The sequence below is a fragment of the Zosterops lateralis genome, assembly GCF_965231275.1.
Source record: "Zosterops lateralis genome assembly, chromosome: 8".
NCBI lineage: Eukaryota > Metazoa > Chordata > Aves > Passeriformes > Zosteropidae > Zosterops > Zosterops lateralis.
Genome location: NC_139768.1, coordinates 8,950,864 through 9,236,182, shown reverse-complemented (window position 1 = coordinate 9,236,182; position 285,319 = coordinate 8,950,864). Strand labels below are relative to the sequence as shown.

General features: G+C 47.0%; 10 protein-coding genes across 15 annotated transcripts; 3 read left to right on the top strand and 7 right to left on the bottom strand.

The window, feature by feature from the left end:
• Window positions 1-22,121: 22,121 nt before the first annotated feature.
• CUEDC2 (CUE domain containing 2) lies at window positions 22,122-33,908 on the top strand. Of its 2 annotated transcripts, XM_083865979.1 has the most exons (10): window positions 22,122-22,149; window positions 22,585-22,707; window positions 25,837-25,928; window positions 26,767-26,910; window positions 27,249-27,310; window positions 28,728-28,861; window positions 29,673-29,843; window positions 30,180-30,241; window positions 31,909-31,969; window positions 32,322-33,908. In XM_083865979.1, the coding sequence occupies exons 3-10, from the start codon at window positions 25,855-25,857 to the stop codon at window positions 32,466-32,468; spliced, it is 855 nt and encodes a 284-aa protein (XP_083722105.1). In that variant the 5' UTR covers window positions 22,122-22,149; window positions 22,585-22,707; window positions 25,837-25,854; the 3' UTR covers window positions 32,469-33,908. The 2 variants fall into 2 exon arrangements, with proteins under 2 accessions (XP_083722105.1, XP_083722104.1); XM_083865978.1 differs by lacking the exon at window positions 22,122-22,149 and having other exon boundaries at window positions 22,331-22,707.
• Window positions 33,909-33,910: 2 nt separating this feature from the next.
• Window positions 33,911-36,792, bottom strand: FBXL15 (F-box and leucine rich repeat protein 15). Its single transcript, XM_083865977.1, has 4 exons — window positions 36,717-36,792; window positions 35,709-35,959; window positions 34,471-34,973; window positions 33,911-34,102 (listed from the first exon to the last, which is right to left on the bottom strand). The coding sequence occupies exons 2-4, from the start codon at window positions 35,889-35,891 to the stop codon at window positions 33,913-33,915; spliced, it is 876 nt and encodes a 291-aa protein (XP_083722103.1). The 5' UTR covers window positions 35,892-35,959; window positions 36,717-36,792; the 3' UTR covers window positions 33,911-33,912.
• An 11,294-nt stretch (window positions 36,793-48,086) lies between these two features.
• PSD (pleckstrin and Sec7 domain containing) lies at window positions 48,087-82,144 on the top strand (the record flags this gene model as incomplete). The annotated part of the gene is made up of 16 exons (XM_083866768.1): window positions 48,087-48,854; window positions 48,925-49,027; window positions 49,666-50,134; window positions 55,668-56,111; window positions 64,797-64,991; window positions 65,486-65,566; window positions 66,123-66,235; window positions 67,061-67,119; window positions 67,666-67,755; window positions 77,282-77,325; window positions 78,544-78,722; window positions 79,524-79,594; window positions 80,172-80,329; window positions 80,653-80,797; window positions 81,400-81,543; window positions 81,798-82,144. 16 exons carry the CDS (start codon window positions 48,087-48,089, stop codon window positions 82,035-82,037), a joined length of 3,303 nt encoding a protein of 1,100 aa, XP_083722894.1. The 3' UTR covers window positions 82,038-82,144.
• Window positions 82,145-82,216: 72 nt separating this feature from the next.
• NFKB2 (nuclear factor kappa B subunit 2) lies at window positions 82,217-94,622 on the bottom strand. 3 transcript variants are annotated; one of them, XM_083866770.1, is made up of 24 exons: window positions 94,561-94,622; window positions 91,719-91,898; window positions 90,581-90,625; window positions 90,143-90,221; window positions 89,622-89,662; window positions 89,421-89,519; window positions 89,023-89,174; window positions 88,292-88,398; window positions 87,987-88,145; window positions 87,792-87,896; window positions 87,562-87,647; window positions 87,298-87,436; window positions 87,099-87,218; window positions 86,816-87,001; window positions 86,511-86,652; window positions 86,260-86,374; window positions 85,854-86,061; window positions 85,594-85,763; window positions 85,329-85,431; window positions 84,986-85,215; window positions 84,719-84,788; window positions 84,429-84,601; window positions 84,240-84,351; window positions 82,217-84,144 (listed from the first exon to the last, which is right to left on the bottom strand). In XM_083866770.1, the coding sequence occupies exons 2-24, from the start codon at window positions 91,761-91,763 to the stop codon at window positions 84,029-84,031; spliced, it is 2,802 nt and encodes a 933-aa protein (XP_083722896.1). In that variant the 5' UTR covers window positions 91,764-91,898; window positions 94,561-94,622; the 3' UTR covers window positions 82,217-84,028. The 3 variants fall into 3 exon arrangements, with proteins under 3 accessions (XP_083722896.1, XP_083722897.1, XP_083722895.1); XM_083866771.1 differs by lacking the exon at window positions 90,581-90,625; XM_083866769.1 differs by lacking the exons at window positions 91,719-91,898; window positions 94,561-94,622 and adding an exon at window positions 91,480-91,634.
• A 213-nt stretch (window positions 94,623-94,835) lies between these two features.
• TMEM150A (transmembrane protein 150A) lies at window positions 94,836-103,926 on the bottom strand. Its single transcript, XM_083866772.1, has 7 exons — window positions 103,822-103,926; window positions 102,095-102,142; window positions 99,875-99,946; window positions 99,662-99,729; window positions 99,423-99,550; window positions 98,396-98,573; window positions 94,836-96,619 (listed from the first exon to the last, which is right to left on the bottom strand). Exons 1-7 carry the CDS (start codon window positions 103,899-103,901, stop codon window positions 96,375-96,377), a joined length of 819 nt encoding a protein of 272 aa, XP_083722898.1. The 5' UTR covers window positions 103,902-103,926; the 3' UTR covers window positions 94,836-96,374.
• Window positions 103,927-107,894: 3,968 nt separating this feature from the next.
• GBF1 (golgi brefeldin A resistant guanine nucleotide exchange factor 1) lies at window positions 107,895-206,500 on the bottom strand. Of its 2 annotated transcripts, none has more exons than XM_083866070.1 (40): window positions 206,431-206,500; window positions 200,881-200,986; window positions 199,513-199,579; window positions 150,765-150,896; window positions 145,657-145,775; window positions 144,921-145,029; window positions 144,499-144,559; window positions 142,777-142,831; window positions 135,905-136,040; window positions 134,436-134,665; window positions 133,819-133,987; window positions 133,422-133,633; window positions 132,686-132,784; window positions 132,092-132,286; window positions 131,593-131,779; window positions 130,961-131,101; window positions 130,327-130,415; window positions 127,117-127,319; window positions 126,583-126,706; window positions 126,159-126,284; window positions 125,484-125,566; window positions 123,004-123,240; window positions 122,001-122,094; window positions 119,238-119,414; window positions 118,679-118,743; window positions 118,454-118,577; window positions 117,839-117,910; window positions 116,848-116,942; window positions 116,250-116,403; window positions 115,817-116,039; window positions 114,427-114,590; window positions 113,860-114,106; window positions 113,273-113,472; window positions 112,198-112,348; window positions 111,723-111,853; window positions 111,267-111,368; window positions 110,574-110,687; window positions 110,163-110,340; window positions 109,845-109,976; window positions 107,895-109,522 (listed from the first exon to the last, which is right to left on the bottom strand). In XM_083866070.1, exons 1-40 carry the CDS (start codon window positions 206,436-206,438, stop codon window positions 109,236-109,238), a joined length of 5,598 nt encoding a protein of 1,865 aa, XP_083722196.1. In that variant the 5' UTR covers window positions 206,439-206,500; the 3' UTR covers window positions 107,895-109,235. The 2 variants fall into 2 exon arrangements, with proteins under 2 accessions (XP_083722196.1, XP_083722197.1); XM_083866071.1 differs by having other exon boundaries at window positions 113,285-113,472.
• Window positions 206,501-212,889: 6,389 nt separating this feature from the next.
• Window positions 212,890-234,759, top strand: PITX3 (paired like homeodomain 3). Its single transcript, XM_083865927.1, has 4 exons — window positions 212,890-213,061; window positions 227,207-227,347; window positions 232,009-232,214; window positions 233,220-234,759. Exons 2-4 carry the CDS (start codon window positions 227,239-227,241, stop codon window positions 233,781-233,783), a joined length of 879 nt encoding a protein of 292 aa, XP_083722053.1. The 5' UTR covers window positions 212,890-213,061; window positions 227,207-227,238; the 3' UTR covers window positions 233,784-234,759.
• A 6,171-nt stretch (window positions 234,760-240,930) lies between these two features.
• On the bottom strand, window positions 240,931-244,326 carry ELOVL3 (ELOVL fatty acid elongase 3; the record flags this gene model as incomplete). Its single annotated transcript, XM_083865856.1, has 4 exons — window positions 240,931-241,352; window positions 241,945-242,096; window positions 243,342-243,473; window positions 244,214-244,326. 4 exons carry the CDS (start codon window positions 244,324-244,326, stop codon window positions 240,931-240,933), a joined length of 819 nt encoding a protein of 272 aa, XP_083721982.1.
• Window positions 244,327-256,575: 12,249 nt separating this feature from the next.
• On the bottom strand, window positions 256,576-262,093 carry LOC310911981 (2-hydroxyacylsphingosine 1-beta-galactosyltransferase-like; the record flags this gene model as incomplete). Its single annotated transcript, XM_083866098.1, has 5 exons — window positions 256,576-256,891; window positions 257,493-257,712; window positions 258,089-258,165; window positions 258,337-258,476; window positions 261,248-262,093. The coding sequence occupies 5 exons, from the start codon at window positions 262,091-262,093 to the stop codon at window positions 256,576-256,578; spliced, it is 1,599 nt and encodes a 532-aa protein (XP_083722224.1).
• A 7,713-nt stretch (window positions 262,094-269,806) lies between these two features.
• NOLC1 (nucleolar and coiled-body phosphoprotein 1) lies at window positions 269,807-280,767 on the bottom strand (the record flags this gene model as incomplete). Of its 2 annotated transcripts, none has more annotated exons than XM_083866766.1 (14): window positions 269,807-271,915; window positions 272,156-272,236; window positions 272,625-272,737; window positions 273,407-273,997; window positions 274,220-274,366; window positions 275,669-275,758; window positions 276,152-276,292; window positions 276,827-276,977; window positions 277,613-277,722; window positions 278,242-278,395; window positions 279,091-279,206; window positions 280,304-280,425; window positions 280,497-280,552; window positions 280,657-280,767. In XM_083866766.1, 14 exons carry the CDS (start codon window positions 280,765-280,767, stop codon window positions 271,757-271,759), a joined length of 2,142 nt encoding a protein of 713 aa, XP_083722892.1. In that variant the 3' UTR covers window positions 269,807-271,756. The 2 variants fall into 2 exon arrangements, with proteins under 2 accessions (XP_083722892.1, XP_083722893.1); XM_083866767.1 differs by having other exon boundaries at window positions 273,428-273,997.
• Between the last annotated feature and the right edge of the window lie 4,552 nt (window positions 280,768-285,319).

Sequence of the window (285,319 nt, the reverse complement as noted above, 5' to 3'; positions counted from 1 at the left end):
GGAGACCTCCACCCCACACTTCCTCTCTTCCATCTCCACCCAGCTCCCTCCCTGCCCCCATCACCACCACAACCCCCAGCATGTGGATTTTATGAATGAAACTTTCTGACAGTTATGAGATTGGCAGAGGCCTATTCAGCAAGCTGGGGAATGTGTGAACATCAGGCTTCATTAGAGACTTCTCCCAGTCAGCTGATAGCTCATTAACTTAAAGTGGCCTCTTGTTTTAAAACCTCAGAGACCAGGAGGTGGGGTGTAGAGAAGGGGGGATGGTTCTCATTGTTTCTCTTGCCTCTTTCCCCCTCTGCCCCCTGTGAGATTAGGCGCCCTTGGAGGGGAGAGAGAGAGAGAGGCTAAAACAACTTTAATTAGTTATTTTCAAAGATTTTCTCCCCCTTTCTTCCTTTTTTTGTGTGTGTGTGGAGCAGGGGGGGTCTCTCAGCTGGGTTTTTCTGCATGGAGGAGCTCACGTCATTATGCTTAAATCCAGCTCCTCCATCCTTTGTTTCCTGGCCAACAATAGAAGAGGGCTTGTAAAAAGCTCCTTCCAAAACTCCTGGAGACTGTCTGAAAAGGAAGATGGGGTGAAGACTCCTCTCTTTCCTCCCTCGGTCACAAAAGTGACAGTCTGGTCCCTGTGCCAACAGCTTTCCTGTGTTAGTACTGGGGGTAAGTAGGGCAAACAGAGGGCTGATTCTTAAGCTGCCACTCAGACAGATGAAAAGTGGAGCCCAGACTCACTTGAAGTGTCTGGTAACTGTTCTCTGTGTGGCTTTAAGGTCAGGCTGGAGCTCTGGACATCGAGGTCAGTCTTAGGACTTCATCTCAAGTCTTAATCCTTTTCTTTCTTTTAAAGAGATCATAAAATAAGTTAGCAATAGGGTAAACTCCCTTTTCATGACTTCACTTCAGAAGAACCTGAAATAAACAGCTAAATTGCCAGTATTGTCATCTATAGGGAAGCTGGTTGAGAGCAGCACATTGATTTCTTACAGGCAACCAAACTACAAACCACAATGGCTTTCAGCAACTCCTGCTAGATGGAGTTTACCAGAATAGAGAAGGTGACATCCCCTCCATTGTGGCATAAAGAGCAATAACAAGAACAAAACAAAGAAACAAAAAAGCAACCCAAACATAAAACACCCAAACTACTGCAACAAGGAAAAGCATTTTTGTTCCTTGCTATAACCAAAGCCCAGAACAGTATCCTAGAGTGGCAACTGCTATAGTGCCAACCTCCAGCTTCTCTTAGAGTTCTTCTTTCAGTACTGCAAAGAAACATTTCTTTCCATAGATTCTCTTGGAGGGTATCCACAAAAGACGTGTGTCTGAAGAGGATATAAGTTGATGTTTCCCTGACTAGGTAAGTTCATGTATGAGGCAGAAAAATCTACCATGAACTGTGGTTTTACCAGTACATTTATACACTCTGTAAATCATGTTTAAGAGCATCTCCTTTACCTGTTTAAATCAAAAGCTCACAAGAACTTGGGCTCATAGATTGATAGCTCTCAAACTTTATTCCTAGATTGCAGCCCAGACACAAGGACTGGGGTCTTGGTGAATGTTGCAGTTGAAGGCTATCCCAAGGAGTAGGTGAAAACTGCTGTCATGGCTTCATGAATCAGATTCAAAAGCAACAGTTTGGACAACAGGCTTTCCAGGATAAGGATTTCTACTGCAGTTCAAGCATGTGGTATCCAATTTGGTCAGCTTTCTTAAATGAAACTAAAGAACTTTTTAGAAACAAGGACCTTCACTTCCTTGCACCATCTTCAAAATCAGAGCATAAACCTCTTTCCTCTTGAGTCAATGGCATTCATCTACATCCTGAGGAACCACAAAAATCTCCTCAGAGATTTTTGCCTCTATTTAAACACTGACAGGCCAAGCAGAGTGATTTGGAGCCATTGATGCTGTGATCCTGTCAGTTCTCACAAGCAGGGTGAGACTGGCCAGCTCCTGGTTTTGCAGTTCTCCAAGAGCTGTGCTGGGCACTGCAGGGCTGCTGAAGCCGTGCACAGCTGTCAGAGGCACCACCTGACAGCACCAAAAAATCTCCCACAAAGGCTGTAAACCAGGGGTTTGTTGCAAGACTTTACAAGAATGTTCTTTTTGGTTCCACGGATGACAAGCCTTTCCCTCCACTGTGTACCTTCTCTTCTGTCTTTCCTGTCTGAATCTTATGTCCGTGGTTTGTGGAAATTTTTTAAACTTAAACATCTCCAATATCCCTTCCTAAAAGTTACTGTATTTTCAAAGTAGTAAACATGGTTCTTATGTGCCAATAAGAGGCAGAATCATGTTCTAATCCAGTTGCCTAATGAGCCTAGCATCTCTGAATTAAATAAACTCTGCAAGTATTACTTTTTATTGTGCTTTCATTAAAGCAAAGAAGTTTCTTCCCTTGGTGATTGCAAGGATTTTAAAACATAGATTCATTTGCATATGTGAGAGTTTCAATTCTCTACCCTCAGCATCAAAGAATGTACTACATTATGTAATGAGTCACACCAATTTTCCCTTGCCATGAACTGGTAGGTCCCAGTGTTTCCAGGAAAGGCCACTCCCCAGATTTCATTGCATCACTCTTGAATTAAAAAAAAAAAAAAAAAAAAAAAAAAAAAAAAACAACCACCACAACACCACAAAGTCTTCAAGCTCTTTTCTACGGTTACCATCAGAAACAGCTGTACTCATCAAAATATTGGGTTTTCCCTCCAGAAAAGTTTAAAGATTACTCACAGGACACTCACCAAACTTACCAGAAGAAGAAAACAAAGGTAGTAGTAATATAAAGGCAAAGAAAAAGAAGACAGTGCTATCATCCTGTTTAGTTTATCCCTCAGTGATACAGAAACACACCAACATCACAACACACCAAGTACTACCCACCTGCAGGTAAAAGGTAACCTATAGAGATGCTGGAATATGGGTTGATTTCCAGCCTTTGGGTCCAAACCCAGAAGCCCAAAAAGCCCCCACAGAAAAGCCTAACAGAGAGAAGAACAGCTCCTCACTGAGGCTGTGGCACACTGAATGGAAACAGACACTGCACCAGGCAAGTCTATCTGAGACAATACAGAAAAGAATGCAAGAAAGAGTTGTTGTTTCCCTCACTTTACCAATGGGTAATGCAAACACAGACTATGTTATCCCAAGAGCAAAATGCAATTTTTTAACAGAACCAGAAGTAAAAGCTGCATTGCCTGACTACCACTCACAGGATTCATTTTAAAAAATAAAATCTTGTAATAAATAAAACAGCACAAAGTAGGAAAAAAGGCTTGGTTTTCAGACCAATGGATATATTGATGTTATTTCAACCAGCAAACTTTATCTACTCCATCTCTTTGGAGTGGCATGACTGCCATAAAATACTGCTTCACTGAAAACTACATTCACCACCTCTTTTTGAACGTTTTCCATGACAAAATGGAAGCTGGGCAGAATCTGCATAGCTGTATGACAGCTCATATGAGTCCAGCAGTTATAAAAGACTGATCAAAAAACGGGTCAGAGCATACAGCCAGTGGGCAGCAGAAGTTTTGTGCATAACAGTGGCATTCAAATAGAAATTTTCCAAACACATACAGTACTGACATTTTAAACTTCTTTCCCAGCATGAAGGCTGCATCATGACATGATCCAAATTTAACCTCAATAGTCTCTATGCTGCCACAGCTGGGATGCTCCCTGTACCCAAGGCATCTAATTCAGGCTTTGCTGCATTTATTTATTTCTTGGCACCACTCAGAAATCTAAAGCATCTTTTACTTCTCAGTCTAATGCACAATTCCTGCCATATGGAGGCATAGATTGTTATATTACTGTAGAGTAACTTTAGCCAAAATGATGACCACATCCTTATCTGGCTACACCCATAGGAAGAAACTTCTTTCTCAAGAAGTTTGTGATAGGAATATTCTAAACAGGAAAAGTCTAGATGCACAAAGAGATTAAACAACTTGCCAAGGTCACTGGGCTGGACAATGTTAGGTCTTGATAGGGCTTGGCTTCCTGGTGTTTCTGCTTCTCTATTAAGGTACTCTCTGGAATGGAACAACTTGATGCACACGAACTACTTGCTCACGTGGAGATCTTTTTCCTTTCTTCTTGGACAGGACAGTGTGGTATGATCATTTTTTTGCCCCAATGTTTCAATTTCAAATCCTGAATCACAGAATATGAAGAAGGGAAAGCAAATTGAATGCCTAAACCAAAATGAGTGGTGTTGTATGAGCTGTTAACTGTCCTGGTACTTATTAAGGCTACAAGTATTTGATCTTTAGTTCTCTGTTTTCACTGGAGCTGGTGCTGGTCTTAGGTTTACAGATACTGCCCCGCTCATCTAAATAGGAATTGTAGGGAACTGAGTATCCCAGCTGCCTTTTTTTTTCTTTTATAGCAAGATGTAACATTCTCTACCTGATTTTTCCTCCTCTCCCTTATTCTGTGATGCCCAAAAACTAAGCATGGTACCAACTAGCATGAACCTTTCTACATCAGGTGGTGCAGTGCATTAAAATACCCTGAAGATAAGAAGTATGTGTCATCCCAGCACTGGCCAGAGGAAGAAGATGGTCTGTTCAGTGGAGCATCTCCTGGCTGGTGGGAAATGACATGTGTTCTGTGTACCCAAAACTACATGAGGATGAACTTTTGACTTCAACCCCTGCCAGGCCTGAAGAACTTAAAACTTCTTTGTCTTCTCCCTGTAAAACAATCTCTTTTTTACTGTGATGTCTGTGTGAAGGTGGCAACCAAGGCTCAGCCTTCTGTCATGGCCAATATAATTTCAGACTTAGCCTGACATCATCAAAGTTCATGCTGAACTGCCAACTTCTCTCCTTGTTTTCATCAATTTAATGCCTTTTTTTTTTTTTCAAAACGTATCCAAATGTCACAACTCCAATGGCATGCCTTTCCTAGCTGTCTTTTCCTTCTTCACTGTCACTATTTCATTTATGTATATAAAGATTTGTAGATCAAATACAGATCACTCAACATCCTGACATTCTCAGGAGCTAGCTATGAACTCTGATTATCACAGAAATTTTTCCTAAAACAAGTATCACACAGAGCCTATTTTCTGTTCTTGGTGAAACTTCAGCCAGCATAATCCTGACATGTGGAACTTCCACATGCTCAGCCACTGGACAATACTATGAAATAAGGATATGGTGACTCATTGCTCAGAGCTTCAAATTTCTGCAGGTGTGCTACACTGGCAAGGAAAGTTGAAGTCATAGCTAAAAAATGATACATCACCAAAAATGATAATCAATTGTGATAAAAGACAATGGCAAAGCATTATATAACCTGGCCTAATAGTAAAATGCAAAGCAATGCTGTGTTCTCACTCCTAAAAATTGATTTAGGGAAGCTGAGAGCATTTCAGATGTCAGGGCACCCCAGCAGAACAGTCCTTCAAGAACAGAACTAGTGGCAACTACCACTAGAACAACAGCAACAGTGGTTGGATAATGAGAGATTTATTATACTCTATCTGCTAATATCAAGGTAGAGTGGAATGCTTTTCATTTTAGACCAGCCCAGGCAGGTTCACATAACATTTGGACAGTTATGAATTTCTATTTGGCAAGAGGAATAACAGGTCTGTCACCAAAGACAGCATAAGAACAAAAAAGCTACCATGAGGAGCCACTGAAAGAAAGCACTAGCCCTGCAACTAGGGAAAGAATTCTTGAAGAAATATCATTATGAGGGATCAGGAAGAAAAGGCCATCTACTTGATGCCTGTTCTGAAGGATGCAAAGTTGTCAAAGAATAAAGCAGAGAAGGAAAGAAAGAAATAAATCAATATGAAGTTCCTTCAGGAATGCAGTGAGCACGAGGGGTGCCTCTGTTTGGCAGCCCCAGGACGCTTGCAGCCCTGGCTCAGATTGTGTGGATATGTTTTTGACTTGTCCCAGTCAGCAGATTAATGGCATTAACGAAGTTTCCATTAGCATCGGAGATTGGGGAGGAGGGTGAAGAGACAGAGGCGTCCAAGCGGAAAGCCACATGACTGCAGAATTGATAAGGCTAAAGATGAAACGGAGCTTCATTGGCATAAGAGAGGCCAGGAAATGCCACTACAAATTAGCCCCAGGCCTCATTTCTTTTCCCTTCATTATCCAAACCCCTTCAGGAGAAGAATGGAGGAGGTTATGACCCTCTCCCAACACACACATACACAGATATTGAGTGAGTCTCTCTCAATGAACATAGACATGGGTATATCTGTGTGTGTCTAAGGGTCTGTGTGTGTGGTATACTTGTGTCTAGGCAAATCTGTATTAATATATTAAGTAAAAAAATATGTATCAGTATTCACATCAATATATATCTACCTATTTGTATGTGTAAGGGCACATGTTCTCATATCTACAAGCTTTGCAGTTAAACTGTGTAATCTTTTTTTGTATAATTGAGCTTTTCCTGATAGTAACACCGTTGAATGCAAAAATCTTGCACAATTCAGTGAGAGTTCCGGCACCTGAACATGCTGTGTGTGTCCACAGCAATTTATATATTACTTTTAGAGTTAACTGGGCATCAGTTCCTACATACATGTTTTCCTGCAGACAGTGCCTGCTTTCAGAGGTCTGTATACAAGGTGTATTCTGAGGGCAACTACACTCTTCCACAGGGTTTGTTTGTTTTTTTCTTTTGTGTGTGCATATCCTGTGTGCCTCTGTATTCCACCAATTATGCAGTTCCTTGTGTCTGTGTCCCAGCTGTCTCTTTTCTGTGCATGAGTGCCTTTTTTAGAAGTCTGCATACCTCAAATAAGTTCTGGACTGCATACACACTTCTGTGTATCATTCTTTTGTATATCTTTGAATATGTGCACTGCAGAATACACATCTGTATTTGTGAAAATCTTTCTTTAAATTATATGTAAACTATGCTGTGTAAAACTATGGACAATTTTATGGACAATTTTTTTTATGGACAAAAAACTGGTTTTGTGTCAGTTCCTACACATATCATTCTTGAGTATATATCAAAAATTCTATTTATTGCACCTGAAACTTAATGAATACAGGTAAATGCAGCAGTGAATAATAAGTGTTTGTCATAAGAAACACACAAATTCCATTATACAGCTATGAGAACTAGCTAAGGAAAAAGAAGAGAAGATCCATTTTAGCTAGTCATTCAGATCCAGAAGACTATTTCTTACATAGATTTAAAAATAACATTTCTGCAAGTCTAACGACATCCATGTGTTAGTAAGAAAGGTGGGTTCTCTTCAAAGAAACTGTTAGCCATAGGCTACTAACATGAGAGACAACTTTGCCTAGGGGTAAACAAGAAAACAACCTCCTTCTGCGTTTGGAAAACAAAAAGAGGAGAGGAAAAAAGCCAGGGAAGGATGTGTAAATGGAGCTTTGTGCAATGGTGCTCTGTTATGTGAGCTGTATGTGACAATAGCCCTGAAACCCTATGCGAGCAAACTCATAAAAGAGGTCACTGTCTCTTTAATTAAAGCTCCCTGGTTTGAGGTTAAAAACAAACCCAGTGTTTTATGACCAGGTGTGCGTGTGAAAGAGATGGGAACACGATCCCCAGCCCAGTGGCACAGCAGCAGAGAGGAGATAAGGGAGGAAAGCTTTTTATTAAGGTGTTGCTTGAATGCTGCACCAGGCAAGGCAAACACCGGCGAGGCAGGACACACAAGCCCCCGGGGACCAAGGCTGCAGCAGGGCAGCACAAGGCAAGGGAAGTGATGGAGAGACACGGTGAGTGCCCAGGACCAAGCCTTCCAAATGATCAGGAACAGCAGAGGGGAATCCAGGAGTGTCAGCTGAAGAGAGATCAGAAAAAGCACCAAGAAGGCATGGTCCCTAAGGCCTACAAGAGGCAAAGACAACAGTGATTCTGTAGTATCACTCAGTTGGCAAATAACAGGGGAAGAGCAACTACAGAGCCCTTGTTGGTAGGGCTTGAGAGGGGCCAACCCTTCCTAAAGCAGTCTGCAGACAAGAACCTCATATTGTTTGTGAAAACAATAGGGACTAGACTGATCCTAGCATCTAATAAAATGCAAAACCAAGATAAGAAGCAGAGAAGTTGCACCCTCTTCCTGAGTCTTTCCTCTCAGTGGTGTGTATGTTGCTCAAGACATTCATGCCCATGACACCATTACTGACAGCAAATCACACTTGGAAACTGGGGCTTCCATTTGCCATATAATCTAATCTTTAGATCTTACTCCTAAGGTACCTGTCACTATAATATTGAACTCTAATGAAGTGCCTACATCCCATGGGTCCATTTGGTTATGGCTCCTTTCTTTACAAAGACTCCAGCTGTCAGTCCCTGTTCCTAAAACTTAGGAACAAGGAAAACATGACTCATTTCTCTTTTATGTTCACATGGAGAGATACAAATGTTCATCTTAAATAGGAGACAATCCAGAACCCAGTCCCTGAGTTGCAGGACAGTTTCTCCTGGGCAGAAACATAACACAAGCACTATACACCACTGTCTCTGAGCACTTGAATCCATGTGTTTTGAGACACAAAATCTGAATTCCCACCTCAGCATGGCACAAACACTCTAGAGGCTGGAATGACACAACTGTGAGATACTCAGCAGACAGATTTGCTAGAATAATTACTAAAAGAAAGCTGAAATGCAACATGAAACAAAAAAAAAAATCCTCATGAACCTCCCATCTCATTACACAGCTATGTAAATAACAGCAACAGCATACACTCTTGAAGTGCTGTATTATGAACAAATTAAAAGCTAGCTTGGCATTTTGTCTATTTGAATGCATGAGATTTTAGAGAAATTTGTCTTAATTTGTACTTTTCTTTAAGAAAACATAGATAAAATTTTAGTAGGTAGTACTAAAGGCAGTAGAAGGTCAGCACATCATTTTACTGCACTCAGTAAAAAAATCACAGATCTGCAGATGGGAAAAGCAAAATGAGAAATGCAGAACAAAACGGATAGAGGAGGGAGCTGTCTACAATCACAGAGTGATGTTTTATTTACATTTATCAGTCTTCTGCTATAGAATTTAAGTTTATTTCCGGATGAGATTAACTATCCTATCTTCAAGCTAGAGGCATGGAAATTAGAGCATGGAGAGGAAGTTTGACTGACACAGAATTAGGAATAAAATCAAGGTCTTAGCCTTGTCAAAAACAAAACAAAAAAAACCCACTTGATCATTCCAGCAATTTTCCAAAAGTGCTTCCTTGAGATTTTCCCTGCAGAAAGACAACTTTTTTCATACCATAGCAGTACTTAGGTTTGATGCTGAATAACTGTGTGAAATTCTGCAGCCTGTGCTGTGTGGCAGATCTCAGTACACAAGCTAATAGTCCTTCTGGGCTTGAAAACTAGGCAAACTGAAGATTAAATTAATCCCTGGTGTAAATCCACTGGAATCAACTAAATTTTGCCAAGAAAGGGTTTAAATCAGTTATGGTAACCTGTTTGCTAATAGAAAACAGTCAAGACCCAGAACTACAGTTCTATGTCACACAATTCCCCCACGCAGTGTTTCCACAGTCATGACTGCCACTCTGTTTTTTACACCCACCACTAAGTCTGACTTTGAATTTCCAAAGTAATTGGGCAAAATCCTCGGACGTGTAACTCCCTTACTACCCATAGAGCAAGGCTACAACTGAATCTCCCCTTTCCAGTTTCACAGTCTGTCTTTATTCAACAGTCTGTGCATAATTGTCCATGCTTACAGACATTCTGTGTATGAAACAGTTCAGAATTAAGAACACAGATTATGTAAAACAAGGATTTGTTTTTCTAAGGTGGAGTGATTGAACCAGCTCTTAAAATGCAGATTTACACTGACTGCAAATTTCTTTCAGATTTGTTTAGCTATTCCTGCCTAGGCAAACTTTTTGAAAATCCAGATCATTCAGTCTGATATACTGAACGTGAAATGTATAGCCCCTTAAACTCAAATCTGCAATGCTTTCTTAAAATTCAGTTCAATTTTACTTTGGTTTTTTTTAACAAAAAGAAAATCACATTAAATGCAAGTATTTCAGGCCCAAGGAAAAAAAAATCTGGTTTTAAACTAATAGAATTATTCTCCAGTTTGCTCCATTTGTTCCACCTTTTTTGATGTTGCAAACAAACCAACAGATCAGTTAGTAGAAATATCCTATTTCATCCAAAAATCCACTTCATTTTCCTTGGGTGGGCTGAGTTTTTCTTTCTCAAAGATCAACCACTTTTGACAAACTACATGGATTAGAACACTTGATGAATAAATATTTTTAAATTTGTTTGAAAAATTGCATTTTTCATATTCAACATTATTCTCAGTACTAAACTATTTTTTGAAAGAAGCTATTCATTTCCTTTTCACAGCAGGATCACCAAAATCTTAAATTCTCTCCACAGAGCCAAAGTAATGCTTGAGGTTTTCTCTCGTTGTAATTCATAAAAAGGACTCACAATTTAATTTCTCATCCTTGCACTACAAGGAAAAGCATCTTAGAATTTAGAGTCTTTCCCTTGAACAACAACAAATGTTTTCCATCCAGATTTACCATAATTTTGTTGTACTACTCCCCAAATATTAGTCTTTTGTCTCAGTATATTATCTGTACAATTGAAATAACACTGTCCCTCACCAAGGCCTTAATAACCATAAATGTTTCTTGAGACATTTAGATATTGTAGGCTCCTGAGCACAAAACTATTGTAAAGAGGCCTCCAAAGTTAGTTATAGTTTGCCAATCTTGTATCAAGGGGGACAAAAATGTGTACAAATTCACATTTTGTGTGAATTTGTACATATTTTAGTCTATTACTCCCACTAGAGTAATAGACTAAAACTGAAGTGGATCATACAGACTGGCTGAAACTTTAAAAACTTCTTGACTATCAGAGTCTTAACTTTTCATTATTCATTTCAGCATCAGCCTGAAATAGAGGGGTCTTACTTAGGTATTTTTGCTTAAGGCTCCAAGGAGGGAAGACATATTCTTGGAATCAAAAGTATCTACATAAGACTAGGAAATAAAAATTCAGTTTGCAACTCAGCTACAGTTCTTTGACAGTAAAGAAACTGTTTACTTTGTTCCTTAATTTCCCTTATTTATCTCAGTTTATCAGTCCTACTCAATCATTTTCAATTCTTATGAAGATCTTGTCATGTGCTTCTGTATTTGTATGGATCATTCCAGATACTTCCATAAAGTAACTAAGAATAATAACAACAACAGTAACATTAGAAAGCCACACATACAGAGCTTCCTGAATCAGAAATAGTTATAAAATTATATATGGGGGGGGCGGGGTGAAAGGGCAGGGGCAGCATCCACACACTGAAAAGGTTTAAGAGGAAGAAAAGATAAAAACTGCAAAGGAAAGAAACAATCTCTTACACACAATTACATAGAAGTAAAGCTCTGCTGATTGAGACCACAGACCAAGAGAGATGGAGTAAAAGAATCCAGGGAACTCCACAGACTCTGGGGAGCAGAGCTAGAACATGAGATTGGCTGCATTTACTCTGAGCAAGGGGTCCCTGCTGCAATGCCCCCAGGCCCTCTGTCCTACCAGCCAGCTCAGGGGCCAAGCTGGTGTGTCTGAGAACTCCCTCCCTACTGCTGGCCCACCTGCCACTGCAGAGAAACCAAGGAGAATTGGTGAATACCCGGCCTCACACCTCCCTTCTCATATGGGACAAAGATACAAATGGGGCACTTGGAATAGGAGGCATTCCTGGGTCCTCCAAAAATATTGTTCATATTCAGAGCAACCAAAACTGAGCTGTAAGAGTGGCTCAGAGACAGTTCTGAGAGGAACCATGAAAGAAACTGGTTTATTCTTAAATGGTTCCCAAAAAGACGCCTTTCAAAATACCAGGATCTCTGGTGTCTGTCAACTTCAGCCAGGGACTAACAGCTCCAAACACACCAAGTTCCCTTCTTCATTGCTTTTCCCTTACAAAGTAAAATTAATATAGACTCTTTTTCCAAAAGCAAGACAAAACTACTTTCTTCCACAAACCTTTTATCCTAGAAATGGGATAGAAAAAGTTCCCCCTACATTTTGTCCATATTAGTTAAATAAGATTAAAGTAAAAGCAGGGGCAGTCTGAAGAGTTTCAGTGGGTGCCTATAAAATGATAGGCATTCAGCTGCTATGACACAACACTGATACCCTGAAACTCTTCTGAACTAGATAATGACCTGGGGAAGTCACTGTAGAGATTATCTCATCCTGCTCACAAGGGAAAAATGGCTGATCTAATATCCCCTTTTACATCTCTCATTCCATTTTTCCTCTGTTCTTTCAATTATTTGATTTCACAAACTTTATGAAATAGAAAAAAAATAGACATGAAATTAGAAATTAAAAGTAACATTGTGTGAAATTTCAGGAGAGCCAGGCTTTCATTCCCAGTGTCCACCACTGGGACAGTACTTTGAAGAGAGTAGAGGCTGACAGTTCTTACCCAAACTAGTTCAAGTCCTGACAAGCCAGCTCTCCTCATATCCAAGTCCCCCTCTTATCCAATTCCTGCCTCATTCAAAAAGAGGAAGGAATGCTTTTATTCTCCACTCTGGCTTTTGCTCATTCCTCTGCTTCTGTTTCCCTTCTCCCCCATTTCCATTCCAAAAGTTCGCAGTTAAAAGCATTGCCTGAAGCAAGATCACATCTCCAATGAGAGAGGCAACTTCATTACAGTTTAACATAAAAAGATCAGCTGATATCGATCCATAATTTGGACAAGTGCCATGCTATTGACAGGAAGACAAAATAAGTTAGAATGGCCATGTTTCAAAAATTCTGTATGTACACTCAATCACTAGAGCAGAAATTGCAGTCAGGTATATAATAACACAGCCGTGTTCTCTATTTCCCCCGTAGATCAATGCTAATACGAGGAGGGTGCAGAAGATGGATGTTGCCAACAGAGAACCTTGAAATTCCACATTAGGACTTGGGGTGGCTTCATGGATAAAAGTGTGTGTGTGCAATGGTTGTGTAGTTCATACAAAAAAGACCAGACTCCTTCCTCAATATCTGGGAATGCTCTACTTCAAAGAAGTCACTTCTACATTTAAATTCAAGTTAAGGAAAACAGGCACTGACCCAACATCCTGCTTTATGTAAGTATCCAGGTTTTAGTCACACATCTAAGGGACCTCAGATGGATTATTCAGTGGACTTAGACAACCACAGGACAATATACCTTCACATAATTATAGATACACAGAAGGAATACATATGGGTTTTCTGAACAATTACTGAACAATTACTTTTCTAGAAGATATTTTTTCCAGAAGGTAGATGGTGGAAGGAAAGACAGAATGTTTCTTTCTAATACTTTTTACTAGAAAGTGGCTACTGAAGGGCCACTCAATTTCTAGGGCATGCTGTCTATGTTTCACCTGTAGGATTTATGATCCCAATGTTTAAACTGGACAGCAAAGAACAAGTACAGGAATTTGAACACCAAAAATACAATCCTCTACCATCTGAGCTCACATAAAACCTGTTACGGTAAATATCTGTTTATTCTTTGTACAGACCAATTGGTGTAGAGAATGAAACAGCCAGACAATGCATTATACTTGCACATTGCCAAGAGCAGTGTTTTTTGAGTACTTAACTCTGTAAAGGTCAAACTCACCCACATCTCTACCATGACAGGGTTGGATCCAATCACAGTTTACATGGGTGGGTTGCAGTACAGTAGTGGCCACAAAAGTAATGCTAGTGTTCTTAGGAAGTTAGCACTCAAAAAACCCCTCAGCTCTGAGACGTGCACCTCCACCATTTCTACCTGAAAAACTCCTGTAGCTAATAGCAGTGAAAATCTTATTTTCTCTCTAAGCCTGCTATTTGAGACTCACATAACTCACTTGGCAATGCATTGCACACTGTTTCTGATTATGTAGGAATACCAAGTAATTGAAGAGAAATAATATGCATCAGTGACTAGGATTTTTACCAGGATTCATCCCTTCCTGTTTCCTCCAGATTGACATGTATTCATCCTTAAGGCTGAGGACTACAAGCCACACAGTTTACTCAAAACTATGATGTTGCTTGGGTAAATCCCTCCACATAAAAGGAAATAGATATATGTTTCTGCTTTCACTGCCCTTTTAGTAGTTCACAGCTTCTATCAGTACTTTAAAGCAATGTGTTTGTGTTGCTAATGTTACATTGCATGAACAGGGAGTACTTTATAGAAGATGTATAGTATGGGTCACTCACAGAAAGTGTTCAATTTCAAGTTATTCAGTAAAGCAGACTCACTTCCCAGAAAAGATGCTGCCCCATCAAAACTTCATTCCACCCACATTTCAGCTTTGATCTCAATCCAAATTGCACAACTAGCCTTTATCCTGACAAGAAGCCAAACTTTTCTTCAGACACTCCTGCATTTTCTGAGCCACGTAATACCCATGCTGAGGTTTGTGACTCATGCCCATTATTAGTTTAGACAGATTCTGGACAGTTTTGATGCCTGGTTCTCAGCACAACGCTTCAATGTTTAGGACATGAATGGGAATGGTGATGGAGGGAGTTGTTAACTGTATTTCTATTGATCACAGACATGTAAAGACCCATCTGTAGGGCAAGTGTACCAGCAGAAACACGTTAAGAGCCACGGGTCTTCAGATCATCCTTAAACCTCTCATGAAACCCCATCCAGGGAGCTATAACTGCCCTTTCACCTTGCTCTTCCTCCTTCCTTTCGAGCCCATCTGGCTAATAGGTCAGAAGTGGGGACACCTGTGCACAAAGCCATTGAAGTCGGGAGATTATTTGCCAGCTCTGGACGGAGGTTTAGTTCCCATCCGAAGCACCTGCTGTCGGCCCTGACTCACATGGGGCCCAAAGCAGCACCGGTGGCCCCTGATTCACCTTTGGGCTGTTTGTTCTCTCAGCGTCATCGGAGGGGTATGCGAGGAGCTCGGCCTGTCTCCCTCCCACACGGGGCTTTCCCAGAGCTCTCATTCCCAGCCGGCTGTGCCGGGAATGATGCTCGGAGCTGCCGAGCTCCTACTGTGGCCTCAGAGTGGCATCTAGTGCTCGGCTGCCGCACTGCTCTTCTCCAGCATCCCCTGCTCCTCCTGCTCCCCCCAGACCAGCTCAGCTGCTGCCAAACACCGGGGACAAGGACTTGGTCTTGGACAACCAGAAAAGTCACTGGGCTGCCTCAAATGAAATGACTGTGCTTCTCTCATACACTTCAAGATTACCTGATGCCATAGGAAGCAATCAATAGTACAGTAAAATAAGAAAGGGAATAAAGTTATCCTTCTGGTTATCCAGACTGGGCTGTATGAGTTTCTACACAGCCCAATTAGAATATGGCAAGTTCTATTTAACAACATTCACCCTCCACTTGGTACACTGGTTAAACAAATACATACCTATGGAAATCTACTTCTAATTACTAAGCCTTTCTTCTTCTTCTTTCTTCTTCTAAGGCCATGCCTGTTCTCAGGTACAGACTGCACTGTTTGCTCATTGCTGCTCACAACAAATTTATCTTCTAACCCTAATTTTTCAAACTCATTTTTCTTCTTCTTTTATGTGCCAGTCAAAACTAAAATGCAGAACTCTCCAACAGCAGGACATCAAAAGAAGACAAGGAACTGAATGCACTTCCAGGGAATATTTTCCATATATCAGAAATAACAGCTATCAGAATTTTAAAATCCACAAATTACCTGGAGCTCTTCAGGGAACTCCTGAAGGCAGCATCCTATTTATTTATTATTATTGTTATTATTACTATTATTTTTATTACATTACCTTCTCAAGTATAATTTTATGGTGTATAATTTAATCAGAATGCTCTGCAGGCAGGTACATTATCCCAGCTGAATATGTTTCCTTTTTTCAGTTTGCCTGAGATGAAGTAGCTGGATATGTTAAAGAAAAGCTACATAACTGTATAAGAAGTGTGTGGCTTTTTCATATGCTTTTCAGCAGCAGATCTGTGAGTGCTTTAAGAAATAAAGGTCACATGTTCCTTGCCTCATTTTGTCCATCTGTGAAATGAGGATAACACCTAAAGACAGAGGGAGGTGAGGACCAAAGACCGTGTCCTGAGCTTTTTCCAGTACTAAAATAGTTAGATTTTTTTCCCATTACATCTGAACAAAAGAAACACATCTGAATAAAAGGAATTAGAGATAGCAGTAAGACAGAGTGCTTAAATAGTGTTCTGATCCTCTTCATATTTTAGTTCTGCTAACTGCAAAGTCAGGCATTTACTATGTAAATTCAGAGACGTGTTCAAATATAACTGGTTACGTAGCATAATTTTCCAGTTCTTAAAATTCCTCTAAATTAGGAAAAGCCTTCACACTTGAATTCTGGCTGAATTAGCTGCTACAAAAAAAATAGAAGACAAAAATTACTTTCGCATATGAATGCAACAGAAGAAGAGACCCTGTCAATACTTTTGTTGATAATATGCATGACAAACTAACAAGTTTCCAATAAATTAAATTTCAAACAGTTTGGTCTTAACCAGAAAAACTGTCCAATATCTACTTTGGCACACGGCTGAGAAGTCTTATGAGTGAGAAAGTCCTTTTTGGTAGCAGGGCCTCCATTCACAGGCAAAAGACAAGAAATCACAGCAGTATTGATGCTGCAAATGTCAGTTTCTTCAGGATGACACAACATCCTTTGGTAGCAGACTGTTGATGAAGGCTAGAGATAAATACTGAGAAAGCCCTTTATCACAATTGCCAAAAAAAGAAGTGAGCATTGTGAGGGCTGTACACAATGACTAAGACCCAGCCTACAATGGAACCCTGACTAGGAGCACCTACAAGAAGCTGGAAAGAGCTGCCCATCAGAGGGCACACAGCACTTACAAGATCTGCACCAGGACAGCATGTTCAAATACCTGGTAGCCTAAAAGCTCCTCCCAGCCATGACACTGTCAGCTGGAAAGTTATTTGCTATAATACCACCAACTTTAGAGTCACATCACCATCCTATGTAAGAGCATCAATAGCTTTTTGTAGATGAAAAGCCTCTTCAGTGTTCCTCAGTATCATCTTCTTACTGATTCTTTACAGTTGGCCAAATTGGAGCAGCTCCAGACATCTCAGCCTGCTGCAGACTCAATGTATTATAATCAGAAACTGAAAAAAAAAACTTTGTTCACTGATTATTTTATTTTTTCACGTCCTCAAAAATGCCCATAAGTAGCACAGTTCTAACTGGATGAGTCAGTGAACACAAATTCCTGATTCCTTTTTCTGGCTCTGCCACAGACTCATACCAAGAGTTTTAGAAATACATGTCATCACTCTGTGCTCCAACCTACTGTATATAAAACTATAAGACAAATGCAAAGCACAATGAGTTCCCTGACATAAGGATGACAAATTATTCATTTACTTATTATTCACATACTCTGCTGTTTATTTTTAGACAAATTTCTCATTTCGCTGTCACACAAATAAAAGAATTCTTCATACCTGTGAACACTAGAAAGCTAACTAAGCCACAATACAGGAATGAAACAGAATCATTTGTCACACACAGGCACAGAATTGTCTCTTATTTGACTACAAGACCTTTGTAACTATGACAAGATGTACATAAGAGGAGGCAAAGAGTGACAAAAAAAACCAAGGAAATATTCAAGTAGAACTCCATGTTACCAAGAAAGGGGGAAAGACAAATGGGCTCTAATAAACCTAATTGTAACCTAGAGATGCAGATTACTCTACCTGTCAAGCTCTGAAATTGCAACATGAGTTTTCCCAGGCTGAACCGAAGGGAAACATCTTTGGGAATGCCAAAATCAGCCCGTTCCTGATGACCCGGGAATGCGGCAGGAACGCCTGTCGTTCCGGGGCGCGGCCGGCAGAGGGCGCCAGGGCCCCGTCCCCGCTGCCCGGGAAAGCCGCGCTCCCCCGAACTCTCGGGAAATCCAGACTGGAAAACTGCAAATCCCTCTGGCTGCAGCAGAAAATTGGGGAGCCCTGGGCGCTTTTAAAGCGGTCTTCAGAAGTTGTTTAGATTTTTATAGAGCTCTGAGTTTGAACACCCATTGCTACTTTAAAAAGAAAATGAAAGGGAGGGAGGAGGGAGGAGAGGAGAGGAGAGGAGAGGAGAGGAGAGGAGAGGAGAGGAGAGGAGAGGAGAGGAGAGGAGAGGAGAGGAGAGGAGAGGAGAGGAGAGGAGAGGAGAGGAGAGGAGAGGAGAGGAGAGGAGAGGAGAGGAGAGGAGAGGAGAGGAGAGGAGAGGAGAGGAGAGGAGAGGAGAGGAGAGGAGAGGAGAGGAGAGGAGAGGAGAGGAGAGGAGAGGAGAGGAGAGGAGAGGAGAGGAGAGGAGAGGAGAGGAGAGGAGAGGAGAGGAGAGGAGAGGAGAGGAGAGGAGAGGAGAGGAGAGGAGAGGAGAGGGAGAGGAGGACCGTTCTCAAAATACCCTTTCTCTAAATTGCAGAAATAGGGGTCTGAAAAGGATTGAAGATAAATCACAGTTAAAATGAAGTTTGGGTTACTAAAAACAAAAGCACTGGACAAAAAGCTATGTACTGGTATTCTAGGCTTAGCAACAGGAAAGTATTTTAAGCAGTCTCAAGGACACATATGAACGTGTGACAATATTAACTAAAAACAATGGGAAATGAAGCCTAAATATCAGGAAACACAGCCCAGTAAAGTGTGCCTTGCTTCAGACTAAGCCCCATCACCAGAGCCTTTCAAAGCTAGAGCATACAAAAACACCATAATACCCATTGTAGGGAACACTAAGTCTGCACTAAGCAGGGGGCAAAGCCAGGTGGAAGGTGTACTTTATTGTTCTCTAATTCCAAGCCACATATAAAGAGAAGCACGTGTAAAAGTAAAAATTCTCACACACAAGAAACATCCACCCACAGCTTAAAATGTCACAGTCACAGAAGAAACTCATTTTGGGTGGCATCCCTGACCATAGTGGGGAGCTGATCTTTAAGGTCCCTTCTAACCCAAACTGCTCTATGATTTCATGTACATTATACCACAAGGAGTTAATAAAAGGCTGGAGAAGGAACAATTTTTCCTATGGCTTGATTCAACACACTTGAATTATTCATCACATTTGTAAAGGAATATGAATCCTATCAAATAATTAGATGGTGTGTTAACCTTTCTGGGTTGCAGCAGCCTGTGACTGACAAGTAGAAGGGTTCTCCAAGAACAATTTCCTGTGCTGTTGTTTCTTTCTGCCTGGACTCGCAATGAAGGATGTACTTTGTGTGTTTGTATAGGGAATCCCTGTGGAGGTTTTGTTGAGCTTTAGGTCAAACCTCTCTTTAACTTAATTTAACTTAACTTAAAATTGAATTTAACTTAAAATTGGGGAGCTATTAGAAGCCATATTTTTTCTGGTATCTATTACCAGAACTACAAGAATAGTCCTCTTCCATTACTGTAATTAAAAAAATCCCACTGTCTTACATCAGTTTGGTTTAGAGTAACATGAGTAGGTAAAATATCAAATTCCCACAATGTACACTAAAAGAAGCCACTACTTCCTAGTGTACTCAATGTACACAACTTAGAAGTTTAAATAGATTAAACAGGAGAATTTCAGTGGTATTGTAACTTAGATTTTCTCAGACCTCTGCTTCAAAGTCCAGTGTGGTTTTCTCCTCCCATCATCATCCCAGCTGATGGTCACCTTCAAAGTCTTGGTAGTAGAAAAAGCCAACAAACAGAGGTCCAGTGTGTTGTAATTCTGAAACTTGTGACACAAAAATCATAGGATTTGTAAGAATTTAAAAATTGTCTGAACTGACAGTATCTGAGAACACTCAAAATTTCTTATGGGCCTCAAAGTTTCCAAGCAATCCAAGGAAACTACAAAGCAGACTGAGGCTAAACAAATCCTTAAATTCTGCTAATGAATAGGATGCCATGAACTACCTGGAAAAAGCTGATAGAACCTCTGAATTTAAAGTATTTTAGGAATGTCTGTTCTAATTCACTTAAGAATTGATGAGGGAAGTTAGGTCAAACAAGGTAACTGCAATTGTTTGTCATAGCTTTAAAAACTTTTTATTTCTAGGGGCTTGTCCTGATTTAGAGTAAATTTGGGAGGAAACTTCCAAATGGGGTCCCTCTAGAAAGCAGATTCAAGCAGGCCCTCCCCCTCACCAGTTCAGGAAAGATTTCCTTGGAGGAAAGTGGAAAAAACTGTTTATTTAACAAGCAAAGTACTTACAAACATGAAAAAAATGCATAATAATAAACAACGGAATCTCTCGTTGCTCTGAAGAGATGGCAAATACAGAGACAGTTCTTTTTGTGAGGTGTAGCTCAGGTCACTCAGTCTCTTATCATTCCCTCCTGAGGTGGAAAATGCCACATCCCAGCCCCGGTGGCCACGGGCATGAGCTCCCGGTGTTTTTCTGGGTTTTCAGTCCAGAGCAGGGCCCATCAGTTCCAAGAAAAAGAAAAGCCACAGGGAAAGTTCTGGGGAACTTCTCTGCCTCAGCTAGCTTAAAATCAACTAAAAGCAAAGGAGAATTCTCTCCTGCTGTCCGTGCTGCAGACAGCACAGTCCGTGAGAAGGAATGAGAGGGAGCAAGTGCACTTTCTGCAAACAAACTGTGCACTTCTTCTCCCCCCCTTCACTCTCAGAACCACTTTTAAAGGTACAAAACTTATTTTTGGGCTAAACAGATGAATGGGGATACAATTCAGAATGATAAAGTCACCCCAGGGCAAAGCTTTACATGTGCTACTTCATTTTCTTAAAAAATTCCCCTTCCATTTCACTGTGATGAAGCCTATCCCAGAAGCAGCTGCATTCTCGGCGTGTTCTTTATACAATGGGTCACACGATTAGAAACAACAGGCTTGGTAGAGGATTTCAAACTGTGTACCAAACTAAGGCAAAAACACAGATGGAAGGAAAGATAATGCAGCATAGTTGAATACTTCTGGCTAATGTATGGATAAGTGCAGCTAAAAACAGTCAAAAGCAGATGAAATGAAAGGCACTGGATACTCCTACAATGACGTACATTCATACAGTGTCAGTGGAGGAATGAATGCACATTTCAAGAAAGGTAAACAATGGAAACATACTTTGCTCTTAGTAACACTGGAGTGAGTGCGACGTTCCCTATCCAGTTGGCATTACTATGGCTTTTTTCCCACTTTTGGGGGGTTTCGTTTGTTTGTTTGTTTGGGGGTTTTTGTTACTGGTGGTTTTGTTTGTTTGTTTTGTATTGCCAAAGGCAGAATTGGGCTCATTCGCTTGGTATTTAGTAACTCATGACTGAAGAGCATGAGTCGGGGAACAACTATGCCTTGCTGCTTCAGGATTTTTCAGAAGAAGCACCTGGCATAACACAGTTCTCCAAAAGCGCTCCAGGAAGGACATTGTCAGACCAGGCAAAGCAGCGACCCGCTCACCTGACTGGGGATGGGCGAGTGCGGCCAGTGAGCAGAGAAACCTGCGCTCCTGTCCCCATCCCTCTCCGCTCCTGTCCTCATCCCACTCCTGTCCTGTCCCCCCATCCCGCTCCGCTCCTTCCCAGGTTGGCTCGCAGTCATATGTTGGACTCCGTGATATCAGAGGTCTTTTCCAACCCAACTGATTCTGTGATTCTCGAACAGCCACAGCCTGCCCTAGGCACAGCAATCCCCCAAACTGGCGGGATGAACGATTATAGGGCAGCTCGTGGGGCCGGGGTGCGGCGGGGCGGCTCTTTAGGCCGGAGACCGCAGGCGGGCCGCAGCTTGTGCAGAGCTTTGGTTGACCGACGGGCCGGGCAACCCAAACCCTTGAAAGCGTGCTGCTTTAGCAGGGAACACGTCTCTCGCTCTTTAGCAGGGAGGAGAGCTCCAGGGAGCCTTTCCCGGGGTGACTCCGCCAGGAGCCGCCCCCGACCCTCCTGAGGCGCCGCCGCCCCGCCCCGCGCCTGCCCGGCCCGCTGCCCACACCAAAGATGGCGGCGCGGGCACGGCAGCGCGCAGCCGCACTGCCCTCCCTTACCCTTCCCTTCCCCTGCCCTGCCGGGCCGCGCGCGCCTCGGCGGCTGGCGGCGGCGGCGGGCGCGGCCACGTGACGCGTTGGCGCGCGCGCCGCGCGGGCCCGGCGCGGTTGGCGGGAGGGCGGACGGCGCGGCGGGAGCGCGCGGGCGATCAGGTGACCGCTGACCCCCCCGGCGACGGCGCGCGCCCGTTACCACCCCGCCCGCGGGGACACGGGACACTGCGGGACACGGGATACGGGACACTGCGGGATACGGGACACTGCGGGATACGGGATGCGGGACGCGGGATACAGGACACGGGATACGGGACACGCGATACGGGATTTGGGCCATGGGACACAGCGCCGGGAGTGCGGCTCTCCTCCGGAGTCCGCAGCGCGGCGGGCGGGACACGGGCCGGGGCCCGGGCAGGGTAACGCGCAGCCTCGGCACAAAATACATTTTAACATTTTATTCCAAAGAATAAAGCTGTACTCTCTGTGTTAGGGGGAATAGTCACAAGCGACACAAAGCGTAAAGACACTAGTGTACAGACTGATCCTCTTGTGCTGCTGCTTCAGCTAATTCATCTTTCCTTTCCCATAAAGGGCTTCCCTCATTCACGGCTCGGGCCTGGCGGTCATAGGATGGGCTGTGACTCCTCTGCAGGCACTGAAGGGACTCCATAAACACTGGCCGTGAGACCTCACCCAGGGGACACGTCTGCTCGGGTAAGGGCCCTGGGCCAGCACAGCATCCTAGTGCAGCTTTCCAGGGTGGACCCAGAGGGGAAGGCAGAGTCTGGACACTGGCATTACTGTTTTCTATCACTGCAGTTTACTGGGACTAAGCTATAAACAAGTGCTATATTAATTTTAGAGTGTTAAGCAGTTAATTGTGGTAATACACACAGTGACCTCAGCCTGCTTTCCCACAGCTACCACACTGGGAAAACCCTTTCAGGCATACGGGACAAGAAAATCTTGTCTTTATCAAGAAGAACAAAAAACAGAAAACTGGAATTGTCTGTAAAGTATCATTTAGCCTGGAAAGTTTTGTTTTAAGCCAGAAAAGTGTGAGTTAAGTAGTTCAGTGGAATATAGCCACAGCTCGTTCTCTGTCCTGCACATATGTCTTTTGAGAGTCTTTTGAGAAGTTTCCTCTGAGGCTGTATGGCACTGAGAGGATCTTTTTATCCTGGAGAAATGCACTTCCCCAAGCACAGACACACCAAGCAGCATAAGACATGCTCTGTGCTTTTTCAAAAAAAAAAAAAAAAAAAAATTCAGATAGCTCAGTGAACCATCCCTGTCCCATTACTCACTCACATAAAAATAATCACTGACACTTGAGCTAAATGAACCTTCTCAGATCAGATTTACCTAAACTTGCTCTAACCTGTTCTGAGAAACATCCAAGGATGTAACACTGAACTCCTTCCGCTGGCAGAAACCTCTACTCATCAGAAGGCAACTGTGTGATCCCATAAAAGTTGATATACACCCAAATGGCAGTTCCTTAGTTCAGAAATGTTCTTCTAAATTGCTCAAGTCTAACTTGTTAGTAGAAAGTCCAAGGCTTACAGTCATTCCCATTCCATCACACTGGCCATTTGAGAATGATTACTGAAGTTGGAGCTGAAAGAGCCTTCCAAAACAATCTAGCTGTATTCAAACAGTTCAGATTCTCACTTTTTTTTTTTTTTTTTTTTCCTGAGGAAGACAGATTCATACTTACTTAAGTAGCTATCTCATACACCACAAGAGGATGTGGGATATTTTAGAGGGATGTTATTTCTACATTTGTTTTACAAAAAAAACTCCACCAAACCAACAAAATAAATTTGACATTAACATGTTGGGAAGGAGAATACAGGGGGATGGAGATTGCTGAGATTGCTAGGTTCTCAACACTGACAATAGGGTTGGAAACCCTGTTGAGATGCTGGCCAAAGTATCTTAATACAGAAAATTCATAATTTTCACATTCACAATTTGAGAACTAATACCACTTGTCTTTGCCTGAGGTGAGGAAATACATATACCATGTGATGTTATGTGGTTCAAATAAGCACTCCTGGTATTTCAAACTAAGCCTGTCTTAATGAGATGACATACAGTGCTCCACTGCTCACTCTTTGATTTAAAAAACTCCAGTGTTTAAAGACTGGAGTTTGTCAGAAAAGTGACAGGGATTTCCAGGAGCTGAAGGTCTCATGTTCTGACAGTGCAAAACTGTAAGGCTGTAGCTGTGACACAGCAATAGGAGTATCATTTCATTATATGCTTTTAAAAATAGATTCTGTGCAACATGTTACACAGAACCCACATTGCAACAACAAGAAATGCAGAAGGACTTTCACAGATATATTTGAATCAGTGAAAACTAGTCAAGTGATCTTAAAACCCACATTGCAATTATGACTGGAAGTTTAGAAGTATGGTGACATCTTTTCAGGAAAACTGAGCTCTCAGGAGAGTGATTTCTCCTGCCTTTGTGTTGTAAATCATTTTGTGTATTGTAAATCACTCCCACACAATACTGAGCACATAGGATAAGCTCTCCTAGTGAATCTCCCACTTTAACTATTGCAGGTCATCACTAGAAGAAGTGTAGCATTTCAAGGTATGATGCATAAGGTGTTTTGATGTTGCGAGTTACGTAATTCTAAACTTGGCTGAGTGTCATGGGGTCATTTTGTTTATATCCTGCTAACTCTGGAAGACTCATCTAGGGAAATACCAAACCTTTCTGATTCCCATGGGACACAAGAATTGTCTGTGAGCAAGCTATATGACTGTTCCCTGAATTCTGTGTCAAACAGGCCTGGTCAGGTCTCAATGTGGTTGAAATGAGAGAGCTGCACTGATGGGAGCATGATGACCCCTGGAACCTCTCTGGTCAATGACCAGATCAGTTTCTCTGAATGCAAGGTTGGTTTCCTTCATGGGAAGAACTTGGTGCTTACACCAGGAATTTGTCCACCCAGCAGCTCTGTAGACCCCAATGGGAAGGAATAGTTAGGAAACAGCTTTTTTTCCACCCTGTTCAGTCCAAGCTCAGTACTGATAGCCAAAGCAGGGCTGTGGGTAACCCCATTCTGCCACTGCTTCTGTAGGAGCTCTGTGATTCTTAGAACTCCCCTGAGTTTTGGGTTATCAAGTGCCCCTTGTTGCAGCTGCATCAAACTGTAGAATGGCTCATTTACCGAGCACAACAACGGGCTCCTGTTTGGGCAGGATTCCACTGGCAGTCCATGCCTGACCTGCAGACCTTTGATATTTTGGCTGGCAGACTCCTTGTCTGTGCCCTGCTTGGTATTTCCCTGTAAAATACGCTCTAGGATGTCCTTTCTTTAGGAGACATTACCCTTCCTCCCACTCATTCCTGAGAGTCCAAGCATCACTGCATATGCTCTTAGCTGGAAGGTCCACCCCTTTCTGCACTTGCATGTCCTCCCACTCCAGTTGAGTCCACTCCCTGTTTCTTCCTCACTAGACAGCACAATCTTCCAGCTCAGAAAGTGTCCCTGGGTCCTGCAGCTGGACACATCTGCATTTCCAGCTTTGCTTCACAGAGGAGACTTTTTAAATGTACGGTACAGCTGCATACTGACAGCATCAACACAGTCAGGAGGGGCCCAAGATACTGGGCTCCTTTTTTCAGTGGATCCTCATACCGCAGCTTTTTATGGATATGTTTGCCCACTGTTAACCTGGAGATGACAAGACGTTGGAGGAGTTTTTGAATTGTTCTCATGGGAAGAACACACTTACCTATACCATACCTGCATTTTGACCTTTTTTTTTTTGATTTTATTAAAATTACACAGAGTTTTCTTTTTCCTTCTTTTTTTTAAGAAAAAGGTTTAGAGAGACATGGAGCTTGAAAGAATCATTCAAGACACACTGACACGCTTCATCCAGTCCCACATTCCTGCAGCAGATCTCAGGTATGTTGGGATGGGCAGTTCCAGCCTAATTGTTCCAGCTTGAACTCTGCATTGTCACTCTGTGCATTATACTGAATTCTGTAGTTTTCCTGTAATTTGTGTTGCTCTCCTTTAAGTCAGATCCAGGATGTAAGTAATTGGCACAGGCTCTGATGGGAATGCTGGAACAACTATAGTGTAGCATTGCAATCTAGCAATGTCATTTCTTTGATGGCCAAGATGATTAATTTCCTGTCCAGTAATACCCATTAGGATATGGGATTTCCTTCATTCCACAGCGTGCCCAAACAGCTTTCTGAGCAGGATAATCTATGTCAGGCTTCTCCCTATTTTGAATTCTGCTTGCATGCAGAGATAACAGCCACCTTGAGGCTGGAACACAGCAGCTAGTTTGCAGCTGGTGGCAGCAGTGACACAAGCAAGGAGAGCAGCAAGCAGAGAACTCTGTATCCCATAGAAAGTGTAACTTAACAGAATATAATGACCTCACCTGGAACACCAGTCGATATAGAACAGCCAAGGTCTTGAGCATTTGGAATATTTTGGTTAGCTCAGCTGAAGCACCCACAGGAGCACAGCCTCTGGAACTTATGCTGGTGCTTTCATTCAGTGCTGCCCAGGAACCAGGACCACATTGACTATTTATCTGTTAATGCTTCCCTCTTAACCACTGACCACCTGCTACTTGGCCTTATGAGTGGTATCTCCTCATACCATACAGTCACATAGGTCCTTCTGCTGCTGTATTAGAAAGACACAAGGTTAGGCAGAATGGGGATGGAGAGAAAGGAAAAAATGGGCCTGTTGACCCTGCTGCCTGTGTTCTCTTTGTCTCCAGTGGGATGGATGATGTTTTCTTCTCTTATATCACGGGTGTCCTGGAAGAGCTGGGCTCACCAGAGTCCTCTGAAGAGACTTTTGACATGGACACCTTTGTGGAAATGATGGAGGCATATATCCCTGGTTTTGCAGAAATCCACAGGTATGTGATTGTTACTGGTTTGTATGTGCATCCCATGCACTGGGCGCCTGGCCCCAAGCCCCTCAGTACTACAAATTCTTTTGCTGAGTTATTGAAAATGTACTAGTCAAAAATGTATTAGTACTAAACCCGAGCCATCATGATAAGTCACTTTGCCTGAATATACAGATGCTGATCCTAATATAATTTGCAAGTAGGTCCTTGGCCATCTGAAATACCAGTTGATTTTACTGGGCTTCCCATCCAGCATTGTCTTTCTATAACATGGGAGCCATGTAGGTAGGACAGGCTAATGCTTTTATTCCTCATGCTAATTATATAGCTTCTGTCTCTTGCAGTGGGGATGTTTGTGAAATGATGTTCTCCCTCTCAGAAAGGCTTGGTGAAGCTCGCAACAAAGGTGAGTTACGCAAACAACTTCAGCACAGGAAGATCTGTACATGTTTTTAGTCTTAATATTTGGAGTTGAACGTCACAGAATAAAAACAAACTTCTTTGCCACAGTTAGGAACTCATAAGGTAGCCTGAATTGATTGACAGGTTTGGGGTTTTTTTCCCAATGTTCAGTCAGGTTTTTGGCATCAACATATGGGAGGTCAGAGTCATATGGAATACTGTCCAAGACATACTGGAGTGAAAAACACTTGATCAATTCTCCAAATACCTCTATTGAGATCAGAGCCAGAGTTCTAAGAAAGAAAGTTCAGGGCTGCTTGTTGAAATTCTGCTGCAGCTAAATTCTGAAAGCAAGGATTTCTGCCTGCCTCTGACAGCCACCTGCCTAAGTGGCACTGCTGCTGGGCAGCCTTTATCAGGTGCATCATCAAATAGAGTATCCAGCTGAATACATATGTCACATCTAACTTTGAGTATTCTCAAAGCTTACCTCCTGTTCATCTGTGAACCCTGGTACAGATGCAAAATCCAGTGATGTGCTCTGACCTGCACTATGCAGGACTGCAGAAGACTACACTGTGACCGTGGCCCTTTTTAACCTCAGCATTCACAGACCAGCTGGATTGCTGTATCAATTAACTCCATGGGTACTTTCCACTAAAGAACAGACAGGTTGCAGTGCCTGAATATCAAACCTTCCAGGACATAACCAGTCTGAGTTTTGCTGGTCTAGCAACATCACTGCTGTCTTGCTAGAAGGCTACACAATGTAGAATAGACAGTCCTTTTATCTTACTTGCTGCTTTCTTGAACTTGACAAAATCTACTGCACTGCTCTGCTCCCCTGCATCCTACCCTTTGAGGCTTCTGATGTACCCAGAGTGTGGAAGGAAAGCACTATCCCAGTCTTAGGCCAGAACAAAAGTAAAATAGTTCTTTCCTACAGAAAAAGAGCCTGTAAAAACAGAGATGCATCGGAGTAACCTGATCAGAGGATGTGCTGGCTTGCATGCAGCCTGGGGACTACCACAGTGTATTCCCAAGTTTAAAATCAAAACTACACCTTCATTCAAAGATAGGGCAAATACCAGGGAATTCTTAGAAATGTAAGTGTCCACAACCATAGCAGTAGCAGACTGAAAATTGAAAAGTAGGATTGAATTTGCAAGCAGCCCATGCCCTGGAAATGCAGAACTCAGGCACTCCAGCATGTGCTAGCACTGGCTTCCTGTAGATCAGTGGGAGCACAGCTGCAGCTATCCCCACTGAGGGCAGGACAAACAGTAGTGCTTCCAAATCTTGTCACTTACGAAAAGATTTGCTTTGGCACACAGTACACTAGCGATCTAATGCCAACAGAAAGCACAGAGCTCTAGCCTTAGTGGGACTGTTCCTCAGGAGATATCACTGTGTTCTTTAAGAAAAACTTGGCCAAAAGGCTGTGGAAAGCAGGAGTGAAGCACCCTCTGAAGACCTCACCAAGGGCCAGGAGCCTGGAGCTGGAGCCTGCACCGGGGAAAGACTGTGCACTCTAACAGATGGAGCCAGGGCCCAGGTATGAGTACCCCATAGAGCCGCAGGAACACTGGGAACACTGCACTAGGACATCGGAACCACCTGAGGGCATTTTCCAGCTCTGGAAGGAACCACAGCATAGGCTGTGACACAGCATCACTTGTGGTCATGGTCTTCTCCATTGTATGGCCTGAGCAAGACTGTCAGAAAATTATGTGCTGACAGACTGTGAGCCAGTGCTCTGGCTCATCCTTTTCAGTGGCTGGAATGGGTTAGGGTTAGAGAGAGAGAGCCCATCCCAATGCCTTCAGAGATCCCACAGCAGCTACAGATGCTGCAGCACCTTCCACATCAACCCCACCTTCCTCCCCCATACCCTGCTTGCTGTTTCTCCAGTACTGATCTATTCCTGCTCTGCAGTGCAATCATTCTGTGTCCACAGCATTCTAGCAAATGCTGCTATGGTGATTCCTTCTCATGTAGCATCAGTTAGTGTTTAGCAGTCTCTTTCCTTTCTAATCAAAGTACATATAACTTCACAAGGTGGGCAGGAGTCAGGCATTCACACCACAGGGTCCAGAAAGATCACTCCTAAGCACGGCCACACAGATAGGTCAGGTTACAGGAACCCTGCTTTAAAGTAAGTTGAAATACAGAGGGAGGAGGTTAAAGGAGTAAGGAGTTGGTCTATCCACAGATACAGTCCCCTGTTAGCTTCAGGTGTCAGATTTAGTAATGATGGTAAGGAGGGCAAGCTGAATTTCCTGACCATGAAAAACCAGAGGCCCTTTACAGTAGGGCACCTCACCTCACTGCATCCCCAACTTACCTCTGTTTCTTGCTCCAACTAGGAAGGTGCTGACTTGAAGGATGGGGTAGAGCTGCTACTGGAGATGTTCCCGGCCTGTACTGTGAGCCAGGCAGAGAAGGCTCTTGCCATGGCCTTGGGGAACTTGGAAGAGGCAGTGCAGTTAATTGTGGAGGAGAAGGTGGAAATGGGCCCAGGAGGTGCGAGTGTGAAGGTACTGTACTCTGACCGGGGTGGCAGTGGGCCAAGGAGCAGGGCAGAGCTCAGGAACATGCAGGTGCCACAGCTGTCTGCTACAAGCAGAACTTTTGACTGCAGAAACTTTATGCACTATAAGCCAGGAGGATCATGCAGAGCAACAGCTCCTCACCCTCCTCTGGCTCTCTTAGTATAATGCCCACAACAAAGCCAGAACCCCAGTGGAGCTGTGGCTGGCATCCCTTTCCCCCAGGGGCTGGAGTACTCCACCAGCAGCTGGGTTCACTGAGCTAGCAGGTAAGCTGTATGCTCTGTTATTGGGCTATTCACACACCAGCTTGTCTCCTCCCAGGAACTGGCACGGCCCCGCAGAACACCCAACCACGACGAACTAAAACAGGTCATCCTACAAAAGTAAGTAACCAGCAGCAAAGAACCCCTTGTTTTGTTCCAAATAAATGAAAAGGTAGCAGTTTGGGGAACAGTGTGATCTATAAAGAACTAGGGGTGGGTATTAGCTGAACACATCTAAGCATAAATACAACCATTAGCTGTGAAGAAGAAGGAAAAATTAAAAACCAACCAACAACACACGCACAAAAACCAACAACAATCAACCCACAAAACCTGAACAACAGAACAGGTTTGGTTTCTTTTAGAGCTCTGGCACAGAAACAGATTACCTGTACCAGCTGGGTCACAGCACTGGCTGCGTGCAAGGTTTCAGCCTCCTACAGATACAGTGTAAGTCACCTCTGCTGTTAGTCGATGTCCTGGTTAAAGGTCCAAGGCACAAACATCATGCTGCAGCTCAGGTAACAAACACATGGTGACCTGTAGAACTACAGTAATTCATTCATACCTCCATTCTTGGAGACAGTCCAAACAAGGTTAAAGATACCTTCAAGAGACTGCCTGTACAACAGCACTGGGAGGATTAAATCTCAATTGCTGAAGGTGTGAATTCAATGCACTTAAAGAAACCTCTCTGAAGTACTCCTGTGGACTTCTTGGGAATGAAAGTAGCTTTATATTAGTCTGCCTATATTAATTTCTAAAAGCATTTAATTCTGAATGAGAGAACCCACAGTGTGGTTTCATCGATCTGCTTTAAGATCTCATATTTCATGAGTATCCTCATGCAGGCATGCAGCTTCCACACATCTATTCAGGCACAGCTTTTCCACTTTACATTCTCCTCAGGGACAGGATAAACAGTTGATGGGCTAGGAAAGATAAAGTAAGGCAGAACAGCATCCAGGCAGAAGTAGTAATCCCTGTCCTTGCCCATCTCCTGTCCAGAGACTTCAGAGTAACAGGCAAGGGAACAAAAAAGCACCAGCTTGTTATATTTCTGAGAACTTCACTTTAATGACATTTTGGCAACATCCTGTACTTTAAGCATCACTCAAGCACAGGTACAGAAAGCAGATCGCCATAGCTGAAGATACACAAGAGCAAGTATACTAACTACTGAGGGAGAAGTCATGGTCACCTGTGCTAAACCAGCACCAAAATCTCAGAGTAACAACTCAGCAGTACAGCAAGCAAATGCTTGGACCCTGATGTTTCAGTTTATGTAGCAAATGAGGTGATGCTTTTATCAAGTTGCTTCCAGCACAGACCTGTTTCACAGTCAAGTAGTAGGAGGAGTGTGAAAGGAACACCATAATTCAGGGCAAAAGCAGCAGATTGGTCCTGTAATCTCACCTATGTCTCATCTGGCTGCCATCGCTTGGACTGAGAAGGAACAAAGCTGCCCCGATGGCAGAGCACACCAGACCTCAGTACCTCTCTCAGTTCTGCAGTGACTATCAGCATTCTCAACCACCTCAGTTTTCAATACCCTTCACATACAGCTAAGAATGGTACTCCAGGAGAATCCTGCCAGATTCTCACCAGAAGGATGACATACTTCTTGCCCATTTCATCCAGAGAGGAACATCAAGTTCTCCTAGCTGCAATCTAGGCAAGTAGATACATTGCACAGCCACAAACAGCCAGGGGAGAAGGGACATAGCCTATGAGTAGCCCCAGACAATGTATGGTACAGTGTCCACTAAATGCTTCTTGTGTTTCAGATACATGATGGTGGATAGTGCAGATGATCAGAAAACACATCGGCCAGCTCCACCCAAAGAGGTAAGCAGGCCCAGCTCTAGAGGAGTTTGAATGTCCCAAGGTTGGAAGAAAAAAAAAAAAAAAAAAAAAAAAAAAAAAAAAAAAAAAAAACACACAACCACAGGCTGCAAGTCCAAAAAAAAAAACAGGGCAGGCCAAAGGCAGGTCCGTTCATAGAACCTGTCAGTCAAAGAGGGAAGATTAGCTCAGCTAAGGTGCTCCCTCCCATCAGAGAGCACCCTTCCCAGTTATGGCCAAGATTCCCAACACAGACAATGGTAAAGCAGCCCACCCACCCACTACAGCTTGCCCCCTCCCTTTATCTAACAGTGTGGCTGTCCATCCACTTGGTGTTACTATCTTTCCTCTCCAGGCTCCCAAGAAGTTGATCCGCTATATTGATAACCAGGTGGTGAGCACAAAAGGAGAGAGGTACAAAGACATCAAGAAGCCTGAGAGTGAGGAGATGAAGAGAACCTACATCAGCCTAAAACCAGCCAGGAAGTACAAGTTCCACTGACAGCCAGGTCCTGCTGCTCTTCAGCCTTTCACCTCACTGCTAGGCATGGCAGGATGGATGTGTGGTGCTAGGAATGAGGCAAATCCACCTGCCACTAACTTGGACTAACCTGGAATCCAGGACACTGCTTTCAGCTTCCTCAGCTAACCTGTCTGAGGAGACTTCACTCCTTGTGTAGCTATGCCTCTGCCCCCAGGAGGACACCACAGTGGCTCTCCAGGACCTAGGCATTCTCTGCTATTCCTTGCATGGGACATTTTTAGATCTGAGATGTGGCATGTGCTTTTGCAGCAACCTTTTTAACAAGTCTTTGTGCACCGTTGCTTTGAGTGCCAGTATTAATAAAGATGATGTGAGTTGGTGTGTAGTTAAGTGAGAGCATGCACATGCTTTACAATACTGCCTCCAGTCCTTCTGAGGGCCAAAGACAGGAGCAGGGTCATCCTCTCTTCCTCTAATTACTCTCTTCATCATGTTCTCAAGATGCAGCTGCTGTTTGATTAACTGCCTAGAGGATAAAAGGGCTTAGGCTCAACTCCAGAACTAGGCTCTCCCTGCCAACACAATCTGCAGCTCTCTCCATAAACTCCAGCTGATGGCAGAGTCAGTGCTCCTGCCATTTCTCACCACTGTTGAGAGCCAAGCTCCAGCCACACAACAGGGAGCAAAATACAGTAGCAGGCCTGGGCACTACTAAAATGTTAAGTCAAATGCTGAAAGAAACAAATGACAATGACCAACTGCTTTCAGTGACAGCACAGCTAGGTTTGGCATTTTTTCTGTCGGTCAAACTGCCATTAGGAGGATGTTCCCCTGAAAACAACTCCCACCTTGCTGCAGCCTAAACCAGCACATTTGTCTGGGCAGACACACTGCCTGCACTTGGGCCACGCTAGTCCTTTGGTGCCAGGCTAGCCAGTGGCTGTGGGCTGGAGCTAGGCTCACTACCCTCCTCCCAGAGCCCAGAGGGGCCTGCCCTCTCCCAAGAGGAGGGTGGTAGCTATTCCTTCTGCTCCAGCTGGTCTGGTTTGTTCCACTGCTCTGCTGGCATGCCCTGCACACCCACCCCAGGGGACAGTCTCCATGAAACACTCCCCTGCTTTCTGGACAGCTGCCGCTTAAAGATTTAAAATATAACAAATAGTAAACCCTATCTATTAGCTGGCCTGACCAAGGCCTGTTCAGCACCATGGTGTTCCTGCAAATCACTCGCTCTTTCCACGCCACTGCAGAGGGAGCTACTTTCCCCAGAGGCACCAATGAAGTCCACTTATGAACACTCAGTGGCTGCTAAACAGCCCCAGAGGAAAGAGTGAGCTCCACTCAAGCCAGCCTCACCAACGGGACTGACCTCTCCCTCTGCACGTCTCCACAGCAGCCAGTTCCGGCATCCTTCTGGGATCCCAGCATTGTGTCAGTCCCCCCCTCCCCAGCAGCAGCAGTTCTAGATCTGAAGGTTGATGAAAGGGGCGAAGCCAACCACATCCTGCAGCAGAACGAGAGCCCTCTGCAGCGGAGGCTCCACATCCAGCTCCACCCCACGGCTTCGGAGGACGCTCAAGCTGGACTCCGCCACGTTGTGGCAATGCTTGACCTTCAGCGAGCGCAGTTTGGGACAGTACTCAGCCAGGACCCTGCCAAGAAAGACAGCACATGCAAGTTGCAAGTCAGGACTCCTAACTGCACTTATGCTCTTCTCCACTCCCAGCAGCCCAGCGCTTGTGACTGTGCCACACATGCACTATCTGGGGACAGCACCATGGTGGTATGAGATAAAGTCAAGGGACATCTGGATCCCAGACCTACCCTCCATGATAAGCTGGGAAATTTGTTGTCAATAGCACACAGTGCCACCCCTGAAGGGCCTGCTAGTGGCATCTCTCCCAGACTAAGCTCTCGTTGCTTTCAGCGTGACAAAATTTGACTTTCCTCTCTGGTTCTCCTCCTCTCCCCATCCCAGATCCCAGCCATCCACACCCCGGCTCCCCACATTGCTCAGTACCTGATGGAGTCGTTCTTGACTCGCAGACACCCTGTGAGGTCCAAGTGCTCCAGCTCTGGGCAGCACTTGGCAGTCTCCTCGACTGCCACATCGCCCACGTTGGCATTGACAGCCAGTGACAGAGACTTGAGCCTGCCACACTTCTGCACCAGGTAGCAGATGGCCTCGTCCTTCAGCTGACGACAGGCCGTCAGGTCCACAGCCTCCAGCGCCTTGCAGTGGTCGGCCAGGCTGCGCAGGGACAGGCTGTCCACCCACTCGCAGTGAGCCAGGGAGAGCTGGCGCAGGTTGGGGCAGCTCAGGGAGATGGCCACCAGCGCGTGGCGGCTGAGCTGGGCGCAGCCCTTCAGCTGGATCTGGTGCAGGTGGTGGTTCTGCCCAATGACCGGGAGCAGTTCCCGGTCCGTCAGCCAGTCGGAGCAGTTCTGGAGGGCCAGCTGCTGCAGAACTTCGTTGTCCTTCAACAGGTTAACAAAAGCGGCTCGAGGGATGGCAGGTCCGATCTGCGTGGGGAACCCAGGAAGAATGAGGCATCTCCCCAGGGTTTCAGATAAGCCTGGTCCTCACCAAATACTCTCTTCCCTCCTCTCTTCTTCTGTGACGATAGTGACCAAAGCCATCCTCTGTCCTCATCCCAGGGCAAATCCTACCATCAGACACTGCTCACCTCATGCCAAGGCTACTGCCACAAGCTAAATGATAGTCTGATTTCTCCATCTCACATCATCACTCCTGCATTTATATACTCACGATGAGGTCCACACCTCTGTTCTCAAAAAATCTCTGTGCTAAACCACTCTGTGTCCTCACAGAATAGCAGCTAATCAAATCTTTCCCAGTCCCAGGCAGTGGCTCCCAGGAATAGCAGGAACCTTCCCGGAAGACCAAGCACAGAGTTATCTGCCATCAGGTCCAACCTACTGCACAACCTTAGTGAGGATATCCCATTCCAAAACTTGTTTCTGCCAGCCAGTGCCCCATAATGGCCTGGGTGGTGCTTCCAGGCTTACTCCTCCCAAGGCCTCTTACTCAAGACACTGGCATTGCTGGGCCCTGAATCACTGCCTCTCCTCCCTAAGCCCATCTGTCCAGTTTGACACCTGAACCATTAACCCAAGCTCCTGAGCAGAAACTACCTTCCTTGCCAAGGGTTTCTTCTCCTCACATAGATACTCCTCTGTCAGTCCCAGAGCAGTAGGATATCTGTGTCCCCCCCCAGCCTCAGAGCCATCCAATACCTGGCTTGAGTCAAAGCAGCGCATGTTGGCCAGGTACAGCTGGATGAGAGACTGGAATGACTTGCTGACCCTCTGCAGGCTCAGGAGCTGCTCCAGTGGCAGATGACAGAGGATATGTGGAACCAAGATGTCTTCCCAGGGCAGGTCCAGGAGGCATCCCCTGGTCGGGGTCACACTCATCATCAGACACCAGAGAGCCAGGCTACTGCAGGAGCCAGGCCAGATCAGCTCACACCTACTGCCGGGTGCCTCTAGGAGGAACAGCCAGAGAGACACAAACTCAGTGGCGTTTTCTACAATCGGCCCACAGAGAACAGCCCCTTGGCTAGGCACATCAGCAGGGCACATGCCTGCCGCCTGCATCACCACCTCCCCAGCCTGGGACGTTCACTGCTCAGGCATCCGAGTCTGCCTGCCCGCAGTGCCCTCCAGGAGAGCTGGGGTGGGGCTTTCCATCAGCTGCTGAAGGAGGCCCTGTCCCTCAGCAAAGCAGCGAGAAGCTGCTGCAGCGTTACCGCACCAGACACACAGGAGCTCTGCCCAGCATTCATGTCCGAGCATCGCTCTACCTGCCAGCCAGTCCCAGCGTCCAGTGCTGGGCCACTCGGGCACCCTGCAAGGGGGAGAGACCAGGGCCTTGCTCCTTCCCGCAGGGAGAAACAAGGGCCCGGGTTCTCCCCAGGGAACCTCTCTCCGAGGAGTGGGCGCTCAGCACCTCTGCCAAGATGAGGCCTCCGGCCGCGAAGGGAAGGGGCAGAGCGGTCCCGGCAGCCCGGAGCCCCCCAGAGCCCACGCCTGGGAGGGTCCTCACCCGAGGCCCTTCCTGCCCCACCGCCCTAAGGGGCCTCGCTCGGCCCCAGAGCCGCCCCCGAGCTGCCCCACCGCCGCAGCGGGCGGCCACGAAAGCGGCGCCGGGACCAGAACACGGCCCCGCAGCGCGCCGTGGCGAGGCGGCAGGACAGCCCAAGGCAGCCTAGCCCAGGACAGCCCTGTCCCGGCCCCCGGTACCTGCGGCCCCGCCGGGGCTCCCCCGGCCGCTCCATCCGGCGCCGCGCCCGCCCTGGACACCGGCGGCTGCCCGTGACGTCACGGCGGCGGGCGGAAGTGCGCGCGCCCCCGACCCCGCCCCTGGCCCCGCCCCCCGGGCGCGGCCCCGCGGCGGAGCGCGCTCCCGGCACCGGGCCAGGGGAGTGCCGGGCACAGCTCCCACTGCAGCCACTCCCGCAGGCTGCTCCCAGCGGCGCCGGCCCCGGTGCCCCAGCCCACGGGGCGGACCCGCTCCCCCGGGCACAGCGCCCGTCCCAGTTCCTCAGTTACCGCAGACTGGCAGTGCACGCCAGCTCCCCACGGCCCCAGTTCCCCGGTGCCTGCAGCCCCGCAGCTATCCCGGCTCCCCAGTGCACGCCGCTTGTCCCAGTTCCTCAGTTACCCCGTTTCCCCAGCGCACACGAGATCCCAGCGCACACCAGCTGCTCCAGTTCCCCACGGGCCTGGTTCCCAGGCGCACACCGGTTGCTCAGCCCCGCAGCTACCCAGGTTCCCTAAGCGCACATCGGCTGCAGCCGTTCCCCACCCCCGGTTCCCGGGGCACACCGGCTGCCCCATCCCCGGTTCCTGGGCTCACACCGGCTGCCCCATCCCCCGGTTCCCCGGGGCACACCGGCTGTCCCTATCCCCCGGTTCCTGGGCTCACACCGGCTGCCCCATCCCCGGTTCCCCGGGGCACACCGGCTGCCCCATCCCCCGGTTCCCCGAGGCACACCGGCTGTCCCCATCCCCGGTTCCCCGCGCCCTCCCCGGTCCCGGCGTGCTGGCGGTCGCGCATGCGCAGTGCGGCGGCGCTGTCCGTTCAGCACCAGGCGGGGCGGGACCCGCTGCTGCCAGTGAGCGACGGCCCCGCCACCACCCCCATCCCAGACACCTGCCCGGCTCCGCGGCTCTCCCAGCGGGCTGTTGACCGCCCGCAAGAGCGGACAGATCCCCGGGAAAGGCCAGCCCCTGGGGCTCACAATTCTCACAGCATCCCCGACCGCCAGCCACCGGTACCGGGCTGCCCCCGCCCCGGGGCTGCCCCCGGCCCGCCGCTCCCAGCCCGCATCCTCCCACGCCGCCAACCGGCTCCTCCGCCGGTGCCTCACCTGCCTCCGCAGCCCCGGGGACAGGGCGGGGTCCTTGTCCCTGCCCCAGCCCCGCGGAGAAGCGCCCGGGCAGTTGCCATAACGACCCCGTAGAAACGGGCGCTGCTTCTTCCCCCACGCTGTCGGTTTGCGGAGCGGCCACCGGCGGGCACCCGGTCCGGGTCGGTGCGGCACTCGCTCATCACACCTCCCAGCCGGCCCAGGGCGTGTGGCTCCATCTCTGTCTCGGGTCTGAGACCTGCTGACTCGGGCAGCATCAAGCTGCTGATTACTGCGGGCGTAGAAACTATAAAAAAATCCATCTGGCAAAAGAGCAGGGCCCACAGCCAGTAAATAAATCCCTGGTCCCAAATTTCCTGGAAAGCAATGACCCATCTGTGCACCCAGCTCTGCTCATTTCCTCAAAATGTAGAACCTGGTTTGTGGAAAAGTCTTCTTTCCTCTGGGGGAAGTTACCCACCCTTGCCTGCCCCAGGACAGGTAGCACCTGCTCCTCGAGGACTCCAGTGGCTCTCTGAGTTAGCACAGTGCATTTCTCATTTAAAGGACGAGTGATTCAGGGTTTAAAATTTTCTGTTGGAGTTAAGAATGCCCCTGGCCGTGTCCTGGGACAGCTTTTTCCTTCCCTGTGATGTTAGCACTCTGTTCTTGACTTCCTGCTGTGAAATAGAAAAGTGCAGAGTCCCTTAATATACAGGCCTATGGGCAGGAGTGGTGGAAGCTGGGCATGAGTCCAGTGAGGGCCACTAAGATTTATAAGTGCCCCAAGGGCCTGAAAGCTGATGCCTATGAGGGGTTTGGCCAGTTGGCTGCCTACAGCTATTGAGATATATGTGCGAGGTACTAGAAATTATAGATACTTTCCAGCTCTGAAATGCTCATATTGTTCTCTTTTTTTATCCACAGGTTGTTTGCAGATGCAGAAAGAGCATCAGAGACTGTTAGTGTATTGTAGAGGTGTGTGCTGAGACACAGCTTTACACCATCAGTGAACCCAGCAGCCTCAATCCACACCAACGGTAAGGATCCCAAACCAGTACTGGGTCTGTGCTCATGTTTATCACGTTTTCCTATATGCAGAGCAGTTGTGAAATGGCTGTACAGCACTGCAGTACAGGGCTTGAGGGGGCGTTATCCACTGTAGCTTTGTGGTGGAGGGACAGCTCAAAGCAGACAAACTTGAAGAACCAGAGCTTTGTTCTGCTCTGCTCAATCAAGACTTGCAGCAAGCTTCTGCCTTTCTGTTGGAATATGTTGTGCCAAAGTTGGATCTGCATTTCTCTTGAGAGGTGTCTGTAAGTCTCCTTTTTAAGCTTCAGTTGGACGCCCATTTTTAGTTGATCCATAATACCTAAAACAGGTCTGCCAAAATAGCTCTCGGAGTTGCACCTGGTGACTGCTGGGCTGTGACACCTGCAGTTCTTGCAGGACAGCTGAGGGAATGTATTGCACAGGTACCTTCAATACACAGAGGATGCTGTTCAGGTCCCTGGCACTCCTGGTATCCCAGTGGCCACTGATGTCCTGTGGAGGAAAACAGGGCTACTGCGTCAGGCCTTGAGCTGATCCATAGTAATGAGAGACTGAGCTGAGCCCCAGGGGGAGGAAGCAGATTAGCTCACAACAACTGCTGCTGCTGCAGCTTTCTTGTGTATTCCTTTTAAGCATAAGGTGCTGTCAGCTTGCAGAGCCAGGGCACGGCATCTTCACCCTCATTAACATCCCCTGAAGTGAACAGAGACTTCAGCCAGCTCCACTGCTGCGAGGTGGTGCTGATGCACAGGTATACTTCTGAAGAGTCTAGAGAAGCAGTTTGGTCATCACCTCAACCTTTAGGAAGTGGAGATAAGATTTAGGAAACTGGGCCCTGAAGGAGGGGAAGTTTCATGGTTAGAAGAGCCCCCAGGGATGTTCCTGATTTGCTAGCTATAGTGGGCAAGTCTCCTCCACTTGTGCCATTTGACTTTTTCCTTGCATTGAAAATTCAGTTATTTCCATGTCAGAGATGTATTCAGAGGTTGGCTGGGTTTCTGCAGGCCTGCTAGGGTTTCCAGGAGCTAGTGCTGTCCAAGGGTACAACTTATTTTTAAGAGATCAATATGATGCCAAGCCAACATTATTCCAGTGTTCTAGGGTCCATAACCTCATATGATGGCTTGGCATCTTGCTGGCTAAACAACTTTAGCCTTGGAAAGACTTTGGGGCCACTTTCATTACAGTTTCCTACTAGTCTCAAGTGGGACAGGAAACCTGTCAAGATCTTGTCAAGGACACCAGTATCTCAGCACTATTCACTCCTCTAAGATGTGAGACCTAGATGAATGCAGTACCACAGAAGTTTAGTAAAGCCTCTCAACACTGTTTTTTCTTGGACTCTCACCAGGTTCTTTCAAAGGGTCTGGCTCCATCTTTTCTCTGGCTGCAGTTTAAGTCTGACAGCCTTCATCACTCATACGGTTGGAGTGGACCACAGCTGGACTTTTTGGTTGCATGGGAGAAGGTATTGAGCTCACAGGGTAAGCTCTGAGACTGCACAGTGTAACCAGAAGCCATTTCTAAGCTGGTGAAACAGGAGCACATGGTGACTTCTGTTCAACCCTTCCCTGTACATGCCACCTTCCTACTTCTTATTCAGAAAAGAATTTGACTATACAGTCAGTGCTAAAAAAAATAAATAAATACAAATAAAGCAAGACAAAGTTCTGCAAGTTAAGGCTGAAAGAGGATTATGCATGAGAAGCTCCCAGCTAAACGGAAATACAGGGCTGTTCTGCAGCATCCCACTCATGAATCCTCTGCATTCAAGCTTTCAGTGTATCCTTTGCATTTGTCTCCACACATTTCCATGACAGCCACATTTTTCTCAGTTTTCTGGATATATTTGTAATTACTCTTCTATAACCGACCTTCAAGGCCTTTTACACAATCCTGTATGTGACTGTGTTCTTCCTGTACTGGGTCAGATTGTATGCCTGGGGCTTTCTGTCTCTTTTCTGCATAAAACACTCTGTATTCATTGCTGTTACTTCCCTTTACAGCCTTTCACCTTTCCCCATGTGAATCTTGAGTCTGAAGGTATGGGGAAGGGATCACATCTCATTGCTGCATAGATTAACTGGAGAGCAGTCTAAAGATCTGTGCTGCAGCACAAGCCTTTCCTGGGAGGCCACACCAGAGTACAGGTGATTTGGGTTGTTTCGGGCTAAATTTGTCTCTTTGTTGCAGTGACTCACCATGGTGAGGTAGGTCTGGTGAATGACCTGCTGGTACCCAGGAAGCTCTGTCTTCACTGGAGAGCCCACCCCGCCACTCAGAAATCCCTTGCTTTCCTTCAAGATCATCTTTGCCTGAGCATCTTTTTACCAAGAGATACTCCCACACAATTGTTCCCCTAACTGCTGTGTAGGGAGATTATTTATGGCGCAAGCTGTGCTGAGGCCCCACCTCCCACTTCCCCAGGACAGGTTTTATCATGCTGTCATTTCTGCCTTCATCTTGACAGAGCAATGCTGGTGCAGGAGGAAGCCAGTTCCCTGTGCTTCCTGGCACTGGGAGAGAGTCTGAGAGGATTTCTGTAATAGCTGGTGTGCCTGGGGCAGAAATATTTTGTTACAGCTCGTTCTGAGGCCCAGTACACAGCGTTTGCTACCACCTCTCTACAACTCCACTCTTCCAAGCCCCTGTTCCTCCTGCAAGAGGGAGCAGCACAAGACAGAGAGCTGAGACACTGGGCAGGGCACTGGCAGACAGGCAGGCAGCAGCTATCCCTCATGTAGACTGTAGTCCACATGGGCTCTTCTCTCTGGTAATACATTTTGCACTCTGCATCCTCTTCTAGAATGTCTTTCACCCTGAAAAATCCTGTCACAGTCCCATATAAGTGTCCCATGCAGGGGAGCTGCAAAAGACAAAGGACAGTATGGGTTTGCTCTCCCCTGTTCCAGATTTGGGTGGAAGGGGCTTCAGGAAGGATCGGTCTTTTTGCCCTGATTAAGCGTCAAAGTAGCATTTGTATAGGACTGTCCAAGAGAGGATATTTTTTCCATTTATCTTTAACCACAAGCCTAGTGGAATAACAGATAAATGCATCAGCCCATTAAAGACTTGGCTTGTTCTGCAATATTGTTTTTAATATATGACTAGGATGTGGTTGGATGTTGGCACTAGAGTAGAAGGCATTAATTAGAGCCATGTAGTTATGCCTAGACCCTGAGGGAACACATTCAACCTAATTGATTGCCCTGGAGCCCTCAATGCAAAAGTGAAGAAAGTTCAGGTTCCCTTGCTTTCACTGGGACTCATCGCCTGTGTGGCTGGAGTTCCTATTTCCATGATGCTTCCAGTCAGTTGGGTGAAAAGAGCCCATCTGCTGAGGGAGTGACTGTCACTGCCCTTGCAGACCTACACTGTGCCCTGAGATACAGTACAGCCCCACTGCTTTTGGCAGCAGTGAGGCAGAATGTGCCCTTGTACCCTTTGCAATGCCTTTGGCACAAAGCCTCCCAGAGAGGCTCTGACAGCTCCCCATAGGCTCAGAGAAGCAGCCCTGGGGTGCACTACAATGTTTATCCCAAGTGGAGCTGGAGCAGCAGCTGTAGCACCTTTCTAGAGACTGATCCATGTGCCTTACGGCAAGCTGAGCATGAGCATCTCCTGGAGCCACCTGGGGGAAAGAGCTCTTGTCTAAGCCCTCTTCACCCAAATTTCACCTAGATCTGTACAGTTGTTCAGACACCATGACATGGCAGGTTGATCTCTTCCAAGCTGGAAGTTCATCGTTATGCTGCCCTGATGATACCCAGACCCTTCTGCCTTTGGGAGGGAAAACTGTATTGCAGACTTAAGAAGATGACCACGGAAAGTGCTGGCAATATTTAGAAAACTCCTGGAAGCTCCTTGTTGCAGGACCCGGGAGGCTGAAAGGGATGACATGGAGTTGAGTGGATTCTAGTACAGGAAGGACATGGTACCTGCAGGCAACGACTGGAGGTCCTGAAGTAACCAAATGATAATAAAGAGGGTTCCAAGTGCACTGCACTCCTATCTCTCTAGCTAAGCCCACTGGACTGGGGCTTGGAGGTGAAGTGTGGGGAACACCTTTTCCCCTTCTGTCATCTGCCAGAGGGGTTTTCTGCTCCCTCCTGTCCTGCATCAGCTGGGGAGGGATTCACAGCAGAAGGGATCAGGAGAGCCAGGGCTAAATCCTGAAAAATCCTGATCCAAGTGAGGCTTATGTCAGTGCTGGCCAGACCCATGTATGTGGACACATCTTCCATGAGCTTTAGGGCTGTGGGAAGATGAGTGGGATATAGAGCAGGACACTGTAGGGAGAGCAACAGCTACTGCTACAGCAGAGAAAACACATGTTTTGGACAGAAATGTGTTTTCTATGAATGGTCTGGATCTCCAGTCAGGGTGGCAGGAAAAGACCTCTCTCTTACCTCCTGCAGATCTCAGCAGGACTGCCTGCAGGTGCTGGGAAGCCTTGTCCTGGTATGGACACACTGGGAAAGCTCTGAGCTCTTCCACTTGGTTAAATTTGTCACTCTGACCGTGGCTTAGAGAAAAGCCTTCCCCCTCCCCGCCCTCCTGCCATCAAGAAGCTGCTGAAGGAATCAGGTCGTTGATCCTTCAGTAGTGAGGCCCCTAATTAGCCCAGCTTCTTGGAGTCTGCCAGAAAAGCCGGCTGTGTGTAAGGCAGCTGGGTCCCACAGTCCTCAGTGTGGGGGAGAGAGGCCCTTCACAGGCAGGAGCCTGGAGAAGGAAGGAGAAAATGGCAGCACTTTGATGCATTAAATATGAGGAAAGCCTGCCCCGCCTGATGCTTTTTCCCCATGCCTGGGAGGACAGAAGGAGACACAATTTCTGGGTGACAGTGGAGGCAGGTGAGCTTGGAGCTGGGCTTGCTGCAGGCAGGGAAAGCAGCAAGGAGAGGCAGCCCTTCCCAAATTCTCTTTCAGATACGATGTTCACATGGAGCTCCAGCTCCCCTGGGCTTCTTGTCTCACACACATTTAATAATGATTGCTGGGCTAAGTAATAAATTGCTGTTTAATAGCAAATCGATCTGGCAACCTCTAAGGGCACAAAGTGCTGGCTGCCAATCCCAGTGGCTGCCACACTCAGACCAAGTATATTTGTGGTATAGAGTCCTGAAGCCCTGCCACAGCACCCCTCACCTTGGTGCCCAGCTGTCCCATAGGAGCCCTACTCACACGTGCCACTGGTGCCAGTGGAGTCCCCATGCCCTAGGCAGGAGACAAAGGATAGGCTATTTCCCCTCCTTGTATAGAAGTGGTTTCCTGAGATTCATGTGGCATTTACCATCCTTGGGGTGCACAGTGTCACTATGATATTAAGTTCCTGGTGGCTTGAGACACCTTGGCACCCCTGGCTGTGGGTGGCACACCCAGCGTGCTTAGGGTGATGACCTTTGGAGAGATAAGTCCCTGGCACAGAGCCTGCGCTCTAAGGCAAGGATTTGCTGATGTTGGTTGGTAACCTGGACCACATACATAGCAACTTTTGTCTTCTCATCATCGTGGATCTTAAGCAATGGTGGGGCACACGGAAGGCCTGTACCCTTTGGCACAGGGCACAATGCACAGGCCGTGCATGCTCAGGCACGACATCTGCCAGTGGTCACACAGTAACTTGGATGCAGCTGAGCATGGACAGGCCGTTCAGGTTGAAGACCGGAGAAAAGCACGGCAGGACATGGGGACATGAGTGGTGTGGCATTGGAACAGGCACAGCGGCAGCGCACGGGGCCAGGTTCGCCCTGGCACGGGGGATGCGCACACCGGGACCCGAGCTGATACAGGATGCTACAGGGCTGAGGGACCCGCCGGCCCGCACACGGGGACACGCACCCGGTGTGAATCCGCCCGCTCCTCGTGTGCCGGTGCCACCGAGCGGGGCGGGGCGCGGCGCCCGGCGGGGGTTCCCCATTGGCTGCCGCGGCTGTCAGTCAGCGGGGCGGAGTGACGGGCCCGGGCCGGGATTAGCGCGGCGGGGAGCGGCGGGTTGCGGCCGGCGGCATCGTGCTGCACCGTGCCGTGCCGTGCCGAGCTGTGCCGAGCTGTGCTGTGCTCTGCCGTGCTGTACCGCGCCCGACAGGCCGGGCCGGGCCGTGCCGAGCCGTGCCGGCAGAGGAGCGGAGGAGCGGCGCGGAGGATGCGGTGGCGGTGGCGGCGGCACTGCCGGTGAGACGCGGGGAGCGGGGAGCGGGGCGGGGCGCGGCGGGGACACCGGAGGCCGAAACGGGGCGTCGGGCGAGCGGGGAGAGTTGCAGCAGTTGTTGCAGGGAGCGGCGGGCGGGTCCGCGCCCTCCCGGCAGCGGGGAGCGGCGGGCGGGGCGGCTGCGGGGGCACCGGCGGGGCCGGGACCCGCCCCGGGTGCCGATGCACAGGCAGGGACGGGCATCTCCCCGGTGCCCAAGGCGGGGAGAGCGCGGCGGGAGGCTCCGCCAGCCCCCCCTGGCCGGGGGTGCTCCCTCCTCATCCGGATGGATGTCACATCCACTCAGGGCTGATCCCGCCGAGACGGGAGGTGCCGGTGAGGGAAGCCGAGCAGGGGGGGTCGGGTAGTGCAGAGCGTGTTCAGCCTCAGCTCCAAGGTGGGGACGCGTCCGCTGCCCAGACACCACGGCAGAAAGAGGTCAGCGGTTTGCCCCGCAGCCTCAGGGCCTCCAGACATCCCACCTGGTCACCACTGCATCCTCTCCAGCTGCCCTGTGTCCCTCTGGAGGGCAGAATCATCTCCCAGGGGCCATCCTGCCCTAGTCCCCCCAGCCCACCCGAGAGCCACAGCCTGCTTTCCCCCATCCCTGCCATGCCTTCCATGTCCAGCACACAAATACGGCCCATCGCGTGAATTTAAGCCCAGCCTTGCACCTCTTGCCTCTCTCTCTCTCCCATCTCTATCCCGTTCTTTGCCCAATCTCTTCTGATCTTCCCCCAGCTCCTGTGCCTTGTCCCCACATTCCCGTGGCGTGGGTGTGTGTGCTGCCCCCGCAGCGTGAGCAGTTCCTGCTGCCTGCGCTCCGCATCCCCGCACTCCGCCAGGCGAGCGCCTGCACGGGGAGCAGCCATCCCCTGTTGCACTGGGTATGGCTCAAAGCAATGCCCAAGAAGCATCCCTGGACGTTCCTTTGGCCGTTAAGAAGAGACAGCCAGCAGGAACAAGTGTTTCTTGTGAGATGTTCTATCAAAAGAATTTAATCCCCCAATGATGTGCAGCCCCTGGCTATCACACTGCAGCTCCTGAGTTTTTCTCTTTGAATGTGTGCCCAGGCAGACACCCTGTGAGATTTTCTTTGCAGGACTTCTCCTGCCTTTAGGCAGAAGGACCAGCAAGTCTTTCTCCAGCCCACCAGTGCTTTACAGCCCAACCCATTCATCACAGTGATTTAAGGAGCATCCGTTTGATTCACAATTGAAATCAGCAAGCAGGAAGCTGCAACTCATCCCATCACTGGTTTTTCATCTCAGTTGCATTTGTGCTTTTTACCTTTCACTAATAAAGAAAAGCTCACTCCACTACACAGTATAGCCATCCAGCTCTGGTAGGTCAAAGGCAGGCATGGCCTTTAGTCTAAATTTGATAATTCTGTTTTAATAACCAGGAGGACATTCTGCTTATCTCATTTATTCTAGTAAAAACTCACATGTTTTGAGATAGGCTCTGTTTTTTGTAGATTTGTTATGTTACAGTGAAAGCAAACTATTCCTCGTGATAAGTTTTTTCCTTGGCATATGTGTCAGTCTGCATTGAGATAAAAAGAATAATTAATTTGAAATATATAAACCCCACATCTTTATTATTATTTAGCAGTTAACTTCAGCAACCCTGAATGTGAACACAGCCATAACAGAAGAAAAATACTGTGAAAACAGTACACGATAAATTAATCAGGAGAATAAAATTTGCAGTGAGTCAATTAGACATTGCTGTTGCTCAGCAGGACAGATTTTTTCAGCAGTGTGATAGTACAGATAAATGGGCGACTACCCCACAGGTGTGGTTTGGGTTATTTCATTAATAGTTTTGTCTGTGCATCTCTGGAGCCTAAACACTTGAAAATTCAGCCCCACTTCCATTAGGAATTTAATCCTGCCTGGTTTGCACTCGGAAACAGGGAGAAGAAAATCATGCTTTCCTGTTTGCAGCTGGCATATGGTTTCTCACTTTCAAATGATCAAAGTGAGGGCCTCAGTATCTTGGCATCTGTCAGAAGACACAAGCAGCCAAGGCAAAGTCTTCTCTGCATATTAGGAATTGGAAGAAGCTCAGGGAAGGATAAGTACAAGTTTTAGCTCCACTGGGAGAAAGAAAAGTGTCAGCAGCCCTGCCAGTGGGGTTGATGAGGCCTCTGCCTTTCCCTGCAGCCACCCACCTGCTGCTGTGGCTGGTCTCATCTCCGGGTGCAGAGCCTCTGGGCAGAGACAGGCAGGCGAGTGAGCTATGTGCAGGACAGGCTTGCTGTGTTCCCCCAGGCTGGGATTGTCTGTTACCACTGCTTTTTGAATCTACTGCTGTTGACAGCTCTGTCTGCGCCATCAGTAGTGGCTGCGACATGTGCTGGGGTGACACAGTTTAAACCCAGGCTGACCTCCAAACAGGGTGGCTCCTGCCCTTGCTGCTCATATTAACCTCCTTGAGTGAGTATAATTGGAGGATGTCTCAGTGATACAGCAGATACCTTTTTTTCCCCCCCTTACTTTAGTAGGCTGTAGGCTGTGGGTAGTAAATATATTCAGCCTAAAGCAGAATGAATGAAATCCATTTTATAATGCGTTCTCTGGCAATGTCTGGGGTGCTGACCTGTGGGGAAAGTGCCTGAGCATCCTGGCACCCTGGGGAGGAAGCAAACACTCTGGGTGCCTGGGACCAAGCAAAAAGGACTGCCAGCATCCCTGCAGTGGTGCTGGTGTGATGCCCTTGATGAACCTTGCCTGCTTCTTTCAGCAGGAGGGGATTTGCTGGGGGCTGTCCCACCTGGAGCAAATCTTTCCTCTGCCACGAGGGCAGGGCACCTTCGGCCTGTCATCCCCACGTCCCCAGACTCTTTTCTGTTCCTTCCCTTCCCTAACCAGCTCCTTGCCCTTCTTTCAGGGCTGCCTGAGGATGCATCCTCTCCTGTCTCAGACATCTCAGGGGTGCTGGGAACCCGCCTCGCTGTGCCTGTGCCGCCCCGCTGGGCCCCGGACCTGACCCCTCCGTGCCCTGTCCTGTCAGGATGGCCCAGGCTGGGGCTCCTGTCCGCTTCCACGCCGAGGAGGGCTGCGCTGGCTCTCCGCCGCCCTTCGCCCACAGGGTGGCCCGGCGGTCGTGGCTGGCGGGGGGCAGCCCCGAGGCGGGGCGGTGCGGCTCCCCGCCCTGCCTCAGCCCCAACCTCAACGCGGGCCGCCTGCACCTGCTGCGCAAGGGCCTGGCGCCCGACGCCCGCCGCTGCCCCCTCGGCCTCTACAACAGCACGGGCTCCCTGGCCCGCAGGCCGGCCGAGGCGGCGCCCTTGGGCAGCGGGAGCTGTCCGGGCACGGGCCGGCTGACCGCCCCCTGCACCCCGCGGTGGGGCCGGCCCAGCCCGCCCGTGGCCTCCCCGGGCAGCCGCAGCCCGCCGGCCGCAGAGGGACACAGCTCCGTGGTCACCTTCCGCTTCATTGAGAAGGCCAGCGTGCGGACACTGGGTTGCCCCACGACCCCCCACCTGCGCTGGGAGAACGGCCCCTACAGCCTCAGCCGCAGTCTGGAGCTCGGGGGGGGTGTAGGATCCCCCCAGCCCCAGCCCCTGCCTCAGGAGCGGCTCCTGCACACGCTGAAGCTGGAGGCCTCCGCCTCCGACCCGCTCCTGGCCGGGGGCAGGACCCCAGTGGGGACTCGTCCCTGTGGGAAGGAGCTCTGTGCCCTCGACACCAGCTGCCTCTGCCGATCCCTGTCCAACGGGCTGCCAGAGGAGTTCCCCAGCTTCGCCAGGAGTCCCCTGAAGCCAGAGCCCCGACACCAGGTAGGTATCACACTGGGCACGGGCTCTGCCCTGAGCCTGCATTGCCCACTCACTGCTCTCCTCTCTGCAGGGCACCCCCTGGCTGTATCCCCGGCAGAGCTCTGCCCATGCCCAGCGCATTGCCAAGGCCAAGTGGGAGTTCTTCTATGGCTCCTCAGATGCCCCAAAGACAGGTAAGAAGTGGCAGATGGATGCCATCAGGTTGGCCCACCGCTCCTTTTAAGTCTGTATTGTTGGCAGGACTTGCACTGGGGCTGCCCATCCCTTGGGTCTTCTCATTGCCTAACAAAGAACTGAGATTCCCCCAAGACTGGCCAGCCTATGTCCTTCTGGAGTCAGATCATGAGTGTACCAACCTCCCTGCAAAGTCCCCTGTGGCCATGCAGAAGAGGTGACAAAGAGCCCCTGTCTGCCTCTGCAGAAGAGCTTTTGGGTTTAGATGAGGTCTCAGGGCTGGCTGGAGATGCACTAGCTGACAGCCTGTCTCTGCCTCTTGCACTCTTTCCTTCTGCCACCTCTTCACTGTTCCCCTATGTCCCTCAACATGGTAGAGTCAATGTTCCTGGAGGTGTTCCAGAAACCACTGGAATGGCAGTTTTGTTGACATGGTGGTATTTGGTCAAAGGTTGGACTTGATGATCTTAGGGGTCTTTTCCAAGCTTATATGATTCCATAAAATGTGACCACACTCTCGGGTGGGGTTGTGTGTGGGGGGGGGTGGGGGAAGGTGTGTGTGATGCTGCAGGAGCAGCTCTTCAGAGCTCCCCATTGCAGCTCCCTGTAGCTCTGAACACTTGGGCCTTCCTTGCAGGCTCCTCTGCCCCCGACTCCACTCCCCTGGCTGAACTCCCCCAGAAGTCTGTCTCCCCACTGCCAGCCGAGCCACCAGCACTGGTACCTGAGCACAGCCTGAGCCATGTGGAGGTGGAGATAGAAGTGTCTCCTTTGGGCAGCCAGAAGTCTGGCTCCTGTGAAACTGGGATTATAAGGAGGACAGTGAAGTACTCTGAGACAGACCTGGACACTGTGCCACTGAGGTGCTATCGTGAAACCAACATTGATGATATCCTGGCTGAGAAGGAGGAGGTGGATTCAGCAATTGAGAGCCAGAAGGACAGTGAGAGCAACCCAAGTTTTGTGGGCACACCAGGCAGGAGGAACAGCACACCAGAGGAGCCACCTGCCCCAGGCACCAGCTGCTCCAAGGATGGGCTGCAGGACAGGGATGTGGACGAGGACGATGAGGTGTTTGAGGCAATGAAGAAGGAAAACAGGGAAAGGTGAGGCTCCCTGTGCAACGGCAAAAAGCTCCTGTCTCCCTCCTTATTGTACCCTGCATGGCAAAACAAGCTCTGCTGAAGTGTCTGAGACACAAATCCCAGTAGCAACATGCAAGCTGTGCGTGGGGGTGAGATGGGGTCCTGGGGCTGGGGGCAGGACTGGGAGGGGGCCCTCCCTGCTCTATGGAAAGAGTAATCCAGCACAGGGGATCCAGCACTGGGCACTGTGCCGTGGGCCTCACTTGCCTGGGGTGACCCTGCAGCTCAGGTCCAGCTGAGTTGAGGCTTCCCAGCATGAGTCCTGCCAGGTCAATTACATCCTGTCACAGTGCTGCCAGGTGTTGGGGTGGCAGTGTCAGGACACCAGAGCACAGGTTGTGTCCTGGAGCTACTCTGGGCAGCCAGGTGCTGGTGGGCTGTCCTCCTCACAAATGACTCTGCTTCAGCAGTGAGAGCAGTTCCATTTGCTCAGCCTGGTGTTTGCCACATTCAGGAAAGCGTAGAGGATATACATTGGGATCAAAAAAGCATTTTGTTGCCTTTTGTGTCATTTTTCACATGTGTGGCAAAACACCCTGTGCTGGGAGGCTGATGGAGTGGGTGGCACTAAGATTATCATTCAGTTGCATACCCATGGGCAGCAAGTGTGCTTCCAGCTGCCCCATGCCAGGCACTGGCAATTAGCACATACAGGAGATGGCATTTTGGCTTGGCAGCATGAAACTCTGCCCGTGGAGTTTCTGCTGGAATGATAGTTCGACCATGAGGAGTGATGGGCATTATCATGTCCAGAGCACTGTGTAGGACAGCCACCTGGAGGGGAAAGGCACTGTGCAGGCATGTTCTGACATGTGTATTGTCAAGAGTCTTGAGTGAGGTGAGGAGGCTCAGCAGCATCAGCAAATGTTCCATATAGGGGTAGGGACAGGTCTCATCTGGGAAGTGGCAAAACCAGGGTGATGCTTGGGATGCCACATGGCAGCATGAACTCACCTAGCTGTGCAGAAGGTAGGTGGGGAGCATTTAGGTGGAAGAAAAGAAAATGGAGGTTTTGATGTCAGCAGAAGTTAAAAATAATGAAAAACACACATTACTAATACATTAATACAGTAGTGACCCTGCACTGGGAAGTAAAAGAATGAAGGTGCTGAGCTAACAAGGAGGAAAGGCGTGCATCTCAAGGGGAGCTGAACTCCTGTCAGTTTGTCCAGCCCTTGCATCTCCATTGGAGGGGTCAAATACGTGCCAGCCACCCTGTTCTCAAAAATGTGGGTTCTAGAGAAAAGCTGAAAATAAGCCATTTGTAATGTGGGGTTTTTTTTCCAAATGAATGTTTGAGTAAGGTGTAAATTTATTGTAAGTTCTTCAATTTGCTGTAATGATTTTTTTGCATAGTGTTATTTTGCTTCCAAATATCTTTGGGGCCACTGTGGGTTGTATGAGCTGATGAGCTGTAAGCCTGGACCTGCTTTTTGTCCTCTGAGACACCATACTGTAGCTCCCCAGCCAGTGCTGAAGCCTTGGATGTGTCCTTAAACAACCACTGTTGCTCCTAAAAAATGGTGCTCCCAGTATAATTACCAATGTATATATGGGGGTGTCATGTTCTTTTGGCATGGCTTCTTTGTAGACCAGTTGTTTTTTTTTCCCTGCAACCCCCTGAATATTTCCCTGGTAAGTGCAGGCCCTGTAGACAGTGTCTTGAAAATCACAAGGCTCAAATTGCAAGCTTGTTCAGTCCCTGCATCACAGCCCTGGGTTTTTGCTTACACATTGTTTTGAGCTCTGCAGCTGCAGTCCTTATCCCTGTTTACCAGTCACCAGTATTGATGTTTTCTTCTTCAAGCTTTCTGCTTTGCCTGCTCACAGGAGGGGTGAAGCTGAGGGGATGAAGAAGCCACCCTGGGTTCCTGGACCTGGCACCATTCTGCTGCTGCAAGAGCTGCTGAACCCCAGGCCTGTCTTGGTTGCTGGGAAGGACCAGCCCTAAAAAACCACTGAAGTGCCTTTGGATGCTGATTTTCAGCTTTTAGACGTGTACGTCCCTTTGAAAATCTAGCTTTAAGGGTTTAGCACCCTCTGCAAGAGAGACTTTGGCTTGGTACTACCTTGTTGTGCTTCATATTCTGGCCAAAATTCAGAATCTTCTTTTGTGATTTGCCCTCCCAAAATAAGAGAGCATGCTAACAGAAAAAAAAAAAAAATCAACACCAAATCAAACAACACATGAAAAGCAATGGAAGAAATGTCTTCTTCCAGCAAATCTGTTTCCTGAATATATTCAGAGTTATATCTACTGACTCTAATGACTAGTCTAAGCTTTTACTGTCTTTATTCCTATTAGTCCCAGACAGCCGAGAACTGTCAGCGAGAGCAGGCTCAATTCCCTTCCTCCCTGAGCATCAGCAGACATGCTGGCTAAGCTACAGAAAGAGTCTGGTTTGGCCCTCAGCATGGGTGCCTTGGGGTGATAAGAGAGAAGAGGCTTTGCTAGGGAATGCTCTGCTCCCCCGAGAGCACAGAGGGCTGATGGGAGGCAGTGATGCCTTTTCTTCCTGCAAGCCTTGCCTAGAAAAACCCTTAGATCTGCTGCTTGGGAAGCCTTTCCAGAGCCTTTGTGCTTGCTGCTTGTTGGCAAGAAAATTGCCACAGGGCAAGCCTTGTTGAGGATTAGAAAAATGGTTGTGGTCTCAATCTCATCAAATGCTTAAGCATGTGCTTAACCTGCATCAAGCCTCTGATGTGTTGTCCCAGAGCCCAAAGTGGCCATAGAGCCACAGCCTGGGGTGATGCTCCTGGATGAAGCACCAGGCTCAGGCTGCAGAGGGGACATTAGGTGTGATGCTGGCAGGGGCCTGGCAATGAGCAGGAGAGGTGCCTGCAGCTCCTGTGGATGGGCATGGGACAGACTGATGGCTTGGATGTGGCAGGGAAGTGTGGACAGTCAGGGGAGACTGCAGTGCTTGTGGTCAGTACCTGTGCCTAAGCATGGGACAAACTGAGCATACTGAGCCCTAAGAGCATGCTGCTGCCACACTGGAGGAGTAGTGCAAAGGAGCCTGGGGGGACTGCAAGGAGCTGCTGAGAGGTCTGTATAAGAGCTTTGTTCAGAGAGGAATAAAGCTAAAGGCTGCTGGACAGTGCCGAACAGTCTCATGTTCTTTGAAGTGAGCTGGGATCCTCACACAGCAGCTGCTGTGCCTATGCAAGCTGGAGGAGCCTGGAGCTGGAGGAGTGGGGCATGGCTGAGTCAGGGGTCTGGAGGGTCACAGAAGCATTTAGCAGAGAGTTAAAACCACTGAGGGCCAGAGGAAAGATTTTGCCCTCTTCTTCCCCCCTGCCAGGGATGGGATGTCTCTGCAGTACCATGTCTCTGCAGGCAGGAATAGTGGGGTGACCCCCTTCCCCTCCATCAGCCATCAGATGGATCACAAATCCAGTTGCTCAGATCCCATACCCAGAGCCTTGCCTGAGGCACTGTTGGCTCCCGAATCCACTTCCCTTCCATGTCTGCCTGACACTATCCTGAGGAGGGCTCACTGCCTCTCCTGCACTGGCTCAAGGCTGGAAACCTTTGCTTTCCTGCTGCCTGTCATCCTTGCACAGATGCTTGATTACAGCTTCTGCATCTCCCTCTGTCCTCTGCTCCTCTCAGCTGGGTTTGTCTGGCTTGGTCTCAGTGCAGTGACCCTTCCTGGGGGACCAGGGCAGAGTGTGGAGGAGCTGGGAAGTGTAGCAGGGGCTAATGAAGCATCTGAGTCTGAGCAGGCAATATTGCTCCTATGCTGCTGAGACTACATTTTTCTGGAACTGAATGGCTCTGATCTTGATATCTTGGGGTGAAGACATTGTTTCCATAGCTTGGATGGTGGATGGTGTGGACAAAACCAGCCATGGCTTTTCTGTGGCTTGTGGCAATATCACACCAAATGAGCACACCTACCTCTCCTGGAAACAAGATTCCTTCCAAAATGCCTTTGCCAATCTGCTGGCATTGTCTTCCCTGGCACAGTTTTTCCCTCCTCATAGAATCAAGGTGCAAAATCGTCAGCAGCATTAGCTTGTTCAGTAGCATGGGTCTGGGTGGGAAGGATGGAGTATGCACATTTGCATCTGTAAAGCACATCTGTAGTTATTAAAGCGGTCTTTTCTGCCTTGTCTTCACCAAAAGCCACTTCAGAAATGGCTGCTCCTGGGGCTCCTACAGGAATTGTAAGTGTGTCACGTGGTGCTGCAGAGCCAGGGAAACATGATGGATGGGTGAGACCAGCCTGCCCCTGCCTTGCATACCTGTTTCTGGCTTCACTGCACTCCCCCTGAAACCAGCTGGCACTCTGGAGGGGTCAAGCCGCCAGCTCTTAGCCTGCTGAAGTAATTGGGGTGAGATTTTTGAGTGGCATGTGAAGGCTAATGAATGAAAATAATTTGGTGTGTGTTACAGCAACGCATCTTCTGAGCCCTCTGTAGGAAGCTGTTTGTTCATAACAAATGTTATGACAGGCTGGAGCAGTTCCTCTCCTTTAATCAGAGAAGAGAGTGGCATAACAAGTGCTTCTCTGCTGCTTTAATAAAATGATAGCAGCTTATGAGTAAAGTAGGCTTTTAGGGCTGTGTTTGTGCTTGTACTGCTGAAGCACTTATGTTCCCTGGGTTGGAAACATCCGTGTTGTCACATGCTTAGGTAGGTGGGCAGGCTGTACTTCACCTCATTTACAGGACAAAACACTCAGGGCTTCAGGGTTTAGAAAGTTCTGTGTTGGGCTGGATCCAGACCAGCACTGGATACAGGCTGGGCCTTTCTGTGGGGCTGATCCCTGACAAGATGATGAGCTAGGACTGATCATGGCCTCTAGGGCATGGGCCAGCTCAGATCCCCAAGCCCAGAGATGGGTGTGAGGCTCCCTCTGTGCTGTCTGGGGAAACCTGGAGCTTAATATCGCTTTGTGCTCAGTCACACGTGTCTCCTGGGACTCAACATCACCCTGTGGAAACAGCCAGCAGACCTTGCAGGTGAGTGTAGGTCATGCTCTGAGCATGAGCACCTCAGACTTGGTGACCACAGTGCAGTGTTCATTGAGGAAGGTGTCATGCTGTCCTGAGCAGCTTCAGGAGGAGCCTTCTTGGGGATAGAAGCTCTGAAGGCTCATGAAAAATTCAGCCACTTCCAGATTTGGTTGGAAATGGAGATGAACCACATCCTGTTTCTCGTACTTGAGCCCTTTATTGGATCTAAGCTCAAGTCAAGTGATTGGGAGCAGTAGCCATCTCATAAGCTTCTTACGAGGATGAGCCACTAAAGGAACAAAAGTCTGTGGCGCATTAAAGGAGAAGCATATGTTTGGAGGGAGGCCAGCCCAGTCCTGTTTCCCATGGTGTCTTGGGCAAGCAAGGCATTTCCTTGGTGGTCTACAGATGTTCAGAAGAGATTTCTACCCTTCTCAGTTCCCTTCTGAAGCAGTGTGTGGGCTTTTGTTTGGGAGTTTTGCTCCCTTGCTCTTCAATGATCAGTTCTTCTCACTTTCTTTCCCTCCAGGATCATGGACCGAGACACACAGGGCATGCTCAAGTCTCCAGTGCCCTTCCTTCTAGGGCACAGCCTCTCCAAGGATGGCATGGACTCTTTCAGCAAGCATTTTGAGAACATCATGGAGTCCCATCGAGCCAAAGGCACATCTTACACCAGCCTAGACTCCATTGACATCCTTTCTTCCCCAGCCCGTACCCATGGGACCTTTTTCACTTTTGACCTCCCAACCCTCACCCCAGAAATACAGGGAAAAATCCGAGACAGCGCCAAGGTGATTGAGGAGAACTTTGCTCCCCTGGCTCACTTAGAGCCAGACTCTGGGACCAGTTCAGCCACAGATGCCCCCTGGACAGAGAGGGAGGAGGAACGGGGGCGACGAAGGAAGGGCACTCGGCACAGCCCTTGCCACTCAGAGGACAGCTTTGGCACTCCCTTGGCCTCCAACACAAGGTGAGTGACCAAAGTTGCTTGCTGTCCAGCTGGGCCACTAGGGCTTGATGTGGAGTCTAATGCTGTGAGGTCTGGTTTGCAGCCAGAGCCTGACTTGGGTTGCTGGGGAAGGGTCGGGACTGCGTGTGCTAGATTTTCTATGCAGTGGCTGATCAGTGATCACCGTGGTATTATGGTAGATGTGTTGATGGGAGCAGAACTCCTTTTTCATCTTTGCCAGCTTTGTAGGTACTGAAGTTTCCTTCAGCCAAGCAAGCAGGGGATGCCAGAACTTCCATCCTGTGGTGGTTTTCATTGCAAGGCAGACCAGAATCTGTGATGGTATGGGGAGAGGCCAGTCTGAAGTTGCCTACCAGTAGAAATTTGATGTTTCCCTACAGGGGACTTTGTCTCTTGCCATCTGCACTGCAGCCACTTATTTCTTAAAGGCAAGAGTCCCATGGTCTTGTGCCCGTTGTTCTGGCTTCCTGAACCTCCTCAGCCTTGTTCATGTTAAAAGATGGAGGGCAGAGATGAGTGTCCTGAATCCCTCATCCACTTCCCAGGCTTTGGTCTTTTCCACACCAAACCTGTCACTTCTGGTCACAGTCTGTGCCATCTTTGTAGGTGCAGCTTGGGGTGATCAGGTAGAGATCTAAGCTCTGTGTCTTCTCTGGTGTCTGCAGTCAAGAGAGGAGAGTGAGATATTGCATTAGTTCTGTGGCCCTTGGGTCAGTCCAAGGGCCTTTTGGAGCAGAGGGGAGCTGGGTTAGGCCTTCCCTTTCTTTGGGACACTGAAGCCAGAGACGTGGTAGCACAGAGGCCTGGCAAGATTTGTGCAGTAAAACTGGTCATGTCTGGGAGGCACATGGCAATGAAGGGTGACAGTATCCAGCCATGATCAGTGCTCTCTGCAGGGAGAATTGGCTTTCTAATCCTGTGCCAAAGCAAGAGACAAACACAGCACCCTGGAGAAACCAAAAGGACAGTATCTGACTGACTGTCCATGGGATGCCATTGTACCACAGCATGGCAATGCAGGGGCAGAGGCAGGTGTGAGGGTGCAGAGACACAGCTGGCAGCAGGAGCAGCAATGAGGTGCTTAACAGAGATTATTCCTCACTGGTTTGTAGTCAGTGTAGCACAGAGCATGCTGGCAGTGCCGAGGACACTGTGGCACTGTACTCGCCTCCTAGCTCAGGTTTCAGAGCAGTGCTGCAACACATGCTGTGGAGGGATGGTGTACATCCATCCCCCAAGCTGCCCCCCTCAGATCTTTGCTGAGCCCACCTTTGCTCTTGCCACCTCCTCTTCTGGAAGGAATACCTCTGCTTTGGTGACAGAGGAGCACAGGGGAAATGCAGCTGCAGCCCTCACTGTGCTCCCTGGCCTGGGGACCCCAAGGGTTTCCCATGGCACCATAACTGCCAGTCTCACCTTCTGTTACACATGTGTGCAGAGTCCCAGGCAACTGCCTTTCCTTGCTTAGAAACTATTCCCTTGGTTATCTGTAGGTCCCTACACAGCACTTCTTTTTGTCCAGTTCAGGCCCTGTTTCTTGCCCATATCCTGGACTGTTCTGATCTGCCATGCTGCCCTGCAGCAGGTGGGGAGGTGCCCTGGCTCCAGGGGTGGCCTGAAACAGCGACTGCAGGAAAGACAGTGAGGAATGAGGTGTGGGGGAGCAGAGTCCTGCTGCAGGCCCCCAGCAGGGAGTGGTCCAGCTCTCTGCCCCCCAGTATGGAGTGAGCCTTCCCTCATAGTCCCACAGACAACAGTGGGCAGAGAGGCAGGTGTGGTTGGAATCTGCCATCTGGTGCAGGAAAAAGGAGTGGAGATTGGGGCTGGAAGCAGGAAGCAGGGAAGGCATGTGGCACCAGAGTCTGAGACAGCCCATCCATCTGCAGGATCAGTCCTCAGGAGGCAGGAGTTTCTGGCAAGGGAGTGGTCCAAGAAGTTTCCTCTTCCCCATCACTGATACTACCAACTTTCTAGACTCTCAGTGGAGCTGACCATGAAGCTGAAGATTCCCAAGTAGTTTGAGGGAGAAGTGGTTGGGCTGGTTGCTCAAAGGTTCTCTTGAACTGGAACCAGCAGATCCTGATGCCTGGCAGGGCTGATCTTATTGAGCAGAGCTTATCCTTGCAATTCTCCCACTAAGGAGTATTTAATGGAAATTGATGAGGAAAGGAGCTAAGGAACATCTGCAGTCACTCTAGTGCATCATCACTTGTGCCAGCAGGGCCAGAGCATGGCACTGTCCATGGTCACAAGCAGTACAGACTGACTGCCACCACCACAGGTAGACTGGGGACCCCTGGCAGGGGGACTCTGTGGTGGAGACTGTGCCACTCTCTGGCAGTCTCAGGGTTGGCAGAGGTGACCTCAGGCTGCAGGGCTTTGGTGAGACTGGTGATGAACAACAGTGGGTCTAGGCCTGCACGTGCTGCCCTGTGGCTGTCCTTGTGTCCTCAAAAGCTGTGCTACTGACTGTTGCCATAGTCAGGGTTGGCATCTGGGCTGGAGACAGCCTTGCAGCCTGTGACTTCCCACCTCCCTCAGTGGCAGGAATGGCCAATCAGTGATGCCCCTGCATTGCTGGGCTGATGTGGTGTCCCCCACAGCCAGTGGCCTTGGGTCATGCAGCCTTGTTGCTTACTCCAAGGCTCTGGTGAACCTCAGCACATAACAGTTAAGACCATGCTTTTATCTTGACCTTGTATGTGGGAAGTATGTCTAAGTGCAGACCTAGAAAGGCCTCCCCTGGGCTGCCTGCACTACTCCAGCAGGCTTGGTTGAAAGGGACAGAGCAGAGACTGAAGGCCCTCCCTGCCCTGCCCACACACCCCACAGTGACATCCCCAGCACAAGTTCTGTTAGTAGGTTATCACCAGGCTTGGGCAGGAGGTGAAAGTGTGTAGGTCCCTTGCTCTCACTGGGCAGAGAGCTGCAGTTAAAGCAGTTGTCCCTGTGGCTATGACAGATCTCTGCAGAGCATGTGTGGAGGCAGAGCCCCCCAGGGCTAGAGAGTCCTTGTGGACCCAGGGAGGCCAGCCAGGGACAGATGCAGTGCTGGCAAAATGGTGGGGCAGGAGCTGGGGCAGCCCTGGGGACTGCAGAGAGATTGTTTTAGTGGTGACAACCAGACTTTGGCAACTGCAGGTCCAAATTACAGGACTTGGCCAAGCTGCTGGGTGCAAGGAGGTGTCCAGAGGGTCACCTGGCTTGCCCAGTCCTATACAGGCAGGCACTGTGGGCTGTGGGGCATCACCCCTGGAGGAATGTAAATTGGCAACCTGCATCTCTCTGGGGGTGCAAGCCCTCTGAAATCCAGCTGCCTAACTTCCCTGCAATCCCACTCTTCTGGAGCCAGCCTTGGCCCCGGGCACAGTCGTGCCGGTCCCTGAGGTTTGTCCGCGGAGGGAAGAGACGTGAGCGAGGCAGGTTTTGCTGGGACCTCGCCTGCGGTGGGACAGAAAGAAGGGTAAGCGGCAGAAGCGATATCAAAGGCGGGACTGCAAACCGCCTGGTGAAAAGACCCAGAAACCAGGGCCAGGACAGCACGCCTGGAGCCTCGCTAGAGGGAGAGCTCGGCCCTGGAGCTGCTGCGGCTGCGTGGGAGGAGCGGGCAGCCGCCCCGGGCGGAGGATGCGCCGGGAGTCGGAGCTGTGTCCCTGCCGGAGCGCGGCTGCTGGCGTGTGCTGGAGCTCGGAGCTGCCAGCCAGCTCCGCTGCCTTTCTTTATAAGGTTCCTTCTGTTACCGCAGCGGTCGGGGAGACGCTGCCCCGCCCCTCCCAGGGCCAGCGGAGGGCTCTCAGCTGGTCTGAGCTCCCAGGTAGCACTGGGCAGACTGGTGAGGATGCCCCGAAGGGCTGTGCCCAGTTTGGGGCCCCGTGGGGTGGATTCGGGGTGTAATGCAGGAGGTTGAGGCTGAGAGCTGAGCAGAGGAAGGTGGACATTGAGGAAAGGATGAAGATAGGGGAAGGGAGGTATGGGGTGATAGCACAGTAGGGATGCAGGGCTGAGGTGCAGGATGAAGAGGTCTCCCCACAAGCACTGGCACAGCAAGAAATAAAGGACAAGCCTGGGGGGAATTTTCCCCTATGGAAGCCGTGTCAAGCCATGAAGAGCAGCAGAAGCCAGGGCAAAGAACACATCAGCCCACCATGGCATAAAGGACAGTGGATCCCAGGGATGGCAGGTCTGCCTGCAGAGGCATGAGCAGCAGCACATACCTGTGGGATGCAGCCCTATGTGTCAGGCATTAATTCCAGCTCCCAGGTCTGACTCAGAGCCCATAGGCTGGTCTTGGCCCAAGGATCCATGACACCCAGGTTTTCCTGTGCTGACCCTATGACATCTGTGTCTCTGAGGGAGAAGACCACCCTCCATCCAGCAGGTGAGTAAGGTGATATTTAAGGCTCTCAGCTGGCTCCACAAATTGTCCGGTGGGATTGTAGTGTCAGTCCCTGTCCTCTGAAGGAGCAGTTGTGTCCCTACAAGAAGAGCTGGTGGGATGGGGTGATGGAGGACAAATAGACATCTCCAGAGGATGCTGGTGCTGCAGGGGAGGTTCTGGAAGTCCACAGAGAAACAAGACCGAGGAGGGGCACAGCTGCCCAAATTTCAGTCCTCTCTTGATCTGTCAGCAATAACACTGGTTGGTGCTGCTGTGGCTGGGTGATTGTTGGACTCCAGAGCTGCCAGAAAGCACAGCCAGCCGTGCCTGTGGTTGGAGGCTGGTCTAGCTGACCTTCAAGTGTCCTCCCAGCCCTAACTTCAATTCTGTGAGGAATGAACCGGCCCAGATTTTTGCTGTCATAAATCAAAGTCGCTCCACTGAGACCGATGGAGGGAGCTGCGTTCATTTAGCTCAGCCAAAGATCCGGTCTGGTACATTCTTAGCAGCAACATTAGGCAGGCTTGGTTTGCTTGGCAGAGGCAATGAACATCTAGCTATGCACGTGGGCCTTCCAGAACTGAGGAGAGAGTGCTACTTTGCCTCATGCACCTGTCCCCTGTGGACTTGCACCAGGCTCCTTGTGATGTCCCTTCATGGTGTAGGATTAAACCAGCCTCATGTGGGGAGCAAGAGGTGCTTGAATTGTGTTTAAAGGTCTGGAGTTTCCTGCAGCAGGTATCTTGCCTGGAACTGTGTCAGGATGGACCTGGACAGCGCAGGAGCTCAACTGAGCACCCCCTCAGCTCCTGGGGAACAGGTTGTTGCTGCAAGAAGGGTCCCACCAGCAGACACATCTCTGCTGGCATCTGGGAGGTGGAGGTCAGCCCCTTGGGCCTGGCTTTGCAGAACTAGTGCCTTCTTGCTGCTCCACATCCAGGAGAGAAGACTTGCTCCTGGTTGCTGGAAAACTGAGTGAATGTGGTCCCAAGTAAGCCTGGTTGATGGTGGCAAGGTGGAGAGGATGTCAGGACTCCTGCACTGACACACTGCATTGCAGTCAGGGAAGGTACTGTGGTCCCTGCTTCTGGGCTCCAGGCAGTCAGCTAGAGGAGAAATTTTGGGGTGAGAGGATGATCCAGGAAAGGAGTGTTTGGCCCTGAGAAGGAACATTTGGGCCCTGGAGAACCATCTGACCTGGAAGAAGCAGTGTGTTTGGTATGGTATGGTGGCTCTGAGCAGGACTGTGATTCTGCAGCAGTTTTCCGGGGTAGGGAGCACATCAAGTCCTTCTGCTGAACTGGGGTGGAAAGTGGTCAGTGAAGAGCCTCTGTCCCAGGGTGAGCACTTATCCCTGTGCTGGATCATGTGCCTTCCTTGCAGAGACCCCCAGACATGCCTCACTGCAGCACACTGGGCTCTAGCAAACACCTCTGAGGTGACAGGGGGACCTCTGCTCCCAGTGACGTGAGTGGTGGCATCAGGGAGAGGGATGAGCTAGCATTGTGTCTGCTCAGGAGTGGCTTATTTCAACCACACCGAGGATACTTGCATAATATCAGATTTGATCTTTATTCCTTAAGTGTGCATTTAATGTAAAAAATATTATCTCAGTGTTTCTTCAAGCCAAACTAAAATGTCACTTTACTAAATACACCAAAAAACCCTCACCCTGAGACCTGCAATTAGCTCATTGGCGAGAAAATTAGCATAACCTCAATTACCTCAGACGTGGACATGTCTCATGCTCTGCTCTCCATTTACTTGAGAATTGGGCTCTTGTTTTTCTGTCTTTAAGCTGCATGTTCTCCAAGCCAACTAGGGCTTTGAGTGGTGGCAGGTAGGTACCACAGAGAGGGCATACTGAGCCTACAGAGGCTGACTGTCCATATTTGACTGCATGAAAGTGCCTTGAGTGCTAGGAAAAAAACCCCATTTCGTGGCATGGTTGAATAGTGCCTCATCCTGAGAGCAAGTTTGCTGTAAAACACCAAATCAATACTGGGACTTGGTGAGGGAGGGAGGGAGGGAGGGAGGGAGGGAGCAGCAGATTCTGCTGGTAGAGCTACTTTGAGACTCAAGGTTTGAGATACCCACATGTTTATTGCAAGAAGCAAGGCAGGAATTGTAGTCACAGATTGGGACCCTGCAGGGAGATACAGATATTGAATGACAAGTGAGATTTTGTTAATGGCCCCATGCCTGGATGCTCAGCACTAGATAGGAAAGCTGAGGACCGTAGATTAGGAAGAGAGTCATGGGGGCAGATTCAGAGCTCTTGGTTTGTCCCTGGACACTCCAGGAACTGGCCATGTGAGGGAGGACAACCTCTCAGCAGGATAGATGAGGTCCAGAAGGATATCAGGAGTTTTAGGGATGGTGCAGAGAAGAATTAAAAGATTTTGAGAAGGTAACTGAGCAGCCACTTGCTCTGGAGATGCAGTTAGAGCATGGGGAGTGTTGGAGGGGTGGCTCTGCATTTTGTAGCTGAACCTGTGGCTGGAAAAGCACCCTTGGAACTGCTGGGCTGCAAAGGGGACAATGCCTGTGCCCTTGTGATAACAGATAAAGATTTTAGCAAGAAAATGCAGTCACCACAACCCATGGCTGGCAGGTGCCAGCTGCTGGGATGGATTAGTCTCCTCTGCCTCTGGAAATCAAAGAACCTGTGACCTCTGTCCTTGGTTGAGGTCACAGTTACTGCAGCCACACAAGGAGCTCAAGTGGGGCCCAGGTGTGTGCCCAGCACTGGCCCAGCATCACCCAGCCTGTTCTCCTGTCAGGCACCCCTCAGAGCAGCTTTGACCCTGCCAGACAGTGAAGGCACAGCCAGGCACCAGGGCCCATGCCAACAGCATCTTTGGATGTGGCTGTTTTGGGAGGAGAAGAGCTTTTAGGCAGGTGGGAGATTTGCCCACAGGATGGGGTGTGCTCATGATGTGAACAGTGATGCTGGAAGCTGCCCAGCTCCGCAGAGCTGGTGGAGTCAGACCTGGTCATCTCATGGTGACCTTGTGACCACTCTTGTGGCTGCTTCCACCAGGGTGCATTAGAGTGATGGATAGTCTCCCTGGGGGGGACTGGAGCCAAGTGGGCACAGATCTGCCTCAGCCACCCATCCTGATCTTACCACAATCACCTCCTGGCACCACTGACTTCAGCAGTGGCCCGAGCAAAGCACATCTCTCCAAGGACTGGCAGTGTTGGAGCTGCTTTCACCAGGGAAATGTCTGAGCCACAGCTTTGAGTGCAGAGCAGCTTCTCCTGCTGCATACTGGCTGTGGGTGACAGGAAGGTGGAGAGGATGGCACCTGAGAGCCCCCCAAGGCATGAGGCAGCCTGTCAGTGTTGTGCAGGGCTCCCCTGGGACAGCGCTGAGCAGGAGGAGGCTTGTCCTTCTTGAAAAAAGCGGAGCCTCAAGGAGATTGGCCTGGGTAATTGGCTCAGGAGAGCAGGCCTCTTAAAACTCAATTAGAGACTTTTAAAAATAAATCAGACTGGAACATTGTAAGGGCTGCCAGAAAATTTGGGCGAGGTCAGAGTTGCTTAACATTTGTTGTTGATTAGATTCAACCAGCTTTTGGTTGGGATAACTTCTGCACAGCTGAGTCAGATTGCTTCGGGGGCCAAGCCAAGAGTGTCTCCTAACATGGCCATTTAAGGTGTGGTGGGCCGAGAGCGGATGGGCAGCCTGGAGAAGACTGCGCTCCACTGTGAGCTGGGAGGCCAGGGAGGGTTTTCCTTTGTCCTCGTGTTCTCTGCCTTGGCTCCGCGGTCTGTGTACTGCTTTGAAATCAGTGGGTGGGCAAAGGTGAACAAAGGAATTAGAGTTGTCTTGTCTTGGGTAGAATCTGCACTTGAGAGCAGCACGAGGAGTTTGTCCAGATTAAAAAATGAATACGGAGCTGTAGAGACAGCATGTGATGTGTACATGTTTCTGCTCCAAGTCTCTGCTACAGCTTAGCTTGGCAGAGCCTAAGCCCACACATACAGTTTCACAGGTTCAACGTGGGGGACTTTGGGGTAGTTGTCCTTTCTTTCCACATTCCAATTCGAATGTTGGTTTGAGTGCCTTGGTCCAGTCAATCACTGGTGCTGTTCCATCCACCCACCCCTTCTCCCAAACCTGCATTCCTACACCTTCCCTTAGCTGACCTCAGAGTGTCTCTGACCAGTGCAGTTCATTCTGGGTCCCAGCAGTGAGTAGCGAGTCTCCAAAGCAGGGTGAGGAACATGCATTTCCTGAGAAGCTGAACAAGGAGGGGATCTGCAGGCAGATTAACGTGGAGTGTCCCTTCCCATTGCAGCGACCGCCCCCAGAGCCAGCTGGTTTCAGACTCGGAGTCGGAGATGGACAGTGTGGAGCAGCTGGCCCTGGGCAGCACAGACACCCTTTCCAATGGACACAAGGCTGACCTGGAGGCTGCCAAACGCCTGGCCAAGAGGCTCTACAACCTGGATGGCTTTAAAAAAGCAGATGTGGCTCGCCACTTGGGGAAGAAGTACGTGTGGGTATTTGGAAGGCATGTTCCATTCTGCAAGGAGCACACGCAGTGCACCTGCAGCTGCTGCCTTTGTGGGGCACCAGGCTGGCAAGGGACTGCTGGAAGGACCTCAAAACTCACTCCTTGTGACTGGTATATTTGCATCAGGTGTTCCCTCTAAAGGTCTTTAAATCTAGAAGACATCCAGATTTTTGTACCATGGCTGCATCTTGGATGCTTCAGTAAGGTGTTGGGGCATGGGAGTGGCTAGCTGACCTCTACTGGGCCCTTCTCTCTATATCTTCTTCATTTTCTCTTACATGCCCAGTATTCCCAGTGAATTTGTGGGTGACTTCTCTGAGTTTCATGGTTGCATGGGGTCTCCCTGTCTGTGGCTTCTTGCAACTCTGGGGAGCTCCTAGCTTCCTGGAATCCACTCAACCCCTGTGTAACTTTGGCTGTCCCCACAGCCTGGTCAATCCCATTCTCACCCTCCCCCTTTTCTATTTCAGCAACGAGTTCAGCAGGATGGTGGCAGGGGAATATCTGAAGTTCTTCGTGTTCACAGGGATGAGTCTGGATCAGGCTCTCAGGTCAGAACTGAGTATGTGTACATGTGTGTGTGGTGGCCACCAGAGTGGGGTCCCAACAGACCGTGTCCTTTGCAGCTCTGCAACCACACAGAGATCTGCAGGAGCAAGCAGACCCCATGGCTGCCACCTGGAGATCCTCTTACCTCTTAAATAGGAGAGGGTTATTTCCAAGACAGTCTCTCAGCCATGCAACCAAGAAAAAACACTCCTGGTCTTAACTCAATGGTCAGTGCAGTTGAATGACTGTCAGATTCACCTAGGCCTGACCTTCCAGGTCTTGAACTCAAATCCTTCTGTTGTTACACCTACCTCCTTTTCCAGTGTAGTTCCTGGGATTGGTTGTAGGTCTCTGTGATGTGCCAGCAGGATATGGTGGGCTTGGAGGAGAGTCCCACAGTGGGTTTGGAGGGAGGGAAGGATGTGCCAAGCAGGGCTTTATCCAGCACACAGGAAGGTCTCAAAACCAGAAAGCACAGCTTCATTCCTGCATAGGGTGAGTTGCAGAAACTGCAGTGGTCTTCATGTGTGACCAATGCTGCTGCTGCTGCTTTTTCAGGTCCTTTCTAAAAGAGCTGGCCTTGATGGGAGAGACGCAGGAGCGAGAGCGAGTGCTGGCTCACTTTTCCCAGCGCTACTACGAGTGTAATCCCAATGCAATCTCTTCAGAAGGTAAGAAACTGCATGTCTGTGAGGCGTGTGTGTGTGTGTGCATGTGTGTGTTTCAGGGGAGCCTTTGTCAGCTCAGTGAATGTGCTCAAACTGAAACTAGAGAGCAGGCAGAGAGCCTATACTGATGCCTTAGAAGACAGCCCTGGTATGTCATTTCCCTCAATTGACAGATGATTTAGATTTTTTTTTTTTTTTTCCTGGTTGGATGATACATAATTAGGGCTCAACCCATTCTTAATTTTGACCTTGAGCAGATTAGCACAAGAGACACACTTAGCACACTCCTCACCAAATAGGCACCAGCTCTCAGACCCTCAGTTCAGGGAATATTTTAGTGGGGAAACTCGTGTGCCTAGCATTTCAAGAGCAAAGTGGGAGCACCCACTTTGTACTATTTCATGTCTTTGCACCTCTTCTGTGTGCATTCACACAGAATGGGTCAGTTTCTGGGTCTGCTCTGGGCTGGCTATGGGACAGGTGAGGTTTGGGCTGCCTGGCTGGCAGAGGCTGTGTCAGTCTTACCTTGCCATGCTAGGAGCTCTGCAGGATTAGCTACAGCATCACTGCCTGGCTATAGGGGCAGCAGGCTTGGAAAGGCATTTGTATGCTCAGGTTTGGAACCAGCAGCCTCCTACCTACTTACCTGCAGGCTGTCAGCACTGCAGTGACTGCTGTGTCCCTTTGTGTCCAGGGTGGGAGGAGGGGGCTCAGTGCTGTCTTGGAGGCTCAGATACCTCATAGCCTTCCTAAGATGCTGAGGCACTGGAGCAGCAGCTGCAGGGCTGTGCTGGGACCTCTAATTCCTGTCCTGTGCTTGTGCTGCAGATGGAGCCCACACCCTCACATGTGCCCTGATGCTGCTAAACACAGATCTGCATGGACATGTAAGTTACCACTGCCATTGTTCCAGTCTGTCCCCTGTCTGACCTCACCACCTGAAACTGTAGGTGCTCAGAGAAGAGGGAGGACAGCGACACATGAGCAGAAGGCACAGGACCCTGGGCTTGTCAATGCTGGTCACCCCTAATGTGTTTGGTGAGGAGAGGCAAGAAGGGCTAAATTAGAGGAGGGGTTGATGAGGGAGAGAGCAGGGCTTTGCAGGAGACTTGCTGAGCTGAAAGATGTAGAAGTGGGATGAGGACAGAAAAGAAAACTGAACAGGAAAAGAAGGTGGGAATGAGACTCCAAAACCAGCTGCTGTTGGGAGCAGGGAGCACACAGTTTTGGAAAAGGAGGCTATTTAAAACTCTTGGAGTCTCTGCAAAGCCAGCGGCTTCCCCATACCTGCAAGCAGCCTTTCAGAGACCTGGCTGGTCCCTCACCCCTCTGCAGAGGGGGTTTTTGTTCCTGGGCTGTGGGACCTGCTCCAGCCAGCAAAGACCTCTGTCCCAAAGGTAATCACGATGCTTCTCTCCCCCTGACTCCCCTAGAACATTGGGAAGAGAATGTCCTGCTCCGACTTCATTGGCAACTTGGAGGGACTCAATGGAGGCACTGACTTCCCCAAGGAGCTGCTCAAGGTAAATTTGGTTGTTCTCCACGGCTGGCCAAGCAGCAGGAGCAGAAGTGAGAGTTTTGGTCTGGATCACATGGAGGGCTACATGAGATGCTATGAATGTGAGATGCATTTACATGCAAGAACAGTGATGGTCCCTGAGCCTGCAGTTGGGCTCCTGCCTTGCTGAGGGGAACATGAGCTGCTCCATTCCCTCAGCACAACACTGGAGCTTTGCCTGGGGTTCTGATTCCCTCATTGTTCTTGCTGTGCCTGTATTGCAGGCAAGGGAGCACACATGGGGCAGCTTACTAGGGCTGGTTGACCAGCTGCAGCCGGAGGCTTCCTGGCATCAGTCCTGTGGTACTCAGCCCTTTCTGACTCTCTGAAGCACTGGGACCCAAAACTTGGCCAGGCCGTGGGACTGGACCCGTCTCTGGTGGCAGAGGTGACATGGGCAAGGCATTGCAATGAGGAGAGTGGATGGAGGTTAAAACCTCGGAGCTGGGAACTCACCACACTGGTGTGACTGGGGGACTCCTGCCTTCTCCCTGCCTGACCCAGTTCCTAGAGGGGCTTGGTCAGGGAGAGTGTTCAGCAAGCACCTCTGGCCTTGGACTGCTGTGCTTCTCTGGCATCACCTGCTCTCAGGAGGGTTTTCTGAGCTGCTGTCTCCTCGTCTCAGACCCTGGGAATAGGCTTAGCTCCCATAGGATCTGCCAGGCAGAAATTGCTGCTGATGGTGAAGCGCTACAGTTGGCAAATACTCCTGATGTGGAAGATGGGTTCCCACAGTGTGCTGGAGCCACAACGTGGGGGAGTGGTTGATGAAAAAAGGCAACAGAGGATGAAAAGCTGAGCTCCCTTTTCAGCCTTTGTGGGTCTATTCCTGGCTGTGTCGCTCACCCCATCATTAAGGGGTTACCAGCAGTTCTCAATAGGGCTGTCCTCCCTCTCAGCCCACACTTCAGCAGTAAAAGGAGTTACTCAGGAAAAATTCTCCTCTAATTTTAAACCCAGTTCCAGAAAAGGCTTTAAGCACACAAAATGGATGGAAACGTATGAAATGTGAACCCTGACCCTTCAGTGTTGCTGCATCTTGGAGTATCTGAGCTCCACAGACTTCTTGGTGTGCCCCCTTTGCATCCCTCACTGCCCCGTGGTTGGGTGCCCACACTTGGGGCATTGCCCTATTAAACTTAGCTCTCAAAGCACCACCAGTTCAAACATATGAGATGAAGTTACCACATCAGATCCCAGACAGAGGGAAATAGGACAGTTTGGAAGTGCCATGAAGCTACAGGCTCTCTCTCACGGGCAGGGGCCAAGACCTTTGCTGGGTGTAAGGAAGTGGAGGGAGGCTGCAGTTCTGCAGCACAGCCCCACACAGCTCTGCCGGCAGCCCAGCAGCTGGGAGGCTGCTCTGCTAAAAATGGCCTGCTCCCTCTGCAGCTGCGGTGCTTCCCACCGCCGCTTTTCAGCCGCCTCTGTACAGGAGCCATGCTGGGGAGGGGGAGTGAAAGACACTGTGAGGAACCTCAGGCAGGGCAGGCTGCAGCTCTTCACCTGAAGCACCACTCCACTTTGGAAACCCCCTGCCCATGCAAGGGGGAGTAGGTTTCTAGGGCAGGTGAGATGGAGAAAGTGCTGTTGGCTTGTGCTGGGGGGAGAACTGGCAAGGGGTTCTTGTGCCTCTCCTGGGCAGCCTTAGCCAGCTCATCTAGAGAAGACACTCTTTCCCTTCTGCCCACCGCTTTTGGCTGTTTGATGCTTTGTGGTCCCTTGCACAGGCTCAGGGGCAGACAAATGGGGAAAGGCTCTCCAGCTGCCCTCCCTGTGTCAGTCTGCCTTAGCCCTGTTACCCCGGGCAGGATGCTTCCTCCTTGGCGGACCTGGCTGGCAGGCTGTGCTTGGGGACCGAGGCTCCTGTGCGAGCGTGCCGCACAGCTGGCTGGCTAATTTTAGCGCTCCAGGAGCACACGCGTTTCCTAAGGGTAAGGGGAGGGGAAGGGCTGGCAGGCTTCACAGGAGCTTCCCAAAGCTCTAGGCCAGGTCTTGGGCAGCTCCAGCACCACAGAAGAAAGGTCCTGGGGGCTCTTCCAAGCCTGCCTGAGTAGATAGCACAGGCTACTACTCCATTGTCTTCAGAGCTGGAAGTGGCTCTCACCCAAAGCACTCACTGCCAGGGAACTGGGGCAGTAGGGCAGGACCTAGGTGGCTGCAGGGACACAAGGCCACTGTCCCCTGTGACTCTGAGGGCAGCATCAGGAATAGACCCACAGGGAGCCAGAGCGCTGCCCTCATCTCTGGCTGCAGGGAGTCCCAAGATAAACGCAGCATGATGCCTGAGAGCATGTGGCAGCTTGAGTCAGACGAGAACTTTATCTGCTACTAGATAATACATGTAAACAGTCCCAGTTTTATGCAGAAGCAATGAAAACACTTGAAGAGCTTTCACAGCCGAGCATCACATCCCCCTCACTGCCAGTGCCTCATTATGCCCTGCACAGCACTGCTGCTGGAACTAAGGCAGTGCTGCCTTACCAGTACTGCTGCTGGAAACCTTTTCCTCTGTCTCTGAAACGTCCCCTGGAGAACTATACTCTGCAGGCAGGGCTGCCCAGCTCTCCAGCTGAGATGTCCCCCTGATCAGGCATGGAGTCATGCCAGGGGTATAAGAACTCATATAATGCTGTGCCTGAAGATGCCCAACATCTGCAGGCTTGGACCTGAACTCCTGTGGCCATATGACAGCAGCTGCCCATGTAACAAGGAAGGACATGGAAGGAGGACGTCCTGGAGCTGGTGATATTTTGGTCAGCTCCTGAGATGTTGCTTTTCTCTTGACAGCGTGATTCCAGCCCAGGCCCCTTGGGATTTCACTCACCATCACGGATTGTCTGTTACATTTCAGATGTGGATTTGACCTTTATATGATTGATCACTTTGTGGAGCCTTATCTCATCCCCACCTTCCTTACTCTTTTAGCTTAACCTTGTGCTTCACTGGCTGACAGAAACAATAGTAGGGCCAAATCAGGCCCCATTTCTCACCAGAACTGCTTAGCAATTGCAGGAGTGAGCCAAATCTGTGCTGCCTTCCAGCCTAGGAGCCCAGAGGACGTCACAGATGTTAATGAATTAAGCCTGACAATGCAGTCGGGTCCTCGGGGGAGGAAGGTAGGATGGGCCCCCACCTTCCAGCTTGGAGGCACAACAGCAGGGCTCAGACGCTCAGAGTGCTGGGTAAGTGATTAGCAATGTGGGAAGAAAGCCCTGGCTCCCACCTCTGAGCTATAATCACAGGAACGCTTGCTCAGTCTAATCCCCCGGGCTATTTTTTTTTTTTTTTCTCCTCTTTCCCCTGGGAGCGATGGGCTGCCCTGCCCTTGTCTCCTGCGGCTCCCCCGGGCCTCAGAGGCAGCCCAGTACATCTGATGTGCCAGACATCCATGTCCCCTCCTTCACAGGTTGTGCTAAATGACCACTATGCCAAACAGGATAGAGTGGAAAATTTCCCCTTCTCCACCGGCTGCATCTCCTGCTCAGTCAAGCCTAACTAAATTACACATCGATCCTCGTGCTTTCTGCAAGGATGCCCAGCTCTTTGCTTCTTCACAGGAGCAACTGCCTGAAGCATCTCTGTCCTGCCTATAACCAGCTGGGTGACTGTGGCTATTGATGTTTCCGGCCCGACCTGGGAGGGACAGGCAAGAGGCTGAAGTGTGGGGTGGGCACTGAAGATGGAAAGTCTGAGCACATCTCCACCGGGCCCATCTCCTACCGGCTTTGTAGGTCCCTGGTGTGGGCCGGGCTGCAGCAGCAGCCTTGAAGCCTCCCCAGCTAGAACCGAGCGGAGGTGCCACCTGGCCCCTGGAACTCGGGAGATGTCACCCAAGAGGGCACAGCCACCTGCTCCCGCTCTCCGCGGAAAGGAGGCAGGGACGGCCAGCTGGTGCTACCGGAGGCAGCTCCGGCAACGCGTGCGGCATCACCGTCAGGGATGCTGTCCCCCCAGGTGGGATGCTCGCCGCCGGCCCCTCGGCGGGGCTCAGCGCGGCCGGGTGGCCATTGGCTGCGGCGGGCGGGGCGGGGCGGCCCCGCCTCTGTCGGGAGCCGCCGCCGAGCCCGGCCCGGCCCCGCTTCAACAGGCGGCGGCGGCGGCAGAGCGGCCGCGGCGGGCAGGGCAGGGCCGGGCAGGGAAGGGCAGGGCAGGGCCGGGCCGCCGGGAGCCCCGCCGGCCCCTCGCCGCCGCGGGCAGGATGATCGGCGTCAACAGCATCAACAGCAGCGCGGGGCGCATGCGGTCCCGCTCCATGTGCTCGGTGCGCTACGGGCGCAACTACCGCGGCGTGGAGACCTTCTGCTACGGCTGGCCCCAGCGCTCCCGCACCCTCAAGCCGGTGCTCTACACCGACCTGGTGGTCAGCCGCATCCAGAGCCGCCGCAAGAAGAAGCCGGTAAGCGGCGGGTCGGGGGAGCGGGGGGCGCCGCGGGGGGATGCGCTGCGCCCTGAGCCCCGGCGGGGACACAGGCGGGTGAATGTGCCCGGACAGTCGCCGTCCCGCCCGCTGCAAGAGCCTCTGGCCTGATACGGATGTAGCGAGCGGCCAGCCCCATCTCTCTCTGCTGCCTGCTTTCTGCGGGGCCGGGTCTCCGCCGTGCCCCCTCCGCCCGAGGGTCCCCGTCCCCAAACCTGGATTTTTCCTCCCCGCCATCCCACCCCGATCACGGGGCTGGGGGGAGCGCGACAAGACCTGGGTGACATTGCGCCGCTTACCGTGGTCTGGCAGCAGCGCTTGTTGGAAAACATCGCTGCGAGAGGAATCCAGGACAGAGCCGTACCGCTGGGACCTGCCCTAAGGCTTAGCGTAAGTGACAGGCTCTGCGGGCTCTCTGCCAGGGGTTGCGCTGCGCCGTGCCCTGGCCAGCCCAGCCCAGCCCCGCCAGGGCAGCCTGGCACCCACCTGGGCGTCGGGGAGAGCCGCAGGGCAACGCAGCCCCGGCTCCCAGCCCAGCAGAGTTTGAGAGGAAGGAGTGGCTGCCTGGACAAAAAAGGGCTTTTTACTGCCAGGAGCTTGCTCGCTGTGAGCCGGCATCCGTTTCGGAGGTGTTGGGCTGGTGCGCATCGGTCCGAGGTGGCAAGAAGCGAACAGGCTGTCTCTGGGCACCTCGGTCGGGTGTAGTAGCGAGAAAAGAACCCACACCGGCTTCCCCCTCGCAGGCAGGCTGGGGCAGAGCAGTCAGGGTTACCCCAGAGCTACTTGGGCTGCCCCCGTGGCCAAAAGCAGCCCGGCGGGGCCATCGGGGCCGTGCCAAGCCGCGGTGCTGTCATAGCGCAGTACGGTCTGGGGGCAGCATTAAGTTGTGACGCACTCGGATGGAAACATGCAGTTGGGAGATGCTCGGTCGCTGCTTCCCGCGCTGTGGGGCTGCACTGGGAAGGGTCTGCCGTCCTGGGGGTGGTAGTTGCCTGGCAAGGAGCGGTTTAAATATTTTGAAAGACATTGTTGCAGCTTACAATGTTACTGAGTCAAAAGTGTGGGGCCGGGATGGGCAGATGTCACTTGCTCCCACCCATGACTGCAGCAGGGTGGAAGGTGATGCGCAGGACGTTGTCCCTGTGGCAGCTCATTCTACGGGAAAAAAGTCTGTCCCCAAGTCAGCCTGCTCTGTGTGCACAGAGGAACCCCTCTGCAGCAGGGGGTGGGTGGGAGGGACACAGTGGTGTACGCAGCAGGGCTGGTATGTGCCAGGTGATGAGTTGTTCTTGAGCATGGGTTGTGCATGCTGTGGAGGAGCACGAGGTGCAGGGAGGGGGGTGGGCTGCCAAGGTGAATTAGGGACCTGACACAAGTATAGTTCCCATCTGACATACAGCCCTGATCTTACCCTGCTGTTTGGATCTGTGCAGCTGGGGCATCTGTGTGCCTGGTCACCCTCACAGAGCTTTGTGGCTGAGTGTAGCAAAGATATTTTGCTAAGGAAAAGTTGGGGACGGACAGCAGTTGAGCTTTCATATTTAAATGATGTCAGTCACAGAAAGCGATAGAATGACTGCAGGAAGGGTGCTTGGTGGCTGTGAAGTCTGTCTTGAATGTCATGAACCCATGGCTGGTCACAGGGCTGACAAGAGGAAGGGAAGCCTTGATACGCACAGGGCATCTTGCTGCATGGAGCGCTGTGTTTAGCAGAGGAGCTAGCAGACTGGAAAGGGGATGTGTCAATAAGAGTTATGATGCATAAAAGAGGCACTCCATAAAGGGTTAAAACCCTCATCCGGGTGCTGAAATTCCTGCCTCAACCTTCACCTGTTACTTGAGTGCTGGGCTCCAGCCCTCAGTACAGTCCCATGCCAAAGCTGTGTTCAGGCCAGCTTGTTGCTCAGCTCCACAGACCATCACTGGATCATGTCTCTGGTCTGATCTGAGCTGAGGAGCTGAAGGCAGGTGTCTTCTCCCTTCCTTGCTTACGTAGGCTGTCCCCAGCAGGGTTGGCCCTCTAGCTGGGCTAGAACATCACAGCCACCTGCCTCTTGCTAGTGCAGCCCCTCAACTGTCCTTGAGACATTTGGTAGAGCAGGACTCACGGGCAGCCTCTCAGCCTGCTTTTGGGAGGGAAAGCACCAAAGAAAGATGTTGATTCAGTTAGAAGTCCCACTGGGACAGTACATTCCTAGGTCTCTTCAGCCTTGCGCATGTCTAGGGCTGAGCTGGCTGATTGGCCTGGCATGCTGCAACAGTGAGCTCATAACCCAGCAATGGGAAAAAACCCTGGCCATGCTTGGGGTCGTCATCCATAGTGGCATGTGGCCAGTGCCCAGCTTTCTCTTGGGTAGTACTTGCAAGCTCAGAGGTGCCAAAAAGTAACTGTACTTTTGGCCCAGGGGAAATGAATCCACGGAGCAAAGAGAGTCTGGAGAGAGGGACCTGCTGAGAGATGAATTCGGTGTCTCTGGTCTTTGCTGACGTGGTTGTGAGTTGGGCTTCAGGAATCTGCGTCACCTACACTTCCCCAGCAGAAATGATCTGTGCACCAAAGAGCCCAGAATTCTGTCCACTGACAGGCAGTGGCTGGAAGTGACTGACAGGATCAGAACAGCAGGATGGGCTCTGTGTCTGGAATGCATGTCCTCAGCAAGGACCTGGGCCGAGTCTACCAGCTTTGCACCTGAGATTGGTCTTGGTTGGGGTTGGTGTTTAGCCAAGCAGAATTTTGCCAGGTTTTAAGTAGATGTAAAGCTTTGTGTTGCCCTCTCAATCCCATAGTTTTCCTGTTTGCCTCTCACTGCCCCCTTGCACAAGAGTGTTGAGCAGCCCCTGCCTCCTGTCTCTGAAGTGGGGTACATGGCAGCTCATGCTGGAAGTGAGCTTGGTGGGATGCTGTTGGGGCCTGTAGCAGGGCAGCTGGAGCCTTTTGAAGCCATAAGGCAGTTCAGCCTTTGAAGTATTCAGTGAGAGTCCCAGAGCCCAGATTTTTGTAACACAGGCTGTTATCCAGTACTCTGCCATCCTGAATTACTCCTTGAGCATCTTCTTCTATTGGCTCATTCACTTGTCATTTAGCAACAGTTCTGCCACAAGCCCTGCACGGGGCTGGGGTCATCTCCAGCTATCCAAAATCTCTGCTCAACTGGCTCACATCTCCCTTCTGTGGAGCAGGGAGATGATACTTCTCTGTATCACCAATGAGCCAGATGGAAGCCAAGCCACATATGCCATTCTGCCTGCTCTTCCTGAGGTGCTTTTCTGCTGTTTCCAGTGCCCACTACTCTGTGCCATTTTTTTAGTCTCCTTTTTGTGTCTGTTGATTCTCAGTGTTTTTCAGCTGCATCCACAGCAATGAGTAAGATCCTTTCCCTTCTGTTTCCCATAGAGACTCCTTATCATCTACATTGCTCTGAGATCCTGCTTATCCCCCTGCTCTGCTCTCAGATTATGTTCTGCAAGACTTTGGATTGCTTTTTTTCTCCCAGATTCTTCTCTAAGTCTCTTTGCTCCTCTGGCTGCCTTTCTGCCAGCCCACTGGTGTGTACCTCCTGCTCACAAGTTAGCATCCTGCCCCTCTGGCACCGGGACTGCCTGAATGGGTCTGGGATCAAATCTTCTCTCAGGCTCTGAGGCCATTACCACTTTATAGGTCTCCTGTCTTCCCAGGAGAGAACTGAACCCTACTTTCTGCCTGCTAGATTGAGACAATCCTTTCTCTCCTCTGAGAAACAAACTGGTGGTATGCCAGCATTTCCTCAACAGAAAAGTGTGGAAGGAGCTGGGTTCCTGCTCCATCCTGGCTGCTGCCCCTCTTGGGAGTGATGGATGTCCCTTCCCCAGACACCGCTGGGGCCGTCTGCTGGCCAGCATTCCTGGCCCCCTGCACGCCTCCAGCTGTACTTTCTCAGCCACCAGCAAGGTTTCTCAGCAGCAGTCTCCAGCCCAGTGTGATGGATGTTGACAGCTGCATGAACAGCCTGTGCAAGACTCGATTATTTTCCTCCAAGGATGATGCCTTCCAGATCTTGCTCTGAAGCTCTCTGTGAGCACTGTATTGAAACCCTCTCTGGAGCCTCCCTGACTGCAGAGCTGTGCTGAGCACTGCTGGCTTGCACCCAGCTCAAACCGGACAAACACTTGGGAGTGGGGCCCTTGAGTATCCTGCTGCAGGCAGGCTTAGCTTGCTCCTGGGCAGAAATGCAGGCAGCAGACCCTGCCGTGCTCAGATGACTGGTATTTGGGTCTCCAAGGAGGGGAGAGGGTTTGAGAGTGCTGGGGAGGAGGTAGAGACAGGCCACAGCCACTCCAAGCACCTGCCTTGACCAGCCAAGAGGACAAAGTCCTCTGAGGGCCTCATGAAGGACAGAATGCCAGGGTCTCTGCCAGTGCAGGGCCAGCACTATGCTGAAGTCTCTCACAAAGTGTGCTCCTGTGGGAGCAATGCATTGCCAGGGAGTGCTGGGTGCTGCCATGAGCTAGTCTCTGCCAGCCCAGGGTGAGTGGCTGACTGCACTGAAGTTGTTGGCTGTGGTCTCTTGTAACATGGGGCTTCTGGAGGCCCTGGAGCAAGCTGAGGTTCCACTGAGCAGAGTGAAGGCATGCACCAATGAAGTCTGTCCCAAAAGCTTGCTCTCCTTGGGCTCAGGCCTCCTGAAGGCTGTCATTTTTGCCAGCCTGAAACACCTTTGAATAGGGAGAAACAGCTCTCCCAAGCACTTGGAAATGTTAGGTGTGCCTCACCATTATGCTGCTAACACTGTGGCACTGTCATGGGCAGGTAGAGACAAAGGGTAGGAGAGGACAAAATGCCAGGGCCTTCCCCAACATTTCTTTGGGGTGTGGGGGGGTTTGCAGGTTCCGGTGGCAGGACGAGGTATCTGTAACCTTAAATTGAGGTCAGCTGGCTAGCCCAGCCAGAACAGGGCTGAACTGGAACAAACTGATGTGGCATTACCTTAACCTCCAGTGTCCCTGAGCCAGTCTGGCATGCCTCCTCTGTTCCACGGAGCAGAGCCCAGCCTGGCACCGCTCTCCTGCTGACCCCCCACTCTTCTCTCTGCAGGCACTGTACGGCTCCATCAAGAACGAGAAGCTGCAGTGGGCCATGTAAGTACCCCTGTGGGGAATGTGCTGCATGGCACTGGTGGGCAGTGAATCCACCTGGCACCAGAGGCCACACAAACCGTGATGCTGCGGGGCAGATGCCCCTGTGAGGATGAGGGAAGGGGAGGGAGCTTGGGATGGGCTGGCTGGGCTGGGTGCAGGCACCCCTTGGCTGCCCTCAGCACTGCCATGAGGCCCCTTCTCCAGCATGCTGGGGGAAAGCCACCTGAGGCTGGCTTCTTGCAGCTTCAGCCTGGGCTTGTGCCTTTGTGGCTGTGCCCGGGGTGGGAATAGACAGGCTCTGGAGGTGCTGTGGCTGTGCTGGGGCCCCACAGGGTGCCTGCACCTTCGCCCACAGCTGCCATCTCCAGCAGCAGGAGTGGCAGCGCCTGCGCTGCAGGGATTAATCAGCCCAGTGCTACCCAGCGCTGAGCGATGTGCTCGACCGCTGCCATGGAGACGCCGGCAGATGCTGAGGGGTTTAATTAGCAGCTGAGGGAGTGAGGAGGCAGCAGCTTTGGGCTCCCACATCTTCCTGCAGGCAGGGGGGAGCGGCACTAGGGCAGCCTGTGAGGGGCCGTGACCCGGTGGGAGCGGGCTGCCCACATCCTGCCCACACCTGCTGCTGTCCTTGGATGGTACTGCCCAAGGCTTCCCACCACAGTGTCCCTGCACCCCTTTGCCTTTGGCTCTGGGCCCTGTGGTCTGGCTGCTGCCTTTAAAATGTGGGGACCAGAGACTGGGTCTCTCCTTGTGGGGACTGTCCCTTCTATACCCTCCTTCCTACTAGCTGGGGACCTGTGAGCCTGTATGTCGTGGGCTGGGGGGCTGTGGTAGTGCCAAGCCCTAGGGTACTGCTCCTCCATCAGTCACTCCAGGCTCATCAGCCTGGCTGGCATCTGTTGCACTCCTGCCCAAAAAAAGGCTTCTCACTCCCTGGGGCAGGAAGGGGTCCCACCCTGAATCAGCAGCAAAAGCCCAATGCCTTGTTGTTCAAGGGACCAGGCAGCACCTCAGCTGTCTAGAGAGACAGGGGCACACAGGCATGGCTAGGTTTGGGATGCTCACTTGTGCTGATGGAAGACTGCTCATCTTGTCCTGCTGCTCCTAGCTTCCCTTTCAGAAGCCAGGCCTAAAAGTAGTAACAACCAGTGGGGAACTTTGTGTTTGCTGTCCCCAGAAAGGTAACCAACTCTTTCCCCACCCAAATCTGATTGGCAGAGATGAGGAGGAGCTGAGAAAGTCCCTCTCGGAGCTGGCAGATCCCAACCCAAAGTCCATCAAGCGCATCAGCAGCTGCAGTAACCCCTTTCTGGACTTCTCCCAGGACTCCAGCATCGCCACTTACAAGCACGGGCTGTTAGTCCGCAAGATCCACGCTGATCCTGACTGCAAGAAAAGTAGGTGTCTGTGGAGCTCATGGGGGGCGCCTGGGGCAAGAGTGCACCAGTGAACTCCAGAACTGAATGGGAAGCAGGGCAGGAGTCAGTATGTGATACCTGTCTGTAGCTTCATGCCAGCCTCCAGCATCAGTGCCCTGTCTGTCTGGCTATGCCAGGCATAATTCAGCCCTCAGGCTGGGGAGCTGGAAAGCCTTTCCTTGCCCACAGAGCTGAGAAAGGGACAGGGAGGGTGGTGAGGTGGGGTCTCGGTGTTGCAACCCTGCAACGGGATTGTGTGGATGAAGGGAAGTGTCCTGTGGTGTGATAGACAAGGCACACAGCGGGCTGCAGCCAGTTGGGCACTGCCAGGCACGTTCACCATATTCCCCATAAAATCCCTCCTAAGCCCTGGCCGTCTGATGCTGCCTAGATGTGATTAGATGCAGCCGCCCTTCAAAGCCAGTGTTACCTGGCAGGCAGCACTGCCTTGTCCCCATGCCCGAGCACGGAGGCAGCGGCGAGGCTGAGCACAAGCAGCGAGGCAGGGAGCACAGGGGGGGCACCGGGGAGAGCACAGCACAGCGCTGGCCCCGGGAGGCAGCAGCAGCAGCCCCCCTGCCAGCAGCACCATCTGCCAGCCACGCGGCCTGCACGGGCTCAGGTGCGCGGGGACAGTGCTGGCGTGCTGCCCGTCCCGGGGGTGGGGTGGGGTGACGTGCGTTGTGGCAGGGCTGGCTGGAAGAGGATGATGGGGGGGTGGCTTTTTCCCCCCGCTCCGTTCCGAGGCTGATGTCTGAGCTGCTCTCTCCTCCCTGGCAGCGCCCCGAGGGAAGCGCGGCTGGAAGCCTTTCCACGCCATCCTGAAGGGAATGATTCTCTACCTGCAGAAGGTAGGCAGCAGGACCACCCGCATCCACACCAGGGAGAGGGATTGTCCCCAGTCCAGAGAGTGGGTCACAGCAGTCTCCACAGCACTGAGAGAGGGCATGCAGCAGACAGCATTGCAAAGCCTGGCCTGAGCAGACTCAGCACCCTGCATGCTTGAGCTCTTGTTTGGGGACCTGGTGGCATCCCTGTTTTCAGGGTACAGCTTGGGCAGTGGAAGGTGCTGCTGACTGAGAGCGCTGCATGCAGGGGGCTTGGCTGGGAAGAGAGGGGCACCAGGGTCTTTCCCCTGAGTGAAGGGCTGGGCTGCACATCCAGTTCCCTGCAGGCACACACACAGGGAACTGGGAGCAGTGGGGAACAGCCCCCTGTGCTGTTGCCAAGCCAGTGTGCCTGGATTGTGCATACTCTCTTTCCAGGAGTATAGCATGAGCTGGAAGCAGAATCCACAGCTGCCTGGTGGAGGGTGGTCTCCAATCCCTGCCACAGCCAGCACTAGTCTGCAGTTCCTGAAGCCTCATAGAGCTGACTCATGGTGGGGTGCATCCCTGAGCTGGCTCTGAAACACCCCATGATTTGCAGGAGGAGTATAAGCCAGGGAAGGCACTGGCAGAAGAAGAACTGAAGAATGCTATTAGCATCCACCATTCGCTTGCCACGCGAGCATCTGACTACAGCAAGCGGCCCAATGTCTTCTACCTCAGGACAGCTGACTGGAGGGTCTTCCTGTTCCAAGCACAGTGAGTCCTTCAGGATCCCTGGCTGGGCCCCACACTGGGGCACAGGAGCTCCCCTGACTTGAGTGTAGGGTGGGATGGGGCTTAGGGCCACCTTGCTCTCTCCTGTCCTGGCCCTTTCTGGAAGGAGAGGGACCTGGTGTCTGTGCTGAGCTTTGCCCACCTCCTCTTTATCCTACCCTGCTGGGCTCAGGTTAGCTGTGGGTAGAGTCCCAGATGCCATGGCTGGCCAGGACCAGGCCTGGGGGGACTCGGGGACTGCAGGGCAGATCCCTCTGTCTTCAACAAAGATAAAGCCCATCTGTATTTTTGGCCTTTTTTCTCAGGAACCCCGAACAGATGCACTCGTGGATCACACGCATCAACGTTGTGGCAGCCATGTTCTCTGCACCCCCCTTCCCTGCAGCCATCGGCTCCCAAAAGAAGTTCAGCCGCCCGCTGCTGCCCAGCTCCTGCACCAGGCTGTCTCAGGTGGGCCCGTGTGGGGGCAATGGTGAGCCTGGGACAAACCCCGGATGTGCACACATTCCCCTGTGCAGGGATCTGGGTAGTGCCGTGCACCCAGCTGCCTCCCCAGTGAGGTGAAGGGCCAACGGGGAGACAGAGAAAAGGGGTACTGACAGTGGGGGCAGACAGTGAGGTTTCGTTCCTGGCAGTGGGGCTGGAGTCAGGTGATGGTCAGACTATGGAGGAGAAAGTGGTCCTACATCACGGCTTGCAAGGTCCTGCCGGGGACCTTGAAAGGCAACTGACTGGGGGGATTAGCTGGCACTCGTGCATACCAGGGCAGTTATTCATAGAGCAGAAAGGATTTAAAAAAAAAAACACCAGCCTAGTTTCAGAGGGATTAAATTCTTCTGCTTTAAGACTGCAGTCAGCCCCCCTATGAGGTGAGAGCAGATTGCCCCCAAGAGCCTGTGGTTTTGCCTGCCATTAAAAAAAAAAAAAAAAAACAGTAGCAGAAGCTGAGATCCTGGCTGCTCCTAGAAGGGGTACAACCTGTTCTGTCCCTGGCCAGCTCACACTACCAGGGGGACAGAGCAGGGCACTGACATGGTGCCACCCTTTCCCAGGAGGAGCAGGTGAAGAACCATGAGACCAAGTTCAAGACAATGTCAGCGGAGTTGCTGGAGCATCGTTCCTCATTGCCTGAGAAGAAGGTGAAAGGCAAGGAGTACGAGGAGCTAAAGCAGAAAGAAGAGTACCTGGAATTTGAGGTGAGCTGGAAGATGCCCCCCTCTGCCCTCAGGCCCTCTGCCCCTACCTGTTTGGCCATCCTCAGCGATGGGACTAACCCATCCCATCAGCTGAATTACAGTGCCACTGCCGTGGTCTAGGACCATGAGCATTCCTCTGCCCCGGGCTGCTGGCTGGGTTGGAGGGACCATGAGCATCCCCCCCTGCAGGGATGCTGGTCATAAGACGGTACCCAGCTTGCCAACCTCTCTCTCTGCTGCACTGTGCTCCTCAGAAATCACGCTATGGCACCTATGCCATGCTGCTGCGGGCCAAGCTGAAGGCTGGCTCCGAGGACCTGGCAGCATTTGAGTCCACCCTCTTTGACACAGCGGGTGGGGAGGACGATGGCCTGAAAAAGTCCCGCTCCAGCCCCTCACTCAACGCAGAGCCCTCCAGCACGACCACCAAGGTGAAGCGCAACGTCTCAGAGCGCGCTGGCCGCCAGCCCCCTGGCCACCCCCAGAAGTCGTAAGTGTGGGGCCTCAGCTGCCTGCACTGCAGCTCTGTTCCTGTTCCCCCGGCACGGGGGCGGAGGCCGTGTGCCTGCCGAGACCCTGCATGTGTCCGTGTGTCTGCGGCACGAGCTGGAGGGCGTGACAGCCCTACTGCAGCTGCCAGCACCAGCCATGCAGGGCCATGGCCCCTCCACTGGAGACAGTGGCAGAGCAGGATGGTCCCCAGTCCTTGCCTGCAGGAGCTGCCTGGCCCCATGAGACTTGTTCCTGCCCCTCCTTGTCCAGCACTCGGCTGCAGGATCTACTCTTGCTGCCGTGAGGAGAGGGAGCAACTTAAACCTATCTGCTGGGCTCAATTCTTCAATGGCTTAAAAAAAAAAAAAAAAAGACAAATGCAGAAAAACAAAGCCAGCGGCTGCTTCTCCAGCTCCATCGTGCCATGGAGGTAGATGGGAGGGGGCCAGCCCTAGACTGTCCCCTCTCCTGGGGCTGGTGGCCAAGGAAGCCAGGGCAACAGCACCTGGTCCCTTCCCTGCCACCTCAATCACCTCTGCACCCTCCCCGCTTTCTTACAACTTTTGAACAGTTTTTGTGATACAGTTTTGCACTTTTTAGTACCAGATCGAGCTGACCACCAGGGAGGTTTTTTTGAGGGGCTACTTTTGATGCTTTTTGGGAACTGTTTAAAAAAAACCCACAAACCCAGCCATATCTTGTAGGCACTGCACTCTGGGGGAAGGAGTTTTTTAAAAGGACTCAGGGGGCGATCCAGCTCCCCACACCCCCGCCCTGCAGCAAGCTGAGCATGGTCTACTGTGTGTACTGCTGCTGCCTGCTCCCCAGCTCCACTTCAGCACCAGCAACCCTTCAGGGAGACAGCCCTGTGGCTACCAGTACCAAGGAGGCAGCCTTGAGATGGCAGCACCCATTGCTGCACATGTGGCTGCATAGGAGACTGATGTACCGGTGCTTCATGACCCCCATTTTCCACCCCCACTGCTGGCAGCTTGGACTGGCCCTGTTTGCAGCAACCTGGGTGTGAGCATTGTACCCAGGGTATGGTGGGCAGCAGTGTGTAAGTACTCCCTGTGGGGTGGTGACCCCTGGAGCCAGGGTTGATTTGGGGGTCCCCCTGCCCTATGGGTCCAGCACAGGCTGGAGCCAGCTTTTTTTCCCATCTCTTTTCCAATGCATGGCTGGGGCCTCAGATGCTGCCAGCAAAGCCTGTCTGCAGTGCTGCAGTCCTCGTGCTGCAGCAGCAGTGGTGCAGCCCCTTCCTCAGCAACATGCTCCCTCCTTGCCAAGGTGAGGGGCAGGCTGGGGCAGCCATCACCACTCCAGAGTGGGCTGAAGAATTCCTGTCCAGAGCAAGGTGCAACTGCTGGAGCACAGCTGCAGGATTGTCCAGAAAGTGGTCCAGGTACAGTGAAGGGCTGTGACCAGGGGCTGGCACACATGCAGTTCTCAGCCGCCTGGGACCTGGCTGGTTTCAGCACTGACTTTGCGAATGTGTCAAAACTTTTTATTCTGCTCTTTTGAGTCTATTGCAAAAAAAAAAAAAAAATATAAAATCCACCCTTGCCCCAGGTGGCTTGGGGGGTAGGGGGCAAAAAAAAAAAAACCTTTGTACAGCTTCTTCTCTCAGTTACTGAAGTAAAACTCACTCTTCACTTCTTGGGTGCGCTGTGGTTTCTTCCCCATGGCTGGGGACAGCTCCAGCACCAAGGGATGCTGAGGAGGGGCTGGCAGCTGTCTCCTTCCTGCCAGACTTCCAAACTCAAGCAGAGTTCAGGGGAGTTAGTGCCCAGCTCATGGCTGGGGCTGGAGAGAGGGAGGGCAAAGACTGATGGAACCTGTGTCCTTTTATTCAGAAGAGGGACCATTAAATAAGAGCAGAGATGGGCAGGAGCCAGCTGCATCCCATCCCCGAGTCCAGAAGGCACTTGTGTGGGCAAGACAGAGGGCAGTGCAGCTCCCTGTGTGGTCACAGGGGCTGCTGGCTGGCTCCTCAGTGCACCTGTGGCTGCTGGCTGGGAGGCAGCTCACCTCCTGGCTTCAGGGCTAGTGTGGGTGCCTGCTCCTCCTCCACCGACTCACTGCCGTAGGCACTGTCTTCCTTCAGCTCTGCAAAGCAATCCCCAGGTGCTCTTAGTGATGGGGCAACAGCAGGGCAGCAGAGACACACCCTGCCCACCAGCCCCAGCCCTCGCTCTCTGTACCTGTGCTCTGCAGCTTCTCCAGTGCCTCGGTTTTGTGGAGCATCCTCACGGCGTTCTGGAGCCCCATAGAGTCCAGTGCCTCCAGCAGTCCCCCCAGGCTGCCACCTGCCAGCTGCAGAGAGAGGGCACTGATTAGGGCTGACTGCCAGATAGCTAAGAGGGACAGGGTCACCCCAAACAGGCACTGACCTCGTAGCTGCGCAGGAGGCTGACACTGGGTGAGGGTGTGTCCTTGTAGGTCTCCACGAGGCTGCACAGCCCCAGGCGCTTGGCCAGCTCGATCCAGTCTGACCCACTGCAGTCCTGGTTCAGCAGCTGCTCCAGCCCCTGCAGTGCCTCATTGTCCAGTGACAAGACCTTCCCTGTGTGAAAGAGATGCCCCCATCACAGGCTGCCCATCTTTGCTGCTGGGAGGATGTTACCCTGCCTAGGTGTGGTGCTTTTGAGTTGGGGGGATAGGAGGGGAAGGGGCTGCTCACCTGACTGGGGGGCAGTGGGCAGTTCTGCCTCGGGCCCCTGCTGGGAGGCCTGCAGCAGGATCTCCCGCACCTGCAGACAGACATGGATGTCACTTTCCAAAGCACTGCCCAGATCACCCATTGCCTCCTCACACCTTGGATCTCTGCAGAACACAGAGGAGAGGAGCACAGGCATCCTCACAGGAGCATCTCCTGGAGCTCTGCCTCATCCATGCTGGGGCCTGCACAGAAACACTCCCAGCGAGTTTGTCCCACTGTGCCACACACCTTCTGGCTCCGAGTCAGGTCCAGGGACGTGTGACAGCGGCGCTGCCTGTGCCCTGCCTGCCAGTGCCCCTGTGTGGAGAGCTTGGAGTTGGTGCTGTGCTCTGCAGCCAGGGCTGGCTCCCCTAGATCCATGGCCAGCTCCTGTTCCTCAGGGTCGGTGTCTGTGTCGCTGCTGGCCTCTGACGAAGATAGGCTCATGGGCTCATCGTTCTCGCACAAAACATCCGCACCTGTTGGGAAAGGGTGGCATGAGCCAGGCCCACGGGTCTGACCTTGTGCCTGGCACCACCCAGCACAGGCAGACAGAGCTATGGGGAGGGAAGGAGGAAGGCCAGTGCCTTACCAGCTTTAAGGAGGAGTTTGGTGAGGGTGGGGGAGCCCAGGCCAGCAGCCAAATGCAGAGGAGTGTTCCCAGCGAAAGTCCGACTGTTGATGTCTGCTCCCAGCTAAGAAAGGTGTGAGGCCATGAGGACGGGCTGCCTGGGCACTGCTCCTCTTACACCCTGTCACCCCAAGGCCTCAGGGGAGCCCCCACTTCTGCCAGGAGCCTGTAGGAGACTGCACCCCATCCCTGTCCCACAGCCACCACTACACCAGCAATTCCATACCTTCTTCACCAGGTGGGTGGCCATGTTCAGGTTCTCCATCTCCACAGCCAGGTGCAGTGGGGTCCTCCCACTTTGCCTCTCCACTGCATTCACATCTGCTCCCGTCCTGACAAGCAGGTCCAGGCAAGCCAAACTCTTTGCCTTCACAGCCAAATGCACAGGCAGGAGGCCTGCAAGATGGGGATAGGCTCAGCAGCATTCTGGCCAAGCCCATGATGGCACCACTGGGGTTTTGCCCATCATCCCTGAGCCACACTCACCATGGAAATTGGGCAGGCGGAGCAGATAAGGGGCAGCTGAACCAAGATGAGCCAGCAGCGTCCTCAGCATCTCTTCATCACCAGTCTGGAGTGCCAGGTGCAGCAGGGAATTGCCATAGCGGTCCAGCAAGCTCGGGTCGGCGCGGGCTTGCAGCAGGAGCTGGACCACCTGGGGCTGCTTGGTGATGACTGCCAGATGCAGTGGTGTCTGCAGGATAGCAGCACATGCTCAGAAACGCTCTTACAAGGAGCCAAGCCCTGCACTACCATTCTCTCCAGTAGCTGCAACTTGTTCAGATCTGCAGCCTCCCCTCAGCCAAGAGCAGCTACAGGAGCCCCCAGGGTTGGAAAATAGCAGTGAGGAACTACTCCCAGGTGAGAACTGGCTGTTCTGAAAAACATGTACCTGTTGCAGGTTATTGGAAATGTTGACGATCTGCTGGCTGGGGATGCTAACAATGACGTCGATCAGCTGCTTGATCACAGCTGTCTGTTCATGGATAATAGCAAGGTGCAAAGGCCTATAGAGAGAGTGGGATGGCCCCTAGGTCAGCTCCATGCTTCTGCAGGTACTCCCTGTTGCCCTCAGAGCCCCCATAGTGGCTCTGACGACAACAAGACCCCCACACTCTCCCTTCAAACCCCTTGTGTGCTCACGTGTCTCCGTTCTCATCCTGGGAGGCAGCCAGGTGCCTCTGGACTGCCAGCAGCATGCGGGGGTCAGCGGTGACCGAGTAGTCGAGCAGGGCATGGGCATTGCGACGGGCTAGAGCCAGCATCCACAGCTGGCACAGCTGGGCTGGGGGGCAAAGTAGGATGTCACCTCCAGGACCAGCAGCTTCATCCACCTTTCTGCATCCACCAGGTGTGGAGAGCAGCACACAACCTCAAAAGGTCTCCAGTGCATCGCTCCTCTCCCGAGCGATGTGTCCCAGCCCTCCCTTAATCTCAGCCCCTCCTACCGTGTTTCTGCAGCTCCTTGCAGTACGTGCTCTCTTCTGCAGGTGCCTTCCTGTCACTCTCAGGCCCCTCTGCCTCGGGGCCCTTCATCTGCACACCCCCCTGGTAGCTCCCCACTGGGTGGGGGCCAGGCGAGTAGATGCTGTTGTAGGTCAGCCCAGGGGAGTATGGGAAGCTGAGGTTCCCACCTGCAGGGCAAGACAAGAGGATGGGTGAGCAGAAGGGAAGCCCCAGGGCCAGACCTCAGCTACGTGGGAAGGGAGGGGAAGCGGCATCACCACTCACCTCCGCCAGAGCCAAAGCCCCCGGCCCCCCCGCCAGCCCCCCCCATGTGTGAGCCACCGCCAAAGTGCTGAGGAAACTGAGGCAGGACTTTCTTGCGCTTCCTTTCCACTTCTTCCTTATCTGTGGGGAGAGAGGGGCAGCAGGGTGAGAGGCAGCCCCGACAGCAGGGGACATGCCAGCCTGCCTGGGTGGTGCTCACCTTCCACCACTGGGTAGTAGGTGAACTGCTTGGAGTCACTCACATCCCCTCCCCGTTTCCGCTTCAGCTGCAGGAAGACGGTGACAGGACGGTCGATCTTGGGCTTGTGGTAGGGAGGTGTGCGGAAAACAATGGCATACTGTGGGCAGGACATGATGGACATGAGGTTCTGCTCATCCCTGGAGCTGGGGATGGGGCTACCTCACCCCACAGGGCATTCATCTGCCTTGAAGCAGAGCAGGACATTCTCCTCCTCCCCTGTACCTGCTTGTGCACATCTGTAGGAGAGAAGTCTCCGAAGGCCTGCCAGCCGTTCTCATCATCCTCGTAGAAACGCACCTCAATGTCATCTGGGAAAACAAGTGACCCTGGCACTGCCTGTCTCCTTGCCCCAAACGGGCTCCAAGGACACAGACCCCTGAAGACGCAGGAGCCCCAGATCTCTCCTGCCACAGCCCCTCCAGAAGGTTTCATCTGGAGAGAATGGCTTTTACCTTTCTGAACTTTATCACACAGCAAGTAGACTTCATCTCCTCCTCGCACGGAGCCTGCTGTCTTATCCATCCGTGAGATCTTCAGGTTGGAAGCTCCAGGGGACTCTGCAGAGCAAGAGGTGTTGGGAGTCATTGTGCAAAAGCCCTCACATCCCCTCCTGCCCCATCCCTTTCCTGGACTGGCCCTGCACTCACTGCTGTCATGGATGGGATCTGAAATGACAGGCTGGAGGGCCAGGGTGAAGTTCCCACTGCTGTCCCGGAGGTAGGCGGTGAAGCGCAACCGCACAATGCTCAGGTCCATCACCTTCTTCAGCTCCTTCGCCTCCAGCTCGATCTCACGCAGCTCCACTTCTGCCAGGGCAGGGGACAAACCGTCAGGCTGTATGGGAGGACAGTGCTCCAGATCCCCTTCCTACCCACCCCAGCCCCACACTAAGCCCAGCCCCAGCTGTCAGCCCATGGTGCCAAGGCCCACTGAGTCCCCAGGCCGCCCTCACCCGTCAGCAGTTGGCTCCTGTTGCGCATCTTCTGCTGCTTCAGCTTCTCCTTCATGATCTCCATCATATTCTTCTTGGTGACATGGAGCACACCCAGGTTGCTGAACCTGGAGAAGAGGGAACCTGCTGGGATCTGGGAGCATCAAGGCCAGGAGCAGCAAGCCCAAAAAGGCACATACTCCTGCAGCTGGGAAGGATCTGAGCATGGAGCAGTGCCACTCAGGCAGCAGGGAATCAGTGTGTGTGTGGCAGAAGAGAAGCAACCACAGAGGAGAGGAAAGGAACCCTGAGAGGAAAGAGCCCAGAGTTTCTGGGCTCCCACAGGTGACAAGTCCAAAGGGCTGTCAAAGACAAGGCCAGGACTGAAGGCCAGAGGGATGCAAATGGTACTGAGCTGAGCCAGGGACAGATATGTAAGAGCAACTGCAGCAGTTACAGAATAACCCTGTTACTCAGGCTGACTTCAAAAGTCATCTGCAAAGCTGGGGAGCTGCAATCTCAAGGACAGAAGCTCAAAATAAGCTGCGTATGTCAAAATCCAGAGACAGGCAAAATGCTCAGGGGAAAGACTTGTAACAATGAACTTGTCTGAACACACGCCTGACCTTATCCAGCAAACCCAGCTCCAGGGTGCACTAACCCCTATCTTCTCCCCATCTCATAAGCTGCAAACAGCACCCAGAGCCACCTCACACAGGCAAGAGGCTACCCTGGGTCCTCCTTGCACATACTGAGCAGTCATGTCCTTGGGTCCCACAATTGTGACACAGTTGCCAGCCTCATTGCACTGCTTGCCCACCAGGCTGTGGGCATGTACACGGGGAGGGTCACTGTGCGTCACCAGGTCTACCTCGATCCGGGCCACCCCTGTGTAGTTACAGATCTGCAGGGAAGAAGGAGATGGGGGTCAGGTATAATAAGCCAGGAGCCTGAAGGTTTCTCTACAAATCCCTGTTATCCCTCCTCATGGCCACCACTCCTCCTGCCATGGCTTCCCCGACCCTCCAGCACCAGGAGACACACAAGAGCTTATTATAAATTTCCTGTTCTTCCTTCAAGGCTCCCTCCTGATGCTCAAGCACTACTGGCTGAAGATACTGCCCCATCCCCTTCCCATGGCAGTGCTCACCTTGACAGTGGGATAGGTCTTGCGGCCCTTCTCACTGGATGCTCCCGGCAGCCCCCCATGGGAGGGCCCCTCGCAGCCGTACCGAAATCGGAAACCCCGCTGTGGGGGCAAAGAGCTGGTCAGCCAAGGGTGGCCAGAGCCTGGAGCCATGAGAGCAGGAGGTGACAGTTACACCTCTCTTTACCGGGGTGATGTACTTACCTGCTTTGGCTGCTCAATAATGACAAGGTAGGGACCTTCCACTGGAGGACAGAAAGGAGAGGTACCAATGAGAAACATGGGATAAGTAAAGTGTGTGTTCTCACCGAGGATGCTGGAGATACAGGGACAGCACTGAGGGTGATGTGACCCCTGTCTGTCTCATGGGGGTCCTCAGAGACCCCAAAGCCCCCAAACCCTGTGCTGTCATGGCCCAGCTGGGAACAGCAGTCGGAGTAACAGAAAGAGGAGAGGGCCAGAGGATGCTCTGTCACTTGGGGAACAGGGATCCCCAAGAGGTCACAGCCCAACCGGGCAGTCTCTGGTACACTGAACAGCAGGGCCAGATGGAGCAAGCCCCATCCTCGTGGCATGGAGCAGGAATTCCCTGACACCCCACAGTGGGACCAGTATGGACAAAGCCTGCGGTGCTTCTGGGAACTAAGAGGCATGAGTCAACCTGCTGGGAAACTCCACTGCAGCTGGGGACCCCTAGAAGGGTACAACCAGAGAGGGGCCCTTACCTGTCTCCATCAGCGGCTCCTTCTGCTCCATCATGTGGGAGCCGAAACTGAAGTCATCATAGTCAATCCCATCCAGGCACTGGGTGACGGGAGGGAAAATGAGTGTCATGAGTGTGCTGGGGCTGGAATCCCCCAGCTGCCCTGGGCGGGTGATGGCAGTCTGGCACAGAACCCCAAGGGGGCAGGCACAGACCCCTGTCCTTCCCCGGGAAGAGAGATGGGACAGGTACAGACCCCTCAGCGCCCCCCCTGGAGCTGACACAGACCCTCGCACCGCCCACCCCGGGGCAGGCACAGACCCGCACCTCCCACCCCACCCCACCCCCGGGGTCGGGCACTGCCCCCTGCCCGGCTGCGGGGCCGGGACCGGGCAGCGACACCCCCCGGGCCGACCCGACCCGACCCGGTCCGGTCCGGTCCGGTCCGAGCCGCACTCACGGGAGGGAACTGCTCGTCCATGTCGGCGCGGGGCCGGCCGCCGGCCTGCGGGGAGAGGGGGGGTTGAGCGGGGAGGGAGCGGGGCTGCAGGAAGGCACCGCCACTCCGGAAAGTCCCTAGAAACCCCGCCGAGCCGGGAAATGACGGGACCGCGCGTCACCGGCCCGCCCCGCCCCGCCCGCCCGCCCGGGGCACGGCCCGACCCGCTCGGGACACGGGGCACGGGACCGGGGACAGGGGACACGGGACACGGACACGGGACACGGACACGGGATCCCCGGGCCGGCCCAGCGCGGGGCTCTGCTCGCCCCGGCTGCTCCTGCCCCCGCCGCGGCCGCCCGGGGCAATGGGACGGGCTGTCCCCTCCTCCCTCGCCTGGGAATTTTGGACTCGGAGCCCCGGGCGGGCTGGAAATCCCGGAGCGCTCCCGCCCGCCTCCCCCGGCCGTTCTCGCCCGGGCGCTGCCCGGCAGCTCCGCGGCGCCAGATGTGCCGTGTTTTCCCCCCGGGAGTGCGGAGGGATTTACCCCGCACGGCCCCCGGCCGCCTGTCCCGCTACGGGTGCCGGTCCCCGCTGCCACCAGGCCTTGCCCGGTCCCCGCTGCCACCAGCCCTTGCCCAGCGAGACCTGCAGTGAAACCCCCCGCCCGCGCCACAAAGCCCCGCAGCAGCCCCTGGGTCCCCCACCCCACATCATCCCATCCTGCACAGGGATGTGTCTCCCGCACCGGGATATCGTCCCCAAGCCCCTATGGACTCAAAAAGGAGTCGCCCCAAAGTGCTGTCCCCTCGCCCACGGGCTCCCCCCGGGCAGGGGAATCTCTGCAGACCGAAGCAGAGTGTGCAGCCCCTCGCCAGGCACCCAAAGGGGTGTTTTCCCTCTCCCCAGTTTCAACTTACACAGCAGTCCCTGCATCCCTCCCGCGGGGGTGGCCTGAGAGAGGCGTTCGCTATCCGTGTTCCCATTGCCTCCTTCCCACTGCCTTCAGAGTGGAAGCGGCAGCCCCAGGGCTCCCCGTGGGAGCATCTCCCACCGCCCCAGCGCTCAGCACTGGACGCTCCCCGCCGACCCCAGCGAGGCACTGCCAGCACCGGGGGCCCTTCCCCGCCGCCCACAGCGCTCACACCCTCCTACTCACCGGGGAGGAAGAGGCTTGTCTCAGGAACCCGTCCAGCCCCAGCATGGCCACAGGGACTGCCAGCACCACAGGAGCTCCGCTGGGGTCAAGGGCTGCCTGACCACAGAAAACCACCGGTGACTTCTAGCAAAGGGGCAGGATCAGGGGAGAGCCTACGGGCGTGCTCTGCATCTCTTCTCACTAACCAAGAAAAAAAAAAAAAACAACCAAAAAACATATCTGACTCCACAATGCCCTCATACCATGAATTTCTGAATCAGTGGTTGCTGCAGGTTCCACTCAGGGGATTTTGAGTGTGTGGGAGAAACGGGGAAGGAAGGGGATTGTTCAATCCGTGCGTGACTCATGTTCTTCAGAAGCCGAACAGAGCCTTTTCAAGGAGAGTTTTCAGCTACTCAAGTCTTCCAAAGGGGCTCTCCTGTGACCCCAAGCCTGAGGCTTTTCCCGGTTGGCTGCCACCTAAGCACAGAGATGCATCCCAGGCAGCCGTGCAGGCTGGGACTGGGGTCTGCGGGCCCTGCAAGGTAGAGATCCAGGCGTGCAAAAGGAGCTGGGGATCTTCCTCCTGCCATTCTGCAGGGGCTTCCAAAGAAAGGTCCACGTTCCTAGGAACATGGGCACGACCCCCTGCTGCTCTGTGGGAAGCAGCACAGAGTGCCTGCTGTGGGGATCCCACCTGGTCAGCTTCAGCCTGCCACCACCATCTGCTGGCACAGATCTTCCAGGGAGGTCAACAAAGGGACCAACAACCTTCCTCAGTGTGCTGGGAACAGCCACCTACCCTACCCACTGAGCCTGCTGGGGGCCTGAAGTTGATGGCTAAGAACAGACTGTGCCCCTTGAATAACACAGCTCCACTTCTCCATGGCATCAGCTCCATCTCCTCTTGTGGGATTTTCACTGCTTACTCGCTGCTGCCTGGGACAGTTCCATTTGTTGCAGCAAACAGGATGATTAAAGAATGTCATGGAGTCGTGCCTGTGTCTCCCCATCCTGCACAGCTCTGGCTCTCTCTGGAGGTCACCAGCCATATCCCTGCACACTTGTGCAGTGTGTGCTGGAGGAAGCCCACCTTGCTGGCTGAGCAGAGATGGTGTCAACACCTGCTTCCTTGTTCCTGGAAAAGCAACCTCAGACAACCTCAGACCTGCTCTCAAGGTGAAGTTCTGCCTTCTGTGCCAAGCAGCATGCCTTTCTGGCCCCCAGGACTTGGGGTTTCCCCTAGGAGTGTAGCACACACAGCTTTTATCCCCTACACATCCCAGAAGGGAACACATCTCTCCTTCCCCCACCAGTAGCACGCCCTGCTCTGTGTTAGCCAACACACCTGCCCTTGGATCATGGGCTTGAACTGCAGACCCCATTTGCTTGGCTAATTCCTCCCCATCTTCACACATTCCTAGGGTTCAGGAAGGATTCTCTGGGCATTGCTGGGAATGGGGGGAAAGAGCTGCAATCCAGCTGCAAGACACTGCCCAGAGCTGCACCAGCTCCCTGCCCTGGAGTGCAGCACTGCCACAGCACCCTTGCCAGATGGCACAGCCTCCCTGTGCCAGCCAGATTACTTCAATTAAGGGCCAGCCTTTGGCTAGCAGTGCGAGTTAAAGCCATTCTTCCATGCCTGCAGCTCCTTGAACGTGACCTAGTAATGCAGGTGCTATTTTCTTTCCTCCCATGACAGTCGGCTGACTTGCAGAGCTGATGCCCTGCAGGCAGGAGGGAAACATACGTCAGCCTGTCTGAGGCAGAGTGTTTAGTAGCCATGGGAAAGGGTGCTCCAGAAAAGCAGGAGGCAGCAGGAGTGCAGCCCTGCTCTGAACTGCTCTAGTGTGCAGCTGACACGTTCCAGCCACTCAGCTGGCTGCTCCCCTAACATACTCTTCCCTTTGCATTTTGATTTCCCTGGGCTCTGCTAACACCTGCAAGCAACGGCCCTGAATACTTGGCCTTGATTTCTGCACAAATCCTGAGCTCTGCTTCATCCCTGGAGTCCCAGGAGCTACTGGCAAGAGGCTGCTGAGTCTCTTTCAAATCACATTCACAGTGACTTTGCTCTGAGACCCTTCCTAGAAACCAAGTTCTTGACCAGCAAATATGGCAGGGAGAAATCCCCTCTCCCTGAAAACTTTCTAAGCCTTCCCCTTCTGCCAGCCTGCCTTGAGCACTGGAGCCGTTTGTGTATCTCTGTGTAAAGTGCCTTTGCTCCCATTGTGGCTATCGAGTTGGTTTTGGCAAACCCCAGCCACCCACTGATCTTCTGGTTTTCTCCTCTAAGGGCCTGTAAATCAGCTCCTCTGCTGTTATGAGCTATTAATCCAGCTGTGTGCCCTCAGAGAACCCCTCCCTGGGTTTGCAGTCTCTCAGTCTCTGCAGTTCCCCTCTGCCCGCAGTCCCAGTGCCGTGCTGGAGCTCACGGCTCCCTTGGGGCACGGATCTGCCCGCTGGCAGCACGCCAGCCCCGCTCCAGGGCAGGCAGGGCTCAAGGGCCAAAGAGGGAGAGCTGCAGGATGGGGCAGAACCCACTGGCAACACAGAGAATACGGAACTTCCCCACCGGCGGGGAAAAAAGGGTGTAAGCGCCAGCGCTGGGTCTTGCTGTCTCCTCTCCCCTCCAAGACAGCAACTCTCTCCAGCCCGGATCTTCCCAACATCCCCATCCCCAGGTGGCCGCTTGGACGGCCCAGAGGCACCGGCGAGCCCAGGACCCTCCCGTGGGACGGGCAGCCCGAGCACAGGAACTTTACATCCCTGGACCGCTCAGTTCCCTTTCCCTGGGAAGCGTTCTCCCATTGCCGCCGCCGCTCGGCGCGTCCCCCCGGCGCCCCCAGGACCCCCGGCTTACCTCCATCCCAGCCCCAGCCCGGCCGCCGCGCCCCGGCCGCGGTACCGGGAAAGTCCCGACCCGGCTCCGCCTCCCGGGGCTTCCCGGAGCCGGCTCCGCCCGGCGGGGACAGCGGGAGGGCGGGCCGGGGGTCCCCCGAGGGGACGGGCATCTCCGGGCTGCTGCACTCTGGCGACATCGCCGACCCGCCACCCGGCTGGCACAGGACCCCCACCCCATCCCCAAAGCCAGAGCCGCTGCCCCAGCGGGGAAGGACCATCTGCCTCACCCACGGGTGATTTTCGCTTTTATTATTGTAAATTCACTGTTGTCTTTATATATACTTTTTTAAAAAATATATTAGATACAAAAGTCAGAAAGGCTTCTCTCTGAACTACATATAACTGGTGGATTTACAGGCCGGTTTGGAAAAGGTGGGCAAGTAGGAAAGCCCAACTTGATCAATGCGCACAGCAGCAGCAGCAGCAGCAGTCAATGCCCCTCTCCAGGGACAAGGGGATTATATATATATATATATGTATGTGTATATATATATATATATTTGTAGATCTATCCATACACACACACACAACACTCGTACCCCTCACACGCCAATCCCTGCCAGGGCACCCCAGGCTGCCCCTCAGCCCAAGGATGAGCAGGATGGGCTCCTGCCAGGCAGGCATTGGCCAAGGCACCAGAGGATGGATTTGGGAGTCCCAGAAGAATGGGGCACATGCTTTCTCTGTTCCTACAGAAGTGCTTCCCCTTTCCATGGCTGCACTCTCTGGGACGGCTTCAGCTGGCAGTGGAACAGAAAGGAAGTCCACTGCTCTGCAGGCAGAGTGCCTGCAGGACATCCCCTGTAGGACGGTAAATTTGGAGACTCATTTCCCAAACTAGCTGGAAGCAGGGGAATGCTGTGACCAGGGAGGTGAAATCTGCCTCAGCAATTCTCAAAGCTGAAAAAATGGTGGGGAAAGCCACTGACTGCTGGCATAGAAGGCCCTGAGCAGTGAGAGCCCTGGCATGGGGAAGTCAGCACAGTCCAGCTGGGGCTGCTGGTGTCATCCTGCAGCAGAGTGAGACACCACCTCCACTGGGAAGGCAGGCAGGGAGAGACCCCCTGCTGCCCTCCTCACTGGGGCTGCAGACAGACTGGCAGTGCAGTCACTTCCCAAGGAAAGGAAAAGGCACTCCGTGTTTTTTGGCTCCTCTGACAGTCACAGTGGCCAGCTGGAAGGCTTGCCCAGCTGAACTTTTACCCCTGTGGAGGAGGGAAGAAGAGAGATCTCATCCCCTTCCAGCACACCAGGCTTGTGTGGTGAAGGGAGGGTGAGCGCCCTGTTCCCCCACATCCCTTACAGGAGGAAGCCTCTGTATGATTGCCTTCAGCAGCCCAGCTCAGACCAGGCTACCCCAGAGGCTCCCTGGCAGAAGCTGGCTCTGCTGATAGCACCAGATTGGCATCCCCACACCCCAGCAGTGACCCCAAACCCTGTGAGCAGGGAGGGGACAGCTCTTGCAGGGGCAGCAGCTGGACACAAGTCCTGCAGCAGAGGAGCACTGGACACAGCTCCTGGTGAGAGCAGAGGGCACCCCAGGCCCACGTGCACACACACACACACAAACACACACACATAAACACAAACACACATAAACACAAACACACATAAACACACACAAACACACATAAACACACACAAACACACACACACACACACACGCACACACATGCACACAGAGGGCAGCGGGGTTTTCAGAGATATTCAAGGTGGGGAGTCACTGTCGGAGCCCAATTTGGGGTCTCCACTGTGGGCTGCCTCCTGTGGGGGTCAGGCCATAGCCAGGCCCTCCACGTGGCTATGGATGTGGGCTGTACTGGACAGGCTGCTCTCGCCTTTGTAACTCTTGGGGGCCCGGCTGGCTTTCAGCAGGACCAGGAAGGTGTCCGTGGAGATGGCCCCAAACTCGAAGGTGAACGTGCCGTAGAAAACAAGGACATCAATGATGAACATCCACTCACACAAGGCAGCCACGTGCTGTAGCACGAAGCTCTCCTGGATGAAGAACACACCACCTGAGGGTATCCCAGTCAAGGAAAGTACAGCTGAACCCCAACCACCCCATGGTCCCACTGTTACCACGTGTTGCGGTGGACATGAGTACCCATCCTCTGCAGGAAACACATCACCACTCCTAACACTAAAAATCCCCCCACGTGCTTCTCCCAGCACTAGGAGGGCCCTGGCATGGGTGAAACAGTGGCACACATGCCCAAACCAGCCTTGGTAAATCCTGGCATTGATGCCAGGCTGGGATTATCTGAAGGGGCCATGGCAAGATGAGCTCAGGCTGCAGGTCTCAGTGCAAGCCAGGTACCCAGATGCTTCAACTTCCCCACACTCCCTGCTGCTTCCTCAAGGCAGGCTGATAGTCCCCATCCTCCCCTTTGACAACATGCAGTCAAAGATGATGAAATTCAACCTTGGAAACAGAGTTAGGACTGTTGCATCCCAGTCCTACAGCACCTCCTGTCCTTCTGTGCTGCAGGCTGGTCCACCCCAGAGAGGGGGCCTGCTCCCATTTCTCCAGATCCTACCACTACTGGAATTTCTTTATCCTTCTCTCATCCCCACCAAAAATCTCCAGGGAAACCCATTGCAAGAGCTACTGTGTGTGAGGGGAGGAGGCATGTATGTCCCTCCAGGTGAATCATGTATATCCCTCCTTCTGCAAGTGAGACCAAGATCTGGGAGAGCTGCAAAAGCAGGGACCTGACCTGTACAGTGTAGAGCCCTCTGCTCATTTCCCCAAGCCCATCAGGAAAGATCCAAGCCCTTTCCCCACACTGCCCTCACCAGAGCTCACTGCTTGCCCACTGGCAGTCCCCAGAGCTTACAGAGCACGATGGCCACAGCAGATGGGCACCAGTCCTGTCTCCCTTGTCCTTACATGCCCTTCCTGTCCCTCCCAGCTGGCATGGCCCTGCAGCAGTCCTGCCTTTCCCAGCTCCCTGCCTGCTTCCCAGTCTGCCTGCCTGCTGTGGTGACAGAGCAGGACCCTGGTGATATGTGCCAGGCTCACCAGCACCCCCAGGCTCCTCACCTCAGCCAGACCCCAGCCAGCCTCTTTGGGACCCAGAGACACTGCATGCTTTTTCCCCTTCCTGCCCAATAACCACCACCTTGTTTCCCAATTTATCCTCAGTCCCAAATAAGCTCCTCACTCCCCAGGCACACACTTGGGATCATTCTTTGAGCTCCAGCCCACCTGATGCCATGCCCTCCCTCCCTGGTAAAGTGTTTGCAGATGCTAATATCTGCTCACCAAGGCCTTTCTTGTCCCATGAGCAGGTTGTCTGGTGAGTGCCTGGAAGTTCTGGCTGGCAGAAGTGCTGCCATGCACCCACCTGGCACCTACACACAGTGCTTTTGTACTCAGCTTCAGTCAGAGAGGTAATGCAGATGGATTTTGCATTGCCAAGGGCTCAAAATACCTTTGTCCCATTAAAAAACCCAACAATTAACGAGACCTGGGTGGTGTGTGACTGGAGCCTGCAGCAGTGGCTGGGCTTCAGCAGCCAGGGCAGGGCTGCTTTGGGGCATCCCAGCAACCCAAGAGACACCCACCAGCACTCCTTCCCCTTCTCAGCCCCTGCCCGGCCCTGGTACTGCTGTTTTCCACCCTACACCTGCCAGGAGCTGCCCACCCTCAGTGCCCTGCCCCGCTCCTCTCCTGGCACCATGTCTCATTGCCAGACCAAAGGGTAGAGAATATGGGGCACATACCCCAGCGTGAGGACCACCTTTCACCAAGCCTATTCCCAATCATCCTCCCACAGCCTGCAGGATACTGAAGACGAGGGTGAAGAAGGCCACAGTGGTGAGGACGCTGCGTAAGTGGCCGGTCCAGTACTGCCCGCGGGTCTTGGCCATGCGGTAGGTGAGGATGGACTGCAGGAGCAGGAACAGCATGCTGGTGGGAAAGGCCACCCCTGCCCCAATGTAGTGTAGCACCTTGGCGTGATCCACCTGTGGGGAAGAGACCATCAGTGCCAGCACCCTGGGACACTCCTGTCACAGCACGACTCTGCCCCAGGAGTTGGACTCCTGCCCCGGAATGGGTGCAGACAGTGCTGGGAGCAGGTCCAGGCAGCTCACCCTTGTGCCTGACTCCTGGCTGAAGAGCAGACTTGGATCCAACCTCTACTGCTAGGATCTCAAAGAGCTCTGCTTCTTTTATCCGTGGGCCAGCAGCCCTGCTGTGCCCAGGGGCTGCCCTTTGTCCTGAGCAACATCAGGGACTGCCTGCACCCCTCCCGAGGGTCACAGCCCAGCGCCGCTCACCACGGCTGGGGCACAAGGGGGACTGGGGCCTGCAAAACTTCTCTGGGGCCGGCGTGGGCAGCAGCCTCCTGCCAAGCAGGAGGGCCTGGCTGTCACAGGCAAATGCTGAGAGGCCGGTGCTGGCAGTGCAGGCAGGGGCTGAGCAGTGCCATGTGCTGCCAAGCCTGGGCCCGCTCGGGTCCCCGTAAGCACAGGGCTTTGCCCCACCCAGGGCCTCACCCCCTGGGCAGGACCAGGGGCAGCCTGAACAGTGTGTCCCTGCCCCTGCAGGAGCCCATGGAGGGGACAGACAGGGCTCAGGTAAGGGTTAAACCAAACCCAGCAGCTTAATCTGGACTTGAATTATGAATACACAAAGAGGACTCCCAGCACCCTGGGAAGCACAGCACTGACTCAGTGGAAGGGAAGGCCTGTATGGATGGGACACTGGACCAAAACAACCACCCCAAACCCTACCCTGCTTCAGCAAAGACTCTCTCCTGCCCTCCTACCACAGGGACTCCTGAGGAGAGTGAGTGAAAAAAGAGCTTTTACCTGAAAGTTGCCGACCATGGTGAGGCCAGCAGCACAGACCCAGCCAGCAGCCAGCCCCAGGGTGTTGAGGAGGGACGGCCCCAGGCGCTCCAGGAGGTGGGCATAGCGCAGCAATCCCACCAGGATCACTGCGGGAGGGAAACAGCCCCGTCAGCCCCCCTCACCCCACTGCTGCCCCACACCAGGGTGGGTGCAGGGCAGCCTCTCCCAGCCCTGCCTCCCCGGCAGCAGGCACTTACCCATGAAGGAGCCCAGGCTGCAGATGAGGCTGAAGAAGCAGCTCTCGGGAGGCAGGGTGCCACACTTGCTGTGGGGACAAACGAGACCCAAGGAGCCCTCAGACAGGGGGCACGGCAGTGTCTGCTTGGCTCCCTCCTCAGGACACCCTCCTGGGTTGCTCTGGAGGGGTCTCAGAGCAGCTCTGCCCGTGCTCCCACCCTGAGACTGCTCACCTGACGAGGGGGATGTGATCCAGCGTGCAGCAGGAGCTGGGGCCATCCATGTCACACGACTGGTTGTAACTCCTGCCAGCAGCAAAGGGACAGGTTAGGAGAGCTGAGCTGCTGACCAGGACCCTCCTGTCTCCTGCCCACAGGTCCTGCAAGGGCAGCAAATTTCTTCTGCAATGAGTGCAGCCCAAAGCCAGGGATGTGCCCACACCGTCCAGGGAGTGACCCACTGCCAACAGGTAACATCTCACACCTGTGTTTCCACAGCCTGTTCCCTGCCTGCTGCCTCTGCTGCTCACCCAGAGCCCCAGGCTGTGAGGGAGAGACCAAGGCAGGGCAGAGGTTTCACAGGCTGCAGTGTGGGCTCACGGGGTTCAGGCAGCCCCACACCCAGACAGGAGCAGGAGCACCCACCTGCCAGCCCCCTCACATATTCCTGGGATGGAAGCACCAGGGAACCTGGGCATAGAGCCACTGACAGCTCCAGGTTTGCAGGGGATGGGTTGGAATGCTCAGCTGTATGGGAAATGGCCCCCACAGCCACAGGCACCCCCGAGGCAGTGCCAGGGAACCTGTCAGGGAGGGAAGGAGCTGGGAGGCACTGCCTGAGGGACAACATGGCCAGAGCCAGCCCCCAGGCTGCCCTGGAGCCAGGCACACCAGCAGTGCACCCGGGGCTGGGCAGGGCTCTGCTGCCTGCACCCACCACAGTGCCCTGGGAGCACCTCCTGCACCCACAGACCCCGTGAGTCCAGGCACCCCAAGATCTTATCAGCCCTTCCTGCACCACAGCTGCTACCTGCAACCTTAACCAAACCCCCACCACGGGGGCTCATGCACTCTCATCCTCCCAGCTCTCCCAGGAGCTGGCACACACTGGAAGTGGGTTTTTGGGTGCCTCTTTGCTGCAGCATCACCCAGGCATACAGCACCTCTGCCTGGCATGGCCTAGTGGGACCCCCTGTTCACACTACAGGCAGTGAGTGCAAAGTTCTCTGCCCCAAAGGGCCTCTTCAGACATCCCAGATCCCACATTGAGGGGGGGACGGAGAGGGGACAACGTTGTGAGGGGAGCTGCAGGGGGACAGTGCTGCCCTGTCCCTCACTCAGACTGTACATCCACCACCTCCAGCAAGAAAATGGTTAAAAAAGCCGTTTTGGAAAGGGCTGGGCTCTAATGTTTTTTCAGTCTCCTCAGTTTACTGGTAGCTTTGTTTTCCAACCACTAAACCCAGGCGAGTTGTGGAGCCCCACGGCCTCCTCAAAGGCTGCTCTTGGGGTCGTGTTTGGTTTGGGAGGGGTTTTTTATTATTATTTTGTTTAAAGCAAGCAGCCTGAGGCCGGGAAGCATTACTCGTCATTAAGGGCTGGCTGTGCAGCAGAGACAACCCGGCACACATATTCTTCCCAGGGCAGAATCAGCCATCAGGCAGGAAATGGCAGCAGGTTTTTGTTTTGGTTGGTTTTTTTCACTTCTTCAAACACTCCAGCAAGAATTAAACTAACATGGATCTTTCTGGGCAGATTTTTAAGGCGACACTACAAGCCAAAAACCCGGCAGAAGGAGTTGCCAAGAGACCAAACAGTGTTTTTTTTTTCCCAGCCCTTGTCTCTTCCACGCCTCAACCCCCATCTGGGGGTGTTGCAGGCAGCTCTGCCCAAGAGGTGTCCGGGTGCTGCAGGACCATCCCATCCCCCTGGCACTGCCAGATTTAGCCTCAAGCAAGCAAGTCACAGCCTTTTCCATGGAGACACACAGCCCTCTGTAATTCCTGACCACTTATTTTCATACTTTCTCCATGCTGTGTTTTTTCAATGGCCTCCTTCTCCCTGCCTGGGCTGTTCACCAGGGCAGCCGTTACCACAGGCCAGCCTGGGCAGGGGAGGGAGGGCAGCCCAGCCCTGACAGCAGCTGGTCCCCAAGCTGTTCTGCTCCCAAAACACACTCCAAACTGGGCAGGAGGCACGTGCCCTGTGGCATTTGCACCCTATCCCCACCACGTCTGCTAGGGGAGAAGGTGTGTCTGTGCCCCTTTAATGCTCCCACCTTTATCCCCAGTCCCCTTTCAGCATAGTCATAGTGCAGGGAGTGCCTCAGCTACTCAGTGGTCTGGCACAGATTGGCATACTTCAAGTGGGACAGGTATGGAGAGACTTGGCACTATGAGGTGTTTAATCAAGCCAAGATGTGCCAAAAAGCCCCGGCTTCCCCCCAGGCCTTACCAGTTGTGGACAGGGCAGATGTGGTTGTTGGACAGTGCCATGGCATATCTGGAGGCGAGACAACAACAGGGTTACCATAGCCACCCACCTCCCTGCATCCCCATTCCCTGCCAGCACCCAAAGCAGCCCCAGGGACTGGCTGCCAGAGCAGAGGATACAAGCCTTTACTGCCTGCCAGGAGCCAGCACTCCTCCTGTGGCACCTCCCAGCTTTACAAAGCAGGAAAAAGAAAAACAAGTGCATGAGCACGTGCTCTGCAGAACTCCCACTGCCAGGACCAGGTTCCCCTGCCTTGTACCCCCATCCCTGCTGAGAGCCACCTCCTGCTCCAGTCCAGTGCAGCTGCTTCTGTGCAGCCCCTTTTCCATCGTGCTGCTGTGCTCCCTGGGCTCTGGGGCACTGCTCTGTCACAGCCTCCCTGGCATGCCTTGGCATCGGGGCTCTCCCCCAGCCTACAGCTGTGCCAGGTGCCACCCAATGGTGCTGGCTCTGCCCTGCTGCCCCCAGCCCCTGCCTGCCCAGTGTGGGGCTAAAAGGAGTCTGGAAAAGCAGCCAGAGCGTTGGGAGGGCATGATGGGCAGATCAGCTCCACTAAGCATTTCACTGAGGAGCCACCCTGGTGTCTCAGTCAGTGCAACAAGGGGTCCATGACCTGCATCCTGCTCCACTCCAAGGGGTCTCAGCCTCATGGCCCCCACCCCAGCCATGGAGGAGCCCCCCTGCCCAGCAGCCACAGCAGTGGGCAGCACCCTGCTGTTCAAATCACTGGTGGCTGTGAACAGCTCAGGTTAAAAATAGGCCCCAACACCAGTGTGAAAACTCCTCTCCTTCCCGAGCTGGCTGTGTAACCACTGGGCTGCAAAAAGGATGATCCCAGAACAGAGGCAAAGAGCAGGACAGGTGGGGGAAACCAAGGAGCAGACCCCTCACTGAGCCACCTCCCAGCACAGGTCTCCAAAAGGGCCACTCTCAGGGCAGCTCAGGCTGTGAGGACCACAAGCAGCAACTCCCACCTGTGCTGTTCTGGTCTGGAGGGGCATCTGCCCCCCAGGGTCACTCACAGGTGACAGCCCGTGCTTTGGAAGGAAAAAACTTGGAGCATAAGCTCCTAGCACCAGGTTCAGCATTAGGCTTTGTTGTGAAGTAGGACAGGTGATACCTCAGGGATGAACCTGCACATGGGGTGCATTTGCTCCATCCCACACCCCAGGAAGTCCCACCACCAATATTGAACCTCTTGGTGCCTTTAAGAAAAGTTCTTCATGCACTGCTCAGCAGGGTTAATGCCTGAGAAAGGGACTGCTGGACCAGTACTGTTCACCCAAGGGACACAGCCTCTCCTCCTGGCACAAGGCCTTTCCATCCACCCAGCGCAGGGATGGGTGCCCCTGTAGGGACCACAGCCCTGGGCTGGTGGCTCCCGATGCCTCCCGTGCCACCTGAGCCGGGACAGGGGCAGGGCATTCCTAAGGGTGTCAGGGATGTGAGGACAGGGAGGACACGCCAGCGCTGCTGCAGGGGACGCGGGGACCACGCAGGGCGGCTCGGGGGGTTCAGGGAGATGTGGGAGCCCCTGAGTGTCCTAACATCACCGGGAACATGCCCGGGAACAGCAACCTCCTGCCCGCTGCATCCCACCTGGCAGCATCCCACCAGAGCATCCTCCAACCCCCGGCCCTCGGTTACCCCGGCCCCCGGGCCCGCGGGCGGGGGCTGGCGGCACTCACACGATCCACATGCCGGTGATGGTGAAGGCGGGCAGCGTGACGGGCAGGATCCCCCAGGCCGGCATCCTGGGGCCGGGCATGCCCCGCCGGGCTACCCAGGGAACCCCCCCCGGGGCCTCCTGCAGCCGGGCCGCCGCCGGGCCGCGCTCCCCATGGGCTCCCCGGGCCGGGGCCGGGGCCGGGGCCGGGCTGGCGGGCGGGCGGAGCGGAGCGGGCCCGGCCGTGCGGAGGGCGCCGGGACAGCCCAGCCCAGCCGGCCCCGCCCCGGGGCAGAGCGGGACCCGCTCGGCGGCAGCGCCGGGACCGCCCCGTCCGGTGGTGGCTGCGGGAGCCCGGGGAGAGCGCGGCCCCCGCGCCACGTGGCGCCCGCGCTGGGGAGGGCACAGGGACCGGGCCGGGGAGGGCAGAGGGACCGCGCTGGGGAGGGCACAGGGACCGCGCTGGGGAGGGCACAGGGACCGGGATGGGGAGGGCACAGGGACCGGGCCGGGGAGGGCACAGGGACCGGGCCGGGGAGGGCACAGGGACCGCGCTGGGGAGGGCACAGGGACGGGACCGGGGAGGGCACAGGGACCGGGCTGGGGAGGGCACAGGGACCGGGCCGGGGAGGGCACAGGGACCGGGCTGGGGAGGGCACAGGGACGGGACCGGGGAGGGCAGAGAGATGGGGCCTGGAGGGCACAGGGACCGGGCTGGGAGGGCACAGGGATGGGGCAGCCCCGGGGCAGGAGACACGGGGCCGGGCTCCCCGGGCTCCCCGGGCGGGCGGCCCCAGAGCGCTCGGCTGAGCCGCAGCCAGGGGAACACAGCAGGACAGGCTCTGGCACAGCGCAGGGGAGGGAAGGCAGGCACAGCTCAGCAGTGAACAGCTCTCCCCAGAGCAGGGGACATGAGCAGCTTTTGCCAAGGCTGATCCAGGCACGGACAGCCCGCTGCAGGGCTGGGGCTCGCCCCGCTCAGCTCCAGGTGATGCTGCCCCTGCCCGGACACCAGCCCTGGGCCACATCCCCCCGAAGGGCACTGACAGTAGACGGGGCAGGAGGTTCTGCGGCACGGAGGGGCCAGGCAGAGAACACCTTGTTCAGGTCACTCTTCTTCCATGGGGCTCGGCCTCCCCTGCTGAGGACAAAGCTGTGTTTGCACCCCAGGAGTGCCTTGTGCTCTCACTAAATGACTACAGCCACACACACTGCCTGTGCACACTCCTGACCCAGTTACCTCGTTCTCTGGTCCCCAGATGCTTTCTACAACCAGGGATTAAGTTTAGCAGCCAATCCCCAAACCTGCTGCCCAGAGAAATCTCCATTTTTCTTATATAGAAAACGTGAGGAAAGGAAGCACAACTTCCCCTGGCAGAGCAGCAGGGCTGTGGTAAGGCCACAGCCATCCCATTTCGCTATTGGGAACTCAGCAGTAACTTTCCCTCTTGCCCCCTGGCTGCTTGTGGGGATGTGCTGTCAAGTCCCAAAAGATCCTGTGTCGCCAAGGGGTGTTCATACCCCTGGAGCATCTGGTGCTCATGAAGCCTGACTGTGCCTCTGCCCTCTGCAGAGAGGAGCTGCCGGGAGAGCTCTGGGAGAGCAGCCCTGGCTGCCCAGGGTGCTGTTACACAACGGCAGGAGCAGTGCTGCACACTGGGACCTGTAGTCCTGGGGCATCTCATCATCCTCTGCCTTCAATCGCGCTCCCCGCAGCCTCCTCACAGGCCAGGTCTGTCCTTGCTGTTCAGCCCATCAGCTCGGGGCAGGAGCTGCACTCCAGAGCTTTGCCGTGCTCCCGGAGCTGCCCCGAGCATTCCTGTCCGGCTGCAGGCCGGGCCTCCCTCTCCCGGCAGCCTCCAGCCCGCAGGACAGCGGGAACAGCGCCGGGAATGCCGCCCCCAGCAGCCTCCCATCAGTCCCAGACCACAGGCGAGAAAAGCACAAGCCCTGCCGGGCTCCCTCCTGCCAGCTGGGCAGAGAATGCCCGGCACAGTCCCTTCAGAGCACAGCAGCCTCTCTAACAGGTATAATTTTTTCCAGAGGAGTTCAACAGCCGGCATTTATAGGACTGAGGGTAACTTCTAAAAAGCCAGCTCACTGTTGATACTTCCTTTTGAGTATGCTCAGATCCAATTTTTAAATTGAAACTAAAAGCAGCGGTGCTTCCATTTCACAAGTTTCAGTGCCAAATCTGTGTTTTACAGCCAGGGCTTATCATTCCATAGGACTTCTCACACTAGTAAGCTTCATACCGATGAGGAAAACACCAGCTCCACAGTAAAGTGTTCTACAGGCACATGCTAAATCCCACTTCTGTTCTGTTTTGGCAGTAGAAGTCCTTGATGTAAATGGGAACAGAAGATGCAGGTAAATCCAAAACACAGTGATGTCTGTTCAGCCTCCTCTGGAAAATACTTAGTCAGACCCTGAGTAAAAATGAGAAAGTCCAAGACAAGGAAAAGTATATGCTAGGACAAATCTAAGGGGTATTGTTGTAAACACCACTCCTCATCAGCAACCATTAGTAGTATGACCAGCTTTTATGTAATTTAACTTACAAATAGAGTTTGAGACTTACTGATAAACACATCAGGTAGCACATGCTACCTGTCACTTGATTCTGATCTCCTTTCAGTTCAATACTTTCCCTGATTTTTTTTTTTCCCTCTGTAACATTAAACCTCACTCTTGCAAAATCCAAACATTCAAAAAATTCTTTTTCTGGTTTTCCAGTCCATTCCTATTTACAGTCTAGTGAAAACTGTTTAAAGTGCAATTCTGTCTTTCCAGTCTACATTCCTTCCATTCTAGTCCCACTTCCTGCAGTTCTCTTGGGTGGCTTTTGCTTTGCACCGTAACTGTCTGAGTTAAGACGTAATGCTCTCAGTAGAAGCTGGGTTTGCAAACACAGGTCAAAGCATAGCATGTGTCCAAAACAGCCATCTGAAGGCAGCTGGCAAAATGGAGCTTTGCTATTAGCTGACACCACCCCAAAAACTCAGGGGACCACCTGGGGATCAGAGGGCAGCAGTCCTGACACTGAGGCCCTTGACAATTGAGCAATGGTTTACAAAGAGTTAATAATCTAAAGCTTTCAACAAGCAGAAAAACAGAGCTGTAAATAGAAGTGAAGGCTCAGAAAGACAAGACAGAGAGGGGGGTTGGATACAGAAGCACCATGAGCAGCCCAAGGACTCAAATACCTCAATGAAAACATCTAAGGACTGGAAATACACAATCTACAGGCAGTGGAGGGTAAGGAAGAGACAGCTGCAGCAGTGAAAATATTCCAGGAATGGTACAAATGGGGTTAGTGAACCAGGATTTATCAACAGGACTTTCCTAGTATGCACATTACTTTTCCATTATGCAATATTTAGACCTTCTCTCATGCAATTCAAACAAACTCCCAAGTTTTTAACCCTCTTACCAAGTCTATAGGAGCCACTTGGAATAGGAAGGCACTGGTGCCTCACATAGCTCTGTGGACACTGTGGCACTGTGGATCTTTGCCATGAAACAAAATAGAAAATACCAGGAGGGAAGTGTAGTTGTTCAAATCCATGGCAAGCACTAGCCCTGGAAGAGCCCAGCATCTCTCATGCCCTTTCCAACTCTAAGTCCTGTCCATGGAAACAAGGATTTCTTCTTTATCAGAGAATCACCAATGTCAGCTGAGTTGTCACTGAGGTCTATGTTCTGCCACCATGACCACATGAACAGAGCACCTGCTCCTCAGCTCTCATCTTTGCCCTCAGTCCTGGTAGTGCATGAGCATACACTAAAGTAACACCATAAATTTTACAGCCCACGTGAAACTACTGCCTTCTGAAAGAGCCAATCTTGCTATTACAGCTCTGCTTTGTCCATGATGGTACAATTCCTGATTAGTCCCTTGATGGCTAACCTCTATTGCAGCCCCCTCCCTGAGCTGACGACTCCCCCTGTGCTCCCTCCAGACAGAGCACTCTGTTGAAGGATCTTGGTATACGAAGCCAGGGCTCAACACCTTGACAAACAAGCTCCCCTTTTCCCAAAGCTCTGAGCCACAGTTCCATAACAGAAAAGGAGTGCAACACCAGAACATTCATTTACAGGATGTATTTATTACACTGTAAAAAGTCCATTGGATTTGTAGCCATTTACTCTGTATGTACACTGGTTGTATTCCCACACCAACTGCAGGTTCCTCTCCATACAGGATACACTGGGTTGGAGTCCCACCCATGCCCCTCCCAGTCACCAGGGGGATTTCCAAGATTGAAATTACTGAGAATTTAGCCAACTAGTCGAGGGAGGAGGAGGAGGATCAGCGATGCAGTGTTTGCCAGGCAGCCAGCTCTGCTCTGGACATGAGCAGCAGGAAGAGCAGGATCTCCTTGCAGCAAGATGGAAGCACAAGAATCACTGCCAGGGCCTCAGCTGCAGAGGCCTTCTGGGGGCAGAAGGAGATGGGATCCCAACAAGAAGATGCAGAAGGGTGTGATCTCTTCAGAGCTTCCAAGAGAAACCACTGCAGACCTGCTGGGCACCTGTCAGCAGGTGCCACAGCTCCCCACATCTGTAGCTGAAGAGGATGTTTTTCTAAGGAAGGGGCTGGTCACCAAGAGACCAATGTGTAGTGAGTGGCAAACAACAACACATGGTGGCCCCAGAAGTGCTGTGTGAGACATGGCCATGGTGTTCTGCTCTCAGCATTTCCTTCTCATCTACTCAGAGCCTTCTGGATTTGCCTTCTCCAAACAGAAAGCCTGATTACATTTACAGGAGCAGGGATGAAAGCCCCTATCAGACTTGCCTGTTGCTTAATCTGTATCTTGTTTGGGGGTTGCTGTCATCTGTGTTGCAGGAAGGAAAGCATGTGCCAGCAGGCAAGAAGCCCTATGTAGCAATCTGGGAGCTGCACTGTAAGCAATCCACATTTCTAATAAAGTTCTCTACCTGCTGAACCCAGGCATGCCCAGATCCCAAACAAAGCAGTGCAACCACAAGAGTCAGCATGAAAGCTAGGGAATGGCTGGGGAATTGCCCAGGGACTGGGACTGAGTAATCTTGAGAGGCAGTCCTGTACTGCAACCACTCTCTGGTGTTACATCAAAAAGTTTTCCTTCTTTACCAGATGAACTGGTGGCAGCTTGGTCCCAGGCTGCTGGGCACGGGCATTGCCTGGCCCCTGAGATTGCCAAGGCAGGAAGGAGACTGGTCAGTGGAACTGGACACTCCTCCATGAAGACAAGGATTTTGGGGCAGATTTCTAGGTGATGCCACAAGAAGGGAGCAGGATGGGATGTGTTCCAGAGGACTGTGAAAACAGCCCTTCTGCTCAGGTTAGCATCATCTTTTAAAACAAACATGCCCACTACTAGAGAACATTTGGCCAGCATCCTCCACCCACAGAGCCTCCTCAGCAGACAGTTCTCTGACACCCTCCAACTAATTGACTTCAGAGCTTGTCATAGGGTCAGTGGGCCGTGGAGTAGCTAAGAGGGGAACAGGAGAGGTGGCTTCAATTAGGGCTGGGTTGAGAATGATTGGAAGAGTCATAGGTGGCACCCCAACCTGCAGGGGAGAGGCGAGAGGCTGCAGGATGAGTGGTGGCTGTGCTGTTGTAGGAGGTATGTCTGTAACAGGGCTTGACTTGGTTGAAGCTGATGGTGGGAAGGAAGGAGAGGCAGAGGTGCTGATGGCGGGTGAGGCAGGTGCAGTGGGTCTCTCAGAATCTGGAAGAAGGAAGAGACAAAATAGATTCTTACACAGGTCCTGACAAAGTCAAAACTAAGTCAAAACTCAAAACTAAGCAGGGCTGAAAATCAACTCAAGGCCTTTTCAGACTTGCCCCTTCATACAAGGCCCTGAGGAGCAGGGGTCAATCATAGGCATTCTGCCCACACCAATAACCTCAGCAACAACTTTTCCATATGGAAGCATGACGTTTCACAACACTAGAGGCCTGGTCACCAGAGATCATGCTAAAGCAAGGAAAAGAAGATCTGTGCCACCATGCTGGGAAAGTGATTCCAGAAAAAACAAAACAGGACTCACCACTCAGTTCACAAGGCTTCTCCGAAGGAGCCACATGGGTGGATGGTCTCACATCCCCCACAGGAGAAGGGGGCAGGGCAGACACTATTGTTTTCTGATGCTGCTGCTCCACTGGTACGTTTGGGACAGGATCTGGAAAGACAAAACATGTAGTGAGATCACACATCACTTTGTTCACTCCTTTTGCGCTTGTGCCAAGTTCCCACAGCCTTCTACAACTCTTTTCATCAGCTTCAAGGCATTATGGCAGCTGGGTACTAGACAAGTGCAAGCACTGGTCCAAAATCTGTGTTCTTAAGGTTTCCCAGCCTCTTGTACCTTGGATGACTGTCTGTTTGAAGAGCTCATCCCGCAGCCGAGGTAAGAAACAGTCAATGCGCTCCCAGGTGATCTCCCAGAGATCTGAGTATCCTGTCCGTGAGTCAGCACTGTGGAATATCCCAGCTGTATCCATGACAAGCAGCATATTCTTCAGAGACTCTGGAATGGCCTCCAGCTATAATCAGAGTCAGGACACAGAATGAACAGATAGCAATGAATCAAAGCTCAAAACAACTGATGAGCTGCCTTGGAAACTGTGGCTAGGCAAGAAATCGTGGAACAAAATGGTTTGGAAAGGAATAAAAAGTTAAAAATCCCAAAACCCCACACCAAATCAAAAGACCTTTCAAGTTTAGAAGGTTAAAGTGCAATAAATGGCTGTCCAAAGGACTGCATCCAGCACCTTACCAGTAAGTCACTGGAGCCAGCATGCATGTATTTGTCCATAAAATCCAGGATTGTGAGCCACAGGGCAGCAAAGGTGGTCAGTGACAGCAGTGGGGACAGATGCTGTAGGAACACCTGGGAAAAAACACAACTTCTGTCAACAAGTAGTATAGGGGCTGCTGTTCCCAGACAAGCCAGTGTCACAAATCTGGATTCCCCCTCCTTGTGGCAGTCTGGGAACATGCACAGGACTGGCCTGAGGATGCCACGGGCCTCTACCCTTCTGAATTGCGTATGTGAAGGAGTGGATCTTGTCTCCTTTGTGGAAGGCCTCTGCAGTCTGCATCACCATGTCTTCTAGCCTTTCCAGACCTCTGCCTCTAAGGTCACAACTATCAGCTTGTGACACGCATCTTTTCACCCCAAGAACAGGCTGTCTTCAACTAATGTTGAGTGAAATATTTCTCTCTATCATAAAGTCACAAACCTCTTCCTAACAACTTTTCCAAGGACTAGAATTATGGAGACAGTTCTGGAAAGAAGGCATGTCCCAGCAGCAGAAGCTGATGGAGAAGCCCAGCACTGAAGACAGTCAAACTAGCACCCTGACACCTGTCCAGATCAGAGATGCTGAGAAGCAAACACAGCAAACAGTTTGGTTTTCTTGAGGAATATGGTCTCCCCTAAGCTTTCAGGCAGCAGAGGTGTGCTCACCTTGGAGAGTAGCGTTGAGGCTCTCATCCTAGTTTCTTCCATCCCACCAACATCAGCTGGGCTGATGTTCTCAAGTAGCTTGGTTAGCAGAGGAAACAGCACCTGTTGGATCAGACACAAGGATATTTTAGAGCTGAAAAATGACTGATGAGATTTTCACAGACGGCCTTACAGAAAGGTACTGGCTTTTGGGACTGGTGGCTTCTAGGCAGAGGACATGATGGAAGCAATGGGACATGCACGTGTGTGGATTCACCTCAATACTCTAAAAGGCCCTGTCAGACGCCTAAGGAGAGAGGAACTTTTCACAGGATCAGAATAGGGAACATCTTGTCTGTTGCAGTGAACATGCTGCTCAAGAAGACAGTGTTGAAGTAGGACAACACTCCTGCACACAGCTTTGCTCTTTGTGACAATGCTGCCCTGCTCACATGCCCATCCCAGCCAGGCAGTTACCTTGTTGAAGCAGGACTCCCACTCCAGGGCATCCAGGGCCTGCAGGTCATGTACCAGGAGGGCTCGCTGCAAGTAAGTCAGTGCTTGCATCCGTATCTGGCGTCGGGCATCACAGCACAGCCAGGCAATACCTGCAAGAGAAGGACTCAGGGCAAAGCCCACAGGGAGAGTGTCACACCCCTACTTCCCCAGGATAGAGTAAAAAGTCTACTGAAGATCAAAAACTCTCTGTGAAAAAGAAAGGATTATACTTGTTCTAGGCCACAGGCAGTCTACTACCAGATCCAGAAAAATGCTGGCAGCTAACTCATCCTAAAGATGTCTTTCCAAATCTGATACAAGTTCTTATTCAACTACAACAGACCCTAAAAACAACCTATGCCTGCTTTCTGCAGTCAGTTCTTGGCTCCTTAAATTTCCTGTCATGACTTTGGAAGTGTCTCTGCTCAGTCTCATCACCAGGGGATGGCTTTACCCTGTAGCAAAGGACACCAGCAGTTGGCCCACAGTGTCCGGGAATCCGCTGTGATTTTCCTGGCCGCTGTCTCCAGGTGTCGCTGCTCCTCTGCCCAGGAGCTGTAGATTCCAGCTGCTCGTGTGTGCAACGTATGCATGAGGTCCAGGAGCTGCAAGTACACGGCACGGTAAGGAACACACAGCACATCAAATTTTGAAGCAGCTCTGATCTCTGCTGTTTCTCCAAACGAGGCTAAAAGGCTCATGCTACTCGAGTCTGCTTTCTGTATGTACACAGCCACGCACAGTTATAGAGATGGTGCCAGGCCCTGCTGTCTATGCCCTCCTTAAGTGGGTCAAGCGCCAGGTATCTTCAACAAGATTTATGTCAGTTCAGTAGCCACGCCAATCCCAACTTTGAGGAACACCATTCCAGCCCTGTCTAAAGGCTCTTTCCTGGCACAAAGCATTGACTCTCCCAGGCAAAGGGATAAACCCAGTGATTCAGCTGTGCTGTCCAGAACAACTGCAACATTTTTCCTTAACAAAAAAGGCATGTGAAGCACATGCAAAGTTCCCTTGCCTGTATGGGCACATAACAGCACTCTAGTCAGTTTACTAGTGAACTGAGACCCAACATCCTGGGAGTCAGCAGAGCTGTGCCTTCACACCTTTGAAGTACCAGCTGGGGAGAAATTACTCCCTTAGCCCAGTCCTCGGTACTTGAAATTGCAGTGCCTCAGCCAACAGGGCTTTCCCCTTTCCTTAAGCTCAGATGCCCTGTCAGACTCCTTGCTAATCCTACAGGAACCCTCATATCTCCAAATGACCTTAATCCATTTTACCTACTACAGTGACTCACAGCTTTCAACCTCCTCCTTGCTTTTCAAAGGACCTCTCTCTCCACTGCTATCTTGCTTTTGCCAGTACAAATTGCAGGCTTCCTCTTTCAGAACCACATACTGCCTCCCACAGACACCCTCTGCCATCCAGTGCCCACTTATCCTGGATGCAGCTCTCCCTTGCCCCATAAGGAATACCGAGCCAGACCATAAGAACAGGAAAGGAGAGGAGGAAATCCTTGCTATACTTACGTCCTGACTAACCTGTAAAGACACAGTGTGGTAGCTGGCAGGGATGCTCTCGTCCTCGTCCTCATCACTGTGTGTGTGTGCCTGGTGCTGGCTCAAGACCCGGGATCGCCGTGTGGAGCTGTCTTTTGGCTTTTTTTTTAACCGACTGGATTTGCTGTCATACCTGTGGCTCTTCCCCCTCTTCTCCTGGGACTTGTAGCCTAGAATGTAAAAGGCAACAACATTCCATATACCACAGTCCACTACAAAATGTTCTGCTTTTCAACACACAGGGCAGCCACCTTCTGATATCCCCAGTGAAGGGCCCTTGTCCTCTGAAATGACCACTACCTGCTTGAAGGGGACCCAGGGCCCCTCAAGAACAACTTTCCGCAAGAGCTGATACTGCTGTCTCCACATCAACTCCAGACCTCCCCTCCATCCCAGGGAGGGGGATAAGAACCTGTCTCACAGGAGACAGGACAGTTTTCTCCTGGTAGGCCACTTTCTTTGGGTTGGGGACTCATTCCATGACAGTATACTTCACACTGCTTGCTGACTGGGCACCCCAAGCCGAACCCTGGTTGACAAGTGAAGGGCCATCTTACCCCCATTCAAGCTGGCCTCCACGAAGATACGTATTGTTTTGACACAGAGCTCAAAGTTCTCGGGTGTAACATGGGCAGCATCTCGCACGATGAAGGACAAGGACTCGACACATTTCATGAGAGACTTTGTGTCATGTGGGCCCAAATCCAGCCCCACCGTCAGGCTGTACTGGTTGACGAGAGGTGATGGACCCAGCCTGCTGAGCCCAGGAGTGGATCTGGAGTTGTCGATGTCATCTTTCCCCACCTGCAAGCCACAGCAAGCAGGTAAGCAGGAGAGGGTAACATAACAAGAAGCATCTCATACATACACCAAAAGAGCCTTTCTTCAGAAGCCAACAGGTAATGTTTCTGTAAGGCCCATTTCCCTTTTTTCCTCATTTGCCTCAAAACTTTCTCCTTTCCATCTGTGTCTCTCTCCATCCTGCTTTCACATTATCAGCTCATCTTAGCTCTCATTTCTACTGTCTTATTCTTTCTCTCACTACCACACACTCCACTCACTCACTACCACAACCATGATAGGAGTAGTTTTCTTTGGGCACCAGAAGCCCACTGGCTACTCACCACTAGCCAGCCACTGTTCATGACGTCCACATCTGTGACCGAGCGATGCATCTTCCCTGGCTTCCCATGGTCTGTGTACACCTCGGAGTCAGAGGTGTAGCCACGGTCCAGGCTCATGTCACTTGGATGGTAGGAGGAGGACACCTCACTGTCTGATTGAGCACCTTTAAGACAAAAGGCATGGGGTTTAGATCAAAGCCAAATCGAGAACTTGCAAGAGTAGCTGTGGATAACAGAGAAGCAATCCAAATTAGTCAGATTAGCATCAACCAGGAACCACAAGTGGTTATTAGTATGTTCTACACCTGTTAGATCAACCTGCCCTGACATTTAGGATAACCTTAAATTTCACATGTCTCAAGAGAGAAGTCCTTGTGAGGGACAAATTTAAGTTACTGATATGTTATTTGGAAGTAAAAACTTGTCCTCTGCATTGTTCAACACCATCTAGAAACTCATCAGCAGACAGGCAGACTTGCTGTGAACAGAGTGCACCAAACATTTTCAGAAGGGGATAGAGAACTAATGTTTTGATGTGCAAGGTGCCAAGTCAAGCAGTTTACCTTATCAGCAAAGACAAAAGCAGTAAAAGAGAAAGAAGAAAGAAAGGAGAGAGATAAGAGGACACAGCTCAGCATTAATCCAGAGGGCAAAGTCTGTAAGTGTTTTAAAAAAAAATCATACTTCTCCCATCTGTCTAGTACAAAGCATGTCAAAGAAGTTCTAGAAAAGCAGAGCCTTCTGGAAAAGACCTTTATTGCTCTTTGCTTTAGAAGTCTGAAGACATCAGCCTCAAATATATTGACAGCTGGCTAAAGCAAAACTGAACAATCTGCTGAAAAGACCACCTTTCTAACACAGCCAAGAGAAGTGAGAAATAGTGCACTGGTCTTGTGGGAATGGACTATCCCCAAATGGATCTGGAAATGTAATTTTAAAGAACAACTCATTTTATGAGAACCTTAAAAAGGGGACAGTGAAGAACCAGTCCCACAAAAGAAGCAAGTACAACAGGAACAGCAGCTGGGTTTACATTACATGCCCAGATAAGAGATTACGGTACCCAAGGCACCAAACCACAACCAGCAGAAAATGCTTCTTGGGTAGAGCAAAGACCTCCTACAGCTGCCAGAACTGATATCAGTTTTCCTCCCACTGCTCCCCAGGGACTAGCACCTGGATTGCTGCTCACTAGGAAGAGATGGCAGAATAGAGACAGGAACAGACCATGAAGAGTGAACAGCAGGTGCTGGTCTTTAATCTTGCTAATGTAGTTTAATATCAGCTTTGTTTTCTTGCAGTCCCCTTTGCTAATTGAAAAGCTTGAGGAAGCAGCTGCTTATCTGGCAGGCAGGCATCAGATTTCCTAGCAAAAGCTGGCCTGTCTTACCTGTGTCGTTATCTGCCCTTGCTGTAACCTGCAGGGCTGCGGGTGGCTTCACCCCAGATCCGATGCACTCCAGGAGGGTGAAGAGCGTGTACCAGTCATCCCCTGAGTGAATGTTGGCAGCATTGGTCTTCAGCAGTTCGTGGAGGCCATAGGCAACTTCGTGGCTAACTCTGGACAGCACGTTTGGTTTCATCATAAGTAAGATACGTAATGAGAGGAGAACCTGGCCAGAAAAGGAGACAAGAATAACAGATCCTATTACTTACACTCTATTCTCACAGTGTACTCTTTCATCTGTTAGAGCTGGTTACAACTGCTGTTTGTTGTTTCCTGCAGCACAGGTAAAATATGGATCCATCCAACAGCAACTGGTTCCCTGTGTCACTGGGTATAGCTACAAAATCCCAGTAACTGCCTGTCAAAAATCCCTTACCTGTGCACTGATCTCATCTCGACGGAGCAGTCGAATGGCCAGTCTCAGCAGCCCCACCACTGCCCTCTCCACCAAGAAGCAGAACTCCATTGCATGGACACAGAGATGATAAAGGTGGTCTCGGACAGTTTGCCAGACACAGGTCACACGGTCCCTAGCCACAACAAGGAGGGGGGAAAGAATAGAATGAAAGGAAGTAAGACAAGCAAGATCCAGCAACCTCTTCCACAGCTCCCAACAATCCATTATTTCTTAACTCCAATTAAAAATTCCAGTTGGGATATATAAGAACAGACACATAGAAACAACAAAACCATCAAACTTCTTACTCATTACTTGCAAAGCAATTGAGTGGGAGAATTCTCCCTCTGGAGTTTAGTTTATACTTTTCAAATTTCAGGATATCAAGTACTAATTCATGAGCTAATAGCTTTTCTGTTTGCACATGCTAGAGTGGAATTGTTAAGCCCTGAAATTACAGCCACATGCTGCTTCAACTGGCAAATCACAGACATAAGGAACTCATTCCCTGGACCAGACAGCCGCTGCAGTAAAGCAGGGACATCACAGTGAAAGTGCATATATTTCAAGGTCATACCTGTTCTCTAGAACAATCCGCAGAAGCATCTCCAAGCAGAAGGCTGCATCTTCTTCATCATATGTCTCCTCATCAGGAGTCACAGAGATCAGAGCCTGGAAGAACCATGATATTTTTATGAATCACAAGCTCCCAAAAATGGGGAACCAACAGAATGCTTTGAGTCTGGCCAAAACTGTACTCCACTGTCTAGTGAGGTCATGCATAGTCAAAGGCATTGGATAGAGAGGTCAAGCTGAATCTATGGGAAATTTTTATTATTATTATTGTGCAAAATGCAGTATGAACTTACAAGATGTTAAACTCTGACAAAGTGTCTCAGACAAAGAGGAACTCTGATATCCAGAAGCTTCTTACTAATAGTATGTGAATTGCAGAAAAAGCAGTCATACCTAAGAATGACTACAAATACTGGAGTTATTCTTCTCAAGCCATCAGCTTGTACATGAAGGGAGAATTCTTGACATAACTGGAGTAGGAGCACAGTGTTCCGCCAGAACTGAGATGACACTCTCCCAGGGAGATGAGCTTCCCTAGCCCAAAGGCTAAGGAGTCCAGCCTTATTACATCTCCCACAGCAGACAGGTACCATACTATTTAGGGACACACTATCAAATATTTCTGTACAGCTCTTGCCTCTAGAGTAGCCTCTTAGAATGCTCTCATTAGGTACACAGCACACTTGAAATGATGAAAATCTTTAAGCTTTGACACTGAACTACAAATACTTTCAAATATTTGCCAGGAGTTCTCAAGGCTTTTAGAATGCATTCCTCAATTTAATGTTTTCTTCTACTGCCGGAGCAATTTGTGTCTGCCAGCACAGAAGTTACTTTTAACAGGTGAATTAAAGACTAGTTTCACATTCCAAATTGTTCCAATACCTCCTCTGAGGACAGAGGAGTTAAGTGAGTACACAGCACATATCCACTGTCATGCATAGCATATTTGTTCCACGACCATCCAGTCCCTTGCCCAATATCTCTCTCACCTTCATGAGCTCCTGGAGAGATTCAAGTTGGAGAAATTTGCTTTCTGTGATCAGCTTCTCAGGATCACATTGCTGCAAAATACAGAAAAGACAACTGTGTATCTGGGGGCTGTGGAAGGCATACAAACAGATCCTCCAGAAACACATCATGTTCACAGGAAAGGCACAGATAGTTGAGATCGTTCTTTAACATGAATTACTTTTAACAGACCTGATCTGTGCTAGACAGATTTTATCAGATAACTCCTCTGGCCACACAGAGGTCAAACCTCAAGTTCAGAATTTGTTGGCACCATATACCTTTACACTGTCTTGGAAAAGATTAGTTGTTTGAGAATTCATTAATTTGTCTTTAAATATAGGACTGTGATGCCCAGGGCAGATCCCAGCCTGAGCAATCATTCCTGTTTTGATGTGTTAGTCGTGCACAGCAGCACAAAAGACCATTTAGCTGTCAATCCAGATATGCTCCTCTGTAGTTTCTTTCAGTTCTCAAGTCTCCTGTTACCTGCGATACCGGCAAAGCAGTATGTATATTTATGCTTCTGTTGCCTGTTACCCACATAGTATTGTCACCAAGGCAAAAACATGGTTCTTCTACAGCCTATAGGTTACCTTTATGCATTCCAAAGCTGCTCTCTTTGCCTCCTGTGTTTCCGTAGATGGCCCTCTCATACCAGATTGCTCTGTCCCACTGAGGGTGAGCCAACTAACAAAACTCAGTACTGTTGATTCACCACTGCAAATCAGAAGACACCAGCATCAGTAAGAAAACAAGAAATCATGTTATTTTCCAACCTTAGTACAAAAAAGACTGCCTGGGACACCTATGCCACTCACCGGTTAGATGGTGTCTCCTCACGCTGCAGATAGATTTTGCCATTAGGATCCACAAAGTCTTCAACCTGGAACACAGACCAGGACATGCATATGACTAATTGTCCACTTCTTTATAGCCCTCTTCCCCAGCCTCATTATATTTCTCTTAGTGATCAAACACTACACCAAACCGCCCATATGTGTGCAGTCAAACCCAGCTCTTCACCCCACTATCCTGTCAGTAAAGTGCCATTCTCATCTGGTAACAGCAATGCAGTGCCCTAGTACTTCATGCCTATAAGCATGTCCCTCTTCTGCACAACATTCAAAATCTGTTCAAGTAAAATAAATGCTGCAATTCCTCAAATCTAACAAGAAATGAGAAAAAATTAAACAAGCTCTGAAAGAAACTGCACATAACTTGAACGCTATACCCTTCACAGGCTTCTAAGTTCTGTACACACTTAACCAAAGCCAGACCTTTGCAAGAGAGCTCCCTTACTTTTGGAGCTGGATCTATGAAAAGCCAGCTCCCCACTCCCCTAACTCATCAGTTATCCACCAGCCAGCTAATTATTACCTCCACCATGGCCTTGGGCAGCAGCTCTGCTCGGAAAAGCTGCAGCATGGCCTCCATGATGTTTTTCCAGCCCTCTCGCAGAATGTCACCATGGCGATGGGCCAAGTGAAACACTGTCTTTGCTGCAATATGGGCCTTGGGATTACTTCCAAAAACAGTGGGCAGGTTCTCAATAGACTGCAGGAAAGAAGAGGCGGTGGCAATCAGTCAGAAAGAGATGTTTTTAACAGGAATTAGGGCAGATGCTTCAGAACTAGTTATGGGGAAGATAACAATTCTCTGTACGATGCTTGGATAACTCCTCAGCTCACATTCACTTTGCACAAAAACAAGGAAAAGGTAGTGTACCTGGTACAAGCTGAATCACTGAACCACCTAGATATAAACTCCTCAAGAATGACAACTCAGAACATTTTGAAAGCGCATGCTGAAAACCCACTAATTTATCCTGCTACAGGAACTCAGCTCGGGATCAAAGCCTTCTACAAAAAGTACCACATCTCCTCTGGAAGCAGCAATTACTCTGCTGTGCTGTTAGAGAAGGAAATTATGGCCAAAACCACTACTGACTTGTAAAATTACTGCTACCACTACCTAACAGCAAGATTCAAAGTAATTTAATCCTAACATGAAGTCTCTGCCAGTGATTGCTGGATCTCAAATCCTCACGATCTGCTCAATGCACTCATGACTTTTCAAAATACAAAAACTGTGCTAAGTCATTGAAACCAACCAAGCATACGCTGCCAAAACAAGAAAAAACCAGCAACCATGTGAGATAATGTCAAACAGTGTAACATGTTCCATGATTCTACAGTTACTTAAGATCATTGCAATCTTCCTTTTGCAAAGAGATGGGCTTTGCCATTCTCTTGTTTATGTGGACAAAATCCACACTTACCCTTACAAGAATGGAAGAGAAGACAAGGGATTGAAGGAGTCAATGTATCCTATCTCAGATTTGAAGTTCAGAAAAACTGTCTCCTCTTTCAGCCAAACTAATGGCAAAACTGTTATCAAAATGGGTCTTTGATTTAGAAGAAAACTCCATTAGAAGTGCCAATCTGAAATTTGGCAGAAATGCAACAACTAAATTGGGTTTTTTCCATTGCTGCTATGGGGGAACTACATGAATACATGCACCTCTGAAGTGTTAGGGGGCAAACAGCAATATGCCTGATATTGCTCTGTGGCAAGAAGCCACATCACTGAAAACCACACACAGAGGTTTCACTACTACATACTGAGTCAGTATGAGTCTTGACTATGGATCATGAAGTGGGGCACTCATTCTTCCTAATCACTTAAAGCCCTTCCATGTTCCTTTCCATTTCCCTTCTTTCAATCCAAGTGGCCCTGCATAGCAATTGCAGCACATAGAGAAGATGCCTGCTTTGATTCTTCAATCCTCTGAACATGGCCCCTCCTTCTCTCCTTCCTCCAGACACTTAAGATTGTGTTCAGTTGTTCTATTCCACTACTGTCTCCAAGGCTTACAGGAATTTAGGACAGCAGAAAGTAATCTATGTACTTGGAATCTGGCCAAAGATAAGAACTCAGCCTTCTTCAAATCCACAAGTCCCTGATTCTGTGTCATAACCAAAATACATGCTTGCTTAATTAACGCCAACTTCAAACTGCTCCAGATTCCAGTCTCACAACTAGATGGGATGCAGCTGGCAATAGCTGGTGCATCTGAGGGCTTAGTCTAGTCTAGTTGCTTCTGCTGTGTAAATCTGTGTCAAACTGTTTCATGGCAGACATTCCTCTGCTTGTGTTACCTACTGGCAGTCTCAAGGCCTGGTGGTGCCCGAGGATGATCAAATACTGCATCTTCACTGTTACGAGCTGTGGAGGAAGAGGGAATCTAAAGCACACTCTCTGCTTGGGATTTCTTTGTCTTTTAAAAAATTCACCAGTCTTGGCCTTTTTACTCCCATGCTTTCAGGCTTGAATCATCCTGTTTCCCTTCCTTGTATGTGTGGCAATTCTGTTCCGTTCACTGTGGGTCTTGCACTGGTTCTGAGAGCAATACTGTGAGATCCTTTGGGAGTTCTGACCCTTTACAGGAATTGCTGTCAACTACTCCTTAAGACACAGCATAGTCTGCCACATACTGTCTATCAAACACTTTGGGGAAAAACAGGCAGATGCTCTAACACGCAAATAGATTTGGGCAATAAATCCTACACTAACCACAGCACCTTGAATTTATTCTCATGGTATACCCCAAATAAAGTCTTGAGGGTTTGCCAAATGTGGGGCTAAGAGCTGATCTTATTGCCAGACTCCACACCCCAACTGACAATTCAAAGCATGTGTTTTTCTAACCCCTTTATGCTTATGCTGTGCATCTACATAGCTCCTACACTTTGGAAGTACATCTCACAAAACAGTCCCCCTCGGTACTGCATAAATTCTGTAATAGAATAGTCAATATCTAAAATGTATGTACTTGCTAGGGATCACAGAGAGATCTAAGTCTCTTCAAATCAAATAGGTGAATAAACAATTCTACATTAAGGCGTTCTGCAAAAACTGACACTTGTGAGTAGAAGAAAATTTGCATATTTGAATCTGTCCTATGGAAGTCCCACTTCACTACACATTTCCCATTACTTCCTCCAGAAAACTCTGGGCAGGGGGCTGATAGATGCCTACAGATACAATGATAACTAAAATAAGCAAATATTGCTGCTTAACAGAGGAAGAGAGCTCCAGTGTAGTAGAAGTCATGCTTCTTTTCCCTCTTTGCAAACTCACCTCACTGCTGAGAGCTGTAAACTTGCAGAGAGAAATTATGAGATTGTCAAACACATCACTAAGGCCATAGTGAGCAGAAATCATTGCACATTTCCTGAGAAAAGAAGAAAACAGAAAATAATGTACTAAGTCAGCACAGACAAGTCCATCTACAGGACAACAAATCTGAGACCCTCTCTGTTGACATTTTAGACCTTTCTCTCCACCCATTCATAATGAATACTTATGTATAGAAGTCCACGGTTATTGCTTAAATAAACTCAATCCTTATCCATAGATACTGATATTTGTCCATGCTGATTCAAGGACCAATTTAAAGGAGTGAGTCTAAACAGACAGATCACATGCACCTAAGCATTCTATCCAACATCCTGTCCTGACATAGGAGTTGCTGAGATTGGTGGTGTTGAAGTCCAATTTCCAAGATATCGTCGCTAAGGTAGTGTATTGACAAAGCTTTAAAACTATGATTAAAGCATCATTTGGCCTGCTCTAAGCATGACCGAAGATCATTCCAATAGAGTTGTTCACACATGGACAGTTTTTTGACTACTGGTCATCTGGGAAGGAAAAAAATAACCCCCCATCCCATTCAGCCACATCTATGGACTCATACACATGAAAAGTTTTGCTCCTACATGGAGATTCTGTCAGCATTACTGTACAAGTTGAGTGACTTTTCCCCCTCACTTCTAAACAGCCTAGCTGTGTGAATAGGTCCTTTAAAAAGTAACCAGGTTGGAGTTTAAAAATATGTACACTGGGCGCTTTTGTTTATTACAACAGCAGTCAAGCTAAACAGTGACTGACAAGCCAGAGAGGCCAAGATGGGATGAATTGATACAAATAACAGAACACTAGAGGATCACAAGTCATAAAAAAGTGCTTTTCAACTGCTAGGAAAAGCAACATTTGATTTTCACTGTGAAGTTTCTCTAGCAAACAAACAGGAGTCAATGGTCCCTTTTTTACCCTTCTGGGTCTTTATGAAGGTAAGAGTTACCTGAAACCAGAGATAGCTTTTTGGATTATTGTTTCCTCTAAGCTCTTGTCAAAAACATAAGAAAGTGCTGCAATGGTGGGCCCCCATGTCATGGTGAAGAGGTCATGGTCATAGCTTCCAGGAGGCACATGGAGAAATATTCCCTCGTCAGTGGCACCACGATGCAGCAGGACATTCCAGATATAGTTTTCCTTCACCAGACCCGTCTGTTCTTCTGGCATCACTATCTCATCATTCCTACAAGGTAGAAAAGCAGAAAGATTGAATTTTTCATTCTGAGCCAAACCTAACATTTACACAGTGCCTTTCATTACGTAGTCCCAGAGCTAAGCAATACCTGTTCTGGAATGATTTTGCCAGCTCCTGAAACATTCTGCTTTCCTAGGCCTCCCTGCTTCGCTTGCCCTTCTTAGATATACTGAATATAAAGTCTGGTGGTTCTCAGAATCACACAGCAGCAGCTGTGTAAGGTCAGTATTGAAGAAGCAGGTACCTACTGCTACAAGTGCAAAACACAACATATACTGCCATTAAATGATGGGAAATTCTGAACAGCACACTGGCAAAGCTTCAACCTCCATTCAACTCTCAACCTGTCAGAGTGCTCTCTTCATATCATTACTTTCAGTTGAAATTAAATAGTTACATTGCTGCAGTCACCAGTAGGCAAGAGTATCTTTACGTAAGAATAATGGAAATACTCATATTATGCCAAAATCAAATATTAGAAAGGAAAAGGGTATAAAATCAAAACAAGAAACCAAAAATGTGATGGGTGATTTATAACCAGGGTACCACAGCTCCTTACTCAAACTTGGATGAAGCTATACAGCAATAAAACAATTATGATTATTGCCAAGTACTGCTTGCAATCCTAGACTAAAACATATAAAGGCTAAATACATACTCTCTAGACTTGGGTATCAATGCACAAGACAAAATCCTCTGCAAATGACCTACTACGTGAACAAGAGCCTCCAAGCCACTAAGAATAGCAGATTACAGCCAATCTGAAGAGTTTTTTCTGCAACAATCAAAAAATAATATACTTCAATTGCCAAAGAGGCAATTCTCATGTGTTAACAACAACTCTAAAAACTGCTCCCTGATTTATGCATAAGAAAAAAGCTCTTCTCAGTTTCAGGTGCTGGCATATTTTGACAAGAGCTGTTATTACTGGGATAATATAGGAAACTAAGTTTGCAGTAAACAGTGCATTATTTTTAAAATTTCATATCTGACTGAAATTAACAGAAGCAAGTGAATGGGTTTACTTGGAAGGTTTCAGGAAATGAAAATGTGGTCAAAAGTGAAATGCTAAGACCCTGAAGAGATCACACACTACTTCATACAGATTGCAGTCTTATTTTTTTCCCCTAATAATACATATTAACAAATAGTTCCTCAATCTCAACTATGACATTGGGGCAATCTATCTGAGATGGAGCAACACTGAAATGATACATCAATTATTCTAATCACAGAACATACTGGAAAAATTGAAATATCTGGTAAAAGGGGGATAATGGGAAATAGACTGGGATAGAGTCACTGGGTAACAAAGATATGTGTATATGGTCAGTGTACTATTCAAACCATTAAGAACATCCTCAGGGGAGAGGGGCCAATCAAAACTAGAACTCTGTTTGAAAAGTAGAGCTACGTCTTGAAGAACTTCCAGATTTTCAGTAAGGCATCACCCCACGTTCCTGGAGAAGGCTCAAAAGGGAGGGTCAACCGAATCACACTGCCCTGCTTCCAGCACCAGGTACTGCCTACCACTGCAGATGGAATCAGCTGAGACTCAGTCATATCCTGTCTCCCCAGAGATGTAATCCCCAGTTTCAAATTAGCTGGGCCTGGATTTACTGATATACTGATTTTTGAGCTATTATTAAAGCTTCCCACCCAAAGCTAGCTTATGCACTAAAGGGACTCAGCCACCAGGAACTCTCCTCAAATACTGCTCTGTGTTCCAAGAGCGTCAGGAGTAGCAGAAGAGGCTGGTGCAGACAGCAGCTTTATCTGAAGAGCTCAAAAGCAAAATATATTAAACAGGGACCTGGACACACTGCGTCAGGGCACAAGTGCTGCCATGGCAATGAGATTGTCTCTTGAACCACATAAAAAGTTTCAAAAATGTCTAAAGGCCTGGTCTGGAGAACAGAGCCTTCTTAGATACAGCATTTCACATGTGCTGGTCTTGCTCAGCCATTATTTCCCATAATCATAAAAGTAAGATATTATTTAAATTTATTTTAAGAACTGAATTAAACTACCATGGCAAAAATCCAAGATACAAATCCAAATGCAATTGCTGTGACAGGCTTTTTTACTACAGCTCCACATGGAACTGGAATTTGGTCTGAGGCAAACAGGCACATGGTGGTGAGTCTCTCTCCATACTCTCCAGATATCTCACTGACCCGACAACTCTACTTTGCTCTCTGAATACATGGAGATGGCAGGTTGAGTCTTACTTGATGGCATGATACATGTCTTCCAGGATGTCCTGTTCAAAGTCTTTGCCTCCATTCACACCTTTCAGGTTCTTCCGAAACTCCTGAAAAAAGTTACACCAACATTAATTCCTAGTATCTCCAACTTTAACTGTTTGGCTAGGATCAGTACTTCACTTGTTTTTCATGGGGCCAGAAGGAGATTTTCCTGCATTCTTCAACACGCAGACTCAAAATTCAAAGGTAAGTGCAATTCTTAGTAGGAGTAGTGTGCACCATCTCCTGTCTATGCTCACAAGGAAAGAGCAGAGACACAAGACGCGCTTAGCTGAGGCTGGACATCAGAATGGCAGCCTGTACCACTGCACTGGCACTCACATGACTTGAACTCTCTAAAAACCCACAGCAGTACAACAATCTTCTCCATGTTACTATATCTGAAGATACAGATTGCTCACACACACACAAGCCTCCTGAAGAACTTGATAAGTTTTCTGGCAAGCTCCTATTTCTTCAGGCTGTCTCTTGCCTACAGCTACTCTCTCAAATTGTACTCAGCTGTGGCACTGCACTCCAGCTTGCTGTGTACATGAGTGAAGAAGGCCAAAAAAAATAGACAATGCCACTGAGATGAAAAGAGGTACTACACTGTTTTCAAAACCAGAGAAGACAGATGCCTGCACTGGAAACACCCACCTCCAGAGTCATTGGGACATTCTGCTTGCGGACATTGTGGTTGTGCTGGTCAGTGTTCAGCATAATAACTGCATAGGCCAGGGCAAAGCAGGCATCACTATTAGCAAACGGAGACCCATTTGATTTCTGAAAGGCAAATACATGCACAAATGAATCCTACAGGAACAGTGATAGTAGTGACCAAAACAGCCATTTTCCTAACCACAGTACTGAATCATCTCTGGGACAAACAAAAATCCCAGGTTCTGGCTCCAGCTTCTAAAAAGCAGCCTGGGAATCTATTTACCACTGCCAGCTCCTACAAAACAACAGCTGCTGCCTGCAGAGCACAGTTATATAGGCCATTTGATCTGACATGTCCATCATGGCAAGCAGATGGACAAGAAAGAAGGCAGTTTTGAGCTTTCTGCCACTAAGTACCCACCCTCCAATGTTCTGTGAAGGCTTCTAACAATCTCTGAATTACAGGTGCCTCTCCTGGTAATCTGAAGGCCTCTAGATAAAGTCGTAAAGCTTCATCCAGCCTTAAACCTTGGAAGCTGAAAGTCCTGCAAAAACAATGGAATTGCAATGAGAAGCTGAAACAGGATGGAAAAGGCAGGATAAACTTAATGACTACGATCTTGTTTGTTTAGACAGTAGAAAGGAGGGTGAGAAGAAATATGCCATGAACAGCCAAGAAACAATAAAAGAGAGTCAATAATCTTAGAGGTGATTATGTGTGTAATTATCTCTCCAGTCTTCATGGAGATGGACCCTGCTGAAAGGCACTCGAATATCATTCTTTTTATATATCTAAGGTCTTACCATATGCAAGAGATGCACAGAATGAAGGCAGGGAGTACAGAGAGAACCAAGTGATAGAAATCCAATACCTCCAGGAACTACCATTCTTCTGCATTTTTAATTACTAAACTTGCACTGTTTCCTGACTAAAGAGATACAGAAACATACTCACCCAACAAAGCTTTCCAGCAGGTCTATGTTCTTACGGTCACTCACAAACTCCCCAATCATCTTTTTGTCCAGGCGAGGATTTTCCCGTAACCACCTGGCCACTTCATTGTTGTCAATGGGAGTGGCAAGAAGGTTTTTCTCCTGCAGAAACTGTATCCCTTTCTTTGGCTTTTGGTTGAACTGCTCTGTGCCGGTTATCAGGAGCTGCAGGAGACATTCTGATAATTACAGCTTGAAGTGTATTTCTTACTATAGATTGTTCTTGGCATTTGAACCAAAAACAAAACAGAAGAAAGATCAACCTCAGCATGATCAAGTCTACTGTACTGTGTAATCCAGGAAAAAGGCCAATGAAGGACAGAAAAACTGCATTCATCATGAGGTTTTGCCATAAAATAGTACTGGACAGAGTAAGTGTGAGCTGCCATCTCTGAAAAGTTTTAATGTCCAACCAAGCAAAAAGCTCTGCTACTTCAAATGCCTCACCTGCTCTCATTTGTCAACAGAGCAGATGAAACCCAGGTATGTGGCAAGACCAGCCGTACCCAGTTACAACAGCAGCACTGCTGCTCTATTCCTATTCTGGGCCTTTGGCTCCAGGTTCTCAGAACTACCTCATCATTAGGAGACAGGCAGCAAGAATCCTCAGGATTTATTGAGCAAGTGTAAGGAAGCAATGCTGCAAAACTAAGAACTACCGAACATTCTCCTAGTGAGAGATGGCTCCAGGAACATCTGATATTCCAGCCTGAGAAGTTTATCTGCTCTGAGAAGAGCAGCTACATATTTGGTTCTGAAAGGAAGTGTTGGAATGCATGGAAGTCACCTAATCTGCCCTCCTAGAAAACTAGACTGCACCATAGTCACAGTGTAATAAAACAACTAAGAAAGGGTTAACTGAATGTTCTTGGTGGTGTTCAGAAAAACCAAAAGCACAAACAATGGTATGAACTTTACTAAGGAACCAGAATAAATGTCAGTTCCCTGTTAGCTCCTATCACGATCAACTGCTAGCAATGACCTAGTGAACTAAATTCGTGACCATCATGATTACTAGCTCCCCTGGGTTTCTCAGTACCTCAGAAGCCACCAGCCCTCTGGTCTCTGCTTTCCCTCCCTGTGTCAGCATCCTCAAAACTGCAGTGAAACAAAGGTCCTAAAATAGCATGGAGTGCACAAAGACTCAGTGAGGCCATAACAAAAGAATAACCATGCACTGCCCTGGTCAAACAGGCCTGAAGGGCCTGTATAACACTAGCAGCAATTTTATTTAGCTGTAAATCCTGAAACCTAAAACCAAGGATATTTTATAGACTGGTTGAATCCACAGACTTCTTAAAACCACTTGAAAGGAGACTGGACTGCTGGCAGTTTGCACTGTATTTACAATCACGTCAGTCTTGTGCTTCTGAGCTTCTGGTCACCTCCTCTGGAAACATCAAAGAAGACTTTCTGTTTGATGCACTATTTGTTTTCTGCCTTTATTTAGCATTTTTCTTCCTTCCAACTGTGGTAATACTTCAGAGGTTAAAGGAAATAGAACATGCTGGTGGCCAGGTCAGCATCAACATAACTAAAGCTGAGTGTTTGGTATGCCCTGTTTATGTGCTTAGGATGAAACCACCAGGAGATTTAGAGTTAGAAAACAATTTTCCTTGGGCAAACTCAGAGATTTATGAACATCTTCCTGCCCTCTACTCTTGATTTCATCTAAACTTGTTTTCTAGCAGAGCAAAGCCAGAGCATTACCAAAGGTTTTCAGCTAGAACAGAGGAAGCACTATGCAAGCTCCCTTCTCAACAATGGACTTTCAGAGTCCACCAAGCAAAGCTGCTATGAAAGCAAGATTTAAGGCAAAAAACTGGTGTTTCCTTTGAAGACTGTGCTGCAGATCACTTCCTCCCATTGTTCTTGTGGCTGGAGAAGCCAGTTACCATTACCCCACTGCAGCACTGTGTTGCAGGTAAAGAAAAATGTTTCCAAGTACTGTAGTGAACTTCCTAGAGAGAAACCAACGCTATGAATTACACTCAGGTCCAGAGACTGCCAGAGTGGATCACAAGGCACAGATTAGTATGGCAGCAGACAGAGATGTACTGTATTTTCTTCTATTTTTGATTAAGTAAGTTTAAACAAATATGACCATCAATCCCTTATAAAAATGTAAAATAAAACCATCTATGCTGGAGAGGGAAGCCAGAAGCTTTTGAGTCAGATACAAATAAATAACCCTTTCTCTTTAAACACCAGTGAATCCTTCAAAGACATTAATTTCTTTTCCACTATACCATCTCCTTACCCACAACTACTACAGCCACTCGTGTTTCATCCAGAACATGCATTATTTTCATACTGAAATTTAGTAATCTCTCAAATCTGAAATGAGCCTACTTCATGCATATGTTGTGCAAAGAGAACAAAATACATACAAAGAACACAGGTGAATGGAAAAATTCTCAAGAAACCCACAACAAAAAAACCCAAACAGTCCCAGGTAACCCCTGGGGACTTAAGATATATTCATCCACTGTCTCTGGAGGTGAAAGTGCAGGCCAGTACCAGGTATCTGACACAGGACAGCAGATAAATACAAAGCCATTAGCATGGAGTACTTTTATCAATACTGGGCCTAGACAAGACCTACTCAGGGAATGGAAAAGTTGTATAAAGTTTCAACTATAACTTGGATTAAGGAAGTTCAAGGAAACAGACTCTGAAAACAAAGAATGGCTTTACCACAATCAAGACAATCTTTTTGGTCATCCTTATGACAAAGCAAACATATGAATTACCAAACTAGAATAACAGATCAGTTAGTTTCTACTACAGGCCTCTTGGTATGCTCCCCATTTACATCTTTGACAAGAGTGGCAAAGGTGCCCTTTTTGATCAAAGTACCTGATTATCTTATAAACTAAAACCGAAATCCAGAGATTTTCCCACCCAGAAATCAGATGGACCTAGTTTACAAAATGTGCTACAAAATTTCCTCAACACCTCTTGCAACCTTCAGCATAACTAAAGCAGAACAGGTAATAATCACTGCTGTCCCTGCAGTGTAGCAGGATTTTCAGTGGCTGACTCTCTAATTCTGATCAGCAGAGACCAGAACTCAAAATTTCTGAGATATGACCAGTCATGCAAAGCCCATATGGGATGGGAAATGAGGAGAACACTCAAAGATCCACCTGTAGTACATTTCAAACCATACCTTCTTTTTGTTCTTAATCTGCATAAGTTCCTGAGGACTTGGAAGGATACAAGAAAATCGAGTAGGTTTCCTGGGGATGCTCTTCTCAGCTGGAATGACAAAGCATCATTACAGTCAAACCTGTAGCACTCAGGCATGAGAGTGTCCCATAATAACTTTCAGTCATGGAGTCTTTGCTGCAATATGCTGTCCTGCAAATGGCAGTCACACTTCAGTTTAATTACTACATTCCTCCCACCCACATCTCCTTCAGCATAATTGCATAGTAGCTTCTTGTCCCAGACAATTTCACACAGCCACAAGATTTAATTTTCTGGCTATTTTGGCTACCTACATTACTGATTCCCTGGAGAGCACCTAACTTCCTTCAGAACTCTAAGCACTGCTGTGAATTCATGCAGTTTTGACCCAAAGTGACCTACCAGATCTAATTCCACCCAGAAGAAATGTAACACCTAATAGGCATAAACAGCACACATATAATAAACATACATTCACCATATACCTCCTTCAAATTTTGAATGCAATACCTACAATGGTCCACACTCTAGCAGGACCTGTCAGCAAATGTCAGGATCATTCTTAGGATACAGACACCCAGGGTATTGTGTCAGGGTACTGCCAAGGCTGTTACCTGCTTCACTTCCTCCTTCCAATTCCATGCAGCTCTCCTTCATCTGGTCAGCCATAAGGCATCCACTGGTGGGAGGACATGCCCCAGCTGGCTCTGAGACTACACCGGAAGGTTTTCCCTCACTGAATACTTTCTCAGTGTCTGTAGAAGATAAAACAAACAAACAAGCAAATAAAAAACCCACCAAAAAATCCCAAACCAAACAACTACACGGAAACAAACCCATAAGCCAAGAAAAAAAGGTATCAACAGAGAAATAATGAACTGATCACTCTAAATTGAACTTGCTCATTCAATTGAATGTGCTTATTCAAAGGAGTTCCTTCTAGTAACCATGTTTTTGCAGCATCCACAGTATTTTGTCTACATGAATTCCATAGCATACTCTCATTCTGTTGTGATTGCCAGGCTTGACATGGCCTTTATATAAAGCTTCATGAGAGACAAATTTTAATATCTGCAAATTTTACAAACAGCAAGATTATTAACATTAGCGTGTAGTTACAAAACATGCAACAGGAAGACTGAAAACATGTATTTAAGGAGTTTACTATGTCAGCAACCAAAATGAGATCTCCAAGTTTAGCACAAGACTAAGCTTAATATTAAAACATCAAAGAAAAGGGTCTTACTATTGCTTGTTTCTTTGGTGCTGTTGATGGTTTCTGGGCTGGGTTTGACAACTTCCTTCTCTTGTTGATGTATGTTACTCAGCACTTTAGCCTGGCAGTGTGCCTCAGTGCTATCTATCACCGTCAGCAATGCTTCCAGAGACAGCAGATGGACAGTGTACAGCTGTCCAGAAACTGGAAAGGCATTCTAGGAAATAACATGCAAGTATTAGTCAACTTTCACATCTCTCTCACCATAACAGGGTAAGTAAATTTGCCCCCACAGCTTGGGGAAGGCAAAAAACTAGAACAGAATACCCTAAGCTTTCTAGCTTGTATTTAATAGTTTATTTGCTCTGGTATTATTAAAGCATCATGACTATTCTTTTTCTCTTCTGCTTCCAAGTGTTAAATGGCCTTCCTCATCTCTATAGCGCCCTCAACCCGGACCCTTTGACCGCTCCCCCCTTTTAAGTTCCGCCCTCGACTGCCCCTCCCTGACCCCGCCAGGGTTCAGCACCTTGGAGAGCAGCTTGGTGAGCTCCTCGAAGAGGTTGGCACAGTAATAGTCACAGTCATAGTTTATGTACAGCTCGGTCACAAAACTGGGAATCCTGCACAGCTGCACAATGGCTTCCAAAGCCATCTCCTTCATTTCATAGGGCATCTTTGGGTTTTCCACAGTGATTATTTCCATCAGCTTCTTGATATACATCTGGCAGAAACACAGGGCAGCTCAGTTTAAGGAAAGAAAAAAAAGCAGGACAGTGAATAGCTTTGAGGACTGCAGAGGGAGATTTAAGCTTCACCTTCCCCCATAACATTCCTTCTTTTATGATGGCTCATTCTGAAGAAGGCTGTAAAAAGTTTTCCAATAGTTCTACCTTTTGGTGCACCTGGATCTGCAGTTCTAAAAAACAGTCTGAAGGCAGGGAGCATAGTACACCAGTCTCAAAGACATTTGATTTTCCAGCAGAAAAAGGCCTATACGGCCTACCCATAACACTGAGTCATTTATACAAACATAACTTGACACTTTGACTCTATTTTACTGTCCAGATATATGCATTTAACTGAAGGCTAAAGAGGCACCCAGTGATAGTCAAAAACTCACCTCTAGTTGGAATTTCAGATGCTCTCTCATGCTCTCAAAGAGAAGAAAGCACACCCTGAGGGAGGCTGCATACAGATTGAGCCTTTCAACACTCAGCAGCTGAACAAGAAACAATAAACCCCTTTAAGAATTACAAAGGCAAGTCATGTGCTGTAAGAAGCAGTACTATGGCACCTGCAACCAACCAAAGATCCCCACACTGCCGTCCATAGCAATATTTTAAAAAACAACCCCTTGTTCAACCTCCTGGTCCCTCTTTTTGCTAGTAAGGATGAATATACTTAATTCTCATCTGTGTGTAGTAATAATTTACCTACTAAAACTTGGTTCTTTTGCCAAGTCTACAGAGGCTCTTAGTGGTGAAGGAACATGTCTCTGAGATGACCCCTGAGTGCAATTAACAGCTTGATATCCCCCAAAGGTTCTGCCTACTATTAAGCTGGTAACTTGCATCCATAATTACCTCTAAACCAATTATATCAAAACAGTGTTATCCCACAGTGACAGTTCATTCAAATCACGCTCATCTTTCTTGGCCCATGCAGAAAATAGCATGACAACCTCTCTGGCCTTGCAACAGCACCATTGGTGCAATTCAAAACTCTCACTGCAGTGCAGGAGAGTTTGTCTGCAGACCTGCCAAAGCTCATAGTACTAAATTACAATACACGCTTCGATATAAATCTGTATCTGACTCCCCAGTGCCACATTCCATGTGAGCATAAGCCAGACTCACCTGAAACAGGTGCCGGCACAACTCCTCCTTCACGAGCCCCAGGAGGGACTGACAGTTGGCAATGGGGGCTGACTCCAGGGCAACAGTCAGCAGCTGCAGCCCCATGTGGATCATCACCTCAGAGTTGTGGCGGTCATGAGGGTTGGTGAGTGAGATGAGAAAGCGGAACAGTTCTCTAATACATGGCAATCCATATGGGACCAGAGCTGCTCCTAAAGAAAAAAGAGAGAAGAGCAATCTAAATTTTCTTTTTGCTTTTTTGTAGGTTCCTAGCAAGTGTTAAAAATTTAATTGTTACAAACCCGCTAAGGAATAGGAGCTTATCAGCCTCTTAGCAGGAAGTGATACAAAACAGTAGAAATAAGGCAGGACTTAAGCAGCATTGCCCACCTCTCACCTTCTTTTTGGGAAGACTGAGTAAAACGTACTCCCCGGGGATTTACATAGTCCATGTCATGAACCGAGGCAGAGTCAGAATGTTCTGCTACAGATGTGCACTCCTCTAGGACCTCAGGGATAGACTCGACAGAAGCTGACTGGACCTTCTCCTCCCTCAGAGTTTCATTCTTCATTGAAATGTCATTTGAGAATGAAAAAAGCAAAAGAAGAGTTAACAAGTGCCAGACAAGTGGAAAAAAAAAGTCTCATTTGTTGCTGTTAATCTGTAACTATTAAAACAACACAGGTCACTAATGGAAGAGTATCAGAAAAACAAAATTTAAGAGAAAAGATAGCCTCTACATAAGCTATATATAATTCTAGGTTGTGAGACTAAGGGCTTTACCTCAAAAATACTCCTATAACCTATCAGTTCTTACTGCCTCTGAGGTCGAAATTTTGCTCTTTTGTTTTCATTTTAAATGCTACACAACTTCAGCACGCTACTTCAGTTTAAGTCTTCCTTACCATTTAAAATATCTGCAGCTCTATGATCCTCTCAAGAGCATTACTGTTGTGGGGAGAAGTGATTATGCTGGGAGTTGGAACTTTTCTTTGCAAATTATATTCATGTACCTGGAGTTCAGGCTGATTTTGATTTTCAGTGACTTTGGCCTCATTTGAAGGTGTTCCTGCATTAAGTCCCAAAGAAGCGACTTGGTCCAAATCTGTCAGGTCTTCCTTGGATGTTGTCTGTGAGGACAACTCCAACCCACTGTCTGTAACAGGGCTGACCGCTGATGAAACATTTTCTGAGCTCCCAGAGGAGGTGGGAGAAGGAGCATCTATGAAAGCAACTCCGCTTGCTGAGGAGAAACAGAAACAAAATGATTAGTATTGCTCTGTCCCTCAACCACAAATTCATACATTAAACACAGAAAATTATTTCATTTCTACTTCACACAACAAACAGTCTCAGCAGCACACTACTATGAGAGAACACAGATAAACTAAGATCTCTCTTGCTATGTATTAATGAATTAAATAGGTAAACATTGGAGATACTAGCAGTTCTCCAAATTTGACACAATAGTTGGAGTCTGACTTAGCAAATTAGGTAACTTAAACAGGTTAGATAAAGGGTGCAGAGGATTTGTATTAAGAAGAAATCTGAAAAGAATCTAAAAGGTGGTGTACTTTACTCTTTAGTACAATGACACAACCACTTTAAATACTTTCATCAAGAATTAATCATTCCTTCAAAGTGACAATTTTGACTTGATTCTAAAGCAGGACCGCTTTCTTTAATTCTTCCTAAACAAATGAAATTACATCACTATTCAAATGGATCTGAAATATAAGCAGTGAAGAATTTTTACTATTTCTGAATATGACACAGTGCTCCAAGAATCTAAGTGTTCCTTACAGAATCACAGAATCAATTAGGTTGGAAAAGATCTCTGAGATCATTGAGTCCAACCTATGACCCAACACCACTATGTCAGTCAGACCATGGCAATGAGTGCAACATCCAGCCTTCCCTTAAACACCTTCAGGGACTGTGACTCTATCACCTCCCTGGGAAATCCATTTCAATGTTTAATCATCCTTTCTGTGAAGAAAATTCTTCCTAATGTCCAAGCTAAGCCTCCTCTGGAGCAGCTTAGGACCATGTCCCCTTGCCCTGACACTAGCTGCCCTTGGCTCTCCTCTTGTTTATGTTCCTGTTCTCAGTCTCTTCTGTCTATCTGCTGCATCCTCCAACTCCTCTGCACACATGGCTGTCCATAACCCCAGCCACTTCTCTAAGTGTCCCCTTCTCTTTTGTCCAAACTACCCCTATGAGGCATGCTAAAGGCACAGGAATGCTGTCAAATTATCGCCAGGACAACTTTCTCATGCCTTTCTCATCAACATGTATTCCATTTCCAGAAAACTCATTCTCCTGGACCTGAAAAGCTATATCTTTTATTGCTACAGTCACTGAGAACTAATACGAAAAGAATTGATGCAAAATAATATATAAGGAGAAATAAAATAAAGAGAGATGCAAAGAAGCTCTAACATGGATGATGCCTGGTCTCTTGACAAAGATTTCAACTTACCTGTGGTATTAGTGGCATTGCCTGGTGACTGTTCTGTCCCAGGAGAGACTTTAGTTACGTGTCGAGGAGGCCTAGGTGATCTCTTCTGCTTTTTCCATTTTGATGATTCACTCATTCCTCCAGCTCTCATTTTCAACTGAAAACCAATAATCATTAATATCAGTATTGCAAAACCACATAGCATAATGAATTACACAAGCCAACTCACACACAAAGGCTACCTCAAAAACTGTAAACTCAGGCAACAGCACTTAAATGTATCACACAAATCAATCAGCACCTCAAAATCATGCAAACTACCCCTTGATTCCCCACATATTAGCCAACACTCCACACCTAAATCAAGGGACAATTAACTGCAGTTACTCTGCTATAATATATACTTAACAGTTCAATTATCACAGCACTCCCTATTCCCTATCAATACCTCCGAACTTTAAATTAGGATTAAAAATTCTCTTCGACCTACACATCTCAAATCTCTTTGCTTTTATCAAAGCTCCTAGACTTCCACAGGGCATCAATTAAAGTATCTAAGCAAGCATTAGTTAGGTTTAACATGAAACTAAAATTTCACCATCTATATATCAAGCTGGGAATGAAGCGTGAGCATGCTGCAGCTCTGTAACTGTCAATTCACTCTTCATCTTTGTAGCAATGCCATGCTCACTTTCCTCCATGCTCACTATCAACAAGTATTTCTAACACTTTACTTGCTACTGGTGCATGTTACATTGCAAATACCACCCTAGTGATTTAGAAACAAGCCTCATTCTCCTTTCTCCTGCCTTCTGTCATTACTTCTCCTCAGATCTAAATCTAACCTTAAGTCTTGATATCCTTGTTGACCAAGATGCTACTTCTAGTTTGTGCACAGAACTTTGATTGGGAAAACAAGAACAAAAGCAGGAGCAGGGCAGACTCTGTGGCACTTGCTGCACAGAACTGCTATTTCAGGCATGCAGAAATGCTCCAGAACTTCCTAAAAACAGCATGATATTTAGTCACATAGCTAATGGCCCTGGCCAGCATGAAAATCAGTTTCTTACAATGTAAGTTTCTCCAAGCACAAGATTGCATCTACTCTTGTGTGTGGTAGCTGCAGTCAGCTTTTCTGATGTTGCCACCTCCTCAGTTTGAGTGCAAATTTAAGAACTGAACAGGTACCTTGTATGTCATGGAAACCGTTCAGCAAGTTTCAGTACCAGCCACTATTCAGCGTTCCTCTTTGTAAATTTATCACAGATAAGTTTTATTCTGGGCTGTAATATTCCTTAGTTCTTGTATCTCTAGCATCAGATTTAGCTTATGTAGAAGACAGCTATATTCTTTCGTCTCTCCCTTTTTCTGCAACTTACCTCCTTCCAGCTACTATTACCCTTAAATAATCAGGTTGCACTACTGTTTTTCCTTCTCTTTCCATTTTCCAGGTAGAATTCTAACTCCCTCTATATGGCTTCAGCCTGTACTTCTCCCCATTTAAACAAAGCTTGTGAAAATGTTATATCCCAGTGCAGCAAACCATTTGTGTAACTTTTCTTCACACCACAAGTTGTATTTGTTTGATGACTAATCCCCAGGTTTTAGCTGCGCTACAGTTTCCTTGAGTGTGTTAATTAATAGATTCAGAATCACTTTGCTCCTTGTTATTTCTTTCAAATATTGCAGCAAGGATCTTCTAAATCACAGCTTCTGGCAAATATGACAGACAAGCACACAGCTAAAAATAAAATTTTGCAGATTTCAGAATGTTTAACAATGCTTATGGATCACAATCCTTCCACATCAAAATTATCAGCTCTCTCATCTTTCCTATTTACTGCCTCATAGGACTATATAAAATATGTATTATCTTTAATTCTTGCCAATTTCTAAAATTTGAGCCTTAAATACTACCAATAGCTGCATTTATTAAAAGTTTCAGCGACAAATTAGATCAGATAGTTTTACCTACCAGCTATTATAGAAACAGCTGTATTTTTTTTTCTCCTTTTTCAGTAACTTATACAATAAGATTCAAAGACTTATGGTTCATTGTACTGAACTACTTTCATTAGGAAGGAAACCTGGAGCATTATGTGTTAAACCAAATAAAGTCCATTTCACACAATTTCAAAATACTTTGCTTCTAGCAAATAAATCCTCTTGTAATTATTTGCCAGGTTAAAAGTTACTTGCATCAGGATGCAAAATTGAATCAGCAAAATGGAGCTGAGATACTGATACAGGATAATCATATACCACTCCTTTTGCCCTCAGTCACGCTCCTGAGAAACATCCAACGTTTGAAACATTCTAACAATGCAACCTGACAATTTAATTACTATTTCTAATCTCCCCTTTCATACAACACCAAATACCACCTCAATTCAACACTAGCTCTTTCAAAAAAAACACTTCTCCTCAGGCACAAAATCTACCCTCTGCGATTGTCCTGTGTTTTCTTTTGACTTTCAAAATTCCATCTTGAGCGTCATAAGATACAGGCACATAAGTAATCATTTTGATGAACCTGTGCCATCTTTCAGAGACTGAGTCACAACAGCTTCATGGATGGGAAACAATGTAGTCAGGCAAGCAAGAAGACTTACTTGACTTTTAAAGATTCCGAAACATTTAATCAGACTATAAATCATTTAGACCAGAATATAAGTTTATTTGAGCTTTTTAGGGTGGGTTTGGGGTGGTTTTGGTTTTGTTTTTGGTTTTTTTGGCAGTGTTTTTTAGGATTTTGGTTGGGGTGGTTTTTCTGGATTTCATTTTTTGTGGTTTTTGTTTTGGTTTTATTTTTTATGTTTTTTGGGGGTTGGAGGGATGGCGATTTGGGGGGAGGGGGGGGGTTGTGTTTTGTTTGGTTGGTTTTGGTTTTTTAGGGGGGTGTTTTGGTGGAGGGGGAGGTTTTTCTGTTTGGTTTTCTTTGCAGAGAGTGGAGGGGTGGGTGGGGTGAGATGAGACTACCCAGTAGGTCTTTTCCATCTCATACCATCCAATCTCCACATTCTACACAAACAGGTGTCATTTTATTAGAATTATCCAGCAGGACTACATAAAACTATTTCCCATATAATTTTATCCTCCCTTTTCTTTTGCTATCTCCTTTTGCTTCAATTAAGCAAACTATTGCACAGCCTTAAAAATTTGCAGAAGCAAAGAGAAATGCTTAATAAAAATGTTTCACCAGTGTCAAGAGGCTAAACACTGTTTTAATAAACAAACACTGAATTTGGGAATTCTAAAACAATACATGTATCAAAGGACAGCAAAGTAACATCATGCCTTCTGGATTTCCTTTGAATTAAAAGGTAACAACCTCATGACTCCTTGCTTTTAATGTTAGTGTAAAAAACGTAAAAACACTTGTACAGTTTGCTTTCGACTAAAGGAACTATTTCTAAATCTTGTTTTTGCCTTCAATTCCAAGGCATTTCCTAGTTTCTCTAGAAAGCTTCATTGTATGTTAACACACTGATATTTTAAACCTAACGTTGCCTTTTTGACTAAATGCAGCAGCTAAATGGCATTTAATAGATCATTAACATATCCTGAATCTTACATATTATCTAAAATTCCCCTTCCCTCTTCCATGCTCAGTGATGTTACAGTTACATTAGTTTTCTAATCATCAACATCCTTGAGACTATATTAAGCTTGTATTTTTGATGGTAAAAACCATTTAATTTTAGTATTAAAAAAATATTCTTTAGAAATGAGAGAGGGGGCTCAGAGGTACTGTTTGTCCACCTGGGAATTCTGTACAGATTCAATTACATTTATCTGAGTTACCTTTGCATAGAAAAAGTCCACAAAATTATACAAGAAAAAAACTACAAGACTTCAAGTGCTTCCTTTGATAGATGAGGTTTTATGAATAAAACCCTAGCTAAGGTCTAGGAGGGTGAAGAAAAATGTAATACTACAAGATTTTTTTTAAAGGGTCCATAAGATCTCGTTTTTCTACAAACCACCTTACCTGTACTCGTTTGTTTTTCCATAAGATACTGTAAGCCTCAAGAGAAAAGGGCAGGGGCCAATGATTAGTAATTAAAGCGATGATACTAAAACACGAGCTCATTGTAGATGCAGCATGGAACTGGTCAGCACACCAAGTAGCGTTCAAGACACAAAAGCATGCAGAGAGAACGCGGTCCACGATCCGAGTCCTGGAGACACCGAGGCAATCCAGTCATCTCATTTACCTACCTGCCTGTACTGCAACAACTGATGAGGGTTATTTGGTGAAATGCATTTATGCATCTTTGGCAACTATGAACAAAATCCACCCCAAAAATCTGTGAAAATTCAGATTTATCTTCCTCCTAACTCCCACTCCAGCAGAACCAAATGCTTACTTAGAACACTTTCTACTGCAAAGGGAAACATTTCTTAGTCTTTTGTTCTGTGTACCTCTGCATAAATCTGCAAGTCTTGAGCCACTGCCTTTCAAACTATCCTCTTTGTATAATTATTTTATCTTAGACACAGGACGAAAGAGTGGCGTTTCTAAATGTTCTGTCCAGCTCTGGACTAAGTAACATCAATGGCAGACAAAAAAATAAAGCTACAGTAAGTTTATGAACCAACATGGAAAACTGAGAACAGTCCTGTCTAAGTTAATTTTTCAGGGTTACTATGATTGATCCAAACCAAATAATCTGCATGCCTACAGTATTTCTTCAGAAGTATTTTCTAGGGGAATTAGCAGGGAGAAACATGTTTCATAAATAATTTTGGCCCCACTGATTCCCCATTAGAATATACTGTGCTAGACACATACTTAATTTCAGTAGAAACATGACAAAGATGTTGAAAATATACCACAGTCTTCTTCAAAAAAAAACTTCAGAAAGCATTGAAATCTGTGGCCCTTTATCAAGTAATAAAGCTCAGAGATTCACCTTGACTACAAAAATTTTAAGGCATGCTGGATCAAAAGACTCCTCAGATAGATGGAGGAGCTATGTTTATAATTAAGATCAACAGGCAAGACACACAACACTTCAGAGACAAATCTACACTTTTTACATTTCTTTTTGGGTTTTCACTGTCAAATCTTACCCATGCCCTCCCACTCTCTTCCTCCAGAGGATGCTGTGATGGTGTCTTAGGTGAAACTCACCAAGACACTCAATACTGCAGTAAAACAAGGGTCTCTCCCTCCCAAGCCTGCCCCAGCTGCAGCCACAACACTGCAAAGCGACCACGGCATGCACTGTCTCCAAAAGCCATGCTGTGTCAAATGAGTGGAGGGAGATTTGCTGCACACAACGTAACTATCTCTCAGGTGGTGTTTACAAGAGAAGGAAGAGGGGAGTAAGGTAAGAAGGGAGAAGGGAGAGAGAGACCTTCAGGTTCTTAAAGATCAATACCCTCTCTAATTGGTTCAGGGCTTTGGGCTGTTCCCCACTACTTAGCTCCAGTTTGTTGAGGAGACCTGAAGAAATCTGTGAAAGATAGGCAAATGCATGGTTTAAACAAAGCAAAATAAACCCAAAGAGAAGAATAACCTGGCAGAGTGCAAGGCTGCAGGGCACACTCCTGGCATGCACAGCAGAGACAGTACAGGGTAACTGCACAGATCGGACACAGGACAGAGCATCACTTAACCGAGCTGGGAGCAGCCATCACTTGGTAAGGGCAGCCTTCCTAAATTCAGTCACCCTCACTTTACACCTTCTGTACACAGACCATGACAAAGCCTCACACCTGCCATACATTAGCCTGATCTCTTTTAGCTTTCCATACGCCAGCCTACCATCATCACAAATCCTGTGACGTCTCCCACAGCAAGGGAAACAAGCAATCATTAGTTTACTATACCAAAAATAAAGCCCTTAGCTTTACTAGGTTTCAGATTCCTACAACCAAGCATTCAGTCTCCCAAAACCCTGCTATACTGGCTTTGAAATGTATGCTTACCCTATGCTGTCCCTTTTCTCAACTCATTGAAATAAAAATAGAGTGGAAGGTATAAACTGTATATTCAGTGTTAAGTTGAAAGGTGGTTATTTCTTCTCTAGCACTTCTCCCCATCCTGTTGCTCTTGACAGCAGATTCTATTACCTTTATTGACATTCTTCATATGGAATATAAAGAATATAGAAGTATATATGCAGTTCCTCAATAGGACCTCTCTTTTATAAGAAATCAACACATTAATAATCATACAATGTCACATCATGGTATTTGAAATACTGAATCCAGCTGCTAAAAACCTCACTGTATTGATCAAGATGGTGGCATTGAACAAATCCAGAACTTCCATGCTCAGAAAACTGTACATTTAAGGAAAGGGAGATAAAGAAAAGTCTACTTTGATTTGGCTGCTAATAGAGATGGCATTGATCATGTGAACTAAGGTGTTCACCACAGAATGATGTCCCTTCTAGAAGTCACCAAAGCTTTTTCTACAAAAGCCAATTTCATGCTTTCCTGCTGTTTCACCAGCCTCAAAAAGTTTCACTTCTACACAGGAGGAAATGGACAAAAATATATCCCAAGAGCTCAGTATTACACTTGTAGTGAATGAAGAATGATGAAAAAGAAGCTGGAGAAAGAGCAGAAGACAGCAAATAACCAGACAATGACACCATCAGGTCCCAGAACTTGCTGGGGTTTTCTAGCCCACAGCAGCTGATGGCTGTTCCCAGAATCCAAGCTGTCTCACTTAGGCAGTAGCATCATTAAAAAGACTTGCCACTGGACCATGTGGACTTAGTCCCACAGAATCTATGTCCATTTTGGTGGTTAAACATGCTCTTTCAGTGAACTGGAACTTGTAGAAATGAAGAAATACAAGTGTGAAAACAAACAAAATAGAAATGAGCGCAAGCCAAAGACACGAGCCAAACAGACAACACAGTGCTCAGTCTTACCTTCTTCATGTTCGTTCCCATGTAGCTTTTAGGCTCTTCCTTAAACTGAGGCAACCTGAAATACAAAGAGCAAGCCAAAATACATAAGCTTACATGGATTAACATGAAGGGGAAAGAAACAGGCCGGTCTTTCCAGTCATGCTGCAGATATAGAAGACCCAAATTAGGTCTTCTTCACAAAGAGAGACTCTCCCAATTTCTTTTTCTGCCAAAATCTGCCATGGGAAAAAATCCACACAAGTATAGATGAGAGGTGCTTTGCATGCTATTACTAGAAATGACTGTTTTTCTATATTGATTTTCCCTGCCATGTAAAGACCATCTCTTTTCCTTCAGTGTATGTTTTCACCAGTGGACTATTTGCTCAAAACAGGTTTCTCTGATGCTGCTAAAAACAGCTGCTGAGTCAGTGTCCACACCAGGACCCTTGCAGTGTACATGTTATTACTAGTCATGGCAATTCTTCTCTTTGAATTTGTAGAAACTCCAACAGTTTTCCTGTGTTCTGCATCACATAAACACAGCTGTGAAGGGCAGCAGATGTACATTAAGCTGAATCTTTGGAGATAAGCAGTTCCCATCTCAGAATGAGGTAGACTGCTCTCACCTGTGCTACCAAATGACAGCACGTACAGCTCTACAATTCCACACACTCTGCTCTCTCTTCTGTTTCTTTACTACAATTCTGTCTTTACTTGATGAAGGTATAAAAGCCTTGGAGCACAGCTTTGGCTGTTTCTTTTTCTGGAAAGCAAGATGGCCAAACCACCCCTGCAGGTGCTGCCTTTGCCTTGCATCCCTATCCCAATGTCCACAGGCACAGATGGTGATGGTGTCTCCAAGTCTCATTGAGAAGGACAGAGAAGAGGATTACATAGTAAGTAATGAAAAAGCACCAAGTAAAATTCACATATGGATATCCACATATGCATTTGGAGAAAAAGTAATGTGGTCTCTCCTCTTTGAGGAGATTGATTCTGAGTTTGCCCAGTGCACAGTGCAGGGCACACAGAGGAGAAAAAATTGACATCCCATTGGAACTGTGACAATGGGGAAAAAAATGATGCAACTGTGTTTCATAAGCTGTCAGTTTCACCAAAATCCTTTTCTACTAGAAGTATATCTGTACCTATAAAAATTTCCTTTTTACAATACCCAGAGAAAGTCTATGATTACTACACTATTTTGAGAAACAGTTCTGAAGTTAATTAACTTACTTGAGTTTTAAAGTAGTCATCTTAATCACCTGAAGGGTTCTGAAAAGGGCAGAACATTTGTCCAAGACACATGATTTCAAGAGTTTTAAATGCTCTTTAATGTGTGAGGTCAAAGCTCTCAGCTTGAAATCAATGTGTGGCTATTCTAAAACACCATTTCTATTCTCTCTGCTAAAGAGAGCTATATTTTTCAGAGCACCTTTTTTTTCAGTGAAGTTTGCATTCTCTGTTCTGAAACTGGTTCTCTATCCTAAAGCTCTTCATTACTTGGCTGTCCATCTCTCCTCAAAGGACACCTTAAACCAGGCAACCTCCCCTACCTCTGTCTCCCTGCAGTCTGACAGGGTCAGCCCTAGAGAAAAGTGCCAAATCCTTCATCCCCTTCCACCTCTAAATAATGACCATTTTGGATGATTTTTCTGAGGGCCCTTAAGTGGAAGTGTGGAATCTTTCTGTCCTTAGAGGGCCATCTCGGCAATGCTGAGGCAAACACAAGCAGGTTTACCTTGTGAAGAGCAGCTGCACCATGTCGACCAGAGTGTGCTCTGCAGATTTTCTCAATAACTCTGCGAAGACAAAAACAAATAACACAGGTGTCATTACTCAGTGTGATATTATCAAGAGGCTTCTTCAAGCAGACTCCCCTCCGAGTCTTGTTTACAGAGATTACGGCAAATTTATTAAAACCAGCTTCAACCCTGCGTTACTGCAAACGGTCACGGCATCACACGGTGGCGCTGCTCAGCTGGGGAAAAGAGCAGTCCAAACTTGTACACCGAACGCTCAACAAATTTTCCATGAAGTTGTAGAAAGACACAATAATATAAAGCTCAGCAGCTTTCCATGGATGCATGCTCTACAACAAAACTAGTTAATGCTGAGGAAACCTGATCAATTTGTTAACGGGAGAAGTATGAACAAACCTACCACTGAGCCTCATCTCGAAGCAGATGCGGAAACAGGACTGCATGATCTCACACACCGACTCATTGGTGAGGTGGGCTCCCACTGGGGTCAGCAGCAACGTCCTCAACACCTGCAAAGAACAGCACCCATATGTACCACACTGCAATGATATGTGTGTGCATTCCCAAGAGGAGGTTGTTTTCCTCAGGAAAGACTGCCATGAGCAGAAAACCTAAGGAGGTTTCTCCTGGAGTCATTTCAAACTGAATGCTGTGCTCAAGAAGCCAATCAGGAGACAAGAAAGATCTCCTGACCTACTTCTAAAAGAGGCCTGATACACTGCATACTACCCAAGATTTAATAATTATTCAGGAACTAGATATCTGCTCAGAAGTATACAGACCAAAGAGATATACACTCCATAGTTTTGTCTCTATAAAGAATTTTTCTCAAAAATAAGTTTGAGAGCTCCATATTCTTAATTAACCCCCCAACACAGATCATGCATAACATACACTTATCAACACTACCACATTATCAAGTTCATAATTTTAAAATCATTTAATTTAAGCTTTTAACTATTTTAATTTGGAAAAGCTTTTACCACAGGTATATGAGCCATCTGTTTAAAAATAAAGTCTGTCACTAAGCTCCTACAGAGTCAAAACATTGTTCCCTCCTCTTCATCTCTATGTAACAGGATATGTTCCACAACAGGCAGCAACCATTATGGTAATTACCATTTCTCTTCTCTTACCTGTAGGATTTTCATCAAGACAACCTCATCGCTCGCATGATCTGTGCCCACAAATCGAGCATGAGTGACAGCATCTGCCATGTTCTCCATCCCCTCTGCTGTGCCCTCATGGCTGGGATCTGAACAAGAGAATAAAAATATGTGTCAGGGAACAGCCATCTACAGCCTACCACCTCTGTGGGGAGACATCTACATGGAGATTCTGTGTGACCTTCAGCTTCCTCATTTTACGTGACTTGCAGTGAGTTGATCCAACAAGAACATAACTTACCTCCCATTAAGAGAAAAGTTTTATAACTGGGAGCTTTCAGAAAGATACATCAAGAATCTACTTAAATTTGCAAAAAGATATAACTTAAAGAAAATGATCACAATTCTGTTGCTGCCAGTTCTCTATGTTTTAGAAGTCAACTTCTAAGACTGTGTTCTGTTCCCTACAATACAGCACAATCAGCTATTAAATGCATTGAGTGGCTCTTTGGGAAAAATGAAAAAACAGCTCTTAAACACAGGGAACCTAAAATTTACTCTCATGAGAAGAAAATGCCAAACAGGTTCCACTAAATTGAGAAGGGAAAACTGTCTCTTGTTCTACATCCCTCTCAAGGAACGAGAGCTGGGAAGGAACAGACCAGTAGCTTTCCCCTGAGAAAACAGCAGACAGACACAATCACAGTTTAGGTATCAGAGTTGCAGGCCTCCCACTCCAATCATTCATCAAGGCTCCTTCTCTGCATTTCAGTCTTTTGCAGCTAACAAACAATGGTGCAGTTGAGAGAATGTTTAGGATGAGATTGTTGCTAGTAACTGCATCTCGTGCTACATTATAGTGGCTTCAGAAAAGCTGCCTCTGGCTTTGATTTCATTCTCACTTAGACAATACGGCACTGGGCAAGAATCTTGATACCCTTCTACCTAAACAGTCATTAGGAAAGAAAGGAGACAATCTAAACATTGCCTAATAGCTCATTAATTGGCAACAGGGCCTCTTGAACTCCAGCAAGAATGATGCTGACAGAGGAACCACACAAGACCTTGTAAGCTTTGCAGAGAAGCTTCGCAGATTCCCTCTTTCACTCCAGTAACGTTCACATCTAGGAAGGGCTACAAGCCCTTGGCATTAGAGAAACCTGCCCTTATTGTGGTCCAGAGACAGCAGCCTCCTGAGCTGCTGCAGGATAAGAAATTTCTCACAGTTGCATAAAACTGAAATGGCATCAGTGTACTTTAGAATCATATATATTTGCACAGGAACAGCCCTTTGCCATTGCTATCTCTTACATATTCCTATTAAGAACAGAACTTGCTTACTTTTGACATTGTTCACATACACACACAGAAATCTTGCATAGTTTACAGCAAGTTCACCTCCTGGTTTGACAGGCAAACTTCACTGAGCTATCAAGAAGGCTGTTTTAAAACCAATCAGTCACTTTTCAACTAGTTTAGCACCAGCACAAAACAGGATACAAAATTGGTATGGGGAAGCATTAGGTAAGAAGCCTGGCTGTCAAAAGCAGTCCTTTGCATACCCCCAATGATGGCTTATAATTCAGTGAGAAGCTACTACTCTTCCACCAGAGGCAATAAAATCAGTCATAGGTTTGTGTCTCATTCACAGAGGTAATAGCTTAAATCACCAATGGTCATTCTGAATTGTCTTAATTAAATTGGGCAAAGACCAGTGGCGTCATAATACCAGCACCTACATTAGCACTGCTGTTAACCAACCTCAATAACCACAGTGGAAAGCAGCCCAGTGGGAATCAACACAAAAAAGCAACTTGTTGCAGTAAAGGCTCCCACAGGCAGGACACACAGATTCACTTCATTGTCAACTTTGCCAGTAGATGTGAGTTACTCTAGTCTTAGGGATATATTTAACTGTAGTTACAGATAAACAGTCTGTGTGAAAAGGAAATGCAAGCAAGCTGTGCACATGCTTCTTTAACAGATCTATGAGTAGTGCTTCGCTGTTCTAGCCCCTACCTTCATCACCCCTCTCCCAACACACATCACGCCTGACTACTTCAGTTCTGGCTCCCTGGAACAGCACTACAAATTCAGGTCAATTTATAAAGCCTCTTGAGTTCAATTAAAAGCACAGATACTTCTACTTTGCAGAAACAAGATACAGAAAAAAATCTTTGTTCCCCTGTGAGAAAACAGTACAGAAAGACGTATCGATGCCTGCTCAGAATCACTAACAAGAAGTTTGAGTGAGCACAATAACACTTTGAAAATTGCCATCTACAATGCAAAGATCTAGATACCCCATCTAGATACACACATTTCATACCAGGTACAGTCTTACAACCTGTGGGCAAAAGGACAAATAGAAATCAGAAAATCCAGGCTCTGAACCAGAGGGAATTCAGGAAAGACAGAAGCCTGCTCAGTAACACATTTAATGGAACTAAAATCACCAAGGAAACAGAAGAGGTAGAGGGGAGAACAAGCTTTAAACTCCTTAAACAGCAAGTCCTCTCACTGGAAGCTGAGCAAGAGTTACTTATACATGCATAGTTCTCAGGAACATCAGGGAAAGCTAACTTTAGAAACTGAGCCAGAAGCTGCTGTGGACAATAAAAAGAGCACATTCTTTTTCTGAGGGAGATACAGAAAAACCTAATTCTGAAATTCAGCCGCTAGTCTTCCTACAGCTAAGGTGTGAGGTCATCCAATAGGCTGACAGCTCACTAGCTACTGCAAAACTGCTGAGCAAGGAAATAACTAATCTGAGTGATAAAAATCAATGGGAGTTTAGTATTGCCACCCAGTTTTCTAGTACTTTAAAAGTTATTGTGTGATTTATCAACTAAAACTGTAGAAGTACTTAGAGCAGAGGATAATCACTGTAAGGCTAACTATTCCTGATAAAAAACCACACATGCTGGATATCAAGTAATTTTATCTGACCAAGCTGTCATTGCACACTATACTATTAGTGAATTTGCAATTCAAACTACTAGAGATCAGAAGTCTTAAACTCTACTCAAGAATTATTCTTTTCTAACTGGTTTAAAACATACCCCTCAGCAATACTGGCCTAAAAAGGAGACAGATAACCACCTTCTGACATGTGACAGAATAAAAAAAACAAAACAATGAGACTGCACAAGGATTAGCAATGAAATACTTTGGAAATGGGAAAAGAAAGCCATTTTAAACAAAGATATTTATCAGAGGAGTTTGGCCCTTTCACTGCACCCTGGTTTTCAACCCAGTGTGTACAGCAAAAAACAACCACTCACAGAACAGACAAAGCTAATGTCACTTTTTAAAAAGTGCTGGCTTCCCCTGCCATTATGCAGCTCCAAAACACACTACAAATATCTGTCACACTGCAATTTCCCTACCATGGTTATGCCAGCATCCTTCTCTCTTGCTCTGTATCATTTGAAACATTTGTACATTAAGAACAGTTTTAAGTTTTAACATTTCCTATGTTTAGGCAAACAGTCTTCAGACAACCTTTCGTCTCATATTACAGAAAGAAATTATAATACCAAAAAGCTTTCATTTAACAACACAACCTAGCCAGATGTTCAGTCAGCACCACTAATCCCACTCTAACTGGTATCTGGAGCAGCACAAAGGACAAGGCTGCTCTGAATGTCACCTGAACAACTAAGGTCTTAGATTACAGGTTCTGCCCCAGAAAAAAAGCCAGGCAGAGACTCTTCCACTGTCTACTACAAAGACACACAATTGCCAGCAGTTACAGGGATGCACTCTTGTTGTGAGTGACCCAATTAATATTCTAACAACAAATAGCTAGAGAAAGGCCACAAAATCTTAACCCCATTTTTTCCTGTTTCTGCCTCAAATGTTTGTAGTCAGTTGCCTGTGCAGACATTTGCCTGGACATGTGACAGAGATCATAAAAGCCCAGGAGAAGAGTTCACCCCTCACTGTAATGCTGAAAGTCATATATTTTGCATTATTGCTTAATCCTTCAGGTGGACATGTTTTACAGGCTGATTTTTTAAGATTTCTGTATTGTCCTAGGAACTTAGGTCATTATTGCATCATTCTAGCTATATTTTTGCCACTTAATTATATCAAATACTACCCACTAACTGAACTCTTCATACACTAGATTTTCATCCAACACTTTAATTTTTTCCTGCAAGTCTCTATTTTTGCCGATTTTAGTTTTGTCTTTCCCACAAAAATGATTTGCACCAATGTAAAGCCCCTTCTCTCTCTAACTGCATTCATGCTACCTCCAAAGAACTAAATATTTAAAACAACAGTACGAAAAATTAAAAGCGTTCCCTTACAATGCAAAGGAGAAAAAGAACTGAGAAATCTGAACTTGGGGGAAAGCAGACTGAAAAAATTATTTTCCTCAAGTGATACTACGCATAAACAAACACAGATAACAGGTTTTGTAATTTGCACAGGTATGATCATAAAGTACCAAAAGAACTTACAGAGAAAACTCGAGTACCACTAACAACAGGATGACACAGTGATGGCAGACAGAAAGCCAGCTAATGAGTTACAAGCCAGCTGAGCCACGGGAACTGACCACATGCACATTATTAGTCTTTCACAGATACAAAGGAGAATGTGAAAATTTGAAAGTTTGGGCAGCAGCAGGACGGTCTCTGCCATGACAATTGTGGAAAGTGAAGATCACTGGCACATCACTGGACAAGGTCTGGGACCGGGCAAAAAGTCATCCTCACTTTAGAGCAGAAATATTAGTCCACAAAACTAAATAAATCCTACTGTGTTTCTACATGTTACAGCATCGTAATCCAAGCTAGTATTCTTCCCTCACTGTCCCTTTTTCTTGGAGGGCATTAAAAAGCAGCTGGTGACCAGCACAGTCCTCCAGCAGGCCCTAAGCACACACAGCAGTCAGGGCAGACCAGAGGCTTTGGCTCTGTCTCCAGGCACTGCTGCAGCACCATGAAAGATCAGCCAGTAAGATATTAAGAAACTGCAGATGCTGATTTCCCCAGTGTTAAAGACAATTTTCTTATTTCCCCAATCTCCACATTAAAACTGCAAGCATGTATCTCAGCCAAAGACACAGCTCACAGAGGTGCATTTGGCTGGCATTTTGGTAAATCCCACCAAGTCACATAACATACCTATTAGTGCATATGAGAGGAACTTATTGACAGAGGTGAGTGCCAATCCAGTGATGGGGCCTGTCGTGTCTTCAGAACGGATTACTTCCAGAAAAGGCCGAAGAAAGACATTAGGTTCAATTTCAGATAGCTCTGTAAAATAAAAAAATAAAAAAGACAGTTAGACTTGATTCATTAGGATTCATTTTCTTTTCAAGAATATACAGCAAGTTTCACCTCAGAGGAAAGAAAGCCTGCTCTAGGTTAGTTCCAGAAGGCTGACTGGGATGTCAGCGCTGCTTTTACATACACACACACATGTAATATATGTGTATGTTATAAAAGCAATGCTCTGTAAAGTTCACTTTCTTGCAATCTTCAGAACAGCTTTCTGCAGCCTTCCAAAATCTGATTGTAGGAACACTCTGTAAACACCACAGAGGCCACTGCTGCCTAAATTTATGCTTTAACTCATTGGCAGATTTAGTTGCATTTTCCTATTACTCTTGGAATTGTGTGACCCCGTGAACTACACAGACCCTGTCCCACTTTCTGCCACCTCAGTAACATCCTACTGCAGATAAAACTGCACTAATCACATGCAGAGTACAAATGTACGACCAGGTTTATTGGACCTCTTGCAGCTCTTTGCCTGAATTGCATTTCTGCAACACTAAATGTTTGCTTGGCAAAGACACAAACTCCACAAGATGGTCTAACTTAAAAACTCTTCTGTCTTGCTCTCAAAATAACTGTATAAGCCTCTCAACCAAACAATTAAAAAGGGCACTTTTCTCTACTTGCTGTTTTGGCCAGCAAGGATCCCCTCTAAAGCTGCAGTACAAGAAGGCACTGAGCTATTGAGCTGGAGAAAAAACAACTAACAAGCTTCCTGAACTTTCCAAGATGATCAAGGGACGCTTTGGGAATGGAAAAGACATACAGACGAGAAAAACCAGAACTAGGAAAACTGACCAAGAAAAACAAACAAAAAACCCAAACCAAAACAAAAACCAAACCCAACCAAATAAAACAGGAGGAATCAAGAAAAGAGGAGCCCTGAGGGGGATTTAGGAGAAAAACCATTAAAAAGCAGGTGAAGGCAACCACAACACAGCCAGCACACAGGCACAGAAGAATGCATTAAAAGTAACTTGAATAATTTTGAGACCAGAAATATTTAAGTACAACGCTTGGCTCAACTTGCTGAAACTTACTTTTTATTCCTAATAAAAGTTAACAAGTCTAATGGCTAATAGTGTCACAGAATCACTGGCATTTATACCCTTAATCAAATAATCAAATAATGAACTTATGTGTCATATGAGCTTCTTTGAGGCAGCGAGAAAAAAACCCTGCAATTCCTGAATCCTTAGACAAGCTGCTGCTTTTCCATCTCCCAACATAACTCAATTATTTTGCTGAGGAAAAAACCCAAACCCCTTTTTCCGAGAGAAGTGAAATTCCATTTTAGCACAGCTCCTATTGAGAAGCCTTAAGTATCAAAGCAAAAAGGTCTGTCAGAAAGTATGTTAACATAACTGTCAAATTATGGCAAGGAAGCAAAGGAGGAAAAAGTATACAGGGGTTGATGTTTTAAAAGTTAAAAACACAGAAAAAAACATCAAAGTTCTGTTCACTAAAGCAAAACTGCAATTAAAAAGGGACTTTGGGGATCATTTGGGGATCATGTCATCTCTTGCACTTCAGCCACCAGTTCAAATAAGGCCAACATCACTGACTTGTGAGGGGTTAAAAGGAACATGATGATTCAACCTTTCTGGCTTAAGAACAACTCCCCCAATTTGTCAGATAATATGCTGGTGTAACCTTACAATTGTGTCACCTCTCAATAGCACATGGAAATCCAGATGATCATAAGACATCCTTGTATTAATGCTTATTTTAAGTGTGCTTTACAGAACACTTGACTGGTTGCAAGCACTTGGACAGCATTAAATATAATAAGACTACTAGGGATTAAAACCCAAATTCTTCTTTCCTAAACTGATCATTTCTACAGACCAGACTATCACCCTGTCAATTCCTCCAGCCTCATTCAAACCAGTGAGTTCCAGGATGAAAAGGCTGCACTTGATTAGTAAGAAAAATGGGACTTCAGCAGATGTACATCACTGCACAATAGAATGATGTAAACACACTTGGCAGCAGAGGATGTACAGCGCATCACACTCTCCATTAATACATCTTTTGGGACAATAAATAGGTATTTTCTTTACAAGAGTAGGGGAAGTATCAGGGTTTCCCTTTCAATTAGAATTGTAAATCTTAATGTGGTTAATGATCAGATTCCCTTGCAGTCTAACTGAAATTCACAACTTACATGAAGATCACAAAACAGTTTGTCATAATTAGGATTTAACTTAGGCACATATTGTTGATTAAGCAGCAACTTTCGCCAGTTGCCCTAATATTCAGAGATTCCAGACTTTACAGTAACAAAGCACTTTACATTAAGCTCTCTGAAACTGATGGTTTATGCTGTAAAACTGTTTAGATTGGGTAGCTGTACTGTGGTATTAAAAAAACAAAACAAAACAAAACAAAAAAAAACCACACACACACACAAAAAAAAAAAAAAAAAAAAAAAAAAAAAAAAAAAAAAAAAAAAAAAAAAAAAAAAAAACCACCACCCAAAAACAAACATGCCAGACAAAAAGAGAGCCTGTTTAGTGCAGGACTCACCCACTAAAGGAATACTGTCTGAAGGATCTAAATGTCAGTGAAACTCCAATCTCATTGCTCGCACTTGAAGAGTATTCAGTTAATCACTACAATGAGCTCTTACCATTTGCAAGCATTGAGGACTTACAAGGGTCACCAGCTCCCTTTTCAAGGCAGAATGCAATCTTGGTATTGGTCCTTTGCTTCAATGGCAAGTTTGAGAGCACAGAAAAACACTCACACTGTAGCTATTCTTGCTGTATCCTCTCTTGAAATAGATTCCTTTCACAGGCTAAAGAAGGTTCAGCATCTGAAAGTGTCACTAAAGCTACCTGGATTTTTAAATTCACCTACCTACTAAAGCTACTGGATTTTTAACACAGTGCCAATTTTGCAAACAAGCCAGTAAAGCAAACATGTATCCTCTTCTTTTAACTCAATCCTGTTGAGGTCAATGAAGTTAGTTCAGAAGCTCTTTCCTCAACAGGTTTTCTCAGCCTTCTCCACCAAAGGTGGCAGAGTCCAGAACAAACCTGCCAGTCCTTTTGGCTCAACAGCTACAACTACAAGGTGCACACTACATCCCAGCTTTTCCACTACAGCTCAGGTTTGATCTAGAGCACAGAACAGTAGGAAATTAATAGAATTCTTTTAATAATACTTCGGTAAGGTGAGACCATAGTCTTGAGAGGTAATTGTTCTGCCCAACAAGTTAAAGCTTCATGAAAGAGAGACTGCAGAAGTCTTGGTATCATCAAACTGTAAAAGCAATCCTGTGCTCTCCTGAAAGTATCTAGGAACCTCAGAAAATACAGCAAAATAATTTACTACTTAAATAATTCCTTGCAACAAAACAAAGGCTATATAAGGTATATACCAAATGTTTGGAAGTACATATTTGATGTTTGTAACAACACTCAAAAAACACAAACAAACAAACAAAAACCCAAACAAAACCCCAAACAAACAAACAAAAAACCCACAAAAACGTACCTCTGAATTTTCAACTCTAGTTCTTATTCTGCCAGATTCAGGTTCAGGTATTACAAGTGAAGTAACTATAACCAGTGAGAGAATTGAGAACTGCCTATACAGATGTTTCTCTAAGTATATTTTCTAGCAAGAGACATTTCTCAGTGTTTTAACTAGAGAATACAGGATATTCTGCTAAAGTAACTAGTTTCAGCTCTGGGGAAAAAACAACCAAACAAAAAAACCACCAGAAAACGCACCAAACCTGCAAGCATGACTTCACCCAAGGGTATTTATTACAAAAGGAAAAACTGAATAACTATCCACAGAGAGAACAAAATTTCACAAGGGACTTCTTCAAGCAGCCTTCCTTTGAAATCTACTCAAAGCCAGGGAAAAATTATATTAAAACATTAGGCTTAAATGAAGAGTCTGGTCTGCTTTGGGGACCAGCTGGAAAGCACTTCACATTGTTTTCACACAGGTCCTTTCAACAAAATTTCAGAGAAGCAAGAGGAGACCAGCATCAGCACAACACTCAGAAATGCTCAGTTAGCCTAAAGCTGTGCATGGAAATGGAGAAGAAGAGAAAGAGTATCTTAAGTATTGTACCAAAAAGCCAACTCTTCAGGCTGGCAATTTTAATGAGGACACAATTCCTTTGAGACCACAGTACTTTCCTTCATTCTTCCTATGGATTATTTGCACTTAGACACACATGTCTATAATGATATTTAATCAACTAATTCATGTTTAAGCACCTAACTCCCATTTCAGCAATCCCATCCAGCCATTCTGGCACTTCAGCAAACAAACTGCATCAGACCTCTGGCGTCCCTTTTCTCCTGAAGTGCAGGAGCAGGTCCCCCTCGGACGAGTTTTCTTATTGTTAGCACAGTGTTGGCACATTCCTGATCTAAAACGCTCACATAAGCTGCTTTCTCTGGCAGTTCAACTCTTCACTCCTGAATGACTCTTATCAGGATCGGCTATGCGTTCCGAATCAGAGTAAATGAACAAGAAAAAATTGTTTATGACAAGTTATTTCAACATCATTTGTCCCGAGGACAGGCAACTGCAACCCAAACCACATGACCTGGACTCCTCTTATGCAGCAGCTGTTGGCCTTTGACGCCCAGCCCTCAGAAAGGCTGTCTCAGTTGTATCCCACGCACCTCTCCAGTGCAGACGAGCTCAGACAACAGCAATGCTTGGAGCATGCACTGTTATGTTCCCTGCTTGCAAACAGAACTGTACAAGGAACAGGCATTCTCTTTTCTTAAGGTGAGAAAAAGATAACACTGCAATAGAGCAGAAATCCAGCTTTTCAGGACTCTTGCAATGGGGCTCAATCTGTTTATGCCACAGAAAATTGAGGTATCAGCAAGTGCTTCCTGGGTCGTCCTCAAAAACCACTTTCTGCAAACACTGCCATTCTGGCTTACATGACATGCACTTTATTCTCAGTTCACCCAACAAACACCAAAACTTTTTGTCTTTTCACTTAAAGGATCAGAAGCCCCTGCAGTCTGAATCAGCAAATCAGACTGAGTAAGTTACAAGGAAAAAAGGACAAAATTGTACTTGCCTTTTAAAATCATCTAAAAATATGGAGTGGTCACACTTTCTGGATTTTCATAAACATTTTAACTGCTGAAATAAGTACTGGCTTAATCTCAGCCAGGTCAAAATGCAGGATTGCGGGGAAATGAGAAATTCTTTTTGAGTTAGTCCTGTGATTATCAGCTGTTTAATTTAGAAATTAACAAATCTAACAAAGAGAATTATAGTAACTTGTTCCTCTAAAAGTCTGCAGAGCTTAAATTTGCTTTACATAGAATCCCTAGGTAACAGGCACAGAACAGCACATGCACACTGGTTCTAGGTGCCCTGGCAAAACTGCAGCTACAGCAGCTCTACAGCTGATAAACAGAGGAGGAGCACGTTTTTCACCACTCCAAATTCTCCAGACTGACTGGAACACATGCCACTCTGCACCTGAACTAAAAGACATACTCTGACTTCCAGCTAGCAAATTGACTCTGACATTTAACCCCAGACCAACAATGGCCAATTAATATTGAATAAGAAGTATAAAAAAGCTACTCTATGGATGATCTGCACTCATTTGTTCCCGAGCAAATGTTCTGCTCCACACAGCCCTGGTACAGTGTTTCAAGTGAAAAGTACTCTCTGCCATCTCTCCCCTACAAGAGTGTCTTATCTCAGGTGTTGTTTTCATTTTGTTTTCTTGAAAGTTCTAGACTAGCCTGTGCAACACAGTGCAATTGGTAGCACATTTGTAGATATTTTCTGATCTGAAAGGAGAACAGATTGCCACCTGTACAGTCTGATTAGGCAGCTAGTGTTATGAGAAAAAGCTCTAGTTTTCCTTCCTGAAAATAATGGCAATATTCACTAAACTTCATAAACTACAAGCCATCAAAAGCCACTGGATATTCTCTCTGGGTTCCCCAAAATATCATTGTCTTATCCTAATTTAAGTTCTTAATAGATAAAGAAAACAGGATTGTGCCAGCTAGGGAGAAGCTGAGGAGCCAGAAGCTTACATCCTATTTTCTAGAACACATAAATACCATGAGGATTGTATAACATGGTATATACACCATGGGGATGTGTGGACGCAAGCTCTGTGCATCTCTGAAATCAATACTTCATTATAATACATGGTATCAAAAGCTCTGCATACAATAAACATAAACACAGGCTGAAAATCAATGATATTCAAACCAACAAAGGAGAAGCGAGAATTAACTGCAACCCTCTTCTAAGGATGTCTGTAAAATATACTCTTCAAAGCTAATGCCCTGTGAATTAAAGTGGTCATTCAAGGGCCCCAACCCACCAAATCAAGAGGGAAACAGTGCCATTCACAGCCACACATGAATGCAAAGCTGGAATTACAAATGCAGTTTGACAAGGGGAACCCAGAGATGTCAAGCCTGTTCTGTTTGCCTAATTTCATTACAATGGCACAAATGCTTTCATTTGTCACACTCCAGCTTCATGTGTTTATCTCCCTTTCATTAAACATGACTTTAACAAATGATTGTTCCATAGTGCCGAGATCTCAAGCACCCCTCAGAACTGAGATTTTTATTTTCGGGAAGCATGACAGAATGCACAATGAGTATTTGACTCTTCACATCCTTTGGTTAGGGCAGTGTAAGCTCTACTTAAATACTGTCTTCTATGGAATTACTTAGATCTACCAGTGAAGCAGAAGCACTGCCAATGCCACCAGTGTAAGCCATTAGTCCTAAGGAGTTTCATCTGATGTTGTGCTTCAAATTCAGCTGTTCTGACTGACTATTAAAATTTCCTGGGCATTTTTTCATAAGCAGGTACTTGCCAGAGTATCTTCAGCCAAAACTACGCTGTAAATTGCAGCTGTGTCTACACTGTTACTTTAAGTGCTTTTCACCCAGCTGTAGTAGTCTGCTTTAGGGTGGTATTACAAGAAGCAGAAAATTCACACTTCAATCACAAGGAAAGCAAATGCCACCCACAGAAGTATGGAACTACACAGGAGGCAAACTTCCATGGTTTCCATTTGGACGGACTTTAAAAAGTGCAGAGATGACTACTTGCTCCACCCTGAATTTCTAATGCCAGTCATGAAGACTGACACACATGAGTGTATGGATATGAGGTTTCAAAAGTTGAAGGTGTTTAATTCTGTTTTTATTTCTTAGCACTGAGGAGACAGCAGAGATGGGCATAATCACGTCTTCACAAACTCTTTTCTGAGCTGTGGTTGACACGTACTAGTCAGAGGTTGTAATCAAAAGACTGCTTCAAAATAAGAACAACTCTTAAAGGGAGCTGAGGGGTAATTTAGCACAGTAAGGTTGAAGGTCATCAGGAGTAGACCTTGCTACAAATCCTAGACTATTTCCTCCCATCCTGGGACCTGAACACCTCCAAAAGGACATGACTGAGTCTGATGAAAGGCAAAAAATCAAGTAACTATATATAGTAAAATCCTCCCATCCCCAAGCTGCTCTCACTTGAGTGTATCTTTTGCCAATGTGAAGAGTAATAAGGGTAATTTCAACACTAATCCATCCTTGCTTGCATGAAACCCTTCCTCCTACATCACAGTAGAGGATAAGCATTAGAGCACCACTTGATTTTGGTAGCACATTTCACAGTAAGATTACTTACATATGATAGAAACAAGCAAATTCAGAACTGCTTAAATACTTTTTTTATCTCCCTTACAGGAAGGCTGATTGCTCTGAGGGAAAGCAGATAGGGTAATACAGCTGATCTAAGCCTCTGATAGGTTTTGGAATATACCACTAGTGTTGTGGCTTTTACAGACACAAGCTCAAAACTGTTAATGCCAATTGTAATGGCACTTAATTCTACTCCAGAAAACTGGAGTTTTTCCAGTTGACTACACAAAAACTGATTTGAGATTTTACCCATTCTTGAAGCATTTTTCTCCCATGGGTGGAAGTTACTTAGCCTGAAGCTCGGTAAGCCAAACTGAATACAAGTTTCACAGGTAACTGAAGCTTAACATCCACTCTTTAAAAACTCCAACGAAACAAAACCATTCCATGAAAAAGAGGCAAGTAAAATGAAGGCAAGCTTCACCTTTCCTCTGTTTCGAACCAGATGAAACAGCTTCAGAAGATTCTTGCAGAAAATCACCATGCATACAACAACAGCCAGCTTTTGTGATGAACCTGCACCAGGTCTGAAGTTCAGAACCCACAGGCACTCCTCCTAGCCAATGACACTCAACTCTAAATTAAATTACTAAACCAAAATAAACCAAAACAAAAAGCAGCCATCCCATGACAAATTCATCTGCCCTTGACCAAATGCTGATAGTTATTGATCTTGCTGCAGTTGTGAATTAGAGCCAGGTTTCCCAAAGTTCCCTCCTAATACGAGGAAGAGAGCGTGGCCAGTCTAACAAGACAGACTAGGCTAAATGAAACCTGTGGGGAATTGCACACTGCCAAGTCCAGAGGACGGACTTAGCTGCTCATCTTACTGACAGTACAAGTTTGATGTATGTCAAGTTTAAGCACTCTTTTTCCTCTCTAAAAGAAATTGGCACATGTGGAAGAAAGAGCAATTAGATTGTGACACTCTACAGAACCCTATTCAGTCACTGGACTTGCTTCACTATGATATTTTACGCATCTTGCACGGTACCAGGACCAAGCTAAGTAGGCAATTTAAAAGCCCAGGAGAAATTAAAACTCCTTTCCTGATATTTCAAAGCACAGTAACTCTCCACAGCTTTGTGTGCCTACCACACTATGAATAGAGCTCTCATTGCAAATTCACCATGTTGTAACAAGGAAAGCTCTGCTATTTCTAGGAGGCTGGAGAAAAAGATTACAGTTTTATCATCAATTAGCTGTCTCGATGTTACTCCATTCTGTTTACCCTTTCCTCAAGGGAAGCCCGTGAGTGCCAAGGGGAAAAATTAAAAGGAAATTGAAGAACAACAAATCCCAAACAAGCCAAGGCATTTCTTGTGTTTCCAGAGAATCAAAAATGCATCAGTGAGACAGATGAGACAAAATCCAAAGAATGAAATTAAGAAAAGCCTGATGACCCAAGAGGAAATAATCTTTTAATGACAAAAATCTCTCAAAGGTTTAATGTACCTTGCTGTTACAATTTGCCCAAATTCTTCTATTCAACCTGAACTAATCTAGGAGACATTGTGCTTTGCAATATTATCAGAAAGTAAAATTCCCAGGTGCTAATGGCAAAATACAATGGCCCAGAGCCCAAGAACCCACACACCAAGTTACCACAAAATAGAACGGGAGACTTGTGGAGAGCAGAATGCAAAACATCATGGGGATACTAGTTTCAAACCCAGAAGAGTGGAACAGAAGCAAAAGGAAGAAGAGCCCAGCCTGCTGGCAGCCAACACAACCATTACCTTAAGACATTCAAACAGTAAAAACATTAAGCAACCTTTTTCTTCCCCTCCCCAGCAATAATTGAAGCAATCAGTAATCCATGCACACACACACACACACGCCAAAATTTTGATGCTACCTGCATTAAAAGGCAGCTCAATTCCTATAGTAATGACAAGTGAGCATTATGTTCTTACAAATGGACCAGGGAAAGAAATTAATTTCTGCATACTGCAATGTGCACAAGCAAATCACTGATACAAGGACCTGAAGATACATGAAAAGAAACAGAATTCTGAATTTTAACAATTTTTTTTTTTTTGGTTAGTTTTTGCACCTGAAGAAATCTGTGAATGCTACTCAACTTCAGTGATCGCCAAGTAGGATATCTCTCAAGACAAGCATCATGGAAACAACATTACATCAATCCCTAACTCCATTAAGTACATTTTTCCATGATGATTTTGATCTAGTACATGTCCATGACAGAAGAAACCACATCTGAGTGGCTCCTAAGTTCAGCTGAGTGATCCTGCTGAAAGCCATCACTGACAACCTGCTGCCCAGCCGGACTGATGTAAAGGTGACAGCACAGCACAGAACTTCAACTCGCTCAGACAAACACGGCTGTTTGCTCAAGGCAGCCCCCAGCTCACACACTTAGGGAGGCTTCCTCCATCCCTCTCTCCTTCCCCTAAGGCACAACACAGCCCAGCTCTCAAACTGGAACACACAACACACACTGAACAGGTCAGTGGACACAGCTCTGCTTTAACCTCTCACCCCTGGCATTTCTGCTGCCATGACCTCTGGGATGGAACCATTATACTTCAACAGCACTTATTCCCAAGACCTGGTAAAAAGCCAAAGACAGAAGAATTTCCTTTTGATTTCCTTTCAAGCCTAGACCTACAGAATTTGCTGTGACAGGATGTAGGCACACAGACAAATAAACTGACCATCAAGTGCTAGAAAAGGCCCTTGATCACAGACAGGCAAATCAGTCTACTCAGTCTCTGCCACTCATCTCCCCTTCATGCTCTTGGGCAAGTCACTTAATCTCTGCCTCAACTCCTCATATGAAAAGGGAACACAGTGCTGTGCTGTAAGATAGCCTAGAAATATTATCAAAAAAAGCAGCAATGGCAATCCAATAAAAGCTTTCAGCCCTGTACTCCCAAAACCAAAAGTTAACTAAGGCTCTTAGTTAAAACAGCTATTTTTCAAGTTAATATTTAAGTTAGGGGAATATGACATGCACTGTATAACACAAGTTAAATCAAAATTATCTTTATCACACAGAAGAGCAGCAAGTGAGCTTATGAAATTTCAAGGAGATTCAAGGAACAAACTGGAGAAAAAACTTGGCAGTGCTTGGCCACTCACTTTTGGGGTGTTAGTGTTAAGGAACTTGATTTTTTAAAAAGCTACCTAATTTTCAGAATAGCTAAGGAATGAGAGGAATAAAATATACATCTTTTTCTAAAGAGCAGCAGAGAGGAATAAAATATACATCTTTTTCTAAAGAGCAGCAGTTAAACAGCTAGTAAATTCTCACGGCCTTGTCAGAATTAAACCATTTGACACACAGCAGCATTTTCAGTTTTGAGACCACTGCTTAAAATCAAAAAGTGACTCTAGGTAACAGAAGGACTTTGAGGGCCCTTCCAAAAACTTGGGATGAAATCCCAAAGCCCTGGGAGAGCAAGGCAAGCACCTGTTTTCCTGAACAGTCGATTTTTTTATGCTGCATACTTTACACAGAAGCTGCATTATTCTGGAGAAGCTGCATTCCAGCCAAAAGTGCACAGTTAATGTTTTTTGCAGCCCCCAGCTTCCAGTGATGGATGACCATATTATAATGAAATACTTTATGCTCAATCAACTTAAAATAACGGATGTTTTATCACACTGAATTAAAATGAATGTTTTTTAACAAAAAAAAAAAAAAAAAAAAAAAAAAAAAAAAAAAAAAAAAAAAGAGAGAGAGAGAGAAACAAAAATGAAAAAAAAGCAGCAGGAGAGGATCAGTGATGTGCAGAGGCAAAAGTTATTCCTGTTTAGGGTGGGTAAAAATGTCCAGATGATGGTTCACTTTAACTTTTTCATGGCTCTCCAATAACATGTGGAAATGATGCACAAGGTAGTATTTGCCCTGAAAACACCTACACGTAAGTTCTGTTCCAGACCATTGAGACATGAGACTTTTCTGCTTCTACAAAAATTATCTGATTGCATAACATCTCAATTAAGTTTCCAAAAATCTAAGGCTAATAAGTAAGCACTGCCTGAAGAGAAACCTTTCAAAATACTCTAATCTCTCATGCCCACTCAGCATTACCAAAACCATTCCTCAGACAACTCCTAATCAGCTGTGGGGCCTTCTCCTCCTGTGGGGCATTTTCCACCTGTCAATGCTGAGCAATAACCAGCAAAGGAAATTCCTTGTACTCAAAAGTACAATTTCTAGATCAAGTTTTGGAATCAAACATCCAAATTCGACTGATAATCATGACTCAGTGCTACACTGTTATACCAAAACTGTTACTGTTTTTACACACTACATGTCAAGAAACCACAGACTTGCTGGGCCATATGTGAATCAACACAAGTTCTTTAAAATGCCAGCAGCAGAAGCATTCCTTGTCCCTTTTCTCCCAAACAGTATATGAAAAAGTCTCTAAGCCAGTCCAAACATGCCAAATCACATGAGAATGGAAAGACAACCTTATACTTTTACGAAAAACATCTCTTCTAATAGGAATTAAGTAATGCAAAAGTGAAGAATAGTATGAGATGCAGTGACAGAAGCTACATGGGGAACACCAGTTAGGTATTGGAAAGATATTTTCTAAAGAAGGGTGGTCAAACACCAGAACAGTTTGCTCAGAGAAGATATAGAAGCTCTATCCCTGGAAACAGTCAGAATTCAGGAGGCTTTAACCCTGCACACAATCTCAAAAGCTGGTCCTGTATTCAGCAGGGTATCAGAGCAGATGAACTCCAGAGGTCTCTTCCTACTTAAATTATTTAAATTCAGGCTTGTGCTTACCAGGAACAAAAAGCCCCCTCTGTAACTGTACACTCAGGCTCTCTAACATCCACTGAGTAAAGAGAGTTTCCCTCCCCAGATCTTCTATTGGTTGGTAGCAACAATCAATAAATACCAGGCAGAAGCTCACTCCAGAACTATACCTAGAAAACATTCTTGATTTTACAAAACAATTTTCTAAAGAGAAGCTGCAAACTCAGGCTGTAACTGAACTGAAAAAAGCAAATCAAACCAAAACACAAACAAACCCCGCCCCCCTAAACCAAACCCTCCATAGTTTACCAAATTTGGAAACTTTAAGAAAACTAGCAGAAATAGAGCATGTTCCTTTGGTCTCCTGATATTACATCTGCAGCAGATATTCATGTCAACAAATAAACAGCACCTTGGCCCAGAGTCGTAACTTCAGATCTAAAACAAGCCACACTGCGACCACCTGAAGCTCCACTAAATTCAGATTAAATTTACGGCACTTTCACACTACTATTTGAAGAAATGCAAATATTAATCAGTCCAAGATTTTAGTCACAAAATCAATTCTCCTCCCTTCCCCATTCCTCAGCTAAAGGCTGGCATTCAATGAACCCGACCAAAGCGAGAATAGTTTCCAGCACCTGCTTCAGCTTTTAATTTTCCAATTGAAACTGCTGTGATCTGGCAGCAGGCAGCCTGGAGATGTCATTTTGCTGCACTGTGAACGACTGAATCTCAGCACAAAAAGAATCCAAATAGAGAAATGAGTGAAAAGAGCAGCAGTGGGAAAACGAAGCCACAACTTAATTTAATATGGCCAAAGAGAAAGAGCAGCTGAAGACAATGTGATACAAAGTATGGTGTCCTCTACAACTGGCATCTCATCCCCTCAGTCTGCCTCCTGATGGTTACTGTGGGCACAACTTTCCACATTTGTGACAATGCTCTTTCAAAGAATGGTGTAAAATATGACTCAGCACTGATGTATGATTTGGAATCACTTTATTACTAGACTATGGTTTTTTTACCACAAAAACATTAGAATTTAAAATCTAGAAAGATATATTCCTGCTGACAGAAAGTTTCCCTTCTTTTATAAAAGGACACACAGATAATTCAAAATATAACTCCAAATATGCTTTTCTAGTGCAGAGAAAGAATGTCAAACATATTTATTCCTTACTATAACAGGCTTCAAGAACTTGTAGCAAAACCGTAACAATATACCTGCAAGCAGATTCCTTCCACAGAGGAAATGCTCTCATGCTTAGCATGTCTGCTTGAAAAAAAAAAAAAAAAAAAAAAAAAAAAAAAAAAAGGCACTCCCTTTAGTCCTGGTCAACACAGCATCTGTACCACCCTCCTTAAAAATCCAATTTAAGCCTATGAGTTAGAATAGCAAAACTGCTAATACAAATGCAGCTTTACTGGGCTCAGAACCTTTACAACAGTATGGCAGCACTACACTGGATAAGCTGCACCTTCAGACTGATAACAGCAGTGTAACTTCAGTTTAGTTTTGTCATAGCATAAGAGAAAAACAGAGGGGTGCAAAAATACAATTGTTTCAATTGTTGTAAAGAAACTAAAAAAACCCCAAAATCAAATCTCCTACGCACATCCCATCAACACCTATTCTTACTTAATCGTATTCCCTTCCCCAATACGACCACTGAGAACTAATTCTTCTTCCAGCTCTCAAGGTTTCCTTGGTCACAGAAACTGCTCACTGAAACTTCCCAAAAGCTGGGGAGGCAGAAAGAAGAGTAGAGAAAGGGTTAACCCACAGCTGGGAGAAAGTTTCCCCGGAAAATCAGAACACATGCTGTGGCTGTGACTAAATTTCACACTGGTTCTGTTGAGTACAAACATCCACAACTGTGTGCATTTGAGAGAGCAGGAGAAAATGAAATGCTCCTTATATATTAGCTTCACCTGCTAGGTTCCTTCAAATGGATAATGACATGCTCAAGGGACCAACAGAATCCTTCAGACTCAACTCACATTTCAAGCAGAGAAGAGGCACTGGGAGAAATGGAAGGAAGTAGCCCTTCCCTTTCCTGCTCCCACATTTTTTGGAACATACTGGAAAGCCAAGCCAGAGATTATCTGGCAGAGATCATTCTGCTGTTTGAGACTAGATGTTTCAGCATGGAAGACACCTGAGTTGACACTTCAGACATTTGTGCCATCCAAGTACATAAAAAGAGCAACTGTACAGAGCAAACGGGGAAGAGTACAGGCACTTTAAAGATCATCTGATTATGTTTTAAGAAACAGACAGCATTTGTCTGATCAGACAAATACAAAATGGAGATTAAGAATTACTAAGATAACCAGCACAGTACCACAGAAAGGTTTGGATTGGAAGAGTTCTCTGGAGGTCACCTACTTCACCCAGCATTCAAAGACTGCTCTGGAGTTGTAACAGGCTTCTTCAAGGCCTCATTCAGTCAAGCTTTAAAAATCTCCATGGATGGAGATTCCATTCTCTCTTTCCATGCCCCACTATTTAACTCTTTCACAACATTTTCCCCCCAAGTACAACTGGAATTAATCCATATTCATGACTATGGATCTCCTGGCCCATGTAAGTAGCTCTGCCTTTTTTGTGATCCTCCTTATGTAGAAGACAACCACTATTAGGTCCTGCTCACCAAAGACTGTTCCATTACAGAATGGCAGAAAAGCTGTTGAAAAAAAAAAAGATGTATCTTCACCAAGTTGAGAGATCTCAAGAGGGGTTATCAATACAAAAAGGCAGAGAGGCTAGCACTTATCATCCCTAGATAATTAGTAAATAGAGACAGATTAATATAGAAAAACACTTCCTTCTCCTCAAAGCACTTTTTCACCAAACTACACATGAATGTTAGGAATCTGTTACTATTAATCAGTAAAATCCAAAATCCAGATAAAACAGCATAAATTTATTTGATAAATCACTAACAGGACAATAATTACTTTGACAATCTTACCATTTTGTATCAGACAATGTTATTTCAGAACCAATGACAATCTATAACTAAAACCCCCAAATGCAAAAGATCAAAACATACAATTCAGCAAGCCTCATATTTAGCATACTTTGAATTTCCTTAGCTACAACCAGATTTATTCCATCAGAAATTGTATATGGTCTCTGAAGAGTTAGTGCATGACCTTGCATCCCTTATGAGAAGTCACAGCTGTATTCCCACATTGACTGATAAAGACAACTGAACAGGCAAGCAGAGTCCTGTCCCCTCTTTGAAACAGGCCAGACATTTAAACTCATCTCACTAAAAAATTATTTGCTTATAATTTGCTCATAATTAAACATTTCTGGCCTTCTATTATGTGGTTCAAAACAAAATGAATCACACTTTAAGCATCAGGCAACCTCAGACTCAGATCCCAAGTGACAAAAGGAAAGAAAAAAATTATGAGATCTCCTATGTCCCCTTTTAAAGGCTAACAACCTACCAACATAGATCTCAGTCTGGTCTGAATTGGGTTACATCTCAAAGAAAATTCAATTCAAAAGCAGACATCTTCCAAATATGGCAAGAATGGCAAATGGCATTTCTTCCAAATGGCAGAAATGACAAGTACAGACCTTTTACATAAAAAAAAAAAAAATGGTAAGAGTATGTAGGACTTGTGGAAACAGCACAGCTGGTTAAAAAAGGTTTGATTAATAAAGCTCAGGAGGAGGAGGAAGCAAAAAAAACTTGGAAAAACTACAGTTAACATGAGCAATGTATCCGACTGATACTTGGAACAAGGGCTGGCTCACAGTTAGTCAACAGTATCTGTCCTGTTGCATAGAACAAATCATCTCTTCATCACTAGTGTGATCCTAAACAGGACCTTCCAAACCTCTGCCTGGGAAAGCATTTCAACTTGAAATGCAACTTTCTGTTCTTACTAATATTGAGGAAGTCAGTAGGACAAACTGCAAGTCCTCCTTCCACAGAGATAATTCCTCTTCAGTTCAAGTAGCCTTCAAACATAGAACCCCATTCCTTTTTCTGAAAATTTAAGTGAAAAATAAAATATACTAATAAATAACTTCTGAATTTGTGTCAAGTACAGCTCAGCAAGCTGTCCCTCACACTTGGCTTTGCCTCTCCAGCCAGCAGCTCTGGTTTAAAAAATTTGCCCCTCTGGACCACATTCTGGAAAGGATAACCTGATCACAACCCAGTTTACTCCCCAGCCTTTTCAGAGCTACTGGTTCAGTCATACAGAGTCTGTATTTTCATCCTTTATCCATGAGTGAGTTAGTGAAAGCATTTCAAAAGAAGCAATCTCAAGAAAAGCTCCATATTTTGTGGCTTTAACTAAAAAGATTTAAAGCGCAAAGAGCAAATGATAGGCATAAAGAGCTTAAAATCTTTGCATGCAGATTTTAATCTTTCCTTGCCAGCTCTTACATGGCTAATTCAGCTCACACAAAGGTTTCTCAGATGATAAGCAAAGAAACCTGTGCTGCTCACAGTGAAGTGTCTTGTAGCCTGTCAGCTTTCATACTCACTGTTTGGACTGAACTTAAATCATTTCCTAAACTCTCACAATTTTCTACCTCCAGCATCTAGAAACAGATCAACTTTACCTTTGATCTCTCTTCCCTACCATGTCAAAATGGGTCTGTCACCGGGGCTGAGGTCAGGAAGTCATCTCTTCAGAGCTATATACACAGACACTACTTACCCAGACCGTTTTCTGCTCAGTGGCTTTAAACAATCCTTTCTTAATCAAAACTAGTAAATAGCCCATCAAAAACGATTCCACAGAAACCTCTAGCATGCACATAAGGAAAAAAGACCAACTATTTTTCCAAACTGTTGCAACAGAAGCCGCTATTATTTTGAAATAGCAGGTTAATGCTCATTAGCTCCGTACTAATTAACTGTTTTCTTATTCCACATCTCGAATGTTTGCAGAGGGAATGTTAACTGGTGCCCTGCAGTGGGAGGATCAGGCAGACAATGAAGACAATCTGCTGTCTCCTCACAGTACAGCAAGGAAGTTGAACAATTTCTGCTATTAAGTGCAGCACATAAATATATTCGTACTTTCCCCATTCTATTAACTCTATTTTTTAAGCCTCATTTCAGCTGCAGTTACCTTTTGACACATGCTGTGTCCAGCCAGAAAAATCATTACTACTAATCCAAAAGAAGGTAAACTCCACTGAACCGTATGATAAGTATCCCTTGCACTCCTGTTTCTTCCTAGCCTGTCCTGCAATTGTGCCCCAATCTGCCAGCATTAACACAGATACACAGCGGTATTTATTTGATGCCTATTCCACCAAGCTGTATTCACACTAAATCCTCCATGTGTATTTAATAAATCACACTAGTTAGGTGGGCAGGATTAGTTCCAAGTCACCTAATGACTATATCATGAGCTGCAGTATTAAAGGGATTAATATTAATCTTAGCCATTTCAATTCACTGCGAGAGGCCAGTCCCCGCTCCAACAGAAGCCACAGCAGGCAGCACAAGAAATTCTAAACAAGAGCATGAAGATTAATGAGGGCTTCCTCATTCTGCCTGTGAGTCTTCTCTACCAGGATACAGGGCAGCGAATCCCCAGCAAAGACAGGCTCATAAATAAACACACAACACCACAAATACTTTGAGCAGCTGAGCCCGGCATAGAGTTGTTTTCACTCGCTATCTGCTCCTGTAACCCACACCTCCGAGCACACTCAGGAATTTGAAAGGCTTGCACAGCAGCCAATTTGTTTTCTTTCACTTAAAAGCACACACCTCATTACTCATAATAAATTACTCGTTTTAAACGAGCTTGTGGAACTAACAGCTAAAATGAGCGGTGTTCAGAGAGGACGAGAGCAGCAGGGGAATTTGAAAGGATAACTCACTGCACTGAGGTTAAAAAGGATGTCAGACTCCAACAGATTGGACTGCTTTATTCTTGGCAAGAATAATTATTACAAGCAGAAAGTTCTTTAAAATGGAGAGAAATCCCTTTCCTAAAGCATTCATGTTAAACTAAAGCACAAAAATGGACTGATACAAACTGATTTTCTGATGAAGTCCTGCCCTCTGCAGCCCCAGTAAAGACCCCATGTAAGGGTCCTGGCCTCAACTTCATTGATATTAAAGAATATCAACCCAAATCATTGGCATGAAATTCCAGAAGTTCAGTTTTGGTTTACTGCAGATTTAGATGCAGTTAAGTGTTGAAAAAGGAGTAGCCTTTTACAGCTCACAGTTAATTCAGAGCGCCACAGAACAAGTAAGAGTGAATCAAACAGCTGCATTCTGGAGACTAGTTGGTAAAAATGAAACAGATGAAAAAGGGAGAGTTGAGTCAGCAGTATTTTCTGCCTTCACTGAAAAACTCTAGATCCTCAAAAAAAAAAAAAAAAAAAAAAAAAAAAAAAAAAAAAAAAAGACAGATCAGTTTAAACTGGAGCACAGGCCTGTCACAAGCTATTAACAGCTCAGCAGGTCCTCCAGGCGCAACAGCAGCCTCAAACTCAGGGCAGATACAGAGCTGAATACAGCACAACCACTTGGATGCAAGTGGCTCCCAACTGATGGAATAGAAAAGGATCACAACATTAAACATGACAGAGACAAAGTTTATCCAAGTTTATAAACCAAACACAAGCAAACAGACAAAGTGGAGTCACATCACATGTGGCTGAGCAGATGGGAAGGGCTCCATCAAGGGCACTGTCCCACTCTTTCAGAGGCAGAATGGACCAGAGATGGAGTTGACATTTTCTGTATTTGTAAACAATCTGCTGCTTTTTCATATGGGTAATATGTGGCAGCAAGGATGTGCTCAGCTCACACTCTTACACCTGTTTGTCTTGTTTGGTTTGGGGAGTTATTTGTTTTTAAATAAAGGACAAAGAAGGAAAATTCAAGACTTAACAAGGATGCAACAAGTTTTATACTCCATTAGCCATCAGTAGTCAATGAGCTGAAGTCCCAAAGCATCTTTTAAAAGGTAAAGGTATGCTACAGGCCATGCAGCTAAAATCATTTCAGATCATCAAGGAAGGGTTTTATGTGGTGGGCCAGCTATTTTGGAATGGATGAAACATTTTACATTCCAAATGCACATTCAGATATAGGCAGACCACAGAATGCATTTTTTTTGATAAGTAACCAGACAGAAAATACACCCATATAAATGTTTAGATGTTTTTAACTCTAGAATGGCTGATTTAAAAACTGACATATATTAATACATCTGATACTCAAAACTCCACAAAACTGAACTCTAAATCTCACAATTCAAAATTATTATTAAAAATGGCAAAACCAAAATGCCTGAAGATTTTAAGCTATCCACAAACACCATCATAGTTTGTCCAACAACAAACTAGTATCTGCCAAACTTCTAACACTGCAAGAGGCTAGAGCACTTGACATGTTTCATCTATGCACACTCTTAATACTCAATGTGCAACCTCGAGTACCAGCCAAAAGAAACAAAGCAGTAAACCTTACAGTCTTGTGATCAAGTGGAAGTCATTAGTCATCCTTTAACATTCACTCTAATCCAGTCCAAAATAGGTATTCAAAACCTGTAGTAGCTAGCTAACTTACAAATTCTATTTCTGATTCACTTAAACAAGGCAGTCTTCATCGAATTTACTTTTATCAGCCAGGTTTCAGTGGAAGTCAGCCATCCACCCTGCAGCTTGCTGTTTGACCTGTGAAAGCTCTCACTGGTAACTTAGCTGACACAATGTTGTGGGGAAAAAAAAAATCTACTTTTCTTCTACCTGGCAAGTTTCATTTCCAGGAGTGTTGAATCTTCATAAACCTAAAACTACTGAGTATTATTAATCATGAATAATTTCAGTTGATTTGTTTTCCGAGTTTCTAGGGTTTAGGGGCAGGTGTACCTTCTAAACACAGAAAGGCAGACAAAGAAAATAGAGCCTTCTATACCCAAGGTCCATTTACTGCTGTTGAGAACACGATTCGTAACTTTCGCCATATTTTACAAAACCAGCAGAAGTAAACCCTGCTTACAGCTTCAGAAAAAGGATAGATGGAAGAGTATTTTTAGTGCTTTGGCAGGGACAAAGACAGTCCCAGTACCAGACATTCTTGTAGTGCTAACAGGCTGCAAAAGCCTCATACGAAAGATGCTATTCAGACCTGTGGACACTGTATAAATATAGGCGTATGTGAGAACTATTTCTGTGCACGATAGCAAATTTTTCCTCCCCATGAAGTCCTCTATAGATGAAGCCATTCTGCCTGCTGCTGTGTCCACAGTCCATTCTGCACACAAGGTCAGGCCCATCCAGTGGAGCTGCATCAGTCTCCTGGAATGCTGAAGTCCACATATTTGCCATTCAACATGAAAACTGCTTTTCAAGTTCAATCAGCTATAAATGTTGCTTTGTTTTAATTTTCCACTGAACTTCCTGGAACCCATTATCAGACTGTCAGGGATGTATATTTAGCAATGGCAACATGGCCTCTTTGCCGCTGCCCCACTGCTCATGTCACCTCCAATAAACAGAAAAACAATCCACCAGCAAATGACATTTTTTGCAGACTATTTACCACCAGCATGAGGTAGTGGGTGAAACTGGAAGTGCATGGGGAAGCCTTTACCCATTTAATAATAAAAAAAAAGTTAAAAAAATTATCAAGGGATCCCTAAGGAGAGACACAAAAGGGAACATTAATTTACCATTTACACATTAAGTCTCATCTACTGCCCCAAGCTAGTACTCACAAGGCTTAGTCTAAGTGAAAAATGTTTGCAGAGAAAACCTTACTCAGTGGAAATACTTGCCTCCAACACCTCTAATGGTTTAAGTTTCAGAGCACTTTTATTAGTCACATATGAAATAATTGCACTTGCGTACGTGATTATTCTTATGTAGTAAGAATATGTATGTATGGCTCAAGTATGAGAGCTTGAAAAAATAAAATCATTAGAATCATTTGGATTGGAAGATATCTGAAAGATCACCTAGCTCCAACCCCTCTGCCATGGGTAGGAAACTCCTTCAACTAGATCAGGTTGCTCAAAGCCCCATCTAACCTGACCCTGAACACTTCCAGGGACCAGGCATCTGCAATTTCTCTGGACAACTTGTACCAGTGCTTCACCATCCTCATAGTGAAGAATTTCTTCCTTATACTCAATCTAAACCTCCCCTCTTTCGGTTTGATGTCAATTCCCCCTTGTCCTACAGCCTCTGTCCTAAGTCCCTCAGAGCTGCACGCAGCACTCCAGGTGGGGTCTCGGAGTAGTGGGGCAGAATCCTCTCCCTCACCCTGATGGCCGCACTGCTTTTGGTGCAGCCCAGGACAGGCTTTTTGGGCTGCAGGTGCACATTTTCCAGGTCATGTCAAGCTTCCCATCAACCAATACCCCAAGTCCTTCTCCCCAGGGCTGCTCTCTATCCACTCTCCTCCCAGCCTGTGTGTGTGTTTGTACTGCCCCAATCCAGGTGCAGGAACTTGCACTTGGCTTTGCTGAACTTCACAAGGCTCACCCCAGTCCACATCTGAAGGTCTGCCAAGGTCCCTTTGGATGGCAGGGATAGATTCCCTCCAGTGTGCTGACCACATCACAGAGTTTGGTGACATCCACAAACTTGCTGAGAGTGCACTCAATCCCACCATTCACATTACCAACAAAAATGTTAAACAGCACTAGTCCCAATACCCTGAGGGCTCTGTCACTGACAACTGAGCCATCTGTCACCAGTCTCCATTTGGACAGTGAGCTGTTGACCACAACTCTGAGTGCAACCATCCAGCCAATTCCTTATCCACTGAGTGGTCCATCCATCAAATCCATGTTTTTCCAGATGAGAAACAAGGATGTTGTGTGAGACAGTGTCAAACGCTTTGCAAAATACAGATAGGTGACATCAGTTGCTCTTCCCTTATCCTTAACACTGTAAATGCCTTGTAGAAGGGATTTGTCAAGCATCATTTGCCCTTAGTAAAGCCATACTGTAACCAGTCAGATCCTTTTTTACCATGTGCCTTAGGTTAGGTTCCAGGAGGATCTGCTCCATGATCTTGCTGGGCACAGAGGCAGGACTGACTGGCTTGTAGTTCTTTTGGTCTTCCTTTTTCAATTTTTTAAAAATGGAGGTTCAAGACCATCTAAGGAAGATGGTGAAGTCTGGTTCACCTCACTGTTGACACATGGCCTTATGGAGAAGGGTTCTCATTCCTGCTTTGCAAAATAAATTTAACAACAACTTCACACAAAAAAAGAGAAGACATCAGCAACTGAGAAACACAGATACAAAACTCAAACAGCTAATGGGCTAGAGTATACCTTTAGCATTCTTTATGATAGATAATAGATGGCAATTTCCACGAGTAAATAAGAAAGATAACAGCAATTTGAAGAATTTCTAACTTCTACTCTGAACAACTAAAGGTTTAGATAACCAATAACTGAAAAGCACCAAATGAAAAAATTCCATCTTTTCCAACAATTCGGAGTACCTTGAATACTATGTTAGTCAGGAATGTGTCAAAAATCTCTCTAAAATTTGGTACATCAATTGTTGCATGCTGAAACATGCCAATTTTTAAACTGGTTTATTAAAAGACTATTCACCAGTACTATGAGCACAGATACATCAAATACATAGAGCAAGAAAGTGCCACCTGTCCACTGTAAGCACAGCCAGACTCTTTTCCTTTCTCTCCTATTCAGTTGCTCCATGAGACTTCTCAAGCAATCCTCACTCAAACTAACGAGCATCCTCCAAAATGCACACATGAAATTAAAACTATATGAAACGTGGTATGAAAAAGGGCAAGAAAGACTTGCAACAAAAGAGAGAAATGTAAAAGAAAAACCACTTTCCAGCCACCGCAAATCCATCAGTTGCCAGCTATAAGACAGTGACCATCAAAACCAGTCTCTTGTCAGCCACAAAACCTTTGCAATATAAAAGGCCAGCCAAAGTCTGCAGAACAGTACACTAAATTCCTTCTCCTAAGGACTACTTCAAACAGGCATTGTGGCTGCACAATTACTAAACAATTGACAAAGCAGCCATATACAACAGCTTAAAGCAAAATTGGCATAACATTTTAATACAACAAACTAAGCTTCCTGCCACAAACAGCAATGGGTAGAAATCAACTAACAAAACACCTTTTTATTAAAGCTAACAGTTATTTTATATTTACTACCTTTTCTTCAGAGACTAGAATATTTCCCCACTATTTTCCATCAGACCTAATTACAGACAAATCAACAAAATTTAAATTTTTTTTGTTTGAGGTAATTTTTAAAAATAACCTATTAGACAAGAAAAAAACCTCTAAACTTGTGAATTGCGTAAAGGTGGACTAAGAGGCAAAAGTCTATTTACAACTGGACAAATTAAGTTGTCATTAAATTGGGATTATGACAAACATCTCCCTGAAATCAAGTTCTTGTGACACCTAGATGTTAGCTCTGCTATACTTGCTTTACCTACTTCATCTAAGAAGAATAAGTAATGACTGACTTCTGCTGAGAAAGGAGCCCAAGTATTAGGAATAAAAGTCCCCGAGACTGAAACTGAGGTCTCTGGTATTTTCATTAACAGATAAAGAATGACTCAGTGCTTAAATGAATTTTTTACGAGCAGGTATCAGACACTGAAGAGGTGAACACAGCACCAATGGCCATCTATCTTCTCTTCAAAGAGCTGAGCATGGCAAACTGTTTTCCACCTCTGAAAAACTACCTAAGAATGACTGTAACAAATATGTGGCTGCAAATACTTTAAAGACAGAAAAATTGGATAAAACAGCCATTAAACACTAAAGTATTAATAAAAGGAAACTCCACAACCCCAAACGTGAACACCCAACAGCCTAATTTTAAACAAATACTTGGCTGCTCTCACAACATGGGTAATATAATTTAAGTTTCTCAGAGCTTAAATTTATGTCTTTACACATGACCTGGTATGCCCAGCCTGATTTCTAACTGGGTTCCTTGAATGTTGTAACAAATTTGAGTACTAAGAACATCCATCAAAAACATATACAACATGGTAAAGGAAGACCCTGATAAATATTCAGACTCAGTGCAGCCAGATTAGTAAATGGAAATTCTACATGAAACTCTGAGTGGAATTTCTTTCCACCTTTCAGATAATTTATAGCTTAATGTCAGCTAAACATAGCAACTAATCCCATTTGTCCACTGAAAGTAAATTCTTGGCTGCTCTTCCAACGTCATTGCAGACATTGCTGTCAATCCCCAAACTGTGGCCTGACCAATCAAAGTGTCAGCACTTACCTGCTGCTCAACACTTCAGACACATGGGCTGTCATATCAGTCAGTGACTGATCAGGCGCAGAAATCAGATAGAGCTTTCTCCTGACAACCAGATATGAGGAGAGCCCAAGTTACACATCAGTCTCCCAAGCCTAACCAATGTGAGCTCACGGTAGTAGGAGGCAGCTTTGCTGTTTATGACAAAGCTGCCAACATCTCTGCAAATCCTTGGTGAGAACAGGCCAGGGGAAAAGCGATAGGTGCAAAAAACCAATCCCCTCCTCCTTTTCTGTATGTAAGTGATTAGGTTTAAAAAAGCCAAACAACCAGTCCAAGGTGCAAAAGTCCTCTGTAGACTCAGAGAAGATAAAAAAAAAAAAAAAAGAATGACCACCTTGAGTTTGAATTTCCACTACAAAGTCTAAACCCAGCAGTGAAGAAAGGAGGCATTCTTGAAATAAGACTGGTCTCTCTCCAAACACACTTCAACTTTTAAATCAACTTCAATATATCAGCTGAAAAGGGACAGCAGAAACAAAGTGGTATTATTAATCCTACAAAGGCTACTGAGGAGCTGACAAAGAATTTTAGTTTATACCTGTGCTTTTGGATGTTGAGAAGGCAGGCCTGAATTTAAAATCCTGCACATGCACCTTTTTTTTAGCCTTTCCCTGACCATGGCTGCATAAGAATCAATGAATGAAAAGCACTTTAGAATTTATATTTAGAATTGTAGATGCTTCCAGCTTTCTGTCTTTGCAAGGTAGGACTTCATACCAGTCATGTGGCACGTTCATCAATTGAGAAGAAGACACAGTCATCTCACCAAGACACCAATCCCTCAGTGAATCCACAGCCCCAAGGCAGCAGAGAGCAAATGCTGGTGAGGTGTGACACTGTGCTATTTCTAGCTCACACCAATCACTTCAACACAAGCAACTCAGCCCCAGTAAAACAGGTCCAGCCATTCCAGTACTAAGTTTATCAGTAATAATGTCAAAGCTCCACAAAACTTTTCTTCCCATCACAAGTGCAAAAAGCCTATGCCAGGATGACCTTAGATTGTTTTTAGCTCATGAGTCAAGTTTGCCCAGTGCTGTCATCTTCTAATAGAGAGCATGAGCCAGACAGCAGGAAATTACTGCAGAAGCCACAGCTGTTGCAGAGACCAGTCTTCATCTTCCAGCCATGAGAACTGCTTCATTTCCTTCTTTAATCAAAATGTCCAATGAATAAAAAGAACGGTGCCCCAAACCTGCTACTAGTAAAGAAATTCACATCTCTACTTTGCTCAAAGGCCAAGAATGTCTGTGAAAGAACTCTTACTTCTACCATCTGCTTAGGAGCTCAAGCACTTAGAGACTTGTTTCTCCAGCACAGTGCATTCACAGCCTTACACCAACAAACCATGTTCAAAAGGTTCAGAAAAAGTCAGTCCAACAGAATATAATACAGAATAATAACTGTCCCTTATAACAGAAATACTTCAGAATAGAAGTACTGACTTCTGCAGGTGACTGACTGCAAATCCACATTGCCACAAAGTCCTGACATCTTTAAGAATAATAACATTATTAAAGGCTCCCTAGAAAATATTAAAAAAAAGTTACTAAATTCCTCTGCCCAGAACTCTATCCCAGTTGCTTCCTCCACACAAAGAAAATTACAATCTCAGAGAAAGTGGGGAGTGGAGAAGCACAGGTGTCTGAATTTCTTTTTAATCTCCTATTTTTAGTTCTCTATTTGGCTAAGTAAAAACCTAAAATGAAAATGAAAAATAAAAACTACCAGTAAAGAAATCTCCCATTTCAATGTACTTCAACGAGCCACACAGAAAAAGCTAGTTCTGCAGTTTGACACCACATTAGCTCTAAAAAAAAAAGAAGACAAAAATCCTCAAGGTGTGTTCAACAGAGTTCCTAAGAAACCCTGGAAAGTTAATTCTGTGCTTCAATACCCATACCTGTAATGTATCAGCAATGTTTCCTCTCTCTGCTATGTCCCTTTAAACAGAAACATTTATGCATGCTCAGTGCTCAAAAACCACTGGCTTAACCATATGTGGAGCTTCTCAGAGCCATCAAAGTACGGATAATATTAAAATGAATATGCTAAAGCAGTAGCTCACACTTTGATTTAATCAATGAAGTACAACTACTCACCAGATTCCTATGAACTATTTTCATTGAAATCACTGTTGAATACAGTTCAGCATTTATTATAAACCTGTAACTGTTGCTTTTCAGATTCCCAACACACTCTAACCAAAACTTTTGAGAACAAATGGACTCCACTATATTGGAGCTGACTGTAACTCCATAATTTGAATAGCATAAGGGAGGACTTTTGCCCAACTCCTTTTCCATATAGTTCCTTTCTTCAAATTCATAAATAGAGGAATTTTTTGATTAAGGAAAACAACTGCCTCACAGTTTAAGTAACTACTTAAAAAAGCTAGGAAAAAAAAAATCCCCTACCCACTCCATGTGCTTTATTTTTATCCAAGTATACTCTCCAGTAACAGGAAAAAGGGAGCATCAAAATTCTTTCCAATTATTCTGCTCCCATTAGCCTATAAAAATCTGCAGCTGAACCATGGTATGAGTGATAATTACTCCTAAAAATCAAAGCAATACTAGTTCATGATTCAGAAACAGAAATGCTTGGATGTGTGCTGAGGAAGTAAAATATCTGTTTCCCAGTTCCAGTTATATCCCCCTAGTATTCAAGAAGAGGAGGCATTCAGTCCTCTCTGCAAACAAAGTAGACATCAGAGGAAAGCATTAATGTACAATTTGATGACCCACCAATACCTACTCAATCACCTCTTTTCTAAGCAAGAGGAAGGGACACAACCTAATGAATAAGAATGAGACATTCATTAGGGTTTTGTTTACACATTGCTATTCAATACTAACTTTCAAAATGAACTATGATAAACAGAAGAAAGATAATCTATACATGGCATTATGCAGAAAAGCTGCTGTGCTTTAAAATCACCTTCTCCCTTAAAACAAATTAACATTTAAAGTATGGATAAATTTTTAGTGGGGAGTAAAGTGATTGCTTACAGAAGGGGCTCAGGGTGGGAGGAATTACTGGCACAAACTACAACAATAGTGCAAAGATAACAGAAAACTGGGTATTTTCATGCATAAATAAACATATTATTGTAGTACCCTCTGCATGACTTGCATTTGAACATCTAATTTAACAATAATTTTTAGAAACTCTAGGAAGAGTGGAAAAAACAACACCTGTAGAATTCTAATTTGAGGGCAAAAGTACATACTCATCCTTACTTTTACATATCGTCCTTCATCTTACACTTTTCCTTTCATTACTTAGTCTCCCTACCAATACATGTCCAGTGCTACAAAACACCTTACTGACACTCAAGATAGAATGAAAAATTATTTCTATTCCCTGCAGGCTGTACACAGGCAAACCACTGATTCTGTATTGCAAAATAAATAAATAAATAAATAAAATTAGGAAGGTACCCTTAATCAGTACCAGGACTGCTGGCCTCAGTCTCTCTTCTCTCTCCTCCTCTTCATAATGCCTATTATCTAACTGAAAAGGAAAACTTTGATCCTAATGGTTTCCGACACCTGATGAGAATAAAGAAACACAAAGGGACCTGGTGATGTGTTATTTAACGCATGACTGTTTTAATAGAGCTGTCTAATTTTTAGAGGCACAGGGCCCATATCCAATGCCCCTCAGAGCAACCCATCAGCTATTTGCCACATTCCATTCACCACATCACATGACGGCCTTATTGGCAGTTCCTGAAGGTTGGTTTAATCAACTTTTGTATACTATGATAATTTCCTGGGTTAGAAAAGGTTAATGAAAGGCAGAGCAAAAAGAGCAGAACAACTCGTTGTATTTCAACATCGTGAAATTTTTACTGTTCATGAAAATCTGAGCTAAGTATGAATTACAACCAGCTACTATATTTTTCAACCTTGTATCACTCACTGCGTTATACATTGGTGTCCCTAGCCCTATATTCTCAAAAGTGAAATTTAAGACACAGACTGACAAGGTGATTTTTCCAGCTTCCATTCCTTTAAATATCAATTTACCTAAATATCCAAGTCCTTTAAAACAACATGAAATTTCTGCATAGAAGTTGGCTGCTTGGGGGAGCAACTGTTACCTCCTGTAACAGGTTCCCTCCATTGCTGTATCCATCCACAGCTCACTGGCCACTAAAGGACAACTTTTTAAAAGTCTTTACGTCTAGGTTAGCTAGATTTCCTATTACCAATTTTGAAAAAGTAATCTTCCATTAAAACCCAACTCAGCTCAAGACAAAACCCCTACATCTCCATTTTTAATCAATTCCAGTGTAAGCTTACTGATAAATGCTCAGAAATCCGTTCTATACTTGTTACCCCTCACATTCACAGATAGCATAGTGAATTTGTCACAAAGGAAAGTAATTAAATCCTGGTCTTCATTTTTTTAAACTTAGCCTTAGGGAGGGAATGGCAGTTAGTATTTGTCCTGACAACACTGGCATGCTACAATTATTTGGGGCTGAAGAGGAAGGAAGCAGACAATTCTAGATCAGATCATTTTTTTTTTTGCAATGGTAAGGTAGTAAAGTAAGTACTCTTCTGACTCAAACAGGTCCCATATTTCAGTCTTTAGACTGGATTTTCCTATGAAGAAAATAAAGTCCCTCCCCCATCACTTCTCCCTCCTCAAGGTAGTTCTTATACGAACTTCAAAAATTTAAATGCCACATTGTGAACAGGAAACTCCCCCTGTTCTGTAAAAGAAGTAATTCTCCAGGCAGCAGAGTACTTCTCGCCACCACCAAGTCCAACTCCATCATATCATGATAAAACCCAAAATCTTTTACGAAGTAATCTCCCTGATAAATTCCATGTCTACTATTTCAAATACTGACTGCTCAGATACCACCAACCACTCTAAACACAAGGAATGAAACTAAAAATCGTGAGAAAAGACCTTCAGCATGAACAAAGAACAGAGAAGCCAGATTTGGTTATCCTAGAAATTATTAGGCTCTACAAATGCTAGAAGTTGTTTGCTATAGCTAACAGCAGATGAAATACAAGTGCCATCCATAACCAGGGGATACACAATACAGCAGTGTCACATCTCCTTTCTGATGCAGGGCAGTAGCCAGCTAAGGTTAGAAAGTGTTACAGAACCAAGTTTCTGTTTCACCACAGCTTCACCCAGCACAATCAGAATTACCTCACTGATTTACCACCAAAGCCCCATGCAGCAGTCCAGTTGACAAGCAATTGCCATTCAGCCTCTTGCAAACCCTCCAGGTCGGAGCTAATCCAGCTATCCAGCGGCTGCAGCTCAGAAGCTGGTTTTGTATCCCACACAGTGCTTCTGTCAACACTCCAGAGACCCCAAACCTGATTAATTACATTCGCCTGGGACCCTCCATCCACCCAGCATATTGCTGAAAGCTGTTGAAGCAGAGCAACAGTTGCAACCTCCTTCACACCAGGCATAAACCAAACTTGTCACTCCCTGTTTAAAGTGCCATTAACTGGCCAGATTTACAGCTCCTAACCACCAGCTCAGAAGCAGCACATTGTAATGACTTCTACTAATCACTACAGTTTGCCTCAAGTCTCGTGGAAATTTGGGAATCTTTTGCTCCTTCCAGTCCGGGTTACACAGATGAAAACATTTAATCCAAAAAGACTACCTCTTTGCTTCCAGCCACCAGTACTTCAAAGCCCATACATGGATCAGAATTGTACATTTGTCTCTGATTCAGGTAATGTGAGCTGCAGCAAGAATTATGTTATCATTTTGACAGTTTGATTTACGTACAGAAATCAAATGCTCACTTATTAAAAAGCCTAAACTAAAAAAAACCAAACAGAACAACAAAACACACAAATCTACTAACAGCCCCCCCAAAAAACACCACAATAAATCCCAAACCTTTAAAATTTAAACCTTCAGCGTTACCTGATTGGCTACAAGAAAATTTACTATGATCCTTTCTACACCTGGTTATTTATCAGTCCATGAATCCTGGAACAGCATCCTTTAAAAAACAATTTACACTATGTTTTTCTTTACAGACATCTATTACTAACAATTGAAGGGATTCATTAATGTGATTCAACATTCAAAAAGTGAGAGAAAATTACAAGATGCTCTTTAAACACCTTCAACAGATGCAAGACATTGCCAAACAGGTAAGAGACGTGATCAGGAGGAAGGTGGTAAGTCACATCAGGCAGCCTCTGAAGTTACTTTAAACACCAAGGAAACCTTCCCATTGGTCTTTCAGAGAGTAGTGGGTTGGGAGTGTCATCCCAAACATTCTTCAAGAAAAGCAACAGGAAAAAGTTACTTAAAAGACATAAATTATGTATCTCATTGAAATAAATTGCACCCTACTTTCTAACACATTAACAGATTACTCCTTTATGCTTCCAGACAGCTCATCATCCATGTAGAAATCATTTTTTCTCCCAAGGCTTATTTCAAGTCACATCTGGCCTATATTATCAGCATAATCAAGACTCTCCAGGCCAGGTTATCTATACAAAAGGCAATTACATCTTGTTTTGTTTTAATTTTATTCATGCCTTTTTAGTTAGCTGTTACCCTAATGCCTGCCAAATGGGCCTTCCCCACCATTTTTCTGAGGCTCCAGAAAGTTGGTTGGACTACATTTAAATTGATCATTGAAAAAAAAAAAAAAAGAGTAAGTCTCTGAGATACCAAAGTACCTTAATGCAATCACCAAGGATGACAAGCTTTATGCACTTTACTTCCCTTCCCTCTCATTCTGACTGACTAACTGTGACCTTATGTTTAAAATTGCTACTCAGGTCAAACCCTTCTGAAGGCCTGGCTCGCCTATAAAGCACCAAGGTTAATCTTCAACAGATTCCATTACAGTCCCTTCAGCTATTCCAGCCATGTTGTTTGAACACGCTTCCTCCACAGAGCAGGTCCTTTTCCAAGGTGGTGTTAGCTGTCTTGTTATTTTGAGAAAGCAGACCACGTCCTTTTCTTCGGCCCCCATACACAACCCTTCTCATCCTGGACAACGAGGAACACAATGCAGGCTTTGCCCACTCTAAAACTGAGGGGTATAAACACAGCTGTACAGTCATTAAGCACAGGGACAAGCAGGTTTGCTTTTGCTGGTGTCCATCTTAAGTCATCCTTGCCTATCACATCGTTCCACTTAGCAGCCAAAAGTAATTTGTACAGGAGAGGTGATGAGTTAACCCATTATTTTAAGTAGTTGCCAAAATGCTTCTTCATTAGGCAGCCTTTAAGCATTCTCACTTGGCTTACAGACAGCATAATGAAATACTTTTGACCATCACCTTTCTGCTTGAGAACACCAAGCTCAAGGATGAAATAGTATTCTAGCATTGAGGTCAGTCAGAATCAAGACCACTTTTCTAAACAGTAGCAACAGGCAGAGCCTCAGAGGTCAATCACTAGGGCTCCAAAACAACTGTTTGCCACTCTCACCATGACACTGAGAACTTTGCAAGAAGAAACCAGGTAAGTTTGCATTTACTAGACAGTTTAAATTTAACCCAGTATGGAAACTCTTGGCTAGCTGCAGAAGATGTCCAGAGAAGCGTCTTTACGGTAGCTTAAAAAAAAAAGACATTAATATTAAAGCAAGTTGACAGTGATCTGTGCTAAAATATTTGACATTTTTCTTTATTATTCCCCAGAACCAGATCTCAGTCTATTTCTGCTGTCTCAGGCACATTAAATCCAGTAAACACACCAAAGTCATGAAAACAGATCTGTAAACTCTCCTCCTTGTCCTAGACTGTTCTAGAAAAAGCATGCAGGAAAAGCATCCTTGAAGTTATCTGTGCTGTGTCACTGGCCGTGTGGAAAGGAACTGTAAGATACAGATTGTGAATATACTGCAGATCTGCACTGTGTGAGGGTGGATATTGTATCGGCAAAATTTACCATGACCAAAGCTAACAAAACTGCTTAACTCTACATAGAACATGGTATGTAAGCTGAACGACTTCTGGGCATCCAACAACAGATATCATACATGTATATAAATACAGTGACAATGGTTAGGGTCATGGTTCTTATTCCCAGCTAGCACAGATGAGCTGACAGATGTAAAAGGCACAGGTACAACTGAGGAGCAGATAGACTCACTCTGGAGAGTTCTGCTGTGATGAAACAAACACTAAAGAGTCTGCCCAGCTGTTGCAGGTGTCTGTTCCACCTTCCTCCAAAATCATCAACTGCTACAAGACACTAAACAAAACAAACATATGGCCACTCCCCAGCCACCTCAGTATGAAATCTGACAGATGATAAAAACATAGAACTTTTGACCATTGTCCCAGAGTTGAGATTTATTTTTTTTAAATGGGTAATTACACAACAGGAACTCCACCCTGCCAGCATAGCAATTTGCTTATCAGAACAATTTATAATATAGTATAAAACACCACAGTATGACCTGCCAGATGTCATCTGTCAATTGCTTTAGTCTACAGAAGCTATTCTGGATAAGAAAAAGAACTTCCCACCTGTAAACCTCTTTTCTTCACCCACATTTAAGAAAGGTAAGGATGAGGATTCAGAGCTACTGATGATGCTCTATGACTAGCTCTCCAAGAAGCAAACCACTGTCAGTTTTTCCTGTGTGAAATGGATAGGATACCTAGTCTTCATTCACATCCCAAAGATCAACAGCTTTTTCAAAGCTGAGTTGCATGTAAAACCAAAATAGAGGACTTAACACTGGGAACTCAATTACTTCATTGACTGAATCAGAAGCGCAAAGGCTCAAAAATTTTGCTGTTTCACCAGAAAGGACTAGTGCTAGATGAGCATGACCAGACATGCAGCTCCTCAGTCTTGAGCCCTAAGCCCAGGAGTAGCCAGGACAAGATGCAGACACTGCTCTGCAGCTCAGAGGACACCAGTGAGCCTGTGAAACTTGCCCACTGAGTGACACAGAGAGATGAAATTTCTACCATGCATTCCCTGTGCAGTGCCAAGGGTTAATGTTCACATGGCAGATTCAGTTTTGAGAGATGGATCTCTGAACTGAATTTAGGTTCAGAAGGCTTGTACTGAGCTTTATATGCTTCTGAATTCTGGGGTAACTCTTGCTCACCAAACACTGGTATTTGTATGAATAAAAATGAAGGGATTTAACAAATCTTGTTCCTGCACACAGTTGTCAAAAAAATCTGACCTTTAGAACAGGAAAAAGAGGGGGGATTTAAAGGTTTAAAGAGAAGGCAGTGGCTGCCTGATGTATAACAAACCTTAGAAAAATTATGAACCACTGAAAATCCCCTATAGCTCCCAACAAAATGCGTCCAATTTGCATTCCTGCAAGTCTTCCATACACACCACTTTGCCTGTGTGTACACAGGCAAATAAATCCCTAGGAATAATACAACTGGGACCTGAATCTGATCTCTGATATATTATTGCTCCAGAGCTCCATTCCAGCCTTCACAAATGGCTTTTTTTTTTGTTCCAGATAACTAAATCAAAGCAGTCCTGATAAGCTTTCAAAGCAGGGAATGTGAGGAATGGTTTAATGAATGTAACAACTCAACCTATTACAGACTACAGAGCATTACAGAAGACAGGAGAAAAAAAAAAAAAAAAAAGCACATATGACACTCATGTCTGGAAGTCTCATAAATTCAAATCCAGAAGCACCTGCCTTTCTAAGTCCCTTTATATTAAGCCCAACAAAAACTCAGTGCTGACTGTACAAGGGAACAGAAAGAATGGGAAGAACATAAAGAGTGAGAAGAACTGTGTCAGACAAATAGAGAGGATTTCCTATTGAAAAGTTACATTACTTGTAAGTTTGACACAGAAATGGCTTACATGGGAACAGACTGAAAAATAAAAAGGCATGAACAGAAAGTAACAACAAAAGAGAAAAAGGGAACAGGAGTCATGGAAGACAAAGCTAGAAAAATTTTGGAAAAGCATGCTGTTTTTGCAAAGCAGCTTCTGTAGCATTTACATGGGCCTTAAGTGCTGTTTGTGCCCTACAAGAAACTCAGGCAGTTTCTTCGTATCTCAAACATCAGCTAAGCAAGCATAACACACATGAAAGGTCTGTATGCTGATCCCAAGTTTGGCCTGTTTTCACTGCTTTTTCCACTTTTAAGCATTAAATTATTATTTTCTCAGAACCAAAAATAAGGTTGCAGCAGAAGTGTTTTACAACAGCCTGTTGTAGCTAATAAGGTTCTGTGCAGCTAAAGGTCATTGTCTCAGACTGGAAGACTAAGTTAAGCTAATACTTCAGGTGATTTTCATGAAGTGAAATTTCAGCTCAGAACATACCAGACACTAAGGTATCACATGAAAGAAATTATCAACTCCCTTCCTACAAACTTACCACCTAAAAGGTCTTCTTGAGGACATCAAGAGCAAAATAACTACACTCCTATTTAGATTCCACATACCTTCATGCTCCTGTTTACTCCTTTCATCACCTAATGATGTACATTCTTGTCGCAGAATTAGTAGTTACAAGAGCATAACAGTTTAAAGGCTTCAAATGAAACAATTATCTTCTTTAAAGGCTTCAGCTGAGATTATGAGAACAGATCAGCAACTCAGTGTTCACCATCACAAAAAAGGCTTAAATACCATATGCTTTAGTATTACCTAGACAGTTGCAACTGAACTGTAAAATGCAGAAGAGTTACACTTACATGGATTAAATGCTTCCTATTTACATGACAACACCTAGCAACACAGCTAGATCATGGTTAAAAGTAATTCTACAGCCATCCTGAATAAATCTCATGCACACAAATCTAGAGCAAAGCCACATGGAACAGTGGTCCCGAAGAAATCCCTGCAGAAAGAGCTCCAGTGGAAGAGTTTTAAGTATTCTAGTCACTTTCCTCAAAACAGCCAGGTCCAAAACTTTCCCTCATATACCTCCCAATACTACTCCATTGCTCTTGCACATAATACTTAACCATTTCAAAGCCCTTTACAAATAATCACCTCGTGCTTTGGTCCTTCTTGATTTCTTTCAAATTTAACTAACTGCAGTTCTTTTTAATACCACAGTCTGATTCTTTTAACACACTTTCAATGCACTGTAGACAATTTCAGCTTCTCGCCTTTGGTTCTGAAAAGAATTCTGCCATTTTAAAAAAAGATGTAAATGTCGGGGGAAGGAACAACAGATAATATATCCTGAATGTAAGTTATACTTGATTTAATTTCTGCTGCTAGATACCTGATTAAAAAGTCACATTGACAGCTGATACAGTAAAATGAACAATGTACTGGTACCCGATGATCACAGAACACAGGTGTCTTTAATGTGAAATTTCACCTGAAACATGAAGTTTAGCTCTTTCACTTTTATTCCCCAAAGGAATAAAAAAAAAAAAAAAAAAAAAAAAAAAAAAAAAAAAAAAAGGAAAAATAAAATGGAATAAAGAACTAGATTTAAAGGACATTGAAGAACAGCATTAAAGAGAAACAGAGGCTTCTACAGAGTAGACTTCAAATCCCAATTGCTGGAAGTTGGAACACCTAGAATAAGAGGCATGCATGCAGACAACAGCATAACAATAAGTTGAACACTGATGATTTGGCTTTTCTTAATGAACTGTTCCTGCTGCTGAAGTGTTCCTGTTGCTGAAAATTGTAAAAGACCTAGGCAAGCCAGGTGTGCTACATAACATAGCTAGTAAATGGTAACAAGTCACGAGTTGGCACTAAGAATGAGAAATGGCAAGGCTTTATTATCCCTGCCTATGTCATTACATGCAGTATTTGGACCTCGTGCAATCAGAAGAAATAACAAATTAATCCTGAGGGCTTACAAATATTTTTGAAGAACAGTGTACACTGACAAAATAGTTAACTTAAGCAGGTTTTACTCAAAAAACACAGAATCCCATCTCTTATCCTACTGCTTGTAACTAAAGAAAGTTTTTTGATAACCTCCAGTCTGAATAAGTTGCATCCTCCAGCAAACTATCCATTTCTTCCTAAAAGCCAAAGAAAATTCAACATCAGTTAAGCTCCTCAGACTTCTGAGAATAGAAATTGAAGCTTATTATATGGAAGTTTGTGAGACAGTTTTCAGAACAGACTTACAGCTCAGTGAAAATGTTAGCATTCATATAACACTTTTTACAACTACAGTTATTTACCCCCAATGCCCTTGGACACAAATTCCCTGCCTCCACATTTGCGTGGTATGCTTTGCACCTGTTGGCTGCCCACCCCACCCCAGACACAGCCACATCACAAGGCACCAGACTGAGCTCACTACGGTGGGAAGCAGCATGTAAACTCTCAGGAAAGGGAACAGAATCAGCAACTAAACACAGACAGCTACTGTGCACAAAATTGTCAGGATTTCTATCTTCAATATGTTCTTGAAGCTGATGAAAAAAATAGCCCACCGTGCTAGGAAAATGCTGGAAATGGTACCGACTCAAATCTGTAGTCATCTCCAACTCGCCTTGATAAACTGCAAAAAATCTGTAATTTACTGTTACATTTGCTACTGCCTGCATCTGTTACAATTTTCATTGTCATTGCCCATGATTATGCCTTTCTCTGTAGAATACAGTCTACACTGATATGACTGCACAGACTTCTGTAGGCCACCACTAACACAGTTGGTTCAATTTTCTCCCCAAACAGTTTGATTTATGTTGAGACTTTAACCAATATCACAGTATTTCAAGAAGCTTTATGGCTTTGCCAATCAGCTTTTGCTGGAGAAAAGCCTTGTGATTGGCTTTTTCTACCCCTGCTCACTACCTACGTATCAACTGCCAATAAAGACAGGAATTTTAGTATACAGGCTCTCAGCCCATTTTCAAGGAAGGAGTTGGTGGTGGTTTTTTTGCTTGCTTGATCACTATGTGGCCTAGAAACAATCTGGCACCTAAGCAGAAGTCAGGTTTCTTCAATATAATCATAACCTGAAACTCTGGGGGTTACTTCTCACATTTTCTGTCCCAGCCTCTTTTCAAAGAGAGCTTAAACTAGAAGACAGTATGTGGCATTACTATTTAAACACCATAGAAAATATTGGTATCAGTGCTCTACAGCTGTTCCTACCAATTTTACCATTTCTGATAGCACTTCCAACCATAAAAACATACTGCAGGAGAACACAGCAAGTATGTCAGAGCCTGCTGTTACCTTAGTTACACTGAAAGAAATAGGTATGTCTCAGAAATATAGGAAATTGTTATCTAGACAAGAGACAGACAGCACTTCCTTTCCCAGAACAATCTGTCTCCTGCCCTGACAACCCATCCCTGCTATATTTACCCGACCAAATTTTGCCAGTGATATATTTCCAGATGCACTTGAGCCACATGTCCCTGTCAGTCAGACCAAGCACAGAGGAATCTGAGCTCCTAGAAATCACTAGATGTTAATCCATGCTTCCTCTCTTGTTTGCCTGTAGAGTTAAAGGAGACAAAATGTGTAAAGCATTATTCCCAGTTTATTTTGGAAGCAGGGACAAGAGATACTTCATTTGATACAGCTATTTACTTCAACTGCTTTCTTTACAGCTTGCAGAGACACCTGAACAGTTAAAAAAAGTTTAAAATGTGAAACATGAAGTTAAAAATAACTGGCTGTTTCAACCAATTAATACTGGGTGTACAGCAAGAAATTCTAAGACTGTCTTAAAAATTCTCGATGCTTAACAAGGAGTTACTGCCCTAATCTGCCATGGGAGAGCCAATTCCTCATCCAGAAAAAAAACCCTGTGCCATCTTTGCTGAAGAAAAGCAACACGCATCAGTTCTAGATTGTGGATAGTTTGATTTAAGAATGCTGACTAGCTGAAATTAGTTGAATTTTGGGGCAGTAAGAATAAGGTCTATTGAATGATCTGAGCTAAGCCACTTCACTATATCAGCAGTTATATTCTTCCTATATTCTACCATATACTTCTGATCCCATGCTATCTTCCTCCACCTCTAACTACACAGCTAGGTTCTCTGATTTTTATAATTTTATAAAACATTTAACACCCAACTTCTGATCATTATCTTTGCTCTTGCTGAGTTTCTCCCTGAGATCCTTTGAGCAAAAGAACAAATAAACTCTCTTCCCACCTCCACATTACTACAAGATGATCTTCACAGCTCCTACATCAACATTCTTCTCATTTCAAAGTGCATTTTTTGAGATTACAGCAATGGGAGAAAAACAAACCAATCCACCCCATCCCAAAAAATCCAACCAACCAACCAAAAAAGACCTAAAAAATCCCATCCCAAACCCACAAATGCAACTCCATAACAAAACCAAGGGAAAAAGAAATCCATTAAAAATCCACTTAAAAAATTGCCACAAACCAGCAAAGTCACCTCTCAGAATCTCATTAGCAAGAAGAGACTGCCATCACACTGGTTGCCACTCAGCGGAAACAAGGTATTTCTCAGTTCTAGGTGCCATGACTTTTCCAGAGAGGGCAGAGGGAGGAGGCTACACCATTGATGCAAGAGAAAGAAGTGAACAAAGGAGCTGAAAGGCTCTAAAATGGTAAATATCCATCCTTCGGCTCCCTCCACCCTTTCTCTGGAGAACACAGCCAGGTAGTTTCAACTTTTTCACCCTTTATTTAACAGGCTTAACAGAGGGTCCCATCAGGTCACAAACAAGCTTCTTTAAATAAAAAACACAAGTTGACATCAACTGTGGCTATATCAAAACTCACTGCCAGACTAGTTTTGTTACTCAATGTGGGATTAAAAACCCCTGTAGCCTTCTTTCAATAGCAGATTCACACAACAAGGCCTCCTCAACCAGCTGGATGCAGGCAGATTCTTCAGAACAAAAGAACTTGTGACCCATTCTTCTCAAACAAACACACAAACCTAGGGGGTTGTACCCAAAAGTAGTACAGTTTAAGGACAAGAACACCCTTTAGAACAGTCTAGATTCATTTCATCACAGCATTAAGTCTTTAAAATTTTAAAATGCTTTTGCTAGAGAGATTGTTCCTGCTTCCTTAAACCCTGTACAGTTTGCATGCTTTCTGGTACCTTTTCCCTTTCAAATCTGCAACACTGGAACACTTTTCAAACATCTGACTAATACATCATACAAGAAGAGTGGAAACAAGTACAGGGAAGAAAAGGAGCACCTTAGAAGTGGAATTGAAAAAAAAAAAAAAAAATATTGGCCAGGGCTGATTATGATCAAGTGAAATGTGGGCAAGATACGAACTGCATTACATGTAAGAGTTTATTAGCAGCCTCATACAGCTGCTCAAATTCAGGCATCTAACACAAGGATGTGAACAGCTGGTCCCATCACCTGCTGTTGCTGCAGAGTGAAAGGGAGTGTGTGACCTTCCGCTGCAGCACATGGGCCCTGTGCATGTGAACCGGGACCAGCATGGGCTGCGAAACTCTACAGCAATAACAAACTACAGGAAGAAAAAAAATTACAATTTAAAGGTAGCTGAACGAGAATGAGCTGCCCTTTCAGATTTTTAATGGATTTTTAAAAAAAAATGAATGGAGAAACTGTTTGCAAAATTTAACCTGATGTTGTCTGTGATACACAGACATATTAACCTCAAAAAGTTAATTAGATTAGGTTTCTATGTCTATCCATGCCCTTCAACTAAAGCAGAAATATCTACCAACTAGGAGTTCGAAGGAAGAGCAGGTTGCTTTAACACTTCCAGTACCATTTCCAAGTCACATGGATACAGTACATCACACAGTATCAGTGTAGATCCATCCATTTTCTACAATGACCACTTGATAAAAGTTCCTTCTCTTTATCTCCTATAATTTTGTGATGACACGCACTGATTCACCATCCCTAAAACATTTACATGTATTTAATTCATTATTCAGCCTTCCTCACTCTTTTAACAAAACAACAGATTTCCATTCACTCACTACGTTCTTACTCAGAATGTATCTGTTCATACCAACAAAAGCTCATCCATGACACTTTCATATCTCACCTCAGAATCCATCACATCACAAACTCTCAGACTCTATCTTCAAGCCACTTTATTGCAGACTTTATATATCAAATTTTGTCTTTTTTTGTAACTTTGAAAAGTGCTGAAAAGCAAGTTAAAATCATGTCATCTAAAAGATGACCAGAGTTCTCCTAGGACTGTATGCACCAGTTTTTTTATGTCTTTCCTGGACACATCTGCTGTCTTGTATCATTTTCTCAAGACAAATTACAAAAGCAAGATAACAGATCACAGAATATTCTGAATTGAAAGGGACCCACAAGAAGCATCAAGTCCAGCTCTTGAGTGAATGGCCTGTATGGACCCACAACCTTGGTGCTCTCAGTACTGTGTTCTGACCAACTGAGTTAACATCATCTTGATTGTCCATCCAATATTTTTTTTAAGAACTTACCATGAGGAGGTCCATAACACATTGGAAGATTAATTTTTTTTCCTGATTGCAAAGAAACCCCCACAAAGCAAGCACAAAAAAACACCAAAAAAACAAAGAAACAAAAACAAAAACAACAACAACAAAAAAAACACCAAACAAAAAAAAAAAACCTTCAGCAATAGTCTATCCTGCAACACTCAAACAGCTAAAAATCTAGATAGTTACCTTAAAAAAAAAAGCTCAAGTCTACCTCCAAGTACACATCCCTCACTATCAATGTTCCTTAACCAATCAATCTGCTATTTTAGTAACAAGGTTCTCCATTAGTCTGCTACTTTTACACTTGCCTTTTAATCCCTGCCGTTCTACCTCCTTTCTTCCTGACTTTTTTATTCACACAAATCATTGAGAGAAGCAGCACTTCATCACAGATCCCTGCACTACTCCTGAAGAAAAGGACATTTAGCCCAATTGTATCTTCTTTCAAACCTCCCCTTCAAACTCATATCTTGGTATAAACCATATTAGGGATCAGGCAACAACAGCCTGTTTGAACGACAAATTGAGGTAACAATTAAGAAGAACCCTCAAGTGTTTAACAACTTTGTATACTTAATGATTTCTCTCTGTTGCTACCGTCTTAAGCTACAGACTTTGAGAGGAGGAATACTCCAGTATGCCTCTTGTGTATGCATAATCAACACTTCTTGGCAGTCCTATTACATATTATGCAACTATATAAATATGCACCTGCACTTTCTGACACAAGTTATTGCTTCTTCGAAGTAAATCCCCTTTGCAACAATATTTTTAACAGGTTAGACGGCAACTATTGAGTGAGGAAAGAAGACAGCTAAAAGGAAGGTGACAGAACAGAGGAGCTACATACTTAGAAAACTACTAGCAGAATTGCGCCTTTTCATGTATACTCCTACTTCCAGAGGGTTTTTACTATAATGCAAATGGGCACAATTCCTTTTCACTACTCTCGAACATCAAACAAAAACATCACTATCAAAAAATCTCGATATAAAACCTCAATGGCTGACTTAAGAGGGACCTTGGCTTCTATGCAGCATCTGGTACTGCCTGTCCACCAAATCAAACTGCAATTTATTGCCCCCTAATGTACATCCATTAAGCCATTTCCTTCATGGCTCCACTTCACACAGAAGCAGTAACTGAAGGAAATAATGGAGTGCCCAACAAGTGGGAAAGTAATTGCTCAACAAGCGTGGAACAAGAGAGAGTCAGTTGCACACCATGCACATGTGGCAGCCCTTCAGAGCCCAGCCCTGCAGCGGTAACAGAAGGCTGGTGTTACAGAACAAGCCCACTGTGGGAACTCTTCCAAGCAACAGCCAGGAGTGCTTGTCCATCTAAATCCTTGGGTCCTTAAGGATTAGGGGTCAGGAAACAATTCCTTCCAACAGCACCATCTCCTGCCAGTACCTGCCAGTCATTAGCACTCAGGGAACTGTATTGAAAGGATGCTCAAGAGGTATCACAAAATTGTGGGGCTGAACTGTACAAGGGACTTCAGGAGACATGCAGAAATACCTAGTGTGAAGACCACCTTACTGGTTTGGTTAGGGGTTTTTTTCTCTAAATATTCTGAGATTCACTCCACTTCTTTCGATTTTTTTCATTAAGTTTCTTACTACTCAGAAACACAAAACAGAAAATTAACACAAGAGCTAAAAAGTTATCAAATTAAGGATTCTACACAACCACAGTTTATCCCTTTCTGTTTGTCAATATTAGCTACAAATATCTCAATGACAAGCTTCTCCTTCTCAGGGGTTCTAATTTCATTCAGTAACCTGTGCTGAAGGACTCAATGTACAATTCAACAGAATCGATTAAAGCTCAGAGTGAAATCACCATTCCTCACATGTTCTCCATAAATGCTGTCCTGCACACAACAAAAAGCCTCAAAAAAGGTCATGGTGCTTGTTTTGGTTCATCTGTAAACCATTCTTCATCAAGGTAATTTCTCCTCCTTCCTTTATACAGAAAGTAAACAAAATCTTAAGTGAAATTATGACAATTCTTGTGTTCATTTTGGGTTTGAGAAGTTCCCATCCCAGCTGCAGTGCAGGTACCATTCTTAGAGCACATCAGTGTCACTCTGGGAAAATCACTCAGAAAGTAAAGCACAAGGTTAGCAAAAGCACCTGGGAAAAGTCTGTTTTATTATTTCTCCAAGAAAACATCAAGAAAATCTATACCAAAATATCAATATCTATGCTAAAAGTATCTCTGAGGAAGATTCAAAGACCTCAGCCATAAGACAGTGATTTAATTTGATGCTACAATGAGATTAAAAAGATTAATCTCACTCAGCTTCAAAGCAAAAATACTGCATTGGTTTACATTCTCTGTGTAGTTGGGAGGATGTTTGCATTCATTTAGACTAGAAATTTGCTTTTAAAATGACAATTTTTACTGTATTGTCTGAACACAGATGGCAAAAATCTGGATTCAACCAGCAAGTGAAGCATCAAATTTAAGTTGGCACCGTAATATTCATATTCCTTGCAGTAAGAAAATATAAATTACCACTTCTGTACACAGTGTCAGCTCATTCCATATGGACTAAAATTGTATTGTCATCCATTAATTAGAGTGAGGCCAAGTCAAAGCTATGGAAGAAGCCTTATTCTATCAGTTCCCTAACCTTCCTTATACCCTTTCCATTCTTCTTTAAAAATAGAGAACCCAATGAAAGTTAAATGATAGCCTGAATTTCTTGGTATCCAAAAATACCAAATTAACATGTATGGATACCTGTTATTTAAAAAAAATTCCTTTTCTTTTTTTTTCAGTTATCACAAGAACAGATGTGACCTCTAAGATCAGTGAATGCTCTAGATCTTTGATTGGAAGCTGACACACAACGGAAAAAAAAGCTTTTTTTTTAATGGTTGATCAAGATAACATTTCTCTCCTTCAATGAAAACAATGGGAGAAATATCACAGCATGCAGTTCATCATATTTGTTATTTGTCAGTAAGTTCAGGCACTTCCAGCGAAACTCAAGATCTAAATAATCAATAAAAAGGAATTGCTGTTACCTGCAAAGCAGTAAGCATCACAGCACTTTACATATCACACATCATACAGCCTAATTCCTACAGTTCTTTACAAAAAAACCCTAACACTATTTTTTCTGATTTATTAACTTGAATGAACATCTCATATTCTAACCAATAGCATTGAGAAAAGGCCACATATTTATATTTACTACCAATTTACCACTTCTTTAAACTTAGATCTTTCAGAAAAAGTTCAGACAGGAATCCAAAATCAGGATAAAATTCCTGTATTGTTTTATACAACTGTCAGGTTTTCCATAAAAACGGTTTCCAGAGCTCAGACACGAGAAAATGAGTGTGCTATCAAGTCTACATACCAGAAAACTGATGGCTACAGTAACAAGTATATTAAGTCAGTACACTGGGCAAAGCTTCTCCTACGGTTACAGTCATTTGACCTTTAGCCAGCTCTTAATGCCCCAGCCAACCCTCTAAAGATGGAGATTTGCAGCAGCTTCTTGCCTGAAATAAGCCATGAAAAGATTCTTCTGAACCCACTGTACAAGCATTCATTTAAAATGTCATCAATGTGCATGAAATCAGAGTGCTTCTAACAGCTTACTTTGCAGCTTCTGTTTAAATGCACTAACTCTAAACCACCAGAGGATAAAAGGACTCAAACCTTGCAGTCTGGCACTCATGGACCTAAAATATACACAAGCACCTCTTCACAGGTGTGTTTACCTAGTTTAAACCTTATTTAAATAGACTCTCAATGCACACACTTTCCACAAACACCTACTTCTCCCACTGCAGTCATGACTTGTACAAGGCAGTTGTATCCAGTCATTCCTGTCCTAAAGCCATCCTACACACCAGCAGGCAGCACTTCAGGTGTGAAAATCCTGGTTACTGACTCATCTCCCTGGTCAGAGCAAAGCACAAGTTCTGTAATGAGAAGAATGACTACAGAAGTATCTACTTCTACGTCATATCAGAATGGCCTGAAGACTCCAGCAGCCAGAGAAGCATTTAAAGAAACCAAATCCTCATGAAATCATGGAAAAGCAGGCTTATAATTACTTCATATTTCCATTTATTTGTGATTATAAACCTTTCTCTGCTGACCTAGAGAGCATCCTAAGTTGGAACCACTCATGAAAGAGACAGTGCTCAGTCATCTCTGGATGTTAAAAAGAAGCTTCATTTTGGTGACCTAAATCCATAGCAAAACTGATAAAATGAACAAATATTTCAACACCCAGACATATTTTTCACGGTACTCAGCTCACTATAAAAAACAGTCAAATGGAAGCTGTGGTGACAGTGGCCCTAGATCCAAACTTGCATCGATACAGGTTTTCATCAGTTGTAAAACAACCTTTGAAAATGTAGCTATATTTCAATTCTGCATGCATGGACAAAGCTTGCTAGTCACTGCTTCCATATGGTCACAGTCCAGAACACTGACTTCTGCTTTTCCTAAGCACTAGAAATATGAGACACGCCATCAAACTTAAGCTTACTGTGATCATCTTAGCATTGCAAGCATTCAGCTATTAAATTTATCTTGGATTAACTTACACATCACCCAAGACAACAGAACCTCTATGTTTCCTTTCTGCTTTTCAGGCAACCACTACCAATAGCAGCCAAAATGAATGCAGCCCATGAATATGTACAAATGGCATCCAATAAATCAACTAACAGGGGATCAGAGTGGACATGTTGTTCATTTTCAAATTATTAAACTTTTTATGAATCTACATAAAATTCCTACAGAAATTAAGCTTCTCTCTCAGAACTTTAAAGAGAAACTTCAAAATATAATTCAGGTGTGGTGAATGCTAGGTATGCTGAATTGTAGAAGTGAAGGCACTCTTACCATAATCATAGGACTGTTTGTGCTGAGCAACACATCTTCTCTATATGCTTCCTCCAAGAGCACATGTAGATGTTACACCAGGATGGGATACCATGCCTAGTTGCAGGCAAGCTTTCCAGAATGTAATTTAGTTACTCTTGAGGAGCAATACCTTGAAACAGGGATCTTTAACTGCTGGGGGCATACAGTGCATCTTTATACCCTTGACCAGGGTATTTCAGCATCACAGTCATGACAGAGTTAATACCCACTAGCTCAGAGGAGAACAAAAGGTACTCCACTGCAACATGCCTAACATTTACATTGCCTCTCTTTGCTCATTAAACAGGTTTTGGTTAAATAATGAACAAACTGTATTACAGACTCCGATGAGAATTCCAAAATTATAAATCAACTGGTAAAGCCCAGAGGAGAATGAAGGGAGTGGGAGGGAAGGAAGGATAATATTGACTAATATAAAGGGCGCAGCTTGACAGTGGATATTCCTGCCACACCTGATCAAACATGCTCCATGGGGGAGGGGAAGGGAGGGAGAGAGCAAGAGGGGAGATGGGACAAGGCAGCCTGAAATTTGCATCCGGAACAGATTAAAATGGGTTCTTGGGGGATTGAGAAAATACATAATATATATTACTATAAATGCAAAATTGTACTAAAAGCTAACTCAAATGTCAAAGATTACAGCTTGAATAAATTTAAATATAAAAGCAATGCGTTTCCATGAGCTAATGAAAGAGACATGAAAGGAAGGTCTAGGGGAAAAAAAAAATCACCAAAAACCCCCTATGCTGGGGACTGGAACTTTTGATTGCCTGGAAGATGATGCAGGAGACTTGTATCATTCAAAGTATTGCTTGGGAGCAAGTTCACGACTAAAATGGAAAAAAGATGGAACACAGCAATGATGTCCTATCTCAAGACACAAGTCAACAAATAGCAGTCTCTGCAGCTGAAATTACCCGTATAAAAGAATTCCATGTAGTCAAATAAACATGCTATCATCCCCATATATAAGCAATTATTATCTCAGCAAGAACCACACTTAGATGATGACTAATACAAAGGGAGTCTCTGAATCTCTCAGTACATTAAACTTTGCTTTCTCTAACATAAGCAGATAGTGAACTTGCATTTTTTCCCCAACAACTCAACAGCACGTTTTACCTAGCTGCTCTAGATAAATGGCCAGTCCCTGACATTTACTTAAACGGCATTTATTTGAGCATCCTGACAATCCCTGCTCTTGTTGATGAGAAGAGATATTTGCAATAATGGCAAAGAACTTCAGGAAGCTTGTTTAAGAAAAAAAAAATTATAGAAGGGAGAAAAGTAAAATTTCCTCCCAATACACTTTTGGTGACTGCACACATATCTTACAGAAGATGAGTGAGCTTACAAAAAACCCCACAAATCCAGACTGTCATGTAGTCCAGATACAAGCATAACATCCAGAACAATCCAGAAATGCAAGCTGTTCAGGAGTTCCCTAAGATGGCATGATCTGACAGAAAAATCTGGCTTACAACCACAGGAAGTTAACCTGGCAAAGAAAAGCAAAGCATTACACTTACAGGCAGACACAAAAGAGGAAGGAATAAAGGCTTAGAACTGGCACATGTCCTCAGCACCTCTTGTCACCATCACCTGGAAGCAGCACTATTGTGCTTCTAGGGAACACACTTTTTATGGGATTCCAGACCCAGCACTGATGCAAGAATAGGCACACTTCACAGAAATGCAAAAGGTCCATCTCAAACTAAGGTTGAATGCAGTTCTGAACACTCATTGTCATAAAGGGACCAGAAATGAAGTTTACTTTCAAATACTACAAAGAGTAAGAAAAATCCTGGGAAGACTATGCACAATGACATATGGAGTTTAGAATTAGCTTCACCTTCAGACTCTCAACATGTATTTGGGTTACTTAAACACTCACTCCTGAAACTACGAAACCAGAAAATGTGTTGTGAGAAAAACAATGGTCAGAACACACACCACAGCCTTGTGTTCTACTTCTCTAATCAGTACAGGTTTCCAGTTTCTTTCAGTGCAGGTGACCACGAAGTAAGTCTTTCACTTAAAATCCAAGAGACCCAAATAGAAACAGAGGTCTGTGCTTCACTTATTACATAATAACACATGATGAAAGCTAACAAACCAAAGAACGTGAGGAAAAAACAGAAACCACTTTCTAAGCAGATTTTTTCCATCACTCACAGATCAGAAAGTATAAACAAACCACAAAAAGCTATGCATGATAATACACCACATTTCATATATTACTACAAGTTTCGGTATATCAAAGAAACATGCATCTTAACAAAAATACGTGTGTGCATACACACACAAAAATATATATACATACACATATATATATCCCTATAAACAATGGCAGCAGTGGTATTTCTGTGCTAGTTTACTTTGGTATCATTTCCCTAGAAGTAAATGCATATTTCCTCTTTTCATGTTCTTCAATAAATGACTTCTGGATAGTGAATAAGACAAATAAGTAAAATAAGTACACATGTACATTTATTTGCATATACCCTAGCAGATGCATACACCTGCTGATTTCTGTAGAAACTTACCTGTTATATTATTCAGCACTTCTTTCAGATGGCTAAAGCTATGCAGCAGGGGATCCCTTTCTTCATCCTATAGGTAATATATAGGAAGTAAGTAATTAATGAGGCAAACACATTCCTGAAGACAAATCTTAATAATGGGTCTGTTAAAGACCTCACCATCACATTCACAAAAGTGCTGTCTTTAGTTAAGAGTTCATCACTATCAGTATGTTTACACCATCAAATCCAAGAAAAGCACTTTTATTTTCCTGCCAGTGCTCCCCAATATCATACAGCTCAAACATCAAAGCATAGGTCCAAGACTAAGCATTCTGGTTTGGTTTTATTGTCCTTAGAAGTATTTCTGATTAGCCTTCTGCTGTTCAATAAATTTCACTGCAAATCTAACTCATAACATATTGAAATGGCTCATCTGGATTTGCTATAATGTTAATCTATGCAGATTGTAATGGGAACAGAAACACAATGACATTTTATGCCATTAAAATAACTTAGAGAAAGAATCACAGTGCAATATTTATTTGAATTAGCTGCATCCTTTAGCCTTAGTCTATGATATTAAAATAAGGAGGAGCAGCAGTTCCCCCAAGCTGAGTGCAGCCCCACCCGCACCTCAAAGGGAGAGGCCGCCAGCTCTAATCAAGAAATGCCTGTTAGAAAGAAAAAGGGCCCTGCCCTTTGACAAATTGAAACCACTTGTGCTGGATGACAGCCACCAGCTGCTCATGTGACACTCTGAAGTGCACCACTGATACAGTGGGCCACATCCACACTTTTACACTGTGACAGCCATAAACACACCAAAGCGTGGTTAGACTTACAAACATTGTTTTTAGGGTTTTACCAAAGCAGGTTTGAAACTATTAATACGTTTTAGTCAGAATTACAGACAGCAGGAACAAAACAGCTGAAAATAGATACTATGCCATATGAAAAATTTAAAAATACTCTATATATAATGACTTCCCCAATTTTAATTTCATGGCTTCTGTGATGAAGACTGTCTTCTTCAAGAAAGTACAAAAGATATAAAAACATTGTGCTAAGTAAAATAAAACCATATATGCAAATTCCCTGACATCCCTGGTGATAAAAGTCTAAATGGATGACTCCCACACAGGATACAATGTGAGGTTTTAAGATTTACAGGATAAAAAGGTAGAAGATGTCCAGCTTTGTAGCTTTTGCAGTCACTGGCATATGAGAAGCCAAAAACAATATAAACCATGCAAAGTTACTCCAACTCTACTTACAAAAGTACTATGACAAGGGCTACAAAAAACAGAGGTACTTTTCCAAAGCCGGGTGGTTTCTGCCATAGGTGTTTCTATTGACTGCTACAGATGGCAACAATTCAAGGCAACTTACCAGATGTGTGTGAGTGCTCCATCGGGCATTGCGCTTTATGGCTCCCACCACTGCGTTGATTTCACCTTGTACAATGTAAATGTTCTTATCCACCATCCTGACAGTTCTGAAAATAAAGGTAATTCCAATTAATCTCTAGCCTCTCAGAGTAATTGTCATCCTCAGGTGAAATGAAGTTGACTCTAACCAAGAGAAGGCCTGCAGTGACGCAAGAAACTCTTTCAGATTTGTTTAGTGTGTGCATAAAATACAAGTTATTACATGTAACAAATACAAGTCTTCCACTAAAAGAAGACACTTTTCCATAGTGTGTTTTCAAAACTGTGAGAGCAGACAGTTAGTTCTAAGAGGATCTTTGTAATGCAAGAGATCACTTTACCAAGGCACATTCCTCATTTTTTTTCCCCATCTGTGTAAGTTCACAGAAAGATAAAGTGTTGGGGAATCAGGACAGACATCCATGGCAATGCAGTAACACATACATCTCCAGCATTTACGCAAATTCCTGCAGCCCTACGTGGAACACCAAGCTAACCTTGTACTCTCTTAAATACGCATCACTGGGTTGAATAAGATGACCAGAGCAAACCTCTTTGGGGCTTAAAACATTGACAAAATAAAGTAAATTATAACAGATGTTGATTTCACACTTGCTTCACAAAATAAAGCTTTCAAGAAAGCAGGAAAGTAAAAAAGATGTAAGTAAAACCCCACAAAGAAATAAGCAAAACTAGAGACAAAACGGGATGGAACACAGGGAGAAAAAGTGAGAAAGCTAAAGGCAGACATTCTCCTGTAGTCTGAGGTCTTTCAGGGAAAAAATTTAAACTGATGCACCCAGAAAGAGGCAAAAGAGGGGGAAAGAAATTAAAAGCAAGAAAGATTTGTAATAGACTGAGAAAAAATAAAAAGAAGAGGAAACTACTGTTCTTTCATACTAGCTGTAGCTCAGATAGAGTCAAGCATCAAGAAGAAAGAATGAAGGGGAATGAACACACAAACGTTTATAAATAATAAACAGAACTTATAAAGAGGCCAAAGAGTCATCTGACACCATGTCTGTAAATGAGAAGGATTTAGTGATATGGTAGCCAAAAAATGAGACTTTTTCAGAAGAATGAAAGGAAAATAAGGACTCCAGTTTGAAATCACAACAGGTCTTCCATAGGGAAGCAAAAGGTTGGAAACAGATGAAATACTGATTGTAACACTACAAATCTGACAGGCTCATTTACAGGACTCAGCTGGGAAGGGGAGGCAGGGGATAGTAAAGCACAGAGAATATGAGAAGGACTTTTGCCCACATAACAAAAGCAAAGCTGGAAGGAAATGGTTTTGGTGGCTTACTCAAGACCTCAGAAAAGTTCACCACAGAAGTTTCAGAACATACATCCTGGATCTGTCAGGCTTCATGTTAATTAACGTCTGAATTATCAACAGCACTTCAAATAAACAAATATCCTCTGAATGAAAGAGACTAATTTGTTTCAGGACTCCATAAGTAATGGAAAGAAAGCAAAGCATTATGAAAAGATACCTCATCAAAGGACAGTATCAGATTTGTTGCTTCATTTTTTCAGGTGTTTGCAAAAAAATGACTAATCTTATGGCAAAATTGTTTATTTCATTAAATGAATTATACATAACAGTATTCCCAGGTATAAAACAATAATTTAAGTGCAAAGACAAAAGTATTTTGTGAGAACAGTCATGACAGACCAATAGTGCTTCCAAGTAATTTGCTTGGGCCAGAAGAACAAAGGTTTATATCCTTCCTCCACAGCTGTATAAAACAGAACCACCAATACATTTCTTACTTATGTGGATAATGCTTGAGAGATGTTCCCATCCTCAGCAGTAAATTATTCCATACATTATTCATATGATTGCATTAAAATATCATTGATCACAATTTTTCTATTTCACTTTGTTGTCCTTGTTTTAGTACATGCCACGAATGGGAGATTTTTCCTTCGTGTAAAATTCCTTGCTTATTTATTTTTTTTTCTTTCTGTAATTTCATTATTTTCCATATTTCTACATCAGCAGTTTCAGGGCTTAAAATTCTAGCCCAAGGAAGTACTTCTGAGGAAATGAAAGTACATTCATATTTGTCAAACCTAAGTTTTTTCCTGTCTTCACTGTTTCAAAACAGTATTGAACATGTAAACTGTGTAGCACCATTCCAGGCATTTAGCATGGAAACATTATTTCAAAGAGCACGTAAATACCAGACAGACATATTACAAACCTTGCACATATAGATACTCAATAGTTTTGACAGTACTTAAAGTGATGCCAAAGCTTAAATGCTGTTCTGCAAACTATTGAATCAGCTTGTAAGAATTCTATTTCTTCTCCTCTACTTTTAACATTAAATAATTAAATACAAAGTTTCTTAAACTTCGTCTCTCCTGAATGTAGAAGACTTAAAATGCCCAGCTAACTGCAAGTGGCAAAATATGAAGAAAATAGACAAAAACCTCCAATACACACCTTTTCCTTTTCACCTGATCCTTTCAAGCAAAGGTGCAAAAACTTCTCATTACTTGGCAGGGCTCTCCTGACATCCTAAAACCCTGCAAACCTTAGGGCAGTATTTCATTGCTAACTATCTGAGAAGACTCAATGAAAACACACTCCTTTCCTTGTTGCAGATTCCATTAAATGTAACTGTATTCAAAAGTACAAAAATTCACTTTATGCACGCCAACAAACCCACTTGACCAGTGCAACTGACACAACCTGTCCTGCTGGAGATGCAAATTCAGACTCTGAACATCAGACATAGAGCTCCCTTCCCCACCAACACTGGGCAGAGATAGAGGGAAACATTGCTTTATATTTAAGCTTGCAGCTAACCAAGCAATGGCACACACACATTCCAAAGTCAACCATAAAGCCAAATATCCTCACTTACACAAAGGACTTTTGCAACTTCACGTTGGAGAAGGAAACAGAAAATAAGTACAGAGTGAGCAGGAAAGACAGACTACTGTTTTCACAGAGATGCACCCTGTAAGCTAAGCCCACCAAAAGAATCATCCATCCCCATAAAAACTTGAAAGTTTATTTATAGCTTCACTAAATTCCAAACTTCCCAAAGGCTACCCCCTTTTAAATAAATAGATAAATTCTGTATGTGTTCCTTCAGCTATAGCATCACCACAAGCAATAACTGATCACACTTGAAAACTCAGTATAGATGTCCTGTACCTAAAGAAGTTTTAAGATAGAAATGAATGTTGTGAAGCAGCAGAGAAAAAAAGTTACATGATTTACCAGATCAGCACTGAATTATCAGCTGTGTTTACAAGAGCATGGTGGGAGTCAAGCAAAACCACTAGACACTTGTTCAACTTAGAGAAGAAAAAAATGTTAACATGAATTCAGATTTAATGTTACAAAAGGTATGGTCTGAAGAATGGGATATTGTAAAAGTGTTGAACAGGTTAAGAGAAACAATACTGAAGATCATTAAAAAATTTGAAACAACCTCCCTAGTTGGCTTTGTTTCAATACCTCTTGATCTCAAATAAAGAATAAATGTCTTTCTTGCAAGCAATCTTTAAACACAAAAAGATAGCAGGGTCAATACAGAAACAAATGGATTCAGTTCTGTGGTCTTAAGTTAGGGAAAAGAATAAAACAAAAAAAGGTACCTAGTAAATTTGGATTGCATTTTAGCTCCTTAATCCTTCAGTTAGTTGTATATAAACTCCTGTTTCTTTATCAAGACAGATTCACACATCTGCTTAAAACTGCAGGCCAGTCCTCAGACATGCTCCTGCACAGAAGTTCAACAGGAGCCCAGTGAAAATTACAGCTCCAAACCAAGGCAACGAGGTGCCCAGGCCACCACGAGAAGAAGGGAGGCTGTTAATGTTCACACTGATAACAGCATTGGGAGCACTAAGTGGGAAAAGGTTGATGCCTAATCACGTCATAAAAGAACAAAAGCTCATATTCATAATGTTGTCAAAACCTTCAACAGTGTTCTGTGGATAATAATAATTATCACTATTCTGAGACTTCTGAAACAGCAGCACATGTAGAACCTTCATATAAAAACACTGACAAGACTTACACCTGTAAATGTTACTTCACACATGCACTGAACACTCCATTTCTCAACCTTGGAACATGTTACCCCTACACATCCCAATACTTGGGAAGCCAAATTATTCCTAGTATTACCACAGGAAGTCTTGGATACAGTTTTAGGAAACACTTCCTCCTCTACAGCAAAATGTCTGCAATTCTTCTGGAAACAAGCAAGAATTAGCATCAGAAGCAACAAGGTCTGGCAGACTTCCATCAGGTCACTTCTTCCTATCATTAACTTTAGCCTTCAGCTATGGCACCTGATTTAAACCCAGTGACACAACTCCAATAAACAGCAGGAGTGAAAAACAACATAACCACAACACAGAAAGATAATATTTCAAAGTAAGCTTCTGTTGACCTAATTTTTTACTGTTTATGACAATGCAGGAATAATGTAGATAGCCTCTGACCTAGATTTGGCCACCAGAGTCCTGATACAATACACTGCTACCAAAACAGAACACACAACCATGAATCACAAACAGCTCCTGACAATCTCACAGCCAGCTTCCCAGAAGCCCATCTGGCAATCAGAAAGTTCTTTTTTTTTTTTTTCCTCCTAAATGTCACACAGAAGGTACATGAACCTCTACACAGAAATTTAACTTGCTCAGGTTTTTCAAGTAGTAACTGTTCAGCAAAAAGCATCACAGGCAGCAAAAGTTCAGAGAAGTCAGGATGTTCTCCAAAGTCTAGCTCCTAATGCCTAGACAAAAGTGACATAAAGCAATAACTTGTAAGTATGGAAAGGAACTGTGCAATCTTGGGCATTTAATGCAATTCTGGCTATTTAAGAATGCCCTTTAAAAGATAAGCAGCAGCAGCATGTTAGGGGTGGCACATCAGAAGGGAAGGGAGGGACAGGCTCCTCTGCAAGCCTCAGCTGCAACAGTGAGGCTGGGCCTGGGAATCGAGAAGAGAGAGGCAAGCGGCATTTACCTGTCAAAACTGCATAGTAAAAATGAAACCTAAGGTTATTACGATGAAGGACATTTTCTTTCTTCCCATTATTTCACACTGCTGAAACTAAGAAACATGCCAGCGGCTGAACTCATAACACAGACGATGAGTGAGCCCCGAGCTTTCCCTTGCCCTGTCCATATGCCAGGAAAAGCCCGTCTCCACCGATTTCAGGCAGCAAGCCACGGTGGCGCCGGGCGGCTGTGCAGGTGCAGAGCCCACCCCGCAGCTCCCCAAGACCCGGCCCCGAGCTCCGGCCCCGCTCCTCCGGGTGCCCGCGGCGCTCGTTGCCAGGCGCCCTCCGCCCCGCGGGCACCGCCACCGGTGTCAGTCCCGGCCGGCCGCCGCTCCCCCCCGCGCCCGGCCCCCGGGGCTGCCCCGCTCCCGTCCCCGCCCCCGCCGGTCCCGCAGGGCTCCCCCGCCGCCGCTCCCCTCCCGCCCGCCCCCGGTATCGCGACAGGGCGGGCGCTGCCCGGCACTGACCCCCGCATCCAAAATGGCGGCGCCAGCTCCCCGCGGCGGCGGCCGCTTCACATAACCGGGCGGGCGGGCGGCAGCGCGGGCGGGAGGGCTCGGCTCAGCCCCCTGTCCGCCCCTCCCTGCCGGCGGCGGCGGAGGCGAGGCCGCGGAGCGCGGGGTCCGCGGGGCACGGGCAGGGACACCGGCCCCGCTCCCTCGCACTGACGTGGAAACCGGTGCACCGTGACCCGCTGCCTGGTTACTGCGCAGACAGACAGCCCGCGCAGCCAACCCGCACACGATGCGCCGCGCAGCTCCCCGCGGAGCCCAATGGGAACGCGGTCTGCGACCGGAGGAGGCGGATCCTGCAGTGACAGCGGCGGAAAGCCAATGAGAGACGAGAGGGTAGAACCAGCAGAGCCGCTGGCCAATCGCGGTGCGGTGCGGCGCCTGAGCGGGCGCAGCCAGGGCGGCCGGGCGGAAAGCGGCGGGAGGGCTGCCCCCGCAAAGCATTGTGGGCCGGGGCGCTCCGGGCCGCTCCCCGGGAGGAGCGTCTGGGGAGCCGGGCCCGGGCCGGGAGAGGCGTGTGGGGAACCGGCCCGGCCCGGGAGGAGCGTGGGCGGCCGTGGGTGTCAGTGCCGGGGCTGCACAGCCCGCCAAGGGACGCAGTGCCTCTCCGCCGTGTTTCGCCAGTATTCCCCAACTTGTTCTACAGCCTCTTGCAGCTCCTCCGCTGAAGCCGTTTGGGGGATGATCCTCTGCAGGCGTTCTGTTCGCTCCCGGACACCTCCCCGTGTCACAGCTCGGCTGTTTCTCGTGGGTGAGCAGGAGGATGCCACTGAGCGAAGCACAGAGTGCAGCTGATAGGAGACAGCGCACGGCAGCGACCAGAGGAGCACACCCTTCTCCCTTCTCTGCAGTCCTGCTCCCCAGTAACTCTTCTCAAGCCTGAACAAAACTGATTCCTTGCTCGAGCTGGGCTGTGAGCTACATGCTGCAGCCTTAGCTCATCCAGCCCAGCGATCCTGGCAGACAGAGACCACCATGGAGTTTAACTGCTCTATGGAGCCTCTTTATTGGCCCACTCTTTGCAGCAAAAACAGTCACAGCTCTGTAGCTATTACAGCGCTTGGCAAAATGAATTCTTGGTGCTGCTCCCACCTTCTCAGGGGCTTTCTATGTCTATGCTCTGGTAGCAATGCAGTGTGCCTTAAAGGCAGAAATTTGCAGGGACACTACTTGTTTAAGACTCTGCCCATTGAACTTGGGACAGAGGACAGAAGGTCCTTGCAGTTACCTTGCAGTTTTACAGCTCTAGGATCTTCAGTCAGCTGAGCCGGGGGATGGGTTATGGCAGGTGTTAGAGTTGTCAAAGCAATTCCAAAATCTTACACTATAGGGAAAACACAAATCACTGGGGCCAAGAGAAAGGTGAAAGGGTCAAAAAATATTCGTTGACTTTTAATCACAGCTTCTACCACAGTGTGACTGAGGAAAGTTCTCAAAGGCTCAAGGGAACATCCAACAGGACTGTTCCCTGGCCAGCCAAATATATATCTGAAGCTGACTCCAATGCCACCCTAAAAAATGGCCAGGTATCATCACGTATCATTAGCTGTCAGACTGTTTGAGATTCAACATGTCTTACATTGAAACTGCCATTACCTCCCAGCTCTGACACCGCCAGGGGACCTTCTTTAGCTGGGCTTTCCCTGGCAGCATGTAGGAAGTCTTTGGATTTGGAAATTTAAGCTGTAATTGCATTAAGCAGCCACATTCCCTAGAAGTGAAACAACAAAGAGCATGCCCCAGTGGTCTAGCCATAGGCTCAGAAGCTAAGATGTATTTCTCCAGCCTCTGCTGCAGCCATGCAGTTTATCTTGAATTTCTCAGCTATAAAACAGACAGTCAAATACTCACCAAGCCCAGATTTCATATGCCACCCAGGCAATGAGTGAAGGTTTGCAGTACAAGCAAATTAGTTGCTAGTGCTTTCTCCTTCCCATTTGCCCCACTCTAGCAGATGCTAACAGCCTGGTGGTATTTGCCAGACATACTGAAATCCACAGGAATTCGTCTGCCACTCCATCCATCTGCTCCCTGCTCTGGAAAGGGGATTTCAGGTGCTGGCTTAGCTGCTGTACACCTTGCACCTCAGTCCAGGTTTGTCAAGCCTGCCAAGAAAGGATCTGGAGGCCCTTCCATGCCTTCTTGCCCCTTCCAGTGCCCACTGTGTAGCTCAGGCTCCCACCCAGCCAGATCTGGTGAATTGGACCCTGCTAAGGTGTTATTTATGGAAGCCTGTCACGGAGCTTGAAACCAAGCCAGGCAGGAGCTTTCTGCTTCACCCAAATGCATCTTAGTGCATTAATAAAGAGCAAACATTGCAATGTGCTTCGCATTTTTACTTACAATCCAGCACTGCATTGTCTGGAGAGAAAAACAATGTGGTCTGGCCCCACACTGGCTGGGGAGGAGAGTTCACTCACACGCAGTACAGCACTGCGTTAGTCAGCCCTCAGACAGCCCAGCACCACCCTGGCTGCACAGAAAATCCTGCTGATGTGACAGTGTGGCACCAACGTCCCCAACTTGGCAGCAATGAGGAAACCTGGATTGCCTGGACTGCATGATCCAGCAGTGTTTGAAGTGAGTGGTGCACAGCTATGGACATGTGGGCAAGTGGGAGCAAGTCTGCACCAAAAGATTCAGGGGTAGGAGCAGGACACCGAATTATCCTTTGTCCCTTTAGTTCCAATATAATGCACTAGTTCTTATGCACAACATGGTATAATGAAACCAAAGATCAGACAAGCAGTCTGTGCAACTCTCCCAGGTTCCTGCTATCTGGTCAGGAAAGCATGGCTTTTTCTTCACTGCAAAGATGCAGCTTTTCAGCAGCTTCTGTCTTGAGTATTCCTTCTTAGCACACAAGGAGCATATGGAAAGGCTGCAAGCTCACCAAACTCACTGAGAGTCATCCCCTCAGGCCTTTCCCAGGTACCTGGTCAGCTCATCTGCTTCATCTGAGGTACCTGAGCAGCCAGCCCCTTGCAAAGAACAGTGTCTCCATGTCACACCGACTGCTTGCCTTTGGTGAGACTGTCAGACATCCATGCTGCCAACCAGCTGCACCTCTGCAATCTGCACCAACCTTGTACAGTCCATTACTCTTGTTCAGGCACAACATGGTTATCTTCAGAGCCCAGATATCAGACCCATGTGCATTTGTAACACAGAAATTTTCCAGCAGGTTAAGTAGTCTGAGAGAGATTAAACTTCTTCCCCTCCTCTTGGAGGCTTTTGCTGTTTCTCAGATGTTTAGTAAGGTCTCTCAAAAAAGGGGCAGAAAGATGGAGTTTCTCAGAAGATACAAGCAGTTGTCATGGCTAGAAACTATGTGCAGCCACTCTCCCCAGAGCTAAGCATCCCAAAACCACTACTGAACATGTGCAGCACACAGTGTTTCTAAGCAGTTACTCCTTTTCAGAGCAAGCTCAGGTGGAGATTAGCCCAAAGCTGATCTCCAAAGGAAAACTGGTATGCAGCATCTGACGCAACCTGAATCCAAGTCAGGACCTACAACTGAAACAACAGAGCTGCTGTTGCAGAAACAAAAGTATCAAAACACTTCTCTGGAAACTACACAAACTATCAAAAACTGTACAAACTATACCAAGTAGAATATTAAAGCTGCAGAGCAGACTCCTAAATCTAAAATACCCTGTTCAACTTAGCCTGTGTCTCCAGAACACTCCTTCACTTCCCAGTGACATCAAACTCCCACAGTGAACTTCCCAGTGTAATGTTTTCATTGTCTCTCCTTGGCCAAGGCAAGCCAAGCCTTTTTGGCAGGAGCAAGCCGGGCTCAGTTAGTCATATCTTTGTCACTTCTTGGCTAGACTACAGCTACGTGATACACCTGGGCATGAAGCCCACAGTGATTGTCAAATGCCAACTAGAAGAGCATGCTGCAGTGGGAGCCTTGGCTGCCACCAGTGCATCAAACCTACCTCTGCTCTCTAGGCCACCTTTTGGCATGAAAGCCAAGCCAAATTCAAGCTTGAGTCCTGATCTTTAAGGCATTTGATGGCATGGATCCGGCACGGCTAAAAGATCAGTTAAGACAGAGATGGAAACTGTGATCATCAACAACTGCACCACTCTCCAAGAGCAGTGAACCCATCCAACAGGAGGACCATGTTCGTCTGGCAGAGACAGGGTCTCCTTGAGAACAAACTCTTCCCAGCTGCTGAAAAAGGAAGGGTGTCTAAGATGCTGAGTAATTCCCTTCTTTTGCATATCCCATCTCTCTGCCAAGACATGAATCAGGGTCACTCTTGGTTTGGCTTGCTCTTGTGTTTTTTTCTTTTCTATTTTATTTTATCTAAGATACATTGGTCTCCTGAACCCATGTGAAGTTCTTGGTCTCTTCCCCAGCAGTGAAGTTTCCTGCTGGCAAGACAAGATGCACTACAGCTCAGAGGTCTTGGCACTAACCAAGAAGCTCTACATTTACATGACAAGCACTAGAGCCCTCCCTCCCAAAGACACCCTTCAGGGGTCAGTCCAGCAATTGGATGGAGGATGCCTTGATGACAGACTCCTTCTGCAGTTCCCTGGATGGTCTAATCCAGCAGCCTTTACACTGTGCTCTACAAGGAACCAACTTGTGACATAGTCCCCAAGGGAAATAGCTAAAAATACATTTGTTTCATTATTACTTGTAACTGTAAGCACAGACTGTATTTGCTGCAGGCTACTGATGGTGAAAGGTTTGGAGGGAGAGAGAGGCAACTGAAAATACAGTCCCTTCATTGCTGCAGACCTTATGCACGGTTTTCTGCTTCCCTGTGGCATGTGGTGATAGAGACAGACTGCCCTGTGGAAAGTGCTAGTGCTGTTACACTGTGTCTGCTTCTCTTAATGGAGACAAACCTGTGCCCGGGTGGATCAAAATCTGAGCTACAAACAGATGTGGTCTAGCTTGCTGTCATTTTTTAGCAGGCAAAAGAACAGTGAGGTAAACACAAGCCCCAGATTACTACCATTAAAAAAACCACGGTAATTTCTCACAAGTGTGTCAGTGTTGTGATTCCTTTTAAACTCTCTGTGTTTCTACTGAATTAACATGTCAGTGCATGTTTTTGAACAATAATCCACGATGTTTAACCTCTTTTAACATCCTGTGTTGCTTCGTGTGCATTTGTCTTCCCATGTATCTTTATGTTATGCATTTATTAGGCTCCATAAGTATGGCTGGTAAATCATTCAGGGTTAAAATTCACTACTATTCTCACAACATTGTTTCCTAATCTTTAAAATATGTCAGTGGAAGAGCTTGAGGGTGACCTTTGACATCATAAATTGGAGAGCAGGTTGACATGGGAATGACCTCAAGAAAAGCAGACCATAGAATCACACACCGAGCTCCAGAAGAGCCTGACAGGGATAAACCTCTCCCAGGCTAAGCCTAGGCTTCTACAAACTTCTCCCTGTAACCACCGGGAGAGAGGGGACCTGTTTAGTTGGAGTAAAATGTGTGTGCCGACACGTTCAAGGCTTGCTGTAGCAGGTACGAGCATTTGGGGACATTTCAGGGAGTGATCGCACCCTACACTCCTCGAGAGGGATTTTGCCGTGAACTTCAGTAGAAGCCAGGCTGGAATCTAAACCACGAGCAGCATTTGGGCTCCAAAAGACCTGTCAGCGGGCTGGGGCGCGGTGTTTTTCGCACAGCCGGTGAGGGTGCCGTGTCCCGGTAGGAGCGGCACAGGATTGCCGGAGAGGCGCTTCCCGGTACCGCCTGGAGCCGCATCAGTGACCAGCCTGTGATTGAGCATCCCCTGCCACTGCTGCTCCACCGTGCAGCGGAACGCTTCCAACTGCTCCCAGCTGACCACGGACTTGGTTCCTCCAAAAAAAAAAACCTTTGTCTGGCTGGTAGTTCCAATTGCAAAACCCGACCAGGCTCGCCGCGCCAGTACTGCGAGGAGCGGATGCTCAGCACGGGTTCCCGGGTGGCGGATCGCCAAGCACTGAGGCAGGCAGGCAGGCAGGCTGTGAAGGATAGAGCAGTGTGTCAGTGCACAAGCACAGGAGTACCGTGCCCTGCCCCGGGGCCGGCGGATCCCGGAGCCCCGAGCCCGGGACGTGTCCCCGCGCCCGCCCCGCCGCTCACCCCGCACGGCGCGGGACGGGGCGGGGCCAGGCGGGGAGGGGGGCGCGGCCTGCCGCCCTCCTCGGCCAATCTGAGAGCAGGGCTGCCGCCGTATGTAAATGAGCGGCGAGGCGATTGGGCGGCGCGGGCGGGGGCGGTGCCGGGGCGGGCGGCGCTGGACGGGGCGGGCGGCGGCGGGCGCGCAGCTGGAATGGGGCGGGCGGGAGGGAGCGGGGCGCCCGGTGCAGCTGGCGGGGGGCGCCGGCCGCCCGCCATAAAGTGAATGGACAGGGTGAATGGGAGGCAGTCGGCCGGCGCCCTCCGCCACCGCCCTCCCCGAGAGCCGCGGGCCGGTAGGGACGCGCAAAGTGGCCGGGGAGCCGGGGAGATTTACTTTCTGACAGCGGCAGAGCAGCCCGGGGCGCGGGGCGGCGGTCAGCTTCGCCCCTCTCGCAGGATTAAGTCCGCTCAGCCGAATCCGCATCTGGAGCCACTGTAAGTGCCTTTCCTTCCTCCGCCTTCCGGGCGAGCTTCTCCCCTCCTTTTTCTCTGAGCCCCCTCACAGCAGCCCAGCCGGCGGTAATCTTTCCAACGCTGGCACAGGGTAAGAGCATCCCCGGCGGGGCGGCTCGGTGCGCTCCGCTCGGCAGCGCGGGCTCGGCTTTCCCTCGCCTCCCGTGGGTCTAGGGGCGGCCACCAGGTGAGAGCGGGCGGACAGAGCCCTGCCCTGCCGTCCAGAAGGGGTCCCGGGGCTGTGCCGGCCGAACTCGTCTCCCATCGCTGGCGGCGGGGCGCGGCGCCTCCACCGCTCTGCCCTTGCAGGGCCCAGCGAGCCCCGACCCGCCGCCGTGGGGGTTCCGCAGCCCCGACCGTCCCCTCGGGGCCGACGAGGGCCCCTTCCCGGCAAGCGCTGCTGTAGCCTCTCGCCGCTGCTAAACTTAGTCATTTTCCACTCGGGGGAGAGGGGCAGGGGCTGTTTAAATAAGCCGGGGTTCGCTGTAAATAACGGCGGTGCGGCTGCGGCTCAGCTGTCTGCAGGGGCCGGGGCAGAAGGCGCAGGGAGCAGAGGCGGGGAGATGTCGCCGGGGAAAAGGAAGGCAGCCCGACGGCTTTTGGACAGTTGGATAAATTATATTTATGTAAGGGCTGGCTCCTGTTTACAGCAGAGCCGACCTCCCTGTAGCGCCGGGGAGAAGCGAGCCGGCCCCGGCGGACGGAGCTGATCTGCCCCGGGACGCCGCGCCCCGGGATGGGGTTCCGGGGATCCGAGCGGGAATAACAGACCGGGGAGGGAGCGCCGACCCCGCGCAGCTCTGCCGGGGGATCGAGCCTGCCCGGCGCTGGGACACTGCGGGCAGGACCGGCTGTCGGGCCCCGGGCCCTTCAGGGGCTCTCCCGCCTCCCCGGCGCCGGAGGCTCGGTGCAGAGCGGGGTCCCTCCGTCCCGCCGAACGCCCGGGAAGCCCGGCCAGCTGTAGCGGGCTCCCGACGGAGCCGGCACTGCCCGCTGCCCCGTCTATTCCCCGCTCAACGAGTGCGGCTCCGGGGGAAGAGCCAGCCCGCCAGTGCGGCACCCTCTTGTCCTTTCCCCCGACCTCCTCCCCGGAGCGGGGGAAAGGAACGGGCGCTGGCCGGGGCTCCGGCGGGGGAGGCAGCCCGAGGCGGGGGCCGATGCCGGCGCTTCGCCGCAGCTGCTGGAGCGGGCTGAGGGAGGGGGGCGGCGGGCCCGGTGCCGCCGAGCGGGGCACACCTGTCGGCCGTTCGCCCGGCGCCCCCGCGGCTGGACAGCTGAGGGGACAAGCGGGGAGGGGGCTGGATTCCCTCCCCGGCAGCGCCAGGGCCCTGCAGAGGCGCTGATGGGGATTGCCGCAAGCCCCCCTCACAGCTCCCCTCTGGGGTTGGGCAGCTCGGGGCAGCAGCCCCTCGGCCGGAGCTCCCGGGGCTCCGCGCCCTTCCCCGCCCGGGTTCCCGTGTGCAGGGCTCGGCTCCGCACGGGCGGCCGCAGAGGAACGCGCTGCTGCAGGACGCCGGTGCCCCGCGGAGCCTGGAGATGAGCCCCCGGCCGCCGCACCCCTCTGATGCTTCGAGCTGGCAGCGCAGAAATCAGAACTAATCCCTCATGTCCTTCCCGTTCTTTCACCTGGGAGGGAAGCAGCCTCCCGACTGATGGGCCCACAATGCGTCCACTTTCTAAGTGGAGTCCAGTGCTGCGAGCAGAGAGGAATTTGGTGCCCCCCAGACAAACTTATGGGTCTTCCACAAATGGCCCGTGGCCTGGAAGACAGGATGCTAGGGGTGAAATGGCTCTCTCCCATCTCCAATTTTGGGAGATGCTAAAAGCAACGGCTCAGGAAGGTGTCTTTCAGAGTCTCACCTCTGTTCCTGTCCCATCTTCCAAAGACAGGGAAAGAACCACCTTTTTGGTGATGGGATCAGTGTCTCCCTGGCTCCTGGCACCACGTCCAAGCCCCTCCGCCTGCCGGTGAGCTGAAGGGGGTGGGTATTTCTGCAGGCTCTGATGGTGCCTTGCTGTGAGGGACAAAAGGCTGCCTGCTGGCTCCTGAAGGACTATCTGATCATGGTAGCTGCTTTCAGTTTTCACAGATGTCTGCTGAAGAAGAGCAGAGTTTGATTTAAATATTTTTAAAATTATTTTTCATTAGCAAATACTCCTCATAAGGAACCTCACAGAGAGATGTCTTTCCCTGCCAGCCTGGAGACGGGTCTGGGCAAGGGCGGTGGTTTTCCTGCTGTTACTGTGGTTCCTGGGTTTGCCTGACCTGCAGCCCAGATTCTCCCCATGCAAGCCCACCTATGTTCCTGTCCAAGGCACTGGTTTAAAAACCAATATTAATCTTTGACAGAGAAACTGTTGCAAGCCTCGATTAATATCTATTACATTTCTATAAGGGCTTAATTGGGGCAATTAATAGATCAGCAAATTGTGACTGGATTGCAAAAGTATTGGTTAATGTTCCCTATGGAGAGCTGGCAAAAGAAAAAAAGAGGTTTCTTCTCTCTGTCAGATGCTACCCAAAACCTTGAGATTGAGAGGTGAGGCTGACTTTGGAGACTGCCAAAAAGAAAAAGCCGGAAACCTGATCTAGGAGACCGCTCCAAAAGGAAGATGAGATGAGCAGGGGACATGAGGTCTGTCTCGTGACCTGGCACATGTGCCCTGGCCTTGGGGACAGGGGAGGTACCTGGGTCTGGGAACAAAGTCCCAGATGGGGAGAACTGCTGGTTTCAAGCTGTGCACCCTGCATCAGGAAGGCAACGGGATGAGACTGTGGTGCCATGGAGAGAGGAGGGTCTGAAACGGGAGGCTGTGGCGTCTCTGAGCAGGCTCAGTTATTTCTCTGGCAGTTCAAAAACGGGAGATTGCTATTTACTTAGGGCCTGATGGCAGAGGGGGCAAAGCTCCCCATCTTGCTGTGGGCCAGTGGGGCTGAGGGCATTAAGCTGTGCCAAGGCTGAGCATTTGCTGTTGGCTGAGGAACAGTCTCTACCAGCTGGTATCAAAGTTCGTGCTGAGGCTCGAAAAACCCTCTATTGTCAACACCCAGCTGAAATAGTCTGAGGTTTCGGACGGCTGGAGAAGGAATATTTCTGAGGCCAGTCCGCCACACTTCCCTTCCTCCTCTTTGTGTGCTGCTCCCCCTCACCAGCACCCCTGCCCTCCTCCCGCCTCACCTCTGAATATTAATGCCTCTGGCAGATTGGATAATAATGTGACTGGGAATTGAATGAAGCTGGTTATTAGCTCTGGGCTTCCTTGGGGCATTTAAGGGAGTCCACAGGCTGATCCTGGAAGCTCAGCAGCACAAGGGACCGGGGCCAGACTCAGCAAAGAGGGGGGTCACTTCTGTGGGAAAGGATTTGCTTGAATCCTCATCTCCCTCTGACCCCAGAGGAGGACAGGTATGGCAGCCTAGCCAGAGCAATTCCTGTGGGATGGTTAGCAATAGATCTGTTCGGTTTTGGGGAAAAAAAAAAAGAAAAAAAATAGAAGTTTTATTCAGGAAAGACCTAGGAGATCTAGCTGGGGAGAAGCTAAGAGACATTTCTGTTATTAGGCTTTAAAAAGATGGGGGGGGTGAGCAAGAGAGATCCTTCCCTTCCCATCAGTGTCAGAGTATTACCAAGCAGATTCAAGAAGAGAGTCAATCCTCTACCCCAAACAGGAAATTTCCCACTGATTTGTGGGTGTAGTTCAGCTTTGGAACACTCATTTCTGAAGACCTGAACCTAATGGTCTCTCTCCTCAGGAGACTACTAGCTTTTCTATACATGGATCTCTGGATGCTTTAGCATGAAGGGAAATATCCCTGTTGAGCAGAGGAGAAATTGAGCTCTGGCAGAATTACTTGATCTGAGTCAGAAATGCAGCCTCTGTCCCTTGACCCTCAGTCTGATGCTCTTTGCTATCTCCTAAACCACAGCTCCACCAGAAAATAAACACACCCTTTTGAATAGTGCAAAAGAGCGGGGAAACCAGAGCTAGATTTGCAGAAACTGATAATAATTTTGTTCCTCTGATTTTTCAACTATTCAAAATGTTCTGAGATGCATTAATGGAGCTGTAGTTACTGGGGATCTTAGCAGATCCCCAGCTTGGGGAAGCTGGGTCCTGCATGCACTAAATTAACCCCTAAAAATCACTGTCAGAGCTACTGTGATTGAGACACCTGTTTATAAACCCCTCTCAAACAAGTTCACAGTCCCAAATCTGAGAGCCTAAGAAATACTTCTGTTGGGAGGATACAGCATATATGCCACTCTGAATCACATAGCACTGTTCCTATAGGCTTCTTTTTTCAAATATATACATTAAATTGCTATTTGGGGAGCTTCAATGGTGTGGCACAGGCTGGAAGGATCAGCACCTGCTGAGCTCTCTGCAAAAACTGAAAAAGTACCAAGATGGAATAAAACAAATGACTACAGGTTCACAGTTACTTCCACCTCTCTCTCTCTCTTTCCATTCATTCTTCCCCTCAACCTTATTTAAAACAGAAGCAGCCTTCCCACCACCCATTGCCTTTTCTCCCCTTTGCAATGCTGCCATTTATATGAGTCTAATTTTCTTTTTAAAAAGCTGATTATAAACGACCATTGTGAAACATGAGGATTTAACGGTAAATCAAGTTGACCTGTCTGCGTGTGGACATTTTTATTTACTCCTTTTTTTGAAAAGCAAATAAACATAGAATCCCTCCCACATAAAGCAGCTCCCCACTTAGATTTGAACACAGTTTAAAAGAAATCTCTTTTGTTTTAGCCATTTTTATTTCCTGTTTGTTTCTGAGCTTAGACTTAACAATGAAAACCACATGAAATTCCCTTTTTGTTCCATCAGTTTTATTTTTGGTGCCACAATATTCTAACTCCAGTTCTGTGAGTTGGGTTTGGGTTTTATTTGGTTGCATTTATTTGAAGGCTGTTTTTTTTTAAAAAAAGTAAATGCATAGAGGTTTTCTTCCAAAATAAGGAAGGGGATTTAGAGGATAGGATGTACTAGGATAATTTAAAAAAAAATTAAAAAGATCATTGTGGTAAATTGATCGAGCTATAAAGGTCAGCCTCTGTATGGATCCATACCTAAGCAGAGAGAAATACCAAAGTGATGAAAAATATGGACTTTCTTGTCCCATTTAAAAGGGTTTCACAGCTTACTTTGTGCTGGGTGGGTTTTAATAACAGTGCCCCAGTGCCTGAGCTCGGATATGCCCGAGGTGCAGATGAGGGTGGGAAGCTGGAGAGCCGTTCCCTGGCCCCGGAGCTGTCGCTGTCAGGGTGACAGAGGCATTTGTGCGGCACAGCCCCGTTCCCGGAGCAGGCTGGCCCGTCCACGGGACGTGGTGTGACCCAGGCAGCAGCGCAGTGAGATGGCTCACATCCTTCTGCCCCATCCCTTTTCTCTGCGAGCCGCTTTGATGGGATCGCCCGAGGGCCAGACTGCCTGAGTAATTAGGGCTCTGCAGCTTCCTCCCCTACCCACCCAAAGTGCCTACCTCCCAGGGCTTCACATGGGATGCGGCCTCGAGCAGATGGAAAAACTGAGGATTTGGCGGGGGGGGAGGTGGAGTAGGAGTGGAGAAAAAAAAAAGAAAAAAAAAAGAGGCAGGCTTTGTACACAGTCCGGAGGCAGCACACTCCCACATTTCAGGATTCCCAAAGTCGAACCTCTTGGTTTTGTTTTTGCAATGACTGTTGCGCCCTGGATTTAGGGACGCGAGACATTTTGCCACGGCCTCGAGTGGGGCCTCTGGGCGAGAGGGGCTGCTAGCCCTCTGCGCTTACCCACCCGCCCGTCCGTCCTCCTCCTCCTCGCCCCCGACAGGCACCGCGTCCGCGGCCGGTGCGCGCCGGGAATCCCGGGCGACCCGCGGCCCGATCCTGCCTGCAGGATCAGCCTCGGCAGTGTTTGCTAATCGCCTCCCTCGGCCCTTCAAACAGCGTCTGGGTAAACACGCTGACCTTCAGGGCATGTTGCAAGGTCCATAAAGATGCGGTGTGGAGAGGGAACAAGCTCCAGCATCCCTCCCGGAGCCACCCCCCTCCTGCCCCAGCCCTACCAGCTGCAGTATCGCAAGGAAGAGGGGAGGGATACTGTGAGTTGAGATCATCCACTTGTTTTATTCACGGCAGTCTCCATTCTGCAAGGATCTTCCTGCCAGAGAGCTTTAAAAAGAATTTAAATACAAATTACTTGGTGGGGGAAAAAAAAGACAAATCATCAGGAAACTTTACAGCCAAGCACAGCAGACATTGGCTCCCTCCAGCACTGCGGGTTTGCGCTGAGGCAACACATCCCTCGGAGCAAGCCAGCAGTTTCTGGGCTCTTGTTTCCTTAACCAACAGAGCTGCTCGTTGGCCATGGTGGTTGGTGGGGCCATCACTCCTGGCAGTTACCTCTTTTCCATTTGTGGCTCTGCGACCCACTGAGCTCTGACAGGGTGTTTTAAAACAATGATCTAGTAGCAACCCTCCCCCCAAAATAGCTTCTTTATAGCTGCTGGTTTTGCTGAGTTGTCATAGAACAAATTTTTGTGATCATGTTGAAGTTCTCCAGAAAGGATTTCCAGAAGTGGTGATGGATGGCAGACACTGGCAGCTCTAGTGCACAGAGGTCAGAAAGCCATAGTGGAGTGACTTGCTGGTGGCAGGGCTTCCATCCCGACCTTCAACCCCCTGCATTATCCCCTTGATGAGGAACTTTCTTGAGCATGTTTACTAATTGTGAGAATCATTTACATCCTCGATAACATCTGATTCATCCACTGTCCTCCATCTGCATACAAATCCCCTAACAGCAGCTGGAGTCACAGAGCTATCTGGGCCTCCCTAAAATGAGCCAACTTTACAGCCACAGAGATACAGAAATGACCCTGCCCAGCTTCTGCAAGCACAGCCCCCCATAGGAATCAGGCCAGTTTCCTTTGACTGCCAGAATAATTAGTCAAATTTATACAATCGCCCAACTAAATACAGCAACACATACCGATGTGCTGATGCCAGGCCCCGGTGGCCTTTGCTGCTGCATGAGCAGCGCGTGTTCGGCTGAGCTGCAGACAGGCTCAGCCTGCACCTCTCATTCCTGCCCGGGATCCCGCCTTGCAACTGTGTCCTCTTGCTCCCGGCTCCACAAAAGCAGATCACGATCCCTTGTACACTGTGGCTGTGCAGCTATTTCTCTCATGCAGATGCAGGCAGATCCCTCAGTAGTGGCACGAGTTGCTTTGGAGCCAGCCTGACAGGGCTGCAGGAGTGGGCAAGGGTGGATGGGGATGAACAGAGTCAGTATGTTCTGGCCAGGCCAGTGCTGACACTCCACTTTAGCAGATCCTTTATTTCAGCTGCAAGATTTTCCCAGGCAGAATTTCTTACTGAAATCAGTCTTTTTTCTCCCTTCTCCAAAACAAAGGGATTAATTTCCCTAAAGGACTTTCCTTCTCCCATAACTGCAGACCGTGCTCTCACTCCTAGCGCTCCTGCATGGTGGATCCACACCTTATGTGGTCAAAAGTTGTTTGGGCAAAACTGAGTTTTTGCTGATTTATTTTGTTCCAGATGCCTAATAAACAAAGGAAGCCATAACAAATGTAGCCTTATTAATATAACTGCACAGTCTGTCAGAATGAAAATCCCAGTCCTGGTTGATAGATCCAAGGTGTCAAACACCCCACTGAGGCATAGTGTCCAAGGGACACTGGAAATACAGCCAAACACAGAGACTTGAAGCAAAATGCTTACAAGAATGCAAGAACTATGAATGTTTAGTTTAGGAAAAAAAAAAACAACTTTGCAGAAAGTCTGGAAGTGCTAAAATTAGCAATTTGTTTCCAAATTTTGCGTGCTATTTCAGAAAATATCCAGGTACGCTAAGGGTAGCAGTGAGGTCCAGAGATACTATTGCAAAGAACTTGCTTTAAGCCAAGCCCAAGCACATTACCCTGCCTCTGCAGAACCCAATGCTCCAGCTTGGCAGGGTCTGCAGCAGTCTGGGGGACTGCAGACACACCTGTTGTGGGGAACGATGCACTGTGTATGGGCCATGGTGACATCAGGGCGCTTCCACAGCACAGGGACACAGTGCAGCCCATCAAATAAGCGGACAGGACACATTCCATTGTGGGCTTTTTTTGCTGTGGACATGAGTATGGAGCTGTCAATCCTTGGGACATTTCCATTGTGATAATCCTCCGGAATACAGGCAGTTTATTAACCCTCTGGCGCCCAGAGCAGAGGTTTCAGCCATCATCCTCCTCTGCAGCTGGAAGTTCTTGTCAAAATGAGGGAAGCCAGTGGCCTGATCCTGTCTTGCAGGCTGCCTCCATCCCCCAGGAAATGCACTAGGCAGTGTCCAGCTTTGTTGGGCTTTTTCCTAGCACTTCTTATCTGAGGATCTGAAAGCACTTAAATTTTTTTTTCTTCATTACCTCCACCAGCTCAGATATGCTCATTTACACGATTTCTGAGATGAAGGATACAATCCCAGAACAGTCAAATAGTTTTACCTACATCATAAGACAAGTCAATGGCAGCACCTTACCTCCTCACCCTCTTCCCACCTCACATTTTTGGGAACTTCTCCTTAGAGCCATGCACAAAAAGAGAAATAACCTGGACCCCGTTGTCAGAGAGCTGCCAGCTCTCAGTTCCTTGCTGCTAGCTGTGGCCAGGAAGGCTGGCAGCAAGGGCTTGGGCTACTGCAGTTCTGTGCATGGCTCTCAGTGCTCTGCAGCCCAATCCGTGTGTGCGGTGCTAGACAACTTGCTCTGACAACAAAGCCACTAAGTGCCTCAGGACACTTTGGCAATTCCTACTGATGAGAGAAGTAAAACCCCTAAACCATGTTCCAGGCTTCAAAGCAGCACACACCACTACGAACACCTCAGCACTACACCACCTCAGGAGCTCAGGGGTTAGTGCCCAGCTGTAGGGACTAAATCGAGAAATAAAGTTTATTATAACCTGTGACTCAGCCCCTGCTGGAGGTCGATGATCCACTTCTGAGTGTGCACCCGAAACCACTGCTCAGGCAGCCCGAGGCTGTGCACAGCCTGATGTTTTTGGAGGCAGGCGGCTTGCTCTCCTGTCCCGTAATGGCCCTGCGCTCCGGGTCACCAGTTGGCTGCTGCTGTTTATCTTCCAGTGATTAATGGTCGCTCTTGGTTCCTGCTGCAATTCCATTAAGATTAGAGATTTAAAGCTACACGATGTTTAGCAGTGGGTGACCTTGGTCTCCCCATAGTTATATTGCAATAGTCACAAGGAGACAAATATTAACTCATTTTGCACCCCATCCTTCTTGCTTTCTAGCAGTGGGGAAAGAGCCCCTCACAGGCAGCACTTGTGTTGGCCAGCAAAGAGAATCTGACTCTTGGTTGCTGCACGATTCACGTGCTGTGCTGATGTGTCACTTGTAATTCCAGCCCACAGGCACTCTGATGGCACCATCGCCTGAACAAACACATGTGTCCAGAGAACAAAATGCTGTTCTGAGAGGGAACAGGCACATTCTCAATCACTTCCTCTTTGACAAAGAGCAGAGGGAGGGGCAGGGGCTGTTCCACCTTACCTCAGTCCCTCACGGGGACCAAAGTACAGAGGCAGATCATCTTCCTGAGAATCTGCATTTAAATAGAGTCCCAAATGTTTGTCTCTCCTAAAAGTAAGCCGGCACACAGGGAACGTGAGCATGGGAGGAGTGAAGCAATCAGCAGCAGTTTGACTTCTGGGATTGATGGAGCAGGAAGAGACAGATCTGACCCTAAGAATCCAGTGTAACATCATACCTTCACCTCAGGGGATGCAAGAATGAAAGGACACTTCCCTCCAAATGATTGTGGAGCACCTTTCAGCCTGAGGGGTAACCCTGAACTCTTTGTGGAGATCAGCAATTCCGAGCAGAAGATTCAGCTACTCTGGCCCTGGCTGGAGGCAGGGAGTTCACAGATCCACGGGGCTGTGCTGATGTGCTCAAGAGAGGCCAGCTTAGGGCTTCCTCCTCTCCTTGGGTCATCAGTGGTCATTGTACTGCTATCTTGGAACCTGAAGCATCAGGTCCTTGCTGAAGCACCCCTGCATGCCCACGGGATGTGAAACAACATCAAAACAATGCAAGAGACAGCTTTTCACTTCCAGATCAACCTGTCAAAGCAGGTCCAGCAGGAAGCCTGTTCCCCAATGGCAGTGCAGAGAGTCGAGCAGCACACACTAGTCAGTCTCTAGGCAGCTCTCAACGGGCAAGACACACATCACAAAAGCCACCCCTATAATTGACCTTACTTTGCTTGAAGTCACCCTTTATGTTTCCTTCCTACCCCTTCAAAGAAAAAAAAAAAACCAAAACCCAAGCAACAGCCTCTTTGCTCCCAGGTGATGGAGCAGTGTGTTACTGAGAACCAGGAGATGGGTCACAGGGACCATTGTTTCTCTGTTCAGGTAAACAAGGTCGCCCTCCTCACAAAGGAGTGTCCTCCTTCTACTGCCTAAATGGCCCCGGCTTGGGCAGTTGGGAACTGACACAGAAACAGAAAGGGGGTGCATTTGAAAAGAGAGAAGGCCTAGAGCCAGGAATGCTCTTCCCCTGGCCTCCACTATGCCCATGGAACAGCGACAGCAACTCCCTGTTCTGGCTGGAGGGTCTTGTACAGGTGACCACAGCATGTTCACATGGGCATCAAGAAGAGGATGCACATGGGCAGTGACTGGAAGAAGAAATGTGTTTGTTAGAGGTTTGGGAACCTCTATCTCAGGGGCAATAACATACACTGGAATTACAGGTGCTGGAGCAGACTGGGAACCATGGCTAGTTTTACCAAACTGAAGTTTCTGAGCAAGCCTTGCTGCATGTTGCTAGTACAGGAGCTGTCCCTAAAGAAACTGTTATTTTATGCTAAAATAAAGTGAGATGAAGAGTCAGATGAAGATGGTAAATTTGATTTTATCTAAAAATATTTTTGAGGTGCCAATCTCACTGATTTCTTGAGATTGGGCAAACGACTTAGTAGGAATGCCACGAAGGTTTAGTGCTGACTTTCTTAATGTCTCTGCCTACAGCAAGATCTAGCCAACCTGGATGAAAGCTCTTTTTTTTTTTTTTAATCCAAAAGGCCTGTATAATCTAGAAGAATACTTTACAGCCTTTTGTGTCAGTAGCTTGGGGTTGCCTTTGAGGACATACATTGGTACAGACCTCATATGCTGTCACCATTGCAGACTTTTCCTGCTTTTAAATTCATGCTGAGCAGATCTCCCCTTGCTTTTGCTTCTCCTTGACCTGCTCAGAGCAAACTGAGCAGGTATTCCTTGATGTCACCACATATGGCACATGCAATAGGTTATGCAATTACATATATATGTATGTATACAACATCTCCTCTCTGAAATCCTCCTGTTTTTAAATTCAGTTCACAAAGCAAACTTGTGCTCAGCCACAAGTCCCAGTTTAAACTTGAATATTGGCCACACTTCATAACCAGTTTTTATCTAAGTACCCACTGAGGCAGGCCAGCATGCTATGTTGTGTCCAGCAGTTTGGATGAACTTTGCAACCACTGCATTGGTGCAGCCCAGGATGGGGCATAGATTTTCAGTACAGGACTAGGTTCTCCTGAGCCTTGTACCTTGTGTTGTCATTTACACCTATGGAACCTTGCCTATATAGGATACTCCTCCCTGGTTTTACCATCTTCACTCTAGTTTGTACAGATGAAAGCAATGCAAGATGTGGAAAAAAGAGCAAACAGGACCCTGCACAGGAGGACACTGTCCTTGAGTTTCAGCAAGGCAAGGATCTGAATTCCTCCTTAAATCATCCAGTACAGAGTCAAGCTCTAGAAGAGAGGAAATTGTGCTTGACAGATGCAATCATATGCAAATGGCTGTAGAAGAGGGGAAATTATCATCTACAAACATTGGGCAGAAATTCCATCTGCTGCAGACTCAAGAAGGGCTCTTAATAAATTCTGAGACAGCAAAGTGACACACATCTTAATCAAGACTTAATCCATGGAATTAATTCACTGCGCGTTTCTGCATAATTCTGAGAGTAATGCTAAAAGCCACGGCAATATCAGCAGCAGATGGACTCCCCTACTCCATGCAAAGGTATTAAAGAAAACACAGCCCCTGTCACATCACTTCATATATGTACACACAGCAGAATGCAACAGGGCTGTGCCAGGCTGCTGCCAGGAGCTTAGCACAGCCAGCAGACATCAAAGGTCAGGCTTGCCACAAAGTGGAAATGGAAACCAGCCTCGTGGCAAAGCCTGAGTCCTGCCACTTCTCTCCCACAGGAGAGGAGAAGCCCAGAGCAAGGCAAAGGTCTGGGAAACCAGAACCAGGTCCTGGTTCATTAGGTGCTGCTTCCAGAGCACTGACTGAGGTCGGTGTTGAGACTGCCCCACCAGTACCTGGGAGGTGCAGTGAATGGAGGTCAAGAGAAGTGAAGAGCAAGGAAAACTGCAGGGGTTTTGGCAATGAGATCTGGTGCAGAAGCCAGCCAGATAACCATTAGAAATGGCCCCTTTCACTCTCATCACAGCCTGGAAAGCCCACTACTGGTATGGGGATCAGCCCTGACAAGGGCCCTGGCAGCAGCCTTGTGCAAATTGACTAAAGGAGGCTTTAGACAGCTCTGAAAATACATCCTTAGTCACTGTCATCCTCCTCCAAATGAGGTGCAACAGCTATGTGATTAATCTCTTGTTTACATGTCTAAAAACTAACACAGTCCAGACTGTCTTCAGCATGTTGCCTCCCTGACATGCATGGATTTGAGGGGCTGGGCAATCCTTCACCACCCAGGATCCAGCCTTCACAACTGATCTCCACCTAAAGTTTGAAAGTCCCAAATACCTGGTCTAAACTTCCCTAAACCCAGGGGTCCCAAATCCTGGCACAGTGTATCAGCTGTTGTGTCTTAGATGAAAGGACCCCTAGCTGAGAAGGTGAGGTATCAGGTGGGAGTGGCCAAAGTTTCAGAAACTGCTGTGGTCCCTTCAAAGTGATCCAGCCTTCATAAACTGTGCACCGGTGGCAGTGAAACATCCTGCATTTTGCTGGGTTATGATCCAAAATTCAGATTAGGGGCTAAAACAGAGCCAGCTCACCTTTCCAAGGGGATGTAGCCAAGCTTGGAACATTTACTGCCTCGTGTTTGCCTCTTCATGAGCATCCAATGTAGTCCAGAACAAAGTGGTGCTCTCAGCTGAGCTCCTTTAGGCAATACAGCTGGAGGGTGCAGGGTCCATAAGGAAGTGAATGATGAAAAGAATCGATCTTGGGACAGAGAGGTATGGAAAGAGGTGGCAGAAGAGTCACAGTGGTTCCTGCTATCATGGGGAGCAGCACTGATGGCTTCCCAGTTGGGATGCTGGGAAAATGGCTCATCAGCACAGGCCAGCCTCTTGAGGGGTTAGGGGGAGCCTAAAATCAGCTTGATCTAAGGCTGGAAGCAAGCTTCTGATGCAGCCAGGACCACTCGTTCCCAGGCACCTAAGCATGTGAAATGTGATTCCCATGTTAATTCAGGTTCCAGAGGTCTTTGTGTACCCCAAAGGAGTCCACTTGCACTGCCTGGATCTCTGCTTGTAGCAGTGACTGTGCAGGCAGATGTGCCTTCTTATCAGTGCCAGGCACAGGAATGCTTTTCTTTTGGGATGTGTGAATGTAGTGCTCTCTGAACAGCTTTACTTAGGCTTGGCCAGCTCATGGAGAAACAAGGGAGAAAGAGGAGAGAAGCTGGGCAGGGAGGATGGGAGAGGTGGGATGACTGGGGAAGGTGCTAACAGCCCTTGGCTGGCCCAGAACCACTTCCTCAGATCTCCATTACACAGCATGCTCCCGGCGTTGCTATTTCAGTCTGAATGTCACCTATAAATTGGAGGCTCTTTCTCTGAAGGCTGCAAATAGAAGTGTCACTAGATGATCTTTGATTTATAGGGAAGCTCAGCTGAAAGCCCAGTATGTCCATTTTCCAGCCAAGAAACTCCAAGGTGTCCAAGGATCACAGAGCAATCCTTTCCTTTCCCTAACCTTTCCTCAAGGCAAGTCCCTGCTGGAGGTGGTGAGGAGAGGTCACACACACATTGATCTCTCTGATCACCCTGTGACTACTGTTTTTCAGATTCCTCCTTCTCCACCACCCATCCCTGCCCCATGGATTTCAACCTGCTGGCAGACGCGGAGGCTCGAAGCCCAGCCTTGTCTCTCTCCGACTCTGGAACGCCTCAACACGAGCACAGCTGCAAAGGGCAGGACCACAGTGGTGAGTGCAAGGTTCAAGATACAATAAAAACCCTGACCCATCCTTGTGGGTGAATCTAGGTGGCCAGTGGCTTGCAGGAGCTGGCTGCAGTGCTCCCAGAGGAACAGTTTCCCGTTGTACTGAGAGCCAGCAAAATTCCACAGCAGCATGGCTATGCCAACTAGCAGGGGAAAGGCATAAGGGTCCATATTGCAATGACAGCTATTGAGAGGTTGGGAATATCACCTCAGTGGTGGGGTCATCTGGCCCTGGCTGCAGGAAGCCACTGCTCACAAGGGTACAGCTCATGGCCAGCCAGAGCCAGGCAAGTCAGGTCACAGCCCAGTCAAGATCTTATTGTATTTGCCTAAACAGAATCCCCAGAGCAGGAGAGCTCTCCCCACTACACAGGAAGTATCCAAGGCATAGAAGGTTACACTTAATTTTAAACAGCGCTTCTTTTTTTTTTTTTTTTTTTTTTTTACCTCTGTTTAAATTGTTTGGGTTTAAACTTTCCAGAGTAAAGGTAAACCTTAGGCTGAGCTTTCCAGGTTCAGGCATTAAGACGAAAGGAAAGCACTGTCCTGCTCCTGCTTTAACTGAAAAAGTTAAACCTGGTGGACTGTTCTGCTGCTCTCCCACAGAGGTGCCTCTGACCATTCCCAAAGGCTGAACCATTCCCAAGCCTGCTGAATTCTTTATCAGGCTCTGAATAAGCAACATCACCATTCACAGCCGCTCAGAAATCAGCTACCAAATGCTATGGTTTCCTCTGGATTTTACATCTGTCTGGTTACTATTCCATCCCCTGTTATTCTGGATGTGTCAGGACAGTGCAAAGCTGCTTCTGCCAGTGCCAGCATGAGGGAGTGAGGGCTGGGGACAGCCCGTTGCTCTCGTGTAAAGCCTCCAGGCTCACCCGCATACAAAAGCTAATAAGGATAATGATGCAGATTAAAATTCCCCAGAGAAAGTATCATGAAGGGAGTTACACTGGGATAACTAGAGTCAGAGAATCCACCTGACAGATTCCCCACTGCACACGTACCTTAGTTGGGCACATCCCCAAGCTCAGTGGCTCCTCGTCAGCTGCTTTGGATGCATGAGAGTGTCTCCATTCAAGTGGCCTTCCCTATTGAGCCCACCCTGGCATGCTGTAGAAGTGCCAATTTAGGCACTGACTTTTCTTTCCATTAGGCATGAGCGGCTAATTCCAGCTATGGCCACAGTCGTTTCACTGTGTGGGCGAATGTGTACAAGATATATTCCACAACCTATTTGGGGGTGACAGTAAACGTTGGATGCCTGGCTACATCACTCCCCACTGTCTTAAACAGTCTAGAAGTAAAATGGTTTTGGGAGTGACTGTTTGTCAGCATTACCTGTCTGCAGATGCTGACAGTTTGTGCCTTTGCACCAGAGGCTGATGGCCTCTCCATCATGTATCAACAGTGTCAGGCAGAACAGAGCTGGCTACCAAGGGCTGCCTGGGACAGGGGCAGGGCTGCACTTCTAGCACTTCTTGACTCCCCTCAATAGAGCAGCCTCCCTACTTCTCCTTGGCCCTGTTTCATTCATCCACACAAGTAAGAGATCCTGAGGAAGTGAACACAAACCTTGTTGGTCTGGGCTCAGCACTCAGGGAAATCAAGTGTCCTCCAATTGTATGGCATGGTTTGTAACACCCCCTTCTGTTAGGCTTCATCAGGCAGTACAGGTCAGGGGAGAGCAAGGATGAGGAGTGAGGCAGGTAAAGAACTGCCCCACATCTCCCCCTTTGTGCTCCTCAGCATGGATTCAAGACACCCACATCCTTTCTGTGGTCTCCTTTCTTTCCCTGTATTGCCATAGTTTGGGTCCCCACTATGTCAGTCAAAACTCTGCACCTTTTACAGAGGACACTTATTTCCTGCTTATAGAAGAAGTAGAAAAGAGGTGACATGCAGAAAGAAACACAGGTAGCAGATGTGGAAACAAAGAGGACACCAAGATGAACTCCAGAGATTTTTCAAGGCTCAAAGTTGGGATTCCTGCTTCTCCTTAGACTTATGATTTATGGAAAGCAGGTATACCAGAGGGTGTTGAGAAGATGAATACCAAACAAGATGTGTTGTGATCTTTTTCACCCAGATGTAGCCCATAAACCAGCGGTACCTTCACTCCATTTTCTTTCCCTCTTGGTATAGTTTTTTCCTGAGTGAAGAAGGGCAGTCCTGGGCAGTAGTTCCCAATTAGGGCATAGCCTCCTGCTTCACAGCAGCCCCTTTGGAAATGAATATTTGTCAGAGACTTTGGTAAGAATACATCCCCTGTATGCATCAGGCTCGTAATTAACCCAGGCTCAGCAGATGAGCAAACAAACCAAATGTTGTCCATTCATCTGTATTGAGCCATTCCTAATAACTTGCTCAGATGGGTGGCATCACTCCCCATTTAATCTCTTCTGGAGGTGGATAGTGCAGGAATCTCCTGCATCCAATACTGGTTTAGAGCACTGAGCTAGAGAAATCAGATTAATCTCCTTGGCAAGAGCCACTCTAAAAATCCGCAGTAAGAGCATGCTTCCAAGAGTTCTGCTGAATATGGAATCCACAAACAAAGATGCTCATGAAAATGAGAAGAGTAGCACAAGACCACAACCAAGCTCTTTCATTCCACTTTTCAGTTCCTATGGCTTTGTTTCAAGAGTATGCTGAGAAAGCTCTTGTACAGGTACAGCCTGGATGGAAGCACAAACTGGTCCTGATGCTGAGAACAGGACACAGCACCTTCCTGTTCAGAAGAACCAACTTATACCCTGCTGCTGTGAGCAATGGCCATCTCACTGTCCTTGCATTCACATTCCTGCTGGTGGATAGCATCAGACGTGCTACAGAAGCAGAGGTGGCTGGTGGGGAGCAAATCACTGAACACACCCAGGGTTTCCTCCTTGGAGAGCAAGCACCTCTCCTGCAAATGCTCTCTGCAACTCCAGCATTGCTCCCTTTGAATAAAGGCAAGTACAAGGAGGGTTTTCCAGGAACAGCAGGAAAGTATTTCTGAATTAACAGGCTGTCATAGGAAAAAGGTAGTGGCACCAGGTTCCTGAGACAGGAGCATCTTCCAGGCCTGGGGCTCACTAAAGCACCTGCTGTTGGCACAGCAACGCCCTGCAGCAGTTTCTCTGGGGGCTCAGATGCTTTTAGGTCTCTCGGATGCCCCATAAAAACTAAATGGAAAAGACAGAGCCTATTATTCCAAAGCACATCCATTTGACTTGTGGAATCCCTTTTTTCACTGACTCAGCTGTATTCTAGGCTGCTGTCTCCTTTCCTCCCTACTCATTATGGGGCTGTACCAGACACCTTCATGTAGAGATTTTTCTAGACTTTGAAGCCTTTTAAACTAGCTCCCACTCAAAGAACTGCAACCAAACAAAAACTTCAGTTTTAGCAGAGTGATGTCAGGATTTTTTTAAATCTTCTTCCAAGTGGAACGGTTTGGGAGCAATTTGAAAAAAAATTCTATTTAGTTTAGCTGACTATTTCCCACTGTAAGAGAACACCTCCTCTCCCTGCTGAAGACCCAATTTTCATTTGGAAATGCTTCACCTGGCTTCTAGATCAGAGGAAGGAGTTGAACATCAGAAATTATTTATTTTCATTGGAATATGTTTACTTCTATGGTGACTTTTCTTGATTCCCAGCAGAATGAAACACAAGATACAGCTTTCTTCCATCGTAAAAGAAAGTGTCACATTTGAGCAGTTGGGCACTCTATGGAGGACAACTAAATGGAAGATATTTGTATTTGCATTCTGCCCCTATTTGCATTTTTCCAGCTTGTATTTGCACAGCCCCCAGAAAGGGCTGTGGCACATGCAAGCAGCTGGGTGCCCACCTCCACCCACAGCAGCCAAAAGCTCAGCGTGCAGACATGGACTTGCTGCCCAGAAGGCTAAGCTGCACATTTCAGTGAGATATCAGTGTGAACACTGGAGAGTTTTGAGATGTTAATTTAATGGGCAGTGAAATGAAAGACACTGCCTCTAGGAGAGGGACCTGTGAATCAGGAGGAAGGCCGGGGCAGAAGGACAGGGAGATGCTAGAGTGCTTCATGGTAGAGGCCTTTCCTTATTTTTTAAAAATCAAAACATATGCACCTAAGTAAGAATGTAAAGGGGAGTAAAAACTCATGCTCCTCAGGTATACTTAACTGAAGAGCCTCAGCTTGCTATCAATTTGCAATTTGCCTTTTCCCATCACTTGTCCACAGAAACATGACTGGATCTTTCACTACGTTGTAAGTGTCAGTTTCTGTTCAGTTTTTCTAAAAGACACCTTAGGCAGAGAGTTTTAAGCAGATCTGGGTAAGTTCTGCCACTATGCCCTATGTGAACTGTGATAAATGAAACTCAAATACTGGAAGTTTGGAAAATCTAAATCCAGTTACTTGGAAGCTAACATCTATTTATGGCAGTTAAACAAAGACAAGCTGTGCTGCATGAAGGGAGAATTGGTTTTGGTGCTGTGTGGATGCCTACTTGCATGGACAAGAGAGGGAGATGGGACCACTCCTGGTGGGTGCAGTGGAAGGGGATCTCACTGACCAGGCATTGGTTGCCCCAAGGATAGGCTCCCCAACTGCATCCAAGCCCTCAAGTTAACTCAGGGGATCTCTCCCTCTTTCTGTTTCTCACACAGACACTGAGAAGTCCCAGCAAAACCAGACGGACGACTCCAACCCTGAAGACGGCTCGCTCAAAAAGAAGCAGCGGAGGCAGAGGACGCACTTCACCAGCCAGCAGCTCCAAGAGCTGGAAGCCACTTTCCAGAGAAACCGTTATCCAGACATGAGCACCAGGGAGGAGATTGCAGTCTGGACCAACTTGACAGAGGCACGAGTCCGGGTAGGACTGCAGCCCTTCCACATTCCCGGGCCTGAGCTTGTGGGGAAGAAGTCTGCTGTGATACATGACCAAGCTGTCCCCAAACCAAGGAAGGAATTAGGAGCTCTAGAAAAATTCCCTGTCCTGGAAACACCTCACCAGGGTCTGCAGTTGAGATTTGACACATCCTGCCACACACATATTCCATGCTGGTGGTGCCTTCCCCCATCCAGGGCCACCTTGCAATTATACAGGTAGATACAAAGCCCAGGCTCTGCCCCACAGAGCCCCACCAGCTGGCTGCCTTGACCCAGCAGACCCCTTCCTTGCAGTACTTTCACTCCCCAGCCTTACCCTTGCTGGAGGGCACTCTTTTGGCTTCCCAAACCAATGTGCAGTCACAGGCATGGTGTGGCAGGGCTCCAGCTGGAGTGAGAGCTTCTCTCTGCTACTAGAAATATGAGTTAGCAGCACCATGAATAGCCTTCCAGCAGCTTCCATGCTCTAGGAAGTTATATTGTTTGAACCCCTCTAACACTAACAGATTTTTCTTTTAGAAGACAGACTTACAATACCCCACTCCAAGCCAGTCCTGAGATAAAGTTAAGAGAAGTTATTTCTTTTTCAGCAGCTTTCAAGCCACATCCCCTAAATACTTGCTCCCAAGTCACACAGCCCCAACCCCTCCTCCTGGCTGTTTTCACTTGGAAATACAGCAAGTATTTTCCTCTCTTCTTCCTCTATAAAGGGCATCTGAGTGAGGTGGGTTATTCTGTGTGTTGTGAAATGGCAACAGTTTGGGGTTCTGTTTGTTGGCTGAGGACCACCTGGTGATTCCTGCTGGGAGATGACCCTGAAGCCCAGACATCTTGCTGCAGCTCTTTTCTGATGCTCAGCCTCCCATCTCTCTGGGAGTTTCGCCAGCCCTTCAACAGCTCTTGTCTTGCTGGGCAAAGAAACCAGGGCAAGGCCCCTTGCAAGGTCAGCCAGAACAATTCCTATGCCCTCCCTCTCTCTTTCTTGCAGGTCTGGTTCAAGAACCGCAGAGCTAAGTGGAGGAAACGAGAGAGGAACCAACAGGCTGAATTGTGCAAGAACAGCTTTGGAGCCCAGTTCAATGGACTGATGCAGCCTTATGATGACATGTATTCCAGCTATTCCTACAACAACTGGGCCACCAAGGGGCTTGCCAGCAGTCCGCTCTCGGCCAAGAGCTTTCCATTCTTCAACTCCATGAACGTCAGTCCCCTTTCCTCCCAGCCCATGTTCTCCCCACCCAGCTCCATCACCTCAATGACCATGCCTTCATCCATGGTCCCTACTGCGGTGACCGGAGTACCGGCCCCTAGCCTCAACAACCTGGGAAACATCAATAATCTGAACAGCCCGAGCCTCAACTCTGCTGTCTCATCCAGTGCCTGTCCTTACGCCTCGACAGCCAGCCCCTACATGTACAGGGACACGTGCAACTCCAGCCTGGCCAGCCTGAGGCTGAAGGCCAAGCAGCACGCCAACTTCACCTACCCAGCGGTGCAGACGGCAGCCTCCAACCTGAGCCCTTGCCAGTACGCCGTGGACAGGCCTGTATGAAGGGCTGCCCTCTGCCAACCAGGGACTTGACCTTAGCCTGACAAAAGGAGACCTTTAGCCCTACAACAGCGTACGTCCTGCAGAGAATGAGAGTGAACATGAGAGCATAAGAGGGAGACAGGGAGAGAGAGAGAGAAAAGAAAAGAATGAGCAGGCAGACGAACCTTTATGAAGATTTGTCTATCGTATGGTGAATTTTGACTGTCTTTCCCCTTCAAAATCCCTTCCCTTTTTGCCCACCAAACCTTCTCCTCCATGGTAAAATAAACCAAAAGAGTCCACTGGAAGTCCCATGGGGAAACAGGAGCCCCAACATGCAGGATGCCTGACCCACAGGCAGCACAACCAAGTATGTTTCAATCTGCCCCTCCAAGCCCCACAGGGGTGAGCCCCCCAAATTCCCAGGACAGCACAGGCAGCCTCCCACCACCCTTGCAGGAAATAGCCAGAGACAGGACAGCTTGAAGGGGGTTGCTGGTTGGTGCTTGGCTGAACCATATTCTCTGCACATGTGCAAGATTTCGATGAAAGATATCTTGCCCATTTATTTATCATACAGGCAGTAAGGAAGCCTTGTCTCAGTCAATTAGCATATCTTTATAATGCATATATACACATGGCCCTTCAGACTTGAAGCCTTTAGGGGTTGGGGGTTCTAAGAATATAAAATATGTGTGTATGTATATATCTATATTATATATATACACAAATACACATAGAGACATTAAAATATGCTTTCTTGTTTTGTATGTGAAATAACCTACAAAGTAGACCTTAAAACAAAAAGCCCTGTAAAAGAAGCACATCCACCAAGGCAGTGTCCTGGCTGCCATGCTTTACTGCTTCAGTCATTTTGGTCAGACACACTGCTGTCAGCATACATCCCAAACATCCCCATCTGCAACAATCAGCTCCTCCTTGCACATCTCCTTCCCTTTCCCAAATCCCATTTCCAAAAAAGATAATAAAAGTTGGTACAAACCCTTTAAGCTTCTGCTTGTGTGGTTATTGAAAGCACAAACCCTAGAATCAAGTGCCAGCAGCCCAGGTAAAGGTGAGCATCCTTAGAAGAACCAGCATGAGGAAATCCAAGCTGGAATGGGCTGAAGTTTGGAAGAGTACTCCATGTTCCTCACTTAGATATCAAACACCTGGTTCCTCAGAACAAAACAATCCCACACACACATTAGGAAGAGGTAAATGAGCCCCCTCCCTTTTTCCTGTCTACATGCACCCAGTGCAGCAGGAAGTTTCTGTCTCAGGCTTCCCCACTGTGCTGGAAGGGGCCAGTGCCTTTGGGCTCCCACAACCCCGGGCAGGGGAATCCCCCCAGGCACTCTGGCTCCGAGCAGTGGTCCGCAGGGGAGACATCAGATACAGCAACGTGCCCTGCTCAGTTTCTGTTGGGAAAGCTGTAAAACAGAGGTGGCCCTCTCAAGCTATACAGGCACCTGGAAAAGCTGCTCCTTCAGTCAGTGCAAAGGGAGGCTGCAGATCCCCCCAAGGGCTCAAGGAAGCTTCACATGCAGCAGGGGAGCAGGACTTCTCTACCCAGTGCAATCACCTTTCCCTTCATCAAGCACAAGCTCCAAGGGGAAAACACAACTCCAGTATTTTACTTTCCTCTTTAGATAGAAAAGAACAGCCCTAAAATATTTTCATAACAAACTGTCCTACCAGGAAGAATAAGACAGGCAAATCTGACATAACCCATGTTCTGCAATATTGTCAGCATGCAGAGAGAAAGCAAGTTCTTTGCTAAGAATGGATCCTCACTAGGACAACAGTAAGAGGTCTCTCACAAACCAAGCATGTAAATTGCTCAGTCTTTGCCAAAGCCTCTTCCACAGGGACCAGTTGCTTCTGAAGGTATTCAAGAGCAGATGCTGAAAGCAGTCACAGGTGTCAGCCCACTCTCACTGTAACAAACTATTCTTTGCTCTGAGCTAATCCAAAATCTGGGAGCCAAGATATCCTGCACTGAAACAGCTAACAGTGGAAGGGTTCAAAGATCAAGTGTAAACATATAAAACATAAACACAGTGCATCCCAGACCATATGTTTCATTGTAACCTGGATCCTACCTTGCTGCTGGGCACCAGTGCTGTTGAAGTAGATTCAATGGTTAATCTCGATTCTATGCTGGAGCTGCCATCCAGCAGCCTTTCCACCAAATACACACCTCATCTTGGTACTACTGTGCTTAACCCCCATCTCTGACAGCACTCTTCCATCTATGGGAGGAAAGAAGGGCCTGGGATTCTCTCTAATACCCTCTCCTCCACTGAGCCCAATTGACAGCAGAGTCCACCTTTTCTCTCTGGTAAGCCAAGACAGGTGGTGCCACAATCCTCTCCTACTGCCTTGATGAAGAGCTGATCTCTTTAATCTTTTTACACACTTGGTCTTTCCCCTCCTCCTTTTCAACACACACTGCCCCTCTATCCTGTGCTTGGTGGTTCTCTATGCTGCTCTGATGCTTGTGGAGATCCTCTACTTGTCACACAGAGATTATGATGCTTGGCTGGGGGAAGCAGTACAAGACTTGGCTGCTGACTGTTGCAGGATTCAGTGGATAAAAGATATGTCCAACTATGCTGAGCAGAAGGCCATCTCCAGTACGTGGTTCTTATTATCTTCTCTGGGAGCCAGTGGGGAAAAGTCAAGACCTAGTTTAGGTCCTGTGTAGGATCATCTGTGGCCCATCTTTCCCAACAGTCCTGATTTTTCAGCCTAAGGTTTTTCAGCCTGAGGGTTTTCATGCAGTCATTTAAATTAACACTACTCCAGATCACTCTGATTCCTGAGCAGGACAGACTCAGTACCCATATGAGGTAACAGGTACATGTGGCCAGTGGCTCTGCAGCCTGGCCAGTTGGCTCAAGTTTTTCCTTCCCATGCTGTACGGAGAAGATGGTGGGGTCTATTTCTGTTGTCAGAGGTATTGCACCGTGTAGGATCCAGACCAGATGGCAAACCACACACCAGCTCTGAGCTGAAGGCACTTTGTAGAATGGTACATAACAACGGACTCAACCACAGGAAAAACCTTTAAATCGACAGAAAAAAGAGATGCCCAACAGCAAATAACTAACTGAGCAAGCTGGCAGCAGAGCACTCTGGGAGATGTCCCCTGTCTGACAAATGCCACCTGCCTTCTTGGTGCAGCTAAACCAGTTCAGCCTCTCACGTTCAGCTTCTTCCCCACAGGGCCAGGACTTGGACATCATGTTCTCTGGTTCAGCACAGACACAGCAGGTGTTCTACAGACCTTACCCAGGACTTCTCTCTCACAAGCCCCCAGTACCTCCCCAGATGTATTTTGTTGATACTGCAACCTCAAGCATGTGATTTTTAGCAGGATCCCACTTATTCTGGAGACCTGTTAGGCAAATAACTTTGTCGTTGGATACTTCCCAATCTGCAGATTTAGCAAGTGCACATTCTCCTCCATCATCCAGATCATTAATGGAAGTGCTGAGCAAAACCAGACCCACAACAGATGTCCCTGAATTTCACTCAACAGACCCCTTCCTTTTCAGCAGTGAACTGTGGATAACTCACTAGGTATAATTATCCCAGTGGGTTTTGTACCTACCCAAATCCCATCTAGATCATCCTTAAAAGCCATTTGACTGGCAGCCAAAGCTCTCTGTCACCATGCTCTTACCCTGTCAGAGAGGAATATTGGATTATTTTGACCAGATTCTGTTCTTGATGTGCCCACAGCTCCTGCTCATCTCCACTGCTTACACACAGGGAGATTATTTGATCCAGTTTTTTGTTGTTGTTGTTGTTGTTTGGTCAGTTGGGATTTTTTGTGGTTTGGGTTTTTGTTTGTTTGGTTTGGTTTGTTTGTTTGGGATTTTTTGTTTTGTTTTTGTGGGTTTTTTGTGGTTGTTGTGGGTTTGTTGTTTTGTTTTTGTGGTTTTTTTGTGGTTGTTGTGGGTTTGTTGTTTTGTTTTTGTTTGGGTTTTTTTGTTGTTGTTGTTTTGGGGTTTTTTTTTGTTGTTGTTGTAGGTTTTTTGTGTGGTTTTTGGTGGGCATTTTTTTTGGGGGGGTGGAGTTCACTGTTTGTTTTGGCGTTTTTTCTGTGCGGTTTGTTGTGGTTTTTTGGGGGGAGGTTCGGGTGGGGTTTTTTTTGGGGGGTGGGGTGGGTTTTTTGGTTTGGTTTTTGGTTTGGGTTGTTTGGTTTTTTTTAGGGGGGTTTAACTGCGAGCAGTTCCTGACTTTTGGCCCCAGTCGCCATTTTAAAGAGGGGGAAATTCTGCGAGAATTGCCATAGATAACAATGACTACTTCTAAGATTGCTTTGTGTGAGGTTCACCACACCGGAGGGTCTGAAAAAAAAAAAATCCCATTTATTTAAATACTCTTTTCCTTGCACTTTTCATATTCAAGGCCAGACTTTAGCCCCATCCCCAGCACGGCCTGTGCTCTGCACTCCCCCGCAGCCGTGTCTGAAGGCTGACACAGAGCGCACCGACACTGGGTGTCCTGCTCACACCGCGGGGGATGTTCCGGCTCCTTTGCCTGCTGCGGGCTGCCGATAGAGCCCCGAAGCGCGGGGCAGGGGCGCACCTGCTGTACATGTTAAAGCTGGGCTCACACAGGTCCATTAGCCGTGAGGCGGCTCCAGTTTCCGCCCCGGTCGCCGTTCAGGGCCCGGCGCCGTCGGGGCTGCGGGTCCGGCCCGACCCGGCCGGGAGCGCCCTCAGCGCGGGCGGCGGCGCCACCTAGCGGCGGGCGGCAGGGGGAGAACCGCCTCAGCGCTGCGAGAGCCTCAGGGAAAAACCTCCCCAACACTGTGAGAGCCTCAGGGAAAAACCTCCCCAACACTGCGAGAGCCTCAGGGAAAAACCTCCCCAACACCGTGACAGCCTGAGGGAAAAACCGCCTCAGCACTGTGAGAGCTTCAGGGAAAAACCTCCCCAACACTGTGACTGCCTGAGGGAAATAAATCCCCAACTCCGTGACAGCCTCAGGGAAAACCTCCTCACCACTGTGAGACTCTCAGGGAAAACCTCCTCACCATTGTTAGACTCTCAGGTTAAAACCTGCCCAACACCCTGGCAGCCTCAGGGAAAAAAACTCCCCAACACCGTGACACTCTCAGGGAAAAACCTCCTCACCACTGTGAGAACCTCAGGGAAAACCTTCCCAGCACTGTGAGACTCTCAGGGAAAAACCTCCCCAACACCGTGACTGCCTGAGGGAAAAAATCCCCAACTCCGTGACAGCCTCAGGGAAAACCTCCTCACCACTGTGAGACTCTCAGGGAAAAACCCTCCCCAACACCCTGGCAGCCTCAGGGAAAAAAACTCCCCAACACTGTGAGAGCCTCAGAGAAAAACTTCCCTGCCACCGTGACAGCCTCAGGGAAAAACCACCCCAACACCGTGACAGCCATACAGCCTCCGGGAAACTCCCCCCGCCCCTCCCCTCCAATTATCGTGACAGCGATACAGCCTCCGGGAAAAACTTCCCCACTATTGTGACACCGATACAGCCTCAGGGAAAAACTTCCCCACTGTCGTGACACCGATACAGCAACTTGTGCCAGCTGTGCAAGGGAACTCAAAGAAGCCTTCAGCTTCAGGACCACGGCTTCCCCCTGAGCCATGATTCCTCCACGAGAGGCAACTGATTACTCTCTATGCCCTCGAAGTAAAAAAAAAAAACTCCAACACAACAGAAATAGACAAATCCTCAAGATACATCCCCTCCAAAGCAGGCCTGCTGTCTATTTCAGCTCACCAGCACACAGGAGAAGGACTTTTATTCACAGAGTACCAGGAGGAGACTAAAACAGGAGGCCTTGTCGAGGAAGGCTGGACAGGGCACAGGCTGCTGCCATTTCCTAGCACTGAGAGTGCAGCCCACAGCTCTGTGGTAACTTTCCAGTCCACTGCCTTGAAAGGCCAAATTTCGTTCACCAGGCAGGAGCCAACACCCACCCAGAGGCTCAGAGCCTTGGAGTCAGGCTCTGAGGCACATCTTGGCTTTATGAAGCACAGTGACATGCTCATTTCAGATGGTAAAACAACAACCTGATCTTTTTATCATCTCTCTCTCACTTCTAGCTCGCTGATGGTGAGCAAAGGCTCTCAGGCAGCATGACCAGCTGATGACTGCAGAAGGGGTAAGCACAGAGGGGCAGCCTGCTGGACAGATTGCTAACCCTCAGGAAGACACAATAATGAGACAGAGAAGGCAGCACTCTTCTCACAGCTCTGTACAAAGATCAAGAATGAAAATGGCATCAAAGAAAACAATCAATCAATCCATACGTGGCAGTATTTATTAGTTGTTTTAACACATCACCCAGTGGCAGATACACCCAGAGATGAGTTGACTCTGGGACCCTTTGGCCCCAGCCCATGAGACTGACTGGGCTGGGACCATTGGCAATGCCTGACATACTCTGCAGGGCAGAGCTGGACTCTGCTCGACTTTTAGGGTTTAAGGCTGTAGCTAGTCAAATTAAATAGATTGTTTAATATTGTACAAGAGGCACACCACAAGTAACAGCCATTGAAGTTCATGGGATTCAGTTCCTTGCATCACAGAGGAGAAGGGACAGCCCAGGTGGATCCTCTCTCTACATAACCTTAAAAAACAGCAGGAATTTTCCATTTTAGTGCTGTTCCCACCAGTAATCTATTAGGGCTTCCCTTCAAAATAGCAGCAGGTTTGGGCTCTGTTCTTCCCCAAAATTGGGGACCATGGAGAGGGCAGTGCTGCTTTGAGAGAAATTTCCCTACCTTTTTACCAAGGGGAGTCTTAGTGCATGAAGGATTGTATCAGTTCCCGGGAAGGAAGTGAGGCACAAGGCAAACCCAAGTAATGCAAAGAAGAAGGAAAAGCAGAACCACAACCCCGAGGTTTCCAGCCCCCAGCTTCTTCCCCTTTCTCCTGTTACCAGCCTGCCACAACCTGCACCTCACTCTGGCATGCCACCCACTGCAAGGCAGACACACCAGAGGCCAATGAGCAAGTTACTCTGAAGGCTGTTACTAATAGTGATCTCTTCCTAAACCTCATCACACCCATCCCATCAGGCACTTGGGCTCCAGACAGAATCAAAAAGTTTCCCCTTTCCCTCTCTCCCCACTTCCCTCCCAATCTCTTCTTCTGTCCCTTGGTTTTAATTCCACTTTGATTTCTTGGTGCCACTCAGGTAAGTTTTTCTGAAGAAGTTGGTGAAGAGGGCCAATAAAGTGACATACAAGCCAAATGAAAGGAGTAACACTGGCCAGCTAATGTTACAGAACTTATCATCCTTCCAGTAGACCATAAGGATGCTAATTATTACAAATCCTGTCATCTGCACCATCTGTGCAGTGGTGAGCAGCATGGCGAGGGGCCGGGGCACTCGGATGCCCATGGCTGTCACAGTGTAGTAGGAGTACGTAAAACAGTGGATAACAAGGTTCAAGGCTGCGTTCCACCCCATTCCAGCTGTCATATCCTTATAGGCACACCAGGATATAACCAGTGTCAGCAAGTGGTGGTACCAGTGGACGAAGATGAGCTTCTTTTTTCGAAGAACAATGAACACAGTGTCACCTGGGGTTGGGGGAGAGGTATATCATTAGTCAAGTGAAAGCACAGCAGTTGCAAAAGTTGTCACGTGAAACAGACCAAGCAAGCTTCAATGCTGAAGCCATTATGTGGTTTGATCCAATCAAAACCTAGGTTCCCATTGAAATAATCTGTATTGAAAAAGACAGTTTAGGCACCCTACCTTCTGGCATGTTTGTAGTATAAGAACCTCTTACCCCAGGCTTGTTTTCTCAGATCTACCTGCTCTGCATTTCCAACTGGTTCTTCTTTATTTCTTTTTATGAAGACTGTGTGGAAAGCCCAGCCCTCCCTGCCTGTCTGCTGCTCCCTTGCCATGGCCATTCCAATGCAGAATTGCCTAGTCCAGATACTGGCCTGGGGATCAAACTAGAACAGCAACATCAGGTTGCAACCCCATGAAGAGCAACCATATCATTTGAGTTGAGCAATAGGGAGCAAGAAAATGAGTGACACATGCAAAACTAAGCAATGCTTTTGTCTAAGTAACATTTGGACAGAGACCTGTAAAGGAAAATCTGCTTGTAAAAGCAAAGCAGTTACAAACACACAGGATAAGGAGAAGTTTCAGACTCACCCAATTCAACAAGTTTGCTCACTGCAAATAGATACATCCAAAGCTTGGGAACGGGATGGATGAAGAAAGATTTACTACACACTGAGTGCTTAAATCCCTTGGTAAGGAGGAGGAAGACCATCTGCTTCCAGATCCTACAGGCTGCAATGAAACTGCAAGAAAACCAGAGGAGAGCTGAACACTGTGCCCAGGGCCTCAACATAGCCTCTGATAGCTCTGCATCTATGGATATTCAGTTGACTCCATCTTGATGCTCAGGGCAATCTCAGAAACATTTAAACAAACTCTTGCCTTAGACTTCCTAACGAGTTTTAGCCAGGACTTAAAACCTATTCTTGCAAGAATAGCAAAGCAGCATCAAAGAGTGTTCCCTCATTACACTCCCTGCTTCCACTGCCTGAAGAGGTACTCGAGCAAAAGCTGCCCCACCTGATGAGAAATGGAGGGCAATTTTCCTGATGTCCCACCTTTTGACATGGGCCCACAGGACAGGCCCAGGGAAAACTTTTAATGTCCTGTGGCAGGCAACTCCTACAGCTTATGATAAGAAATATCACTTTTTCTTTGTTATCTACCTATATGTTTCATTCACACAAGCTTGTCTCTGAACAGACCATGAACAGCTATCCCCTGACCTCCCCTCTCCCACAACCCGTGATTTTACAGACCACTGCCATACCCTGCCCTGAGAGACAACAACCAGTGTCCTTTTGACCTTGTCAAAGTCAATTTGAGTTTCAGGGGCAGAAGTCTAGTTTTTTCTCTGTCCCACCAAACAGACAAAAGAAGTTGTGGAGATGAGGGGAATTTTCTAAAATTGATATCTGCTTGTTTAAATACAGAGCATGGCCCAAAACATTTTCATGGCCACTGCAGGAAACTTTTACTATAAGACTGGACAGTTTGAAAACACATTTTAGATTAATCTTTAGTGCTTCTGTGGGCATAGCAGAATTTTCCCCATTTTCTGCACAACAGGATTAGAGAAATGCGGGGGGGGGGGGGGGGGGCAGTGTGGTGTAGGGTAGGGGAAGAGAAAGAAATCTAAATTTTAAAGAGAAATAGACCTCAAATCAAACTTGTAATTGGCAGGTATCCTTTGAATGAGGGAAGATGGATGCCTGCTCTTGCAGGCTTCATGTTCAAATCTACCCACTAATTATTTGCAAGCACTCTCCCCAGCAATCCTTCTGCAACTCATTTGACTGGCTGGGGTATTTCTGGTGAGAAATCCCAAATAACTTGTATAAGCAGGTCACTCTCTTAGGTGGAAAGGGCCTTCAAGAGGAAAAAATTAATTTATTTCCCTAGCGATGTAGTGGATAACCAGAACTTCCCGTCAATCCAGTTCTGAGGGAAGGTCTACAGCTGTCTGCAGATTTAGCAGTGGGTCTTACCTGAACAAAGTCAGGCTGAAGGACCACAGGACCAGTGGTGCACGCAGATTGAAGGGCCTCCGTTCCTTCATGAAATGCTGGATTCCAAAGATGAGGATTAAATAAATAACAGAAAAAATAATAGTCTTTTGCCTGCAAGTAGAGAAGAGGAAACAGTAAGGAAACGACCCAAACTGACCTATTTTCAGCCAGACTTCTGTAGCCTTCAAAGTACTCTCATCAAGAAACAAAGAATCTTCCATTCTCATGTTAAGGTTGTGTTTGGTCACAAGAAACCCTACCCTGACAGTGAGCAAACAAGAACCCTGGGGACTGCACAGAAGAAAGCAAACTGCTACATCATGGAGATTTCCACAAGACCTTGACAGGATGAGGCAGGTTCTGGCAGCCTTTGAGCAGGAGCCAAAGCAAACACCTCAATGCATCTTATCCCTTCACACATGAGACTCTACAGGCAGAGGATGTCTGTACAGGACGTCTACAAAGGCCAGTTTCATGTAATCTATACCCTCAAGTGCCTTGTTTTACATCCCACACATTCCAAGGCTTTAGTGAGGCACGGCAGGGCTGAGTGTCCTATTTGCCAGTGCAAGGGCTGCACTGGCCATCCGTGGATGCTCTTTGCCCTCTTGCCATGTAATCATCTCCATACAAGCTGCAGCACCACCTGGACCACTGTTTGTCTGCCACATGTACTGCTGCATCCCATCTTCCACAGCCTCAGCTGTGCAACCAGAGACCCCCAAGCTTCTTCTCCTTGGAACTGAAGATCCTCACACTTGTTCTGCTAAAAGCAGCAGAACCCGATAGGGCCACCAAGGGTCCGGAATGCACTAGATCAGCAACCTCTTTTCCTCTCCCTCTCCTCTCACCAATTCTCCTCCATCCATTTCCTGGCTCCCAGGTGATCGAAGTTCTTCTCGAAGTCATACGCCCCCCGCGGGTGCAGCTCCGTCAGGTCAACGTTCATTTCCATATTCAGCATCCCCGGGAGCGACCCGAAATGAGCCACTCGCACACGCTTCACGGGTGGATATAGTCCCGGGAATGCGCTCCGCCCCAACCTCACCCCGCGGCTGGGGCGGGACCAAGAGCCGCCCGGTCCGCGGGGAACCGGCGGTCCTCCCACTCCTTGTGCGGGGTAAGGACGGGGAGGCTCCGGTCACTCCGTCAGGCTGAGCCGGAGGTCCTCCCATTCCCCACGCAGCCCAGCTCGTCCCTTAGCAGATGGGCAAGGTGATTATAACACTGTCACCAGCAGCAGGCAGAAATTCCTTTACCCTAACTGCGATTAGCTGTTGTTCCTTCACCATAGACTGAAGCATTTCGCCGCTGCTGGAGACTAGATGGGTTCTGAGTAATCTCTCACTTCAGTTCCTGCAGCTGAAAATTGCTCCAGCACAGTCAAAGTCCCCTGAATGCAGCATATCTCATTGCTCCCTGTGGTCACTTCACTCGTCTTGGTGTCTCTCCCAAGTGTCATGTCTTTCTTTACACATGTGCAACGGCTGCACGCTACAAAGCTCACAGACTTGGAAAGGGTTTGCCTCATGCAGGCATCATTACACCTGCACACAAGACATCTGCTTAACTGCTGCCTCTTCAAACAGGCGAAGATGTGCCTGGGTGAGATATTTCACAGGATTGTAGAATGCTTTGGGTTGAAAGGAACCTTAAAGAGACCATCTAGTTCCAACCCCTCTGTCTTGAGGAGGGACATTTTTCACCACACCAAACTGCCCAAAGCCTTATCCAGCCAGGCCTTGAACTTTTCTAGGGATTGAGCATCCACAATTTTCTCTGTATTTGACAATGCAGTGGTGTGAGAAAATCAGAAAAGAATTTGACATGCAGGAATCCCTTGGTGATTTTTGCACAAACCTTGACTTACTTTCTCCATTTTGCAGAGCACTGGGTATGTATCTGTGGAAAGTTCAGCTTATACATGTCAGCAGCAGTGGTTTTACCATACCCCACACAGGGAAAACACCCTGTACATAGCCTGAGCTCCCACCGTGCCCTGCACAGCCCTCAGCTTAGTGTTTCCAGCTCCAGGGAGGTTCTTCCCCTTCCAGAGGACTGCAGGTCAGAGATTGTGCAGTCTCCATTCCTGGGTCACTTGTCTTTCATCTTTCATTGCCTACTTTAGGCAGTAGCATCACCAGGCAGAATATTCAGGTACATGCTGAAGAAACTTTCATCTGTTGCTAGGGCTTGTACCACCACAAGAGCAGGTGCAGCCACCAATATAGCCAGGGGCAAGAGCAGAGAAGAGGCAGCCCAGTAACACAAACTTTTTGCATTTCTGATGCATACAAGTCGATGTTCAGTGCCATTATTCAGTAGCAAAGCCACATTGGCAACCTTATAAATTTATCCCTCTCCATGACAATGGAGACATGACAAACTTGACAATGGTTTCACTGTTACTGACTTCTTTGCCTGCATATTGTCTGTGGATTCACTGTTCCTAGACTGAATGCAGTTATTAGCTGTTTGTGGCAGTACAAGTACAAAACACCTGCTTGTTTCACCTATGCTTTAGCAACTGTTAAATAAGGCCTCCTTTACATAAGACACCATACGAGAAGAGGAAAAACCTTTTAACCTGTTGAGAGATGCAAAGATAAGTTGGATTAGCTGAGTAGAAAATGTCCCAATATTGACGTAATTTCTTGTTCCTAATCTAGTTCTAGGTTCAGTAAAGTTTTCATTTTGAAACAGTTTCATGCCACACGAACAAGAACAACACCTGTTCTAGGGTGGGTCTGTCCATCCATCTCTTAGGTGGTGGGATGTACAGTTGCAGGAGGAGCTCATGACTGCAGCTCTTTGGTACCATCTGAGCAGGCAGCTGGCAGCCCTCCCCAAGTGTCTCCTTGGCAGATGGGAACAAGAACAACACGTGTAAAGAACAGAAGCAGATAGAAGGGAGGAGGCTCCTGGCATCCTCTGAGACACATTTCTTGCTTAATAAGGCAGGCTTTGTCACAGACTGAAAGCTCACCTGCACAATCCAGATGCAGTTGTGACATTCTTGTTATCCTCTTTTCTCCCCACCATCAAATACCTCTCTGCACTCCTGGATCTGTGTGGATTAGCATGCAGAGAGCGACCAAGTCCAGTGTCTGGCCACTGGCACTGCTCAGAAACACTGTTGGACTCAGAATGCTTTAGAACCTGACATGCAATATAGACATCAGAGCGACTTGTAAATAAACAGATGAGCTTATTTTCACACATCACAGAGAGACTGCACAGAGAACTGCACAGAGCTCAGCTGCTGCAGACAAGGAATTGGAGCCCCAGCAACACTTTACACAGAGCAGGAATATCAGGTCTGCAGTCCCAAATAAATGGGAGGGGAGCCCTTCATTCTTCTGTTCTCCAACTGAGGGAGGAGGAGACAAAGACCCTATGGAACAGAAGCCTCCATGTCTTTATTTTGAGCCCAAAATGGCTAGGTAGGACCTCAAAGAGAAAGGACAGTTTTGTGAGGACCATGAAATAACATTGTGGATCCTTATGGTGAGCTGGGTCCCATTAGACTGCTTCTACAGCATTCCAGAAATAATTCTTTGAGTTAGCCCTAAATAGATGAAATTCTCACTTACAGCTTAAATTGCTATTTTCAACAAGAGTTTTAGTTTTCTGGTAAAGATTCACTTTTTCACTAGTACACATGGAACGAGAACTATTTTCTGATATAGTGACTGAGCATCACCTACACTCTTATTTGCCTTGTGGTCAAGAGTACAAGAAAATTGATTTTTGCACAAATACCGCATTTTGTATCCCAAGTCTTAAAATAAATTTCCTGTGACAGGACAGTGAACAACAAATAGACTACTTTGGTGGTAGATAGCACATTTGCGTTCTGTCAAGACTTGAGAGCATGAAGATATTTGTGAAAGACTCCAGGCACCATTCAGAGTGAGTAACAACATGCCAAATCCTGGTACTATCCAAAGTGCAGGAGGTGGTTTCTAGAAAGACAGAGTGAGTAATCTCTTTTCTAAGAATACTACAAATTAACAAAACCAAGGACAGCAAGCATTCACACCTCCCTAACCTCACAGATCAACCACTTCCATAGCAAGTGACACAAAAAAGACAACAAAGAGAAGTCTGTAGGACTTAAACATAGTGGGTACATGGCAGGAATCAAGAGAGCAGCTGCCATAACTAGAACAGGGCAAAACATTATAACTGTGTGGGGCAGAGGCAAAGTGGCCATCAAAGTCTTCAACTGCCTGTTGGCTAGCTGAGTGTCACTGTCCTGCCACCAGCTACCTGCCTGATCCACACAGATGAGGACAGGGAAACAAGAAGGCAGAGTTGTTGATTTAAAAAGCAAACAAAAAAAGTCCCAGGTATAATATGCCAGTTCAGATTGTCCCTAAATATGAGACCCCTGACAGTCTGCAGGGAAGAGTACATACAGAGTGGGCCTCACTCAAGCTGGGGCTTGCTGGTCTGAGTTTCACTGCCATCAGTGCAGAGGACAGAGGCTTTTTTTGCCCAGGAGACAAGGCTATTGCACATAACCACCTCCAGCTTGCTGTACTGCCTGTGGTCATTACTGTGATTTACACATCAGAATAGTGAAAGCCATGGAGGGATCTCCTTGCACAAGCACTGCAGACTTTCATCAAAGCTTAGGATAATGACCTGATTCCATAATGACCCTCTTGACTGCAGAGAATATGACTTCATATATGAGCCCTCCCAGGGCAACTTTTTCACCAGACTGACCACGCTGTGAAAACAAAGAACAATCTTTGTGTTATTGATCAAAATATATTTCAACTCTTTCGACACCAACATGGCAAGTAAGGCATGATTTTACACATTTCACAGTTTTAATTGGGTTTGATAGGTAAGAAGAAATGGTAAGGATAAGGAAACAAACCTTCTCTCCTGATTGATTCCCTAACTTTGGAAAGCAGCCTAGTTTTAACACATATTGCAGCAAAGAGCTTGACAGAAAGTGCTGGAGGAGATGCCCTGAGCTATTAGGCTTACACTCAGTTAACACAAAACTTATGCCCACACAAGTGGTGAAACAGTGGAACAAATTGTCCGGAGAGATAGTAGATGTCCTGTCTCTGAAAACATTCAAGGCTGAATGGGGCTCTCAGCAAGCTGACTTAGTTAAAGGTGAACCTACTCAGGGAGGATGGGACTTGATGATGATTGGCTCCCTTCCAAACCATTCTATGACAACTCCTATATACAAAAGCTGATGTGAAATGAGATACTATTTACATTTTCTGGCACTTCATATGTGGGCAGCTCTGAAGAGCTTTTGTTTAGAAAAGGCAACAGCAAGTAATGCAACACAATAAATAGCATCACTATTTGAAAACCAAAGCCTCCAACACACCAGCACACACATTTTTGCATAGATTGAGGCTTTATAACAACCAATCTGCAGAAGATTATTAATAGCTGGCTTGGATAAAACCCAGGCAGTGGGCATCACTTGTTCCAAGGAGAGGGAAGAGTTGCAGTGCAAATGTCAGAGGCAAAGAGGTTTAGTCAGGAGGTAGGCAGGAGACACTGACTTGGGGAGGACTAAGACCTGTGCAGATTTACCAATTTACCTTCACTGCCTTGCTTTGTCAAGTTTAGCTATAACCCGTTCTCCCAGCCACCGTGGCACAGGTGCATTCCTTTGGAGATGTAAGAGAGTACAGGGATAAACACCATCAATGATAGCTGCAGGAAAAGCTGTGGGAGACCCCCATCCCGGTGCTGGGTAATGGTGAGCATGCCTGGACCTGAAGCTTGATGCCTCACAGGTCTGCTAGCACAGGGCACCCTCTGGCACCAGAGACCATGGCCTGTGACACCAAGGTCTCCCCTAAGGGGCTCTCAGATCTTTGGCTATTAGTGGGGAGCAAACACTGCAGAAGTACAGGGAGGCATCACCTCCTGAACAGACACCCAAAAGCAAGAGCAGGTGCTGTGCTTCTTCCTGACTCTCTGGAGGTGATAGCTGTCCTCCCCTGGAGAAATATGTCCCCAGGCCTAGGGGGAAGAGAAGATCCTCTGCTGTTTGCAAGCAGTCCATTTGTCTTCCTTCTGCTTCCCCAGTTTCAGATGAGCTTCATTGCCTTGCAAGAGTCACCCAAGCAGGCTGGTACAGATAGTTTGGGGTTTAACAACTGCATAGTATCAGAGGAAACAATCCTTCCTTGCAGCTCCCAGCATGATGTTTGACTAGAGGCCATTAAGAGACACTGCTCAGCAATAGCATCTCTTCTTTTTACCCTGGCAAGATACAGCCATAATCAGCAGCCCTTGTACCTGTACCAGACCTTCACTGTACAGGGTTTGGGCATGGTCCTTCCCAAGGATGTGTGTGATGATCAAGAAATTTGGGCATTTGAGAACAATTTTGCATAGAGCAAGACCAAGTATTGTCCCTTCATTCATACCTACATACTTTTAAAGATGCCCTATGGGGAACATGCTGGATGTATCTGCCTTCCCTCTACCATGCAAGACTGTTTTCTAAGCATGAAAAAAACTCTAAGGAGATGCACTGAATGGGAATGTGAGACCTCTCAGAAGGAACCACTCAGAGCCCTTACTAGTGGCCAAGTTATTTCTTGCTCTCTGACCTAGTTGCTCTTACCACGTTGAAAGATCTTTGAAGAAAAAAACAAACAAAGGGGCTAGGGGTTAAACATCCTAAGGGTTAAACAAAACGTCAGCAGTTATTAACCCAAAGATGTCAAAATCTGCAATGACACTTCAAGAGAATGCTATCAACTCTAAGCTAAGGGTTGCAAATCCCATGTAAAACATGCATGATGCAAATCACCTCTAAGGAGCTCTTTTGTCAATACCCTATCATTTACAACCCCTTTTGTTCTCTAAAGCTTGTGAGGAGGCCCACTGATGTTTGGAAACATTGACTAAAACAAGTATATTGAGTGGGCAGCTGGGCTTTTGCCTGGAGTTGCTATGTCTTCACACTTTGTTCAGAAAACAATAGTTGGATACACATACAGAATCCAGAAAACCTGAGATTAGCATAGAATCTGTTAATTTAATTTGTTGGTGTCTGTTTTCACAGTTGAAAATTTAGAGGCAGAAACTAGTTTAACTAACAAATTCTTGAACCAACACATGTACAAAAATCCCATTGAAGGACTTCTGATTAAGATCAAGGGTGTTCTTTGAACAACCCAATCAGCTATGCCTTTATCACAGAAGTCTCAAAGCTCAAGCTCAGTTTAAGAACACCTATAGGCGTTCACGCACATACCTATTTGTGTTTTCAAAAGTGTTCATTAGAGAGAGACTTTGTACAAACATTTGGTATTTCTCAACCAGAGCTGGTCCTATGCCTTAAATAGGAGTAAAACAAACCACAGCACAATAACATTATTGCATGGACAAAATTGCCAATGTGAGCTGTTGCTTACGTTGGTCATGGTGTGTAAGAGCTCTCCACCCTGCCTTCTCAAAAATACAAAGCACCTTCTGCTTTGCAATTTTTGCTAAGCAAAATTGCCCCAGCGTCATTCACAGCCAGACTTCGCAAATGCTTATGTTGGTCTTCAAGCCTTTGCTTGGAATTTGGGTTTTTTTCAACCTATTTGTTATAAAACTTACTGTAATGCAACTTCCCTGATCAGACCTGACCTCTTCTTACAGTATAGGTGCTCACTCCTTTTGCCACTGGGCAGTCCTGACAAAAGGTGGAGGGAATGTTATCCAAACACCCAACTGTGAAAGGTATCTCCACACTGCCCAAAAGGTCTGTGGTTGTTTTTTTGGCTCCTCCCAACTTCATAACCCAAACTACAGGCAGGATTTTTAAGATCAGCTTTTACCAGTTTTGTCTTTTATTCTTGCCAAGGCTCTCAGCTTCTTAGCTGTTTAGTTTTAACAAAAATGAACTGTTCAACCCTCCTTCCCAGTTAGTTTGGCTTTTAAAAAGACTGTTCTTAATAGCAGTCTATGTAGATCATTGGTGGATTCAGGGCATAGCCTTTAATATTACCCTGCCTAGAGCCCAAAATCCAGTATTACCACTGCCTGAACTGATAGATGACCTTACCCAAAGATTTGCAGGAAGGGCACTGAAGTTCAATTCCATCCAAAGCATCTGTTGAACTCTGTTTGTATTATAACACAGGGTTTACCATTTGCAGAATACATGTTTTTTCTTTTTTCCCCAGCAAGATACACGGGTTGATCTGTGTTGCTTTCAAGAATGCTTTGGATATTATTTTTCTGTCTATTGATGTACTTTTCTAAAAGCAAACATTAGATGTGTGGGGCTGCCATTGCCCTTGTGAAGCATACCATTCTGTTTTCAATAACTCCTCCAACCTTCCTTGTTATTTTAGACTTCTCAAAATCAACTTCCTTTGAACTACAGACACATGGTTCCGTATATCACTATAATCCCACTTACCTCTTCAAAATCAAGCAGGGTCCCTCTGGTTTTCCAGGACTGCCAATATCAGAAGAAAACCTATTCTGCAAAGCTCTTTACTAAAATAGCTGAATTTTACATCAGCACATGGTTTGATCTTGGAAGAACCTACCTTATAGAAACTCCTATAACTGAATTCAAAGGAGACAGGATGAGGTTGGTCAATGGCACCACTACTGTAGCACTAGCACACCTAAATAATGAATCAAAAGTTTTCCTTAAAAACATTGCTACTCAGCCATTCCTACTATGGACACCCCAGAGACTAGATGTAAGAACCTGAAAAATAACAGGCCCCAGCTACATCCCATCCAGAGTCTTTTATAGCAGTAGGCAGAGTGGCCCTGATGGGGGTAAACGAGCTCAGCTGGAGAGGGAGAAGCATCTTAGCAGCAATCCCTGAAAAAGAGAGAGGAGGTCAAGAGGGAAGGGAGGAGCTTTTTGTACTTGAGACATCCGTCAGTTATTTGGAGTGATTGGCTGCCCTCAACTGTTCTGAAAGGTGTAGTGCCCAGGTCCTGGCTGGTGTGTAATCGTATAATCTCTCCTTGGTATTTGCAAGGATTTGGGAAGCCCTTCCAAAAGCACAGCTTGGGAGGGACCATGGGCATTTCTGTTTTTTGAGATCATGCCTTCTCTGAGTACCTGGGAGAAAGTTGCTTTCCATTGCACTGCCTTCAGGACCTGCTGTGCAGTCCCATTTGCCATGGCACAGCTCTAAGGAGGCCCTGGTGGGGACAAGGGGACTGGCTTGCTCCAGCAGTGCTCTCAATGGCAAATGGCCACGACTGGGGACCTGCAGAGCTTGGCTCGTTGCCTTCTTCTGTGGGAAATATTATAACCTGGAAGCATCAGAGAAAAGCATTGCCTACATTCTCAAGAGCATCAAGAGAACTGCATGGGGCTATGATGGAGATACCCACAGGCAGAGATGAGCCCGAGGCTGAGCCATTCAGGGAAGGGGTTCTTGTCGCAGAAGCGCTCTTTGCTTTCTGTCATTAAACGGTGGGTAAGTAAAAATTATTGTCTTCTCTAGGCTTTCCTCTGCCAGATGGAGCGATTTCACACTCACCTGCAGAGGGAGACGGCTCCTCTTTATTAGCCGAATTCTGTTGACACAGTTTGGTGCTGCCACCTTGCTGGGCTGGAAAAACCAGATACGGAATTGATGTGGCTATTCGGCAGCCCACAGCCAGATTCTCGCCTTGGAGATGCTGCCAGGGGTGTGCGGGGACCCTTCCAAAGCCAACCCTGGGGCTGGAGCAGCAGTAGTTTATGAGCTGGTTGCAAAGTCCGTCAGGGGAGCAGCTTCCGAGGCAGTGCCAGGCCCCGCTGTGCTCCAGCAATGCTGCAGCTGCTGGCACTGGGCTAAGGAGAGAAGTCATAACAGGAGCCATGCGAGCGTGTGGCTTCACCCCTTCCTTCCCCTATTCCCCACAAGGAGCTGCTCCCAGCAGAGGAGCTGCCCCCAGCGCAGGGTTTGGGGCAGAGCTGCACAGCCATCACTTGGAAAACATTCATTTGCAAGCCCAGGGTGTTTCCGAGCCAGGACGGCTCCCAATCACAGGGCTGCCGTACCTCACACAGAGAACTTTGGTGAGGAGCTGTGGGGCCGGGTGAACCTGAAAATCTGGCTCAAGCGTGCCCCGAACACCTCCCCGCCGCACTCAGAGTCCTTGCAGGGAGATCCGCACACGGCAGCGAGACTGGGAGTGTTGCTGCATCCTGCGGGTGTTGCTGGATCCTGCTCGTGATCCCCCTGCCCTGCCAGGAGGAAGACAGAGAGGCAGAAGGCAGCTTTGCCCTGTGCATGGCTCAGCTGGGGTTGCAGCTCTTGGGTGAGGCTTCTTCAGTCTGCTGAAAAGTACTGACTCATGTCCTACTTTTCCTTGAGGGGAAAAGAAAAAGGCAGAAGAAAAGCTTGCTCCCTCATAAACCCCAGTTTTAATTTTTTTAATTTGCCAAGTTACACCACAGCCCTGCGTGCCTGCCTCAGTGCCTATGACAGGGAGGGCATTTAGTAACTGCAGGCACCGTGCCCAGAGATCAGACACCAAGCTGAAGGCAGAGCTGCATGAAGGATAAAGCTCACCTACATCCCTTCCCCCACCATGGCTTTAAAGTGTGTGACAGGCTACTCATTATTCCTAATTTAACTTAATAACTAGTTTAAGGCCTTGTTGTACTTTTCTTCTGTATTCAATACTGAAAGAATAACAAGGAGAAAGCTATGTGTTTATTAGGAAAAGATTTACAGAGGACAGAAATAAAGCTGGAAAAGCTAGAGGAGCTTTCATCTTTAATGAGTATATTCAAATACTTCTATAAAATCACCTTGTAACTTAGAGAATGGCTCCTGACAGTTTCTAAGCCAGTACATGGCTTTTCCTAGGGAAGACTCTTTGCTTCAGAGCTACTTTTTGAATGTCCACTTCTTACTTACAGGATCCTTGGCCAGGTTAGTGCTTTACTCCATTAGAAACAGTTGTCACCAAATTGTGGAATAATTTTTTAATAGACTACATATATCTTGACTCCCTGGATAGACATGCCTCCTAACTCTGCAATACCTTTGGGAATGAAAGCAGCCATGAGAAGTTCAAGTTAAGAGCATATCTGATAGGAGACAACATGTTAATGCTGCATGTGTTGCTTGCTTGAACTTCTCTCTGAAATTGTGAATAGCAAGGAGGAAGCATAGGAAAATAGAGTCACATTCTTGTAAGCCCATACAGGCCCTTGGGTCTCAAATATTTCTGTCTGCTCTTTTGCTTGCAAACAAAGCAACGTGCAGGTCTCTGGCCTCATCAGGCTGTGGTGCCTCCATTGGTGCACCAGTTTGCAAACATGGTGTGTTTATCCTCTCCCTCTTTTTTCTTCAAGTTCAAAACAATCCACTATTGTCACCAAGCCACAAGCTTGCCAACTCTCTTGCTATATTCAGCCTAATCTTAACATCCAATTTCTCATGTAGGCAGCAGTAATGATCTCCTTCTTCCACCTCAGAGATGACAAAATGCCCCACCTCCACCCCCTTGTCCAAACTCATCTGCTAGGAGATGATAACAAGGTCACTACAGTGCAACTGTAAACAGATAGGAATGCTGAAAATTTGTGGCAATCTATTTTTCTATCAAAAACCCCCAAATCCCGTGAACCTGTTAATTTTAACTTGCAGACAGAAAGCTGCTAGGCAGACAGTGTTCCTATTACTTATCTACAATGCCCATTTTCCCTCTAATATCTTAGCACCTTGCTCTGATTTCACTCTTCCCGCCTTTAGGGACTATTAGGGTCCACCTCCTCAGCTCAGAGGGCATGAAGCCATAAAGTGCTGCTACAGAGCAAGGTTGATGGGTCATCCAAAGTCACCTTCACCTTAGTCCCTCTGCAAGCTGAGGGTTAGGAAGACAGCACTGCCTGGCCTCGTAAGAGCCCCTAAGTCAGAGCCAGGCACTATCTCAACCTAGAGCAGCCCAACCAAACTGTTGTTTCACAGGTTGCAGTAGAAACCCATCATTCATCTGGGAAAAAACCCACATGAGGCAGCAAGCAAGAGCAAAGCCCAGAAGCACCAGCGAGGGCAGCTGTGGCAGTGAGGTTACTCTCCAACTCCTGCAGCACTGCAGTGGCCCCAGTGGGAGCATGGAGCAGAGCCCTTGATCCTCAGTGTTGGACTGGCAGTGGGACCATTGGACAATGCTCTGGGCAGGTTGTGCAGCTACACCCCACTTAGGTTTGCCTTAGAGTCCAGGGTGAGTAAAAACACATTAGTTAGCACTCCATACCATGGCCCAAGTGGGGCAACAGTATTGCCTGTTCACATTGAAATGAGCAGAGCTCTCTGCTTCTATAAATGTGTATGACTTATTACCTATGACCAACTCTCTGAACTATTGGCTGCTGATCCTGTAGTCCTGGTACTTGCATCTGTTCCAATTTTTCTTTTGTCACAGGTTTGGAGATGCTATGGGTATGTGCCACGGGAAGGCATGAAAGCATGCAGAAAGGCCAAAAACTTGCTGATGGAGGTATGTGGAGACCATAGAAGCAGTAATAAGAAGGAAAAGACCCTTTAATCTTGATTCAACCATTTCCTGTTACAAGAATCACAGGTTCACATTAAACCAAGACCAGAGAACTGCCACACAGGAGAAAGAGTATAAGTTTATTTTAAAAAATAATAATTTAGCTCAAACACAAACAGGATTGTAGAGTGTTGACTGAAGCAGGAAGAACAATATTTATCCACAGAACTTAAAACAGACCAGTTTTTCCCTCTTCTGGATGATATTTTCAGTGCCCTTCCTTGTCCACAGCTCTGCTTCAGGTTCTCATCTGCACATCAAGGTATCCTGACTCCTGTGGCTCTTAGTAACAAGGTGGAGGAGACATAGTGCCTGCAGCACATGAAATGCTGTTCCTACCTCCAGAGCCTCCATGATCCAAAAAGCCAGAAGAGCAACACCAGCATTTAAACCAATGTGCAATACAAAGGGAACAACTTGCACTCCTCCCTGGAAGTCTACCTACCTATGCCCCATTCCCAGCATTCTGGCCAAGTGCTCCCACCCACGCCTGAATTCACCCCCCCGCCCACAGGTGCTGTACACAGAGGTGTAGACACAGGCCTTTGCAATACTCCTCCCTCCCCACTCTCTTCTCATCCAGACCTGCGGATCTTCCACCTCTCTCCATGCCTGCATGCCATACATTTCTTGGCACAGCAGCAGTTCATTTCACAGTGATGGGATATGCCCTGGAACACACTTGCCACTACTGCAGTTTTTTCTCTTCTGTGAAGTGGCCTTTCATGCAATTGCCATTCTGATACACAGGGCTGGCCCTCTTCCTTCTGCACCACACCACAGATTTGTAGAGAACAAATCCAACACCAGCCAGACACAGCAAGAGAAGAGCCAATATATCCAGGCAGAAGTACTCATAGAAGGAGAGGTCGTAAACAGCTGGGCGAAGGTAGGGTGCCCCATTGTGACGAAGGACATACTCCAGCCAATACACTGTCCTGTTGAGAGCATGCATTGGTCTGTCCAGGTGCAGAGCTGAGATGTGCTGGGCTGCTTTTCTGTAGCTGCAAGGGAAGATGACAAGACATTTACCTTTCGACAGAAACTTCGTACCTGAGAATTGGCCTGAGACATCCAATGATGCTTTCAAGTCCCAAATAATACCTTGAGAGAGGGTCAAATTTCTTCCGTTCTTCTTCTGAAAGGCACTCTGATGGCACTTGCCAGCCATGAAGGCACAAGCCAGAGTGTATTTTACTTTGTGTTTCGTTAAAAACACTGATAGTTTGGCTTCCAAGTACCTGTTCAGTGAGTTCATATGTATGGTACTTTCTGAGGGGAGTTTGCACTCTAAGACCTCACCCAGCATGAAGCTAAAGTTACACACTTGATGAGTGGCCAAACCTTTGCAGATACTAAATTGCAACACCTTTTAATAGGTAAGCAATACAAAATATTTTAAAAATCAAGCTCTCAGAGAGCATTTCAAAAACCAGCAGTTGCACATGTCCCATTAGAAAACAGGAGCCCCGTGCCATTTTTCTGTTCCTGCTTCAGTTCTAGAAAAAAGCAGAGTATATGACTGACAGAAGGTCACTTTTTGACACACTGATCCCTACACACTGTCTGCACCAAGGAAGACCTTGATGCTTCCAGATGCCTCACCTGGGGTCAGAGATGACTTTGACGACAGCCTGGTAAAGCTCCTCTTCTTTTACTCTGCTCCAGTCCATGAGGATACCCATGCCCTTTGCCTGCACTCTGGTCATGATGTCAAACTGGTCCCCATAGAAAGGAAATCCCACCACTGGCACACCATGATAAATTGCCTCAAATACACCATTCATCCCACAGTGGCTGACAAAAGCTTTCACGTTGGGGTGGCCTGCAGGCAAAGAAATGGTAGCAAGTCAATGCCTTTCATGTTGCAATAGAGCTTCCAGGGGGTTCCTCAACACACAATGTTGATGCATGTTTAGGGAAAAACAGGCATGCTGAGCAGAGAGGATGCTACCTTTTGGGAATACATCTGGCTTTTGGCAGCCCAAAATTGCTGAGCAGAGCTTGGAGGAGAAGGGAGCTAGGAGCCAAGCAGCTTCAAGCAGTTAGGTGAGGATCATGCTTTATACAGTTCAGACACACAAGAAGCTACAGACTTGCATCCACACAGGTGCTGCTATCCTTATATGCCTTTGCTGTGGTTTGGGCTAAAATCCAGGGGTGTTGCTAGTGGCACACACATACACAGAACCCAGCCTTACCTAGCAGGTCATTCTGGGGCAGCCACCCCATCATCAGCGTATTCTCACCCAGGTTTCTTGGCTTCTGACCAAAATATCTGTGGGAGGAGACAGAGGAAGGGAAAAAAGGAAAAGAGAAACACACAGAGAACAATAATAAAGTCAATCAGATAAGAGACAGAAAGCAGATTCTGTGATTTGAAATTAACCACCCCTCAACATTGTTTTTCATCCAACTCAAGTGGAAATGAATCCCATTCCCTTTTCACCTCCACACCACCCTTTGCGGGAGGCGAGCAAATGCACCAGCCATCTTCTCCACCAAATCCCTTGGGAGAGCTCGGATCCCGATGCCAAAGGAGACAACAACGACACCAGCCTCTGCTGCTTCCACCCAGAGACGCAGACCCTGTGGGCAAAACACACACAGCTGCCTTGATGTACTGTTGCAGAAGGGCCCTTCCCACTCCTGCCTCTGTCAGTAGAAAGCTGGCCACAGAGAAGATGAAGCCAAATCCACCTGGAGCACAAAGCTACGTGGTTTTCACCACTCAATGAACTCTAAAACTACTGTGATTTTTGCACCCAGGCAGGGAAAAATTACTTGAGCACTTGCTGGTCTTGGTAGTTTGCAGGGAGGTGTCCAAAACCTGCATTTCATGGCATTATCTCCTGCACTGGAGGTAACATAATTACTCTTTGACAAGAAAGGTTCTGGAAACAGAGGGGTGACAGAGGAACAACCCTGGCAGAGAAGGAATTTGGAGTAAAAAGAGGAAGGCTATTTTCCCATTACCTCTAAGACAGGAGGCCTGTCAGGGTCTCTAGATTAGGCTGATACAAGAGACAAAACATCACACAGTCAGGAAGAACTTCCTGGAGAGTTCCTACAAACTCTCCAATGTCAAAGGCTCCTGGACATGGCAGAAGGTCTTGCCATCTTGACAGGAGAGTTTACCCATCCTTGATAGCTACTTGCTATCTCAGTTTTTGATCACTGAACAGAGAGGTAGCTACAGATCAAGTAAAACCCATAGTTTTTTGTCCTTCATTTAGAGGCTACCTGTAATGCTACATAAACAGGTCTGTATCTGAAGAGAGTCTACTTTTTTTAAACAAAGCCAGAAGGTAGTAGGGAGAAGAAATCAGCAACCACAGCTGCTGTGAAGCAAACAAGGACAATTTCCTCTTATGCCAGGCTGGACTGAGTCTATTTCTCATTATGAATTCTGTCCTGTTTCAAATTTCTTGTGTATCCCAATCAGAAGCATTTTAGGGAAGTTCAATTAAAAAATCTATCTTTGAATATAGATACTTCCTAAAATAAACATGTAGGATAATTAAAAGAAAATCTGAAAGAATAAAAAAAAATTAAAAATCAGTTGTTAAAAGAGAAAACTAAAGTGATTAATTCAGAATATTAACTGTAGTCTAAAAGTTAGGGGATCTGAGTACAAAAGAGTTACAAAGCTCATCTTAGTGTTACTCTCCAGGGATATTTCTCCTTTGTTATATGCTTCAGAGACTCAAGTCTATCTTTTCAGAAATGCTTAGAGTGCCCTAAAACAGTCCAAGAATCAAAAACTTTACAACAGAGATATTTTGCTTTTCCATTCTTCTGAGTTTCACATGCTTTGAGCAGTACAACCACTGAAACTGCTACAGAAGAGAAAGTACTGGTTTTCCTTTTCTAAATAAAGTACAATGTACAATGACTCCTAAACCAGATGACTGTGTTATCCATTATAATTGGGCCATAACATTTAATTGTCAGAAACAGCGTTGAAGTTGCCAGGGAAGCATGGTTGACCACCAAATGTTCTCACTTTCTCTCAAATACATATCTATATTTAACCAAGTCCTACTTAGAAGCAATCAAAAGCATAGTGTTTCGAATAGGAGGAAATAAACAATTACATTTCAAATGGGACATTCTTTAAGGTCCACGTAGACCCACAGAGGCATTCTCTTCTGCTGGCATCCCAACATGTGCACACAGACATGCCAACCTGCCAGCATGACAGCCACCACCTACTGCAGGGCTCTGGGCTTATCTCCATCATTCTTTCCTTAGGTGCCCCGGGATCTGTTCTGGAAGCTGTGAAGCACATGAGTAATGCCCTAGCAAACAACTCCCTTCTTTATAAGGAGGTGTGTACGTGGCCAGGTTGGACCAAGCCAGAGTTTTGCAAGAGCTCTGTGAGGCAGCCACCCTCTGACACAGCTTCCAGAGCATCCTACATGCGTTTCATTACCTGCAGGCCACACCACATGGGCAAGGCTCATGTGCAGTCAGACACATCTGGAGAGCTGCTTCTTAAGGCCCCTGATCTCAGTTTTTAACTGAAAAATATTGGCATCCACAGCACCAGTTAAACTTGCCATCAGAGATCTTGAGAGGCCTCTAATAATTTGAAAGTTAAAATCTTATCTCCATTTCAGACCCTTAGTCAGGACACCAGGACATCTTGACTGCCCAAGTTTTATTATCCAGGTTTATTTCCCCTCAATGTTTGTAAAAGTGGTAAGACAAGCCCTATTCTGTTCCAACACTGTCTTCAGCCAGAGGCTTTAAGAGCTTGTCCCTCTGAATTTATTCCTAGGATTAGTGAAGTATAGGTTGGAGAAAGCCTTGAGAGGAGTTTTCAGGATTGAACCTTGAAAAAAAAGGGGATTCTACCCTTCAGTTTTCTCCATTTTGGGATTCTGCACTGAATTTAATGAAGGAATAAGAATAGCTCTCCCCTGTGGTTTCTTAAGACTACAAGCTCAAGGGCAGAAATAGGGTGAAGGAAGAAATTCCGGATTAACATATCAGTGATGAAACTAGGAAGATTAATTCTTCTTCCGATTTCCACTTTAGCAAAGAAGCAAATAAACCATTCATTATCAAGTGCCAAGGGCAACACACTTCGATCTTAGGAATTCCACACACCATTTTACATGGACAGTGAGGCCAAATCCCACTTCAGAGTGGACTACTTAATTCTACTAAATCCTCCCTGCAGCCCAACAGCCTTCAGTGTTCTCTGTCTCGCCGATGCACTCACAAGCACCAAAACACAGCTTTCCAGACACTTGGGGCTTCAGAACTTTTACAAGGTTCTTCCAAAGAAGATCTGTACTAAGTAGCTTCTCCAGCTTATATGCAATCATAGACCAAAGCTTTCTGGCACTTACCACTGGAAGGGGCTTTGCAGGCTCAGCGAGAATCCCCCCTGTGAAAATGACATGGGGGAGCGTTGGGCGGGGAAAGTCCAACACCACATCATTACAGAGGAAGAAAAGACTAGTTCCATGAACAAGGTCCAACATGGATGTCTTGGGCTCCACCCTATGCTTCTCCATGAGACGTTCAAACTTGGGCAGGATGATCAGTTTTGTAGCCACACGAGTGATTATGTAGACGAGGAGATTCCAAGTCCTACCAAAAAAGCCCATCTTGTCTGTCATCAGGGAGTTGAATTCAGGGACATAGGCAATGGGGGAGGTGGCACCAATTTCTGCTGGGAACCAGAAACCAGTGGAAATCACAGCATATTTGACGTGTAGGATGTGGGCCAGGATAAATCCACACATCTCATTGGGGTCCACCAAAAGCAGGTCAAAGTGCTCCCACTGGAGTTTCTGCAGAAGGGTAGAATTTCCCAGTACTAGGTCACAGTTTTCCAGGTACTTCTCCAAAAATGAAAACACCTCCAGAGAGGTCATCTTCCCTTGGAAGACACGCCTTATCTTCTCCTGCACCCAGGCATCTGCGCTCTCTGTGCTGAAGGTACCCCAGTAGCTCTGCACACGGAAGGCAGGCAGGGAGGTTTCCACGTCCCGACCTTCGTGAAGGAGCAGCACAGGGTCATGGCCCCGGTCAGTCAGTGCCTCTGCCACCCGCATGAAGACTCGTAAGTGGCTGTCGAAGACTATGGTGGGCATGATCAGCACCTTGGCACAGTGAGATGGCTCCACAGTGAATGCAGTCACTAGGATAAAAAGAGCAGCAGGGCACGGTAGCAGCTTCATCATCTTCATCACTGCAAGGAGAAAAACATGCCGTTAATGTAGTATCTCTGTCATGCACTCGGCAACTAAGAGTTGGGATTGTAGCTGCAAGCCAGTACTCATGAGCTGTGAAAGGAGAGCAGTAGGGAGTTTTTCACTGGAAAACATCTGTCCCCATCCACTCTGCTTTGCCTTAGAAAAAAACACACCAGAAACAAACCCACAAAAATACCCCAACAACCAAAGTTAGATATCAGAGGAGTTTTCCAGAAAACCACTTCTTTGTGCTCCTAAGGCTCAAAAACTAGCAGACTGACTTACAGAGAGTCACTGAGGGTGAGTGGCTGGAGGAGCTATGCTGGGTCACAGCACCAGCAGTGACACTTGCTGCTCAGTCCCTGTTTACCGCTACAGAACCAGCTCAGCTGGATTTTATTTTTATTTCTGTCCAGCCAGAACAGCTGGTTCTCTCTAAGCCCTTGATGTCTGTGCAGGCTCGCAGGGAGGCCTGCAGAGCTTGGTAGAAATGACAAGAGGTGTGCTGTGGCTTTGGCCCTCACATGGCAAGGCACTTTGCTCAGCACAAATATGGCAGGATCAAGTCCAGGTCACAGCAGGACCCTCTGAGAGGAACCACAATCCCAGAGAGCACAGGAACAGTCTGGACAGAGCTGCTCCAGTATGGATCAGTCATGGGAGGCTCTGGGGAAAGGGCTGGGAAGGGAAAGCAGGTGCCAGAATACTCATCCACTAGAAGAAAGCAAAGTCAGAAAGCAATCCCAGAGATAATATGCAACACCTGTGGCACACTGACGCCCCTTAGTCACACTCCTAAAACCGTCATCCCCTCTTCAGTTTAGTGAAACACCCAAGATCTCTGTTGTGTAAGGGATGTTGCTACATCACTGGAAGCGAACACGCCTCACCCACACCTAGCATTATTTTGGGAGAAGAATTATGTGATAATTATTTGGGAATAATCAGAAGTAGAGTAGTTTTCTGAGAACTCAGTTCAGACATGCTAGGAAGCAGCAGTGGGAAGAGGAAGAAGTTACAATGGGAACAACTAGAAGTGGATTTTGCATGGCCCTCACACACTAAGCCCTGGGGCTGCAGGGATATAGTAGAGTGGAATTTGGCAAAAGATTTTCTAACAGCCACTTCACTAGTGCTTGATCAATTAAGAGGTGGGAAAGAAAGTAATGGACAAGATTCTGCTAAATACAATCTCCAGCCTACCCTCAGCAGGCCTCTCTCTGGCCAAACTAAGCACATAAAAGTGCAGACATGGCACAGTAAAACTGCCCTATTCTTCCTCCATTGCCTTCTTGTATCATGTGGGGACAGGACATGGGAAAGAAACAGAGCAGCTGCTGGTTGGGACCCTCTCCTGTTTCAAAGGCAATTCCTGCTAGTGCTTGGACTCCCACTCTGGGTCAACTGTGTGTCTGCCTGCATGAGTGATAAGAAACACGAGAAAAGCTAATGGATGCCAAGAGGGTAGTTGAACCCACAGAACAAGAGCTCCAGAAAAATTTAGAAAAAGATGATGGGCTGGAGAGAATAAACATAAGCTCTGCAAGAAAAGTAAGGATCTGCCCAGCATCCTGCCTCCCTAATAGCAGGAAACAGGCTGGCCTGTGACAAAGTTTCGGTCACAGCACAGCTACAGCCCCCAAAGCTGGTCTAGTACTCAAGAGTACTTGAGAAGCCTAAAGGGAACTTATCCCACTCAACACCAGGGAAGGTAAAGCATTTGGCTATGACATTCACAGCAGATCCAGGAGCACATGCTGCTTCCAGGAAGCAAGGGAAGGATGCAACCAGGTACTCCAGTTCTCTTCTGAGATGGCAGGGAGTTAAGGACAGAAGCAGGCACAGGCTTGTCCTGGGGCACCTAGTGGGTCATACCTGCACGTAAGTATGCTAAGAGTAGAAGAGGTTTTATATGTGGGGTAGGGTGTTTTCTCATTAGGCAACAAGTAAAAGATGAAGAAATGGTCCACTTAAAAGGTATAGTTATTTAAAGAAAAAAAAAAAATATCACCCATCTTCAGCAAGGACTGTATTCTGCCACGGACCTATGTGCCAGACATTGCTGAGACCCTCAGCTCAGCCAGGACCCTCTGGGAACTACCAAAATCCAAATGACAAGCTGTCAATCCTGGCCCTCAAGTCAGGGGCAGATGCTGACACAGTGAGACTTGCAAACTGCCCTTGGTGGTTTCATCTCTTCCAAAATCAGGAGCAATCCCTAAAGGTGCTGGCTCAGGAACCTCTTCTCCCTGCCCAAGTAACAAGGGAGGCTGTAAATCTTGCCAAGAGGTGAGAGGATTCCAGGCTGCAGAAAGAGACCTTTTTTCCTTCTTCAGCTCAATACCACCAGAGAGAATCTCTGCTCTGTCCATGCCCAGAGAGGTACCCTGGTCATAGCTCCAGCCCTAGAGCTATGCTGGATACACCAGACACATCCTTGATTTTTAGTGTTATTGGGATATAATGAAGGCTAACTACCAGCAAAAAGGGCACAAGGGCTCTCTGTCCCTTGTTCAGCAACTAGTCATTGTTGCAGTCTCAGGTTGATAGCAAAGGGGAAGTCCCAGACCTAGACAAGGGCTAAATGCCCCAGTTGAAGAAAGGCTCAAAATCCACCTGCTCACCTCACTGGTTTACCTCTTACTAACATTGAACAAGAAAGCTGCTCCATGAGCTCTGCAGCAGGATCCTCCAGCCTGGGCAGCTGCTATGGCCAGTCCAGCACAGGCTCAGCCCAGTTCTCTGGCTATTGGAGCTCAGCTACTGCAGGCAGGTAGTCTTCAACAGAAACCTTCAAACACCTGGATATGGGAATGTGATTCTCTGGGAAGGTGAATTCACAACTTGTGCCTTGTCAGAGGTGCAAAATCCAGTAAATGACAAAAAGTAAGTGACAGATCCCACACTAGGCCTGAGAGGAGGGTAGACAGAACCATCTCTTTGTGATCTGGAAGTCCTAGTGGCTTCATCACATAAATACTCCAGAAATAACCTTGTCACTGCAAGGGGAAGGCTTGTAAAGAGAGAACAGACCCTGTTTTCATGACAAGTGCTTGGCAGAGCCATGCCAGCTGGCTGATTTACACAGAATAATGCCCCTAACACCACAATTAACACTGGCAGCCAGAGTAAGCGTTCAAAGGAACAATGGGGAAAGCCCACACCACAAATGTTTTAAGTTTCACCGCTGCAGCATGCGGGGCAGAGGAGAACCTGGGAAAGCAAGACAGTCACTGCATGCAGCAGCTTCCCCCCACCCTGCACACCTGTCCACCTTCAGCTGCTGAGAGCTTGCTGTCACAGCCACAGCAATGAATTGATGCTGAAAAGTGAGGCAGCAGAAAAGGAGCAGAGAGAGCACAGCCCTCTGAAACGCCCCTGAGAAACCTCCTCCTGGGCTGAAGTTTATCCCACGATTTTGCCCTGTTTAACATGTTTGACAGGGTGTGGCTTTGGTATTGATGGAAAATTACACCAATCAGCTTAAGTGAAATAACTGAACAGCTGCAGCTCTAATTTAACTCAGGTGCCTTTTATTGGGCTGAAGTACTTCTGACAGCTAGCAGTCTAGGTAAAGAACCCACAAAGAAAGGGCTAAGAACAGGCTTAAATGCAAGGACTGCCATTTACATCTCTCCCTCTCCCTCACTTTTTTGTATTACCTAGCTCCTGCCCAGGACCTGGAAGACCATATACATGGTACTGAATTATTTCCCCTCCTGTATTCTAGTCTCTATGCAGCTTTTGCCCACAGTAAGAAATGCTTTCACTGCAAACTTCTCAGGAGTTTACAAAGCAACAGAACTAATTGAAAACCAAAGGCAAAAGATAACTTCACCTGGATACTCTCAGCTCTTCCTGGAATAAGATATTGAAGTTTGCCTGTTCTGTTGGGTGTGATCCAGAAAAACCAGGACCATCTGCTACCATCACATTGATGACAGTCAGCCTAGCTGCAGCTGATTTATGAAACCTAAGACTCTGTGAAAGCAGCCAGGTATGCAGCTCCAAGAGCAACTTCATCACTGCAGGAGGATGTTGCACCACAAGCAGAGGCTGCCCAGGGGAATCCCTAGTAAAAACCTAGAGGATACAATACTGTACAAAGCAAACAAAGCATTGATTGATACAGGGAAGTTTAACCATCAGTCATATCCAGCCCAGTGTTTGGTGGGCTACTGCACTCTGATTTTGGTTTATCACAGACTCTGACTTAATCCGAGTCACCTGGGTAAATTACACTAACACTAAAACATCAATATTAGCACTATAATATACTAATACCACAGTACACCAATACTAGCATTAGTATTTTAGTATAGAAAACAATGATAAAGAAAAAAAAACCCTTCAGATATAAGCATCCCCTGGCAGTCTACAACCCTGAGGGTTTTTTAAAATATTGTTTGCACACATGCTGAATAGTGCACAGATGGTCTGCTCAAAACAACATACCTTTCTAGCATTTTTCCTTCTACATATTCATGGCAGCCCACTACAAGCACACAGAATGAAGGAAGTCAAGATCCCCAAAGGACCAAAGGGAATAATCACAGCAGTGATCAGGTCAGCATCAGAATGATGTATACTTTTCACCACGTTGGTGTTACTGCTGCCACAAAACACCAGAAGTGCTATGGCTCATCTGTTTTAGACAAAGATTAATGTAGTCCCCAAAGAGTTCATAACTTTTGGTACTTTGGATCATCTTCAACATCCTTCCTGTCTCATTAGAGTTACATGGAGGAAGTTCTACAGGTGAGGTAAGAATCTGTGGGCTAGCAGGAGGTTGCCAGATGATAGATCACTGCCAGGGAACTATGGTACTAAAGGAAATACTGATCCTAACAACTGAGAAAAGAAATAAAGGTCTGGACCTCAGCTTGTCTCAATATTTGAGACTTCACACATATTCAAGACCTTGAGCTGGGGGATGGTGTCAGACACCACACATCTGCTTCCCCACCTGGCCTCTCATCATATATTAAATCTGTCTAGGGAGTAAGTGAGATTTCCCCCATTCAATATCCACAGGCTTCATTCAGGTCTTCTGAAAGGAACAGAGATGGCTTGTGACACCAGGATGCTCTGCAATAACAAGTTCTTCCAGACAGCCTTTTCCTCTCGCTTACAACATGGTTGTAAGACAGAAACAGCTGATGTGAGACTGCCACTGGTGAGTGGTCTGAGGTCTGCAGTGTGGAAGCAAGTTAGAACATTATTTGTAATCTCTGGATGAAAGAGAACAGCTTGGGGCCATTTCCAAATAGTGATGTGAGCCATAGACCTCAAAGTGAGTGCACATGACAGGGCAGAGCATTAGTTGGTCTTCAGAAGAAATTGTGTGACACTCAAGTTAAATAAGTTCTTCAGACTACAGAGAAAACCGGGAAGATACAAGGGCACCAATCCTTAGAGAAGCAGTCAAGAGGAATGGGGAGGAAAAGAGTCTTCCCATTTTACTGCCTTGTCATTTCAGCTTCTTTCTGCAGAGAAGCACCACATTTAAAGAAAAGTTATTAAACACCCCAGAAGGTTGTGAAATCTTGTGTAGAAAGCTGTGGGGACTGATAAAGTCCTGACAGACAAGTCTGATCACATTTGACAGAGTTACAGGAGTACAGAAGCTGGGGGTGAGTCTTATCTTCAATGAAACAATTGACGCCCTCATGTAAAAGAAACCCACAACCAAACCAAAGAGTTTCTTGGCTCTGAGCACGCAAGAGGAATGAGACTTGGCTGAGCTGCCATAAACAGGGGTTGAAGAGGGTTGCATAGGAAGAGGAGGCAGAACAGGAGATGGAAGATACTCCTGAGATGTAATCTTCTAAAGGAAGATGAAGCAAGTTACACAAAAGCCGTGTGCCAAGGCTCTGGTCCTGCGCATTGAAGCAGATGCTGAACTCGCGCCCGACAGCACCTCTCTGGAGCGAGCCGGGCTGCACACACGCTCCGGGCAGAGCCGGGGCCAGGCTGACAGCTGGGAATTCAGACCGACTGCCTGTCCTGTCTCCCGGGCCGGGCAGCGCTCGGGGGCCGTCAGCCCAGCCCTACAGCGCTCACCTGGAGCGCGGCTGGCAGCTCCCACCCGCGGGCACCCCGAGACCCGCCCGCGCATCCCACCGGCCACGCCGCGGGGATAAAGGACCCTCCTGCACGGCAGCCGGGCAGAGCACGGAGCCGGGCAGAACACGGCAGCCGGCAGCAGGGCAGCACCGCCGCTGCGGAGCCGAGCAGCCTCCCCGGCGAGACGCGCCGAGGAGCGGCGGCCGCACCGAGCCGGCTCCTCCCGGGCCGCCCGCCCCCGCCGCGGTGCCGGCACCCACCTGCAGCGAGTCCCGGCCGAGCGCGGCCCGAGCGAGAGGCGCGGCGGTGCGGGAAGTGGGAGGGAAGAGAGGGAGGAAGGGAGGGATGCGGCCGCCACCCGCCCGCCTTCCCCTTTCAAGGCGGCAGGCGCAGGTGGGGCCATCCCGGCCCACGGGCCGCACCCCGGGCAGAGCCCAGCCCAGCCCGGGGCTGTGGCATGAAGGGGTGGGCACAGGGAGCGGCACCTGCTGCCCCGGCAGCTCCACAGGCAGGGAGGCGGCGTCCGTCGGCTGCAGCTTGTGCCTCCAGCCCGGCCAGGGCGTCTGATCGCCACCACGGCATCTCTGCAGTGAGCCCTGCCCGGACACCCCCAGGGCCAGGACCCCCTCGGGAGGAGGGCGATAGCAACACCATAGTCAGGACAGCAAAAGGGAAAACATGGTGCACAAGAGAATTGGGAGGTGAGGGATAGTGTTCCAGCGCACACCAGAGTGAGGTGTCCTGTTGGTCCAGTTCCAGCACTAACAGCTGTAACTGCATCACTGTTGCACAGGGAAAAAAGGCCTCTACGCCAGGACAGCAGTAGAGCAGAGATATAGGCTAAATATGTCTAGCAGCTGCAAAATCCTGTGAAAGGACCAGTCTTTCCCAGGAGTGTCAAACATGTCACTTTTGAGAGTCTCACAAAGCATTTCCCGTCCCAACACTCGTTGCATTTTCCAGTCAGGAGCTGATCTCCAGCGAGGCTAATGACATTCTTTGCATCCTCTGCTGAAATTTTAGACAGCATTACACCTCCTACAGCATCTCCTTCAAGGTGGAAGGGTTGGTTGGTTACAGAGCACAGAGCCCAATGCACATGGAGCATCATCCCACTCTCTCCAGAGCACCACAGTGCAAGGGGTGAAATTGAGCTTTTCAGCACTCAAGAGCTCCACAAGGCCCTACCTATCAGCCAGCTTCTTTTCCTTGCACACATAGAGGAAGAAATCTAAGAGGACACACAAATCAGTTATTTTAACTAGATCTATACAAAGTTTTTAATTTATGTCTGTTGTTTCTTCTTCCTATCTGCTGGTGCTTATATGGCCAACTGCCTTATAGCTGATTTGGCAGCAGTATTTGAGAAGACCTAATGAGATATTCTGAAGGGAAGGGGAGCCTTGAGCAGCCTCAGTTTTTAATATAAACTTCTAGCATCTTACCCAAATTTCTCAGTCACTCACCAGCCAGCTGCACAGGCCACCTTTCACTTCTGAAGGTCTGTTACATGCCCACAATCATGTAAGATGACAAGTAGTTGTAGACAGATGTAGAGAGAGTGCTGTTACCTCCAAGCACTGCTACCCTCCCTTTTCCCACCCACTATTCCATATCTTTAACTACCAGATCCACTCAGACTACAAAGGCAGCAATCTTTATTTTCTGACACATTAAATTCTCACATTTTATAGGCTTTTTTAAAAACATCAAAGCGTAAAAGTATTTTGAGGAGTTTCAAATGTAAGTTCCTGATAAATAGAAAAAAAAAGAGGGCAAATGACAAGAAAGATGACGTTCAAATCCCCACGCAGAAAATACTCTTCCCATCTTCCTTTGGCCTCTAACCTTTACTTTCTTGTAATAACCATGGTCTCCTGGGCCCCTCTGCACTGTAGCCTTGAATCCAGGCCCCAGTGATTGTGCAAGCCAGAGGGGAAGTCCTGAAAAATGCTCACTGGAAAAATTTGCCACTGGTGTACATGGGGGTGGTTCATCAAGTCTCATCCAACCCTCAATTAGGTGACACTGCTTTGCACACAAACACAGCTTCCTGTAACAAGGCTCTTCTCATTGGCACCCTTGGGGGAGGGAATGGAAACATGGAAATCAGGCCCTGCTCCACCTCTCAATGGCTGGCAGTTTCATCACATGGGGTAAGTATATCTCACAGCCCACTACTCCATTTCCCAAACATGCACAAGCACTATTCAACTCACACTGGCTTGTGGGCTCAGCCCCACTGCTCCTCAAACTAGTCAACTTAACCCACCTAACAGAGGGCAAAGTATTTGGGGGGATATTTTCTACCAGATGCAAGCTGCACCTAAATAAGGAAGCAGTTACACAACTGAGTGACTGCAAGCCCACTTCTCAGTACACCATTATACTGTCAGTTACTCATGAAATCTCAGTTTAGGCTGGAAGTTTCTCAACCTCTTTGTGGCTCCCTGTACTGAACATTCACTTGTAGCTGGTACTTCAAACATTACAGCACCAAGGTTCGTCTTAGTGCTAGGGCGAAAATGGGCATTTTACTTCTCAAAAGGGATTTAACAGATGGAAAACACCTCAAAGACAAGTGATCCAACTCAGAAAAGAAATTTAAGGCATTAATGATACATTCATTGACTCCTAACAAGCTGCTGCTCACACTGCTGGCAGTAAATGTAAGCTGGCACATTTTATGTTCAGACAGAACAAGGAGTAATGCCACACTGCAGCCAGAGCCTCTGAAACAAAAACACTGCTTATCCACCTCTGCCTTTTGCTTTGCCTCTTATCTCCTCAGTGTCCTTCTCCCTTCCCACTAAGTGAAACTTAACAACTCCCATGCAGTCAAGTTTTTGTACAACTTCACTCCCCAGCTACACTAATGAAGTGTTATCAAGAGTACTACAGACCTTGGTCTTTCTGACAATAGCCCCCACCTTGCAACTACAATCAGTACTGTTATTCAACTACCAAACCATACTTAGAGACTGCTTCTCCAGGTACTCTGGTTAGTGGCCTCCACAGGAGTGTAAGGAAGAGGAAAGTAGGTATTTATTGCAAGGTGAAACCACATAAACAAGAAAAGGAACCCTGTCACACTACAAGGGTAAACTTGAAATGTCAGGTGTGGTTGGGGATTACAGCCAGAGTGCTCAAATCAGTTATTGTTCTCACAGTAACTAGTCAGAAGCAAGTGACAATACTTGCCTTTCCAAAGGTATGAGAGTTATACTGGCTGAAAAAGAAATGGGAGGTTAAAATACAGGACAATTATTTCTCTTTCTTCTACTAGATGGGCAGGAAACCAAAAGTAAAAATCACCGCCAGCCTTTTAAAATAAGACTGTAGAAAATATGTCTTGGCGGTCACCCTAGTGGTGCCAACAACACCAGCTTAAGGATGGTTTCAAATTAGGAGACTAAAAATTAGAAATAAAACAGGGAAACATCCAACCATTCTCCTACATCTCTACACTGGAGCTGCCTGCCCCACAAGGGGCTAGGGGAGGTAGCATTCCAGGCAGGCTTGACATCCGTAATGTCCATATGCCCATCCAAGATGTTGTGGTGAGCAGATGGTTTATGAACTGCAATATTCTCAGTCACTTTCAAACTTGACGGAATTGACTTGGGTCGATATAGTGCCCCCACGGTAGCTGCCTCGTTTCTTCTTTGTTTTCTCATGACGGAAAGATTTGCCTTTAGTGTATTTCAGGATGTTGTTAGCTTTCTCACCCCAGTCACCAGCTGCTCCTTTCTGTGAGGGATGGAGGGGGAGAAAAAGAAATTCAAGTCAGTACCCAAGAGAGTGAAGGCAATGCAAACCCCAGTACACTCACACAGGCGCTGATACCACTCTCCCATGCGCCTCCTGGTGGAAGAAGTTCCCACCAAAACCACTCCCCAGAAGCACACACCGAGGCTGCTCTGCAGACATGAAGTGTACTGTGTACTTCCAGAGAGCAAATGTTTCCACTCTGGCACCACCTAGCCCTACCTTTGCTTCAAATGAGTTATCGGCCACACGGGCATCCACCTCAATCTCTTCTTCCCTTACGCGGCGGAATGGAGAGGAGGGCTGTTGAAAAAGAAAATGAGATGCAGAAACCACATACAAACAGTGTTCCTTTAGTAACAACCTCCTTACTTGCCCTAAAAATACAGAACTCTGCTCACATCACCTCAATCTTTTAGTGTTTCTCAGATTCATCATTTCCCTGCTACAGATCACGCAGCCTCAGGAGTGCTCCTGTGCAAGTATATCCAATTAGCTTTGGCCAGAATAATACTATGTTCTTATGTGCACTCCCCAGAGTTCTCTAGACAAGGTCAAAGTGCTTAAGGAGAGAGTAAAAATACAAATAATCCTGTGGGCTCACCCACCCAGAGAAAGACCCAAACCAGCCTACTTGTTCAGGAGGCAGAGATGCCTCCTCAGCCAGGTGCCACAGTCCACCCGCACTCACCCGTTTCACCTTGGGAACTGTGTGTGGTGTTTTGGCTTTGATCTTTGCTTTTTTACTGTGTGGCGTTTCCAGCTCCTGAACATCTTCCCTCTTATGTTTCTTGCCGATTGTACCTGTTAGATGTACAGCAGCAGAACTTTAAAGGCAGCACTGGGAAAAGTAATGGCTTCTGATCCCCAGAAAGCAAACCCAGTGTTGACACAGGTGTCAGAACTGGTGCCTGCACTACTTCACCCAGAAAACAGACTGATGTACCAGACACCAACAAATTCTCAGTCAGCAAGGACCTCTCCATCCTATCCTAATGGATAATATTTTATGCACTAGGGTAGCTCTATATGAATGATTTTGCATACTTGAGAGAGTTCTATTGGTCAAAATTTGCCAGATTTTGGATTCATATCATAAGCACTTGCACACACCACTAGTTGTTTTGCTCCTGGAGGGTTAAAGATTGAGAGTGTGCACCAGGGCATCAACTGTGGTGTCCCACTCCACACAGACAAGATCCTCCAGCAGTCTGCTTTGCTGTCACTAAATCTTGTGCATGCACAGATGGCAACTGGCAACAACTACACAGAAACATACTCCACATTACCACAAATTCCAATGCCAGCAGCTATGCAATATAGACAGAAAGATCCCACCAAATTCAAAACTAGCCCTTCCCTCTTACTACTGCACCAGATGGCACAATATAGTAACACACAAAGATTGGAATGAATATTGTTTCACAAAGTCTGTCATTCATGCTTAGCTCAGTAACTGCCTGACAGACCCACCTCCCACACTGTTGCTAATACCTCCATTGACTTTTCCAGTCTCTTCTTCAGAGCTACTTTCACTGCTACTACTGCTGCCACCAGCTGGCTTAGACTTCGTGTTGTTTGCAGCTGCTGCAGATGCTTTTGCTTTCTCTGTGGAGGCAGTGGCTTTAGAACCATTCTGCATCCCCTTCACTGCCTTTTTGGGCTTCCCATCCTCTTCACTGGAACTGTCTGATGAGCTGCTGCTACTACTGGAAGCAGCTGCCTTCTTCCCCACAGTTGCTTTTGCTGCCCCTGTAGATTTGGAGGCTTGTTTCCCTGCTGGCTTTTCTTCTTCACTGTCTGAGCTGTCAGAGTCAGATGTGTCTGCTTTGGGAGTTTTGGGAGCTGGAGTAGAAGGTTTGGACGGTGGTTTAGCCACTTTGCCAGTTGGTTTAGCTGGAGGGCCTTTCTTCTTCTTCTCATCCTCAGAACTGCTGGAGCTGCTGTCTGAATCAGAGCTACTTTGTGCTTTCTTTGTGGCAGCTGGTGACTTCTTTGCTGCAGGGGTTGCTGCTTTAGCTGTGGGCTTTACAGGAGCTGCCTTCTTGTCAGAACTATCAGAATCTAGAATGGAAAGAAAAAGATTAATCAAGACTAAGCCCCATTCCCTTAACACAAGGCTACCATTGAGGTCCAGTGTTGATATACAGTACACTTCTTCATCAGCTTGAAACAACATTGCAATGGGTATTCCTGTCCAACTGCACCCTCAGACCTTGCCTAGAAACAGAAAGGTCTGAACAAGAACATGGGAGTAGAAATTTTCCCCCTCTCCCACCCCAATACCTGAGCTGTCTGAGGAAGAACTGGAGTCTTTCTTTGCTTGTCCAGGCTTGACAACTACTTTTCCTGGTTTGGAAGCATTCTTTATCACAGGTTGTTTAGCAGGGAGCTTATTCCCTGCTTTCTTTTTATCATCTTCAGAGCTGGAATCTAAAAAAAAATCAAAAAAAAAGTTCCTCAAGTTAATAGGCTTCATGTGCAAGTTACTTTAGTGGTAACATGTATGTAATTTATGGGTAAGTGAAAAGCAAAATGGCTTGTGGTTCAAGCCTAAGCCACTAGATAACTGGCAAGCATCTGATGAACACGTGAATATTGAACATGCTATCAGGGGACAACATTAATTTTTCCATGTATCTTCTTTGTTGGGAGAAAGTGGAAACAGTTTATTCTTCACTAATGCATGCACAAGGAAATAAATATTTGGAGAATAATGTAGGAGAAGAGGTACTAAATAAAGAACTTTAGAGAAAGTACCAGCATCATAAAACTTGGGGAGAAGAAACATTGAAAAAAGAACCTATGTGGTAAAAAAACATACAAAAAATTAAGAGATAGAGTTGACAAAGCATACAAAGTGAGGCAGCAACAGCACAGTATCTTATTTTAGCTACTTCCTCTATCAGATGAGAGAGCAGCATTTTGAAAATGGAGACCCTTGAGTACAAATACACCTTTGTATTGTGTAACATGAATCTGGAATACTAAACCTGTTCTAATCCAGTATTTCTGAACACTTTAGTAACAGCAATCAAAAAAGTGACAATTTTGAGAGAAACTAGGTAACAAACCCAGAAAACACAGAACTGCTGAGACTCACTGGAGCATCACACAACCTAGAGCCAGGGCCTGCTGTCTGCAGACAGACTGGCAGCTGGCCCCAGTCCCTGCCATGGCACCAGGGGTGCTGAGATAGGCTGCAGGAGCATCGTGAACACAGAGGGAAATTGCAGCACACAGGAAACTTACATGGGAAATACCAAACCTCAAACCTAGTCAACAGGAGAGACAAAGTACACTGTTCCCATTTCTAGGGTCACTTTAGGAGACAGCAGGCACCTTCTAACTCTATTCTGAACTTCATATGGTGATTACATTTTTATTTCAGAAACTTCTCCAAACACAAAGGAATAAGAAACCCCAAGAATCTCAAAGACACAGATGCTCAAGAGGAGTTCAGCCATTCAACTTCTGTGAGAAACCTGATTCATAATTGCCTGCCCTTTCCATCCAGCAATATGGGGACTTCTTTGCACTTGCCCATGGTCTTGTCTTATGGTCACACTCCACCTTGAATAGTGGGCTGCTGCTTTTCAATTTCACATTTTGCCATCTGTGGAGACTCTGAAGCTTTTAAGCTCATACACTAAGGCTCCTAGATACACCACCATGAGCAACTTGGCCAGTAAAAATATTATCACAAAAGAATCAGAACTTGATTTCTTGAATTACCTGAGTCACTGTCAGAACTGGATTCAGCCTTCTTGCTAGTCACAGCTTTCTTCTGGGGGGCAGGGGTTGTTTTAGCTACTACTGCTTTGCCTGCAAAAGCAAGTTTAAAATTAATGGGCCACATCCACACCAAACCTTTGTCCCAAGATCCAAACCTTAGCAGATGTGAAAAAGCTCCATTCTCAGTACATCAGCCACTCAGCCAGTCCAAAGAAGCCATGCAAGAACTTGGCTTGCTCCCACTACACTACATCCCAATGACTTTTGAAATCAGGATGTGCAAATCCAACCTGACCACAGTTCAGATCCACAAGTTGTACACAGTGTTGTCTGGGATGACTTCAAATTAATCAGAGCTTCCAGCAGAGCAAATAACAACACAGAGCAAAGACAAATGGCTTTTTCAAGGAAGCCAAGACCTTGCAAAAACCTTGCTGGCCCAATGAAGTACTTCCCCTGCAGCCTCTCCTCCTCACAACGTACCTGCTTCTGCCTTTGAGGGCACCTGCTCTGCCTCATCACTACTGTCTGAGGAGTCACTGCTCTCAGCCTTTTTTGCAGGAGCCTTAGCAGGGCCCTTCTTTGCCTGTGTTCCCTGAGGAGGTGGTACAGCACTGTAGGGACCTATGAAGAGAAAGAAACACAGCATTCAGATGCCTATATGATAATGTGAGCAGCACAAGATGTTTGTTGTAGTTAGAATAAAGCACTTCTGCCATTCGCCTCCATTTACTCTCCTTCTGTAGCTACAATCCAACACTAGCTTGTAACTTGAAAGATTATACCCATCCCACTGCTATCTTGTTTCTACTCACTTTAACTCTCCTTTTGGGGCTCAGCTGACCCAACCATCTCTGCAGAAGTTTTCTCTGCACTTTTAGAAGAACAGGAGCTTGTCAGCAAACTTTTTCAGAAAAAAAAACCCCAAGTATGTAAATTTTTCATTATTTTCATTTACTGCTTTCTGAAATCCTCTGGTTAGAGTCACACTGACCTTGCCTGATTGTCCCTCTACTCAGACCAGCTCTCTACTGGAATCCTAAAGACATTACAGCACACTGAACAGAAGCCCATTTAGCCCATCAGCTGGACTGCAATTGAACAGCCCTGGGTACTTCACAAAAAAAACCAAAACCCTATGTGGTATTTTTTACACACCAGACTTTGGCTTTTGTTTTGCAGGTGGCTTTTCATCATCTGAGCTGTCAGATGAGTCCTCGCTACTGGAACTTTGCTTGGCACCTTTGGTTTTCCCTGGACATGCTTGAGTAGCTGCAGGTTTTGGCAGAGGTGATTTCTTAGGAACAGCCTGATCAAAAGAAATATGCATTAACAAAGGAAATTGCAGAAATCTTGTGGAGACAACTGGATGTGGATCTTGTTTAATTCCACACCTCACTTAAGAGCAAATTCTCAAGACAAAGGGAAGAAGATTAACAGAGATTCTGAAATGCAAATTTTAAGAAACACATGAGCATCATTATCTTTCTAGCTCCTCTGCTATTTTCTGCTCCATGAACCCCTAATGAGAAGCTACTCTGGACAAAAGGGCAGAGGACTGATGGAAATTTAGCAACTGCCACATGACTAAAAACAACTATGATTATTTTTGTGTTGCAAGAAACATTTTTAAATACTCAAAGTCACAGAGAGCTAAACATGAAAGAGTCAGGCCAATGTGACTTTATGTAATGGAGACACAACATGGTTATGACACAAGATGTTTTCCTGTAAAGGAAGGAGCAGAAGAAGTAGTATGGAGGTATTAGGAAGAAAGCAGTACATGGAGAGATGCTAGAACACATAATCCCACTGTATGAAGGAGAAACAGGTGTAAGAGTTATGTCAAGCACAGTATCTGTGTAGTCTGTGCCTGCAAGATGATAACACCCAGTCTTACTAGACTTCTACACTGTTTATGACATTTTTCACAGTGTAATTTACCTTTTTTGGTGCAGCCTTTTCCTCATCAGAATCTTCACTGCTGCTGCTGCTGCTACTGCTTGCTGCTTTTCCATTGACAACTTTGGTGGTTGCCTGGGCAGCTTTACCTCCTTTTGAGAGAAGTAAAAAAGGACATTGCAAAACATGTGGTAGATGAGGGATAATCACATTGAGCAGTGAGTACCTTAGAGAGGAAAGAACCACAAAAGTCTATAGAGCAGATTAAGGTAGTACTGCAAAACTTTATCCTACTTGCAACCTTAAAAGGTTGCTTTATCCTACTGCAACCTTAAAAAAGTTTTCTGGAAACTGTGTCTTCTAGCTCATGAGAAGTTCCAAAACTAAAGGCTTAGTAAAGATCTTCCCTACTTTTTGAGGGGAAGACAATGGTAAAAGCAAAACATAAATAGTTATTCAAACAATGTGGTGTTCAGGACCAGATGTTTTATTTGCATTCAGTTCTACACCTCTGTATCAAAACAGACTAGACCAGAGTGCAAATGGCAGTGAAAGCAGATTTTCAGATTGCTCTGTTAATACATATGTCTTTGCATGTAGGTACAGTCCCCAGCACTCCTGCCCTGCTTTTTTTATTTTGCACTTTATTCACAATACACAGTAACAGGTACCTGGTTTAGGTGTCGGTGGTTGCTGTTTAGGTTTTGGTGGTTGCTTCTTTGGTGCTTCTTCATCCGAGCTGCTTGAATCAGAACTGGAACTTTCTGCTTTCTTCTGAGGCTGAATTTTGGTTCCAGCTGGCTTCACCACAGGTTTTGCACCTTTCTAAACAACAGCAGGAAAATCTGATTAACCCTCAAAGTCATGAAAAGAAGACAAGGCTAATAAGATGGACACGTACAGAGTGTAGAAACAGCTCTCTTCCACAGAGGTTACCATTTAGATTTGGAAACACCACTCTGCTTAGTGGTCAGGGTTCTGAAAATCCTGGGATAACAGGATTTGCTCTAGAACATTTTGCTCTAGAAAACCTCCCAGAAATGCATTGGAAGCCTCCTTTGCACATCAGTCTTCACTTCTGCCTCCTCAAAATGGGGCAGCTCTGAGGCTGGCACTGTTCTCTTCCTTCCATACATCACACTAGCCTGAAGACTGAAAATACTGACTGGGCAACTCTAGCTGGTCTCCTCTAGTGTACAATGTTATCACTCTTCCTCCCCTGACATCATTCTTCCTTACCTCCACTTCAAGACCACAACTGCAGCAAGAAAAAGGAAAGAGAAGATTCTCTTTTTACATAAACACACACATACATATAAAGATTAAACTTATAGTAGCAACTGTAAGTAAATCTTCCTTTGGAAAGGAAGTAAGCCCTGGCAGTCTTGTCTCTGCAGCAGCCTGGGCACTTCATAGTTGAGGACAACTGAGCCAAATTTCACATGCAATTCTGTTGGTTGAATTTGCTATTATTCATCACTGTCAAATGCACATTAAAGATTCTGGAAAGAAAAGACAACCTTTGCTGGCTTTTTCTCCTCCTCTGAGTCTGAATCATCACTGGAGTCCTCACTGCTGCTCTCTGCCTTCTTGGCTGCAGGAACTGCCTTTGCTTTGGGCACAGCTGATGCTTTAGCTGCAAATAAAGGACAGCATACATTAATGACAAGTTAATTCATAATTTTCATGTACCTGTATTCTGCACTCAGGGTGGGTATCAGGGCAAAAGGATATATTAAGGTCATTAAACCACGACTGAAGTTCATAACAGTGAGTTTGTTTCTTGAGCAGTGTATGGCAGACTGCTCCAAAATGGGTAAGCAAAAACATAAAACCAATTCTAGACTTTATCTTTGTCACACACAAATGTAAGTGCAGACTTCTATCACCAAAAAGGACAACCCACAAAGAAAGAGCAACCCCCAAACTGAGCTAATATTAGCTGGGTCTGCACACTTTCCAGCTTAAAGAAACCTGCTGAACAAGTCCAGACTGGTGTTTGCAAAGAGAGCCACTGCAATGCCATCTTAAGGTTCCAGACACCTCAATGTGTTTTAGCCAAGTCCACTTCCTGGTTACTGATTGCTTTTCAATAATGTGGAGCAAAATAAATAGTTTTGTTTCATATTATATTTACATCTGTCCTTTTCAAATAAAAATCAGATCTAAGTTCAAGTTCAACTTTGGGATGGCTCAAGTTGAAGATGTATTTTCTTTCTGTGTCTCTCCCTCTCCTCATTTATTCCTTCCCTCGTGCAAATCAACTGCTAGACACACAGAGTCTTGTGTACACAATCTGTGTACAGTGATTAACTGTAAAGATACAAGAACTGTTTCAGATAAAAAGGAAAAATATTGCTCACCATATGTGAGGGATGTGTTTTATGATAGCACTAGTATCAACTTGAAAGAAAAAAGAGCAGCAACCTCACACAAGCAGGAGGTGAGTATGGATGCCTGGCATTTCTCTGGAATGGCTAAAACCTTCTATGCGACACAAACTCCGTTGTGCATAAATTATAACAAGATAAAGAGATCACCCTTAACTAAAATCAACATATCTTCCATATCATAGGCAAAAGACCTGCTAAACCCAAGACCAGTCAATACAAACCCAATCCCTGACAGCTGTTAAAGACCTCAAAAGCGCTACTGAAGTCGAGCTCTAAATGCACGTGAGAAGACGATGCCAAACACAACCCAAATCTGCACTAAGGCCGCCCACAAACCCACCTGGCTTCTTGGCCGGGGGTTTCTCATCCTCCTCGCTGGAACTGTCACTGCTGCTGGCGGACGGCTTCCTCTTGGCCTGGGCGCCGTTCGGGACCAGCTTTCTCTTCTTGGCCGCCGGAGACCTGCGGGCAGAAAGGCTGAGCGGGGGGCCGCGGGCCGGGCGGAGGGGCACCCGCACGCCGGGGGGACTTACTGCAGCCAGTAGGTGAAGATGTCCAGGAGGGAGGCCGCGTTCGGGTCCTGCTCCTTCTGAAAAGCGAGAGAGGCCGCGTCAGCCAGTGCCAGTCAGCCAGCTGGCCGGTCAATGAGCCCCCGCCCGCCCGCCCCGCTCCCCCCGGTCAGTCCCCGCTCACCGCCGCCGCCTCCTTGGCGAAGGCGCGGGCGGCGCCCTGGCAGCCGCTCTCCCGCAGGAAGGCGAGCACCAGCGGGAACAGGTCGCTGGGCACGGGGCGCCGCTCCGCCATGATGCCCCACGCCGACACGTGCCGCGCGCGCGCACGCGCCAACGCCCGCCTGCGTGCCTACGTGCGTGCGTACGTGCCTACGTACGTGCGTGCGTGCGTGCGTGCCCCCGGAGCTCCGCCCTCGCCGCCGTTAAATTGGCGGCGCTGCGCTAGTCGGGGCTCGGCGGGGGCGCGGGCGGGTCTCGCGTGTTGTGAGAGGAAGGGCAATGGTCCCCTCAGTGTTGGTACCTGCGTCAGGGCAACTGCGCGCCGTGCCGGCCGGACACCTGCCTGTGGTGCAAAAGCAGTAGAAGGGCTGGCGACCCGCGAGTGCGCCCACTCGACTCTGCAAGCGGCAAGACTTAAGGCCGCTTAAGCCTCACCAGTTTACTCCTTCTTGTAATCCGCTTTAAATCGCTGAAAGGACCATGCTGAAGAGCTAGGGGAATGCTGGAGAGCAGGAGTGTTATAAATGTATATAAGGAGTTAGGTTGGTCTAGGGAGGAGAGCAGGCCGAGAGCTGAGGGCAGGATCCACACCCGCCCCTCACGGCCCGGCCCCGGGTGCTGCTGACGGGGTTCACCCGCAGTCTCGGGAAAGATGAGCTGTGGAGCAGCTGAACACGCACAGGAACGTACTGAGTACTCGTGCTAAATCTCTGCAGGAACAAAGGGAGTTGGTAAAAGTAACACTATGATCCTAAAGCAGTAATCTATAAGAGAGAGACAGAAAAGGAATTTGAGACAAGGCTAGCTACAATATAGGCTTGAAGGGCTTTAAGCCTGGAGATAGGGTATAGAACAGGTATAGCTCAAATAAGTACTGAAGACCTGGATCTGACCTTAAATGGAGCTTCTGGACCTATGGAAAAGGGTGGATGTGGAAGGCCCAGATGAGGCTGAGCAGGACAAGTTTAGCATGTTAGGTGTGCTCAGAACCCTGGTGAGGATGAGACTCCATTCACCTGTTGTATATTGCTATGGCTTTAGCTACTTTTCCAGGGAGGTTATTTTTCTTGTAAAACTGAAGGTTTGCTCTGTTGGATGTCACTCTCTGTTCCTGCCTTTGTAATGAATGGGGCTTTTTTTTATTTCCTTCAATAGAGTGTGCTATGAAGCTTGCTGAGGGCCAAGGAAGAAAAGTTCTGTGCTTAAAGTCTAGATTTAGGGCTGCCAGAGTCAAAAAAACAGTGGTAGGGGGGCAGTGCTTTGCTTTTCCAATTTCCTCTACCTAGCCCTCTGCACCTATCTCTTTCCAAATATTGCTGTTCTGTGCTGTGTGGGTGTTCTGTGTCCTGGTGCCTAATGAACACCCACAACTGGGCTCTGTTCTCAGCAAAGGGTGCCTGTTCCTGGTGTTTCTGGAGGGCTCCATGTTTGTACTCATGGAGAAGTAGAAGTCAACTCTTGTGATGTTTTGTTCTTTAAGATTCTGTCATTTTGTACAGGTGCTGTAGCCTGTGTAGCAGAAAAGGAGTGTTAAGCTGAAGCTTACTTAAATATGTTTACTTGTTTTTGACGTGTCCTGCCCCTTTTATGTATGGAATAATATGAGGCTGTGTTGCAGAAAGGAAACTGTTTTCAGGAACTAATATTTCTTAGTTTTTGTAGTTTCCCTCTACAGTAACCTACAGTTGCAAGCTTCATCTGCAAAGCTCAGCAAACTTCTGTGCTTTTGCTTTCGTTGGAAAGGAAAAGATGCAGCTTTTCCTGGTAAACTACTGTTACTTTAACCCCTGCTGTGTGAAGTAACTGCTGTGAGAAACTAGGGAAATTACTGACTCTGTTTGCTGGCTCACTTTGCTTCTCTGGTTAATAAGTATCTCCCTCTCCTGCCGGGCCTTTGCCAGTTAGGTCTGTTCCCTGTGCTCTGTGTGGCAGCTTCTCTTCAAAGGTCTGTGGCTCTTTGTGTGTTCCTGTGTTGTGCCTGCAGCTGTCCAGATGACCTGGCAGGGAAAAGTGTTTTGTCCTTGTATTCCCCAAGACACTAGTGGGAGATCCTGGGATCTAAAAAGCAAGCAAATTCAACTGATTTATGTTACTGCTTGTGAACTCCTTTGTTCCTATCACCTGCTTCTCATAAGTCTTTTCAGTCCTCCCTTTGGCTGCCGTATCCCTTTTTTTAGGGCTGCAGGGAGAGCTATGTATGGGACCTTTTTAATTAAACAGTGACTAAACTGTCCCCAGCACTCGGGGTGAGGTGGCCCCAGTGCAAAGCAGAGGGGACAGTCCCCTCCCTTGCCCGGCTGGTGATGCTGTCCCTGATGCCCCCAGGACACAGTTGGCTCTCCTGGCTGCCAGGGCTCTGCTGACTCGTGTTTGACTTGCCATGGACCAGGCCTCCAGGTCTGTTTCTGCAGCACTGCTCTCCAGCCTCTCATTTCCCAGCCCATCTCAGAAGAGGACACTACCATGAGAGGTCTCTGGCCTTTCCACTCTTTTCATGACCAAAAAAACCCGAAGAGAGATAGCATGGGTATTCAAACACTTAATTCTTTCCTTATTGCTGCTTGTAAGTACCTAGAAAAAAAAAAGCATTGGCTCCAGAAAGACCAGTCTAGTCCTCTTCTTTGTACAGGGATAAGACAGACCCTTGGGAATAATGCTGCAAATGCAGCTGTGTTTGTATGCCACAGTGAATTAAAGTGAGGAAAGACTTGTGCAGTCAATTTTGGGCAAGGTTGGATGAAATGCTCCCTCTATCTATCTCTCTCTCTCTCTTTTTTTTTTTTTTTTTTTTTTTTTTTTTTTAAATTTCTTTAATTATTTCTTTAGGGGATTTATAAGAGTTTCTTCAGCATTCCTACTGTTCCAGAGTGTGAAGGGGCTCTTGCCTTGATTTGTCATCTGAGTTGGAGGTTGCTGAAACAACACACTAGCAGTTATTTTACTTAAGCTGTTTGGTGGAGGCACATTAATTTCACTTTAGAGACTTGGGAAGTTTAAATGCTAAAGAGGTTTCCTGTGGGCTTTGCATTGATTAAATAAGATGCAGAGTATCCTAAGTGACATGGAGAAACTCTGTGGGCTCCCTGGAAGCTGACTCTGTTAACCCTCTCTGTGATGCTGCAAGGCTTTAAAGAGGGACAATTTAAAAGCTCATTTCATAAGAGCATGTTGAAATTCTCATTCAACATCAGAGAGCTGATACTGTTTTTAACTTTTTATACTGGAAGGTAGAAGGTACACAGCTTAACAAGGGAAATAATGTAGAACAGTCATAAAGTCATACATATAGTTATCAATTTGTTTTAATAGTTCTTAATATGTATCTGTTGTTCCATAATAGTAAAATAATTTGCTTAGATACTCTAGTTTCCAGCTATTTAACTTTTATCTTTCACTTAAATCCTAAGCTGGTTCTGTATTTGCATGCTTCTCCAGTGCCCCTGTGTTCTTTATTCTAGTGTATATTTTTGGGATGATTCAGAGGGGAAAGTTACGGTTTCTTCTTTGCATACCTGGAGTTACTCATAAGGCTCTATCATCAGGAAGTGCTTTTTGTCCTGGTACTTCCCTACTGAGAGAACAAACACCTTGGTTTTGGAAAACAGGCAGTGACACACATTCTGTAAGCTTAAAGTAGGTTTTGAGTAAAGAAAGATTTGGAGGTAACAAGAAAATTTGACCAGCTTCTAAGATAAGAGTTGATTAGTGGAAAATAGTTGGTTCTTTTCTGCTTGTAACCACCTCTGTTCTCACATTAGCAGTGACATTAAGCTGCATACAGAATGTCCACTGACTGCCTCGACTGGGAAGCCAGATTGTAAGGGGTCTGCTTTTGCTGTGCTGAAGTGCATCAATGAAAGATCTCACCAGTACAAGTGGTTTTTTTTCTAAGCTTGCAAAGGAATAGGCTGAATAATTTAGGCAGAATCTGTTGTTTTGTCTTCAGTGGCGAAATTAGCAAGTTGAGTCCTATTCTCTGAACAATAACAGTGTCCTGCTGCTGGTTATTGTCTCTACTCAAACATGAGCATAGCCTTACAAAAACTGGTAAATCTCATTTGAAAGACAGCATCTTGTAGATGAAAACACAGAACATCAAGCTACTTCATTCTATAGGGTACACCTTGGCTTCCCCCAGGAGTTTTCCCTGCTCATAGAAGACACGACAAAACCCAAGTTGTAACAATGAGTCTTTTCAGGGTGCCGCCAGGGCCCTTCTAGGTCCCAGTCAGGATCTCCGTAGAGAAACTGCCTGAGAACTATTCAGGTAGCAATTCGAGCTCACACAACCACACATGTTACAAGGCTAAGCTCAGCAAGAGAGGCAGGAGGCTCCCAGTCCCAAATCGATTTCCAGCAAGCGCTTATTCCAGCGTGCTGAAGGTGAATCCGGAGCCAGAGAGGGCGACCATGTGGTTTTCCTCAGTTATATCGGGTCTCAGGATCGTGGGTGGTACAAGGGGCAGGGAAGGGGGCAAGTAACCATAGGAATAAAGGAACAGGACACCAAGGCCCCATAGCCAAGGGGGAAACAGGGAAAGGGGATACCGTGGGGTGGATGATGGACTTGCCAAACACAGGGAAGTTTGCACGATGTCTGTAAGGATCCATGGGGGAGAAGACCT

Bases quoted from the DNA above. Each gene is read 5' to 3' on its own strand.
- CUEDC2 (XM_083865979.1), top strand. From the start codon at position 25,855: ATGGAGCTTGAAAGAATCATTCAAGACACACTGACACGCTTCATCCAG. The intron at 27,311-28,727 runs GTGAGTTACGCA...GTGTTCTTTAAG, and splicing joins TGGTGAAGCTCGCAACAAAG to AAAAACTTGGCCAAAAGGCT. The intron at 29,844-30,179 runs GTACTGTACTCT...GTCTCCTCCCAG, and splicing joins CAGGAGGTGCGAGTGTGAAG to GAACTGGCACGGCCCCGCAG.
- FBXL15 (XM_083865977.1), bottom strand. From the start codon at position 35,891: ATGATGAGTGTGACCCCGACCAGGGGATGCCTCCTGGACCTGCCCTGG. The intron at 34,974-35,708 runs GTATTGGATGGC...TTCCCCACGCAG, and splicing joins GCTGCTTTGACTCAAGCCAG to ATCGGACCTGCCATCCCTCG. The intron at 34,103-34,470 runs GTACTGAGCAAT...CTTTCTTGGCAG, and splicing joins GTCAAGAACGACTCCATCAG to GGTCCTGGCTGAGTACTGTC.
- NFKB2 (XM_083866769.1), bottom strand. From the start codon at position 91,545: ATGGGAACACGGATAGCGAACGCCTCTCTCAGGCCACCCCCGCGGGAG. The intron at 90,626-91,479 runs GTAAGTTGAAAC...CTCTCCCCGCAG, and splicing joins AGGGATGCAGGGACTGCTGT to GCCGGCGGCCGGCCCCGCGC. The intron at 84,145-84,239 runs GTACAGAGAGCG...ATTGCTTTGCAG, and splicing joins GGAGAAGCTGCAGAGCACAG to AGCTGAAGGAAGACAGTGCC.
- TMEM150A (XM_083866772.1), bottom strand. From the start codon at position 103,901: ATGCCCGGCCCCAGGATGCCGGCCTGGGGGATCCTGCCCGTCACGCTG. The intron at 99,947-102,094 runs GTAAGGCCTGGG...TGCTGCTGGCAG, and splicing joins ATCTGCCCTGTCCACAACTG to GAGTTACAACCAGTCGTGTG. The intron at 96,620-98,395 runs GTATCCTGCAGG...GGATACCCTCAG, and splicing joins CTTCTTCACCCTCGTCTTCA to GTGGTGTGTTCTTCATCCAG.
- GBF1 (XM_083866070.1), bottom strand. The intron at 126,285-126,582 runs GTGGGTACTTAG...TTTGCCTTTCAG, and splicing joins CCTTCACAGAACATTGGAGG to AAATCAAATGGGTCTCCGTT. The intron at 114,107-114,426 runs GTGAGTAGCCAG...TGTGGCTTGCAG, and splicing joins TGAACAGTGGCTGGCTAGTG to GTGGGGAAAGATGACATCGA.
- PITX3 (XM_083865927.1), top strand. From the start codon at position 227,239: ATGGATTTCAACCTGCTGGCAGACGCGGAGGCTCGAAGCCCAGCCTTG. The intron at 227,348-232,008 runs GTGAGTGCAAGG...TTTCTCACACAG, and splicing joins CAAAGGGCAGGACCACAGTG to ACACTGAGAAGTCCCAGCAA. The intron at 232,215-233,219 runs GTAGGACTGCAG...TCTTTCTTGCAG, and splicing joins TGACAGAGGCACGAGTCCGG to GTCTGGTTCAAGAACCGCAG.